Here is a 288358-nt window from a genome sequence, read left to right as displayed (position 1 = left end):
CACATACATTCACTGACCTTCAGATGACACGTTCAGAACAGATGGACAAAGATGTGAAGCAGTGTGTGTATTGACTGTTACATACAGCTATTATATACCTTTTTCTGTAGTTTTCTACAATCGTTCTGAAGAATGCAATGAATCAAAATTTTTATTAAAAAAATAAAATAAAATTTTGAAGATTTTCACCTGCGGCAAGCCTCTTGCATTTTAAAATATAAGACTATGAACACTTCCTTTAAAGGGGTATTCCGGCCAAATACATCTTATCCCCTATCCTTTGGATAGGGGATAAAATGTATTTGGCTGGAATACCCCTTTAAATACCCTGTAGGGTAGGAATGCACATTGCAGATAAGTTGAAGAATTTCTGGAGCACAAAATTTGCCAAATGCAGAAGTGGAGAGGGCTGGAAGGGGGAATATAAAAGAAGGTGTTTATATTGCCTTCTTCCAGCTGGATCTACTTCTGCCTTTAGCCCATTTTCTGCTACAGAAAATCTTCATTGCATCTACAACATGTGTTCCTACCCTAACAGGTATGTAAAGGGAACCTATCATCTAGAAATTGCATAGGCAACTGCTAATAGTGTTATACAGCTATGATGCCGAACAAAGCCCTGTACAACAGTCAAGAGGAGGCCGAGAGGTGTGTACAAGCGAGGAGGCGTGGTGCCAGGCTGTGGCACTTGAGCAGCTTGGCTCCGCCTCCTTGAAACTTGGCTAAGGACAAAGAAGATTTTATAAGTCTGGCAACCAGCGTCTGTTCCAGGAAAGGTACAATTTGCTTTTACACCCTAACATCTATCTTTAATATATAGCAGCAAATAGACGTGACAGATTTCCTTTAACAACTCATCTTCTTGACATGCAGGTAAACACTGACAGCGGCACTGATTGGCTTAAGCGGGCATTCCCTTGTGTCAAAATGGCCTAGGAGACAATGATAAGCAGGGACTGGGCCAGTTACAGCAGCACTGGGGGGTCCTGCAGGTGAGCCCTTGAAACATTTTTCTACCATCAGGCAACCTTTTCAATAGGGGGGACGGGGGGGACGGACATAATTGAGGAGAGGAGAAAGCAGGGACCATGCCCTTTTTTTAAAGCCTGGGTAACTCTGTGACTAGATTATAGCTCCTTTCTCACTTCTTAGACTAATCTACATAAGGAAAAAGAGGTCAAAGGCATGTGACAGCTAAGCTCCACCCTGGTTAGGAAGGTTTAAAAAAAATGGCAAGTGATGCATTGTGGGACAGAGCTCCAATTATTTTTACAGTTTTGAGGATGAATGATCATTCCTCTCTTATGGAGAGACATTACGTGATGGTTGACTGGTTACTCTTTGTGGCGTCTCCTATTCAGCTTTTCCATTTTTAATGCTCAGACAGTGGAGTGAAGATAAGGATTTCTGTCTGAAATAAGGGACCTGGGTAAAGACATTTCACGTCCTTTAAGATGCAAATGTAAATCCATACTGAAGTCATAGCGGTTAACAGAGTGCAGCTCCCCTGGAGACAATACAAAAAGCATGATGGGAAATGAATAAGGGAGCATGTGCTGCTTATAGAGCTGTCTTCGCCCTCCTCTATGGGGGTCCAGACCACAGTCTCAGCCAGGACACATGCCTGCAGCGCATCAACATCAGCCATCGAGGACAATCCTCCTAGGTAGCCTGAAAATGTCGCAGCCACTTTGGAGGTCACAAATTCCGATGCCGAAGTGCAGCTTCTATTTTGCGGTGTGTAATCCTTCAGAGGGAGCGATCTGCCCATAATTGGGTAATAATGACTGTAATAATGCATTAATTGTATCTGGTAAATGCTCTCAGATCAGAGGTTACGAGGAGGCGCACCAGTGAAAAGTCACTCTAATTAAAACCGTGCCGCAACTCTTCCACAATGATCCTGTTATGAGTTTTTAACAATCCTCTTCTCCGCAGATGAAGCGGCACAGCGCCCGGGGGCCCCGCGGCAACAATTAATTAACTGGTGGTCACTTGTTTTTTTTTTTTTTTTGCATTCTAAATTAAATTCCTGATTAAATGGAAAACCAGCTGCCACTTCGGCCATGTTTATTCACCTCGGTATTTTCCGAGCTGCTCATTTCCTATTCACAATGTCATTTGCATTTAAATTCATCTAGGTTTTTTTTTTTTTTTTTTTACGGACGGATTGTCCTGTAAAGTTTGAGTGAGACCTTGGTAAGAGGCGCTGCCCCCGTGGCTGCATCCCAGCTTATCGTTCTTCTAGCAGCATAAAATCACTGGATAAAACAGAGACGCCGTGAAATGAGATGCATGAATATTTAATCATGTGTCTGCCTTGGCTGGCAGCCCAGGGGTATTACCTGATATAATTGTACCAAACTCCTACGGGGAATTTCAATTTTGAAGTGTTGTAAACTGAGCACAAGAACAGAAAAATCAGACAAAAAACCCAACACCTATTTCCCATAGAGGCTTGATGCTTGGAAGAGACCGTAGCTGGTGGGAGATGGAGGAATTGTGTTAAACGCTGTGATAATACTAACACTGTAAACACACGGTCACTTCTGACATGATTTGTTTTTTACAATTAATAAGTGCCTCCTCTCGTGCCTCTGCACCTCTCCACCTGATCGGCTCCAGTCTCTCTCATTGCTTTAACCCCTTAAGGACTCAGTTTTTCAGTTTTTGCACTTTCGTTTTTTCCTCCTTACCTTTTAAAAATCATAACCCTTTCAATTTTCCACCTAAAAATCCATATTATGGCTTATTTTTTGCTTCGCCAATTCTATTTTGCAGTCACATTAGTCATTTTACCCAAAAATGCACGGCGAAACGGAAAAAAAATAATTGTGCGACAAAATCAAAGAAAAAACACAATTTTGTAAATTTTGGGGACTTCCGTTTCTACGCAGTGCATATTTCAGTAAAAGTTACACCTTATAATTATTCTGTAGGTCCATACGGTTAAAATGATACCCTACTTATATAGGTTTGATTTTGTCGCACTTCTGGAAAAAATCATAACTACATGCAGGAAAATTTATACGTTTAAAAATGTCATCTTCTGACCCCTATAACTTTTTTATTTTTCCACGTACAGGGCGGAATGAGGACTCATTTTTTGCGCCGTGATCTGAAGTTTTTATCGGTATGATTTTTGTTTTGATCGGACTTTTTGATCACTTTTTATTTATTTTTTAATGGTATAAAAAGTGACCAAAAATGCGCTTTTCTTGGCTTTGGAATTTTTATGCGCATACGCCATTGACCGTGTGGTTTAATTAATGATATATTTTTATAGTTCGGACATTTACGCACGCGGCGATACCACATATGTTTATTTTTATTTTTTTTTACACTGTTTTATTTTTTTTATGGGAAAAGGGGGGTGATTCAAACTTTTCTTAGGGAAGGGGTTAAATGACCTTTATTAACACTTTTTTTACTTTTTTTTTTTGAAGTGTTATAGGTCCCATAGGGACCTATAACACTGCACACACTGATCTTTTACACAGATCACAGGCGTGTATTAACACGCCTGTGATCAGTGTTATTGGCGCTTGACTGCTCCTGCCTGGATTTCAGGCACGGAGCAGTCATTCGCCGATCGGACACCGAGGAGGCAGGTAAGGGCCCTCCCGGTGTCCTGTAAGCTGTTCGGGACGCCGCGATTTCACCGCGGCGGTCCCGAACAGCCCGAATGAGCAGCCGGATCACTTTCAGTTTAGAAGCGGCGGTCAGCTTCTAAAGGGTTAATACCGCACATAGCCGTGATCGGCGATGTGTGGTATTAGCCGCGGGTCCCGGCCGTTGATGAGCGCCGGGACCGACGCGATATGATGCGGGATCGCGGCGCGATCCCGCTTCATATCGCGGGAGCCGGCGCAGGACGTAAATATACGTCCTGCGTCGTTAAGGGTTTAAAGAGTACTTGTCACCAAACTAAACTTTCAATATATTGTTCCTTATGTAATTATGAGACATTTTGCTATTTACTTGCTGTTAAAATTCTCAACCTTTATATGTTTTAATGTGATTGAAAAAAAAAAAAAAAAACGGCCACTAGGTGGCTCTGTTCTATTCCCAGCTGCAAGTCAAAGTTAGTTTGGTCTCTTCCCAGCCTGGCGGGAGACCAAATTCAGGTAGTGCGTGCAGGGCATGGCAAGGCACAGCTCGTGCAGGCTTCAATGATGTGGCGCCTGCTGGGGAACACCCACTTTCTCCTGCTGGGAGCTCACACAATGTGAGCAAGGGGAAAGGTATGATACAGAGATTTTTAAAGCTCAGAAACTATTTTTAAGGGAAGGAGGGGTCTTAGGAGTAGTTAGGGAACAAAATCTAGTTAGTTTAGAAAATATGGTGTGATGAAAGGTACTCTTTAACCCCTTAACAGCCCATTTTCACCTTAAAGACCAGAGCGTTTTTTGCACATCTGTCAACTGTCACTTTAAGCATTAATAACTCTGGGAGGCTTTTACTTATGAATTTGATTCCAAGATTGTTTTTTTGTGATATATTCTACTTTAACACTGTGGTAAATTTTCATTGATACTTGAAAATTTAGCATTTTTCTAACTTTGAAACTCTCAGCTTGTAAGGAAAATAGACATACCAAATAAATTATATATTGATTCACATATACAATATATCTATGTTATGTTTGCTTTATAAAGTTGACATGTTTTACTTTTGGAAGATATCAGAGGGCTTCAAAGTTCAGCAGCAATTTTCCAATTTTTCACAAAATTTTCAAAATCTGAATTTTTTAGAGACCAGTTCAGATTTGAAGTGGATTTGAAGGGCTTTCATATTAGAAATACCCCATAAATGACCCCATTGTAAAAACTGCACCCCCCAAAGTATTCAAAATGACATTCAGTAAGTGTGTTAACCCTTTAGGTGTTTCACAGGAATAGCAGCAAAATGAGAGGAGAAAATTCTAAATCTGCATTTTTTACACTCGCATGTTCTTGTAGACACAATTTTTGAATTTTTACAAGGGGTAAAAGGAGAGAAATCCCCCCCAAAATTTGTAAACCAATTTATCTCGGGTAAGGAAATACCTCATATGTGGATGTAAAGTGTTCGGCGGGCGCAGTAGAGGGCTCAGAAAGGAAGGAGCGACAATGGGATTTTGGAGAGTGAGTTTTTCTGAAATGGTTTTTGGGGGGCATGTCACATTTAGGAAGCCCCTATGATGCCAGAACAGCAAAAAAAAATAACCATGTGACATACTATTTTGAAAACTACACCCCTCAAGCACCCCTCAAGGTTTTTGACAATTTTTCGTTAAAGTTGGATGTGTAAATAATTTCTTTTTCACTAAAATGCTGGTTTCCCCCCAAATGTAACATTTTTACAAGGGGTAATAGGAGAAAATGCCCCCCAAAATGTGTAACCCCTCTTCTGAGTATGTAAATACCCCATGTGTGGACCACAAGTGAACTGCGGGCGCACTACAAAGCTCAGAAGAGAAGGAGTCACATTTGTCTTTTGGAAAGCAAATTTTGCTGAAAGGGTTTTTGGGGGGCCTGTTGCATTTAGGAAGCCCCTATGGTGCCAGAACTGCAAAAAAAAAAAACAACACATGGCATACTATTTTGGAAACTACACCCCTCAAGGAACGTAACAAGGGGTACAGTGAGCTTTAACACCCCAAAGGTGTTTGACGACTTTTCGTTAAAGTTGAATGTGTAAATTATTTTTTTTTTTCACTAAAATGCTGGATTTCCCCCAAATTTTACATTTTTACAAGGGGTAATAGGAGAAAATGCCTCCCAACATTTGTAATCCCATCTCTTCTGAGTATGGAAATACCCCATGTGGGGACATCAAATGTACTGCGGGCACACTACAATGCGCAGAAGAGAAAGAGCCACATCTGGCTTTTGGAAAGCAAATTTTGCTGAAATGGTTTTTGGGGGGCATGTCACATTTAGGAAGCCCCTATGGTGCCAGAACAGCGGAAAAAAATAAAATAAAAAACAACACATGGCATACTAATTTGGAAACTACACCCCTCAATGAACATAACAAGGGGTACAGTGAGCCTTAACACCTCACAGGTGTTTGACAACTTTTCGTTAAAGTCGGATGTGTAAATGCTAAAAAAAAAAATGTTACTAAAATGCAGTTTTCCCCCCCAAACTTACCATTTTTACAAGGGGTAATAGGATAAAATGACCGCCAAAATTTGTAACCCCATTTCTTCTGAGTAAGAACATACCTCATGTGTGGATGTAAAGTGCTCTGCGGGGAACTACAATGCTAAGAAGAGAAGGAGCAACATTGGGCCTTTGAAGAGAAAATTTGTCCGGAATTGAAGGCCACGTGTGTTTACAAAGCCCCCCTGGTGCCAGAACAATGGACCCCCCCACATGCGACCCCATTTTGGAAACTGAACCCCTCACAGTATTTAATAAGGGGTACAGTGAGTATTTACACCCCACTGGCGTTTGACAGATCTTTGGAACAGTGGGCTGTGCAAATGAATAATTACATTTTTCATTTTCACGGACCACTTCCAAAAATCTGTCAGACACCTGTGTGGCGTAAATGCTCACTGTACCTCTTATTACATTACATGAGGGGTGTAGTTTCAAAAATGGGATCACATGTGGGGGGGTCCATTGTTCTGGCACCAGGGGGGCTTTGTAAACACACGTGGCCTTCAATTCCGGACAAATTTTCTCTTCAAAAGCCCAATGTTGCTCCTTCTCTTCTGAGCATTGTAGTTCGCCCGCAGAGCACTTTACATCCACACATGGGGTATGTTCTTACTCAGAAGAAATGGGGTTACAATTTTTGGGGGGGCTTTTTTCCTATTTTCCCTTGTGAAAATGAAAATTTTAGGGTAACACAGCATTTTAGTGAAACTTTTTTTTCCATTTTCCCATACAAATTTAAAGAAAATTCGTCAAACACCTGTGGGATGTTGCACCACTGAGTCAGTCTGGGGAGTAGCGAGTCTTGGAATGTTTTGTAATATGCCATGCTAAGGCCATCCGGACCTGGGCTCTTGCCTAATGGCATCGACTTAACCACTGCGCTAAGCTCCTCTGTCGTGCAGGGGGCCAGATATATATATATATATATATTTATATATATATATATATATATATATATATATATATTAGGGATGTAAGAAAAAATCGATTCCCGCGATTATCGCGATTTTTCACTTGCCGATATTGAATCGATTCAAAATATTTTTTAATCGATTCTTTTAGTGATGTGGAATTTGTATCTCCTGATCCCCGGAACAGCATGTCCCGGGCATCAGGAGATACAAGTTCCACATTTTGCCAGCCGGATCTGATGCGGCGGCGGCGCTCTGGGTGTACGGAGCGGGCTCCGACTCGTGCCCGCTCCATACTCTGCGGCCCCCGGCTGATTTCAGTATCCGGGGGCCGCTGATGCATCACCGCCGCTAATATCCAGCATGCGGTGCTCTGCATTGTGTATGGAGTGGGCTCCCGACTCGTGCCCGCTCCATACTCTGCAGCCCCCGGCTGTTCTCAGTAGCCGGGGGCCACCGCTAATAGCCAGCATGCGGCAGCGATCGCCGCTGGCTATTAACCCTTTAGATCGCCGCTGTCAAAGCTGACAGCGGCGTCTAAAGGGACATGTGTATGCTCCCTGGTGGGCTAGATCGCCCCCCCCCCGCAGCGCGATCGCGGGCGGGCGATCCACTGTGGAGGTAGCCGGAGGGCTTACCTCTGCTTCCCTGCTCTCCGTGGCTCTGTCATTGATAGAGCCTGGCTGGACCAGGCTCTATCAATAGATCGCAGATAAATGAAGTTCATTAGAACTCTATTCATCTGTCTGAGGAATCTAATGATTCCTAAAAGACTAATAAAGTGTATAAAAAAAATAAAATAAAAATAAAGTTTTAATAAAAGTGTAAAAGACATATTTTTTTTTAGACAGAATCGGGATATATCGCGGTGTATCGTCACCTAGACGGTATCGCGATATATCGGGATATATCGAATCGCCACACTGGTATCGCGATTCGAATCGAATCGCCAAATTCTTGGCGATTCACACCCCTAATATATATATATATATATATATATATATATATATATATATATATATCTCATGGGTGTATGCATTATGTCATGGCTACATTGTTATCTGATTGGATACTACTAACCTTATATATATGGTGCTTCTCTGAAGTGTCAACGTGACTATTCCTCTGAAAAGTATATAGTGTGTCATTAAATACTTCTTAGCAAAGCAATTCTATCTATAGGATTCAGATAGCTCAACTTATATATTTAAAAGGGTACTCCGGTGAAAAACTTTTTTTTTTTAAATCAACTGGTGCCAGAAAGTTAAACAGATTTGTAAATGACTTCTATTAAAAAATCTTAATCCTTCCAGTACTTATTAGCTGCTGAATACTACAGAGGAAATTCTTTTCTTTTTGGAACACAGAGCTCTCTGCTGACATCATGACCACAGTGCTCTCTGCTGACATCTCTGTCCATTCTAGGAACTGTCCAGAGCAGCATATGTTTGCTATGGTGATTTTCTCCTGCTCTGGAAAGTTCTTAAAATGGACAGAGATGTCAGCAGAGAGCACTGTGCTCGTGATTCAGCAGAAAGCTCTGTGTTCCAAAAACAAAAGAATTTCTTCTGTAGTATTCAGCAGCTAATAAGTACTGGAAGGATTAAGATTTTTTTAACAGAAGTAATTTACAAATCTGTTTAACTTTCTGGCACCAGTTGATTTAAAAAATAAAAAGTTTTTTCACTTTAACTTGTTCCCAGGTCAGTTCAGCCATCTTGTTTCCTATACCCCTGCTTCACAGATTACAATGATATTGTAGAGTAAAAAATACCTCACCACATTTTACATTTCCCCCTGTTTTAAGCTGAAATACATGTTTCATACTCAAAATAAAGATTTTTCGAATATACAATCACCATATATAGTATTAATCACCAAATCCTTACTTTTACTCTTTTTCATAAATAAATTAGACAACCTTCAATAATATAGCATATATCATTACATAATTTATTTCTTCATAAGCATTAATGTTATTTTGTTCCAGGAATGTATCTAATCCTGTTTTAAAGCTGTTAATTGTTCCTGCTGTGACCAGTTCCTGAGGTAGACTCAGTGGCGTTGCTAGGGTTGGTGTCACCCGGTGCGGTAGAAAATGGTGTCACCCCCATACATTCCCCCCCCTTAGTAGGTTTTTAGCTTATTGTGACAGACACCACTGTTGTAGCGCATTGTGAGAAATTCCAGTATAATAATCAGATATACCAGCTGCCACAGAATGGGAAAGTGTTAAAGAAGTTTTCACCATTTAAATGTACAGCTCCCAGAATTACTTAAAGGGGTACTCCACTGGAAAACATTTACTTTTATATCAACTGGTGCCAGAAAGTTAAACAGATTTTTAAATTACTTCTATTTAAAATCTTAATCCTTACAGTACTTATATAAGCTGTTGTATTCTCCACAGGAAGTTGTGTAGTTCTTTCCAGTCTGTCCACAGTGCTTTGTCTGTCCATGTTAGGAACTGTCCAGAGCAGGATAGGTTTGCAATGGGGATTTGCTCCTACTATGGACAGTTCTTGACATGGACAGAGGTGTCAGCACAGAGCACTGTGGTCAGACAGAAAATAAATTAAAAAAGAAAAGAACTTCCTGTGAATCACTTATACAGCAGCTAATAAGTACTGGAAGGATTAAGATTTTTAAGTAGAAGTAATTTATAAATCTGTTTAACTTTGTAGCACCAGTTGATTAAAACATTTTTTTTTCCAGTAGAGTACCCCTTTATGCAGTGGTAAGGTTATGCTGGGAGTTGTAGTTTCACTCATCATAACTGTAGAACTGACAAGTGACTACAGCTCTGATAGGACATAGAGAGGAGAATGTACAATGATATCAGTGATTACAGGTGACGTCTTCTCTATAGTGAGGAGAATACACAATGATATCAGTGACTACAGGTGACGTCTTCTCTATAGTGAGGAGAATACACAATGATATCAGTGACTACAGGTGACGTCTTCTCTATAGTGAGGAGAATACACAATGATATCAGTGATTACAGGTGATGTCTTCTCTATAGTGAGGAGAATACACAATGACATCAGTGACTACAGGTGACGTCTTCTCTATAGTGAGGACTACACACAATGATATCAGCGACTACAGGTGACGTCTTCTCTATAGTGAGGAGAATACACAATGATATCAGTGACTACAGGTGACGTCTTCTCTATAGTGAGGAGAATACACAATGATATCAGCGACTACAGGTGACGTCTTCTCTATAGTCTTCCCTTATCTAATTCAGATGGTACATACCGCCTGGTCCAGCTAAAACTTCTCACTGCAGAATGTGACGCCCAGACATCTCCTCACTATGTCAGCGCATTCTCATCCTCTTTATGAAAACAATTATTATTATAAACCTGCCAGACACTGTATCCTCTAAATATAATACTACTATACACTATACTCTTTGATTATAAACCTTCCATACACCGTACCCACTGAATATAATACTACCACACACTGTACATTCTGAATATAATACCAACACATACTGTACACTCTGAATATAAATCTGCCACATACTGTACCCTCTGAATATACCGCCACACACTGTACCCTCTGAATATAAATCTGCCACATACTGTACCCTCTTAATATAAATCTGCCACATACTGTACCCTCTGAATATACCGCCACACATTGTGCCCTCTGAATATAAATCTGCCACATACTGTACCCTCTGAATATAAATCTGGTGGTGTTGCTAGTTGATGATGGGGGTGCTAGTACTGGGGAGGTGTTGCTGGAGGATGATGAGGGTGCAACTGGCCATCCCCCCTGGCAGTATCACCCCCATCGTCCATCGGCAGGATCATCCTCCTGGCAGGAGCACCCCCATCATCCACCATCAGGATCTGCTGATGGAGGTGCTGCTGCTGGGGGGGGGGGGGTTGCTGGTGGATGATGAGGGTGCTACTGCCGGGGGGGGGGGGGAGCATTAGGTAGGCAGCAGTTACCCCACTTAAGGTAGGTAGCAGTTCCCCCACATTAGGTAGGTAGCAGTTCTCCACATTAGGTAGGTAACAGTTCCCCGACATTAGGTAGGTAGCAGTTTCCCCACATTAGGTAGCCTAGATTGCCCACATTTGGTACCAGTTACCCCACATTAGGTAGTAATTTCCCCACATTAAGTAGCACAGATTCCGCACATTAGGTAGCACAAATTCCACACATTAGGTAGCACAGATTCCACACATTAGGTAGAAGTTTCCCCACATTAGGTAGCACAGAATCCCCACATTAGGTAGCAGTTTTCCCACATTATGTAGCAGCCTTCGCACATTAGGTAGCAATTTTCCAACATTAGGTAGCAGTTTCCCCACATTAGGTAGCATAGATTCCCCCCATTTGGTAGTAGTTTCCCCCCATTAGGCCGCAGGTTCCCTTGCATGTTCCCCACAATAGGTCAAAGTCTCCCCACATTAGATCGCTGGTGTTACGCCGAGCGCTCCGGGTCCCCGCTCCTCCCCGGAGCGCTCGCTACACTCTCCCCGCTGCAGCGCTCCGGTCAGATCCACTGACCCGGGGCGCTGCGATTCCGCTTCCAGCCGGGATGCGATTCGCGATGCGGGTAGCGCCCGCTCGCGATGCGCACCCCGGCTCCCGTACCTGACTCGCTCTCCCTCGGTCCTGTCCCGGCGCGCGCGGCCCCGCTCCCTAGGGCGCGCGCGCGCCGGGTCTTTGCGATTTAAAGGGCCACTGCGCCGCTGATTGGCGCAGTGATTCCAATTAGTGTCTTCACCTGTGCACTTCCCTATATCACCTCACTTCCCCTGCACTTCCTTGCCGGATCTTGTTGCCATTGTGCCAGTGAAAGCGTTTCCTTGTGTGTTCCTAGCCTGTGTTCCAGACCTCCTGCCGTTGCCCCTGACTACGATCCTTGCTGCCTGCCCCGACCTTCTGCTACGTCCGACCTTGCTTCTGTCTACTCCCTTGTACCGCGCCTATCTTCAGCAGCCTGAGAGGTGAGCCGTTGCTAGTGGATACGACCTGGTCACTACCGCCGCAGCAAGACCATCCCGCTTTGCGGCGGGCTCTGGTGAAAACCAGTAGTGACTTAGAACCGGTCCACTAGCACGGTCCACGCCAATCCCTCTCTGGCACAGAGGATCCACTACCTGCCAGCCGGCATCGTGACAGTAGATCCGGCCATGGATCCCGCTGAAGTTCCTCTGCCAGTTGTCGCTGACCTCACCACGGTGGTCGCCCAGCAGTCACAACAGATAGCGCAACAAGGCCAACAGCTGTCTCAACTGACCGTTATGCTACAGCAGTTACTACCACAGCTTCAGCAGTCATCTCCTCCGCCAGCTCCTGCACCTCCTCCGCAGCGAGTGGCCGCTCCTGGTCTACGCCTATCCTTGCCGGATAAATTTGATGGGGACTCTAAGTTTTGCCGTGGCTTTCTTTCCCAATGTTCCCTGCATCTGGAGATGATGTCGGACCTGTTTCCCACTGAAAGGTCTAAGGTGGCTTTCGTAGTCAGCCTTCTGTCTGGAAAAGCCCTGTCTTGGGCCACACCGCTCTGGGACCGCAATGACCCCGTCACTGCCTCCGTACACTCCTTCTTCTCGGAAATCCGAAGTGTCTTTGAGGAACCTGCCCGAGCCTCTTCTGCTGAGACTGCCCTGTTGAACCTGGTCCAGGGTAATTCTTCCGTTGGCGAGTATGCCGTACAATTCCGTACTCTTGCTTCAGAATTATCCTGGAACAATGAGGCCCTCTGCGCGACCTTTAAAAAAGGCCTATCCAGCAACATTAAAGATGTTCTGGCCGCACGAGAAATGCCTGCTAATCTTCATGAACTTATTCACCTAGCCACTCGCATTGACATGCGTTTTTCCGAAAGGCGTCAGGAGCTCCGCCAAGATATGGACTCTGTTCGCACGAGGCGTTTCTTCTCCTCGGCTCCTCTCTCCTCTGGTCCCCTGCAATCTGTTCCTGTGCCTCCCGCCGTGGAGGCTATGCAGGTCGACCGGTCTCGCCTGACACCTCAAGAGAGGACACGACGCCGCATGGAGAACCTCTGCCTGTACTGTGCTAGTACCGAACACTTCCTGAGGGATTGTCCTATCCGTCCTCCCCGCCTGGAAAGACGTACGCTGACTCCGCACAAAGGTGAGACAATCCTTGATGTCTACTCTGCTTCTCCACGTCTTACTGTGCCTGTGCGGATGTCTGCCTCTGCCTTCTCCTTCTCTACTGTGGCCTTCTTGGACTCTGGATCTGCAGGAAATTTTATTTTGGCCTCTCTCGTCAACAGGTTCAACATCCCAGTGACCAGTCTCGCCAGACCCCTTTACATCAATTGTGTAAACAATGAAAGATTGGACTGTACCATACGTTTCCGCACGGAGCCCCTTCTAATGAGCATCGGATCTCATCACGAGAGGATTGAACTTTTGGTCCTCCCCAATTGCACCTCGGAAATTCTCCTTGGACTTCCCTGGCTTCAACTTCATTCCCCAACCCTGGATTGGTCCACTGGGGAGATCAAGAGTTGGGGGCCCTCTTGTTCCAAGGACTGTCTAAAACCGGTTCCCAGTAACCCTTGCCGTGACTCTGTGGTTCCTCCAGTAACCGGTCTCCCTAAGGCCTATATGGACTTCGCGGATGTTTTCTGCAAAAAACAAGCGGAGACTCTACCTCCTCACAGGCCTTATGATTGTCCTATCGACCTCCTCCCGGGCACTACTCCACCCCGGGGCAGAATTTATCCTCTCTCTGCCCCAGAGACTCTTGCCATGTCTGAATACGTCCAGGAAAATTTAAAAAAGGGCTTTATCCGTAAATCCTCCTCTCTTGCCGGAGCCGGATTTTTCTTTGTGTCCAAAAAAGATGGCTCCCTACGTCCTTGCATTGACTACCGCGGTCTTAATAAAATCACGGTTAAGAACCGCTACCCCCTACCCCTCATCTCTGAACTCTTTGATCGCCTCCAAGGTGCCCACATCTTTACTAAATTGGACTTAAGAGGCGCCTATAACCTCATCCGCATCAGAGAGGGGGATGAGTGGAAAACAGCATTTAACACCAGAGATGGACACTTTGAGTATCTGGTCATGCCCTTTGGCCTGTGCAACGCCCCTGCTGTCTTCCAAGACTTTGTTAATGAAATTTTTCGTGATCTGTTATACTCCTGTGTTGTTGTATATCTGGATGATATCCTAATTTTTTCGGCCAATCTAGAAGAACACCGCCAGCATGTCCGTATGGTTCTTCAGAGACTTCGTGACAATCAACTCTATGCTAAAATTGAGAAATGTCTGTTTGAATGCCAATCTCTTCCTTTTCTAGGATATTTGGTCTCTGGCCAGGGACTACAAATGGATCCAGACAAACTCTCTGCCGTCTTAGATTGGCCACGCCCCTCCGGACTCCGTGCTATCCAACGCTTTTTGGGGTTCGCCAATTATTACAGGCAATTTATTCCACATTTTTCTACCCTTGTGGCTCCTATCGTGGCTTTAACCAAAAAAAATGCCGATCCCAAGTCCTGGCCTCCTCAAGCGGAAGACGCCTTTAAACGACTCAAGTCTGCCTTTTCTTCGGCTCCCGTGCTCTCCAGACCTGACCCTTCCAAACCCTTCCTACTGGAGGTTGATGCCTCCTCAGTGGGAGCTGGAGCTGTTCTTCTACAGAAAAATTCTTCCGGGCATGCCGTCACTTGTGGTTTTTTTTCTAGGACCTTCTCTCCGGCGGAGAGGAACTACTCCATCGGGGATCGAGAGCTTCTAGCCATTAAATTAGCACTTGAGGAATGGAGGCATCTGCTGGAGGGATCAAGATTTCCAGTTATTATTTACACCGACCACAAGAACCTCTCCTACCTCCAGTCTGCCCAACGGCTGAATCCTCGCCAGGCCCGGTGGTCTCTGTTCTTTGCCCGGTTTAATTTTGAGATTCACTTTCGTCCTGCCGATAAGAACATTAGGGCCGATGCTCTCTCTCGTTCCTCGAATGCCTCAGAAGTTGAACTCTCTCCGCAACACATCATTCCACCTGACTGCCTGATCTCCACTTCTCCTGCCTTCATCAGGCAAACTCCTCCAGGAAAGACCTTTGTTTCTCCACGCCAACGCCTCGGAATCCTCAAATGGGGTCACTCCTCCCATCTCGCAGGTCATGTGGGCATCAAGAAATCTCTGCAACTCATCTCCCGCTTCTATTGGTGGCCGACTCTGGAGACGGATGTTGTGGACTTTGTGCGAGCCTGCACTATCTGTGCCCGGGATAAGACTCCTCGCCAGAAGCCCGCTGGTTTTCTTCATCCCCTGCCTGTCCCCGAACAGCCTTGGTCTCTGATTGGTATGGATTTTATTACTGATTTACCCCCTTCCCGTGGCAACACTGTTATTTGGGTGGTCGTTGATCGATTCTCCAAAATGGCACATTTCATCCCTCTTCCTGGTCTTCCTTCAGCGCCTCAGTTGGCTAAACAATTTTTTGTACACATTTTTCGTCTTCACGGGTTGCCTACGCAGATCGTCTCGGATAGAGGTGTCCAATTCGTGTCTAAATTCTGGAGGGCTCTCTGTAAACAACTCAAGATTAAATTAAATTTTTCTTCTGCATATCATCCCCAGTCCAATGGACAAGTAGAAAGAATTAACCAGGTCTTGGGTGATTATTTGCGACATTTTGTTTCCTCCCGCCAGGATGACTGGGCAGATCTCCTTCCATGGGCCGAATTCTCGTATAACTTCAGAGTCTCTGAATCTTCCTCCAAATCCCCATTTTTCGTGGTGTACGGCCGTCACCCTCTTCCCCCCCTCCCTACCCCCTTGCCCTCTGGTCTACCCGCTGTGGATGAAATTTCTCGTGACCTTTCCATCATATGGAGAGAGACCCAAAATTCTCTCTTACAGGCTTCATCACGCATGAAGAAGTTCGCAGATAAGAAAAGAAGAGCTCCTCCCGTTTTTTCCCCTGGAGACAAGGTATGGCTCTCCGCTAAATATGTCCGCTTCCGTGTCCCTAGCTACAAGTTGGGACCACGCTATCTTGGTCCTTTCAAAGTTTTGTGTCAAATTAATCCTGTCTCTTACAAACTTCTTCTTCCTCCTTCTCTTCGTATCCCTAATGCCTTTCACGTCTCTCTTCTTAAACCACTCATCCTCAACCGTTTTTCTCCCAAATCTGTTCCTCCCACTCCTGTTTCCGGCTCCTCGGACATCTTCTCTGTCAAAGAGATCTTAGCCTCTAAAAAGGTCAGAGGGAAAACTTTTTTTTTAGTGGACTGGGAGGGTTGTGGCCCTGAAGAGAGATCCTGGGAACCTGAGGACAACATCCTAGACAAAAGTCTGCTCCTCAGGTTCTCAGGCTCTAAGAAGAGGGGGAGACCCAAGGGGGGGGGTACTGTTACGCCGAGCGCTCCGGGTCCCCGCTCCTCCCCGGAGCGCTCGCTACACTCTCCCCGCTGCAGCGCTCCGGTCAGATCCACTGACCCGGGGCGCTGCGATTCCGCTTCCAGCCGGGATGCGATTCGCGATGCGGGTAGCGCCCGCTCGCGATGCGCACCCCGGCTCCCGTACCTGACTCGCTCTCCCTCGGTCCTGTCCCGGCGCGCGCGGCCCCGCTCCCTAGGGCGCGCGCGCGCCGGGTCTTTGCGATTTAAAGGGCCACTGCGCCGCTGATTGGCGCAGTGATTCCAATTAGTGTCTTCACCTGTGCACTTCCCTATATCACCTCACTTCCCCTGCACTTCCTTGCCGGATCTTGTTGCCATTGTGCCAGTGAAAGCGTTTCCTTGTGTGTTCCTAGCCTGTGTTCCAGACCTCCTGCCGTTGCCCCTGACTACGATCCTTGCTGCCTGCCCCGACCTTCTGCTACGTCCGACCTTGCTTCTGTCTACTCCCTTGTACCGCGCCTATCTTCAGCAGCCTGAGAGGTGAGCCGTTGCTAGTGGATACGACCTGGTCACTACCGCCGCAGCAAGACCATCCCGCTTTGCGGCGGGCTCTGGTGAAAACCAGTAGTGACTTAGAACCGGTCCACTAGCACGGTCCACGCCAATCCCTCTCTGGCACAGAGGATCCACTACCTGCCAGCCGGCATCGTGACAGCTGGTTCAAACAAACCCCCCCTCCCCCCACACAAAAAAAAAAAACACACACACACACAACACAGAGACACACACACACAGATAGATAGAGAGAGAGACACACACACACACACACACAGTCAGAGAGACACACACTCACAGAGAGACACACACAGAGTCACACACACACAGTCACACAAAGACAGAGAGCCACACACAGACAGAGAGCCACACACAGAGATTGCGACAGACACACACAGTCACACACACAGAGAGACACACACTCACAGTCACACACAGTCACACACACACAGTCACACACAGACAGAGACACACAAACAGAGAGAGACAGACACTCACTCACCCATCCAGCAAGTGGGAGCCGCGGGGGGCTGTTAGTATGGAGACAGGCAGCGCAACTGAGGACCGGCGGCATACCTGGTGTCACCCCATCAGGATGGTGTCACCCGGTGCGGGCCGCACCCCGCGCACCCCGGTCGCAACGCCACTGGGTAGACTGTTACATAAGTTCACAGTTCTCATGGTAAAGAAGGCGTGTCGCCCCTTTAGACTAAACCTTTTCTTCTCCAGACGGAGGGAGTGCCCCCTTGTCCTTTGGGGGGGTTTAACCTGGAACAGTTTTTCTCCATATTTTTTGTATGGGCCATTAATATACTTATATACGTTTATCATAACCCCCTTTAAACGTCTCTTCTCAAGACTAAACAATTGTAATTGCCCCATATTAGTTTAGTCGCGCGTCTCTGCACCCTTTCCAACTCCGCAGTGTCCCTTTTATGGACTGGTGCCCAAAACTGAACAGCATATTCCAGGGGAGGCCGTACCAATGCTTTATAAAGGGGGAGTATTATGTCCCGGTCCCTCGAGTCCATGCCTCTTTTGATACATGACAATATCCTGCCGGCTTTGGAAGCAGCAGCCTGACATTGCATGCTATTCTGTAGTCTGTGATCTACAAGTACACCCAGATCCTTCTCTACCAGTGACTCTGCCAGTTTAATCCCCCCTAAGACATACAATGCATGCAAGTTATTAGTACCCAGATGCATAACTTTACATTTATCCACATTGAACCTCATTTGCCCTGGTATGACTACACTGATATAACAGTAATAATATTAAATTGTGATCACAACCCCGCCCCCGGTATGACATCACTGATATAATATAACTAAAGTGCTCTGTCTTTCAGGCAGCCTTAATCTGGCCCTGGGTGGGGTTGTGATCACAATTTAATATTATTTCTATTATATTATATCAGTGATGTCATACCAGGGGCGGGGCTGTGATCACAATTTAATATTATCTGTTATATTATATCAGTGATGTCATACCAGGGGCGGGGATGTGATCACAATTTAATATTATTTCTATTATATTATATCAGTGATGTCATACCAGGGGCGGGGATGTGATCACAATTTAATATTATTTCTATTATATTATATCAGTGATGTCATACCAGGGGCGGGGCTGTGATCACAATTTAATATTATTTCTATTATATTATATCAGTGATGTCATACCAGGGGCGGGGATGTGATCACTATTTAATATTATTACTGTTATATTATATCAGTGATGTCATACCGGGGGCGGGGTTGTGATCACAATTTAGTATTATTACTGTTATATTATTTCAGTGATGTCATACCGGGGGTGGGGTTGTGATCACAATTTAATATTATTACTCTTATATTATATCAGTGATGTCATTCCGGGGGCGGGGTTGTGATCACAATTTAATATCATTACTGTTATATCAGTGATGTCATACCGGGGGCGGGGATGTGATCACAATTTAATATTATTACTGTTATACTATATCAGTGATGTCATACCGGGGGCGGGGCTGTGATCACAATTTAATATTATTACTGTTATATCAGTGATGTCATACCGGGGGCGGGGCTGTGATCACAATTTAATATTATTACTGTTATATCAGTGATGTCATACCGGGGGCGGGGTTGTGATCACAATTTAATATTATTACTGTTATATCAGTGATGTCCTACTGGGGGCAGGGCTGTGCCAACCTCTCAGACATGACATAGGGGCTGGATGTTAGCAGTAAATGATGAATCACTGTACAGGGTGGGCCATTTATATGGATACACCTTAATAAAATGGGAATGGTTGGTGATATTAACTTCCTGTTTGTGGCACATTAGTATATGTGAGGGGGGAAACTTTTCAAGATGGGTGGTGACCATGGCGGCCATTTTGAAGTCGGCCATTTTGAATCCAACTTTTGTTTTTTCAATAGGAAGAGGGTCGTGTGACACTTCAACTTGTTGGGAATTTCACAAGAAAAACAATGATGTGCTTGGTTTTAATGTAACTTTATTCTTTCATGAGTTATTTACAAGTTTCTGACCACTTATAAAATGTGTTCAATGTGCTGCCCATTGTGTTGGATTGTCAATGCAACCCTCTTCTCTATATACTGCTATATACACCGCAGGAGAAATGCTAGCACAGGCTTCCAGTGTCCGCATACACTGCTATATACTACTATATACACCGCAGGAGAAATGCTAGCACAGGCTTCCAGTATCCGTATACACTGCTATATACTACTATATACACCGCAGGAGAAATGCTAGCACAGGCTTCCAGTATCCGTAGTTTCAGGTGCTGCACATCCCGTATCTTCACAGCATAGACAATTGCCTTCAGATGACCCCAAAGATAAAAGTCTAAGGGGGTCAGATCGGGAGACCTTGGGGGCCATTCAACTGGCCCACGACGACCAATCCACTTTCCAGGAAACTGTTCATCTAGGAATGCTCGGACCTGACACCCATAATGTGGTGGTCACCATCTTGCTGGAAAAACTCAGGGAACATGCCAGGTCTGAGTATTCCTAGATAAACAGTTTCCTGGAAAGTGGATTGGTCGTCGTGGGCCAGTTGAATGGCCCCCAAGGTCTCCGGATCTGACCCCTTTAGACTTTTATCTTTGGGGTCATCTGAAGGCAATTGTCTATGCTGTGAAGATACGAGATGTGCAGCACCTGAAACTACGGATACTGGAAGCCTGTGCTAGCATTTCTCCTGCTGTGTATATAGTAGTATATAGCAGTGTATACGGATACTGTAAGCCTGTGCTAGCATTTCTCCTGCGGTGTATATAGTAGTATATAGCAGTGTATACGGATACTGGAAGCCTGTGCTGGCATTTCTCCTGCAATGTATATAGTAGTATATAGCAGTGTATACGGATACTGGAAGCCTGTGCTAGCATTTCTCCTGCGGTGTATATAGTAGTATATAGCAGTGTATACGGATACTGGAAGCCTGTGCTAGCATTTCTCCTGCAGTGTATATAGTAGTATATAGCAGTGTATACGGATACTGGAAGCCTGTGCTAGCATTTCTCCTGCGGTGTATATAGTAGTATATAGCAGTGTATACGGATACTGGAAGCCTGTGCTAGCATTTCTCCTGCGGTGTATATAGTAGTATATAGCAGTGTATAAGGACACTGGAAGCCTGTGCTAGCATTTCTCCTGCGGTGTATATAGTAGTATATAGCAGTGTATACGGACACTGGAAGCCTGTGCTAGCATTTCTCCTGCAGTGTATATAGTAGTATATAGCAGTGTATACGGACACTGGAAGCCTGTGCTAGCATTTCTCATGCGGTGTATATAGTAGTATATAGCAGTGTATACGGACACTGGAAGCCTGTGCTAGCATTTCTCATGCGGTGTATATAGTAGTATATAGCAGTATATATGGATACTGGAAGCCTGTGCTAGCATTTCTCCTGCGGTGTATATAGTAGTATATAGCAGTGTATACGGATACTGGAAGCCTGTGCTAGCATTTCTCATGCGGTGTATATAGTAGTATATAGCAGTGTATACGGACACTGGAAGCCTGTGCTAGCATTTCTCATGCGGTGTATATAGTAGTATATAGCAGTATATATGGATACTGGAAGCCTGTGCTAGCATTTCTCCTGCGGTGTATATAGCAGTATATAGAGAAGAGGGCTGCATTGACAATCCAACACAATGGGCAGCACATTGAACACATTTTATAAGTGGTCAGAAACTTGTAAATAACTTATGAAAGAATAAAGTTACGTTAAAACCAAGCACATCATTGTTTTTCTTGTGAAATTCTCTGTCACATGACCCTCTTCCTATTGAAAAAACAAAAGTTGGATTCAAAATGGCCGACTTCAAAATGGCCTCCATGGTCACCACCCATCATGAAAAGTTTCCCCCCTCCCATATACTAATGTGCCACAAACAGGAGGTTAATATTCCCAACCATTCCCATTTTATTATGGTGTATCCATATAAATGGCCCACCCTGTAGTATAAGGTATGTGGAGTCACATCAGATCTCATTGAGTACGATCGGGTAGGTTATCATGTTGTGCCCTGTCAGCTCTTTATCAGTGGATATCGATATAAGAATCTTCATTACAGAGCCCGATGCAGAAAGATATTTTATTATAATAATATTTTATTCATAATGAATCCATTGGTTTAATAATATGCTGCAGCGTCTGGAAGATTCCTGCATTATCCCGATCCTCCCAGGGAGCGTAGAGCTGTCACGGCGTAGGATACATAAATATCTCTCATTCAGCTTTTCTCTATAATTATACACACAGCTGTCACTGTTTTTCCTTCAGCCTCTTAATGCGACGTACAGCGATCCGTCATCCCTGTCCCGCGCTGCCGTAGAATCTGTAACTTCCGTATAAGCAGGCGGTGACGTTCACAGCACATGCGGTCACCGGTATCGTAGATAGGTCACATGATGGTTAATGTTCTATGCCAGGGTGGGATTCAGATTTTTACACAACAGGTTTTCTATTGGCGTGATAGATGCCTGCGGTGTAGTGCGCCGTGGAAAACGATTTCTACAGCAATAATCAAATATACCAATTGCCAAGAAATAGTAAAGCACTACAGACGCTTTTACCATGTGAAATTACAGCTCCCTGTAAAGCAGTGGTAAGGGGATGCTGAGAGTTGTGGTTTCATCCATCATCACTGCAGAACTTACTCACTTAAAGGGGTACTCCGGTGGAAAACTTTTTTTTTTTTTTTTTTTTTTAAATCAACTGGTGCCAGAAAGTTAAAAACAGATTTGTAAATTACTTCTAGAAAAAAAATCTTAATCCTTCCAGTACTTATTAGCTGCTGAATACCAAAGAGGAAATTCTTTTCTTTTTGGAACACAGTGCTCTCTGCTGACATCACGAGCACAGTGCTCTCTGCTGACATCTCTGTCCATTTTAGGAACTGTCCAGAGCAGCATATGTTTTCTATGGGGATTTTCTCCTATTCTGGACAGTTCTTAAAATGGACAGAGGTGTCAGCAGAGAGCACTGTGTTCCAAAAAGATAATTTCCTCTGTAGTATTCAGCAGCTAATAAGTACTGGAAGGATTAAAAATTTTTAACAGAAGTAATTTACAAATCTGTTTTAACTTTCTGGCACCAGTTGATTAAAAAAAATAAAAAGTTAAAAAAAGTTTTCCACTGGAGTACCCCCCACTGATGGGGTACAGTCAGGAAAATGCACAGTGACTTACAGATAACCCCTTTAACCCCTTAAAGGGGTACTCCGCCCCTGGCATCTTATCCCCTATCCAAAGGATAGGGGATAAGATGTTAGATTGCCGCGGTGCCGCTGCTGGGGACCCCGGGGATCGCTGCTGCGGCACCCCGCCATCATTACTGCGCAGAGCGAGTTCGCTCTGTGCGTAATGACGGGCGATACAGGGACCGGAGCAGCGTGAAGTCATGGCTCCGCCCCTCATGACCTCATGGCCCATCCCCTTAATGCAAGTCTATGGCAGGGGGCGTGACGACCGCCGCGCCCCCTCTCATAGACTTGTATTGGCGGGGCGGGCCTTGACGTCACAAGGGGCGGAGCCGTGAAGTAACGATGCTCCGGCCCCTGTATTGCCCGTCATTACGTGCAGAGCGATCTCGCTCTGCACAGTAATGATAGCGGGGTGCTGCAGCAGCGATCCCCGAGGTCCCCAGCAGCGCGACCCCGACGATCTGACATCTTATCCCCTATCCTTTGGATAGGGGATAAGATGTCTAGGGGCGGAGTACCCCTTTAAGGACTTAGCCCTTTTTCACCTTAAGGACTCAGCCGTTTTTTGCAATTCTGACCACTGTCACATTAATAACTCTGGAATGCTTTTAGTTATCATTCTGATTCCGAGATTGTTTTTTCGTGACATATTCTACTTTAACCCCTTAAGGACCAAGGACGTACTGATACGTCCTTGGTCCTGCTCTCGTGATATAACGCAGGGTTACACGGAAACCCTGCATCATATCACGGCGGGCCCAGCCTCATAGTGAAGCCGGGACCCGCCGCTAATATCGTGCAGCACCGATCGCGGCGCCGCGCGCTATTAACCCTTTAGCCGCGTGCTCAGAACTGAGCCGTGCGGCTAAAACCGAAAGTGAAAGCTGCCGGTTAACTCAGTGGGCTGTTCGGGATAGCCGCGGCGAAATCGCAGCATCCCGAACAGCTTACAGGACAGCGGGAGGGCCCCTACCTGCCTCCTTGCTGTCCGATCGCCGAATGACTGCTCAGTGCCTGAGATCCAGGCATGAGCAGTCATGCGGCAGAATCGTCGATCACTGGTTTCCTATGAGAAACCAGTGATCAATGATGAAGATCAGTGTGTGCAGTGTTATAGGTCCCTCTGGGATAACAATGATCAGTGTGTGCAGTGTTATAGGTCCCTATGGGATAACAATGATCAGTGTGTGCAGTGTTATAGGTCCCTATGGGATAACAATGATCAGTGTGTGCAGTGTTATAGGTCCCTATGGGATAACAATGATCAGTGTGTGCAGTGTTATAGGTCCCTATGGGAGCTATAACACTGCAAAAAAAAAGTGAAAAAAAAGTGAATGAATATCATTCAACCCCTCCCCTATTAAAAGTTTGAAAAAAAAAAAACATAGTGTAAATAAAAATAAACATATATGGTATCACCGCGTGCGGAAATGTCCGAATTATAAAAATATATCATTAATTTAACCGCTCGGTCAATGGCGTGCGCGCAAAAAAATTCCAAAGTCAAAAATAGTGCATTTTTGGTCACTTTTTATATCATTTTAAAATGAATAAAAAGCGATCAATAAGTCCTATCAATGCAAAAATGGTACAGTTAAAAACTTCAGATCACGGCGCAAAAAATGAGCCCTCATACCGCCCCATACACGGAAAAATAAAAAAGTTATAGGGGTCAGAAGATGACAATTTAAACGTATTCATTTTCCTGCATGTAGGACAAAATCAAAATCAAACCTATATAAGTAGGAGATCATTTTAATCGTATGGACCTACAGAATAATGATAAGGTGTCATTTTTACCGAAAAATGTACTACGCAGAAACGGAAGCCCCCAAAAGTTACAAAACTGCATTTTTTTTTCAATTTTGTTGCACAATGATTTTTTTTTCCGTTTCACCGTAGATTTTTGGGCAAAATGACTGATGTCATTACAAAGTAGAATTGGTGGCGCAAAAAATAAGCCATCATATGGATTTTTAGGTGCAAAATTTAAAGAGTTATGATTTTTTAAAGGCAAGGAGCAAAAAACGAAAATGCAAAAACGGAAAAAAAACCGGTCCTTAAGGGGTTAACATAGTGGTAACATTTTATGTTAACTTGCATCCTTTTTTGGTGAAAAATCCCAAAATTTTATGAAAAAAATAAAAATTTAGCATTTTTCTAACTTTGAAGCTCTCTGCTTATAAGGAAAATGGATATTCAAAATATTTTTTTTTTGGATCACATATACAATATGTCTACTTTATGTTTGCATCATAAAATTTATGAGTTTTTACTTTTGGAAGATATCAGAGGGCTTCAAAGTTCAGCAGCAATTTTCCAATTTTCCACAAAATTTTCAAACTTGATATTTTTCAGGGACATGTTCAGTTTTTAAGCGGATTTGAAGGGTATTCATATTAGAAATACCCCATAAATGACCCCATTGTAAAAACTGCACCCCCCAAAGTATTCAAAATGACATTCAATAAGTGTATTAACCCGCATTTAGGAAGTCCCTTTGGTGCCAGGACAGCAAAAGAAAACCCACATGGCATTATATTTTGGAAACTAGACCCCTCGGGGAACGTAACAAGGGGTTAAGTGAACCTTAATACCCCACAGGTGTTTCACAACTTTTGCATATGTAAAAAAAATAAATAACTTTTTTTTACCTAAAATGCTTGTTTTCCCAAAAATTTTACATTTTTAAAAAGGGTAAAAGCAGAAAATACCCCCCAAAATTTGTAACACAATTTCTCCCGAGTACAGCGATACGACAGGGCTCCAAAGTGAGAGCGCCATGCGCATTTGAGGCCTAAATTAGGGATTGCATAGGGGTGGACATAGGGGTATTCTACGCCAGTGAATCCCAAACAGGGTGCCTCCAGCTGTTGTAAAACTCCCAGCATGCCTGAACAGTCAGTGGCTGTCTGGTAATACTGGGAGTAGTTGTTTTGCAACAGCTGGAGGCTCCGTTTTGGAAACAGTGGCATACCAGACGTTTTTCATTTTTATTGGGGAGGGGAGGGGGGCTGTGTAGGGGTATGTGTATATGTAGTGTTTTTTACTTTTTATTTTATTGTGTGTTAGTGTAGTTTAGTGTTTTTAGGGTACAGTCGCACGGGCGGGGGTTCACAGTAGTTTCTCGCTGGCAGTTTGAGCTGCGGCAGAAAATTTGCCGCAGCTCAAACTTGCAGCTGGATACTTACTGTAAACCTCCGCCCATGTTAGTGTACCCTGTATGTTCACATTGGGGAGGGGAGAACATCCAGCTGTTGCAAAACTACAACTCCCAGCATGCGCTGACAGACTGTACATGCTGAGAGTTTTAGTTTTGCAACAGCTGTAGGCACACTGGTTGTGTATCATTGAGTTTGTGACCTAACTCAGTGTTTCACAACCAGTGTGCCTCCAGCTGTTGCAAAACTACAACTCCCAGCATGTATGGTGCATGCTGGGAGTTGTAGTCTGCAACAGCTGGAGGCACACCGGTCGTGAAACACTGAGTTAGGTAAAAAAAAACTCTGAGTTTCACAACCAGTGTGCCTTCAACTGTTGCAAAACTACAACTATCAGCAGTCACCGACATGCTGGGAGTTGTAGTTATGCAACCGGCAGATGCACCAGCATGCACTTTAGCTGTTTGTGCAAGCTGGGAGTTGTACTTATACAACAGCTGAAGGTACACTTTTCCATAGAAAAAATGTGCCTCCAGCTGTTGCAAAACTATAAGTCCCAGCATGCCCTTAAGGGAATGCTGGGAGTTGTGGTGGTCTGCCTCCTGCTGTTGCATAACTACAGCTCCCAGCATGCCATTTTTGCATGCTGGGGGCTGTTGCTAAGCAACAGCAGGAGGCTGTCACTCATCTCCAACTGCTGATCCACGCCGCTTCAGGTCAGTCCCTCGCCGACGCCGCTCTTGGGGCCCCGATCCCAACATTGACGCCGGGGATCGGGTCCCCAGCTGCCGGGGTCCTCTTTCCGCCCCCGATCAAGTCCTCCGGAAGAGGGGCGGAGCAGGTTGCGGGAGTGACACATGCAGCAGGTGTCCTGATTGGTCGGCCGGTAAACCGGCCGACGAATCAGGGCGATCGTGAGGTGGCACCAGTGCCACCTCACCCCCGCAGGCTCTGGCTGTTCGGGGCCATCAGAGACGGCCCCGTACAGCCTGTAATTCCGGGTCACTGGAGACCCGATTGACCCGGAATCCTCCGCAGATCGCTGGGCTGAATTGTCCAGCAATCTGCGGCCATCGCCGACATGGGGGGTCATCATGACCCCCCTGGGCGATATGCCGCGATGCCTGCTGAACGATTTCAGCAGGCATGGGGCACCGGCTCCCCTCCAGCTAGCAGCGGGGGGCCGGGATTTGACAGGACGTACTCAAACGTCCTGAGTCCTTAAGGACTCGGAAAAGGGGCCGTTTGAGTACTTCCTGCGTCCTTAAGGGGTTAAAGGAAAACTGTCAGATATTTTCTCCCGCACTATCCACACTACTGGTGGATAGTGCAGGAGACGCTGATTAAAACGAGCCCTACCTTCCCCGGATCCGCCCGGCCGTTCGCCCGCAATTGTAGTTTCAATCTATGTGTATATCTTGCTGTAACTGGCACGGGCGGGGCTTCTGCAGCTTAACTGGCACTGACGTCAGCACCGCTTATAAATATTCAGCGAACTTTGCTCCGTGCTGGATGACTGGCAATGCGGGGCAGAGGTTTGTGACATCACAGCCACGCCCCCTCAATGCAAGTCTATGGAAGACTTCGCATTGAGGGGGTGTGGCTGTGACATCACAAGCCCCCAACACTACTGCAACCGACACTCTAAACAAAACGCCTGGTGCAGCAGGGAGATCGCGGGGTTCCCCATTGGTGGGACCCCCGCAATCAGACATCTTATCTCCTATCCTTTGGATAGAGGATAAGATGTTTAGGGGCAGAGTACAACTTTAATTCTTAGCAATCCACTTGGTCTATGCATGTTGTGAATTTACCCATCGACACACCAATCCTTGCAGAACACTTGAAGCCTACATGTTGGGTGTTCTCCTTATAAAGATTAGAAATCTTTTTTTTTCGTTTTTTTTAAAGGGGTTATCCAGGAAAATCGACTGGTTCCAGAAAGTTAAACAGATTTGTAAATTACTTCTATTAAAAAATCTTAATCCTTTCAGTACTTATGAGCTGCTGAAGTTGAGTTGTTCTTTTCTGTCTAAGTGCTCTCTGATGACACGTGTCTCGGGAACCGCTCTGTTTAGAAGCAAATCCCCATAGCAAACCTCTTCTAGTCTGTGCAGTTCCCAAGACAAGCAGAGATGTCGGCAGAGAGCACTGTTGCCAGACAGAAAACAACAACTCGACTTCAGCAGCTGATAATTATTGAAAGGATTAAGATTTTTTTTAATAGAAGTCATTTACAAATCTGTTTAACTTTCTGGAGCCAGTTGATATATAAAAAAAAGTACCCCTTTAAGATATATATATTGTAAGGAACCGTCCTCGGGGATTCACTCTGGGATCGTCCTGGACTACGCCACAGGATGCGTTTCTTCTCAATAAACCAGCAAACAAACGTTTATGATGCAAATCTGGCACCTTGCCAGTTTTATTAGACAGGTTGCAGGGAAAAAAAGAAACAAAAAGCAGGAGCAAACAAAATCCTAGACTGTCTGGTCACTGACTAAACAGATCAGCTTGTCCTGACTAATAACCGCTGAGCTTCCCTCTGCCGGTTAAACATATGTCCCCTGCAACCTTCTACTCACAATTCATGTCACTCTCTTTGAGCCACTCATAGCTCGGGCTGTGTACTCCTCAGCAGGCTCTGTCTCTCCCCTACAGCCCACTTGCTGTCTTCTAGGAAGAGCCCAGATTATTCTGTTTCTCTTGCTTTTAAGGACCCTTCCCCTTTCTGCTGCCTCCTTGATTAGTCCACAGGTAGAGATTTCTGCAGGATCAGTGTGGGAAATGCACCCTTTCCTTGCCACACTGTCACAAAATAAATATATATATATATATATATATATATATATATATATATATATATATATATATCATCAATACATGCATATCCTTTGTACTGCATATTCTTATTGGTGCTTTTTGTTAACAAAAAATCTTTGTATGTTGTAACTAGGGTAATCTCCTATATAAAGTTTTGGGCCAGGAACGCTGCTGGGAGCAGTCCGTGGTGGAGGGCGCATAAACCAATGCACTCCCTCTGCCATAGGTGGTCACCGCGAGCAGCTCTCCTCACAGTGGTATACGGCCTCCTCTCTGTAATAAACACACTCCACTTGTCTTGAATATGTGGAAACAAATGTAACCTTCTGCGGGTAGTTAATGAACCTTGTTAGGAGAATTACATATCGGAGCTGACAATGCTAATGAAGTGTTGTGTTGTATCCTTCTCAAGGAGAGGTGAAATTGGTCTTTGAGTCGGGATTCATTTGCATTTCATTCACAAATAGCTTGTATATTTAGTGCCTTTAATCCTATAAAGTAAGTAGCAGGGGGCACCAATAAAATGATTACTGAAGGGGGATGGGGGGGGGGGGGACTAAGCCTTAAAGGGGTACTCCAGGGAAAAACTATTATTATTATTATTATTTTTTTTTTTTAAATCAACTGCTGCCAGAAAGTTAAACGGATTTGTAAATTACTTCTATTAAAAAATCTTAACCCTTCCAGTACTTATCAGCTGCTGTATGCTCCACAGGAAATTCTTTTCTTTTTGAATATCTTTTCTATCTGACCACAGTGGAAAATGTGATCCACATTTCTTGAGATTACAGAAAAGAGGCCATACTCACTGGTTACTGGTACAAGGGTACCCACAATACTATATGGGGTGACAGGGCCGCTGTCAGGGGGGTACAACTCATGCTCGGGTAAGGGGCCCGGAGCTCCAGGGAGGCCCGGCTGGCCCCAGACTTTTTTGTGTGTGTGTCAGTGAGTGACTGTCTGTCACTCACTGGGGTCCCACCAACTGTCCCGGATTGAGCAGGACAGTCCCGTTTTCGGGGTCATGTCCCACTGTACCGGAACGGCCCCCTTCTGTCTGGCTTGTAAGCAGGCCCAGCGCACCATATAGACATATAAGGCAGCTGCCTACAGCACACCCTTCAGCAGCCACAGCTTTGTTTTTTTAGGAAGCCCTAAGACAACACTGGTTGGGCTGCATTCCTCTATCTAGTTACCTGCTGTCAGGAGTGCAGCGCTGTCATATAACCCCCTCCCTCCGCAGCCAAGATGCTAATGGTATAGGACCTGTGATGATGTGACCATCATGTGACCATCATGTTACTGTGCAGGATAGATGTAATAGTGGTTGAAGGACCTGTGTGATGCTGTGGAGGAGGTGGGGCTGAGCTGGAGTGGAGGTCACATGTCACCCCAGTAGTAAGTTAATAACAGGAGGAGGGGGTTTGTTACAGTGCGTCAACCCAGTAGTAAGGAGATTACATGAGGAGGAGGTTTGTTACAGTGTGTCATCCCAGTAGTAAGGAGATTACATGAGAAGGAGGTTTGTTACAGTGTGTCACCGCAGTAGTAAGGAGATTACATGAAGAGGCGGTTTGTTACAGTGTGTCATCCCAGTAGTAAGGTGATCACATGAGGAGGGGGTTTGTTACAGTGTGTCAACCCAGTAGTAAGGAGATTACATGAGGAGGAGGTTTGTTACAGTGTGATACCCCAGTAGTAAGGACATTACACGAGGAGGAGGTTTGTTACAGTGTGTCACCCTAGTAGTGAGGAGATTACATGAGGAGGAGGTTTGTTACAGTGTGTCACCCCAGTAGTAAAAAGATTACATGAGGAGGAGGTTTGTTACAGTGTGTCACCCCAGTAGTAAGGAGATTACATGAGGAGGAGGTTTGTTACAGTGTGTCACCCCAGTAGTAAGGAGATTACATAAGGAGGAGGTTTGTTACAGTGTGTCACCCCAGTAGTAAAAAGATTACATGAGGAGGAGTTTTGTTACAGTGTGTCACCCCAGTAGTAAGGAGATTACATGAGGGGGAGGTTTGTTACAGTGTGTCACCCCAGTAGTAAGGAGATTACATGAGGAGGGGGTTTGTTACAGTGTGTCAGCCCAGTAGTAAGGAGATTACATGACGAGGAGGTTTGTTACATTGTGTCACCCCAGTAGTAAGGAGATTAGGGGTGTGGCTTGCTTGTCCCTGTTTTCTCTCAGCAAAAGTTGGGAGGTATGCTGTAGCGCTGTAGCGGAGCAGAGAATAGTTGCCCTGCTGTTGCTGTGCCGGGCCTGCTACCGCTATGCTGGCTACAGAGGAGGAGAGCGGCGCCGGCGACGTGAATGGAAGAGGAGCTGGAGCCTGCCCTGAGGACTAGAGGGTACTGTAAAAAAAATGTATATATATAATATGACTTGGGGCCGAGGGCCCGGGGCAGAATTCTATTGCAGTGGCAGCTAGCTGTGACTACAAGTACATGGGGGGGGGTTGTCAACAATTAGCAGAAAGAGGCCTACAACTAACTATATAGGGGCAAGTTGTGCTCACATAGTTGTTGTAGGCCCTGTTTGCAAATAGTTCCCTCAGGCCTACAACAACTATAAGGGGGAAACTATTAACAAAGGGGCCCACACAAACTATATGGAGCCCGCCCATATAGTAAGTCGTCGGAGCTTGGCTATATTCATGGTCCCACAACAGCAGATATTGTGGGAGAGCACGGTCGGGGATGTTGGATTTCAGCCGCCCAATCCTTTTTTCCTTTTTTTCTCAAGAAGATAAGCCCCAACTAGAAGTCAAATATTCCCAGAGAAAAGATGAACAGGGCACTCACCACAGGCATAATCTTCAATCTTCTTTATTCAAAAATGAAGTAGAAAACGGCCCCAGTTGAAGCGCATAGCGTGAAACGACACAGTGGCCCCGACTTACATCCCCCATTTGTATGGTTCTCCCATATCCTGCACTGTATGCACTTTCTACTTCGTTTTTGAATAAAGATTGAAGACTAGACCTTTGGTGAGTGCCCTGTTCATCGTTTCTCTGGCAATATTTGTCATTTCGACAGTATTATACACAGTGGGCACCACCTGGCTAAGTCAGCTAATAGAGGGACAGATCACACGCAGGTGATTTCACAAAAGTAGCTGTGCCGAGTTACTCTTTTCTAGTTGCCACAACTAGAAGTGTTTAGCAGCATCTTTTCCTCTTTGCCCGTTCAGACCCATTGGTTGGGGAATAGATGCATCGGTGGGATGCTCCAAGGGCTGTCTGGGCATGTTTGGAGTTCAAATTCTGCCACAGCCGGAAAGCCACAGATTGGAAAACAGTTCTCTAGAGGGTTAGCATGTGCACCCTATATGAACTCACCTCTTCATCTTCTGACTTCTCTTCTCTTCATATAATCCGCGATTTACGATGCTTTCGTCCTGCTTATTTTTAATGGCTGTGGCTGTCCAGCTAAATATACAGGAGTTGTGTGCCTGCCAGCTACAAAGAACAAAAATATTGGCGAAATAATAGAGACAGCTATCAAATGGAGTTCTCTGAAATATTTTCTGACGCCCGGAGCATAGAGGGTTGTGGGGTAGGGCCCAATGTCCATTCTTCTGAAGCCATAAAGATAAGACAAACCTGTGAAATATACCCGGCCCACAAACATGCCAGCAAACACCGGAGAGCCCGATACGATCCCGGTGGGAGCCATAAAGCCGACAGGCTGCAGTTATAGTGCGGACAGTTGGTAAATCTGTCATTTGCCGCGTCCCGGGCACTGTGTCACTCACTGAGAGAGCGCGGTGCTTTATTGCGCTCGCTATTCTTGGATCACGCAAGAGGTTTATGCAAATGTGACATTCAGCTCCTGTACTTATTACAGCATTATTGTATCTCGGGCCTTTCTTATTTATTTATTTCCATGCGTCAGCTGGTTTCCCCGAGACAGAATCTGGTGATAAAATGTGTAAATGTGCCCCTCCGGCTCCTCAGACAAGAGATATGACATAACTCACGGCTAGGAAGACAGGATTATACGACATAAGTTACTAAGCAGAGAGCGGGGCTGGGAATGTTCCTATAGTGATCCGGTGACTATACATTTTACCCCGATAACAGCCGGCAATTCCCTTTCATTAACAGCAAAGCGCTCAGCAATATATCACACCCCCTCGGCTTCCCAGACTGTAATAAGAAAGCCGGAGCTGCCAAGTGTCGTATCCAATCTCCCGCTGGCTTTTTTTCCCTTGCCGTTTCCTCTGTTTTTGGATTCATGCATAAATCTCTATTGTAATCACCTCGCTGCTCATAAACGTGCAGGTTGTGCTCCCACCCTGTGTACATGGCTGCACGCCCTCCTCTTTGCTCCTGTGTTTCTGTTTTCCAGCTTCATGTGTTCATGTAAGTAGAACATTTTGGTTATGGTTATATATACAGTACAGACCAAAAGTTTGGTCACACCTTCTCATTCAGAGTTTTCTTTATTTTCATGACTATGAAAATTGTAGATTCACATTGAAGGCATCAAAACTATGAATTAACAGATGTGGAATTATAGACATAACAAAAAAGTGTGAAACAACTGAAAATAGGTCATATTCTAGGTTCTTCAAAGTAGCCATCTTTTGCTTTGATTACTGCTTTGCACACTCTTGGCATTCTCTTGTTGAGCTTCAAGAGGTAGTCACCTGAAATGGTTTACACTTCACAGGTGTGCTGGTGTGGAGGAGGAGGTGTGATGGTGTGGAGGAGGAGGTGTGCTGGTGTGGGGGAGGAGGTGTGATGGTGTGGAGGAGGAGGTGTGCTGGTGTGGGGGAGGAGGTGTGATGGTGTGGAGGAGGAGGTGTGCTGGTGTGGAGGAGGAGGAGGTGTGATGGTGTGGAGGAGGAGGAGGTGTGATGGTGTGGGGGGGGTGTGATGGTGTGGAGGAGGAGGTGTGCTGGTGTGGAAGAGGAGGTGTGATGGTGTAGGGGGGGCTTTGCTGGTGACACTGTTGGGGATTTATTCAAAATTGAAGGCATACTGACCCAGCATGGCTACCACAGCATCTTGCAGCGACTGCTATTCCATCCGGTTTGTGTTTAGTTGGACCATCATTTATTTTTCAGCAGGACAATGACCCCAAACACCTCCAGGCTGTGTAAGGGCTATTTGACCAAGAAGGAGAGTGATGGGGTGCTGCGCCAGATGACCTGGCCTCCACAGTCACCGGACCTGAACCCAATCCAGATGGTTTGGGGTGAGCTGGACCACAGAGTGAAGGCAAAAAGGGCCAACAAGTGCTAAGCATCTCTGGGAACTCCTTCAAGACTGTTGGAAGACCATTTCAGGTGACTACCTCTTGAAGCTCATTAAGAGAATGCCAAGAGTGTGCAAAGCAGTAATCAGAGCAAAAGGTGGCTAGAACCTAGAATATGACAGATTTTCATACTTTTTTGTTATGTATATAATTCCACATGTGTTAATTCATAGTTTTGATGCCTTCAGTGTAAATTTACAATTTTCATAGTCATGAAATAAATAAAACCCTGAATGAGAAGGTGGTCTGTACTGTATATATCACCATATATCCATATATCTTGTGATTAAATGGTACAGTAGTGTCCATACCTCCCAACTTTTGCGAGAGCAAAGAGGCACATGCCACACCCACTAACCACGCCCTCAGCCACACCCCTAGCCATGCCCTCATCACGCCCACACATGCAGAATGAGAATATCTCTTTAGCAGCAATAACATTGTCAGTCTGTCACCTAAGTTTAGAAGGATGTTCTATACAGGGAAAAGACTGACAACAACCACCATTATTACCACTACAGACCATATAAGAGATTACATACAGTTATATCAGGTGACAACAACCACCATCATTACACTACAGACCATATAAGTGATTACATAAAGTTATATCAGGAGACTGACAACAACCCCCATCATTACCACTACAGACCATATAAGAGATCACATACAGTTATACCAGATGACTGACAACAACCCCCATCATTACCACTACAGACCATATAAGAGATTACATACAGTTATATCAGGTGACAACAACCCCCATCATTATCACTACACACAATATAAGAGATTACATACAGTTATATCAGGTGACTGACAACAACCCCCATCATTACACTACAGACCATATAAGTGATTACATACAGTTATATCAGGAGACTGACAACAACCCCCATCATTACCACTACAGACCATATAAGAGATTACATACAGTTATATCAGGTGACAACAACCACCATCATTACACTACAGACCATATAAGAGATTACATACAGTTATATCAGGTGACTGACAACAACCCCCATCATTACCACTACAGACCATATAAGTGATTACATATAGTTATATCAGGTGACTGACAACAACCCCCATCATTATCACTACAGACCATATAAGTGATTACATACAGTTATATCAGGTGACAACAACCCCCATCATTACACTACAGACCATATAAGAGATTACATACAGTTATATCAGGAGACTGACAACAACCCCCATCATTACCACTACAGACCATATAAGAGATTACATACAGTTATATCAGGTGACAACAACCCCCATCATTATCACTACACACAATATAAGAGATTACATACAGTTATATCAGGTGACTGACAACAACCCCCATCATTACCACTACAGACCATATAAGAGATTACATACAGTTATATCCGGTGACTGACAACAACCCCCATCATTATCACTACAGACCATATAAGTGATTACATACAGTTATATCAGGTGACTGACAACAACCCCCATCATTACACTACAGACCATATAAGTGATTACATACAGTTATATCAGGAGACTGACAACAACCCCCATCATTACCACTACAGACCATATAAGTGATTACATACAGTTATATCAGGAGACTGACAACAACCCCCATCATTACCACTACAGACCATATAAGAGATTACATATAGTTATATCAGGTGACTGACAACAACCCTCATCATTACCACTACAGACCATATAAGAGATTACATACAGTTATATCAGGTGACTGACAACAACCCCCATCATTACACTACAGACCATATAAATGATTACATACAGTTATATCAAGTGACAGACAACAACCCCCATCATTACCACTACAGACCATATAAGTGATTACATACAGTTATATCAGGTGACAACAACCACCATCATTACACTACAGACCATATAAGTGATTACATACAGTTATATCAGGTGACTAACAACAACCCCCATCATTACCACTACAGACCATATAAGTGATTACATACAGTTATATCAGGTGACAACAACCACCATCATTACACTACAGACCATATAAGAGATTACATACAGTTATATCAGGAGACTGACAACAACCCCCATCATTACCACTACAGACCATATAAGAGATTACATACAGTTATATCAGGTGACAACAACCACCATCATTACACTACAGACCATATAAGAGATTACATACAGTTATATCAGGTGACTGACAACAACCCCCATCATTACCACTACAGACCATATAAGAGATTACATACAGTTATATCAGGTGACTGACAACAACCCCCATCATTATCACTACAGACCATATAAGTGATTACATACAGTTATATCAGGTGACTGACAACAACCCCCATCATTACACTACAGACCATATAAGAGATTACATACAGTTATATCAGGTGACTGACAACAACCACCATCATTACACTACAGACCATATAAGAGATTACATACAGTTATATCAGGAGACTGACAACAACCCCCATCATTACCACTACAGACCATATAAGAGATTACATACAGTTATATCAGGTGACAACAACCACCATCATTACACTACAGACCATATAAGAGATTACATACAGTTATATCAGGTGACTGACAACAACCCCCATCATTACCACTACAGACCATATAAGTGATTACATATAGTTATATCAGGTGACTGACAACAACCCCCATCATTATCACTACAGACCATATAAGTGATTACATACAGTTATATCAGGTGACAACAACCCCCATCATTACCACTACAGACCATATAAATGATTACATACAGTTATATCGGGTGACTAACAACAACCCCCATCATTACCACTACAGACCATATAAGTGATTACATACAGTTATATCGGGTGACTAACAGCAACCCCCATCATTACCATGACAGACCATATAGGAGATTATATACAGTTATATCAGATGACTGACAACAACCCCCATCATTACACTACAGACCATATAAGAGATTACATACAGTTAAATCAGGTGACTGACAACAACCCCCATCATTACCACTACAGACCATATAAGAGATTACATACAGTTACATCAGGTGACGTCGGTCACTTTCCTTCTTCTTCTCTATCCATCTCAGACCGTCATGATGATTTCTTCGGACTACGACTCATCTCTACAGAACCTGCTGGAAAAAAATAGTTTAGGCTCCGCACTTTTTCAAGACCTATAATGCCCCATTTTTTGTTCCACATAGTAAAGTGGGTAGATAAGTGGGTTGTGGAAGAGTCAGTAAGTCCCATCCAATAGGAAGTTAGGTCACTCCTGTAGGTAGACATGGTCCTTCAGGTAATTTCCCATATCACATAGGGGCCCTCAGTAGGTAGGGCCCAACCAGAGAGAGTTGCACCTGTAGGTAAAGCCCCCAGATAGCTGTCCCCTGTATGAAAACCCCCATATAAGCGATGAAGTTAATAGGTAGCCCCCCTATTAGTTTGGTAGTTGGTCACCATATTAGCTAGGCAGGAACGTAGTAGATAGTTCCCCATATTAGGTAGGCAGCAGAAGTCTCCCACATTAGTTAGGCAGCAGAAGTCCCCCACATTAGGTAGGTAGCAGATGTCCCCGATAGTGGGCAGCAGGTGTCCCCCACAATAGTTATGCAGCAGATGTCCCCCACATTAGCTTGGCAGCAGTTCCTGCACATTAGGTAGGCAGTAGTTCCCCTACATCAGGTAGGCAACAGTTCCCCCACATCAGGTAGGCAACAGTTTCCCCACATCAAATAGGCAGCAGTTCCCCCCACTGTTAGGTAGGCAGCAGTTCCCCCACATTAGGTACGCAACAGTTCCCCCACATTGGGTAGACATTGGGTAGACAGCAGTTTACAAACCCCCCTTCCCCTCCATTCCTGGGCATACTAACCTTCCTCTGCTCTTGCCCTCTTTCCCTGTCGACTTCCTCAGCAGGCTTCTTTTGACATCACTGATGACATCACTTGTGTGCCGGAGCGCCGAGGAAGGGTTCAGCCTCTTGTGACTTCTGTCTTACTGCAGCCACGGGCACAAGAGTGATTGACAAGGTAAAGAGCCAATGCTCTTCACCCTTACTTAGACCAAGAACAGCATAAACATGCCAATAGGCGCAAACTTAAAATATCATATATATCAATGCTCTTCACCCTGTCAAACTTCCCATGGAGCGCCACATTTAACTCATAAGAGGGATTTTTCAGATAAATGAGTGACATGTGGGGGCTGTTCCGGTACGGCGGGACATAACCCCAAAAGCGGGAATGTCCTTCCGGATCGTGTTCAGTTGGGAGGTATGGGTGTGTAACACTCACAAAGGTAGTGGATCCGCTGTACCTGTGTGGAAGATGATGTGGGCTGTACCAGGGAACGGAGTCTAAGGTGCCGCTGGTTTTCACCAGAGCCCGCCGCATAGCGTTATGGACTTGCTGCGGCAGGCGGCACCCAGGTCACTACCACTGGTACGACTCGTCCACACAGGCTGCTTAGATTAAACGTAGCACAGGAAGGATGAGGCTGGCGGCACAGATGCGTGGTCAGGAAACGTAACAGGAGGTCAACAGGCGGGCGGCACAGAAGCAAGGTAAGGTCATGAAGCGGAAGGTCAGAACACAGGCTGGGCTAAGCACAGTAACGCTTTCTCTTGGGCACAGGGCACACAAAGGTCCAACAAGAGGTAGAGAGAGGTGCACATACTTATAGAGAAGGGACAGGTGCAAACACTAATTAAGGGCGCAGTGGCCCTTTAAATCTTAAAGCTCCGGCGCGTGCGAGCCCTAGGAGGCGAGGACATGCACACTGGCAGTGTGAGAACACAGAGGAGACAGAAGAAGGAGGAGGTGAGTGAAGCCCGAGATCCGCATGTGGGCACGTCCCGTGATGTGAATCCCGGACCCTCGGAAGGAAGGAGGAGGAGAGCGCTCACGGCCAGAGTGAGTGGCCGGAGCGCTCACCGCAACAGGGTGTACTCTACTGGTATTGTACTATGTTGTTCTATAGTCATATACAACTGTGGCAGTATTCTTTAATCAGTGGCTCTCCAGGTATTGTAAAACCACAACTCCCATCATTCTCTGGTAACCTTTTTTCATTGAATATACATTCTATGTCAGTGTTTCCCAACCTATGGCTCTTCAGCTGTTGCAAAACTACCATTCTCAGCATGCCTTGACATTGTTTTGTCATAGAATGTACATTCTACAGTAGGGTTTCCCAACCTGTGGCCTATGGTGCAGCAGCTCACCAATGCATCCTATTCCCCAACCTGTGGCGTATGGTGCAGCAGCTCACCAATGCATCCTATTCCCCAACCTGTGGCCTATGGTGCAGCAGCTCACCAGTGCATCCTATTCCCCAACCTGTGGCCTATGGTGCAGCAGCTCACCAGTGCATCCTATTCCCCAACCTGTGGCCTATGGTGCAGCAGCTCACCAGTGCATCCTATTCCCCAACCTGTGGCCTATGGTGCAGCAGCTCACCAGTGCATCCTATTCCCCAACCTGTGGCCTATGGTGCAGCAGCTCACCAGTGCATCCTATTCCCCAACCTGTGGCCTATGGTGCAGCAGCTCACCAATGCATCCTATTCCCCAACCTGTGGCCTATGGTGCAGCAGCTCACCAGTGCATCCTATTCCCCAACCTGTGGCCTATGGTGCAGCAGCTCACCAGTGCATCCTATTCCCCAACCTGTGGCCTATGGTGCAGCAGCTCACCAGTGCATCCTATTTCACAACCTGTGGCCTTTGGTGCAGCAGCTCACCAGTGCATCCTATTCCCCATCCTGTGGCCTATGGTGCAGCAGCTCACCAATGCATCCTATTCCCCAACCTGTGGCCTATGGTGCAGCAGCTCACCAGTGCATCCTATTCCCCAACCTGTGGCCTATGGTGCAGCAGCTCACCAGTGCATCCTATTCCCCATCCTGTGGCCTATGGTGCAGCAGCTCACCAATGCATCCTATTCCCCATCCTGTGGCCTATGGTGCAGCAGCTCACCAGTGCATCCTATTCCCCATCCTGTGACCTATGGTGCAGCAGCTCACCAGTGCATCCTATTCCCCATCCTGTGACCTATGGGGCAGCAGCTCACCAATGCATCCTATTCCCCAACCTGTGGCCTATGGGGCAGCAGCTCACCAATACATCCTATTCCCCATCCTGTGGCCTATGGTGCAGCAGCTCACCAATGCATCCTATTCCCCAACCTGTGGCTCTATAGCTGCTGCAAAACTGCAACTTCCGGCATACTTTGTTGTATCCTACCAGGGAATCCTATTCTCCAAACTGTGGCTCTACAGCCGTTACAAAACTACACCTCCCATCATGCCATGACAGCTTCAGGGTGTCATGGCATGCTGGGAATTGTAGTTTTGCAACATTTGGAGAACCGCAGGTTGGGGAACAACTGCTGTCCTGTGATCCATAATGATTCTATTTGTCATTCATTTGGTTGTATTTGCCTGTGGCCATTCCGGCCTAGGGTGTTATGAGGCTATGGAGGTAAAGTGTCAGTCTGTTATCGGTCTTTGGTGTCCTATGTGGACAAGTCATCCAATACATGAAGTCTGCTAGAAAAGATTGCCTTCTCATTTGTAGGAACGGTTGGTTTCTCATAACCCGATAACCTTCAATAGTCGCCAATAAACTGCTGGAGGAAACAATCTGGGGAATCCTTATTCTCCTGATATGTCAGGTGTCTGCCCTGAAGCAAAGACTTATGTCATAATTTCATCCCATAATTAATTGAAAATGTCACAATGACTTGTAGCAGATTGTTTATTGCTTGATTTACTGATTCTTGTTGATTTACTGATTCTTGTTGATTTACTGATTCTTGTTGATTTACTGATTCTTGTTGATTTACTGATTCTAGTGTCTCCTAGTTCTTTAGGGCAGTTATTATGCAAATGTCTCAAATCTTATCCATTACTCTAGATCATTGGTCTCCAACCTGCGGACCTCCAGATGTTGCAAAACTACAACTCCCAGCATGCCCGGACAGCCAACGGCTGTCCGGGCATGCTGGGAGTTGTAGTTTTGCAACATCTGGAGGTCCGCAGGTTGGAGACCACTGCTCTAAATCATCTATTCTTGACTGCCAGCCCTGGATTGTTTGAATGGAGTTCCTATTATTAGCATCTCTTACAAAAAAAACAACCTTTTTTGTGCAGTTCTGTGTGGATTATATGTATGTTGTGTGTGGATTATATGTATGTTGTGTGTGGATTATATGTATGTTGTGTGTGGATTATATGTATGTTCTGTGTGGATTATATGTATGTTGTGTGTGGATTATATGTATGTTGTGTGTGGATTATGTGTATGTTCTGTGTGGATTATATGTATGTTGTGTGTGGATTATATGTATGTTCTGTGTGGATTATATGTATGTTGTGTGTGGATTATATGTATGTTGTGTGTGGATTATGTGTATGTTATGTGTGGATTAAATGTATGTTGTGTGTGGATTATATGTATGTTCTGTGTGGATTAAATGTATGTTGTGTGTAGATTATATGTATGTTCTGTGTGGATTATGTGTATGTTCTGTGTGGATTATATGTATGTTGTGTGTAGATTATATGTACTGTGTGGATTATATGTATGTTGTGTGTGGATTATATGTATGTTGTGTGTGGATTATATGTATGTTGTGTGTGGATTATATGTATGTTTTGTGTGTGGATTATGTGTAAATTCTGTGTGGATTATGTGTAAATTCTGTGTGGATTATATGTATGTTGTGTGTGGATTATATGTATGTTGTGTGTGGATTATATTTATGTTGTGTGTGGATTATATGTATGTTCTGTGTGGATTATATGTATGTTCTGTGTGGAGTATATGTATGTTCTGTGTGGATTATATGTATGTTGTGTGTGGATTATATGTATGTTTTGTGTGTGGATTATGTGTAAATTCTGTGTGGATTATATGTATGTTGTGTGTGGATTATATGTATGTTGTGTGTGGATTATATTTATGTTGTGTGTGGATTATATTTATGTTGTATGTGGATTATATGTATGTTCTGTGTGGATTATATGTATGTTCTGTGTGGAGTATATGTATGTTCTGTGTGGATTATACATATTCTCTTTAAATCTGTACCCTGAATTTATTGTATTTTTCTAGTCTGGCTTTGTTGTCAAAAGTTTCTAATAGGATTTTAGCAAAATAAGGGCCAGGGAAAGGAATCTCTCTTGTCACTGTCACCCACTGGAAAAGGGGGGGGGGGCGTGGAGCAATCCAAGTCAAACCGAGGCGGAATAATACACCTATGGTTATCAAACCTCTCTAAATACTTGCTCCTTATCAGTTAAATACTGTGGGGACAATCATTGACCATAATCCAGTTCAATTTAGCACTTACCGGCTCCAGAGATACATCTGCCTTCTTCCAAGAGGGTGCTATAGAAATTTTAGCTGCCAGGACCAGAAAAATAAGCTAATTTTTAGGTATGTTTTTACAGCTCGTAAATACAGTCAATTAATAAGGCATAAGTGGAGACATTATCACATTAACCTCAGTAAGAGAAAATAGGATCTCCAAAAACATGAACCTTAAAGGGGTACTCCAGCAAAAAACATCTTACCCCCCCCCCCACCGAGGACCCCCGCGATCTCCGGGCCTGCAGCGGTGCTGTCTGGAACATGGAAGCTTGGATCTTCTGCGTTGTGACGTCACACCATGCCCCCTCTATTCATGTCTATGAGACGGGGCATGAGGGCTAGTAGGAGGAAGTCACGCCTCCTCCCATTGACATGAATGGAAGGGGCGTGGTGTGACATCATGAACAGGGAAGATCCAAGCTTCCATGTTCCGGACGCCGCTCCGTGCACGATTGACCAGGGTGCCGCACCAGAGATGGGACCCCACGAGATGGGACCCCACGATCAGACATCTTATTACCTATGCCAGAATACCCCTTTAAGGCAGGTCCACCATATAATAAAAGGAAAATCTACTGCCCCATAATTGCGGAAGTATAATGGAGGTGTTGTGTCCCAGTGCAGAACATCTTTGTCTGTCAGGTGGATGTTACCTTATGTGTCCGCTTCTTGCCCACAGCTCCATGTTTATAATGTAGTATATTTTGTAACTTGTCTTTATTATATTTTTATTTATCTAATGTCATTACATTCTATTGTCATGTAAAGAGTTAATTTTATCTCAGTAGGTAGATGCATGGGAAATCACATGAGCAATGCAGCCAGTCAGTGCCTCCTGCCCTTCTCCACCCAGGTCTGTCCTGATACGGAGGAGTTTAGTCAGTGTAGAGCAGTGCCGAGTGAGTGGAGGTTGAGGCAAGACCTCTCCGGTGTTTCCTGTCCCTCACCATATGGGGACAGGATCAAGGAACCAGTTGCCAGAATTATTCCTGTTTCAGAGTGACTTCACTTTATACTAGGATCCCGCCAACAAGTTCATCAGTCCAGTCCAAGAGTAAGCTTTTGGGAAAACAGGAGAGTCTAACGGGCCCCATAGTAACCAAGGATAGAGGGTTAAAGATCCTCCAGCCACCCCTGTCCATTAAAGTCTATCCTGGCGGTAAGCATCCAATTTGGGTTCCATACTGTGAAGCAGCCCAAGGCAGTGATAGTCAGCTTACAAGGTCAAGTCAAGTATGTGCAAGTAAAGTATAGTCAAGTCAAGCTATTAAAGTTAGGTTTTGTCAAGACAAGTCTGTCCAAGTCAAGTCTATTTCAGTCTAAGTCACGTCACAGTCAGTTAAGACTTCAAGTTCAAGAAAGCCCTGTGGTTCCTTACTGCATCCTTCACTACAATTGCACATCTACTGAATTGAACTGTTTGTACTACCTCTAACCTTGTGGTTTCCCTAACCTTGCATTGGAGGTATTTGTTACCCAGCGTGTGGCACCGACAATCGTTTTACCTTGGAGTGTGGTGAGTTAACACTCCTGGTGTCACAAACATTCACCTCAGTCACATTACCCTACAGTCTATATACATGTAATTAGCCCGACACCACAGAGGACCATCTTTGTGATTTACCAAGGGACAAAATACTTAGGAAGAAACCCTTGTAATTAGCTTCCATTAATGCCATATGATAGGAACCATGACAGTACTTTCTGCCATGTTTTGACACCCTGTATAGAAAATGACTTGGAAACATCCACTTCCCGTTGCACCATATAAGAAAACTTACAGGAAGGACATGCTAAATTAAAATAGATAACAGAGAGGGTACGAAGACCCAATGGAGAGCCGAAATGAATAGCCTCAATGAACGTTTATACTGTAAACCTAAAAATATATTCATTTGGTCCCACAAAGCCAGAGTAGAAGAGAGGAGTAGGCATAAAATTGTTGGTCTCTTTTTCTGTGGAATCCAAGGCAAAGGGTCTAGACCAGTGGTTCTTAACCTGGGTTCGATCGAACCCCAGGGGTTCGGTGAGTCAGTCCCGGGGGTTCGGCGGGGAAGGTCACAACAGGACAGGCAAACCAAGCAATTGCTTGGGGCCCCGAGCAGAGCCGGTGTTTGCCTGTCCTGTAGTGACGGGGCAATTCCCCCATCACTATTCACTCCCTGCGGCCCTGCGTTAAGTTTCAAAATGCAGGGCCGCCGGGACATAGCGCATGCCAGGACATCGCTGACGTCCCGTGCGTGTGCCCATGGAAACGAAGGCGCCGAGGACCGGAGGATAGAGAAAGAGGAAGACGCGTGCTGGCCATCAGTGGTCTTCAACCTGTGGACCTCCAGCCATTGGCTGTCTGGGAATGCTGGGAGTTGTAGTTTTGCAACATCTGGAGGTCCGCAGGTTGAAGACCACTGGCCTACATAATGTGGGGGAACACTGCCTGCTTAATGTGGGGGAACACTGCCTGCTTAATGTGGGGGAACTCTGTCTGCCTAATGTGGGGGAACACTGCCTGCTTAATGTGGGGGAACTCTGTCTGCCTAATGTGGGGGAACACTGCCTGTCTAATGTGGGGGAACACTGCCTGTCTAATGTGGGGGAACACTGCCTGTCTAACTGCCATTGTTGCGAATATGGCATGAGAGTTTCACTTGCCAAGGTAAAGCCGCGCATTTCTGAACTGGTCTCTGAAAGACAACAGCAGAAGTCACACTGGTTTGCAGTAAATATTCATTATGTTTTTGTTTTTGTGTGAAAATCATGTTTTCATGGTTTTGTTCTTTGTTCTTTAATGGTTTTGTTCATTTTGTGCACCGATATATAAATATATACTTAAATATATACCTCCTATGTTTTGAATTTGAAAAAATCATATTTTATTTTTCCAATTAAGAGGGGTTCGGTGAATGCGCATATGAAACTGGTGGGGTTCAGGACCTCCAACAAGGTTAAGAACCACTGGTCTAGGGGCATAAAAGGACAAGCTGCCTGTTCTATAGCCAATCAATGAGGAGGGAAAGCTCTCCGATGCAAAGAAACCAAAGAAACCAACGAAGCCACCGGATAATCTTTAATTAATCTGCTGTTCACCTTACACTCTTGTCTGTGTCTGTACACATGTATTTTGTATAAGCATGGCTTATTAGTTTGGTATTGTCTGTCTTTTTTTCCAGTATTCTGTGTGTACTTGGTCGGTTTTAGCCTGTTCTGCTTGTATATGTTATGTAAACCTTAGTCTTGTCCTGGAACCAGTCCTGTGTCTTGGTTAGTGTTCACATCTGTTTCTGTGAATCCTTAATCTTTACTCGTGTTTAGATGTTTGTATTTTGTGTATTACTCCAAGGTTAGGTCCTGTCCCACTTAGTGTTTTGTGCCCCTAACTTGGAGTCTATTTGAATTTTGGATTTTGTGCCCCTCCATAATAGGAGTTTGGTTTTGTGCCCCTCCATAATAGGAGTTTGGTTTTGTGGTTATTCTGGTTTCTTTTATTGTTAGATCAGTTTCCGTAGCTACGCTTTGTCCCTAACATAGGAGTCAGTTTGTTTTTTGTATCTTTGTAAATTAGTGCTGTGTATCCTGATCTTTTTCCGTGTTCAGACCTGTGGGTCTGTGTGTTTTTGTATCTGTTTTTGTTTTCCAGTATTTGCATCCTTAATCTTTAATCAGTTTAACCTGTCCATCCCCAGCATTCCAGGTCTCTTCTCACCATTACATATTTTTAGTTATCCTGTCTTGTTCATATTATCATACTTACCGCTTGTCTTGCTTAGGTTCTTAGGCTGTTGCCTGTTCTCTATATACCTGTTGCCATGTTTCCCTGATATCTGTTTGTACTATTTTTCACTCCAGCCATTATTCTGTATTCAGGTTTAGTTAGAGTATGGACTTTTGCCCAGTTGTAGAGTCATTGTTGTAGGGTGGCTATGTAAGTATTCAGGAAAAAAGATTCAGGGTCAGCTTAGGGCTTACTCTTCCCTGCCTAACGTGATACTATATACATTCATGACAGTTAACAGATAAACCTGACACCACAGAAAAATCTTTTAGTTCCCAATAAACATTTGGCAGAGACATCGGTGGGGAAAACAGAAAAGTAAAGCATGCATAGCGCATTTATGTTAAACCCCATCCACATCAATTCTCTTAATGCTGTCACTCATCCTGATCAAGTGGGCCAATGGCTCAATAGCCAAATAAATTAAATCGGTGACAGGGGACCATGTCTGGTACCATGGGCAATAGTAAAAGGAGTATGTAGTGAAGTAAGAAAATTAGGACCAACCTCCATTCCCCCCTTCTCATCTAACTAGAATTAAAAATAAATAGTTCCAACTTAAAGAGTCAAATGCTTTATGAAGATCAAGCAAAAGACAAAGGCCAATCTTTGACCGAACAAGAGAAATAATTTTCATATTTAAATTGTAAGATTTCATGGTTACTTATCTTTTTCTTTGCATTCGTGTAGGTAGAAACGGCAGGGACAGCACCAAACGATCAAACTAGGGATCAAACTGTGTACCGTTCAGTGAAGCAAATGACAAAGCTGAGCAATCAAGTTGGAATCTGGCCGGGTGGTGGTGCTAGGCTAAACGGAAAGGATAGCTAGTAATATCATATGTGGGAAGATAAAAAAGCTAATTCGCACTCACCACCGGGTTCGGCAACTCGCGTTCCTATGTGGAAATGACCACTGGATCAGAGGAAGACATCACTTGTGTGCGCTCAGAGGCAATAACCGGCTATTTCGCGTACTTGCGCTTCATCCGACCTCATGAGGCCGGATGAAGCGCAAGTGCGCGAAATAGCCGGTTATTGCCTCTGAGCGCACACAAGTCATGTTTTCCTCTGATCCAGTGGTCATTTCCACATAGGAACGCGAGTTGCCGAACCCAGTGGCGAGTGCAGATTATCTTTTTTATCTTCCCACATATGTTATCTTTTTCTTTGAATATGTTGTAAAAACTGGACCTAAGGCCCATTTAGTCTCTTTAATATTCCTCATTCATAATGAAGAGTTAGATCGATCCTTCATCACTGAGTTTTCATGTAAATTCTTAATATATGTTGGAGAAGCTGTAAAACATTTTGAAGTGTAAAGCGCCCCACAGTATGGGTGTAGAGAATCACTGGATTGGAGCCACACCCCGCCGCAGGCCCAGTTGGCATCAGTTTGATGGAGCCTATAAATAGTGCTTGTAAATCGGTTTGCTGCTGTGAAAAGAAGCTGAAATATTTTGTAGAGTTTGTAAATTCAGCAGAGTTGGCTTCATCTGTGTGAACTATGTATAGCGTGACACCTAATCTATATTCCGAGTATTCATAGGGACAGGAAAACAATTACTGTCTGTGAGCTGAAGCCCACATGTGGTGTTTATCCGTACTGCATCCTGGAGTCCCCACTGTGCCGCCATGTATAGAGCCTGTTGTATCAAGCGATCGCTCTGACCCTCTGTTACCTGCTGACGGCGCTTTCTAAATAACCCTTTCCCCACCAGTACTTTGTATATCTTCAGAACAGAATCTTACTTTCTCCGAATGCATGTGAACAAACTAGTGGTAGAATGTCCTCTATACTGATCCTTCATGATGCTCTGGATGACTTGGATTGGGGGGCAAGGAAAAGGAAGTAGCTATTGGTTTCATTGCTCATATAGGGTGGACTAATCACTTGGGCACTGACCATGGGCATTTTGGGGTTGTGTGGGAAAACTGCAATAAAGCTGGAGAGTAACTTTTACCATTAAAATTCTCCTCTTGCCATCGGTCTCCGTTGGGCCTGGGTATACATTAGGCTGTGCTGGGGGTTCCTCTATAGTGATGTAATGATCTGCAGCATTATTGGATGCTGGGGTCATCAGCAAGTAAACAGCATCATAGAGGTCCAGTTTATATACAATCCCGTTAGGTGTTAGCAGCCCCGGGTGGAGACACTTCAGGGCTGTTAAGAACCTATAGCATATCCTGGTTATTATGAGTCACAAGAGCGTCGGACCCTGTTTGGGGGGTATTTTTTTTATTTACACTGTTCCATATAGGCACTGTAGCTTGGTATAGCTTTGCCAGAGCCAGAGGCATTTTGGCACCCCCTGGCAGTCAGCACCTGGGATTCATGCCCCAATTGCTCCCCCATATAACTACATTCCTACTTTTGATGAAACTGGCAACATTTCTTGGGGCTTTGGCTGGCACAGCGTGGGCACAGGCTATTTCTTATATTGACCCTGTGAAGAGACTAATGATAAGTCAGCTACAATGTGCGGTTCTGAATATGAAGGAGTGAAGGAGTTGTACCTATACGTTTACAAATCTTAACCTGACAGGCACAGAACTGTTGCCTTTGTTTTTCGGAGTCCATGCGTTGCAGTTTATTGCAGCTGCCTCATCCCTCAGAGTTGCCGTCATTCCCATTGAACCGCTATTCTCCTGCCTGTTGTTTCAGCTCAGTAAGCGGCTGCTCCTTTAAGTGATCAGTAGACGTCTGTACACACCACACAGGCTCGGCAGACAATGCAGCCGGTGAACTTGGACAAAGAATTGGTACGAGGAAATAATGAAGCCGTTCCAATGCCATGCTGCGAACAGCCCACATTGCTACATAAAAGAGGCTTGTTAGCACATTAAGGCTTCGTCTTAGCAGGGGGCATTCCCAAATTATGTGCGGGCAGACATGCACAACTACAATAAACCAGCAAACAGTGCGTGAAGACGAAATTGCTTCATTGATCTCCAGCAAAACGCAGAGTTTGTGCACTTGTCTCCGAATAATATAGACCCAGCATCAGCCGTCTGTCAGGATAGTGTGGGCAACTTCATAGGGATCGAGGTTAATGGCTACTGAAAGAAACAGCTGCCTGATACAACACATGTCTTTAACAGTTTCCTTTTTGCGCTGTCATGTTTGGCCTTTGCTCAGCCTCTACCTTTTGGGTGAAATGCTGATGCTATATGTTATATCACATGGGAATGTGTGGATCAGTATGGGAATGTGTGGATGCTATATGGGGGTTGAATGATGAAGGTTGTATTGGTGACTGGGGTTCTTCCACCAGATGGAGGCACAGAGCATTTAAAGGGGTATTCAGGGCAAAAACATTTTATCCCCTATCCAAAGGATAGAGGATAAGATGTCTGATCACGGGGGCCGCTGCTAACACCCCCTGCGACCTCCCTGTAGGACCCGCATTCTATGCGGGGACTGCTTCTCTAGTTTCGGAAACCTCCTGGTTTCCGGGACTGGGGACATGAAGTCACACTTGCCCCCTCTATTCATGTCTATGGGAGGGGGCATGACTGCCGTCACGCCCCCTCCCATAGACATGAATGGAGGGGGCGTGGCATGATGTCATGTCCCCAGTCCCGGAAACCTGGAGGTTTCCGAAACTGCAGATACAGCACCTGCATAGAATGCGGGTGCTACAGGGAGATCACGGGGGTCTCAGCAGTGGGCCCCCAGCGATCAGACATCTTAACCCCTATCCTTTGGATAGGAGATAAAATATTTTTGCCCATAATACCCCTTTAACAGCAGACTTTAATGGGGCTGGTACATGTTTCTAAATAAATCCAAATTCTGCATCTTTCTTTCCCTCTCTGCTTTCTCGTTTGGAGGTATTTTTGTGCGCTTAATGCACCTGTAGGTGTTTGTTTGCATTTTGTACAAACCTCCACTTTTTCTAATTGGTATTTTGAGCCTACATAGGGGAAGGGACTCTATAGGTTAATATGCTATAGGCTGTAAAGTTAGTGCAGTTCATCATATAGTGTCTGTACCTATGTTTCAAGGTTGTCTCACAATTGTTACGTGATATTTGGCCCAATGTTTATTTTTAACAGCATACAAAATGAGTGTTTTCTCAGGTTTTCCCAGGTTGCAGTGCAGCCCAAGACATTACATCACTAGTCAGGTGTTCAGAGGGAGCCTGTCTGTGCTTCAATGGGTAAAGCGACTGATGGGTGGGAGGGACATCATTGTACTTTTGCAACATTTGGAGGCACCCTGGCCAGAAAACACTGGAAAGGAAAGGATCACCGGTATGTTTCTGGGGGTGGGGTGGCTGATGTGTGGGAGGGAGAAAAATGTCCTCACAGTTACAAACAATGAATTATAGGATTTTGTAGTTTGAGGTAACAAACTGAAACAGGAAATAGCCATTTTACAAAAAGATAGCCTCAGTGTTATCCATGTAAGCCCTAAGACAAGCACAGATCCTTCCTAAGCATGTCCATTACTGTATGGCAGGTACGTTCTAAAATCACCTTATGGTGGAGAACCCCTTTAAGTCAGTGGGAAATAAACCCACAGCAGATCCACAGCATAGGTTAACATGCTGATTTTTTCAGCAGCATGTGGATGAGATTGTTTCCCCACTGTTTCTGTAGATGCTTAAAGGGGTACTCCGGTGAAAACCTTTTTTCTTTTAAATCAACTGGTGGCAGAAAGTTATACATATTTGTAAATTACTTCTATTAAAAAATCTTAATCCTTCCAGTACTTATTAGCTGCTGAATGCTACAGAGGAAATTCCTTTCTTTTTGGAACACTGATGACATCACGAGCACAGTGCTCTCTGCTGACATCTCTGTCCATTTTAGCAACCGTGCATAGCAGATGTATGCTAAGGGCAGCATGGTGGCTCAGTGGTTAGCACTGCTGCCTTGCAGTGCTGTTGACTTGGGTTCAAATCCCACTAAGGACAACAATAAATAAAGAGTTCTTATTATTATAATAACGTCAGCAGAGAGAACTGTGCTCGTGATGTCATCAGAGAGCATTCCAAGAAGAAAAGAATTTCCTCTGTAGTATTCAGCAGCTAATAAGTACAGGAAGGATTAAGATTTTTTTAATAGAAGTAATTTACAAATATGTTTAACTTTCTGCCACCAGTTGATTGAAAAGAAAAAATGTTTTCACCAGAGTACCCCCTTTAAGAATTTTACACAGAAATTCCATATGGACAATCTGCAGATTATTCGCCACGTGTAGCCACTATAAACAAATGTTGGGCTTGGCCCAGTGTCATCATAGAAAGAAAAAGACGATTGTGAAAAAAGGCTTTCCTGCTCTTTATATCCTCGGTGTCTGAGCCCAAAGACTCTGGATGAGGATGGTACATAAGCCTGTGATATCCATAGAGGGCTATATTGTCACTCAGTGCGACTATAAGACTATAATATAGAGAATATAAAGCTGTAATTTCGCTATAGGACTATAATATCACCATGGGACCATAAAATAAGTATATGACTATAATATACACCAGTGTATCTCCAGAGGACCATAATGTTACCTAAAGACTATAGTATTACGAGGAAACAGGTCTGATCATCATACGGCTGTGAAATCACTATAGGGCTATAACATGAGTAAATGACTGTAATATTGTGGAAGTATAACAAGTCTCCCCCCAGTTTATAGAATCTAAAGGCTAAGGCCTCATTTACAGCATGACAAAAAACACTGCGATTTTGCACAGATTCGGCAGATTGCAGTAATGTGTCTGAGGTCCCATAGTTGTTCGGGCTGCACAGAGGACCTGGACCAGCACAGTAAGACTTACACTATAGCCGCGAGGACCTTCCTGATGATGTCCTTACAGATACAGAGCATGAGGAGCCGGTAATACAGTGGTCCCTCAAGTTACAATATTAATTGGTTCCGGGACCACCATTGTATGTTGAAACCATTGTATGTTGAGACCAGAACTCTATGGAAACCTGGTAATTGGTTCTAAAGGCACCAAAATGTCATCCAAAAAATAGGAAAAAGTGAGGATTAAAGAAAAATAGGTAGATAACTAATATAGATAAAGCAAGAACGTATATATAAAAGTAATAAAGATCTGCTGGGAGCTGTAATCAATGTCTTTGTCAGTGTTTCCCAAGCAGGGAGCCTCCAGCTGTTGCAAAACTACAACTCCCAGCATGCCCGGACAGCCAAAGGCTGTCCGGGCATGCTGGGAGTTGTAGTTTTGCAACAGCTGGGGGCACCCTGCTTGGGAAACACTGGTCTATGTAGAGGACAGGAGCTTCTTTGGGGTCCTGTACAGTACGCAGTGTCCTAAAAAAGTAACAAGGAGCCGCCCTTACTTGGTGTCCAAAAGAGCAGCTAATCCTGGCCCAGGTAAAGAGTACAGAACATGTAATTCCTCCCTGTACTGTAGGGGGGCGCTATTAGACACCAGGCAGTGCATTAGCTTCAGTAGCACAGGAGTTTTACCAGTGAATGCCCATTCTGATTGGTCAGTTCATTGACATGTTTCACAGATCTGGACTGTCCATAGCATTGTATGTTGAGTCTGGTTTCAACTTACATTGGTCCAGAAAAGACCATTGTATGTAGAAACTATTGTATGTTGAGGCCATTGTGAGTTGAGGGATCACTGTAATGGAAAACATGGAGGGAGAGGGCTGTGAGGAAGGTGAGGCATGAGAAACTGTCTATGAGGGGTCATATGGAGCAGTGTATGTGAGACAAGGGGCCTTATGGAGGAATATACTTGAGTGATAGCTATAGGGAGCAGTATATGTGAGGGAGACAAGGGTTTTTGTGATTGGTTGGCGTCCCAGTGGTCAGACCTCCAACTGATCGGATACCTACGGTATTCCTGATCCCATGGGCAGGTGATTGTTTAAAGGGGCACACGGCCCCTAGACATATTATCCTCTATCCCCTTAGGGGGTAACATGTATAGGGGTGGAGTATCCCTTTAAGTCTTGGTATAACTTCTTTAATGTTGTGGTCTGGGACCTATAATTTTCTATTTTAAAACACAAAGAGAAAAAGAAACACAGCCGCACATCCACAATTTGTATTTTGATCTACATGCTTCTCAGCATTAATTCAAACACTAGCGGGTTGTTAGTATACATTTTGATCAAAAAGTACAAGCCCACTCGCCACGTCAAGGCCACCTATTTAAAGTGGGTCCCTAACGCAACATTGGCGTAGCGTCGGGCGGCGGCCACCACCACCGCAACACCATGCCCACAGGGGAAGCGACGCAGTGGCCAGGCAGCCCCACTGCTGCCTGACCAATCCCCACACCACCACACAGACAAAGCACCACAGTAACAATGACCGCCGCAGTGCAAGCACACCAATGTGAATACCTACCAAGTGCTCCCTGCCAGAGGGCTAGGAGAGTGCCAGAAGGAAACCCTTATGTAGTCTCCTGCATAACCAAGTAGATCAAAATACAAATGGTGGATGTGCGGTTGTGTTTCTCTATTTGTGTTGTACATTTGTAGGCTCTCCCTTCTTCCATGGCCAGCACTCCACTTCACCCATTCGGCCCAGGCATTTTTAATTAGCAGCAGACTGCATAAGGGTTTCCTCCAAACATTCTCCCAGCCCTCTGGCAGGGAGCACATGGTAGGTTTCACACTGGGGTGGTTCTCTGTGGCGGCCATTGTTTCTGTGGTGCTTTGTCTGAGGGGTGGTGCGGCCCAGAGCCAGGGGCTTGGTTGGGCAGTGGGGCTGCCTTGCTACTGGGTCATTCCCCCTGTGGGCATGGGGTCTTGGAGGCAGTGGTCACCACCCGGTGCTACGCCAGTATGCAGTTAGGGACCCACTTTGACTAGGTGGCCATGATGTGGCGAGTGCGCTTGTACTTTTTGATCAAAATGTATAATAACAACCTGTTAGTTTTTTTAATTATGCTGAGAAGCAAGTAGATCAAACTACAAATGGTGGATGCGCGGCTGTGTTTCTCTTTTTGTGTTGTATCTATCCTTTTCTAGTTACCCCCTGCTGTGATCTCTATCCCTGTACTCAGGCTCTATTGTATCCAGAGTATGGTATATGGAGATATAGGGCAGTGCTGTAAGTACAGTTTTGGTGCCAGATGGGGCATCAGCAGACACAATAATAGTAGAAAAGTGCACCAAATTCACACATTTAGTAATGAAAAATATACCTTTATTATTTGCAATTTTAAAATGACAACATTTAAAGAATCAGCAGCACTCAGAAGAAAAAAGAACACGTGAGACCATAGAAGTAATAAGCATATGGTACTAAATAGCCACCACACACCATATATATATATATATATATATATATATATATATATATATATATACCTATATGGAATTCTTTAAACCCAGTACACTAATGTAAACAAAAGGACATATACAGTAGTATGGCACTGAAATGTCAATTGCCTGGTGCCCAGAACAGTGATAGAGGGACAGTGGATGCAAACTATAGCAGAAATTACAAAGGAAAACTGTCCATACACCCAGCCACCTGACATAGTGCCATACTTACATGGCTCCCTGAGGAAGTGAGTGAGTGAAACGACGTAGGGGTTGGCTCCTAACTTCATGTAAGTATGGCACTATGTCAGGTGGCTGGATGTATGGACAGTTTTCCTTTCCTTAGATCCCATAAGAGGCAAAAAAATGCAGGTGGACAAGTGTGTTCTGCACCGTGACACCACAGCACCGTCCCAGTATGGGACAGCAACATGACTACAGGGCTTGTGAAAGATTAGCTCTGTAGAGCCAAGCAAATAGTGTAAAACAGCTGTCAAAGACAGTGACACAGAAATATTTTCAGCACAAAACAAAAATACAGCCTTCACACTCAGGAAACAAATAAAAAATAAATACCGTAATGCCTGTCAAAGCGCTAACTGTACATAAATGATCCCTGGGTATACAGGTGATTTCCTGCCAGTTACACGATTAAAGGAGAAATGCAGCACAAAACTTTTGACTTCCTCTGTGTCCGTGCTGCAAAAACTTAAAAAAATAACTTAAACTCACCTTCCTACGTTCCCTACATGGCCTAGGCTGAGCACACTGTCATGTAAGGAGCTCGGGCCCCGCCTTCTCCCTGCTGCCTGGGCTCCTTACATGACAGTGCTCTTAGCCCATCACCGGTCAAGGCGGGACATCGCTGCGGCTGGGGATACGCTGACTGCAGTGTGATGTTCCAAGCCTGAGAAGCAGGGAGCCGAGCAGCAGCGGAGGACCGACAAAACGGGTGCACGTAGGAAGGTGAGTTAAAGTTAGTTTTTTTTTGTTTTTGTAGCCTGGGCACAGAGAAAGTTAAAAGTTTTGCGCCGCATTTCTCCTTATAATCGTTGACCTCAAAACGTCACTATTGAAGTGTTCCACAATAAGCTAGCAGACCTCAGTCTTTCACTTTCCCAGCAGAGACCAAGTTTCCTCTCAACCTCAGAAGACTGACAACTGAGTTACACTTTATTGTAAGCCCAGTAACAAGCTGTCTTCATCACCTGTGCTGATCTGGTCCAAACAAAAAAAATCTAGACTGGCCATAAAGGGAATGGCAGGCCGCAGGCCCCATCACCAACCTGCCTTCATGCCCAAAAACAAACCTTACCAAAGGTTTTGAAGCTATGGTCTGTTAGGGATTTCAAAGTTATTCCTGGATTTCTCATATTTCACACATCTCTCACTGGATGAGATATCCGCCTCCTGAAACCTAATAAATACGAATAACAGGTACCTTGAAGAAATACGGCAATCTCCAGCCACATTTTCTGTAACTATGTGATATTGAACTATAGTACGATTATAAAGCCCCTGTAGTACCAACTGTAATATGACTATAAGACTATAAAGGGAACATAGGTAATATTAGGTTACAATTATCCTATAGTTATAGTATAGGACAGTAATATGACTACGGTGCCATAATAAACATTTTAAAGGGGTATTCCAGGAAAAATCTTTTTTTTTATATATCAACTGGTTCCAGAAAGTTAAACAGATTTGTAAATGACTTCTATTAAAAATCTTAATCCTTTCAGTACTTATGAGCTTCTGAAGTTAAGGTTGTTCTTTTCTGTCTAAGTGCTCTCTGATGACACGTGTCTTGGGAACCGCCCAGTTTAGAAGCAAATTCCTATAGCAAACCTCTTCTAAACTGGGCGGTTCCCGAGACACGTGTCATCAGAGATTACTTAGACAGAAAAGAACAACCTAAACTTCAGAAGCTCATAAGTACTGAAAGGATTACGATTTTTTTAATAGAAGTTATTTACAAATCTGTTTAACTTTCTGGAGCCAGTTGATAGATAGATATATATATATATATATATATATATATATATATATATATATATATATATATATTAATAAAAAAGTTTTTTCCTGGATAACCCCTTTAAGCTGGTTTGTCAGTCCAGAACTATGATAGCACTATATGCCTATACATTGAGGAGTAATCTCCTTGTCATTCTTCATTTTTTTCCCCGTGTTGATGGCACAGAGTAATTTCCTAATCAATCTGCATCGTCTGAGCACATACACAGAATAACTATCGCCTTAAATATCCACCACTTTGTTTAAATCCATTCAGCAATGCTGTGCAATGTTCCATGTATACAGTGATTTCTGCCACTTCTTGTAATATTGTCAAAATAAATCTCTGCGGCTAAAACAGCGTGAGACGGAGATGTGAATGATCGGGATGAAAACAGCACGCCTTATGCAGAATATTTAAAGACAATATGCTTCTCTTATTTTAGGATGCGCACATTGTGCACTCCTCCTGCTTCCCGGATGAGACCTCGTGCTGAGCCATTATATCTGACACTCGGCATCGCCGGCGTCAACATCTGGAGATAAGGTGAAGTTCTGAAAGGGTTTATGTAGTTCAGAAAAGGCCCAAATGGAGTACCGTATTTTTCGCTGTATAAGACGCACTTTTTCTTCCCCAAAACTGGGGGGGGAAAGTCGATGCGTCTTATATGGCAAATACACCCCTATCGCGGCGGTCCCTGCGGCCATCAACGGCCGGGATCCGCGGCTAATACAGGACATCACCGATCGCGGTGATGCCCTGTATTAACCCTTCAGACGCGGCAATCAAAGCTGACCGCCGCGTCTGAAGGGAAAGTGACACTAACCCGGCTGTTCAGTCGGGCTGTTCGGGACCGCCGCGATTTCACCGCGGCGGTCCCGAACAGCCCGACTGAATAGCTGGGTTAGTGCTTACAGGACACTGGGAGGGACCTTACCTGCCTCCTTGGTGTCTTCTCCATTCAGGGATCCCCTGTATGGCCGGCGCTCTCCTTCCTCGTCATCACGTCATCGCGTACGTGCGTCGGCGTGCGTAACAACGTGATGGGGGTGACGGAGAGCGAGGATACCCGGCCAGCAGCAGAGACGTTCTGGAGCAACGGGGACACAGCGACAACGATGGAGCGACATCCAGGGCAGCGGTGACGGGTGTCCCCGGGGTGTCCCTGACGTTCCGGCAAGGCCTCTGCTTCCCCGACATCCTCGCTCTCCGTCACTGCCATCATGTCGCTACGCACGCCGCTCCTATTGGATGATGGGACGGCGTGCGCAGCGACGTGACGATGATGGAGAGCGCCGACGATGCAGGGGATCCCGAAGAGGACGCGCCGGAGCCCCGAGGACAGGTAAGTGATCGTCAGCAGACCACACGGGGCACCGTAAACGGCTATACAGTGGCAGCTCAAGCAGTCTGCGCTGCCGGATAGCCGTTTATGCGATGGCCCCGACATACAAAAGCATTGTATGTTGATGCTGCCTTCAACATGCGATGGCCTCTGAGAGGCCATCGTATCTTGAAATGATCGTGTGTCGGGGCCATCATAGGACGGGGGGATCACTATATGTGTGTATATATATATATATATATATATATTATATTATATTATTATAATGTCTCCGCTGTCTCGTGGACACAGCTTCACATCAAGTTTATACCGAATCTCAAGGAAAGACACGCTGGTTGCTTAACTGATGTAATCTTTACTGAGATATAATGAAAGTGCGCGGTAAAACTGTAAAACAAACATATGAAAGACAAATATAAGCATGGCTATTCAAGTGCCTTACATTATGCATAGCTAATACATAGATAGTCTAACATGTGCTCACTTACTACACACTGAAAACACATTATCTATCTACAAATGCCGAGCATCTCTCTACACAAGGTAACTAGCAATTCCTTACTCACAGGCTTTGGTATTTATCAGATTTGCAGTCTGTATTAGCTTTAAGAAGTCCTGTGGATCTGGTCACTGTGGTAGCTGGAGCTGGAATGAATGAGACATGCCGGAGCTAGCCCTATGTTTTAGAGAGAAGGCCCGCCTCTAGGCTTCAAGAAAATGGAGGGTCTTAAAGGAACAGACCCTGCTGAGTGCCAAGCATGTAAAATACATTGCGAAGGCAGCACACTCCCCACCTGGCATACTTTTTGTTATGCCACTAACCCTTGGACAGGAGTAAAACTACTTCAGAAATTGGTCTTGCATACACTTTGGGAATGCCCTGTCTAACAATCCTAACTTCAACCTTTCTAACTCTAGCATCACTACTAGGATCAGTCCCCACAATGAGTCCAATAGGCCACTCGTTCCTGTGGGCCTGAGAGTCTTTCAGTAGGACAAAGTCTCCAACTTGTAAATTGGGCTTGTCATCTTGCCATTTCTTGCGTGGCTGGAGTGTCACCAGGTATTCCTGTCTCCATCTCTTCCAGAAAATGTCCGCAAGACTTTGAACTTGTTTCCATTGCTTGGTGTACAAGTCCTTGAGGGAATTGTGTTGAGAAATCTCTTCCTTTTTCAGAAGGCCTTGGATTTCTTCTTTAAAGACTTCCTGTTGGACGCATCTGATGATCATGACCTTGGCTTGTTCAAGGTGGCCGTTGCTACGCTGATCAGTATTGGTAGCTCTGCAGGAGGATCTGGCTAGACAGATAAGTTTTCCGATTGCACGGTTCAGCGACTTCCAGCTGGAAAACCTTTCAAATCTATGAGCGCCCAGACTGTCTCTTGTAACTATAGTCCTACAAACTGTCACTTGAGGTCTTACCTCTTTGTCTTGATCTGGTTCTATGAGCTCAAAGGTCTCTACCTGAGTAGTTTCTTTGGTTTCTGGTTTACGAAGAAAGGATGGACCTACAAACCAGTTAGTTTGCTTGAGCGCAGCGGCTGGCACTAGTCTCGTCCCATGATCAGCTGGGTTCTTGTCTGTGCTGATGTGATGCCACTGTTCTGGACTTGTAGACTTTCTGATACGTGTCACTCTGTTGGCCACGTATGTATAAAATCTTTTTGAAGCATTGTGAATATATCCTAACACAATCTTGCTGTCTGTATAAAAGTTCATTGCATGGATCTCGATGTCCAGTTCTGTTGTAATCATGTCTGCCATCTCTACAGCTAAGACAGCAGCACAAAGTTCTAGACGTGGGACAGTGTGAGCCGGTCTGGGAGCCAGCTTAGATTTTCCCATGAGGAACCCGACATGGCTTTGTCCCTCAGTGTCTATTACCCTAAGGTAGGCGACAGATGCGATAGCCATAGTGGAGGCGTCAGAGAATATGCATATTTCTCTTCTCTTTGTAGCAGACAAGGAAACAGATACGTATGGTCTAGGGATGTTGAGTTGTTCAAGCTCTAACAATGAGTCTTTCCACAACTTCCACTGCATTTCCTTCTCTTCAGGTAGAGGTATGTCCCAGTCACTTTGTTCTTGCTCAGTAGTGATCTGTCTCAAAAGAGCTTTGCCTTGCATGATGATGGGTGCTACGAACCCCAGGGGGTCGTAAAGACTGTTGACTGTAGATAGGACACCTCTTTTTGTGAATGGCTTCTCTTCTCTGGAGACCCTGAAGGTGAAACTGTCAGTCTTCAGGTCCCAACTAATCCCAAGACTTCTTTGCAAGGGTGGTGATTCTGTTCCTAGATCCAAGTCTTTGAGGTCTTTAGCACGGTCTTCCATTGGAAATGCTTCCATGACTCTGTTGCTGTTGGAAGCTACCTTGTTCAGTCTTATGTTGGATTCTGCCAACATTTCTCTTGTACTTTTCAGGACGTTGATAGCTTCTTCGTTGCTGGAGAAAGAAGCAAGTCCATCATCTACGTAGAAGTTCTTCATGACGAACTGTGTGGCTTCTTGACCATGTCTTTCACCTTGTTGTGCTGCTCGTCTCAGGTTGTAGATAGCTACAGCTGGAGAAGGGCTGTTTCCAAACACATGTACCTTCATCCTGTACTCTGTGATTTCTTTGTTAAAGTCATTGTCTGCATACCACAGGAACCTTAAGTAGTCTCTGTGATCTTCACGAACAAGGAAACAGTAGAACATCTGTTGTACGTCTGCTGTCACTGCTACGAGTTCTTTTCTGAACCTGATGAGTACTCCAAGGAGTGTATTGTTCAGGTCAGGTCCGCTGAGAAGGACATCATTTAGTGAGAGGCCTTTGTGCTTCGCACTAGAGTCAAATACTACCCGTATCTGGCCTGGTTTCTGAGGATGGTACACCCCAAATATTGGTAAGTACCAGTGTTCTTGGTTCTCTTGTAGTGGTGGTGCCTTTTCAGCTTGATCGTTATCAAAGATCTTCTGCATGAAGGCTTGGAAGTGTTTCTTCATATTTGGCTTTCTTTGTAGCATGTGCTGCAACGAGGAGAAGCGTTTCTCTGCTTGTACCTTGTTGTCAGGAAGGCGATGGCGTGGTGACCGGAAGGGTAGAGGGGCTACCCAGCTGCCTGATTTGTCTCTGAAGACTTCCCTGTCCATAATCTCAAGGAAGAGAGTATCTTCCACCGAGGGTGCTAGCTTGTCGTCATCTCGTGTTCTTTCAAACACCTTACAGCCCAGTTCATCTGTATCTCCAGTTGAGGCTAAGTCTTCCATGCACCTCTGGATACTCCGATGATGTGTTGGGTTAACAAGTCTCTCTTTAATGTGTAGACTGTTGGTACATGGGCAAAGACAAGATGTACGACCATTCTGTAACAGATGTGTTCTGTAGACATTTACCTTTTCTGGTTTGTGGAGTCCGTCTAGACATACTTCTCCAACGATGACCCATCCGAGATCAAGGCGTTGTGCAAATGGTGCATTGTGTGGCCCATTGTACTGTTCTCTGACTTTGTGCACTTTGAGGATATCTCTCCCAAGTAGAAGGATGATTGCAGCATCTGGATCTAGTGCTGGTATCTGGTCTGCTATTCGCACCAGATGGGGGTGATGACGAGCAACTTCAGGTGTGGGGATCTCTGACCTGTCGTCTGGTATCTCATCACATTCTATGAGGGTAGGAAGAGTCACCTTTGTCTTTCCATCTAATGACTCAATGATGTAGTTGCTTGCTCTTCTCCCTGTTGTCTCTACAACTCCAGAACAAGTCTTCAGGGTGTATGGAGTTGGACTTCCTTTGTCACCGAAGAGGTCAAAGAACTCTGTTTTTGCCAGAGATCTGTTACTCTGTTCATCCAAGACTGTGTACATCTTGATTGCTTTTTCTCTGAAGCCTGCAGGATACACCTTGACTAAGCATATCTTGGAACATGATCTGGGGCGGCCCTGCTCTGTACAGATCTCAGTACACTTTGAGGTTACTGCTGGCGTTGTACTCTCGCCTTGCTCCCCACCATGATCTTCTTGAGTTGCTGGAACTTCTTGTTTCCATGGTGGTGGTCCTGGGTGCAGTGCTGACAGGTGTTTGTCACTGTTGCACTCTGTGCATTTTATTGTTTTTGTACAGTCTTTTGCAAGATGCTGAATTGAAGAGCAACATCTGAAACAAATGTGATTGTCTTTAAGGTAAGCTTTGCGCTCTTCTAATGTCTTACTTCTGAAACTGCGACATTTTCTTAGTGGATGAGGCTTGTTGTGGATTAGACATATTTTGTCTGGCTCCTCAACTTTCTTACTTGTGTTGTCTTCCTGATTGACTGCAGACTCAGGCGAGACTTCTGTCTTCCGTACAGAAACTGTTGCTCTGCGTTCTTTGTAAGGCGTTGGAGGTTTTTGCTCTACCTTTGGGGAGCTTGCAGTTCTCTTGTTCAGGAAAGCAAAGCTTGGATCATTGCGTGTTTCAGCTTGGTCTACGATGAATTCAGCAAGGAAGGCAAATGATGGAAATGCGACTCGATGTTCTTTCTTGTATCTTGATGCTTGAGTGACCCACCTTTCCTGCAAGTTGAAAGGAAGTTTCTCGATTATGGGATCAACTCCACGTGCTGTATCTAAGTATGAGAGACCTGGCAGATATCCACTAGACTTAGCGGCTTCTATTTCTAAGAGTAGGTCCCCAAACCCTCTCAGCTTTTGATTGTCTTTGTTTGTCATTCTTGGATAGTTTTCTATCCTCTTCAGAAGAGCATCTTCAATCACTTCAGGTGACCCATAGCAGTGTTCTAGTCTCCTCCACACCATTGCAAGTCCTGCTGCTGCGTCATGAACATGTACTGATCTGATTCTTTGGGCTTGCTCAGTGGACTCTGGTCCTAGCCATTTGACAAGCAGATCAAGCTTTTCTCTGTCTGTCAGATCTAAGTCTTGGGTACCGCTTAGGAAAGATGACTTCCAGGCCCAGTAGTTTTCTGGACGGTCATCGAATTTCATGAGACCAGCGCTCACTATCTCACGGCGCATCAGGAATCTTGCTACCTCTGTAGCTCTTGCTGCATCTGGTGAATACTTCCTGGGTGTAAACTCAGGGTATGGCTGCGGCTGGTAAGGCTGATGAGGTACTTGACTAAGTCTGCTTTCTTCTCCTCTGTTGTAAGTCTTTCTGCTATAATCCAGACTTGTATTTGCTTGAGGAGGGAGTACATCAGCATCCGTTTGCACTCTTGTCAGGTTGGCAGATTGGTCTCTGAGGATGTGACCACTTGACTTCCTACCCTGAGGTTCTGATTCAGTCTTGCAGTGTTGCGTAGAATCAAAGTTGCTTATTGCTGGTGGAGTCAATGATGGCCTTGATGTGTCATTGAACTGCTGGTCAGTGTACATGGTTGCTTGTGACTGTATGTACTCACGGGTACGTTGGCTTGCGCTGAGGGGTGACATCTGGGTTTCTATGTCAGCGAACTGAGCTTCGGCAGCCCTTGTGAGAACTTCTGCCTCGGCTAAGGCTGAGGCAGCGTTTTTCTGCTGTTGCAGTAAGTGTAAAGATGCTTGCACTTCAGCTTTTCTTCTAAGTGCTTCAGCTTGTTCTTTCATCAATTCAGCTTTTCTTCTAAGTGCTTCAGATTCACTTTTTGCTTGTTCTTTCATCAATTCAGCTTCCTGCTTTGCATAGGACGCCATTGCACAAGCTGCCTCTGCTTTCGCTCTTGCCTTAGTTGCTATGGCGCTAGCGGATGACAGGCTGGTGGTGCTTGAGTGTCTAGAACTATGGCGTTTAAATCTTGATGCATCGGCGCTAACCGAAGTTAGATTTGTTTGACTGGACGCTCTAGACAATGTTGTGCACCTAGATCTACTTCTTGGCAAGGTGTCTTCCTCTTTATAGGAGCATTGAGGGTTAACTGTTAGAGTGCTGTTCTCTGGGTTCTGCATCTTGATTTAGCTGGCAGCGTAGATAATGATGATGACTGGACACAGCACAGCGGTGTTATAGCACGTGAGAGAATTAGTTTCACTTTCTAGTGCTTCGCGCCTTGACTCCGACACAGACTGCAGGGCACAGGATTTATGAGTCTTTTTTACTGCTGCGGACGATTCAAAGCTGATTAACTGCTTCTGATAACGTTTTAAAAGCCTTTTTACTATAATGTCTCCGCTGTCTCGTGGACACAGCTTCACATCAAGTTTATACCGAATCTCAAGGAAAGACACGCTGGTTGCTTAACTGATGTAATCTTTACTGAGATATAATGAAAGTGCGCGGTAAAACTGTAAAACAAACATATGAAAGACAAATATAAGCATGGCTATTCAAGTGCCTTACATTATGCATAGCTAATACATAGATAGTCTAACATGTTGTTACGCCGAGCGCTCCGGGTTCCCGCTCCTCCCCGGAGCGCTCGCTTCACCTCCTCCGCTGCAGCGCCCCGGTCACGTCCTCTGACCCGGGGCGCTGCGATCCTGCTGCTAGCCGGGATGCGATTCGCGATGCGGGTAGCGCCCGCTCGCGATGCGCACCCCGGCTCTCCTACCTGACTCGCTCCCCGTCTGTTCTGTCCCGGCGCGCGCGGCCCCGCTCCCTAGGGCGCGCGCGCGCCGGGTCTCTGCGATTTAAAGGGCCACTGCGCCGCTGATTGGCGCAGTGGTTCCAATTAGAGTTATCGCCTGTGCACTCCCTATATTACCTCACTTCCCTTGCACTCCCTTGCCGGATCTTGTTGCCTTAGTGCCAGTGAAAGCGTTCCTTGTGTGTCCCTTGCCAGTGTTTCCAGACCTTCTGCCGTTGCCCCTGACTACGATCCTTGCTGCCTGCCCCGACCTTCTGCTACGTCCGACCTTGCTTCTGCCTACTCCCTTGTACCGCGCCTATCTTCAGCAGCCAGAGAGGTGAGCCGTTGCTAGTGGATACGACCTGGTCACTACCGCCGCAGCAAGACCATCCCGCTTTGCGGCGGGCTCTGGTGAAAACCAGTAGTGGCTTAGAACCGGTCCACTAGCACGGTCCACGCCAATCCCTCTCTGGCACAGAGGGTCCACTACCTGCCAGCCGGCATCGTGACAGTAGATCCGGCCATGGATCCCGCTGAAGTTCCTCTGCCAGTTGTCGCTGACCTCACCACGGTGGTCGCCCAGCAGTCACAACAGATTGCGCAACAAGGCCAACAGCTGTCTCAACTGACCGTTATGCTACAACAGTTGCTACCACAGCTTCAGCAGTCATCTCCTCCGCCAGCTCCTGCACCTCCTCCGCAGCGAGTGGCCGCTCCTGGGATACGCTTATCCTTGCCGGATAAGTTTGATGGGGACTCTAAGTTTTGCCGTGGCTTCCTTTCCCAATGTTCCCTGCATCTGGAGATGATGTCGGACCTGTTTCCCACTGAAAGGTCTAAGGTGGCTTTCGTAGTCAGTCTTCTGTCCGGAAAAGCCCTGTCATGGGCCACACCGCTCTGGGACCGCAATGACCCCGTCACTGCCTCAGTACACTCCTTCTTCTCGGAAATCCGAAGTGTCTTTGAGGAACCTGCCCGAGCCTCTTCTGCTGAGACTGCCCTGTTGAACCTGGTCCAGGGTAATTCTTCCGTTGGCGAGTATGCCGTACAATTCCGTACACTTGCTTCAGAATTGTCCTGGAATAATGAGGCCCTCTGCGCGACCTTCAAAAAAGGCCTATCCAGCAACATTAAAGATGTTCTGGCCGCACGAGAAATTCCTGCTAATCTACATGAACTTATTCACCTAGCCACTCGCATTGACATGCGTTTTTCTGAAAGGCGTCAGGAACTCCGCCAAGATATGGACTCTGTTCGCACGAGGCGTTTCGTCTCCTCGGCTCCTCTCTCCTCTGGTCCCCTGCAATCTGTTCCTGTGCCTCCCGCCGTGGAGGCTATGCAGGTCGACCGGTCTCGCCTGACACCTCAAGAGAGGACACGACGCCGTATGGAGAACCTCTGCCTGTACTGTGCTAGTACCGAACACTTCCTGAGGGATTGTCCTATCCGTCCTCCCCGCCTGGAAAGACGTACGCTGACTCCGCACAAAGGTGAGACAGTCCTTGATGTCTACTCTGCTTCTCCACGTCTTACTGTGCCTGTGCGGATGTCTGCTTCTGCCTTCTCCTTCTCTACAGTGGCCTTCTTGGACTCTGGTTCTGCAGGAAATTTTATTTTGGCCTCTCTCGTCAACAGGTTCAACATCCCAGTGACCAGTCTCGCCAGACCCCTCTACATCAATTGTGTAAATAATGAAAGATTGGACTGTACCATACGTTTCCGCACGGAGCCCCTTCTTATGAGCATCGGATCTCATCATGAGAGGATTGAACTTTTGGTCCTCCCCAATTGCACCTCGGAGATTCTCCTTGGACTTCCCTGGCTTCAACTTCATTCCCCAACCCTGGATTGGTCCACTGGGGAGATCAAGAGTTGGGGGTCCTCTTGTTCCAAGAACTGTCTAAAACCGGTTCCCAGTAACCCTTGCCGTAACTCTGTGGTTCCTCCAGTAACCGGTCTCCCCAAGGCCTATATGGACTTCGCGGATGTTTTCTGCAAAAAACAAGCTGAGACTCTACCTCCTCACAGGCCTTATGATTGCCCTATCGACCTCCTCCCGGGTACTACTCCACCCCGGGGCAGAATTTATCCTCTCTCTGCCCCAGAGACTCTTGCCATGTCCGAATACGTCCAGGAGAATCTAAAAAGGGGCTTTATCCGTAAATCCTCCTCTCCTGCCGGAGCCGGATTTTTCTTTGTCTCCAAAAAAGATGGCTCCCTACGTCCTTGCATTGACTACCGCGGTCTTAATAAAATCACGGTTAAGAACCGCTACCCCTTACCCCTCATCTCTGAACTCTTTGATCGCCTCCAAGGTGCCCACATCTTCACTAAATTGGACTTAAGAGGCGCCTATAACCTCATCCGCATCAGAGAGGGGGACGAGTGGAAAACGGCATTTAACACCAGAGATGGACACTTTGAGTATCTGGTCATGCCCTTTGGACTGTGCAATGCCCCTGCCGTCTTCCAAGACTTTGTCAATGAAATTTTTCGTGATCTATCCATTATATGGAGAGAGACCCAAAATTCTCTCTTACAGGCTTCTTCACGCATGAAGAGGTTCGCGGATAAGAAAAGAAGAGCTCCCCCCGTTTTTTCCCCTGGAGACAAGGTATGGCTCTCCGCTAAATATGTCCGCTTCCGTGTCCCTAGCTACAAGTTGGGACCACGCTATCTTGGTCCTTTCAAAATTCTGTGTCAAATTAATCCTGTCTCTTATAAACTTCTTCTTCCTCCTTCTCTTCGTATCCCTAATGCCTTTCACGTCTCTCTTCTCAAACCACTCATCCTCAACCGTTTTTCTCCCAAATCTGTTCCTCCCACTCCTGTTTCCGGCTCCTCGGACGTCTTCTCGGTCAAGGAGATTTTGGCTGCCAAAAAGGTCAGAGGAAAAAATTTTTTTTTAGTAGACTGGGAGGGTTGTGGTCCTGAAGAGAGATCCTGGGAACCTGAGGACAACATCCTTGACAAAAGTCTGCTCCTCAGGTTCTCAGGCTCCAAGAAGAGGGGGAGACCCAAGGGGGGGGGTACTGTTACGCCGAGCGCTCCGGGTTCCCGCTCCTCCCCGGAGCGCTCGCTTCACCTCCTCCGCTGCAGCGCCCCGGTCACGTCCTCTGACCCGGGGCGCTGCGATCCTGCTGCTAGCCGGGATGCGATTCGCGATGCGGGTAGCGCCCGCTCGCGATGCGCACCCCGGCTCTCCTACCTGACTCGCTCCCCGTCTGTTCTGTCCCGGCGCGCGCGGCCCCGCTCCCTAGGGCGCGCGCGCGCCGGGTCTCTGCGATTTAAAGGGCCACTGCGCCGCTGATTGGCGCAGTGGTTCCAATTAGAGTTATCGCCTGTGCACTCCCTATATTACCTCACTTCCCTTGCACTCCCTTGCCGGATCTTGTTGCCTTAGTGCCAGTGAAAGCGTTCCTTGTGTGTCCCTTGCCAGTGTTTCCAGACCTTCTGCCGTTGCCCCTGACTACGATCCTTGCTGCCTGCCCCGACCTTCTGCTACGTCCGACCTTGCTTCTGCCTACTCCCTTGTACCGCGCCTATCTTCAGCAGCCAGAGAGGTGAGCCGTTGCTAGTGGATACGACCTGGTCACTACCGCCGCAGCAAGACCATCCCGCTTTGCGGCGGGCTCTGGTGAAAACCAGTAGTGGCTTAGAACCGGTCCACTAGCACGGTCCACGCCAATCCCTCTCTGGCACAGAGGGTCCACTACCTGCCAGCCGGCATCGTGACACATGTGCTCACTTACTACACACTGAAAACACATTATCTATCTACAAATGCCGAGCATCTCTCTACACAAGGTAACTAGCAATTCCTTACTCACAGGCTTTGGTATTTATCAGATTTGCAGTCTGTATTAGCTTTAAGAAGTCCTGTGGATCTGGTCACTGTGGTAGCTGGAGCTGGAATGAATGAGACATGCCGGAGCTAGCCCTATGTTTTAGAGAGAAGGCCCGCCTCTAGGCTTCAAGAAAATGGAGGGTCTTAAAGGAACAGACCCTGCTGAGTGCCAAGCATGTAAAATACATTGCGAAGGCAGCACAATTATATTATATAATATAATATAATATAATATATTATATTATAATATATTATATTATAATATATTATATTATAATATATTATATTATAATATATTATATTATAATATATTATATTATATATTATATTATAATATATTATATTATAATATATTATATATTATATATTATAATATATTATATATTATATTATATTATATATTATATTATATTATATATTATATTATATTATATATTATAATATATTATATTATATTATATATTATATTATATTATATATTATATTATATTATATATTATATATTATATTATAATATATTATAATATATTATATATTATAATATATTATATATTATAATATATTATATTATATTATATATTATATTATATTATATATTATATTATATTATATTATATATTATATTATATTATATATTATATTATATTATATTATATATTATATTATATTATAATATATTATATATTATATATTATATTATAATATATTATAATATATTATATATTATAATATATTATATATTATATTATATTATATATTATATTATATTATAATATATTATATATTATAATATATTATATATTATATTATATATTATATTATATTATATATTATATTATATTATATTATATTATATTTTTTTTTGGGTATGTGTATACAAAAAATGTTAATTTAGGAGCCACCCTTCCCCCTAATGCTATGTTGCTCCTTCCTGTCTCGCACCTCCCATCATGTTGAGAACCTGAACAAAGACTGAATAGCCCGCCAAGCATTTCAGGAAAGGACTGTACCTTATATGGTGTGCACATGGTATGTCAAGACTAAGAACATTCCCCTTATAAGTACAGAGGTTATATAACCAAGTGAACAGGCTAATAAAAGGCAGAAGCATTTGAAACCGACATGGCTCTGTTTGATTTACTTTGGTATACTTGGGTATATAAATTCTGTATACGGATTTGGCCGGGAGTAAGATAGTTACAAGGTAGCTGATAAAATCCATATCATCATACTGTTCGGCTCTGCAATAAGTCCTGGGGGTATCTGAGTACTGGGATCCACAGTTAGGACCTAGGAAAGGCAACTGCTCTAGGTGAAGCCCAGTTCTGCAACTAAGCAATAGAGCATTTTTAAAGCAAATAATAAAGCTTTGACGTCAATACACTATAACATTATTCAAAAAATTTAAAACATCTTATGCAGAATACTGCGAGTCACATCATACATAATGTGTCAATGCATATGTTCAGAAAACACAAATACACAAGGTGCTATTAATATAACAAGGACAAATATATCTTCATAAAAAATATAAATGATTAATGGCCCAGGTGTGATGAACATACAAAGAAACTTCATTAGAGTGATAGATATAGTCGGGACTATATGTCCCAGATGCCATTGTGTATGCCTTCAGCAAAGATCTCCATAGCGAGCTCAGTGTGTCACAACAATGCTACATGTCTGCTACACTATCTTTAAGAAAAAGCTTACTACAAAAATATGTGAAACATAAATAAAATAAAAATTAAATATGGTTCATGTGTTTTATGCAGTTTAGAAGTCTCCTTGGACATATATAACTGAACCCATGGAGAGGTTATCAAGAAACAGAAGAAGTAAATGAATAGTAAAAATTAAATAAAGAAACTTTTTAATATATCTTATTAAATAAACAATTCTCTTTATTCTCCTATCAGGCTTCCTCTATCCTCCTAAACTCATCGCTCACTCTGAAAAACTGCTACAAGTCTTCTGGGAGCTCACTGAGGAGATACAGTTACAGCTGCCCATAGAAGTCTAGGAAAAGGGGAGGGGAAGTAAGCTGCAGAGTGAGATTCACAAAGAAGGTACAGGATATACAGCTTTCGCTGCTCAATACTACTGTATAATGTCTTCCAGGCTGCTGTTGCTTCTGAAGGTGTGCAATAGACATATAGAGGAGCAGGATCCCCCTCTCTGTGTTTGTAGTGTACAGTGACGTAATGACATCTAGACATGTGCAATTAGTTTCATAAGAAATTAGTTTTTTCCCAATTGTTCGTATTTCGTACATTCGGATTGATCCGAACGTACGTAATATTTACATTTGACTGAATCCGAATTCGTAACAAAACAAATTAAACATGCCAACGAAATTGTGAGAAACAAATTATTTTATTTTTTTTTTTTTAAACAAAATTGTTTTTTTCGTTTTAGAGGCAGGGGACCATTATCGGGAGCAGGGGCATGGAAAAGAAAATAGTCGCGGAGATCGGAACATTGCGAAGACAGGTAAGATAATGTATAATTTTATGTGATTTATTAATATATAATGTAATGTTTAGAGATGAGCGAACTTACAGTAAATTCGATTCGTCACGAACTTCTCGGCTCAGCAGTTGATGACTTTTCCTGCATAAATTAGTTCAGCTTTCCGGTGCTCCGGTGGGCTGGAAAAGGTGGATACAGTCCAATGGAAAGAGTCTCCTAGGACTGTATCCACCTTTTCCAGCCCACGGGAGCACCTGAAAGCTGAACTAATTTATGCAGGAAAAGTCATCAACTGCTGAGCCGAGAAGTTTGTGACAAATCGAATTTACTGTAAGTTCGCTCATCTCTAGTAATGTTGAAAGAATGAATGAATGAATGCTGCATGAATGATGCGTTTGATCGATGTGTTTGATTGACAAGTGAATTATGTATAAGGTGTCATGTTGGTTATTGTTATATATATTTTTTATGTAGATATTTATAGTAAAATATGTGTTTTTATTATATACTTATTGTTAATTTATAAAATTTTTTGTAATGTGTATTTTCTTGAACATGTAAAAAAATGTTCTGTTTCCCAATGAACCAGGGTGCCTCCAGCTGTTGCAAAACTACAACTCCCAGCATGCCCGGACAGCCTTTGGCTGTCAGGGCATGCTGGGAGTTGTAGTTTTGCAACAGATGGATTCACCCTGGTTGGGAATCACTGGATTAGCGCAAGTGTAAAACACGTATCTTTCATATTTTACATGTACAAAAAAAACTACACATTATATAAAAATAAATGTATTAACAATAAGTATATATTAAAAACGCATATTTTACCATAAATATCTACATAAAAAATACAATAAAAATAGCCAACATGACACGTTATACATAAATCACTCGTCAATCAAACACATTATTCACATCAATCATTTATGCAGCATTTATTCATTCATTCAACATTACATTATGTATTAATAAATCACATAAAATTAAACATTATCTAACCTGTCTTCCAATGTTCTGATCTCTGCTGCTCCCTTCTTTTCCTGCACCCGCTACCGATACTGGTTCCCTGCTTCTAAATAAAAAAGAATATCGTTATCAAAAAAATAAAGTTTGTTTCCCACAATTCCCTACAGCATCTTTCTTTTTCGTGGTACCCACGGCAAAAGGGCAAAAAAAGAACAAAACAAAGTAACAAAGCGAAACTAAGTTAAATGGAAAATGTATATGATACTCCGAATACCGAATGTATCTGAAAAATCAGAGCAGAAATGAATACCGAACCGAAAAATTTACCCGAACGAAAAAAGATGGAGCCTGCAGTTAAACATGGTAAACAATGCCATATAGAAGATATACTGTCCAGAAATAGTGCTGCTTCTCATATAAACGCACATGGCAGCTTATCCTTAGAGGTTACCTGAAAGTGCAGGGACACTATGGGTACGTTTACTGAATTCCTCTGTGGATCTGCAAAATAGTCCCGAATCGGCACTTACCGTATTTTTCGCCCTATAGGACGCATCAGCGTATAAGACGCCCCCTATTTTTAGGTGTAAAATCTAGAAAATTAAAGATTTTGAACCCAATAGTGGTCTTCAACCTGCGGATCTCCATATGTTGCAAAACTACAACTCCCAGCATGCCCGGACAGCCGTTGGCTGTCCGGGCATGCTGGGAGTTGTAGTTTTGCAACATCTGGAAGTCCACAGATTGAAGACCACTGCATAGGAGGTAATATTCACGTGTCCCCGCCGCTCCGGACCCGTCACCGCTGCCCTGGATGTCGCTCCATCGCTGTCGCCGTGTCCCCGTCGCTCTGCTGCCGGCCTGCTGCTGAACATCTCTGCTGCCGGCCGGGTATCCTCGCTCTCCGTCGCTGTCATCACGCCGACGCACGTACGCGATGACGTGATGACAGAGGAAGGAGAGCGCCGGCCATACAGGGGATCCCTGAACGGAGAAGACACCGAGGAGACAGGTAAGGTCCCCCCCCCCCCCCCCCCCGGTGTCCTGTAAGCACTAACCCGGCTATTCAGTCGGGCTGTTCGGGACCGCCGCGGTGAAATCGCGGCGGTCCCGAACAGCCCGACTGAACAGCCGGGTTAGTGTCACTTTCCCTTCAGACACGGCGGTCAGCTTTGATCGCCGCGTCCGAAGGGTTAATACAGGGCATCACCACGATCGGTGATGTCCTGTATTAGCCGCGGGTCCCGGCTGTTGATGGCCACAGGGACCGCCGCGATAGGGGTGTTTTCGCCGAATAAGACGCACCGACTTTTTCCCCCCAGTTTTGGGGAAGAAAAAGTGCGTCTTATTCGGCGAAAAATACAGTATGTCTGTGGCAATTTGCTGCAGAATTATGCTCTGTCCCTTTGGCAAACAACATGACTAGGGGAGATTCTAGCTGCTTGGTCCTTGCTACCTTACCCACCAGACCCCTTCCCATTAATGACAGACACAATCATTTGGTGCAAAGGCCACAGCAGCCCAATTTTATTTAACAAAACAACTATAAGATTGTAACCATAAACTTTTGTATGAACATCATACATTAATATGAACAATCAAACTCCTTTCTGGAACAATAAAGTATTTATCGGGAGAAGAACCCAGAGGCACCGTCCACCTTTATTTTCCATACACCATCAATTATATAGGGCCTCCTGCTTTACTCCCAGCCGCACATCACCTAGACCAGGAGCACCATCTTCAGAGCCCTGCATTCCTCCCTAGGGCCCATGGCGGCAGAGACCTTACCATCGGGCCGTGTACCATCCACGACCCCACTTTTCCACTCCCAACTCCATCAAGTCCAGTGATGCCTCTAGATCCTTCTCCTGCCCCATCCCCCACTGCTGCAACAAAAATAAACAACAGGGCGGGTGGGCGGGAATCTTCTCCTTTTGCGCCGTCCCAACTGACTCCTCCTCTTCCTCCCTGTCCCTATATACCCACTCCTGCTCCTCCTACTTCCCCTTCCTCCTTTCTCTTCACCCCAAGCCTTAACCCACCATTAACCCCTTCCTACCTAGCCATTATGCCCCTGTCATGCGCTCCTCCGCTCCGATTTTCTCCCCTCCAGGGCTTCCTGGATTTTCCTGATTGACTCCGATGAAGTCCGTCAAACATGACCAAACTTTCACTGGAATCCAAATCCTTGTTGGAACTTCCATCGTGTGAACTAAGCAGTGCAAAACCCTACAAAATCAATTTGAAATCTGCACAGAATTTCACGAGAAAATTCCATGCAGGTTCTCCTTAGTGTATACTAAGCCAATTTTAGATACATTAACGCAAGGAAAAACCATATTGCACAGGCCGACATTCCTTTTAAATGTAAAAATTTTTTCCCAAGTCCATGGTCAGTATTCAAAGTCCCTGGAGTGAATGGTTCATCCATAAGTGACATCGAGGACAGATCCTTATCACCTTGGTGATATCCCTTTAAACCTCTGTTCTTTTGGCTGATAATACAGAGGATGTCTCCGGCCTCTGTGTATAGAGACTTTCCATTCAGGCAGGATTAGGACCTGCGCTTCAGAGTTATGGTCTAGTTATATGGATATAGTTATAGCTTGGATATCCCAGCCGGTGAATACAATTTTAGGAGCCTGTGGCTCTTTGGCGCATAGGTCAGCCACACACAATATGTTCTCTGGACAATGGGGGATATTTTCTCCTCTTCACATAAATAACATTTGTCTATTGCATCCATTGTCGGTGACTGATGGAGATGTCACACTCTGCATTATTGCCAAATAAAATATTCCCTCATGCAGAGAGGGGGAAGTTTATAAACTTCATGATTTATGTGTCTCTTTTTAAAGAGAAGTCCCTAAACTCTGAACAAGTGAGTTAAATCTATCTCTGAAATCCTCTTCTCCGGAGCTGCAAACCGTATTTATTTTAACATGAATTCAGATTATTCTCTGGCAGAAGGATCAGCTCTGCCTCTACCATGGCTGGAAACAACATTTAAAGTTTACTCTTTTGCCTCATGTTTGTCAGGGAGTTGGGCCCAAAACTTATCAGGCTTCCTTACAGGCATCAATAACTTATTAGAAAAAATTGTAGCATTCACGGCACTGGTTAAAACGTCCTTTATTGTAAATCCATATAAAATCCAAACAGGGACAAGGTGCACCAAACAACCAAAGTGAGGTCGAAAGCAAGACCTCCCCCTCCAGAAAAATCCAAACAGGGACAAGGTGCACCAAACAACCAAGCGAGGTCAAAAGCAAGACCTCCCCCTCCAGAAAAATCCAAACAGGGACAAGGTGCACCAAACAACCAAGTGAGGTCGAAAGCAAGACCTCCCCCTCCAGAAAAATCCAAACAGGGACAAGGTGCACCAAACAACCAAGCGAGGTCAAAAGCAAGACCTCCCCCTCCAGAAAAATCCAAACAGGGACAAGGTGCACCAAACAACCAAGCGAGGTCAAAAGCAAGACCTCCCCCTCCAGAAAAATCCAAATAGGGACAAGGTGCACCAAACAACCAAGCGAGGTCAAAAGCAAGACCTCCCCCTCCAGAGGAGGGGGAGGTCTTGCTTTCGACCTCGCTTGGTTGTTTGGTGCACCTTGTCCCTGTTTGGATTTTATATGGATTTACAATAAAGGACGTTTTAACCAGTGCCGTGGATTCTACAATTTTTTCTATTTTCAAGACACAGTGGAGCACGGAGGAGGTGAGCTCTACCCATTAAATTTTTTTGCTTATCAATAACATATTGACTGATATTGCTATAGCCTTCAAAAAAGTGAGTAAGTGAGTTAACAAAAAGTTTTGATTGTGACTGACAGGTTTCTTTATGTTTATGTGGTGAGGGTGTGATGAGGGCAGATGGTATTAACCCTTGTGCTCGTGACACCATGGCATGGTTTAACTCCAAAGGATAGGGGACAAGATATCTGATCGCAGGGGGCCCGCTGCGATCTCCCTGCAGCACCCGCATTCTATGCGGGGCTGCGTCTCTAGTTTCGGAAACCTCCGGGTTTCCGGTACTGGAGACGTGACGTAATGCCACGCCACCTCCATTAATGTCTATGGAAAGGGGCGTGATGGCCATCCCGCCCCCTCCCATAGATATGACGTCACGTCCCCAGTCCCGGAAACTTGGATGTTTCCGAAACTAGAGACGTAGCCCCGCAGAGAATGCTGGTGCTGCAGGGAGATTGCGTGGGGTCCCAGCAGCTGGCCCCCCGCGATCAGACATCTTATCTCCTATCCTTTGGATGTGGGATAAGATGTTTTTTCCAGGAATACCCCTTTAAGGGTTTTCATAATAATAAGGGCTCTTAAAAACGGAAGAACTTCATAGTGTGAACTAGGCCCAAAGAGGTGACCAGTGACTTCAGAGACTTTAGGGCTTGATCTTAACTGAATTGACTGGGACTGACTAGACAGACTTTACCCCATATGTACCAGGTTTTGACATTCACCTGTGGGGCAGTGGATTTGTGGATATGTGGCTGCGTGGTAGACTTTAGGCCTCCTCAGGACACTAGACACTCTCTCGGGACCTGACCTCACTGCACTCAGTAGAGAAGAGACTGAGCTAGCTCCACCAAGGGTTTATATGGGGGAGACTCTGGAGGGGTCCCATAGGTCACTCTGTAGGTCACATGGTCAACTGTACCTTCCCTGGTTACAATCACATGACAATAATACTTAAAGGCATAACACAATATATGTACATTACATTAGATAACATGGATGTTTGATAATAAACACTGAGTATAAGTACAGGGGGAGCCCAGGGGTCACGGAATGGAGTTTGCCTGACAGGGCAGTTAGGGTACAGGGGTGTAACTCCTGTACTGGGCAACCACATTTAGCATCCGCCTGAAAAGGACAAGTTGGAGGAGCATTGAGTGTAACAATATTTTTATTGTTTTTGAACATAAGAAAGTAACATACAACAGAATAAACAAAGCATGTCAGGTGTTATATAAAGATAAAAGTACAATTCTAGGTTCAGAGGTGCTTGAGAACCTATCCTGTTAGCTTCTGTCGACCATAAAGAATCAACAGAGTCTTCCCAGCAATGCTGATTGGTTGGCTGAGAGCAGCATATAGACAAGTCTCACTCAACATGCTCCTCCCAGTAGTCCTTTTCAGCTGGATGCCAGGCAAAGTATTCAGTAAAGTCTCACTGATAATATTGATGCAGCCATCATACAAGAGTAATGGTGTAATAGAGAGGTGCAGCTGTGCTTAGGGAGAAAATGGTGCGGAGGGTGGAAGAGTGTTTAAACTAGGGAGGGAAACTACACTGCTCAAAAAATAAAGGGAACACTTAAACAACACAATGTAACTCCAAGTCATCACACTTCTGTGAAATCACACTGTCCACTCAGGAAGCAACACTGATTGACAATACATTTCACATGCTGTTGTGCAAATGGAACAGACAACAGGTGGAAATTATAGGCAATTAGCAAGACACCTCCAATAAAGGAGTGGTTCTGCAGGTGGTGACCACAGACCACTTCTTAGTTCCTATGCTTCCTGGCTGATGTTTTGGTTACTTTTGAATGCTGGCGGGGCTTTCACTCTAGTGGTAGCATGAGACGGAGTCTACAACTCAAACAAGTGGCTCAGGTAGGGCAGCACATCAATGCGAGCTGGGAAAAGAAGGTTTGCTGTGTCTGTCAGCATAGTGTCCAGAGCATGGAGGCGCTACCAGGAGACGTGGAAGAGGCTGTATGAGGGCAACAACCTAGCAGCAGGACCACTACCTCTGCCTTTGTGCAAGAAGGAGCAGGAGGAGCACTGCCAGAGCCCTGCAAAATGGCCTTCAGCAGGCCACAAATGTGCATGTGTCCACTCAAACGGTCAGAAACAAACTTCATGAGGGTGGTATGAGGGCCCGACAGCCCAATACCATACAGGAAGTTTGGCATTTGCGAGAGAACACCAAGATTGGCAAATTCGGTAATGGTGTGGGGTGACATTTCTTTGGGGGGCCGCAGAGGTAGCCTGACTGCCGTTAGGTCCCGAGATGAGATCCTCAGACCCCTCGTGAGATGTGAGCTGAGATGCTGGTGCGCTTGGCCCTGGGTTCCTCCTAATGCAAGACAATGCTAGACCTCATGTGGCTGGAGGGTGTCAGCAGTTCCTGCAAGAGGATGGCATTGATGCTATGGACTGGCCTGCCCGTTCCCCAGACCTGAATCCGATTGAGCACATCGGGGACATCATGTCTCGCTCCATCCACCACAGACTGTCCAGGAGTTGGCAGATACTTTAGTCCAGGTCTGGGAGGACATTCCTCAGACCATCTGCGACCTCATCAGGAGCATGCCCAGGCATTGTAGGGAGGTCATTCGGGCACATGGAGGTCACACACTACTGAGCCTCATTGTGACTTGTTTTAAGGACATTACATCAAAGGTGGATCAGCCTGTAGTGTGGTTTTCCACTTTGATTTTGAGTGTGACTCCATATCCAGACCTCAATGCGTTGATAAATTTGATTTCCATTGATAATTTTAGAAAGGACAGGAGTGGACAGCATGGGAGCGGATGGACGGCATGGCAGGGGGAGTAAGGGAAGCAAGGAGGGGGTTAATGGTGAGACAAGGGGAGGTCAGTGAGAGGTGGAGGGGTCAGAGGAATGTGATGGGGCGGCCCAAGGAGGAGGTGTTATAAGGGGCAAGTGTGGCAGGAACAAGTCAGTCCGGAGCAGAGGAGAAGTTTGCCTGCCCGCCCTATGGTTTGGGGGTTTGTAATTGTCGCGGCGGCTGGAGAAGGAGGGGGAAGAGGAGGTATGGAAGGAGAAGGAGGCGTGGTGATGGTATTGTGTAGCTGGGGCGGTACCAAGCTGGGCTTGGAAAACCCCTGCGGGCATGGTCCCAAAGGGAGGAGAAGGTCTCTGAAGGTGGTGTCCTGGGGTTAAGTTTATGGACAACCCAGGGCAAAGTAGGAGATCAGAATGTCAAGTTGCCTCTAATTCCCCCTCCTTTTGGAATGAGATAAAATATGTTTTTGCACTAATTTTTGCACTGTTATTTATGATGATGGTTATTTTCAAGTAATGTTTGGTGTTATTTAATAAAATGGCCGCTGTGGCCTTTTTCCACCCAACAATAGAGTCTGTGTATTTTGTTACGGGAAGGTTGATGGTGGAAGGAAGCGGAGCTTTACGCTCCCCTAGTCATGTGAGATTTTGCCTTCAGCACATTCAACTATGTAAAAACGAAAGTATTTCATATGATTAGTTCATTCATTCAGATCTAGGATGTGTTATCTTAGTGTTACCTTTATTTTTTTGAGCAGTGTACAATATACAGGGGGAAGAAAGCGAATGTAGAAAGCTGAGGATAGATAATAAAACTGGGGGTGGAGTGGGGGGAGGGGTTTGGTCAGATGTAACTGATAAGAGAAAAGGAAATATGAATAAAAACATCATGTGTATGTACATTAATGCTAGAAGCCTCAAAAATAACGATAGAGAAACAGAAACACAACCACACATCCACCATTTGTATAATGATCTGATTGCTTCTCAGCATAATTTGAAAAACTAACAGATTGTTATTATACATTTTGATCAAAAAGTACAAGCCCACTTGCCACGTCAAGGCCACCTAGTCAGAGTGGGTCCCTTACCTAACACTAGTGCCGCGCCACTGCCTCCGCGACACAATGCCCACAGGGGGAGCGACCCAGTGGCAGACAGCCCCACTGCCCAACCAAGCCCCTGGTTCTGGACCACACCATCCCAAAAACAAAGCATCACAGAAACAATGGCCCCAATAGAGCAGCCTCAAAAATAAGATGGAGGAACTGGAACTATTAATATTGGAAGAAGACTATGATATATTGGGGATAAGTGAAACATGGCTGGATGCAAGCTAGTACTGGGCAGTTCATATACAGGGTTACAGTCTGTTAAGAAATTGATGCTGCAGATGCGATACTGACCGTCCCTAGAGTGTATCTCCTGCTGTACCTGTGTGTTCTGCTTTGTCTGCCCATAACAGCAATCCACCGCTATAAGCAGACACACAGGGATCTGTGAGTCGCATGCTTTTGCGCTCTGTACTCACATACAGTCTGTGAGTACATTGCGCGTATCTGCACGTAGCGGCGGATTGCTGCTACGAGCAGACAGAGCAGGACACACAGGCAAAGCAGGATGCACACTCTAGGGACGGTCAGTAGTGTATTTGATGCTGCAGATGCGCTACCTGTGACCCTACTTAAATAAGACGAGTAGATGGGGAAGCAAAGAAGGGAAAAATTATTATTATGGGGGACTTCAACTACCCTGATATAAACTGGGAAGGAAAAACACCTTTCTCAACTAGTGCAGGACCCAACAAGATGGAGGGCATTTTTGAACCTCATACTAACCAATAGGCCAGACATAGTATCCAAATTAGAGGTAGGGGGTCATCTTGGTAATAGTGACCACAACATAATAAGTATTTATGTATCCTAGGATTGGGCTACAAAAACATTAAACTTCAAGAAGGCCCATTTCCCACAACTAAGAGAGGACCTTTGTGACCTAGGTTAGAACTTTGTCCTCCGTAATAAAAGTACACAAGCTAATGGGAGCATCCTGAATAGATCTTGTGAACAGCATATAACCTATGGGAATAAACGTGTTAGAAATCGTCGAAAACTCTATGTGGTTAACTAAAATAGTTAGCGATGTGATAAATGATAAAAGGAAAGCATTTAGACTACTAAAACAAGATCGCAGTGGGGAAGCATTAAAAAATGATGAGGAGAAGAATACATTCTGGAAGAAACAAATAAAATTAGCAAAAATTGCAACAAAGACAACAATTCTCATAGAAAGTAGAAATAACCCAAAAATATTCTTCACCTGCATAAATGATAGGAAACTTAAAGGGGTATTCCAGGCAAAACCTTTTTTATATATCTATATATATATATATATATATATATATATATATATATATATATCAACTGGCTCCGGAAAGTTAAACAGATTTGTAAATTACTTTTATTAAAAAATCTTAATCCTTCCAATAGTTATTAGCTTCTGAAGTTTTCTGTCTAACTGCTCAAAGATGATGTCACGTCCCGGGAGCTGTGCATGATGGGAGAATATCCCCATAGGAACTACACAGCTCCTGGGACGTGAGTCATCAGAGAGCAGTTAGACAGAAAACAACAACTCAACTTCAGAAGCTAATAACTATTGGAAGGATTAAGATTTTTTAATAGAAGTAATTTACAAATCTGTTTAACTTTCCAGAGCCAGTTGATATATAAAATAAAGTTTTGGCCTGGAATACCCCTTTAAAACTGAAAATGTTGGTTCTCTAAGAAGTAATCTGGGTGTAATGGTAGAGATGAGAAAAAGGCCAATTCACCAAATGCTTTCCACTCTACTGTATTTACACAGGAAAATCACATAACATGAAAAGTGATAATGTAAATTCTCTGTCTATTCCTAGGCCTCTTACAATGACAAAGGAGCATCCTCTAGGTCTACATCACAGACATGGATTCTTTACTGTAAGAGTATAGCGAAAATAGAAAAATGGAACAAATGGGGCGCTATCTAAGTGCCGTTACTGAGTTCTACCAGTAAAATAGGATATACAGTTGCAAGGTGAGATCAACACACTCACCTTTTTATGTTGCGCTTCAGGCACAACACTGATAATCACATTGAAGAGTGTGCCATACACTCATGAAGCTCCCCGTGGCCGCCGTGCATCAGTCCCGATCATCTGCAATGTCGGTCAGGTCAGTAGTTAAGCTGGTGCTGGAAGAGGGCTACAAGGTATCCGTTCCGGCAAAAAAAAGGATGCTAGACTGGTCACCTGGTAGAAGGAATCTTTGTGTCCCAATCATGGGATGCTGGAGTAAAGATTCGGAAGATGTGTGTAGTAAACGTTTCCCTTGTTTATTGGATAAAGAGTGACAACGCATTTCGGGAGGTGTCCCTCGCTTCGTCAGGTCATGATAACAAACATAAAAACCATTACTTTTATACATGTACAAGTTTACAAAAGAGCGGGAGAAAAAAAAGTGCGGAAGTAAAAACGCCCTTTACTGTAAGAGCAATGAGACTATGGAACTTTATGCCACATGATGTTGTGATATCTGACTCAATAAACAAGTTCAGGGTGGGCCTGGATGTTTTTCCAGAAAAATATAATATTACAGGTTATGGCTAATATGTAGGGATTTATCTGATGCCATATAGGAGTTGGGAAGGAATTTTTTCTCTGTTATGGGGCAATTGGCATCAGCCTCATGGGGGTGCCTTCCTTTGGATCAAAACAGTAGGGTTTTTCGGTTTAACTTGATAGCCTTATAAACTATATAACTATGTAACTAAGCAGTGTTTTTCACTGACTGACACCCAACTTTGTTATAGCTCAGAATCCTGTCAGGTGTCAGACTCTTGGAACAGGTAATCCCATCGGGTCCTGTTGATTCTAAATAAAAAAAATGTACATTGCCAGATACTGAAAGCACATCCATTGTGTATTCATCAGATGCATGCAGTGCACCTTGTATAGGATTTACACATATACATATTTATGTATCTCATAGGCTTTAAAGCTGTGGATGTAAAACAAACTTAAAAAGCCGATGCCTGCATTTTTTGTCCCATTATAACTCCATTCACTTGTCACTTTCTGGAATCTAAGGCTTCCTTCAAAGAGTGGAGTATGTGTTCCCTCAGTTGGCCTCTTGTGAGTAGAAGTTTATTAATTTAATATCTCCAGTGTTGGCTTAAGAAATGAAAGATGGATGACAATGTGGTCGCCATTACACAAAATCTTATAACATGCAAGTCAGTAGCCACAGATGATATTGATATACAATGTTTATACAGCAAAGATTCACTTTGTAACTACATCCCATCACTTATTGTCAGGGACCGACTGGGGACAGGGAGAGTGAGCCCTAAACTGACCCTAAAAGCGCTCTCCCTGCCTACTTGCCCATCCTGAACTAAAGTGCAGGGGCCTAATAAAAACACATACTAATAAATAGTCAGTCACAAGCCAGAAACATAACAGGAACATAGAACTCTATAACAAATTAAGTTCAGAGGACACAGATCAGAGAGTTAGTACAGAGGACACTATATCAGCGGACATGGACAGAGGACACTATAGATCAATGGACATGAACAGAGGACTCAGTGAACAGAGGACTTTATAGATCCATGGTCATGAACAGAGGACACTATAGATCAGTAGTCATGTAAAGAACTCCAGAGATCCGAATAAAGAACTAATAAACATATAGAGTTCAAAAAGCCAGACAGGGAAAAAGATGAGTCTAAAAAGACTCCAGGAACAAACAGGAATAAGCATATAGAACACTGTTCACACTGAACACAAGACAGGATAAATCACAATCCCTCAGAACACCTCCAGTAGACAAGGATGTCCCAATGGAGCAGAAACAGGGATGCCTAGTTACAACGGATACAACAGGATATAAATATAGAACACTGTTCACACTTAACAAGACAGAAATCGCAATCCCTCAGGAAACCTCAGGTAGACAGGATTGTGCCCATGGAGCAGAAACAGGGATACCAGATAGGACACTGTTCACACTGGACACACAAACTGGAAACTCCACTCCACTATAAGAGTAGCCAATAATAATAAATCCAAATAGACTACTAGCAGCACATTCCACAGTGTGGTCAGAAGCTGATCCAGTAGGAAAACAGAAATATAAAACACAGAACTTAGCAAACACAGTGTGAACAGACACATAGAAGAAAAGATATACAAATCCTAAAACCGACTAAACAAACACAGCTTAAAATCGCTAAGAGCATGCCACCTAACATGGCTAGAACCAGAAAATACACAGTGCATGCTAAAACAGAGATAGTAGATTAAAAGCTCAAATAAGTCTCCATTAGCAGCATGGCAGTAGCAAGATGTAATGAAGTCCAAATGAAGTCAGGATGAAATGAAGACAATCACCAGCCCAGAGGCAATGTTGGGCTGACTTTAAATAGACACACCCTAAAGGCTGTAGGCTAACAGAGGCAGAGGCTGAAAAAGCCAGAGACAGTAACTATTCCCCCCTGACCAGGAAACATAAAACTGTTCACACACAGCAAATCCAATAGCTGTGTGAGAACACAGACCAGGACAGACATGACCCTTATCCTGTACTAATCCTTAGTTATTCTCCAGAGATACAGTCAAACTTTTTCTCTTTGTTATTAGAAATCACCATCGAGCTTGTGAAATACTGTAATATATAGGTGGGCAGTTAGTTCGTCCAACATCAGAGGAATATACATCAACACCTTATATAAAGATGATACTAGACTCGCAGAGAAAGCTCTGTACAGACTCTTAACAAACAGGAAGTGCTGGGACAGGAAATTTCAACCCTGGAGGTGTAAGGTCTAGAATCAGGCTATAACTCAGGATCAGTACAGGATAAGTAATGTAATGTACACAGTGGACCCCACCAGCAGAATATTGAGTACAGCTTTGAAGTATAATACAGGAAATAACTCAGGATCAGTACAGGATAAGTAATGTAATGTATATACACAGTGACCCCACCAGCATAATAGGGAGTGCAGCTCTGGAGTATTATACAGGATATAACTCAGGATCAATACAGGATAAGTAATGTAATGAATGCACACAGTGACCCCACCAGCAGAATAGTGAGTGCAGCTCTGGAGTAAAATACAGGATGTAACTCTGGATCAATACAGGATAAGTAATGTAATGAATGCAAACAGTGACCCCACCAGCAGAATAGTGAGTGCAGCTCTGGAGTATAATACAGGATATAACTCAGGATCAGTACAGGATAAGTAATGTACACAGTGACCCCACCAGCAGAATAGGGAATACAGCTCTGGAGTATAATACAGGATATAACTCAGGATCAGTACAGGATAAGTAATGTAATTAATGTACACAGTGACTCCACCAGCAGAAAAGTGAGTACAGCTCTGCAGTATAATACAGGATATAAATCAGGATCAGTAAAGGATCAGTAATGTATGTACACAGTTACTCCACCAGCAAAATAGTGAGTGCAGCTTTGGAATATAAATAGGATGTAACTCAGCATCAGTACAGTATAAATGATGTAGGTGCACAGTGACTCCACCAGCAGAAAAGTGAGTGCAGCTCTGGAATATAACGGTACTCATACCATGTTTGCTTTGGATTTGAAGCTGCAGATTTGATGCCGTGTAAATCTGTTCAACGAATCGAGTGAACACAGCACCAAATCCGCAGAAAACATGGTAGGTGTGAATGTAACCTAATAAAGAAAATGATTCAGGATCAGAACAAGTACGGTATTTATGCCATAGCTGCTGGTTATAGAGATGCATTTATTCTGTTGCATTAACCTCATTATATTCACATATTCTCGTCTTCTCGGCGGCGGTGACTGACACAATATGGCTGTGCCTTTGATGATCGCATCGGATTCGGTTGCCGTTTAATGTACATGTTTCCTTCTGAAAAAAACTGAACATTGTGGATTTAGGGAAACATGAAACTTTTCTTTCCAAACTGGTTGTCAGCAGATTTCTTTAGTTGCTCTTGTCCCCTGCATTAGAGACCACTCAGCTCCGGGAGTCATATCGTCTGATAGATCCAGAGTGCAGCGCAGTGTTTTTTGGGATGAAATTAGTTTGTTCCAGAAGCAGCTGTTTCTGCAGGTCTGCTCATCACCATGTAGCGTTCCGCCCGCTCTTCGCTTTGCTTTCATGTCAGCCAGGCGATTCGCCTAAAAATCGGAGACAAATTGCAACAGAACCGTCAATAAGAGCTGCATTAATCTCTTTGGGAAGAGACAGCTCCTCGTCTCTGCGTGTTTTTTAAACTCCATCAAAGACATGTTTTAGGTTTCAAAATAGGTTCCACTCATTCGATAATGAGGAATCTTCCCCGGCAGAGACGCTTTCTTGAGAATGGCTCATTCTTTCAAGGAGAGTTTCATATTTACACTTAAAAGCAATACTGTAACCTCAAGGAGTGGAGAAAAAACTATGGCAAGAACAAAGACGTCCCTATTTGAATAGAAAGAGTGTTGTGAGAAATCATATTTCCTTCAGCGATATCATTATCTGCTAAAATAGGTCCTAGCTTTTAACCCATTGGAGAAAGGATCTACATCGCACATTATACAGTGGAGGCCTAGTACATGTCCCCGCTAATCAGAATGGGAGACTTTTATACAGGGGTTAAACTTCCACCCATGACAAACTTACAATACTCATTACTGCAGGTCTAGTTCTTGAACCATTGAGAGCAAGAATGTCCTGACAAGGGATGAGCGAATCGAATCTGACGAATCCGAATTCGTAACGAATTTCAGGAAAAATCTGATTCTTAACTAATGCGAATATTGCTGTGATTATATTGCGCAAATCACTTCATTAAACTCCATTTAGTGCGATCCAGGCTCCAGTGGCCAGGTCTAAAATGGCGGATCCACATGTGAGGATATGGGGCAAGGAATTCTGGGAAGGAGGGAACAAGGGAAGGCGGGATGACCCTGAATCACATGCAGCATGCAGCCTATGAGCAGCCAGTCACCCCTGTGATGTCACACTAATAATTGGCAGCCATCTAGTGGCCAGTCACATCAGCATTCTATTACAGAGAGAGAGGGACAGACAGCAGTGTGTGTGTTGCACAGAAAAGCATTTTTACAACAGCGATTCACCTCCCAGTCACATCAGCGTTTTATTGTAGAGAGAGAGGCACAGAGAACAGTGTGTTGCACAGGAAAGCTTTTTTACAGCAGCAATTCACCTCAAGCCAAAATCCAGCCTAGAAGCACTGATAGGGAAAGGAGTGAGATTTAGAGAGAGAGTGCAATTTTGGGTGTAGTACACAGCGACTGTGTGCTGCAGCACTGATGTGTACAGCAACTGAAAAGCCAATAGTAGCCAGACCGTTAGGGTGAGCAGAGCACTAAAAGCATATTGTCCTCTATTAAGTGTAACCTGTGTGTACATATAAGTGGTGTACCATTTTGTTCCTGTTAAAGTCTTAAGGGCCTAGATACTGTATAAGGCCATCAAAAGTATACACCTTCTGGTGTTGTAGACAAATAACTGTTTTAAGCGTACTGGAGCGCATTGTCCTCCCCTCATAAGTGCATACCACATACATACATCTAAGTGGTGTACCATTTTCTTCCTGCTAAAGTCTTAAGGGCCTAGATACTGTGAAAGGCCAGCCAAAAGTACACACTTGCTGGTGTTGAAGACAAATACTTTTTTTAAATTTTTATCAAATATCTTTTTATTAATTTTACAACGTCACAACACTACAACATAGCAAGAGAAATCTTCTCAGGTTGGCATAAGTAGGATTTGTGTAGACATATATCTGTAGTCTTTTAGGGCTTCAAAGAAACCAAGCGTTTTTACATGTGTTATCTAAACTGAAAAACATTTAACAGTTATACTTAGTAATCAAAAAGAAAAGGTAGGGAGGGGAAGGGGTGGTGCAGGGAGGGAGGGCATTGGGAAGTGTCGAGTTTGGAAGGATTGATATGGGTAAGCTTCGGAGTGGCTGCTGCATGTATAGACGGTCATAGTACACTATGCTGGAGTAGAAAGATGACAAATTCACCAGAGGTGGTGTACTACCAGTAAGGAAATGAGCTACACTACTTCAGATGACTCATTTTGAACTTTGGATAGGATGGTGTTCTGCCCAAGGTCCGGGGACATAGGGCCGGCTTTGCAATGATCTGTCCTGCAGTGCTGCTGTCAATCTCTGTTCATAACTCCCTGTCCCTACAGTAACTGGAGACCAACCATGGTTGCCAGATTTTAACAAACTTATCGTATGTGCGGAGCATTCTATGGTGCATCCCCTCAAATCGACAGATCTGGTGAACTTTAGTGAGCCACTCTTCTATGGAAGGTGGGTCGGTTTGAAGCCAGTGGATAGGAATGATGGATTTAGCAGCCATTAACAAATGTGTGAGAAGCAAAGATTTCCCCACTGAGTAGCCAAGGTAGTGTAGGCCCAGTAACGCAGCAGCTGGGGAAATCGTTGACAAATACTTTTTTAAGTGTACTGGAGTGCATTGTCCTCCCCTCATAAGTGCATACCACATACATACATCTAAGTGGTGTACCATGTACCATTTTGTTCCTGTTAAAGTCTTAAGGCCCTAGATACTGTGAAAGGCCAGCAAAAAGTAGACACCTGCTGGTGTTGTAGACAAATACTGTTTTAAGTGTACTGGTGTGCACTGGCGTGGGAGGTGGTGTTGCAAGCGTTCAGGCTCCTGAAGCAGACACTGTTGAGGAACCTGAGGAGGACATCAGTCCGATGATGATGAAGCCAATCGCACTTGGGAGACGGATGCAGAAGGGGCTACATCATCATCAGGAGAAGAGGGCTGCAGGTTGCCAGTGAGGCAGCAGCTGAGCCAGTAAGGTGGTAGCATGGTTGGCAGTCAGCATGGTGGCAGAAGTGGAAAGTCTGGAGCCAAATGTGCCCGGAGTAGACCACCTGCTTCGTGGCAGCCTACCTTCCCAGGAGGTAGTGGAACATGGGTTCTTGGAGTCGACGGCAATAGCAGTCAGTGTGGACTGTTGGTGGTTAAATCAGCAACTCTGTGGTGAGGCAGTTTTTCATCAAGCATCCAGAGGATGTTAACCTGGCCACATGCAAGATGTGTCGGTAGAAGGTGAAGCGTGGCCAGGGTCCCAATGTTGGCACCATGGCCCTGCGTCAACATATGCAGCGTCACCATAAAGCAGCCTGGAAAAAACGTGGCTCCGATGTGGTGGTCCAGCCTGCTGCATCACCCAGTGACACGCCGCTCCCTGTTTCAGCCAGCCAAGGCTCCACCCCCTCAGCCGAAGGGAGCTGTGTGTCATACCCATCTTCTGTCGCTCCAGATGCTCCTGCTCCTCCTACTTCGAGTCAGTCATTCCAACAGCAATCGATCGGTGAAGCCATGTCCAAGAGACAACAGTATGTGCCCACTCATCCAACAGCACAGAAGCTGAATGTGCTCCTGTCCAAGTTGCTGGTGCGGCAGTCCCTCCCTTTTCAAGTGGTGGAATCTGCACCTTTCAGAGAACTGATGGCTCGTGCCGAGCTGAGGTGGAGAGTCCACAATTTTGTGGAACAGAAGGTGGGCCAGTCCTTGAGCCTGTCGGTGTGTACCAAAGTGCACGGCAGCGCTGACGTGTGGAGCTGTAACTACGGTCAGGGACAATACATGTCCTTTATGGCCCACTGGACGAATGTGGTTCCTGCACAGCCACAACAGCAACTTGTACAGGTCACGCCGCTTCCGCCTCCACGCTCTCAGGCCGTTGGTCCTTTGACAGTGTGTAACTCCGCCTCCTCTGTCTCCACTGGACAGACAAGTCTCAGTGCCCCTCCAGCATACCATGTGTGCAGGACACGGTGGTGTCACATGGTTTTACTTGGTGAACGGAGTCTGACTGAGGAGAAACTGCGAAAAGTCATTCATCAAGAAATCGAGTCATGGCTTACTCCACGAAAACTGGACATCGGAACCATGGTGACCGACAACGGGAAGAACATCTTGTCTGCGCTGCGACAAGGAAGCCTGAGACATGCGCCCTGCATTGCACATGTGTTCACTCTGGTTGTCAAGCGATTCCTGAAGAGTTCCCCCTATCTGCAAGACATCCTAACAATGGGAAGGAAACTTTGCATGCATATCAGCCACTCTTACACAGCAAAGCACACCCTCCTTGAGCTGCAGTGTCAGAATGGAAACCCCCAATATACTCTCATTGGAATTCCACCCTCCATATATTGGACCAACTATACGAACAGAGAAAAGCCCTCATCAATTTCTTGATAATCCAAGCGGATAGGGGGACACCCCTGTGTAACTTCAATGTCAACCAGTGGCAGCTCATACGTGACACCTGCAGTTTGCTCTTTGAGGAAGCCACTTTATTAGTCAGTCACCAGGATTACAGGACGAACAACATCATTCCACTGCTTAATTTACTACAACACTGGTTGGAAACTATCGCTGATCAGGGCGCTGGAGACATGGTGCCTACATCTCAAGGCCACATGAGCCCTGTGGGGCTGAACTAGAGGAGGAGGGGGAGGGGCACAGTGGTGCACAGTTTAGGTTTTGCGAGATGGGCAGTTTTTCTAGTCATCTGACAGGAGAGGAGGAGCAGGAGCAGCTAGAAGAGCTAGAGGGTTACGAGGAAAGCGAAACACAGGGCCCAGACACACCGTGGCAGAATGCAGTGGAGATGGAGGCAGGGAGTCCCTCCAAGTCACTTGCACAAATGGCACGATGCATACTCACTTGCTTGCATAGTGACCGCCGAATTGTCACCGTTCAGCAGCAGGATGACTTCTGGCACTCCACCTTATTGGACCCTCACTACCAGCACAAAATGAGGGCCTTTTTTACACCCACTGAGAGGGAGGACAACCTGACCTACTACAGAGACATCCTACGTAGTCAGTTGGCCGATGCCTATCTACGCCATCGTCTATCCTTTCACAGGTCTGACTCGGAGGGCCCCCTGCGCTCACGTTCCACTGCCATGGCTGCTGGGGAGCGGTGGGGTTGGGTTGGCAGGAGCAGTACCAGCTCCACCAGCAGCAGCCTGAGTCTACAGTCGCTGATGAGTAGCTTTCTTCACCCGCAGAGTGAGGCAACTCAACAGCAGCAGGTAGACATTGAGCAGGATCTGAACCAGCAGGTTGTGGCATACCGTGACATGACCATGCCAACACACCTTGAAGACCTGCTGGACTTCTGGGCAGCCAAACTTGATTTTTGGCCGCAACTAGCAGAGTTTGCCCGGAAAAAGCTGTCCTGTCAGACCAGTAGTGTGCCATCAGAGTGGGTGTTTAGTGCGGCGGGGGCCATAGTAACCCCATGGAGAACTCATCTGTCCACAAAAAATGTGGACAGTCTGACCTTTGTGAAGATGAATCAGGCATGGATCAGCCAGGATTTCCACCCACCAATGCCTGATGCATCAGAGTAGATTGATCATGGTGCCACACCAACACTTCCCAAATATGGATAGTGCAAAACATATTTAAGGTGCTGCTCCCCAGTTACAGACATTCCTCCACATCAGACCACATGTAAGTTTTGAGGATATGTATTAGCTAAAACTTAAATTTTCTTAGGATAAAATGTATGTACCCACAATTTTTTTTTTTTTATAAAACAAAAGGCAAGATGTGCAAAAAATACCATGTGCCTCCTACACCACCAAGTATTGATGTGATGCAAAGAAGGGAACAATGTATGGTCCATTGTAACCGGTGGGGGTAAAAATTTCCCCTGTAAGGCCCTACTCTCTCATTATTAATTCCCTTCTTGGCAAGTGTTCCTTGCCCTAAAAAGGGCAGCCCCACACAAAAACCTCTCCCTATTTCCACCTACAAACACTGCCATTTCACAGGGTTTTTAGGTGGAAATAGGGAGAGTTTCCTGTGTGGGGCCGCCCTTTTTAGTGCGAATAGCACTTGCCAAGAAGGGAAATAATAGGGCAAGAGTAGATCCTTACACGGGACTTTTTTACCCCACCTACTACTATGGACAAAACATTGTTCCTTCCACCTTTTCGAGGAAAGTGTTACTTGTCTTAAAAAGGGCGGCCCCACACAGGAACCTCTCCCTATTTCCACCTAAAAACCCTGGGAAATGCCAGTGTTTGCAGGTGGAAATAGGGAGAGGTTCCTTTGTGGGGCTGCCCTTTTTTAGGGCGAGTAACACTTGCCAAGAATGGAATTAATAATGCAAGTGTAGGGCCTTACAGGGGAAGTTTTTATCCCCACCGGTTACAATGAATACGTTGTTCCCTTCCACCTTTTAGAGGTCTTTGCATCACATCAATACTTGGTGGTGTAGGTGGCACATGGTGTTTTTTGCACGCCTTTCCTTTTGTTTGATTTCAAAAATATTTTAGGTACATATATTTTATCCTAAGAATAATATTGAAAGTTAAGTTTTACGTAATGCATATCCTCAATACTTACTTGTGCACACTTACACTTTTACAAAAGAGACCGTTTTCTTCTGCCTACCTGCCTCAGCTACTATTTTGATCCTGCCACCCGCCTGATGCCCCACATCTGATGCCAAGTTCTCCTTTTTCACCCACTTCCGTCACCGGGCACTGGTATTGCCACCCACCGCCCCACTATATAACCTGGTCACTTTCAGGACTCCTGATGCTGCTGATGCCACCTCCAGACTGTCTCAAACTGCCACCATATGTTCTTCTCATGCTGATGTCCGTCCAGGCTATCTCATTCTGCAACTAAATGGTCTCCTCATGCTTCCGCCACCTCCAGGCTGTGTCATTCAGTCACTATATGGTCTCCTCATGCTGCCGCCAACTCCAGGCTGTGTTACTGTACTGCCATGTTGTCTCCTCGTGCTGCTGGCACATTAAATAAAACTTTTTAGGTTCATCTATTTGAAATCTTCAATTTAAATGTTAAAAAATATCTTTAATCTATTCACTTGTGAGGCCCTATCGTCAGGCTGTTGCCACATTCAGGCTGGGTCATTCCGCCACTATATGATCTCATGCTACCGCCACCTCCACACTGTGTCATTCAGGCACTATATGGTCTCCTCATGCTGCCGCCAACTCCAGGCTGTGTCATTCAGCCACTATATGGTCTGCTCTTGTTGCCACCAACTCCAGGCTGTGTCATTCAAGCACTATATGGTCTCCTCATGCTGCCGCAACCTCGCAACCTCTATGCTGTGTCATTCAGCCACTATATGGTCTCCTCATGCTGCCGCCACCTCCACGCTGTGTCATTCAGGCACTATATGGTCTCGTCATGCTTCCACCAACTCCAGGCTGTGTTATTCAGCCACCATATGGTCTCCTCATGCTCTCGCCAACTACAGGCTTTCATTCAGCCACTGTATGGTCTATTCATGCTTCCGCCACCTCAGGGCTGTGTCACTGTACCGACATGTGGTCTCCTCATGCTGCTGGCACATTAAATCAAACTTTTTAGGTTCATCGATTTAAAATCTTCCATTTAAATGTTAAAATATATCTTTAATCTTTTCAATTGTGAGGCCCTATGGTCTCGTCAGGCTGCCGCCACCTCCACACTGTGTCATTCAGCCACTATATGGTCTGCTCTTGCTGCTGCCAACTCCAGGCTGTGTCATTCAGGCACTATATGGTCTCCTTATGCTGCCGCCAACTCCAGGCTGTGTCATTCAGCCACTATATGGTCTCGTCATGCTGCCGCCACCTCCATGCTGTGTCATTCAGTCACTATTTGGTCTCCTCATACTGATGCCACCTCCAGGCTCTGTCATTGTGCCGCTCTGCGACATTGATTCTAATAGCAACGCCTCTAATCGGCATGTCATACTGAATAACAGTATTATTTCACTAACCCAGGACACACCCTATGCGTGTTACAGCAAGGTAAAAGTGTTCTACACCCCTATTGAGGCTTTCTGTAAGCCAGAGATTGCCGTTTTTAATACAGATTTGCCGCAAATAAATTTGTATCAAACCGAATTTTGGGAAAAATTCGGCGAATTGGCCGAACCAAATTTTTTAAAATTCGCTCATCTCTCATCACTTGAACATGCTTGAGAAAGACGATGTGAGATCGTTGTTTTGTTGTGCTGAGGATGGAATAAACTTCACTTGAATTTGCCAGAATTTTGTGTGCTGTGATCTTTCCTTTGGATATGGAAGCGTTGGATCTCTGACCAGGGTTCAGATGATGGCGAACACCAACTGATTGGCCTTTTGTGGACTTGGATGTGCTGCTTTTTTCTATTATATATATATATATATATATATATATATGTATATATATATATATATATATATATATATATATATATGGATGTGGAATTCCTATCGCCCGACGCCCGGGACTAGCAGTTTTGGGCGCCGGGCAGGTGAATTTGTCCGGCCCTTAGCCCAGCTTCGGGCAAGCAGGGCCGGACCTGACAAGTGCGGTGGCGATCTGCAGTCTGTATGGAGCGGGCTGCCGACTCCTGCCCGCTCCATACTCTGCCGCCTCCGACAATAAAAAACTGTATCCTCTGAAGCAGGGCAGGGGAGATGAGAAGCTGTGTATTTGTCTTCTCTCTCTCCTGCTCTGAAGACGTGTGGGGGGGGGGGGGGGGGATGAGGGGGCGCTGGCTTCTTGCTCCCCTTGCAGACCTGCGTCCTCTGCCTTCACTCCCCCCAGCTGTAGCTTCGGAGAGCTGAGGGGAGGAGGCGCGTCTGCACGGGGAGATGCATGTGGTGCTCTGCAGTATGTATGGAGCGGGTTCGGGATTCCTGCCCGCTCCATACTCTGCAGCCCCCGGCTGTTCTCAGTAGCCGGGGGCCGCCGCTAATAGCCAGCATGCGGCGATCGCTGCGGCTGGCTATTAACCCTTTAGATCGCCGCTGTCAAAGCTGACAGCGGCGTCTAAAGGGACATGTGAATGCTCCCTGGTGGGCTAGTGGGGTGGTTCGCCCCCCCGCAGCGTGATCGCAGGGGGGCGATCCACTATAGAGGTAGCCGGATGACTTACCTCTGCTTCCTCCTGTCCCGGCTCTGTCATTGATAGAGCCTGGCTGGACCAGGCTCTATCAATGGATCACAGAGCACACAGATTAATAGAGTTCAATAGAATCTATTCATCTGTCTGAGGAATCGAATGATTCCTCATAAGTCTAATAAAGTGTAAAAAAAAATAAAAAAGTTTTAATAAAAGTTTGAAAGACACATTAACCTATTGGTCTTCAAACTGTGCCCCTCCAGATGTTACAAAACTACAATTCCCAGCATGCCAGGACAGCCGTTGGCTGTCCGGGCATGCTGGGAGTTGTAGTTTTGCAACATCTGGAGGGCCACAGTTTGAAGACCGCTGCATTAACCTCTTCCATGTTAAAAGTTCAAATCACCCCCTTTTCCTATATAAAAACATGCAAACATAATAAAAATAAACATATTTGGTATTGCTTCGTGCGTAATTGTACAACCTATTAAAATATAACATTATGTATCCCGTACGGTAAATGTAAAAAAATACCAAACCACAGATTTGCAATTTTTATAATATCCCATAAAAAAAAAGTTAAAAAGCGATTAAAAAGTCAGATCAATGCCAAAATGGTACCGATACAAAAAAACAGATTATGGCTCAAAAAATGAGCCCTCATACAGCCTGGTATGCGGAAAAAAAATAAAGCTACAGGGGTTAAAAAATGGCAATTAAAAAAATTAGAAAACGTTCAGAATTAGTAAAACATGACGTAAACGATACAAATCTGGTATCGCTGTAATCAGGCGCCTAAAGTATAAAACTAACATGTTACCTCAACCACAAGGTAAATGGCGCAGAAAAGAAAAACACCAAATCTGCAAAATTATCTTTTACTATTTCAATTTCACTTCCCCAAATATATATATATTTTTTGGTTCAGAGAATGTTATTGAAAAATTAAAAGGTATCATTATAGTAGGTAGTTATGGCTATTATAGGGCGAGGAGGAAAAAATTAGTGCGTAAAAGCGAAAATTGGCCGGGACAAGTGGATCGTCATGAGGGACAAGTAGACTTTGCTCCATTTTAGTCCCGTGGACAAGTAGGTTTTTATAAAATTTCCACACCCCTGATATATATATATATATATATATATATATATATATATATACACACACACATATATATATATATATATATATACCAAAACAAATAAGCTCAGAAATTAAAGGGGTACTCCAGTGGTACATTTTTTTTGACTATATGGCATCTTCTTTGTAAGTTTAGTATTTTTGCAATATACATGTGTTATATGTTTTGGCAGCATGTGTGTGTTTTTCGTACTTGTTTGTTGGGCAGGAAGTTCTGTAGTTCAGAGGGTTTTCTTTTACTGTTGTCCACAGTTCTGAGTCTGTTGTGGACAAGATGTCACAGGTTTTTTTTTTTCTCTGTCTGCATGAGAAAAATAAGCCACGCCCCCTCATCTCATCCAGCTGAGTACACAGCTCCTCCCCTCCCCTCCCCCTGCTCTGTATTCTAAGGACATAGATCTGCACAGGAGAAGGAACATAGAGAAGATAAGTGTTATCTGAAGGGGAGGATGAGAAGGTGCACGGGCTGGGGATGTATGGACTGCAGGGGAATAAATCTCAGACTGGAAATGATCTCTATATGTGAAGGGGGAGGGGGGACTCCTGAATGACACATGCTGGGAGTTGTAGTCCCTGTTGTGTGTGTGTGTGTGTGTGTGTATGCTAGTGTTTACAAACCAGTGTGCCTCCAGCTGTTGCAAAACTGCAACTCCCAGCATGCCCTGACAGACTTTGGGCATGCTGGGAGTTGTAGATTTGCAACAGCTGAAGGCACGCTGGTTGGGAAACACTGTTCTAGCCTATTCAGCATACACATCATGTTACACCAGTGATTCCCAACCAGTGTGCCTCCAGCTGTTGCAAAACTACAACTCCTATCATGTCCAAAGGCTGTCAGGGCATGCTGGGAGTTGTATTTTTGCAACACCTGGAGGCACCCTGGTTGGGAAACACTGGTGTATGCCCTACAGAGGTGTGGTGAACTACAACCCCCAGGAGACTACAGAGGCAGCATGCTGGTGTTATACTGAAGACTCCTGAATGACACATGCTAGGAGTTGTAGTCTCTTTTGTGTGTGTATGCCAGTGTATCCCAACCAGGGCTGATTATATTAGTGTGCTGTGTATAAGGGGGCTGACCCGGGAAAATAGTTGGGTGGGTAAAGGGCGGAACAAACAAACAAAAAAAAAAGGAGCCGCCCCAAACCAGCAAGGCATGTGTCATGCTGGGATTTGTAGTTTTCAGTACAACAAGAAACAGGAAATAGAAGCAAAGATAGGAAAACAAAGTGGGGGATAAAAAGACAACAAAGAACGGAAATAGAGTCGTCTAAACAACAAGAATAGAAATGAAACAAAACAAATAGGGTAAGTCAAAAACGGAAAAACACGTTGACCACCGGAGTACCCCTTTAAGTGATATGTAATAATGTGAAATGACACAGGGAAAAAGTATTGAACACACTTACTGATATTTATGCATGCCACTAGTTTCTCCATTCAGGGGGCATCTTGAAACTGTTATTACCAACAATGACTTTTGTACAAAGTATTAAAGGGGTTATCCAGGAAAAAACTTTTTTTTATATATCAACTGGCTCCAGAAAGTTAAACAGATTTGTAAATTATTTCTATTAAAAAATCTTAATCCTTTCAGTACTTATGAGCTTCTGAAGTTAAGGTTGTTCTTTTCTGTCTAAGTAATCTCTGATGACACGTGTCTCGGGAAACGCCCAGTTTAGAAGCAAATTCCCATAGCAAACCTCTTCTAAACTGGGCGGTTCCCGAGACACGTGCCATCAGAGAGCACTTAGACAGAAAAGAACAACCTAAACTATATATATATATATATATATATATATATATATATATAAAAGTTTTTTCCTGGATAACCCCTTTAATACTTTGTACAAAAGTCATTGTTGGTAATAACAGCTTCAAGATGCCCCCTGAATGGAGAAACTAGTGGCATGCATTGCTCTTGTGGGATTATGGCCCATTCTTCCACATCCACACAAACAGTCTTCAAATCTTGAAGGTGCTGTGGGCCTCCTCTATGTGTTTGGGATCATTGTCTTGACGAAATGTCCGCCATCTTTTCATCTTCATCATCCTGGTAAATGGCAGCAATTTTTGTCAAGAATGTCTCGGTATATTTGCCCATACATCCTTCCTTCAGTTATGTGAAGTTTGTCAGTACCATTTGCTGAAAAGCCGCCTCACACCATGTTATTCCCACCGCCAGACTACACTGTTGGTCTGGTGTTGATAGGGTGATGCGTGGTGTCATTTCTCCTCCAATTTTGGTGTGTATCATGGCACCAAACAGTTCAATTGCTCTCATCTGACCGCACTAGATTCTTCCAGTATTTCTCTGGCTTTTCCAAATGTTGTGCAGCAAATAATGTTTAGCATGCTTTTTATTCAGCAATGGAGTCTTGTGTGGTCAGTGTGCATACAGGCCATGGCGGCGGAGTGAATTACTTACTGTTTTCTTACAGTGCCTACTTATACCAGGTCTTTTTTTTTTTTTCCAGAAGCTTAGAAATGCCTTTGCAACCAACACCATTGTGAACGTTTTGCAACAATCAGGTAGTGAAGATCTTGAGACAGCTCTCTGCTTTTACCCATGTGAGATGTCTCATGACATATGTCTTGTGGACACCTTGGCAATGAGACCTTTTTGTAGCCATCAGTTGGGACTGAACCATCTGATATTCATTTGCGCTGAAAAGGGTCTGGATTACTTTATAAATTACTGACAGATTTTTGCTGTTGTCTTGGCTTTCCATGCCTTTTTGCACCTCCCTTTCATCATGTGTTCAATACTTATTTCCTGTGTCAAGTCACATTACACACAACTTAATTTATGAGCCTATTTGTTTTTCGCTTCTTTGTATGTCTGAATTACTTGAGTGGTTACTAACATCTGGTAAAAATAAGGATGTCAATAGCATACAGTGGTCCCTCAACATACGATGGTAATCCGTTCCAAATGGACCATCGTTTGTTGAAACCATCGTATGTTGAGGGATCCGTGCAGTGTAAAGTATAGGACAGTGGTCTACAACCTGCGGACCTCCAGATGTTGCAAAACTACAACACCCAGCATGCCCGGACAGCCAACGGCTGTCCGGGCATGCTGGGTGTTGTAGTTTTGCAACATCTGGAGGTCCGCAGGTTGTAGACCACTGTTAGAGGAAGTTGTACTCACGTGTCCCCGCCGCTACGGACCGTCACCGCTCGTCACCGCTGCCCGGAATGTCGCCGTCCAATGTTGTCGCCGCTTCCCCGAGGTGTCCCCGACATCTGCGCTCTCCGTCGCCGCCATCACGTCGATCTGCACGCTGCTCCTATTGGATGACGGGACGGCGTGTGCAGCAACGTGATGACGATGCAGGGGATCCCGAAGAGGACGCGCCGGAGCCCCGAGGACAGGTAAGTGGTCGTCAGCGGACCACACGGGGCACCGTAAACACCTATCCAGTGGCAGCTGAAGCAGTCTGCGCTGCCGGATAGCCGTTTATGCGATGGCCCCGACATACAAAAGCATCGTATGTTGATGCTGCCTCTGAGAGGCCATCACATGTTGAAATGATCGTATGTCGGGGCCATCGTAGGTCGAGGGGGTCACTGTATTTGTAAATGTAAATATAAAAGTGACTTTCTCATAACAGTGGACACCTTACAAAGAGCTTATTCTTTTTTCTTTTTCTATTATGTCTTATGTGTAAGAATAGGATCTGGCCAGCAGTAGCTTTATTATCCTGTATTTTTATTGTTCTAGGTCTTTATTGCACAGGCCCGTTGCCATTTATATAGTAGATTGCCATATATAAGCATATTGTTTTCTCCCAGTTGGAGATGATGTTATTACAAGGATCCGCTATAAGGCAGATACAATACAGCAAAAGCGAAATGAAGCAATAGACTCCAGCTACTCTGCCTTCTATAAACGCAGACAAGAGCGGACGTGGGCTAATCAGATGCAGTATACATGACATAATGAGGATTGTAGTGATGCGGGGTCTACGGGGACAGCATTGCACTTGATCTGCTCTGGTTCAGCAGCACAACAGCTAAGAGTCCCTGGAAACGGCTTTAAATTGTCGGCAGCCATTATAATGTGAGTGTTTACACTTGCGGTTGCTCAGGGGTCATATCTCCGCATTTCTTTACAAAATGATATGCATGCAGCAAAGAGGACATGAGCCTGCGGGGGTCTAATCCTCTGCAGGTTCCCGCAGATCACTGTACAGAGCTTTTCAGGTTATATTTATATTTATTTCCTGGTAAATACCTGATGAATGCGCCTTTGAGTCCTCTGCGTTCTGCTACCATCTCAGCAGTGATTTATCATACACAGTGATGCAGACCCTCAGCCACTTTCTTTATACTGTATACATGGCTAGTGCTCAGGATGGGGTTAAAGGTTCCATTTCCTGATATTTTTGTAGATGTGTCTTGACCACGTGAGATGATGAGCGTTATGTTAAGTAGGCAAGCTGGGTGTAGTAGCCCTCCAACTGTTATGCCACGTGGCCGGGTGGTGTAGCCAACCTGATGTTTTCCAGAGATCTCTACTGACCTTTTGTACATTGAGTTGTTCTTGTAGAGCAAAGTACAGGAATGAGACCTCTGGACACCAGAATTTCGTGAAAAAACAAAACTTTTTCTACAAATCCAATACAATACAGTCTCTTTATCACAACTTAAGATTTTAGCCAGATGAATGGATACTTGGTCACTGTCCCTTTAAAGGTTAGTTCCGCAGCAGATATACTGAATTGGAAAGCTCCCTTAGGTGCTTGTAGTATTTGTAAATGAAAGGGGTACTCCGGCCCCAAGACACCTTATCCCCTATCAAAAGGATAGGGGATAAGATGTCTGATCGCTGGGGACCCCCGCAATCTAGCATGCAGCACCCACCTGTAAGCACTGCAGGAAGCCACGGGGACAGAGTATCGTGACGTCACAACCCCGCCCCCGTGTGACATCACGCACCACCCCCTAAATGCAAATCTATGGGTGGGGGCGTGACATCTGCACAGAGACACACAGGCCATAACTGTAGGGACAAGGCAGGATTTTTTCACCCAAAAACATACAAATTTTTTGCAAAATTTACATATAATGGTATTATCTACATACTGTATATAAAATATATATAAAATGTTTTTGCAAATGACAGGTACACTTTAATGGGCCGACAGGGAGTACACTGCGGTAAACATTGCCATACCTGACATACAGTATACCAGAGACGTTTTCTGAAAACACAATATGAATGGGGTCTGACTGTAACTTTCATCTTCTCAAAATGGGTCAAGTAGGGTACACTAGACAAAACAATCAAACCAAAAAAAAGAATCTCTGTAGAATTTGGAAATGTTATGTTTTTTTAGTCCAGTCCCACAAAATATAAAGAAAGGATTCTAGAGCAAAGAGGACATCAATGGGATTTCATTTTCCATTTTTGTGTTAGAAAACATCTCATTGCAGACACTAATTTATTTTTGGGGTCTATGAAATAATGCAACTTTAATTTTTTTCTTTTACAAAGTATATGCCTATTTTGTAACTGGAAAATGTTTTATTCACTTGCATAGGTGTGCGTACGGGGTGTGCCGAGTGTGCCTGGGCACTCCCTAATCGCCCCCGTCACATTCGGTGTCACGATTCGGCTGGCAGGAGGTGGATCCTCTGTGCCAGAGAGGGATTGGCGTGGACCGTGCTAGTGGACCGGTTCTAAGCTGCTACTGGTTTTCACCAGAGCCCGCCGCAAAGCGGGATGGTCTTGCAGCGGCGGTAGCAACCAGGTCGTATCCACTAGCAACGGCTCAACCTCTCTGACTGCTGAAGATAGGCGCGGTACAAGGGAGTAGACAAGAGCAAGGTCGGACGTAGCAGAAGGTCGGGGCAGGCAGCAAGGATCGTAGTCAGGGGCAACGGCAGGAGGTCTGGAACACAGGCTAGGAACACACTGGGAAACGCTTTCACTGGCACGATGGCAACAAGATCCGGCAAGGAAGGGAAGGGGAAGTGAGGTTAAATAGGGAAGTGCACAGGTGAATGAACTAATTAAGCCAACTGCGCCAATCAGCGGCGCAGTGGCCCTTTAAATCGTAGAGACCCGGCGCGCGCGCGCCCTAAGGAGCGGGGCCGCGCGCGCCGGGACAGGACCGACGGAGAGCGAGTCAGGTACGGGAGCCGGGGTGCGCATCGCGAGCGGGCGCCACCCGCATCGCGAATCGCATCCCGGCTGGGAGAGGTATCGCAGCGCACCCGGTCAGCAGGTCTGACCGGGGCGCTGCGATTGCGAGGATGTTGCGAGCGCTCCGGGGAGGAGCAGGGACCCGGAGCGCTCGGCGTAACAGTACCCCCCCCCCCCTTGGGTCTCCCCCTCTTCTTGGAGCCTGAGAACCTGAGGACCAGACTTTTGTCTAGGATTTTGTCCTCAGGTTCCCAGGATCTCTCTTCAGGACCACAGCCCTCCCAATCTACCAAAAAAAATCTTTTTCCTCTGACCGTCTTGGAGGCCAGTATCTCCTTTACGGAGAAGATGTCAGAAGAACCGGAAACAGGAGTGGGAGAAACAAGTTTGGGAGAGAAACGGTTGATGATGAGTGGTTTAAGGAGAGAGACATGGAAGGCATTGGGAATACGAAGAGAAGGAGGAAGAAGGAGTTTGTAAGAGACAGGATTAATCTGGCACAAGACTTTGAAAGGACCAAGATAGCGTGGTCCCAGTTTGTAACTGGGGACACGAAAGCGGACATATTTAGCGGAGAGCCATACCTTGTCTCCGGGAGCAAAGATGGGGGGAGCTCTTCTTTTCTTATCGGCAAACTTTTTCATGCGAGATGAAGCCTGTAAAAGAGAATTTTGGGTCTCTTTCCATATGGTGGAAAGATCACGAGTCACTTCATCTACAGCGGGCAAACCAGAGGACAAGGGAATAGGGAGGGGGGGAAGAGGGTGACGGCCGTACACCACGAAAAATGGGGATTTAGCAGAAGATTCAGAGACTCTAAAGTTGTACGAGAATTCGGCCCAAGGTAGAAGATCTGCCCAGTCATCCTGGCGGGAGGAAACAAAATGCCGTAAATAGTCACCCAGGACCTGGTTAATTCTTTCTACTTGCCCATTGGATTGAGGATGATAAGCAGAAGAGAAGTTTAATTTAATCTTGAGTTGTTTACAGAGAGCCCTCCAGAATTTTGACACGAATTGGACACCTCTATCCGAGACAATCTGCGTGGGCAAACCGTGAAGACGAAAAATGTGTACAAAAAATTGTTTTGCCAACTGAGGCGCTGAAGGAAGACCAGGAAGAGGAATAAAATGTGCCATCTTGGAAAATCGATCAACGACCACCCAAACAACAGTGTTGCCACGGGATGGGGGTAGGTCTGTAATAAAGTCCATACCAATCAGAGACCAAGGCTGTTCGGGAACAGGCAGAGGGTGAAGGAGACCAGCAGGCTTCTGGCGAGGAGTCTTATCCCGGGCACAGACAGTACAGGCCCGCACAAAAATAAACAACATCTGTTTCCAGAGTTGGCCACCAATAGAAACGAGAGATGAGTTGCAAGGACTTTTTAATGCCCGCATGGCCTGCGAGGTGGGAGGAGTGACCCCATTTGAGAATCCCGAGACGCTGGCGTGGAGAAACGAAGGTCTTCCCTGGAGGAGTTTGCCTGATGGAGGCTGGAGAAGAGGAGATCAGACAGTCAGGAGGAATGATGTGTTGCGGAGAGAGCTCTACTTCCGAGGCATCCGAGGAACGAGAGAGAGCATCGGCCCTAATGTTCTTGTCGGCAGGGCGAAAATGAATTTCAAAGTTAAAACGGGCAAAGAACAACGACCACCTGGCCTGGCGAGGATTCAGCCGTTGGCAGACTGGAGATAGGAGAGATTCTTGTGATCGGTGAAAATGATAACTGGAAATTTTGATCCCTCCAGCAGATGCCTCCATTCCTCAAGTGCCAATTTAATGGCCAGTAGTTCTCGATCCCCGATAGAGTAGTTCCTCTCCGCCGGAGAGAAGGCCCTAGAAAAAAAACCACAAGTAACAGCATGCCCGGAAGAATTTTTTTGTAGAAGGACCGCTCCAGCTCCCACTGAGGAGGCATCAACCTCCAATAGGAAGGGTTTAGATGGGTCAGGTCTGGAGAGCACGGGAGCAGAAGAAAAGGCAGACTTGAGCCGTTTAAATGCGTCTTCCGCTTGGGGAGACCAGGACTTAGGATTGGCATTCTTCTTGGTTAAAGCCACGATAGGAGCCACAATAGTGGAAAAATGTGGAATGAATTGTCTGTAATAATTGGCGAACCCCAAAAAACGTTGGATAGCACGGAGTCCGGAGGGGCGTGGCCAATCTAAGACGGCAGAGAGTTTATCTGGGTCCATTTGTAGTCCCTGGCCAGAGACCAAGTATCCTAGGAAAGGAAGAGATTGACATTCAAACAGACATTTCTCCATTTTGGCATAAAGTTGATTGTCTCGAAGTCTCTGAAGAACCATGCGGACATGCTGGCGATGTTCTTCTAAGTTGGCAGAAAAAATCAGAATATCGTCCAGATACACAACAACACAGGAATATAAGAGATCACGAAAAATTTCATTAACAAAGTCTTGGAAGACGGCAGGGGCGTTGCACAGGCCAAAGGGCATGACCAGATACTCAAAGTGTCCATCTCTGGTGTTAAATGCAGTTTTCCATTCGTCCCCCTCCCTGATGCGGATGAGATTATATGCACCTCTTAAGTCCAGTTTGGTAAAGATGTGGGCACCTTGAAGGCGATCAAAGAGTTCAGAGATAAGAGGTAGGGGGTAGCGGTTCTTTACCGTGATTTTATTAAGTCCGCGGTAATCAATGCAAGGACGTAGGGAGCCATCTTTTTTGGACACAAAGAAAAATCCAGCTCCGGCAGGAGAGGAGGATTTGCGGATAAACCCCTTTTTTAAATTTTCCTGGATGTATTCAGACATAGCAAGAGTCTCTGGGGCGGACAGAGGATAAATTCTGCCCCGGGGTGGAGTAGTGCCCGGGAGGAGGTCAATAGGACAGTCAAAAGGCCTGTGAGGGGGTAAAGTCTCAGCTTGCTTTTTGCAAAATACGTCAGCATAGTCCATATAAGCCTTAGGGAGACCGGTTACAGGGGGAACCACAGGGTCACGGCAGGGAGTACTGGGAACCGGTTTAAGACAGTCCTTGAAACAAGAAGTACCCCAGCTCTTGATCTCTCCTGTGGACCAATCAAGGGTTGGGGAATGGCGTTGAAGCCACGGTAGTCCAAGGAGAATTTCGGAAGTGCAATTGGAGAGGACCAAAAACTAAATTTTTTCGTGATGAGGTCCGATGCACATTAGGAGGGGTTCCGTGCGGTAACGCACGGCACAGTCCAATCTTTCATTGTTAACGCAATTGATGTAGAGGGGTCTGGCGAGACTGGTCACTGGGATGTTGAACCTGTTGATGAGAGAGGCAAAAATAAAATTTCCTGCAGATCCGGAATCCAAGAAGGCCTTAGTAGAGAAGGAGAAGGTAGAGGCAGATATCCGCACAGGCACAGTAAGGCGTGGAGAAGCAGAGTTGACATCAAGAACTGTCTCACCTTTGTGCGGAGTCAGCGTACGTCTTTCCAGGCGGGGAGGACGGATAGGACAATCCTTCAGGAAGTGTTCGGTACCGGCACAGTACAGGCAAAGATTCTCCATGCGGCGTCGTGTCCTCTCTTGAGGTGTCAAGCGAGACCGGTCAACTTGCATAGCCTCCACGGCGGGAGGCACAGGAACGGATTGCAGAGGACCAGAGGAGAGAGGAGCCGGGGAGAAAAAACGCCTCGTGCGAACAAAGTCCATATCCTGGCGGAGCTCCTGACGCCTTTCGGAAAAACGCATGTCAATGCGAGTGGCAAGATGAATGAGTTCATGCAGGTTAGCAGGAATTTCTCGTGCGGCCAGAACATCTTTAATGTTGCTGGATAGGCCTTTTTTAAAGGTCGCGCAGAGGGCCTCATTATTCCAGGATAATTCGGAAGCAAGAGTACGGAATTGGATGGCGTACTCGCCAACGGAAGAATTACCCTGGACCAGGTTCAGCAGGGCAGTCTCAGCAAAAGAGGCTCGGGCAGGTTCCTCAAAGACACTTCGAATTTCCGAGAAGAAGGAGTGTACAGAGGCAGTGACGGGGTCATTGCGGTCCCAGAGCGGTGTGGCCCATGACAGAGCTTTCCCAGACAGAAGGCTGACTACGAAAGCCACCTTAGACCTTTCAGTAGGAAACTGGTCCGACATCATCTCCAAGTGCAGGGAACATTGTGAAAGAAAGCCACGGCAAAACTTAGAGTCCCCATCAAATTTATCCGGCAAGGAAAGTCGTAGGCCGGAAGCGGCCACTCGCTGCGGAGGAGGTGCAGGAGCTGGCGGAGGAGATGATTGCTGAAGCTGTGGTAGTAGCTGCTGTAGCATCACGGTCAGTTGAGACAGCTGGTGGCCTTGTTGCGCTATCTGTTGCGACTGCTGGGCGACCACCGTGGTGAGGTCGGCGACAACTGGCAGTGGAACTTCAGCGGGATCCATGGCCGGATCTACTGTCACGATTCGGCTGGCAGGAGGTGGATCCTCTGTGCCAGAGAGGGATTGGCGTGGACCGTGCTAGTGGACCGGTTCTAAGCTGCTACTGGTTTTCACCAGAGCCCGCCGCAAAGCGGGATGGTCTTGCAGCGGCGGTAGCAACCAGGTCGTATCCACTAGCAACGGCTCAACCTCTCTGACTGCTGAAGATAGGCGCGGTACAAGGGAGTAGACAAGAGCAAGGTCGGACGTAGCAGAAGGTCGGGGCAGGCAGCAAGGATCGTAGTCAGGGGCAACGGCAGGAGGTCTGGAACACAGGCTAGGAACACACTGGGAAACGCTTTCACTGGCACGATGGCAACAAGATCCGGCAAGGAAGGGAAGGGGAAGTGAGGTTAAATAGGGAAGTGCACAGGTGAATGAACTAATTAAGCCAACTGCGCCAATCAGCGGCGCAGTGGCCCTTTAAATCGTAGAGACCCGGCGCGCGCGCGCCCTAAGGAGCGGGGCCGCGCGCGCCGAGACAGGACCGACGGAGAGCGAGTCAGGTACGGGAGCCGGGGTGCGCATCGCGAGCGGGCGCCACCCGCATCGCGAATCGCATCCCGGCTGGGAGAGGTATCGCAGCGCACCCGGTCAGCAGGTCTGACCGGGGCGCTGCGATTGCGAGGATGTTGCGAGCGCTCCGGGGAGGAGCGGGGACCCGGAGCGCTCGGCGTAACATTCGGGACATCACTGTGTCCCGAAAGATCTTTTCAGGACACAAGGATGTCCCTGTTACATTTCTGCGGCGGCCCCAACGTTAACTTTAAAAACGCAGGGGCTGCCGGTAGGTAGTGCACGCAGGGACGTCACTGACCCGTGCATGCACCCTTACGAACAGAGGAGCGGTGCATCAAGGAGGAGGATGACGCGCGCATGGTAAGTTGAACGTCAACTTCGGTGTTCCAACCACCACTACTCCAGTCCCAGGACCTACTGCTATGGCCTTTAGGCCATAGCAATAGATAGTGACCCCGGTCCCGACACCCCTGAAGTGGGGCAGTACACAGACATACAGCCTCCAGCCATACACTGTACATGGCTGAAGGCTGTATGTCTGTGGAGGAACTATACTGCACCTAATGTGGGGGAACTGTACTGCACACCTAATGTGGGGGAACTATACTGCACCTAACGTGGGGGAACTGTACTGCACACCTAATGTGGGGGAACTGTACTGCACACCTAATGTGGGGGAACTGTACTGCACCTAATGTGGGGGAACTGTACTGCACACCTTATGTGGGGAAACTGTACTGCACACCTAATGTGGGGGAACTGTACTGCACACCTAATTTGGGGGAACTATACTAACTATGTGTGTATATATATATATATATATATATATATATATATATATATATATATATATATATATACCATATTTAATCGGCGTATAACACGCACTTTTTAGGCTAAAATTTTTAGCCTAAAGTCTATGTGCGTGTTATACGCCGATACCGCCCCAGGAAAGGCAGAGGGAGAGAGGCCGTCGCTGCCCGCTTCTCTCCCCCTGCCTTCCCTGGGGTCTAAAGCGCTGCTGCCAGCCCTTCTCACCCCCTGGCTATCGGCGCCGCTGCCCGTTCTGTCCCCCTGACTATCGGTACCGGCGCCGATAGCCAGGGGGAGAGAAGGGGCAGCGGCACCCATTGCCGGCGCCGCTGCCCCGTTGCCTCCCCCCATCCCCGGTGGCATAATTACCTGGGTCGGGTCCGCGCTGCTGCAGGCCTCCGGCGTGCGTCCCCTTCGTCGTTGCTATGCGCTGCACGGCGCGGCGCATGACGTCAGTGCGCCACGCCGTGCATAGCAATGACGAAGGGGACGCACGCCAGAGGCCTGCAGCAGCGCGGACCCGACCCAGGTAATTATGCCACCGGGGATGGGGGGAGGCAATGGGTGCCTCTCCCCCTGGCTGTCGGTGCCGCTTCTCTCCCCCTGGCTATCGGCGCCGGCACCGATAGTCAGGGGGACAGAACGGGCAGGCAGCACGGCTCTAGACCCCAGGAAAGGCATAGGGAGAGAAGCGGGCAGCGACGGCCTCTCTCCCCCTGCCTTTCCTGGGGGTGTATCGGGGTATACACGCGCACACACGCACCCTCATTTTACCATGGATATTTGGGTAAAAAACTTTTTTTTATCCAAATATCCTTGGTAAAATGAGGGTGCGTGTTATAGGCCGGTGTGTGGTATACCCCGATAAATACGGTATACACACACGCATGCGCGTGGCGTGAGTTTGTGCTTTAGGGTGCACACCCTAATGCAATAGGCTGCGCACACCTATGTCCACTTGTTTCATCTATCGACCAAGGGCAGAAGTGAAGGTAGACTAAAACTTATTGATACAATTTTCCACTGTTGTTTTCCATCAGGTCTGATGTCTTCATAGCAGTAGAGTGGTCAGAGCCAGTCCTGGTTGTCACTTATTTGCCCCCTATCCTCTTCTTTATAGGTGAGTGTGTGAACATGTACATGGTTACCCCCATTATACTCCTGCAGCCTTCACACTGTTATTACCTGCTCTGGTGCTTTGTGCTCTTTGTGGCTATATGTAGTAAGTCGTGTTTTATGATAATTTGTATCTGCACAGTCTCCTGAGGTGCGTGTGTGGGTGTCGGTGAACGCTTGAAGGATTACGGTTTTTTTATAACAAATCCTTATGTCCCTCCGTGACCACATGAAACGCGGCGTGCTGTGTACAGAGCAAGCAGGGTCTGTGGTTAACTTATAAAGCAAATAAATTTGCTTGGAGTCTAGATTCTGCATCAGCAGCTCCTGCTATAGAAATGTATCTGGTTCCATTGAGAAGCCATTCAGTCACTGAGGCTCAAGAACCAAAAATGTGCTGATCTGAAGGCCTATCTCTATAGACAGAAAGGTCAGTCTTCAATACAATATTGAGGTTTAAAGGGGTACTCCACTGGCCAGCATTTGGAAGTAAATGTTCCGAACTCTGTTTTCACACTGCGGGGGTTGGTCACGATCCTCGTGACATCATGGCCACACACCCTCAATGCAAGTCAATGGGAGGGGGCGTGACGGCCGTCACGCCCCCTCCCATAGACTTGCATTGAGGGTGTGTGGCCATGATGTCACGAGGGACGTGGCCAACCCCTGCAGCGCGAAAACAGCATACAGAACATTTACTTCAGAATGCTGGCCAGTGGAGTACCCCTTTAATAAAATCGGTCCAGAACCTACCCTACCCAACTTCCCCTTCACCTCTTTAATCCTCTCCTACCAGCTCCACTATTGTACAATAGTGCAGAAGAAAACTTTATGAAGTTTCTAGTCTTTTAATCACAGTGATCTTAGTTTTTTCTACTGCATGGTGTGTTTTGTTCTCCTGACTGTTTGCCAGTCTTTTCCCTGTGCATGTAACAAGGCTGGCTGGTCACAAGTCAGGAGAGCTCTATGTCACCTATAGCAGTCACCTTTTCTGGGTCCTATCAATGGCTCCAGGTACTAAGATACCCCCAGGACTTACTGCAGAGTGGAATTGTATGACAAGCAGGCAGTTATAAGAAAAACATACAAAGCATGCATCAATACTGGATGGGTATCAGGAATAAGAGAATTAACTCCCCAATAGATGATAGAATGGGTAATGGAACAAGCAAATGAAAAGAGAATTTGTTGGCTCTAGATCATGCACACAGCTCAAGTGTCAAAGTGGCTGAGATGAGCTCCAGCATGCGTGCTTCCTCCCTCCCTGCATTGACTGATTGAAGTTCATGATTCATTGCTGGAAGATAAGCCCTGTACTTGAGTCAATCAATCCAATGGGAGTTGTTGAGGAAAGAGGTGTTTATCCTGCAGCTCAGCACAGCCTCTTAGACTCTTGAGCTATGAGCATGATCCAGAGCTGACAGATACCCTTAAATCTTTCCCTAGATCTATCTGTGGTATCCCGGTACAGGACCTTGTCCTGTCCCTTGTGTTCAGTCCCCTCAGCTAGAGTCCCTCCATCTCCACAGGGCTCTGCCGCAGGGCTTGCCCTTTGGTCGCCTCATATAATTGTATTTACATGTCTATTATTTCATGTATAGGTATAAGAAATGTATAGGACCTTCCCAGGTCATGTGATCTACCGTTGTGAATGTACGGAGGTTTAAGGACCTTCCTGGATCATGTGATGTACCCAGAGTTCACTGGGTTCAGGACCTACAGGTTTGCTGGCCAAGGAGCTTAGTCCAGCCCCCTTATCATATAAAGTGATGTAGTCTGTAAATTCGCTCTCTTGGTTCCTGCTCTTATTTCCGGACTATCAAGCAAGAACAATCAGCATATCTTCAATCTCATCTCAACTAGGCCAAAGCCTAAAGAACCAGCAGCCACTAAAATCATCAGTTATAAATCCCAACCTACAAATCCTGTGTGACTACTATCCTACTCAAATCTTATAATTAGTAGCACAGTGGCCTGCTTAAAGCTCATTACTATCAGTCCCAGCAAAGCCTGCGAGGAACCTGCATCCCGGTTGCCTCAGGAGAAACTGTTTAATTGTAAAGACTGTTGCATAAAAGTTCAAGTAAAAGTTTCCAGTTATCTCATAAATCTGCTGTGGACATTCCGTTTATAATCCCTGCCATTTGTGGGCAGGTTGGCGCCAGGATCTTCAATACTAAGCAAACATCACCCTGGCGTCACGACAAGTAAGGGTTAATACCCCCAGAACCTTCATTCACCATTGCAACACCACATATCCCTGAACCCAAACCTAATACCAGACACCACTAAACTTTCAGTTTGCCTTCACTAACCCTAGCAGAGCAACAAGTAGACACAAGGAGCCAGAAACAAAAACAAGTCTGTGCCGTACTAAACAAAGGAGCTAAGACAATATACAAGCTGACAGCAAAATAAAAAATAAATACATAAAAAAGTACTACTCCAGGATGAACCAAGAAGCAGCTGTACTGACCAGAAACAAAACTTGTATTAGAGAAATATGTGGAATACTGGGTATAAACAAACAGAGAATAAACTATAATCCCCACCATACTGTGAAAGTCAGGGGTCTTTAAAGAGAAGCCTTAGGGTGAGCTGCAATATCAAGTCATCCAGAACAGCTGTGAGACATGTACATAGCAACCGCCCCAAACAACATAAACAGAAAGAATTAAAAAATAAGAATAAATCAACAATAGACATAATAGGATGATTATTCCTGCTGTGAATAACAATGTAAACTGTGTCAGTCTTTCTCTGCAGACGCCTCGTCTGACTTGTCCTGATGTTTCCTAATGAGAAAAGTGACTGAAAAAGCTTGGAAACTCGCACAAAGCAGAAAATGTGTTGACTGTAGTGTTAAGCCCAAGCCCATATTTTTCAGTGTATTTGTATGTATTCTAAAGTGGCTTTTGTGTTATCCAAAGACTGACCCTAAATTTTCTTTATAATATATTCAAAGAAGCTCCCCAGTCATATTTCAGGGCTCCTAAAGGAGTCAAGCATTTCCTTGCAGAAAAGCTACTACCAACTGGTAGCACCAGAGTGCAAATTGTTTTCCTTTTGGAGGAGAGCTACTTTGCATATTTTTTTTTTCGAGTGAGTATTGCATGGCCTTGTAGGAATCCCCACTCCAACTTGACAGTCTCCTTAAAGGAGAATTGTACTGAAAATGTTTCCATTTCCTCTGTGTCTGGGCTGCAAAAACTAAAAATACTAACTCACCTTCCGACGTTCCCCCATTCCGCAGATATCAGTGTCCCGGTCCTCCGGTGCTGGTCTTCTTTCTGCTTCCTGGGGATGGTGAGTCCTACTGCGCTCAGCATATCGGTGATAGCCTGAGCACACTGTCATGTAACGAGCCTGGACAGCAGGGAAAAGGCGGGGCCCAGGCTACATGACAGTGCGCTCAACCTATCACTGTCCTAGGCGGGACATCGCTGCAGCCGGCGATATGCTGAGAGTAGTATCACTCACCATCCCCAGGAAGCAGGAAGAAGACCAGCACCAGAGGACCGTGAAACTGATATCGATGCAACAGGGAAACGTCGGAAGGTGAGTTAAAGCTTTTTTTTTTTTTCGTTTTTGCAACCCGGGCACATAGGTAATGGAAAAATTTTCAGTATAGTTCTTCTTTAAGGTGCCACATTACCCTCTTAGTTTCTTTAAAGGAGTAGTCCGGTGTGCACTTTTTTCATTGCAAACACCTCAATTTTCTCCCCCCTAAAACATAACTTTTAATGGTATATATCTAAAAAGTAACAATTCCAGAAAGTGATGATTAAAAATACAATGTCACATGGGAAAATAATAGTTATTGGGGCAACATGGCTCCAGTGTACAGGGCTCTGCAGAAGCCCAAACTTCCCAATTGTGACACTAATTAAAACACAAAATTGCCGCCTCTACATGTTTCGCCGTCACACGGCGTTCTCAAGAGGCAGTATGTGGCAACATCACTCTAAAATGGCGGCAGGGGGTATTTATAGACCATTCCCCCATCATCATCAGTCGGCGACATCTCTATCTAGCCTATCACAAATGTTCTAATATTGCTCCAATCATGATCCAATACATATGATTCACTTCCCAAATACTCCCATTTGGGAACCAATGGGAAAGCCTAGAGAGCTCCTTACCTCATCTTCCCTCATCGTTCCGGTATGTCATGTGATGGAACTACGTCAGCGGACTCTTCCGCATCATAACAGTGCGCCGCGCACGCGCAATCTGTTTTTCAATATTACCTTGTCCTCTGTCGGCCGCGGATGAGTCGGCGCATGCGCCCGCACTCAGACACTATCTCGCTTACAGGGGGCCTAGTGCGCATGCTCCTGCACTTAGATTTTAGTCTACTATCTATAGTGCAACTGCGCTTATGTGGAGAGGGGGAGCGAGGTAGAAAAACCTCTCATAGGAGTATGTATAAGAATAATACCTTAATGATAATATTCAATTATATTATAATGACCATGGTACCCAACAGCCATAATGGATCATATCTTGCAGAATATAAAAGATACAGCACTTATATATTAAATTCCACAGTAGGTTGGGAATATGTAAATAAATAAAATCATAATACCCAAGGTGCAAAAGTAAATTAAAAAATAAATAATAATAATACAACAATAATTTATAAATATAAAGTGAATAAACAATCCAACTGTGTGAAGGTGGGTATAGTAGAGTGATAAAAATATATATATATAATAAGTGGTGATGAAGTTAATAAGTACATAAATAAATGAATGTGAGAACATAGGTGTAGGATGAGTGTAACCTCAATTTCACACCAATTTTTTAAAGTGCAATAAGTGCTTTATTTGTGTCTGGCCACATATCAACAAATCCCAATCCCAACACACTTTCTCTTATCTGCCAACGAGCCCCCGGAGCTCCGGTACAGGTGTTCAGTCCCCGGGCTGTTATTCTTCTTACTTCCTGTTAGCCCGGAACATCACACAGAGCTTCAGCCTATCACCAGCCGGGGCGGGACATCGCTGCGGCCGGTGATAGGCTGAAGCTCCGTGTGACGTGCCGGGCTAACAGGAAGTAAGAAGAATACAGCCCGGGGACCAAACACCAGTACCGGAGATCCGGGGGCTCGTTGGCAGATAAGAGAAAGTGTGTTTTCTTTTATTTTGCAGCCCGGACGGGATAAAATGAAAAAAGTGCGCGCCGGACTACTCCTTTAATATGATTAGCTTTTTTCTTGGGTCACAAGCTTTATTGATCATTCAGTCGTCATTAGAAGTCATACAATAAATTACAATCATTCAAAGCATGACAGTAAAATATACAGCAGAGGTTCCTTAAGCTATACACTATACCACATGGGCAAAAGACTATCACTGATGGAGATATTTTAAGGATACAACCAGGACAACATCATCGGGTTATTATTTGCCACGATAAACAGTGGCTAAGTGTCCCATTTAGTGTAGGGATACGTTGCGATTCTAACCACCTTTTTGTATCCTTATATTAATACTTCCATTGGGCCCACTGAATAACTTTTTCCTCTTTGCTACCTTATTACTATTATTAATATCTTTTCCAACTTGTATAAATCATCATATATACAATTTATCTAACACCCTATCCACTTACCACTATGGTTGTGACTGTGGGTTCGGTGTTTTGATACAATTAGATATGCTATGGGTGTTTTCTAGTGACGGGACTCTATGTACTGAGTGCCAGAAATCACTGTTTTACTTTGTATCTTCTTTTGCTGGACCGAGTGCGGCTCGGAGCACAGGGCCACGCCCCTCCTTACTGACGTCAGGCGGGGGTGTGACCGCTCTGACGCGGCACAGCAATGGAAGTGGATATTACGTCAGACGCCGCTGACACGAGTTGACAGCGCTCTGAAGCCGAACAGTCCGGCTCCCTGCTAATGCATATGTGCCGAAAAATAGAGACCGTGAGTACCCCGCTGAGCGGTTTTCACCCCTATCCCTAGCCTTGCCTCCCCTATAGTAGGATCAATTGGCTGAATGGGATCTTTTTTGCATTTTTTTTCCTTTTAGGTAATCTGACATGCCCATGGAAGGCTGTGAGTAAATGCATAAAATATGGGGAGGATTTTCTTTTGCAGGAACGAGTACTATGAAGTATGTATACAATATGTGTATCTTTCTTCTTCTCCTTTATAGGTTCCTGTGGTCTCGCGGCTGAAACATATATCCATTTGGCTGGGTTTTTTCATTAAGAATTAAAAAGGCATGCCTGATATCATGGGCTGCCATCCCCCTTGGATATACTATGATTGAGTAGTAATTTTCACATGTAACACCAAGTTCTTGGACTGAACATAAGTGTGTGGCTTTTTTGCATTATAGCACCACACTAGTTCGGCCACTACATAAGCTTTACCCCTGATGACGTCACTATATTGTGACAGAAACGCGTTGGGCATCCTTATGTTGAGGTGTATAATTCTTGATACTATTCTTTAGAGTTATCCATGGTGAGGCTGGATTTATAGCTCCCGGATAACCATTGTTCACTAATTATATCCATGGAAGGACTGTTATAGCCTTCTTTTGAATATATTCGGCCATTTTAGACTTTGGTCTACACACTTGGTTACACTTGGTTTTGTTATTTGATTTTTTATCTATAATCAGTAAAAGCTAAGTTTTAGTTTCTCCCCTTTCTTGCCTTATTACTAGTGCAAGATCTGTCTTTTTACCACATGCTACACTAACATTCCATTTCATCACTTGTTATAAAAGAAACAATATCGAACAACAATACACTACAGTCTGTGTGGGATGTGGGATCTATGGGGGTAGGGAGGGGTGGATCACAGGGCCAAGCTACTCAGCAAACATATGGGGAGGTAAGGGAAGTACAGGGGATTTGGTCCTCTCCTTCATCAACGTCTGGACTGTCCAAAATGCAATAGTCTTTAAGCAGGCTATGGATCAGCCTGCGGCAGTCCTGGACAGACATGTCCTCCCTGTTGTAGATAATGTGATTCCCGCCAGCCATATAGCGTCCTTAAAACAGTTCATAAGGCGCCAGGCTTCCTGGATGGCTTCCACATTGTGAACCCCAGGAAATAGTCCATAAAGCACTGAATGGTACCATAGGTTGTTCCTGGGTACTGAGTCTCTAAGTTCAAGTTCCAGGACATTCAATATACAGATTGCATACAGAGCATAGATTTACAGGGCATTATTTCTGTGGTGGCCCAGTACAGTTGCACTCCTGTACCCTTGCTGTTCTGTATGGCGAACTCTATCTCATTGTCCCCTGAGTCACCCCTATAGCTCAAATGGTTAATTATACCCTATGTTATTGATTGCATTTTCTTATAATGCTATATGCCTTTAAATGTTGTTACCAAGTCTTGTAACCAAGGATGGTGTCAGTGAACAGATGACTTGTGGGTGACCAATAGGACCCCTCCAAAAGTCCTCCTATATAAACCCAGGGAGGAGAAAGCTAGTGAGTTCTATGCATGCTGAGGTACAGTCAAGACCTAATAGTGTTTGGTGTCCTGAGGAGACCCAAGGCCTAGTAACGCAGCCACACTTCCAACATAAAGTGCCCCACAGGTGAACGTCAAAGCCTGGTAAGCTACACAATGGGTGAAATCTAGTCAGTCCTAGTCAAGTCAGTCAAGTCTGTCTAAATTCAAGTGGGTCTGCAGCATTCTATCCAAGTCTACTACAAGTCCCAGAGAGCCAACAAGTCTCTAAAGTCACTGGTCACCTCCTTGGGCCTAACTGAGCTGTAAAGACTATTCCATATGTCTGCCTCAGTAAAACTTGGTGTCTGAGTCATTAATTGCCCCGTGCCTAGCCCAGGATCCAGCGGCCTTACCTCAGGTGGTGCAGAGGTTAACCACACCCTGGCGTCATGAACATAAGAGGTTAATGCCATCTGCCTTTCATCACACCCTCACCCCATTTCCTTACCTCTGAGTTCTAAAACGTTCTTCTAGAAAGGAGTGCCCTCTAAGGGACGTTGCTGTAGAACTTGAGGCAAATCTTCATAGACACAAAGTGACCTGATAAATAAATGGGGCAATATGTTTATTAGTAGGAGCGTTACAGACAAAGAAACTATCTTCCAAGTTACCCGCTCAGGTGTCCATTTATCGTGCGGTTCTGCTGCCTCTGAGACTGAGTGGGCCACACATCCCACCCCTCTGTCACCAGTGTTTACTCTCATTTATATGAATTACTAATGCGACTTGACACAATAAGGCCGCAACCGTGAGAAGCAGAAGTCACTGTTCAAATATTAATGGGATAAAAGTACCACAGGCCGTAACCTTCTCCTTTTATGTTATTAAGCATGAATAATGGGCGTCAGTGCCATACAAGTGCCGCGGCTCGTAGATGGCGAGGATGCTCACTTGTGAGATAGTGATTTGCTAATGGAAATTGATTGTGAAATATATTCATATTTAACGGCCTTTAATTAACTTTTCTTGTATGTTAAATTCACAAAGTTCATTATGCCATTAAAAACTATTACAGGATGGAGCGCGGTGCCAGATGGGGGCTCCCCGGTGACCACGACCGGCTGTCATGGTCACCGGTCACCGGGGGGGGGGCCCAAAGCCGAGTACAAACCTTAACCCAGTGGTCTCAAACTGTGGCCCTCCAGATGTTACAAAACTTCAACTCCCAGCATGTCTGGACAGCCGTTGTTCAGAGATTCTTAAAGGGGTACTCCACTGGAAAACATTTTTTTTTAATAAACTGGTGCCAGAGAGTTAAGCAGGTTTGTAAATTACTTCTATTTAAAAATCTTAATCCTTTCAGTACACATTAGCTGCTGTATGCTCCACAGGAATTTCCTTTCTGTCTGACCACAGTGCTCTCTGCAGACACCTCTGTCCATTTTAGGAACTGTCCAGAGTAGGCGCAAATCCCCATAGAAAACCTATCCTGCTCTGGACAGTTCCTGACTAGTGTTGAGTGGCATGGGCCATATTCGAATTCGCGAATATTCGCGAATATATGAACGAATATTCGTCATATATTCGCAGATATTCGCATATTAGTAATACTCTCGTTTTATTTTCGCATACACGAAAATTCACGTATGCGAAAATCAGCATATGCAAAATTAGCATATGCAAAATTAGCATAAGCAAAAATTTGCATATGCGAACATTTGCATACGCAAAATTTCGTATATGCGAAAAATTCGCACGCCTGTCTCACACAGTAGTATTAGAGCCTTTACACCACACAAGCTGGAAGCAGAGAGGGATGATCACTGTGATGTGTACTAGTGCTGCTCACGAATATTCGCAAAGCGAATTTTATTCGCGAATATCGCATATTCGTGAATATTTGCGAATATTCGCGAATATAGCACCATATATTCGTAATTACGAATATTCGTTTTTTTTTTGTTTTTTTTTCACAGTACACATCACAGTGATCATCCCTCTCTGCTTCCAGCTTGTGTGGTGTAAAGAAGGTTCTAATACTACTGTGTGAGACTGGTGTGCGAATTTTCGCATAGGCAAAAATTAACATATGCTAATTTTCGCATATGCGAATTTGTGTTTATTCTAATTTTCGCCTACGTGAATTTTCGCCTATGCGAAAATAAAACGAGGGGATTACGAATATGCGAATATATGACGAATATTCGTCCATATATTCCCGAATATTCGCGAATTCGAATATGGCCTATGCTGCTCAACACTAATGTGTACTGTGAAAAAAACAAAAAAAAAAAAGAATATTAGTAATTACGAATATATAGCGCTATCCCTGACTAGTGTTGCTCGCGAATATTCGCAATGCGAATTTTTTTGCGAATATCGCATATTCGTGAATATTCGCGAATATAGCGCTATATATTCGTAATTACTAATATTCGTTTTTTTTTTTTTTTTTTTCACAGTACACATCACAGTGATCATCCCTCTCTGCTTCCAGCTTGTGTGGTGTAAGAAGGCTCTAATACTACTGTGTGAGACTGGCGTGCGAATTTTACCATATGCGAATGTTTGCTTGCGCAGGTTTTCGTATATGCAAATTTTCGCATATGTTAATTTTCGCATATGCGAATATTTGCATGTGCGAAAATATGCCGCGAATATTCGCGAATGTATGACGAATATATTCGTGAATATTCGCGAATTCGAATATGGCGAATGCCGCTCAACACTATTCCTGACATGGACAGAGGTGTCAGCAGAGAGCACTGTGGTCTGACAGAAAGGAAATTCAAAAAAAGAAGTACTTCTTGTGGATCATTCAGCAGCTGATAAGTACTGGAAGGATTAAGATTTTTTAATAGAAGTAATTTACAAATCTGTTTAACTTTCTGTTAACAGTTGATTTAGAAAATATGTTTTTCAGTGGCGTACCCCTTTAATGCCTTTATAGCTGCAAGACTGGAAGTAATAAGCTTGCCGCCAATTTGCTGATTATCTGAAAATCCAGCAAATGACATTTGAATCATCATTTGAACCATTAGATAGTTTTTAAGCTCAGGAAAACACACAAGTCACTTGGTGCATCCATATCTCTAAGGCTGCTTAGTGTGATGCCTGGAGATATGAGTGGATTGTGGTAGCCTGGGGGATGTAGGGTATGGGGAATGTAGCTGTGCGGGTATTAAAGGGTGCTTGTTAACCCTTGCTATTCGTGACGCCAGGGTGAGGGCTCCTCAATAAAACTTTTCGTACCGCCACCCTTCCCAGGAACGATAGGGAGGTAGATGATAATAGGTTTGAGGTAGTGAGTGATAATTGATTGTCCACAACCGGAAAGCTTCTGTAAACAGCGTTAACTTTACTGAAGATTTTCTGTACACTTCAACAACATAACAGTCTCTTATCAATACAACAGCTTCCTTTTGGAGATTGACAATGGTTGGGACTTTAGCTTTAAGAGTCTTTAGTCTAGTGCGCTGTTCCCCTGAATTTAGGGGAATTAGTTGCGGTCCAGTAGTCAGGCTAGCATTAGCAGGAATTAGGGTAAAACTCACGATTTTTGGTTCTGCTGAGGCCGTAGGTTTTGAGGCCTAGCGTGTCTTTGAAAGTTGCGTAGCACCGCCCTGTTAATCCGGCATCCACGAGAGCAGCAACCCAAGAGAGCGATAATTGGACGCAGCTCCCTTATATGGCCAGGGGCTGGACTAACGCTAATTGGTCCAAACTGATGTCAATCACCTTTACAGAGATTTGTGGGTAACACGTGACCCAAGGACCTCCTAAGGTCCTGCAACATACCATAGAGGTTACTAGCATTGTCACATGACCGAAGGTCCTGCGACGCTGAACAAGGTAAGTACTATACATTCCTATATAATATAGATAGAATTATTAATATATACATTTATGAACATTAAAGTTAGACTTAAGGAGAGGCGACTATGGGCTGTCCCCCCTGAGGAACCCTACCTGAACGTAGTTACTCTGACTTTGGGGACCTCTACACTAGGTACTGGATGCAATACGGTACCGGGACACCGCAGGATAAAATAGGAATGCAGCTACTGTTCAATGTTCATTGTATATAACGCACCTTTCAGATCTTGCAGAGGCCTTAAAGGAAAACTGTCACCCTGATCACCCACACTAAACCCGATACACTGGGTGCCGTAGTTCTCGGGATATTGGCTGGTGATGTTCCCCTTCTGAATTCAGGTAATTGCGCGCAGGAGGTGGGGTCACGCAAGCTGGGCACCCCTGCTTTATTCCATCTCCTTAATCAGCCGTTCCCTTAATTAGCATATTTATATTCCATGACTCTATGTCCTAGTGTCGTGAGTTGCATCATGCCAGACGCATGTCATGCGCCGGCAGTTTACATACTGCTTTCAGCAGTCAGCACTATGACATCATTAGGACATGAGAGCTGTATATAATCTGTCGGCACATGCACTCTACGGACAGAGTGCAGTGCTCACATGACATGCGACTCACATCACTAGGACATGGGGTTGCAGAATATAATTATGCTAATTAAGGGGATGGCTGATTAAGGTGACGGAAAGAAGCAGGGGCGGCCAGCCGCCAGGGCCTGGCCTCCTGCGCGCAATTACCTGAATTCAGAAGGGTAAATTTACCAGCCAATATCTCAGGAACCACAACGCCGATTATAGTAATTGACCCCTCTTGGACTCCGGGTCACCCACACTATAACCCAGTGTATTGGGTTTAGTGTGGGTGATCAGGGTGACAGTTTTCCTTTACTGTAACAATGAAGACAAGCCTACAACCAAATACAGAAATGACCCATCATGTAGCGCCTATAGGTGTCCTGTACAAGGTCACTGCTCTGTGCTCCTTCTATACACTGTTAGGCTATGTTCACACGGCAATGTCTGCACGGAAAATCTCAGTGCAGAAATTGCCCCTGAATGCAGCGCTGCGACATAAGATGCTGGCACTAGGATCGCTCAGGAATGCACCGTCACTTAGATGGAAATGCATTTGTGGTGCCTTGGGGGGTGTATGGAAGTTGGGGTGTTGCTGTGAGGTATATCACGGTTATAATTAACTCTTGTCAGTCGTGACGCCAGGGTGAGGGTTAATACTGTGATGCTTGGCCTATCGCCACCCTTCCCAGAAGTGATAGGGAGATGTAGAATAAATGCAATGTCCACAACCAGAGCTTTGCTGAAAACTTTCGGAAACTTTACTTAAGATTTTCTGTAACATGGGATAACAGGAACAGTCTTGATAACAAAGTCTATGTACAGCGCAGGGGCGGATCCAGAGACTAGTCTTGGGAGGGGCACTATTAGAGAATTTCTTTTTGGTGGACAGAAAATAAGGTGTTGCTTAAAGAACTTACAATATTATTAAATGTATCCAGTATAATAATCAAATACACCAATTGCCACAGAATGGGAAAGCGCTAAATAAGTTTTTACCATTTTAAAACTACAGCTCCCAGTATGACCTTAGTGGTGAAGAGATGCTGGGAATTGTTGTTTCACCCATCATTACTGCAAAACTTACAAGTGACTCCAGCTCTGATGGGACAGTCAGGACAATACAGAATGATATCAGTGACTACAGGTGACGTCTTCTCTATAGTCTTTCCTTATCTAATTCAGATGGTACATACCGCCAGGTCCAGCTAATTGTTCTCGCTGAAGAACTTGACGCCCAGACGGCTCCTCACTGTGTCAGCGGATTCTGATCCTCTATATGAAAAAAGTATTATTATAATACTGCTAAACACCATATCCCTTGAATATAATTCTGACACACTGTACCCTCCGAATATACTACAACTCACTTTACCCTTTGAATACAATACTGCCACACACTGTACCCCTGAATATAATACTGCCACACACTGTACCCCTGAATATAATACTGCCACACACTGTACCCTCTGAATATAATACTGCCACACACTGTACCCACTGAATATAATACTGCCACACACTGTACCCCCTGAATATAATACTGCCCACACACTGTACCCTCTGAATATAATACTGCCACACATTGTACCCACTGAATATAATACTGCCACACACTGTACCATCTGAATATAATACTGCCACACTGTACCCACTGAATATAATACTGCCACACACTGTACCAACTGAATATAATACTGCCACACACTGTACCAACTGAATATAATACTGCCACACACTGTACCCACTGAATATAATACTGCTACAAACTGTACCAACTGAATATAATAGTGCCACACACTGTACCTACTGAATATAATACTGCCACACACTGTACCAACTGAATATAATACTGCCACACATTGTACCCACTGAATATAATACTGCCCACACACTGTACCCAATGAATATAATACTGCCACACACTGTACCCACTGAATAATACTGCCACACACTGTACCCAATGAATATAATACTGCCACACACTGTAACCTCAGAATATAATACTAATTCAGATGGTACATACCGCCAGGTCCAGCTAAATGTTCTCGCTGAAGAACTTGATGCCCAGACGGCTCCTCACTGTGTCAGCGGATTCTGATCCTCTATATGAAAAAAGTATTATTATAATACTGCCAAACACCATATCCTTTGAATACAATACTGCCACACACTGTACCCCTGAATATAATACTGCCACACACTGTACCAACTGAATATAATACTGCCACACACTGTACCCTCTGAATATAATACTGCCACACACTGTACCAACTGAATATAATACTGCCACACATTGTACCCATTGAATATAATACTGCCACACACTGTACCCTCTGAATATAATACTGCCACACACTGTACCAACTAAATATAATACTGCCACACATTGTACCCACTGAATATAATACTGCCACACACTGTACCCTCTGAATATAATACTGCCACACACTGTACCCCCTGAATATAATACTGCCCACACACTGTACCCTCTGAATATAATACTGCCACACATTGTACCCACTGAATATAATACTGCCACACACTGTACCCTCTGAATATAATACTGCCACACACTGTACCCACTGAATACTGCCACACACTGTACCAACTGAATATAATACTGCCACACACTGTACCCACTGAATATAATACTGCTACACACTGTACCAACTGAATATAATGGTGCCACACACTGTACCAACTGAATATAATACTGCCACACATTGTACCCACTGAATATAATACTGCCCACACACTGTACCCAATGAATATAATACTGCCACACACTGTACCCAATGAATAAAATACTGCCACACACTGTAACCTCAGAATATAATACTACCACACACTGCACCCTCAGAATATAATAATGCCCCACACTGTACCCTCAGAATATAATACTGCCACACACTGTACCCCAGAATATAATACTGCCCATACACTGTACCCTCAGAATATAATACTGCCACACACTGTACCCTCTGAATATAATACTACCACACACTGTACCCCCTGAATATAATACTACCACACACTGTACGCTCTAAATCTCCCTCTGAATACAATACCGTGATGTATTGTGGCTAATGAAAACCGTCCTACCCCAGAAATTCCTTATACTCTGTGCCCCTCATATATAGTAGTAATGCCCCATCCTGTGCCCCCACATATAACTATGACCTGTCCTGTTCCCCCTCATAATAATAATGCCCTCTGTCCTGTGCCCCTACCATATAATGCCCCCTGTGCTGTATCCCTCACATATAATGCCCCTGCAATGTTCCCCTCACATATAATGCCCCCCAATCCTGCTCCCTCAGGGGGCATTATAAGTGAGGGGAACATAACAGGGGGGCATTATAAGACAGGGCACATTATATGTTAGGGGCACATGACAGGGGGGCATTATATGTGAGGGGCACATGACAGGGGGTTCCTCACTTATAATGCCCCCCTATCATGTGCCTGTAATGTTCCCCTCACATATAATGCCCCCTGTCCTGCCCCTTCAGGGTGCATTATAAGTACGGGGCACATAACAGAGGGCATTATAAGTTGAAGTACATTATATGTTAGCGGCCCAAGACAGGGGGGGCATTATAAGTGAGGGCCTGTTATGTGCCCCTCACTTATAATGCCCCCCTGTCATGTGCCCCTCACATTTAATGACCCCTGTCATGTGCCCCTCACATTTAATGCCCCCTGTTATGTGCCCCTAACTTATAATGCCCCCTTCATGTGCCCCTCACATTTAATGCCCCCTGTCATGTGCCCCTCACATTTAATGCTCCCTGTCATGTGCCCCTCATGTGCAATGCCCCCTGGTATGTGCCCCCAACTTAAAATGCCCCCTTCATGTGCCCCTCACATTTAATGCCCCGTTATGTTCCCCTCACATATAATGCCCCGTGTCCTGCACCCTCAGGGGGCATTTTAAGTAAGGGGCACATGACAGGGGGCATTAAATGTGAGGGGCACATGACAGGGGGGCATTATACGTGAGGAGCCCCCCTGTCATGTGCCCCTCACTTATAATGCCCCCTGTCATGTGCCCCTCACTTATAATGCCCCCCTGTCTTGGGCCGCTAATATATAATGTGCTTCGACTTATAATGCCCCGTTATGTTCCCCTCACATATAATGCCCCCTGTCCTGCACCCTCAGGGGGCATTTTAAGTAAGGGGCACATAAAAGGAGGGCATTATAAATCAGAGCACATTATTTGTTAGCGGCACATGGCAGGGGGGCATTATAAGTGAGGGGCACATTATAAGTGAGGGGCACATGACAGGGGGCATTATAAGTGAGGGGCACATGACAGGGGGCATTATAAGTGAGGGGCACATGACAGGGGGCATTATAAGTGAGGGGCACATGACAGGGGGGGCAATATAAGTGAGGGGCACATGACAGGGGGCATTATAAGTGAGGGGCACATGACAGGGGGGGCAATATAAGTGAGGGGCACATGACAGGGGGCATTATAAGTGAGGGGCACATAACGGGGCCTTGTCAGTCTGCTGGAAGTGGCCATTCCAATGTCCCCCGCAGGAAGCTCCATGCAGGGTTCAGCACCCCCTTCCCGCACACTGCAGGGGCCCTGTTCGGGAGATTGTAGGGGGTCCTAGCGCTCAGATCCCCCACAATCTATAACTTATCCCCTGTCTCGGCATCTAAATAGGCTTTAAGTAAAGGAAAAATAGATGCTGGCAGCAGTGGGATAGATATGATATAGATATATAGATAGATATGAGATAGATTGATGAGATAGATAGATATGATATAGATATATAGATAGATATGAGATAGATAGATAGGAGATAGATAGATAGGAGATAGATAGATAGATAGGAGATAGATAGATAGGAGATAGATAGATAGGAGATAGATAGATAGATATGATATAGATATATAGATAGATATGAGATAGATAGGAGATAGATAGGAGATAGATAGATAGGAGATAGATAGATAGGAGATAGATAGATAGATAGATATGAGATAGATTGATATGAGATGGATAGATAGATACATAGATATGAGAGATAGATAGGAGATAGAAAGACAGATCAGTGTTCCCCAACCAGGGTGCCTCCAGCTGTTGTAAAACTACAACTCCCAGTATGCCCACAAAGCCAAATACATGCTGGGAGTTGTAGTTTTACTATAGTTAGAGGCCTCTGCTGGGAAACACTGATAAGAGTTCCCCTTTACCTGTCTCCCGAGCCTGACCCCCCCCCCCCCCCCCCAAAGTTACTTACCATGAAGGGCAGCATCAGGGTGGGCAGGGGGTCTGGAGGCATTGGGTGGGTGTCCAGGCCTGTGGTGGAGGGCAGTAAGCTGAGCCCGGCCTACTGGAAATACAGAGGGGTGAGAGGGGGAGGAGCTTATCTCTTCCCAGCCCCTGCACAGTGTAATGGCTGCAGACTGAATGATGCTGAGACCGGAGCATCCTCAGCACTGACAGGCAGCCCACGCGGCCTGCAGAGAATGGTGTCCTGCAGAGAATGGTGTCCTGCAGAGAATGGTGTCCTGCAGAGAATGGTGTCCTGCAGAGAATGGTGTCCTGCAGAGAATGGTGTCCTGCAGAGAATGGTGTCCTGCAGAGAATGGTGTCCTGCAGAGGATGGTGTCCAGCAGAGAATGGTGTCCTGCAGAGAATGGTGTCCTGCAGAGGATGGTGTCCTGCAGAGGATGGTGTCCAGCAGAGAATGGTGTCCTGCAGAGAATGGTGTCCAGCAGAGAATGGTGTCCTGCAGAGGATGGTGTCCTGCAGAGGATGGTGTCCAGCAGAGAATGGTGTCCTGCAGAGAATGGTGTCCTGCAGAGAATGGTGTCCTGCAGAGGATGGTGTCCAGCAGAGAATGGTGTCCAGCAGAGGATGGTGTCCTGCAGAGGATGGTGTCCTGCAGAGAATGGTGTCCTGCAGAGAATGGTGTCCTGCAGAGGATGGTGTCCTGCAGAGGATGGTGTCCTGCAGAGGATGGTGTCCTGCAGAGAATGGTGTCCTGCAGAGGATGGTGTCCAGCAGAGAATGGTGTCCTGCAGAGAATGGTGTCCTGCAGAGAATGGTGTCCTGCAGAGGATGGTGTCCTGCAGAGGATGGTGTCCTGCAGAGGATGGTGTCCGGCAGAGAATGGTGTCCTGCAGAGAATGGTGTCCAGCAGAGAAAGGTGTCCTGCAGAGAATGGTGTCCTGCAGAGGATGGTGTCCAGCAGAGGATGGTGTCCTGCAGAGGATGGTGTCCTGCAGAGGATGGTGTCCTGCAGAGAATGGTGTCCAGCAGAGGATGGTGTCCTGCAGAGGATGGTGTCCTGCAGAGGATGGTGTCCTGCAGAGGATGGTGTCCTGCAGAGGATGGTGTCCTGCAGAGAATGGTGTCCTGCTGAGAATGGTGTCCTGCTGAGAATGGTGTCGTGCAGAGAATGGTGTCGTGCAGAGGATGGTGTTCTGCAGAGAATGGTGTCCTGCAGAGGATCGTGTCCTGCAGAGAATGGTGTCCAGCAGAGAATGGCAGAGAATGGTGTCGTGCAGAGAATGGTGTCCTGCAGAGGATGGTGTCCTGCAGAGAATGGTGTCCAGCAGAGAATGGCAGAGAATGGTGTCCCGCTCATCACTAATATAGTATCGGGAGGGGCAGCAATCTCGGCGGGGGGGGGGGCAATTGCCCGTTGACCCCCCCCCCCCCCCCCCCCGCCTGGATCCGCCACTGGTACAGCGCAGCTGAGATTGACGTATGGTTGGGACTTTTTGTGAGTTCTTTATATTAGTAGGGTTTTATAAGCATAGATCCGCTGGATTTAGGGTTATGTTTAGGTCCCGAGGTCTCGCTAGCATAAGCGGGGAAGTTGTAAGAACTCACTGTTTCGTTTCAGGCCGAGGCCGGCAGGCTGTGGCCCAGTAGCCGTTGTTGTAAGTTGCGGAGGTCTGTCCTCATGAAGTGTCAGCAACCCAAGAGCATCTATTGGCTGCAGCTCCCTTATATGGGCAGGGGCTGGCCGTTTTAGGATTGGTCCACACCATCTGTCAATCAGCTTTACAAAGGATTATGGGTGATCATCTGACCCATGAACCTCCAAAGGTCCTTTTACCTACCATAGAGTACTAACCCGAATCACATGACCTAAGGTCCAGCGACGCTATGAAGGTAAGCATACATATTATATACAGCATTTACATATTATTTACTAGAATATTAACTATTTGAGGAGTGAATAGGGGATGACTAAAGAAGTGGAACCCCACAGTTACTAGGAACTCTGACTTTTGGGGACCCCTAACCAAGGTACGGTATGCAATATGGTACCGGGACACCACACATTCCATCCAGAGTCTGCAAAAAAAAAAAAAAAAGTAGATATGTCTATTCTTTCCGCGGATAACAGAATTTGAATTTCCACGCCAGATATTTTAACTGGAAGAGGCCACTCGCTCCTTACTGAGATAGTTGGGGTCTCGTTCTGGAGATCGTGGGGGGTCTTAGCTGTTGGGACCTGGGTAATTAGTCATTGGGCCTAGTCCCAGTGACTGTTCCCGGCCCTGCAAGTACTGTTCATGTATCGGAAAAGACACCTCATTTAACCCTTGCAGGGTGGTGAACAGGACAGCCCCTCACGACTTCTTATCCAGGTACCAGTGGCTTTGAATCTCCTGAGCGATTCCGAGTAAATTATAGTATGTTGGGATTATACCTGTGGTTTGGGCAGCATAAGTCTGGTAACTGATGCTTTGTATTGTATTTGTGAAAGCTTTCTGGGATCAGTAGTTCCGCAGTGAGTGCTTCTATGCACTGCTCACTTGTCAGCTTTCTCTCCAAGATGGCAGCCGCAAAGCAGTGCATAGGAATTTATCAGTCTCTTAAAGGGGTACTCCGGCGCTTAGACATCTTATCCCCTATCCAAAGGATAGGGGACAAGATGCCTGATCGCGGGGGTCCCGCCGCTGGGGACCCCCGTGATCTTGCACGCTGCACCCCGTTTAACCCCTTAACGATGCAGGACGTATATTTACGTCCTGCGCCAGCTCCCGCGATCGCGGCGATGTGCGGTATTAACCCTTTAGAAGCGGCGGTCAAAGCTGACCGCCGCTTCTAAAGTGAAAGTGAAAGTGACCCGGCTGCTCAGTCGTTTCATCGCGGCGTCCCGAACAGCTGACCGGACACCGGGAGGGCCCTTACCTTCCTCCTCGGTGTCCGAACGGCGAATGACTGCTCCGTGCCTGAGATCCAGGCAGGAGCAGTCAAGCGCCGATAACACTGATCACAGGCGTGTTAATACACGCCTGTGATCTGTGTAAAAGATCAGTGTGTGCAGTGTTATAGGTCCCTATGGGACCTATAACACTGCAAAAAAAAAAGTAAAAAAAAAGTGTTAATAAAGGTCATTTAACCCCTTCCCTAATAAAAGTTTGAATCACCCCCCTTTTCCCATAAAAAAATAAAACAGTGTAAAAAAAAATAAAAATAAACATATGTGGTATCGCCGCGTGCGTAAATGTCCGAACTATAAAAATATATCATTAATTAAACCACACAGTCAATGGCGTACACGCAAAAAAATTCCAAAGTAAAAAAAGCGCATTTTTGGTCACTTTTTATACCATTAAAAAATGAATAAAAAGTGATCAAAAAGTCCGATCAAAACAAAAATCATACCGATAAAAGCTTCAGATCACGGCGCAAAAAATGAGTCCTCATACCGCCCCGTACGTGGAAAAATAAAAAAGTTATAGGGGTCAGAATATGACATTTTTAAACATATACATTTTCCTGCATGTAGTTATGATTTTTTCCAGAAGTGCGACAAAATCAAACCTATATAAGTAGGGGATCATTTTAACCGTATGGACCTAAAGAATAATGATAAGGTGTAATTTTTACCGAAATATGCACTGCGTAGAAACGGAAGCCCCCAAAAGTTACAAAATGGCGTTTTTTCTTCGATTTTGTCGCACAATGCTTTCTTTTTCCGTTTCTCCGTGCATTTTTGGGTAAAATGACTAATGTCACTGCAAAGTAGAATTGGCGACGCAAAAAATAAGCCAACATATGGATTTTTAGGTGGAAAATTGAAAGGGTTATGATTTTTAAAAGGTAAGGAGGAAAAAATGAAAGTGCAAAAACTGAAAAACCCTGAGTCCTTAAGGGGTTAAAATCAGTCCCCGGAGCGTGTAGGGGATAAGATGTCTAAGCGCGGAGTACCCCTTTAAATCTATCCCTATGCTGTCTCCTGACCGGCCTGGGAGCTGTATGCAAGCAAGGATTGCCAAGCCTGGCAAAGTTCTAATGTTTGGCAAACCTTATTTTACCTAAAGTTCTAAGCAAGACTGCGTTTGCCAGACCCAGCTCTCTCATCTCTAATATATTGTGATTGCCCCCACGCCTTACTTTTGTCCATGCCCCCCCCCCCCCCAAAAAAAATAAATAAATAAATAAATTAAGGATAGCTATACCACCCTGCCATGTGCCATCATCACATCTAGTCCCAAGAGGCTACTACTCCCAGCTAGCCTACACCACAACACCTATCATCCCCATGGAATTGACATACTGATTTTTGCAAAAAAAAAAATATAATGCCGGATATGCTTTATCTTTATTTTCTGATTTTGCGCTATTTCATAGAACAATCTAATCTTCATTCCTGACGAATGTCCTATCTGACATTTTACACTGGACATTGTCCGATCACCCAGTGATTATCGGATTGACGTGTGGTGACTGTCAGGGATGACTCCTTCTCTTGCGGTAATGGCCACGGCTCCCTCTTGCTCACATTTAGCATGCACAGTCTGTGACGTCTGTCTCGTAACGCTGGAGAGCTGCTAACTATGTGACAACCGCAACAATTAAACATTTGTTTGTTTTCTCTCATCAGATACTTTTCAAAACACAAAACAAACAGTGATGTGTGCGGCGCCTCGGCGTTATAGGGAGCGGTGCGAGCGCTGGATTGTCATTCATGAAGAAGACAAGTCTACAGGCTGCATAATTACTACACCTGCTCATTTATCATCCCCGCGTTTCGCTGTCCTGAATACATGATTTTCCTAAGTTGAGCAACTCTTCAATGTCAACAGCAAAAATATCAAAAATCCGAAAAAGTCGGAGTCAATAGTTTCTAAAACTTAAACTGCAACACCAGGTCAGCAACTCGGATATATAACTAGAATCTGTACAGTGATCCTTCAACTTACAATGGCCTCAACATACAATAGTTTCAACATACAATGGTCTTTTCTGGACCATTGTAACTTGAAACCAGACTCAACATACAATGCTATGGAATCTGCGAAACGTGTCAATGACTGGAAGAACTGACCAATTAGAATGGATATTTCACTGGTAAAACCGGTATATTCCTAAAGGGCATGCACTGACTGGTGTCTGGTAGCGCCCCCTACAGTACAGGGAGGTATTACATGTTCTGTACTCTTTACCTGTGCCAGGGTTAGCTGCTCCTTTGGACACCAGGTGAGGGCGGCTCCATTTTCCTTTTTTTAGGACACTACGTGTTCTGTACAGGACCCTGAAGAAGCTCCTGTCCTCTAAATAGACCAGTGTTTCCCAAAGAGGGTGCCTCCAGCTGTTGCAAAACTACAACTCCCAGCATGCCCAGACAGCCTTCGGCTGTCCGGGCATGCTGGGAGTTGTAGTTTTGCAACATCTGGAGGCACTCTGGTTGGGAAACACTGACATAGACAGTGATTTACAGCTCCCAGCAGATCTTTCTTACTCTTATATGTAAGGATTTGCTTTATCTATATTAGTTATCTACTTATTTTTCTTTAATCCTCACTTTTTCCTATTTTTAGATGACATTTTGGTGGCTTCAGAACCAATTACCAGGTTTCCATAGAGTTCTGGTCTCAACATACGATGGTTTCAACATACAATGGTCTTCCTGGAACCAATTAGTATTGTAACTTGAGGGACTACTGTAATACCATGTGACCTCGAAAAATGGCCACCTACCTGTACACTCAACTATTTACATATTAGGGGGTGTAAATTGCTAAGGAAAATGGTCACTGGCCGTGTAATACATGTCTGTGCTAAGATCACCCGACACCTTTAAAGGGGTACTCCCGTGGAAAAAAAAATTTTACATCACCTGGTGCCAGAAAGTTAAACAGATTTGTAAATGGCATCTATAAAAAAATAATCTTAATCCTTCCAGTACTTATTAGCTGCTGAATACTAGAGAGGAAAGTCTTTTCTTTTTGGAGCACAGAGCTCTCTGCTGACATCACGAGCACAGTGCTCTCTGCTGACACCTCTGTCCATTTTAAGAACTGTCCAGAGAAGGAGAAAATCCCCATAGCAAACATATGCTGCTCTGGACAGTTCCTGAAATGGACAGAGATGTCAGCAGAGAGCACTGTGGTCATGATGTCAGCAGAGAGCTCTTTGTTCCAAAAAGAAAAATATTTCCTCTGTAGTATTCAGCATCTAATCAGTACTGGAAAGATTAAGATTTTTTAATAGAAGTCATTTACAAATCAGTTTAACTTTCTGGCACCAGTTGATTAAAAAAAAAAAAAGTTTGCCACCGGAGTGGAGTACCCCTTTAATCACACATGTGCACACCTCCCTATATAAAGTCTAGTATGTCACTCTGAGCACTGAATTATGCTGATGGAATAAATTATGATGGAAACTGTGCTACTGCTTGTGTGAACTGTGTCATGAAACATCTTCAGGATCTACTACCAAGTCTTCCTGATGTCCCATTTGTAGACATGGAATGTCACCATCACAGAGAAAAATGTACAGTCTTACTACGGGTATGTTCACACTGATTAATATTTGCGCGGAATTCTCGCTGAAAAAAATCAGCTCAAAAAGGACTGTTTTTTCCCGCACAGAATTCCGCACAGAAATCAGTGCGGAATTCAGCGCGGCATAGGAGACATTATTAAAAAAAAAAAAAATTGCTGCCGAAATCCACGCAATTTCCGTGCGAATTCCGTGCGAAAGTGTGGCAATGTTTTACATTGAGTTCTATGGGGTTAGAACGTGAATTCTGCATGAAGAAAGAACATGTTCATTCTTCATGCGGAGCGGAATTCAGTGACAGAATTCCGCTAGCGGAAATTCCTCAGTGTGAACTGAGGAGCAGAAATGTCATTACATACTATGGGGTTTTTCACTGCTGAATGAATTGGAAAGAAATAAGAGGGCAGAATTACTCGCGGAAATTCCTCTCCAAACCTTCAGTGTGAACATACCCTACTAGTGTTACTGTCATGGAGTAAACATGTGTAGACATGGCGTTACCATTATGGAGTAAACCTGGGTAGACATGGCGTTACCATTATGGAGTAAATGTGGGTAGACATGGCGTTACCATTATGGAGTAAACATGGGTTGACATGGCGTTACCATTATGGAGTAAACATGTGTAGACATTAGTGTTGAGCGGCATAGGCCATATTCGAATTCGCGAATATTCGCGAATATGTGGACGAATATTCGTCATATTCGCGAATATTCGCACATTCGTAATATTCTCGTTTTATTTTCGCATTTGCGCATATTCATACATGCGAAAATTAGCACATGCGAAAATTTACATATATAAAAATTTATCAAAGCAAAAATGCGCATATGCGAAAATTAGCATACACTAAATATTCGCATATGCGAAAATTCACAGACCGGTCTCACACAGTAGTATTAGAGCCTTCTTTACACCACACAAGCTGGAAGCAGAGAGGGATGATCACTGTGATGTGTACTGTGAAAGAAAAAACAAAAAAACGAATATTCGTAATTACGAATATATAGCGCTATATTCGCGAATGTTCGCGAATTCGCGAATATGCGATATTCGCGAATAAAATTTGAATTGTGAATATTCGCGAGCAACACTAGTAGACATGGCGTTACCATTATGGAGTAAACGTGGGTAGACATGGCGTTACCATTATGGTGTAAACCTGGGTAGACATGGCATTACCATTATGGAGTAAACGTGGGTAGACATGACGTTACCATTATGGAGTAAACGTGGGTAGACATGGCGTTACCATTATGGAGTAAACATGTGTAAACATGGCGTTACCATTATGGAGTAAACATGTGTAGACATGGCGTTACCATTATGGAGTAAACGTGGGTAGAAATGGTGTTACCATTATGGAGTAAACGTGGGTAGACATGGCGTTACCATTATGGAGTAAACGTGGGTTGACATGGCGTTACCATTATGGAGTAAACATGTGTAGACATGGCGTTACCATTATGGAGTAAACGTGGGTAGACATGGCGTTACCATTATGGAGTAGACGTGGGTAGACACGGCGTTACCATTATGGAGTAAACGTGGGTAGACATAGTGGGGGGAGATTTATCAAAACCAGTGTAGGGGAAAAGCTGTGAGTTGCCCATAGCAACCAATCAGATCGCTTCTTTCAGTTTTCCGAGACCTATTCAAAAATGAAAGAAGCGATCTGATTGGTTGCTACGGACAACTCAGCAACTTTTCCTCTGGACAGGTTTTGATAAATCTCCCCCATGGTGTTCCCATAATTGAGTGAACATTACTAGACATGGCATGTTACCATCATGCAGTAAACTTGTGTAGGCATTAAGGGGAAGATTTGTCAAAGCCTCTGCAGAGGAAACGTTCCCAGTTGCCCATAGCAACCAATCAGATTGCTTCTTTCATTTTGCAGAGGCCTTGTTAAAAATGAAAGAAGCGATCTGATTGGTTTCTATGGACAACTGAGCAACTTTTCCTCTGCACAGGTTTTGATAAATCTCCCCCAAAGTGTCTCATCTCTGCTTTTAGGAAATATTTCCCTTTGGTGCTTTCTGCCACTTGTACTTGAATATGTCTAATGCAGATGTAGACAGATGTAGGTGACTCTGATGCATTAGCTTGGTGTCCACTGAACAAGGATTCTCATGGCGGGGTAATCGTGGCAAGTAAAACTGTAAAACTTTACTCCACTTACTTTTATAACGTATTCCAGGTGAAGTTCCCTCATTCATTAAGTGAGGCACTGGTCTAACCTGACGTAAAACAAGATCTAGTGGAAATAAATACAAGGCTCTTGTGCATTTTATAATTTTGTAGTCCCCCTGGAACAAATACTTAAGAGATTACCATATTAATCCTTGTAGCGGGACTTTCACTGAAGACAGGACTAGTTAAATATGTGGCCTAATCGTTGAAGGTATTCCAGACTTTAGCTATACCTGGGATCAAAGATTTCAGTCTCCTCAGGAATGTGTGTTGTGAAAGGAGCTCAGAAGCTAACATATTCTCCTGGCTAAAGAGAAATAAATTCCACCCCTAATCACAGGCTAGGGTGTGGAGTTCGGATAACTGTATCTATCCGTTAGGAGCTTCTCTGTGACTAGATTCTGACTCCACTGTACGGAGAGATATGCACTTTTGCAAATGCAATTTGAGACATGTTTCACAAAATAACCCCTTTGCACGCTAGAGAATTGATAGGAAATAGGACATGAGAATTCATATAAAATGTAGAAACCACAGTGACGTAGGCCTTCAGCACCTGAAACACAAACCTTATAGTCACTGCAGCCACCCAACTAAGTTCTTCGCAGCAACTGGTACAGCTCGCACTGGGCCACCACATATACAGTATATCGCCAATTCCCCTTATATGATCACAGTGCTCTCTACTGACACCTCTGTCCATGTCACAAACTGTTTAGAGCAGGGAAGGTTTGCTATGGGGATTTGCTTCTGATTTGGACAGTTCCTGTCATGGGCAGAGGTGTCAGCAGAGAGCACTGTGGTCAGACAGAAAACTACACAACGTCCTCTGGAGTATACAGAAGTAGATATAGTAAAAATTGTTTACCACCGGAGTACCCCTTTAATGATATCATTTATTACAGGAGTATGTAGTTGTGGTGGCCCAGTACTGGAGTTGTTACCCCGTACCCTTGTTGCCCTGTCAGGCAGCCTCCCTGCAGTGTCCCCTAGGCCCCCCCTGCATCTGTTCTACTGTAATTGTATATTATCCCCTATGTTATGTATATTAGAATGTTGAATCTTTAAGAAAGGTTAACATGTGATCATCAGTTGTCATGTGAGTTGTCATGTGATTGTTACCCAGGAGGTATCAGTGACCAGGTGACTTAAAGGTGACCAATGGGACCCCACCAGAGTCTCCCCCCATAAAAGCCCTGGGAGGAGTCTCTTCTCTCCTTAGTTCCTGAGTCTTTGCTGAGGTTCAGTCGAGCCTAAGAGTCTGGAGTCATAGGAGCCTCAAGTCAAGTCTGCAGCCACAAGTCTACAAGTAAGATAATGTCACAGCTTAGATCGTCTCCAGTCAAGTCAAGTCAGTCACTGTCATCTATTGTCAAGTCAACGTGGCCTGCACTAAATTGTCCAAAACCACTGCAAGTCCCAGCAAACCCTTAGGGCTCTGAAGTCACTGGTCCCCTCCGTTGGCCTGGCTACACTGTATAGACTGTATCATCTGTCACTCAGTAAAGCTACGGTTGTCCGTAACTTGGCGTCTGAGTCATTATTGCCCCCGTGCCTAGCCCAGGATCCAGCGGTATACCTTCGGGTGGTATTGAGGATAAACCACACCCTGGAGTCACAAATACAAGGGGTTAAGGCCATCTGCCCCTAGGGTAATTCCATCTGCCCTGCATCACACCCCATACCACATAGTGTGTTAGTAATATAGGGTGGTCAGAGGAAAAGGAATAGAGGAACTGGTGAAGTGAACTCTTCAAGATCAAACCACAGCTTGTTGGGATCTGACTATTTTACCACCATGGTGAATAGTGTTGCTCGCGAATATTCGCAATGCGAATTTTATTCGCGAATATCGCATATTCGCGAATTTGCGAATATTCGCGAATATAGCACTATATATTCGTAATTACGAATATTCTTTTTTATTTTTTTTTATTTTATTTTATTTTTTTTCACAGTACACATCACAGTGATCATCCCTTTCTGCTTCCAGCTTGTGTGGTGTAAAGAAGGCTCTAATACTACTGTTTGAGACCGGTGTGCGAATTTTCGCATATGCGGAAATTTGCATATGCTAATATTCGCATATGCGAATTTACGCTTATTTTAATTTCTGTATATGCAAATTTTCGCATATAAGAATTTTCGCATACACGGATTTTCGCATATGCGAAAATAAATCGTGAATATTACGAATATGCGAATATTCGCGAATATATGACGAATATTCATCCATATATTCGCGAATATTCGCGAATACGAATATGGCCTATGCCGCTCAACACTAATGGTGAAACGAGATGCTACTTCCATGACATTGATTCTGTCTAAGTGTTTTAAAATAAAGACATTTTTTGTGTTGCCTCAATAATCCATGTCACATGTAACACATGTAAATGTCACATTTTCAGCAAGAAAATATCCACAACAAACTGTATCTCCTCCCTTTTGTTTCATCATTTGCAGCTTCACACATAAAATCTCTTGTGTCCTACTACAACCCTCCAGACAAAGGGATTAGAGATGAAACTACATGAGAAAACTGGATTACATGTATAACATCCACAAACCATTTGTTATTCCGGGTCTATGGATATCGTCAAATATTAAAGGAGGGAATAATAAGGGAAAAAAACAGTTCAGCGAGGCACTGCTCAGTATTCGGTCAGAATAGAAGAACTTGAGTAGCACAGGACAATAAAAACTTTATAGGTGTAGCAGGGACAACGCGTTTCGGCATCCACTGATGCCTTCCTTAGGTCCACTTACAGTTCTAAAAGAATAGATACATATAAACAAATATAGAAGGTATGCTTCTTCTGGAAGGATAGAGAGGGAGTAATTCAATATATATATAAAATAGGTATGAAATAAAAGTCACCACTGGGTACGTTTTAAAAGGGAAAGGATCCGTTGTTAAAGTCGCAGGGCGCTGGGTAGGTGGTAGTGCGTCCGTGTCACTTTTAAGCAGAAGATGATTACTTTAAAAGATACGTGGTGGCGCCGGAATAAATACAGTGACCCCCCGACTTATGATGGCCCCGAAATATGATCATTTCAACATATGATGGCCTCTCAGAGCCCATCGTATGTTGAAGGCAGCATCGACATATGATGCTGCTGTGTGTCGGGTCCATCGTACAAACAGCTATCTGAGAGCGCTGACAACTTCAGCAACTGACAGATAGTTGTTTAATGTGCCCCGTGTGCCCCGTTCTGCCTCCTGTTACTCACATGCTGTCCTGCTAACTCATACAGGCTTCCACTGTGAGCTCCATGTAAGCCCCGCCCCCCCAGTGCAGCCATAACCAATAGCCTGCAGCATCTTGCTGCAGGCATCCAATGAGCTGCTCCCCTTCCTTTCCTATAGAGCTGTAGTCGGCAGGATCGTAATGGAGGACATTCTGTCCCCCTGAAGGTATTTAAAGAACTGTACAGTACTGTATGCAATGTCACACATCACATACAATACATATACACACTATACACCCCATTCATCAATGTTTCCCTATCAGTGTGCCTCCAGCTGTTGCAAAACTATAACTCCCAGCATGCCCAGACAGTCAATGGCTGTACATGCATGCTGGGAGTTGTAGTTGTGCAACAGCTGGAGGCACCCTGGTTTGTTAAACACTCCCCATACACTCCACATACAATGGTCATCCCAGAACCAATTAGCAGTTTCCCATAGAGATATGTATTCAACATACAATGGTTCCGAGGCCCCAGAACCAATTACCATTTTTACATAGACATATGTACTCGACATATGATGGTTTCAACATATGATGGTTCTCCTGGAACCAATTAATATCATATGTTGAGGGACCACTGTAGTGTGCTATGATGTTATGAGCAGGATGCTGGAAACTAGTATATATACATGCGTATAATGGGTGGTATGCCCAAGTAAATTGTAGTAGTAAATGCAGTTTTGTGCGCAGGAGGATAAGAATAGCATGCATGAAATGAGGCAACAGTGCTCTCTGCTGACATCTCTGCTTGTCTCGGGAACTGCACAGAGCAGAAGAAGGTTTGCTATGGGGATTTGCTTCTACTCTGCGCGGTTCCCGAGACACTTGTCATCAGAGAGCACTTAGACAGAAAAGAACAACTCAACTTCAGCAGCTCATAAGTACTGAAAGGATTAAGATTTTTTTAATAGAAGTAATTTACAGTTATCGATACTTAAAGACACATATGATTAGATCCAATGATGTAGTCTATACAAAAAAATTCCCAACAATAATCCTGTGTGCCAGTAATTAAACTAAGTAGAGCAGCGATGTGAGCGCTGGATGATGCAAAAGTTCTAGTATAATTGCACACGGTCCAGTTAACGGGACGTGGCCTTTAACGGAGGGTATGCAATACAGATTGGCACGGGTTGCGCCCGGCCTGTATGTGCAGAATACCTTTTTCCAGATGCAGATCGTCGCTAGAGATGTCCTTACAGTGCGCTGGCTCCACAAACTGAAGGGGGATGCCGACTTCTCCTGCTGCCAGGTGGAACGGCACTGCGTCCGGCTTGCTGTAAATGAATCCTGGCAGGCAGGAGTGGTGAGTGCCGACCTTGTCAGCGGCGTCCTTGTGTGGCAGTTGGAGGCGTGTAGTAAACCTTGCAGTGGTCTCCAGATGCGGGGACTCCAGAGCTTGCAAGGGATTAGAGTGCAAATGTGCAATAGCTACCGTATTTTTCGTCCTATAGGACACACCGGCGTATAAGACGCACCCAATTTATAGGTGCAAAATCTAGAAAAAATAAAGATTTTGATCCCAATGTTGCAAAACTACAACTTCCAGCATGCCCGGACAGCCGTTGGCTGTCCGGGCATGCTGGGAGTTGTAATTTTGCAACATCTGGAGGTCCGCAGATTGAAGACCACTGCATAGGAGGTAATACTCACGTGTCCCCGCCGCTCTGGACCCGTCACCGCTGCCCTGGATGTTGCTCCATCGCTGTCGCCGTGTCCCCGTCGCTCCGGAACGTCTCTGCTGCCGGCCGGGTATCCTCGCTCTCCGTGGCCGCCATCACGTCATTACGCATGCCGACGCACGTACGTGATGACGTGATGACGAGGAAGGAGAGCGCCGGCCATACAGGGGATCCCTGAACGGAGAAGACACCGAGGAGGCAGGTAAGGTCCCTCCCGGTGTCCTGTAAGCACTAACCCGGCTATTCAGTCGGGCTGTTCGGGACCGCCGCGGTAAAATCGCGGCGGTCCCGAACAGCCCGACTGAACAGCCGGGTTAGTGTCACTTTCGCTTCAGACGCGGCGGTCAGCTTTGATCGCCGCGTCTGAAGGGTTAATACAGGGCATCACTGCGATCGGTGATGTCCTGTATTAGCCGCGGGTCCCGGCCGTTGATGGCCGCAGGGACCGCCACGATAGGGGTGTATTCGCCGTATAAGACGCACCGACTTTTCCCCCCCAGTTTTGGGGAAGAAAAAGTGCGTCTTATACGGCGAAAAAGCATCACTTTTGTCCAGCGCCACGCACAGACCGGTGTTCCTCTTTGAAGCTATCCACTCGATCTCCAGGATTCTGTTAGAGCAAGCCGGACGCAGTGCCGTGCCACCTAGCAGCAGGAGAAGTCGGCATCCCCCTGCAGTTCGTGGAGCCAGCGCACTGTAAGGACATCTCTAGCGACGATCTGTATCGCATACCCTCCGCTAAAGGCCACGTCCCGATAACTGGACAGTGTGCAATTATACTAGAACTTTTGCCTCATCCAGCGCTCACATCACTACTCTGCTCAGTTTTATTAGGCTAGGTTCAGACTAAGGAATCTCCAGGCAGAAAATTTCCGCCTGGAGAATCAGTCAGCGCTAGGACCGCGGGGACACTGCAGTCTCCAATAGACTGCAATGTGTTCTGCGCGGATTTCCGCCTGAAGGAAGAGCACCGCCTTTCTTCAGGCGGAAATTTCCAAGCGGATTGTCCGTTCACAAATTCCGCATCACAAATTCCGAAGTGTGAATTTGTGAACGGAAAATCATTCACTACGCTATACATTTTAGAAAGCGGAATTTCTGCCTGCAATTTCAAAGCAAAAATTGCAGGCGGAAATTCCGTAGTCTGAACCTAGCCTTACTGGCACACAGAATTATTGTTGGGAATTTTTTGCATAGACTACATCATTGGATCTAATAATGTGTGTCTTTAAAGGGGTAGTCCAGTGGTGAAAAACGTATCCCCTATCCTAAGCATAGGGGATAAGTTTGAGATCGCGGGGGTCCGACCGCTGGGGCCCCCTGTGATCTCTCTGTACGGGGGCCAGGCTCTCCGGCCAGATAGAGGGTGTCGACCTCCGCACGAAGCGGCGGCCGACACGCCCCCTCAATACATCTCTATGGCAGAGCTGGAGATTGCCGAAGGCAGCGCTTCGGCTCTGCCATAGAGTTGTATTGAGGGGGCGTGTCGGCCGCCGCTTCGTGCGGAGGTCGACACGCCCCCTTCCCGCGGGCTGTCGGGGCTCTGTACAGGAGATCGCGGGGGGCCCCAGCGGTCGGACCCCCCGCGATCTGCAACTTATCCCCTATCCTTAGGATAGGGGATAAATTGTTCACCACTGGGTCACCACTGGACTACTCCTTTAAGTATCGATAACTGAGACACAATGCAAAGGGGGCGTCCTGTGAAAATGTAATTGATGTAATGATTATTACAAATACTGGCATTGATACCATGTTTTAATGTTATTTTAAAGGGGTACTCCCGTGGAAAACTTTTTTTTAAAATCAACTGGTGCCAGAAAGTTAAACAGATTTGTAAATTACTTCTATTAGTCTTAATCCTTCCAGTACTTATTAGCTGCTGAATACTACAGAAGAAATGGTTTTCTTTTTGGAACACAGAGCTCTCTGCTGACATCACGAGCACAGTGCTCTCTGCTGACACCTCTGTCCATTTTAAGAACTGTCCAGAGTAGGAGAAAATCCCCATAGCAAACATATGCTGCTCTGGACAGTTCCTAAAATGGACAGAGATGTCAGCAGAGAGCACTGTGGTCATGATGTCAGCAGAGAGCACTGTGTTCAAAAAAGAAAACCATTTCCTCTGTAGTATTCAGCAGCTAATAAGTGCTGGAAGGATTAAGATTTTTTAATAGAATTAATTTACAAATCTGTTTAACTTTCTGGCACCAGTTGATTAAAAAAAAAAAAAAGTTTCCACGGGAGTACCCCTTTTAACCAATTTTACTGGATGTGTAGCAAGGGCCCTTCACAGATATCAGACTAAGTGTATATTATTGATATTTATTTATTTCACATATTTTTTTTTTTTAAACCAGCTACATCTTATTTCTCTGCATTTCCATAACTGGAAGGTTACATTTTAATAAGTAATACGTTTACACCTTGAGGTATGAATTCCCTCTGTTTTGGTTATTATCTTTCTATTACTATAGCTGACATTTCAAATAGTCCTGACTTCCCAGGTATGGTAAACCACCATGTCTACACATATTCACTCTGGGGGAGATTTATCAAAACCTGTGCAGAGGAAGAGAGGTGCAGTTGCCCATAGCAACCAATCAGATCGCTTCTTTCATTTTTAAATAGGCCTGTAAAAAATGAAAGAAGCGATCTGATTGGTTGCTATGGGCAACTGCACCACTCTTCCACTACACAGGTTTTGATAAATCTCCCACTCTGTGATGGTAATACTCTATGCCTACACGTTACCATTACATAGTAAAAATATTTTTTAATGAAGTTACAGTGATGTTATTAGTAATATGATTTCAACCACATATGTGTTTAGTCACTCCCCCTTTTGCACGCATTTCAGTACTGGTGATGTCATCACACTGTTAGAGACCAGAGGAAGACCGAGCGCTAGCGGTGTGAAACGGTCGTTGTCTCCTGAACACCCCCGCAAATAGCACTCCCCTGCCTTGGTTATACCCGCAAAGCAAGATATACTATACTAATAAAGAAGATATTACCACAACCTGATGGTGAGTAGTGTTGCTCGCGAATATTCGCAACTCGAATTTTATTCGCGAATATAGCATATTCGCGAATTCACGAATATTCGCGAATATAGCGCTATATATTCGTAATTACGAATATTCGTTTTTTTTTTTTTACAGTACACATCACAGTGATCATCCCTCTCTGCTTCCAGCTTATGTGGTGTAAGAAGGCTCTAATACTACTGTGTGAGAGTGGTGTGCGAATTTTCGCATATACGAAAATTAACATATGTTAATTTTTCGCATATGCGAATTTCCGCATATGTCAATTTTTGTATATACAAATTTTCGTATATATGTTAATTTTCGCGTGCACTAATATTCGCATATGCGAAAATAAAACAAGACTAATACGAATATGACGAATATTCGTCCATATATTCGCGAATATTCGCGAATTCGAATATGGCCTATGCCGCTCAACACTAATGGTGAGTGCCATGATCATTTTTTTCTATCAGTATCGCTTGCTGTGTGAATAATCTTTTCTGTTTTTGAAGAGCATCATCCAACCTAGCGGCTAGTGGGAGTCCCAGCTGCAATTTATCAGTGTCCATAGTCCAATGCTGTTGTATATTAAAGGCAGTGAAAAATAACTTATCCCTTATCCAAAGGATAGGGGATAAGTTATGGGTCATGGGGGATCTGACCGCTGGGACCCCCACGATCTCCTGAACGGGGCCCCGGCAGTCTCCCGGAAGCGCCCGTTCCGACCCCTGCAGGAAGCAGCGACACGCTCCCTCCATATATCTCTATGGGATACATGGATGGGGTTTGTCGGCTGCCGCTCCGTTCGGGGGTTAGCACGACCCCTTCCAGCACGCTGCTGTTTCCTCGTTCAGGTGATTTATAACTTATGCCCGATCCTTTGGATAGGGGATAAGTTATCTTTCACTGCACTACTCCTTTAACTAATGCAGTGCCAGGGACACATCCCACTCTAGACTGTGTAAAAATATACAGTGATCCCTCAACTTACAATGGCCTCAACATACAATAGTTTCAACATACAATGGTCTTTTTTGGACCATCATAACTTGAAACCAGACTCGACATACAATGTACAGACAGTCAGGATCTGTGAAACGTGTCACAACTGGAGGAACCAATCAGAATGGGCATTCACTGGTAAATCACCTGTATTACTGAAGTGCATGCACCGACTGGCGGTCTGGTAGCGCCCCCCGCAGTACAGGGAGGAACTTCAAGTTCTGTACTACTCCTTACCTGTGCCAGGGTTAGTTGCTCCTTTTGGACACCAAGTAAGGGCGGCTCCATTTGGGACACTGTGTGTTCTGTACAGGACCCTGAAGAAGCTCCTGTCCTCTACATAGACCAGTATTTCCCAACCAGGGTGCCTCCGGTTGTTGCAAAACTACAACTCCCAGCATGCCCGGACAGCCAACGGCTGTCCGGGCATGCTGGGAGTTGTAGTTTTGCAACAGATGGAGGCACCCTGGTTGGGAAACACTGACACAGACATTGATTACAGCTCCCAGCAGATCTTTCTTACTTTTATATGTAAGGATTTGCTTTATCTATATTAGTTATCTACTTATTTTTCTTTAATCCTCACTTTTTTTTCCCTATTTTTGGATGACATTTTGGGGCTTCAGAACCAATTACCAGGTTTCCATAGAGTTCTGGTCTCAACATACAATGGTTTCAACATACAATGGTCGTCCTGGAACCAATTAATATTGTAACCTGAGGGATCACTTTATAGGTTTATGGTTTTACCATTACAAACTGTATATTCCTACAAGAAATACGGTAGACTTAAATATAGTGCAATTGACAAAGTCTTTATTGAACCTACATGTGAAGACATAAAATATCATAGAAAATCCACAGATACAGACAACTAAAAATCCAGCAGGGCAATAAGGGAGTGGACAGTAAACAATGTTCGTAATTTATAATTCAAGTATATAAGACATAAGGTGCTGATACAATAGTCCAGTATATTACAATATACGGGGAATAAAGTGCTGATGTAATCAGTCCCGTGACCAAGCGAACTTGAAACGCGCGTCAGGAGGTGACCGGTATCAGCCGCAAGGTAGTATGGGGAGTGGGGTTGGGTGCTGAGGGGAAGCGCTTTCGTTATAGGATACTATATCTATCTGGCTTCATGCACGGTGGGCCAGTGTGAATTTGGTACTTGCGTTTCAGTGTTTACAATTCTCCGGGCTATTGCGCAATAATGGGGTATGAAATGTATATATTGTAAGCCGTTGGGCGTGTGTGCAATATATATCTAGTCATTAAGCTTTTGTATGGGGGACAATCTGCTCCTTATATATAATATTGAGGTACTGTGATCTATACAGTATATAGTAGTGTGACCCATCGTAGCCAATTGGTGCTTTTTTGGCATATTGCACATATTGCTATAATATAACATCAGCACTTTATTCCCCGTATATTATAATATACTGGACTATTGTATCAGCACCTTATGTCTTATATACCGTATTTTTCGCCGTATAAGACGCACTTTTTCTTCCCCAAAACTGGGGGGGGGGAAAGTCGGTGCGTCTTATACGGCGAATACACCCCTATCGCGGCGGTCCCTGCGGCCATCAACGGCCGGGACCCGCGGCTAATACAGGACATCACCGATCGCGGTGATGCCCTGTATTAACCCTTCAGACGTGACGATCAAAAGGGAAAGTGACACTAACCCGGCTGTTCAGTCGGGCTGCTCGGGACCGGGGGTTAGTGCTTACAGGACACCGGGGGGGACCTTACCTGCCTCCTCGGTGTCTTCTCTGTTCAGGGATCCCCTGTATGGCCGGCGCTCTCCTTCCTTGTCATCACGTCGTCGTGTACGTGCGTCGGCGTGCGTAACGACGTGATGGTGGCGACGGAGAGCGAGGATATCCGGCCAGCAGCAGAGACGTTCCGGAGCGACGGGGACACGGCGACAGCAATGGAGCGACATCCAGGGCAGCGGTGACGGGTCCGGAGCAGCGGGGACACATGAGTATTACCTCCTCCTGCAGTGGTCTTCAATCTGCGGACCTCCAGATGGTGCAAAACTACTACTCCCAGCATGCCCGGACAGCCAACGGCTGTCCGGGTATGCTGGGAGTTGTAGTTTTGCAACATCTGGAGGTCCGCAGGTTGAAGACCACTATTGGGTTCAAAATCTTTATTTTTTTAGATTTTGCCCCTAAAAATGGGGTGCGTCTTATACGCCGGAGCGTCCTATAGGACGAAAAATACGGTACTTGAATTATAAATTACGAACATTGTTTACTGTCCACTCCCTTATTGCCCTGCTGGATTTTTAGTTGTCTGTATCTGTGCATTTTTATGATATTTTATGTCTTCACATGTAGGTTCAATAAAGACTTTGTCAATTGCACTATATTTAAGTCTACCGTATTTCTTGTAGGATAGTGTTGAGCGGCATAGGCCATATTCGAATTCGCGAATATTCGCGAATATATGGACGAATATTCGTCATATATTCGCGGATATTCGCATATTCGTTATATTCTCGTTTTATTTTCGCATATGCGTAAATTCGCGTATGCGAAAATTAACATAAGTGAATATTGGCATACACAAAATTAACACACGCGAAAATTCGCATATGCGGATTTTCGCATGCCAGTCTCACACAGTAGTATTACAGCCTTCTTTACACCACACAAGCTGGAAGCAGAGAGGGGTGATCACTGTGATGTGTACTGTGAAGGAAAAAAAAAAAAAAAAAAACGAATATTCGTAATTACGAATATATAGCGCTATATTCGCGAAATTCGCAAATTCGAATATTCGCGAGCAACACTATTGTAGGATTATATATGTAATTTATGCGGGTAGCATAATAAAAAGGTGATAGTGAATTATAGGATTTACATTACAAACTGTAGCAGAAAACAAAACACACACCATGCTAAAGTGCAAAATTTTAATCATTTTATCGGATTAAAATGCACCAAAAAAATTGAAATTTAAAATCACATAAAATGACCAAGTTAAAGGGGTTATCCAGGAAAAAAACACTTTTTTTTATATATATATCAACTGGCTCCAGAAAGTTAAACAGATTTGTAAATTACTTCTATTAAAAAATCTTAATCCTTTCAGTACTTATGAGCTTCTGAAGTTTAGGTTGTTCTTTTCTGTCTAAGTGCTCTCTGATGACACCTGTCTCGGGAACCGCCCAGTTTAGAAGAGGTTTGCTATGGGGATTTGCTTCTAAACTGGGTGTTTCCCAAGACACGTGTCATCAGAGATTACAGAAAAGAACAACCTTAACTTCAGAAGCTCATAAGTACTGAAAGGATTAAGTTTTTTTTTATAGAAGTAATTTACAAATCTGTTTAACTTTCTGGAACCAGTTGAGATATATATATATATATATATATATATATATATATATATATATATATAAAGTTTTTTCCTGGAATACCCCTTTAAGGCACAGAATATAAGCGTACTACACCATCCCTCTGGTAGAATACATGAATCTAAACCTAACTACTGAATGATAAATAATAGGCAAGACCTCTCTGACACCCACTAATATAGAAAATATTCAATTGCATAACAATATAGTAAGCCATACTGTATTTCATGTCTTTATCACTCCTGAGGAAGCCGTATGTTTTAAACGGTGAAACACGTCGGGGAAGGTCCCTTCTGGTCTCTTGGGCATCCTATATGCATATTTTATCATACTTTGTATTGTTTCTCCATCAGGTCCTTCTCATTATATTTTGTTGTTATTTTTTCCAGCTCTTCTTCCCCTAGCACTTAGACCACTTCCTTGTAATATTTTTTTATTTATGGTCACACTTGCACTTTATGTTTATACACTCATGTTTATGGATATATGAGAGCATAGGTATCCTGCATTTTATATTTATTTATTTATGAGAGTATAGCTCACTATATTGTCATCGTATTTAGGTGCAATTTAATCTTTAGCGTATATTGTGGGTGTGGGAGAGGCATATTATTTATCATTTCAGTAATGAGAATGTCAGATTAGGATTCTTGTATTCTAACAGAGGGGGTAGTAGGCTTATAGTCTGTGCCTCTAATTGGTCATCATGTTTTTTAAGAGATTTTAAGAGGTTTTAATGCCTTTGTGTATTTAATCATTCAATTTTGCACTTTAGCACAGTGTATGTTGTTTTTTTTTTGACAATCTGTTCTCTTTTGTGCATGTACCGTATTTTTCGTCCTATAGGACGCACCGGCGTATAAGACGCACCCAATTTTTAGGGGCAAAATCTAAAAAAATAAAGATTTTGAACCCAATAGTGGTCTTCAACCTGCAGACCTCCAGATGTTGCAAAACTACAACTCCCAGCATGCCCGGACAGCCGTTGGCTGTCCGGGCATGCTGGGAGTTGTAGTTTTGCAACATCTGGAGGTCCGCAGATTGAAGACCACTGCATAGGAGGTAATACTCATGTGTCCCCGCCGTTCCGGACCCGTCACCGCTGCCCTGGATGTCGCTCCATCGCTGTCGCCGCGTCCCCGTCGCTCCGGAACGTCTCTGCTGCCGGCCGGGTATCCTCGCTCTCCGTCGCCGCCATCACGTCGTTATGCACGCCGACGCACGTACGCGACGACGTGATGACGAGGAAGGAGAGCGCCGGCATACAGGGGATCCCTGAACGGAGAAGACACTGAGGAGGAAGGTAAGGTCCCCCCCGGTGTCCTGTAAGCACTAACCCGGCTATTCAGTCGGGCTGTTCGGGACCGCCGCGGTGAGATCGCGGCGGTCCCGAACAGCCCGACTGAACAGCCGGGTTAGTGTCACTTTCCCTTCAGATGCGGCGGCCAGCTTTGATCGCCGCGTCTGAAGGGTTAATACAGGGCATCACCGCGATCGGTGATGTCCTGTATTAGCCGCGGGTCCCGGCCGTTGATGACCGCATGGACCGCCGCGGTAGGGGGTGTATTCGCCGTATAAGACGCACCGACTTTTTCCCCCCAGTTTTGGGGAAGAAAAAGTGCGTCTTATGCGGCGAAAAATACGGTACGTGTAATTATTCACTTTCTGCATTTATGTCTTTTTTCACACCCTGCATTTATTAAAGGGGTACTCCGCCCCCAGACATCTTATCCCCTATCCAAAGGATAGGGGATAAGATGTCAGATCGCCGCGGTCCCGCTTCTGAGGACCCCCGTGATCGCCGCTGCGGCACCGCGCTCTCATTACAGCACAGAGCGAGTTCGCTCTGCACGTAATGACGCGCAGTACAGGGGCCGGAGCATCGTTACGTCACGGCTCCGCCCCTCGTGACGTCACGGCCCGCCCCTTTCAATACAAGTCTATGGGAGGGGGCGTGGCGGTCGTCACGCCCCCTCCCATAGACTTGCATTAAGGGGACGGGACTTGATGTCACGAGGGGCGGGGCCATGACGTCACGCTGCTCCGTCCCCCGTATCGCCCGTCATTACGCACTGAGCGAACTCGCTCTGTGCTGTAACGATAGCGGGGTGCCGCAGCGGGGATCCCGGGCATCCCCAGCAGCGGGACCGCGGCGATCTGACATCTTATCCCCTATCCTTTGGATAGGGGATAAGATCTCTAGGGGCGGAGTACCCCTTTAAAGTGGTGCCCATCCTCTCTGGTTATTTACCATCACATATTGATCATGAGTAGACGTAGCGTTTTACCATCATGGAGTAAACATGGAGAGTTGTGGCATACACCGCCATGCAGTAAATATATAAAGACCCAGTGTAACTATCATGAGGGAAATCTATTTATGCACTTTTATATTGATGGTACTAGTGGATATCCACCTTTTGGTGGTAGCTTGTATTGTCCGACAAGACCAGCAGTGCTGGCGCTTTATCTATATGGTTTTTACTGGTGTTATGGTTCACAACGAGTTTGGTGAGCTTTTAAAAAGATCTGATAAAAGTAATGCATTATTGCACTTCCCCTCTTTTTTCTACTGGTATTTTATCGATGGGATAATATTGGTCACCTACATGACTGTTTGAGTACTTTGCAGTTTCATTCTATAACTATCATGTACTGTCAGTAAACGTGTACACAAGGCATGTTACTATCATGTAGTAAATAGTGATGAGCGGCAGGGGCCATATTCGAATTTCACGGATATATGGATGAATATTCGTCCTATGTTCGCGAAATTCTCATGTTCGCTATGTTCGTTCTCTTTTTTTTTCATGCAAAATTGCGCATGCGCATGCGCAATTATATCTCGCCCAAAAGAAGGGAGGGATCAGTGTCCAGTATGGAAGTGCCCATATTCACATAAATATTCGCATAACTTGGCATAAAAAAAATGTATATTCGTCATTATGAATATATATAACTATATTCTAAATATTCACGAAATCACGAAGTGCTGATATTTGCGGTAAAAATTAGCATTTTTAATATTGGCGCTCAACACTAGTAGTAAACAGGTGTACATATACCGTATTTTTCGTCCTATAGGCTGCACCGGCGTATAAGACGCACCCAATTTTTAGGGGCAAAATCTAAAAAAATAAAGATTTTGAACCCAATAGTGGTCTTCAACCTGCGGACCTCCAGATGTTGCAAAACTACAACTCCCAGCATGCCCGGACAGCCGTTGGCTGTCCGGGCATGCTGGGAGTTGTAGTTTTGCAACATCTGGAGGTCCGCAGATTGAAGACCACTGCAGGAGATGGTAATACTCACGTGTCCCCGCCGCTCCGGACCCGTCACCGCTGCCCTGGATGTTGCTCCATCGCTGTCGCCGTGTCCCCGTCGCTCTGGAACGTCTCTGCTGTAGTGTTGCTCGCGAATATTCACAATTCGAATATTATTCACGAATATCGCATATTCGCGAATTCGCGAATTTCGCGAATATAGCGCTATGTATTCGTAATTACGAATATTCGTTTTTTTTTTGTTTGTTTTTTTTTCTTCACAGTACACATCACAGTGATCATCCCTCTCTGCTTCCAGCTTATGTGGTGTAAAGAAGGCTGTAATACTACTGTGTGAGACAGGCGTGCAAATATTCGCATATGCGAAGATTAGCATATGCTAATCTTCGCATATACGAATTTTCGCATATGTTAATTTTGTATATGCTAATTTTCACATACGCTAATTTTCGCATCGAATATGCGAATATTCGCGAATATATGACGAATATTCGTCCATATATTCGCGAATATTCGCGAATTCGAATATGGCCTATGCCGCTCAACACTACTCTGCTGCCGGCTGGGTATCCTCGCTCTCCGTCGCCGCCATCACGTCGTTACGCACGCCGATGCACGTACGCGACGACGTGATGACGAGGAAGGAGAGCGCCGGCCATACAGCGGATCCCTGAACGGAGAAGACACCGAGGAGGCAGGTAAGGTCCCTCCCGGTGTCCTGTAAGCACTAACCCGGCTATTCAGTCGGGCTGTTCGGGACCGCCGCGGTGAAATCACGGCGGTCCCGAACAGCCCGACTGAACAGCTGGGTTAGTGTCACTTTCCCTTCAGACGCGGCGGTCAGCTTTGATCACCGCGTCTGAAGGGTTAATACAGAGCATCACCGCGATCAGTGATGTCCTGTATAGTGTTGCTCGCGAATATTCGCAATTCGAATATTATTCGCGAATATCGCATATTCGCGAATTTCGCAAATATAGTGCTATATATTCGTAATTACGAATATTCGTTTTTTTTTTTTTTTTCTTCACAGTACACATCACAGTGATCACCCCTCTCTGCTTCCAGCTTGTGTGGTGTAAAGAAGGCTGTAATACTACTGTGTGAGACTGGCGCACGAGAATTCGCATATGCGAAAATTAGCATATGCTAATTTTCGCATATGCGAATTTGCGCGTGTGCTAATTTTGTATTTGCTAATATTCACACATGCTAATTTTCGCATATGTGAATATTCGCATATGCGAAAATAAAACGATAATATAACGAATATGCGAATATTCGCGAATATATGACGAATATTCGTCCATATATTCGCGAATATTCGCGAATTCGAATATGGCCTATGCCGCTCAACACTAGTCCTGTATTAGCCGCGGGTCCCGGCTGTTGATGGCCGCAGGGACCACCGCGATAGGGGTGTATTCGCCGTATAATATCTTATACGGCGAAAAATACGGTAATAGATTAGTATGGGAAGGCTCACCACCAAGGTGCTAAAATAATACCAAGCAAACCAACACTGATACCTATACCCAACAGTGTCAGAGAAAAGTATACAGAACAAGAAAGTTAGTTGGCAAGTATACAGATAAAGTGTACCACCACATAGTAGAGGTAGAGGGTAGAGGTGGTATATTACCATCAAGAGGCGGACAAGTGTGTAGGCATGGCATATTACCATTGTGGCCGGGTTATTTCCTCTTCCTCATCATCCTCTCCGCTGCTGCTGACTTTGCTCTCGCTTTGTAACATTCTATTCTAACATTCTAAATTTCAGAAATTATTTACCCACAGTTTCCCGTACAGTAGAGATCCTTACTCCACATTAATTTGCTGTTTCCTCATCTTTCATTGAGGGATCAAAGATGTGGCCTCATTCTCTAGGTCTTTCTCCTTTTTTCCAGGGTCACATCTGGCATCTCCGGCCTTTTCTTCCTTTTGCAGACCTGGCAGAATTCTTCTATAAATGCTACAATCTCCATCACTGCCGCTCACAGCTTTATATCCCCTTAAGGATACCTTACCTTTTAAAAATCATAACCCTTTCAATTTTCCACCTAAAAATCCATATTATGGCTTATTTTTTGCGTCGCCAATTCTACTTTGCAGTGACATTAGTCATTTTACCCAAAAATGCACGGCGAAACGGAAAAAAAAATCATTGTGCGACAAAATCGAAGAAAAAACGCCATTTTGTAACTTTTGGGAGCTTCCGTTTCTACGCAGTGCATATTTCGGTAAAAATTTCACTTTATCATTATTCTGTAGGTCCATACGGTTAAAATGATCCCCTACTTATATAGGTTTGATTTTGTCTGGAAAAAATCATAACTACATGCAGGAAAATTTATACGTTTAAAAATGTCATCTTCTGACCCCTATAACTTTTTTATTTTTCCACGTACTGGGCGGTATGAGGGCTAATTTGCACCGTGATCTGAAGTTTTTATCGGTATGCTTTTTGTTTTGATCTGACTTTTTGATCACTTTTTATTCATTTTTTAATGGTATAAAAAGTGACCAAAATACGCTTTTTTGGACTTTGGATTTTTTTTGCGCATACGCCATTGACCGTGCGGTTTAATTAATGATATATTTTTATAGTTCGGACATTTACGCACGCGGCGATACCACATATGTTTATTTTTATTTTTTTTTACACTGTTTAATTTTTTTTATGGGAAAAGGGGGGTGATTCAAACTTTTATTAGGGAAGGGGTTAAATGACCTTTATTAACACTTTTTTTAAACATTTTTTTTTTGCAGTGTTAAAGGTCCCATAGGGACCTATAACGCTGCACACACTGATCTTTTACACAGATCACAGGCGTGTATTAACACGCCTGTGATCAGTGTTATCGGCGCTTGACTGCTCTTGCCTGGATCTCAGGCACGGAGCAGTCATTCGCCGATCGGACACCGAGGAGGCAGGTAAGGGCCCTCCCGGTGTCCGGTCAGCTGTTCGGGACGTCGTGATTTCACCGCAGCGGTCCCGAACAGCCCGACTGAGCAGCCGGGTCACTTTCACTTTAGAAGCGGCGGTCAGCTTTGACCGCCGCTTCTAAAGGGTTAATACCGCACATCGCCGCGATCTGCGATGTGTGGTATTAGCCGCGGGTCCCGGCCGTTGACGAGCGCCGGGACCGACGCGATATGATGCGGGATCGCGGCGCGATCCCGCTTCATATCGCAGGAGCCGGCGCAGGACGTAAATATACGTCCTGCGTCGTTAAGGGGATAATGATCCCAGACACTAAGCAGATCTGTTATTAAGAAACCTCCTGAGCTCCAGACAAGGAAGGGTTAATTAGGTGTAAATGCTAATAATAAACTGATATCAGGGTGTTATAGTAGATGGAGAATAATGGAACTCGAGAAGTTGTAGCCCTTTCGCTGAAAATTTCATCTTTAAACGTTTTACTTGGTCCAGTTGTCCCAAGAAGGACTTCCCTGATGTCACAGCCTCTGCTAGACCCCAAGTACCTTCAGGTTAAAGGGGTACTCCGGAGGAAAACTATTTTTTTCAAAGTCAACTGGTTCCAAAATGCTAAACAGATTTGTATCTTCTAGTTAACAATCTTAATCAATCCAGTACTTATCAGCTGTCGTACACTACAGAGGAAGTTCTTTTATTTTTGAATTTCCTTTGTGTCTGACCACAGTGCTCTCTGCTGACACTCTTTTATTATAAAATAAAAAAACAAAACACAAAAAGCAAGTCCAATTGACTGTAACAAAAATTTGCAAAACTGAACATAAATACAGACTTTCTGTCTCAAAATAACAACAGAAATTTTTCTAACAGGCCAGCCCAGGTAATCTAACAAAATTACCTACCTATATCGTCCAAAACCACACACACACATTCCTTATAAAACATAAATAAAGCTTTCCTCACCATAAAAATAAATAAATAAATAAAATAAATAACTAAAAATTACCCAATTTTGGGGGGAAAAAAAGCACACACACACACACACACACATGTATATATATACACACACATACACATATACATATATATATATACACACACATGCACCTACATACACATATATACATTACTGTCCATCTCCCCTTTTTTTCCTTCCCCTTTTTATAAATAACAAAAGAAAAATATGGCGAACTGTCATAACTAAAAATGATCCAACTTGGGGAGAAAAAAATAAAAATTAAAAAATAAAATTAAAAAAATTGCCAACTGCTTTAACTAAAAATTATCAAACTTGGCAAAAAAACACACAAGGAACATTTTTTTTTATAAATAAATAAAACATGTATAACAACCTATATAACAATATACCATGTATCAACAATAACATACCGTATTTATCGGCGTATAACACGCACTTTTTAGGCTAAAATTTTTAGCCTAAAGTCTGTGTGCGTGTTATACGCCGATACCGCCCCAGGAAAGGCAGGGGGAGAGAGGCCGTCGCTGCCCGCTTCTCTCCCCCTGCCTTTCCTGGGGTCTAGAGCGCTGCTGTCGGCCCTTTTCACCCCCTGGTTATCGGAGCCGCTGCCCGTTCTGTCCCCCTGACTATCGGTGCCGGCGCCGATAGCCAGGGGGAGAGAAGCGGCGCCGACAGCCAGGGGGAGAGAAGGGGCAGCGGCACCCATTGCCGGCGCCGCTGCCCCGTTGCCTCCCCCCATCCCCGGTGGCATAATTACCTGAGTCCGGTCCGCGCTGCTCCAGGCCTCCGTCGTGCGTCCCCGGCGTCATTGCTATGCGCTGAACGGCGCGGCGCATGACGTCAGAGCGCCGCGCCGTGCATAGCAACGACGCTGGGGACGCACGACGGAGGCCTGGAGCAGCGCGGACCGGACTCAGGTAATTATGCCACCGGGGATGGGGGGAGGCAACGGGGCAGTGGCGCCGGCAATGGGTGCCGCTGCCCCTTCTCTCCCCCTGGCTGTCGGTGCCGCTTCTCTCCCCCTGGCTATCGGCGCCGGCACCGATAGTCACAGGGACAGAACGGGCAGCGGCGCCGATAACCAGGGGGTGAAAAGGGCCGACAGCAGCGCTCTAGACCCCAGGAAAGGCAGGGGGAGAGAAGCGGGCAGCGACGGCCTCTCTCCCCCTGCCTTTCCTGGGGGTATATCGGGGTATACACGCACACACACGCACCCTCATTTTTTCATGGACATTTGGGTAAAAAACTTTTTTTACCCAAATATCCTTGGTAAAATGAGGGTGCGTGTTATAGGCCGGTGCATGGTATACCCCGATAAATACGGTATATAACAAAATAACACAAATGACAGCCTACACTAAACTATCCCATCACCCACCATACCCTCTGGACATGGGTCAAAGTCCATAGAACACAGTTTGTCCACATTTTGTCCATAACTGACCCATTCCAGACCACCACCACCCCCCAAAACCCCCACCCAACCTAAAATACACCCCTACCACCTAATTATAAACAGAATAATATACACAGAACAATATACGCAACAAAACTATATAATATCAACAATACAATACACCAAAACGCCCACAAGGCCCAAGTTTGGTTGCCTGCAAGCCCTTTACAGTCTATCCACAGAAAACAAAACAAAAGGCTAAGGTGACATGCATAGCCCCTCACCAGGAAGAAGGATGGCAATCCTGATAAAATGAAATTTAAATACCTTTCCCTATCAACTTCTAACCCTATCGCTATCCCTTCATGAAACTGACCCTAAACTCACCCTAACATACATACACTATCCCTGGCCAAAATTAAGGTACCTTACCTTAAGGGCCTAGTACCTAGGGCACATCAAAAGAAAAACCTCTCCACAGGAGAGAAGCCCTACTGGTACCAAGACTGCCATACTCCAAAGACCTGATCTTCCCAAGGTCACCGGTGACGTTCCTACAGACCTCCACCTCGGAGAGGACTTTCTGTTGAGTCGATACTAAACACCGTGCATTCCAGGTGTAGTACCTAACCACTAAGCTAACTAAGAATAAAGTGCCCCGATCTCGGCCATCCAGGGTCCTGAATGCCCCATAAGCCCACTCCGGATAGGTAAGGGCGGCAAGTTGACTCCACTCATGGAAGCACCCACCCGGTTGTAGACCCCTATATTAAAGGGACAATGAAGCAGGAAATGGTCCATGCTTTCCAGCGTGTCCCCACACTCTTCTCGGGGACATACCTGGTCATCAGAGTTCCTGCACTTCAGGTTGTCCCTTACATATAGCTTCCCCTGAAAGCAGCACCAGGCCAAGTCCCAAAACTTCTGGGGATCCTTTTTATGTTTAAAAGGTACAACCCCACCCTCAGATCCCAACCAGGGCAGTCCCTGAGCGCCAGAGGCTTCTGGAAGTGCCTCGTTTGTCAAGGAACTGCCTCGACTGGATCCTGATCTCCCACACTCCCAGACCCCACCGACGTATCGCCTTCAGAGTCGGGGAAGCGTAAGCCGGAAGATATCCATGGGGTGTACGGAGGTCCTTCACTTGCCCTCCTCTCTCCCATTCCTGGAAGAAAGGCCGAAACCATTCCCTGCAGGAGATTACCCACGGAGGAGCCCTCTCTTTCCAGAGGTTTGCGACGTTAGCTTTCAAGAAGGTATTTGTAAAGAACACCACAGGGTTTACCATAGATAAACCCCCTAGTCTCCTCGTGCGGTACCTAACCTCCCTCTTGACTAGGTTCATCCTGTTCCCCCATAACATCTGGAAAAACAGGCTGTAGATCCTAGTGTAGTAAGCCTCTGGCAAGATACATACACTGCACAGATAGATAAACAAGGGGAGCAGGTACGATTTGATCAGGTGTTCCCTTTCCCAGAGGGTCATAAACCAACCCTTCCACTGGTTCACCTTCTGAGTGGCATCCTGGAGCTTACCATCCCAGTTTTTGGTGGGATAATCATCCTGGCCGAATGTGATGCCTAAGACTTTTGCTGATTCTTGGGGCCCTGGAAGGGTGTCCGGGAGATCAAAAGTGGGATCTCCCCCTCCCAGCCAGAGACTTTCACACTTATCCCGGTTGATCTTAGACCCGGATGCCTCCGAGTAGCGGTCCACCTCCGACATCACCACATCGACCTCCTCTCTCGAGGAGATGAAAATAGTGAAATCATCAGCGTACGCTACCACTCATCCCGACTCCGGCCAATGGTCCGCAACTCACCCTCCTAAGGAAGGAATCAATCGCAAACACATATAAGAGCGGGCTCAAAGGACAACCCTGACGGACTCCGGACCCCACCTCAAAAGAGCGGCCAGACCAACCGTTCACCAGCGGGAAACTCTCTGCCCCTGCATGCAAGATCTTAAGCCAATTAACAAAAGTACACGGTAAGCCATATCTCAGGAGGACGGACCAGAGGTACTCGTGGTTCACCCGATCAGATGGCGGAGTTGCAGCAATCCACGTGTGCTGAGAGTCCCAAGATGGAACCGGAGGATCGGTTGATTGCCGCGGCAAAGGTGTTCCAGGAGTTATCAGATCGCCTGTACAAGCTCTCCAAAGGAGCCGAAGATGCCCACCTGAAGGTGCCTGTCACGGTTTGCACTCTGGCCGTGAGCGCATTTCCCTGCTCTCCCCTGATTTGGGAGATTTGGGACCACAGTGACCCGGTATCTTCCAACTTGATGGTTTTTCTGGCAGAATTCTGCAGTGTCTTTGAGGAACCCGCAGGTGCCTCTTCAGCTGAGACGGCTTTGGTGAACCTCTGTCAAGGAGGTGACTACGCGGTTCAATTCCGCACAATAGCCTCAGAACTAGCATGGAATGATGAGGCCTTGTGTGCCACATTCAAAAAAGGACTGTCAAGCAGGAGTAAAAATTCCCTCACTGCACGTGATCCTCCATCTTCTTTGACTGAACTTATCCACTTGTCCACACATATTGATGTGCGTTTTGATGAGAGGCAGGAAGAACTGCACTTAGAGAGGGAACCTGCCTGAACACGGAGATGTCCTTGTCTGGCACCCGTGTTGCAGCGTCCACCTCTACAGTTTCCTGTGCCTCTTGCCGAAGAGCCTATGCAAGTAGATCGCTCTCATTCTCGGCTCTACTCCCAAGATACACAAGATGATACGCAACAGGAGAGGTCACAATGATGCAGTGAGATTGAGTTCCATGTGCTTCCTTATTGTACTTCTGAGCTTCTTCTTGGTCTACCTTGGCTTCGACGTCATTCTCCGCAACTTGATTGGAGAACTGGAGAAATTATTCGGTGTGGACAGCAATGTCAAATCAATCTTTGTCTCACGCCAGTCCAGCCTAAAGTTGTTGCTCGTCCTCTTCCTTTAGCTGGTCTACCTCACAAAGATTTTTCGGACATATCCTGCATGAAGCAGGCCGTGTCTCTACCTCCACATCGTCCTTACTATTGCCCCATTGATTTGCTGCCGGGTGTCATACTTCCTTGTGGAAGAATTTACCTCCAAAAGGGTTTTATCCATAATACCTCTTCTCCTGCTGTAGCAGGATTCTTTTTTGTGTGGAAGAAGGATAGTTCTCTCCGACCTTGTATTGACTACAGGGGACTTAACAAGATTACGGTCAAAAATCGTTATCCACTGCCTCTTATCTCCAAACTTTCTGACCATCTCCGAGGAGCCAAGGTCTTCTCCAAGGTGGACCTGCAAGTTGGGTGCATATAGCCTTATTCGTATCCGCAATTGAGACGAATGGAAAACGGCCTTCAATACTCTTGATATACATTTTGAGTATCTCGTGATGCCTTTTGGTCTCTGCAACGCTCCTGCCGTTTTCCAAGAATTTGTCAATGATATCTTCCGGTACCTTCTCTACACCTGTGTGGTCGTGTACCTAGATGACATCTTGATTTTCTCTACCAACTTAGAGGAGCATCGAACTCATGTTCGTCAGGTTCTTCGGAAGAATCATCTCTATGCCAAACTGGAGAAATGCCTATTCGAGAAGTCCAGTCTCCTGCTTCTCGGCTACATTGTTTCTCATCAAGGCCTGCAGATGGATCCAGATAAACTGTCCATGGTATTGGATTGGCCTCGTCCTTCTGGCCTACGGGCTATTCAACACTTTCTGGAATTCACAAACTATTATCGTCAATTTATCTCACATTTCTCTCCCTTGGTTCCTCCGATTGTCGCTCTCACCAAAAAGGGCTCTAATCCCAAGACATGGCCTCATGAGGCCGAACAGGCCTTCTCCTGTTTAAAGTCTGCATTTTCCCTCTGCTCCCTTGCTTTCAAGACCTGATTCGAAGAAACCCTTCGTTTTGGAGTTTGATGCCTCTTCTGTTTGTGCTGGTGCCGTTCTTACCCAGAGAAATGCCAGTGGTAAGACTGTAACTTGTGGTTTCTTTTCCAAGACTTTCTCACCTGCTGAAAGGAACTACTCCATTGGAGACCTAGAACTCCTCGCTATTAAACTTGCCTTGAAGGAATGGCGACATTTATTGGAAGGGTCTTCTCATCCGGTCAGCATCTACACAGATCAAAAGAATCTTCTGTACCTTCAGTCTGCTCAGCGATAAGAACATCAGAGCTGATGCTGTTTCAAGGTCCTCTGACGTCATAGGTTTGGACTCCACGCCAAGGCATATTATTCCTCCTGATCGCTTAATTTCTGTTGCTCCTGCCAATATTCAGCAAGTTCCTCCTGGAAAATCCTTTGTGCCCGCCAGATTGAGACGCAAGGTACTGAAGTGGGGTCATTTTTCTCTGTTGGCAGGTCATCCTGGTGTATGCAAGACTTTACTCCCAATTTCTCTGCACTACTGGTGGCCGCATCTAGAACGTGACGTTTCTGATTTTGTCTGTTCCTGTGATACTTGTGCCTGTGAAAAAACTCCTCGGCAGAAACCAGCTGGACTCTTGCTGCCTTTGCCCATTCCGGGGACTCCCTGGTTCCACATCGCTATGGATTTTATCACCGATCTGCCTCCTTCCTGTAATAACATGGTCATTTGGGTTGTGGTCGATCGGTTTTCCAAAATGGCACATTTCATCCCTCTTCCTGGTCTCCCATCTGCTCCACAGCTGGAAAAGTATTTCTTGCTTCATATCTTTCGTCTGCATGGTCTTCCACAGCATATCGTTTCGGATCGCGGAGTTCAGTTTGTTTCCAAATTCTGCTGAGCTCTTTGTACCCGTCCTGATATCAATCTGGACTTTTCCTCTGCCTACCAACCTCAGTCCAACGGTCAGGTGGAGAAGGTTAATTAAATTCTGGAGACTTGCCTTCGTCATTTTGTTTCAGCTCGTCAGGACGATTGGGTTGACCTTCTCCCTTGGGCAGAATTCTCATATAATCATAAGGATTAGGGTCTTCTCCCTTTTTTGTTGTTTATGGTCTTCATCTCCGTTCTCCTCTTCCAGTTTCTTCCGGTGTGCCAGCTGTTGATGAGCTTGTCCGGGACTTCACTTTCATTTGGCAACAAACACGTCAGTCTTTGTCTCATGCTTCCTCACGCATGAAAGCACAAGCTGTTAGGAGTAGAAGATCTCCTCCGTCCTTCTCTCCTGGTGACAAGGTTTGGCTTTCCTCCAAATATATTCAGTTCAAGAAACCCTGCTACAAGCTTGGTCCTCACTATCTTGGTCCCTTCCAAGTCTTGCAAAAAATTAATCCTGTCTCTTACAAACTCCGTTTGCCTACTACTTTACGTATTCCTAATTAATTTCATGTTTTTCTCCTCAAGCCCCTTGTCATAAACCGGTTTTCAGAAAAGAATCTTGTCCCCACGCCAGTTGCCGGCTCTTCTGATGTCTTTAAGTTCAAAGAGGTTCTTGCCACCAAGACTGTGAGAGGTAAACAGTTCTTCTTGGTTGACTGGGAGGGTTATGGTCCTGAGGAAAGATCTTGGGAGCCGGAGGAGAATATCCTGGACCGTGACCTTCTCAGGAAATTTCTGAACCGCAAAAGGAGGGGGAGACCAAAGGGGAGGGGGGTTACTGTTACAGTTTGCGCTCAGGCCGCCAGTGGTGGCCATGAGCACAATTTCCTGCTCTCCCCTGCTGCCGGCGGGGCTGGGGTTCGCACCACGGGACACGCCTGCATACGAATCCCAGCCCATCACTCACCTCGGTCCCCTGCTGCTTCCTCTTCTGCCTCTTAGCTCCGGCGCGTGTGTCCCCATCTCCTAGGGCGTGCGCACGCTGAAGCTTTAACATTTAAAGGTCCAGTAAGCCCATAATTATGTGCAACACCTGTGTCTCCTCTATAAGTTCCTGCTCCTTCTCCAAATCCCTGCCGGATCTTTGTTGCCTTGTGCCTTGAAAAAGCGTTACTGTGTTTTGCCTTGCCTTGTTACCGACCTCCTGCTACGTTCTTGAGCTTGCTCCTGTGCCGCCTGCCTACTGACCTCCTGCTTCGTTCCTGACTAGGCCCCTGTGCTGCCAGCTCTGACCTTCTGCTATCCAGACAACGAGTTGCTGTTTCCCATCTGCACCTCGAATCTCCTCAGTTGCCTGTGTGGTCGAGTCGTGCCAGGGACTGCGACCTGGGTGCTGCCTGCCGCAGCAAGTTAATTCCACCTTGCAGCGTGCTCTGGTGAAAACCAGCAGCACCTTAGAATCCTCTCCCTGGTACGGCCCACGTCATCTGCCACAAAGGTCCAATTGATCTCCTACCACTAGTGTTCCTGTCTACTGAACCGTGAGTGTTACAGTGCCCTTGCCGGAGGACGATGGAGACTGAGCCACAACCCCGGCTGAAGGTACGCTGGAGTCATCACGAGAGCTGTCGCCATTTAGGTTGTCACCCCATCACCGGAGCTGGGGATCCTAGGCCGAGATGCAGTCGGAGGAGTCGGAAGTGAGTACTCTTGCTGAGGCCGCGTTCTCTACCCCTCCATCTACCCCTAGTCCAGAGCCTGAGCCCCAGACCCAGCAGCCACCAGCATGTCCTCTGTCGCCACCATTACCCAGATGGCTGTTTGGCGATGAGCCCGCATTGATCCAGTACATGCAGGAGCATCTCCTTCGCTTGCCAGGGAAGCCCCTATGGCCCTGAGATTAGAAAGATACGGACTTAAGCGCTGCTGTTCGAGATATGCCAGAAACATCAGCAGGACACCAAAGAGCTGGAGGCCCTCTACATACAAAAGTTAGAGCACTCCCGAGAGGGTGAACCACCCCTGGAGCGCCGTCACGCCACTGTATTCAAGTTCAATAAAGTGAGGGGGTTTGGCACCCTTATGGACTGTCACCACGGGGGCATCCTCCTAGTGAACAGGAGGGCAGTGCAAAGGGACTATCTCCCCCCAGAAATAAATTTTCTCAAGAGCAGGGAGATTGTGGAAAATACCCCTGTGCAAAGCCTGCGAATCGAATGGGCAGCCGCTATCACCAGGCCTAAGAACCCTACACAGATTCCTTTTGCCTATTTCCCCTCTGAAGATTTGGACGCAGATCGCTTTGGTCTTCAACCTCCAAGTGTCAAGGGAGCAGATGTCCAAGAGGAGTATCCAGATCCACCTGCGATGGATCCCAAGTATCTACGTCAAAGCTCCTTTACAGATGTGCCCAGGCCTACTCCTAGGAGCGAGGAGGTTTAGCCTGATCATTGGGCACCATGTACCCAGGCCTGCGTTTGCCATTGATGAGGTGTGGCCTAACCAGCGGGTACATACAAAAGTGCCTCGGCCTACTCCAGCAGTTGCGGAGGTTTGGCCGGATCAGCAGGCACCAACCAAGTCATCCCCCAGTGGCGCAAGCTTCTGCGTTGCAAGTGGTAGTCACAGTCAGTCCAACTATGTATCATGGAACACTCTGGTGTCACCACAGTGAGTGTTGACATCGGCCATGTGATTTCCTTTCCCTTTCCGACTGTGCGCTCCTTCACTCAGGATGCCTCCTTTCTTCTCCCTAGACAGCAGCAGTTCAGGTAGTGACTCACTGCACAGAGAACAGAGGACCATGGCCCTGGAAGTGGCAGGACCTGAACTACGGCCCGATCTTACTGCCTGTGTCGTACACATGCTCTGGCGGCGTGCACCCCTGGCGGGAGCCAGTTTCCCCAAAGCGTAGTATGCCACTGCCCACAGTCAAGCATGTTGTTGGGATTGTTATGGTCTGGGGCTAAAGGTAATGCTGGAAAATAATGGTGACCACACAAAATACTGACACTTTGGGCCAAATTTGGACATTTCCACTTAAGATGTACTCACTTTTGTTGCCAAGGATAAGATGGCCTATAACATGGACCTGCAGCACAGAATGGAGTTTAGTCCTAGCAGAGTTGAGTTCAGCAGCAGTACAGCTTGCACCTGAAGTTGCAGGATGGGGAGAGCCAAACCTGTTCAGGCTCTACAGAAGAGAGGACAAAACTGCTTTATAGAGTGATCAGCAAGTAGGCCAAGTGGATGCTGTTTTCTGTGAGGATGCTGGGAAGTGGTCTGCCATGTAAATGGGGCTGCTGTAAACTAGAAAGATGGATTCCAATCTAAAGAGAAGGAGACAACATGCTGAGGATGACCAAAAACTGTCTCATATCTGCTGCCTACAGCATTTGTACCGATGCAGGACTTGTTACGACTTCCCAGCGATGCCACCATAATTATCCTGGCCTTGTAGTGATCATGGGCGAGATTTATCAATGTTGGTGGGAGGTAGAAATCATTTAAACCATGTCAGTTCTACAGTGGGGATCAAAAGTTTGGGCACCCCAGGTAAAAAATGTTATTAATGTGCATAAAGAAGCCAAGGAAAGTTGAAAAAATCTCCAAAAGGCATCAAATTACAGATTAGATATTATTATAATATGTCAACAAAAGTTAGATTTTATTTCCATCATTTACACTTTCAAAATAACAGAAAACAAAAAAAAATGGTGTCTGCAAAAGTTTGGGCACCCTGCAGAGTTAATATATTGTACTGCCCCCTTTGGCAAGTATCCCAGCTTGTAAATGCTTTTTGTAGCCAGCCAAGAGTCTTTCAATTCTTGTTTGAGGTATCTTTTCCCATTCTTCCTTATAAAAGTCTTCCAGTTCTTTGAGATTTCTGGGCTGTCTGTCATGCACTGCTCATTTAAGGTCTATCCATAGATTTTCAATTATGTTGAGGTCAGGAGATTGTGAAGGCCATGGCAAAACCTTCAGTTTACGCCTCTTGATGTAATCCCCCATGGATTTCGAGGTGTGTTTAGGATCCTTATGCATTTGCAGAAGCCATCCTCTCTTTAACTTCAGCTTTTTCATAGATGGCATCAAGTTAGCATCCAAAATTTGCTGAGATTTTATTGAATCCTTTTTTCCTTCTACTCGTGAGATGTTCCCTGTGCCACTGGTTGCAATACAACCCCAAATCATGATTGATCCACCCCCATGCTTAACAGTTGGACAGAGGTTATTTTCATTAAAGGGGTACTCCGCTTTCACGCCCCCTCCCATAGACTTGCATTGAGGGGGCGGGGTGTGACGTCACACGGGGGCGGAGTCGTGACATCACGATCTTCAGCCCCCGTGGTCAGGATGGAACTAGCCTGAGGGTCTCCAGGGCTTCCGGAAGCCGTTACAGGTGGGTGCGGCATGGTAGATTGCGGGGATCCCAAGCGGCGGGACCCCCGGGATAAGATGTCTAGGGGCAGAGTACCCCTTTAAATTCTGTTCCCCTTCTCCAAACTTACCTTTGCTTATTCCGGACAAAAAGTTCAATTTTAACCTCATCGGTCCACAAAACATGTTTCCAAAATGCATCAGGCTTGTCTATATGTTCATTTGCAAAGTTCAAACGCTGATTTTTGTGGTGAGGACGTAGAAGAGGTTTTCTTCTGATGACTCTTCCATGAAGACCATATTTGTACAAGTATCTCTTTATAGTGGAATAGTGTACCACAACTCCAGTGTCTACCAGATCTTTCTGGAGGGATTGTGCAGTCAACGTGGGTTTTGAATTGTTTTTCTCACAATCCTGCGAGCTGTTCTGTCTGCTGATGGTCTTCCATATCTTGCTTTAACTTCCACTGTTCCTGATGACTGCCATTTCTTAATTACATTCCGAACAGAGGATATTGACATCTGAAAACGTTTTGCTATCTTCTTATAGCCTTCTCCAGCTTTGTGAGCGTCAACTATTTTCAGTTTCAGATTTCTAGACAACTGCTTAGAAGAACCCATGGTGCTGATTGTTGGGGCAAGGTCAGATGAGTCTGGGCATTTAAAACCTTTGAGATTGACATCACCTCGTCTTCCCAGATGATGATTGAGAACAATCCATGACACTGGCAGGTCTCAGCTTTGCAAAGGGGGCAGTGCATGCTATAAATTCTGCAGGGTGCCCAAACTTTTGCAGACGCCATTTTTTTTGTTTTCTGTTTTTTGAAAGTGTAAATTATGGAAATAAAATCTAACTTTTGTTGACATATTATAAGAATGTCTACTCTGTAATTTGATGCCTTTTGGAGATTTTTCCATCTTTCCTTGCTTCTTTATGTACATTAATACACATTTTTACCTGGGGTGCCCAAACTTTTGATCCCCACTGTATCTATGTTTTGCATGTCTGTGCAAAATGTATCAATTGTGCACAAGCTTGTTGATAAATTTTGCTCAAATTTAGACATTACTTCATGTTTCTACCGTCTGACACATTAGTATCTGCACTCCTCGGTGTTCTATATTTGCACAAAATCTGTTGCCTTTTAAAAAATGTGCAACAGTAAATTAGTGTGTGAAGCATTTTTCTTTCTACGGTACACGAGCATGTAGAGAACATTGGAAAATATTCTATCAAATAACACGCACAAAAAAGATGCAAAGTGTGCATGTCCTGGCTGTGTAGTGATTGTGCATGTCCCTGCCATGAAGTAATCGTGCATGCACAGATCTGTAGGCATTGTGTGCGTGTCCTGTCCATCTAATGATCAGTACATCAACCAGTGATCAACCCAGTGCAGAAAGACTTGGACACCCCTGCATCGATCTGTGGCTAAAACCCACCTCCCATCTTAGTGGCCCTAACCTAATTTCTTGTTTTGCCCTTATGCTTGTACACAGCAACCAATCTAAACAAGCAGAGCTGCAGTGTAAAGCAGGAACTCAGCATGAAGAACTGATTTCCATTACAGCAAAAGCAGAACCCATAATCTACAAGCAGCTAAAACCTTGGTGAGAAAAGATTAATGGGTAAACGCTGCATTTAGATTGAAGGGAATGTGCCTTAATAATGGGGAGCCTGCAGTGTGGTTCCGGTATATACGTTCCTGTATATCAGCAATATACTAATATCCTATATTCTTCAATGGAACCCTACTATCATTCCTCCAGTACTATAATTGGATTCACTTGTCCTTTGTATTTTTAACCCCTAGGGTGCCAGAAGAAGACGTTTGTTCTCTTACTGTGCAGGGAATTTCCTTCCAATCTGTGAGCCAAGATCCAGAGAGGATTATTGTTATTTGTCTCCGGCTCAGTCGTCCTCATTTCATAGGAGATGATATAAGCGCAGTCCTCAGCACCATCTACATATGATGACTGTGTATTTCCCGCCTTACAAGGTGATTTACAGAAGGTTTTAGCAGATAAGAATATGAGACAATTATCGGAGAGGACGACAATGTAGCGTTGTTACCCGGCGCCCCAGAAAGTCATTCATTTCTTCTCCACGGGTGACACATTGTTCCCCCATTTCTTCTGTGGGGGTTTTTCTATGTAATTACCTTTTCTTCATTGTTTGTCTAGTAAATCTAGTAAACCTTCTGGGGTCATTTATCAGAATCATCCACCTGCAAATATTCTAACAAAAAACCAAAGAAAACCACAGCCATCCCCCTCGTGGTCCGGAGAAGGCTTTTCTCTAGCAAATGCAATATTTTGCATGCTTTTCCCCATGTTCCAGGCTGGAAGACTTTGATAAATTGATTCCTATGGTTCTCGTAATGTATAAATGTGACATTGTCTCCGATGCTAGAAGAAGCTTCCGGAGAGGTGATGGATACAATGATGTGCGAGATTTTAACTCCGGTCTCCAGCACAATTCTTTTAATCCATGAAAGGCTTTTGCAAGTAAAAGAATGCGGCTGTGTCTGGCGCTGGGATCCGGCTGTGGAGCCTTCCTCTGATGGAGCTGGCACAGATCGGTATACGTTGCTTTCCAGCCTTTTTGGCCACGCTGTGTCTGTAAAAAGCTGCTTCTCTTGGCACACAGAAGGCCTCTGCCAGCCTGCCAGAAAATCCACTGAGCCCATCTGCTTAAAGTTCCCTTTTTAATTCTATCTCCAGGATGCAGGCAGGAGGATTTCAGGCCCCGAGAGGAACAGGAGGACAAGAGGAAAGGCAGTCGCTGCAGACTTTATAACCTATTTGTTCCTCTGTACTAGTTTTCTTCATTCTGACGAAAAAAAAACTTTCAACAGGACTTGTTTCTTGCGAAGGAGTTCCTCTTCCTGACAGGCCGCAGAGAGCTGGATGTTCTCTGGGCTGGACTGGAAGACTCTGTGGCGGATTCTCATGGCATGGAGCATGTGCAGGCTCAGATCCAGTTGGAAGATCCATGTAGAACACGGCAGGGAAAAATGTCCGCTTATCACCCGATGCTTCAGATTTCCGGTCTTTAAATGATCCCATTAACATTCAGTTTGACTTGCTTGAAAAATGCAGGGTTATCCCTATGGAGAAGACTGACAGATGCCTTGGGGTTAATTTATCTCTACAGGAAACCACAGGATGAGATTATCAGGATAAGATGCGGTGGATCTAAGTGTCCCCAGAAGCATGAAACCCGCCTGCCCACAAGTTGGATTATTTCTCTAACTAAACTCTTTTTCTGCTCCTTTTACTTTGTTGTTTCCATTTGTTACATGGGTTAAGATCTTGTGTTGTAGTTGTACTTGATTCAATCACAGAATTATAATGGATAAGATCCACCTACAATTGTTTAGACCAACCATAGCAGCCATGATGTCCCAATAACAGATAGTGCCACCAATACCAGCCAGAGTTGACAAAAAAATGTTGTTCCCCCAATAACAGCCACAATACCACTATGAAAGCCATTCCTCCCTCAATAATAGACACCATACCTCATAACTGCTACAGCCTCTCAATAATAGCCACAATTTCCTGCTTACCAGCCATGTAACAGCCATAGCCCCCTAAATAACAGTCATATACTGTCAAACCCCCATAACAACCATGGTCACCTCAGAAGCCTCAATAGTAGCTGAGGTCCCCTCAAGAACCGTGACAATGCCCTGTTCACAGCCACAGCCCCCCTAAATAAGAGCCATCATTTCCCATTTAACAGCCATTGCTCCTTCAATACTAGTCAAAATATCCCCCTAAAAGCCAGTCTCATTAACAGGCTTAATAACCCTATAATACCAGCCACAATACCACCCTAACAGGCATGATTTCCCCCATAATAGCCAAAATACCCCTATAACAGCCATGTCCCTGCAAAAACATCAACAATGCTCCCATTAACAGTCACTACCCCCTCTAAAATGCAATAATGGTCAAGGCAGTTACAGACAAAACCCCCTCCCCCATAATAGCCGCAGTTCCTTTATTAGCAGTGAATGTTCCTTAAAGCACTAATAATACTGCCATCATGTGCCAACCTGCTGATAACATGTCACACGCTCATATCATGGTTGTTCTTTTCTTTTGGGAAGACTATAAGCTATGTGGGAGATTTCCATGTTTGTTGGGAGTTCTCCACTAACTGGGAAAATTCCATAGGATAGGCAACTATAACTTCCAGAAATCTGAGTGACAAATCCACCATACTGCTATAACTAATAAACAGCTAAATAGATCTTTTTCTTCTTGGCAGAAGATGGCGGCCTGAGCAGCGTCTCCTCCCCTGCAGCGCACTGGGGGAATGTATTGTTATCAGCCATGTCTAATTATTTCAGATCCACATGTGGGACCTTGCCGATTATCTCATCTACAGAATTGTGTATTTCTAAGAATCCTTTCATATATATTAGAGCAGAACAGGCTCTTCATGTGGATTCTGTAGGGGATAAAATTTGGATTCCAATCTGGAAAAACCAGACGCCTTCCTCCAGTTGTAATAAACTTCTTGACACATAATAAACAATAATTACAGTAATAGACGTAGTTTACATGGAGCAGATGAGCAATTACTGACAACCACATGGGGTAATTAGTAACGCCGCTATATTGTGATAATTCACAGCCTTTCCCATATGTAACAACCCCTGGAATCTTATATTGTGCTGGAAAAGAATAACTGTTGTAATATCATCAGAAAATGTAAATATCTGCCGTGACATCTAAAGTGTGGCTCATATTTAATATCGACAGTAACACGTAAGTCACAGCTCATAGCCAACATCTGCAGCAACATGTATCTTATCTTGCTTTTGTACTCCACAGCTGGGCTCATCCGACTTGCAACATGCAGGGTGGGTTGCTCCTAGCAACAATTTTACTGCAACTCGACCGTTGGTTGCCTTTAGCAACATGATGCCCGCATCCTTCACCAAATGTAAGGATTCCTCCCTGGGGATAGCTCTGGGATCGTCCTTGACACCGCAAAGGGACACGTTTCTTCTCAATAAACTGGAAAACAACAGTTCTTTATGCAGGTCTGGCACCTCGCCAGCTTTATTAGACAGGTTGCAGGATAAATAAACATAAAACAGGAACAAACAAAACCCTAGACCGTCTAGTCACTAACTAAACAAATCAGCATGCCCTGACTAACAATTGGTGAGCTTCTCTCGGCCAGTTAAACTTATACCTCCTGCAACCTTCTACTCACTGTTCACACACAGCGTTTGCAATCTCCTGCTGTGTGTCTCATCCACACCACACTTTGGGGCCACTCACAGCTCGGGCTGTGTGTTCCTCAGCAGGACCCCTGCCTCTCCCCTACAGCCAGCTTGCTATCTCCTAGGGAGAGCCACAACTATTGTGTCTGTGTTCTTTTTAAAGACACTTCCCCTTTCTGCTTCCTCATTAATTGGGCTATAGGTGGAGGTTTCTCCAGGGTGAGCTAGTGAAATACACCCCTTCCTTGCCACAGTGTCACAGAAGCCTATTGATGGTTACAGGAAGCGACTGATTTCAGTTATCTTTTCCAAAGGGTGTGCAACCAAATATTAAGTTAAGGGTACCAATAATTTTGTTCAGCCCATTTTTGGAGTTTGGTGTGACATTATGTCCAATTTGCTCTTTTTCTCCCTTTTCTGGTTTAGTTCCAATACACACAAAGGGAATAAACCTGTGTATAGCAAAAAATGTGTTACTGCAATCCTTTTCTGTGAGAAATACTTCATTTTCTTGAAAAATTTCAGGGGTGCCAACATTTACCGCCATGACTGTACATGTTCCAGTTTCGATTTTATTGCAATATATTTTGGCTCTTAAGACCTAGAACCTTCCTGAGTAGTTGATATCTACGCAGTGATATATCAGTGCAGTTCTTGGCCATCCTGCCCTGTGTCGTATTAGTTGTTGGTGAATAGACATTTGTGTTCCAATTAATATCAGCCACTGGGTGTGATCTGGATGATGGGACTGTCGCACCTCCAGGCTGATAACTGCGTGATGGTGACACCCATGGGGGGTCTGCGCTCCATATGGAAAACACAAAATGCTGCTGCAGCTATTTATTTCATCCTAAACTATTTTTGCTTCATAGGAACTGTTAATAAAGCAAACCAAGCAGAAGGTTGGAGTGTAAATTGATTTATTCTGAGCCCAGTGTGTGCACCAGAAATATCACACGATGCAAAAACACTGGGATTAGTGACGCTTGGAAGGAGACGGCGACTTCATCTGGCATTTATAAAGGGGAGACATCGGGGCTGTTCTAAATGCGCGGGAAGAAAAGAAGGGAGTTGCAGCTTTGCAACGGTTCACAAATTGGGGAATACTGATCTGAGCTTGTCTATATTCTATACTGGAGTTTGAGGTAATTTATACTCAATTCCTTTCTTCCGGCTGTGGCGCATCCAGAAGCAGACTGACCAGGCGGCATAGCCTGGTAAAGGGCCCATTGCCGCTACTGATACTGAGGATCCAGGACACTTCCCTAGATCCCCCACACTCACACTGCTTTCAGCTGTATGTGGGCCTCACCACCTGGCACACATACCTTGGCTGCCTAACCACCTGGCCCACATACCTTGGCGGCCTAACTACCTGACTCACATACCTGGCTGCCTAACCACCTGACCCACATACCTGGCTGCTTAACCACCTGGCCCACAAACATGGTTGCCTAACTAACTACCTAGCTACCTACCTACATACCCCTCATGTTTTCTATCCCCCTCTTTTTTTGTTGTTTTTACTTTGTCTGCACTCTGCCTCTCCCCCTCAGCCCAAACATATATAAATTAGCAGAAAGCTGCACAGGACCCCTTCCTTTCTGGCAGCCTCACTGGGAGCACATAGTAAATGAGTAAGTGAGAGAAGACTGAGCACTTCATTATGTTGCCCCCCCCCCCCCCCCCCCCCCGACAGTTCCCCCACACAAGGTGCAGTATAGTTTCCCCACATTAGATGCAGTATAGTTCCTCCACATTAGGTGCCGTACAGTTCCCCCACATTAGGTGCCGTACAGTTCTCCCACATTAGGTGCAGTACAGTTCCCCCACATTAGGTGCAGTACAGTTCCCTCACATTAGGTGCAGTACAGTTCCCCCACATTAGGTGCAGTACAGTTCCCCCACATTAGGTTGGAAGTATAGTTCCCCCACATTAGGTGCAGTACAGTTCCCCCACATTAGGTTGGAAGTATAGTTCCCCACATTAGGTGCAGTACAGTTCCTCCACATTAGGTGCAGTACAGTTCCCCCACATTAGGTGCAGTATAGTTCCCCCCACATTAGGTGCAGTACAGTTACCCCACATTAGGTGCAGTACAGTTCCCCCACATTAGGTTGGCAGTATAGTTCCCCCACATTAGGTGCAGTACAGTTCCCCCACATTAGGTGCAGTATAGTTCCCTCACATTAGGTGCAATATAGTTCCCCCACATTAGGTTGGCAGTATAGTTCCCCCCACATTAGGTGCAGTATTGTTCCACCCACATTAGGTGCAGTATAGTTCCCCACATTAGGTGCAGTATAGTTCCCCCACATTAGGTGCAGTATAGTTCCCCCCACATTAGGTGCAGTACAGTTCCCCCACAGTAGACTGTCAGTATAGCTCCCCCACATTAGGTGCAGTATAGATCCCCACATTAGGTGCAGTATAATTTCCCACATTAGGTGCAGTATAGTTCCCCCACATAAGTTGCAGTATAGTTCCCCCACAATAGGTGCAGTACAGTTCCCCCACAGACATACAGCCTTCAGCCATATACAGTGTATGGCTGGAGGCTGTATGCCTGTTTACTGCCCCACTTCAGGGTTCCAACCACCGCTTCTCAGGTCCGGGGACCCTGGGGTCATGATCTACTGCTATGGCCTATGGGCCATAGCAGTAGGTCCCGGGATCGGGGAGGTTGGAACACTGAAGATGATGTGCCACTGGTAACTTACGAGTCCATCTCCTCGCTGCTCCGCTCTGCATTTCTTTTATGGGCGCACGCATGGGACGTCAGTGACGTCCCTGCTTGCGCAAACTCCCAGCAGCCCCTGCGTTTTTAAAGTTAACGCAGGGGCCGCCGCAGAGAGGTAACCGTCGGGACATCCATGTGTCCTGAAAAGATTTTTCGGGACACAGGGATGTCCCGAGTGTGACGGGGGCCCCATGCGGGCACGGGGCCCAGAGCAGGCACTCCATGAGCGCCAATGATGATCCGGCCCTGCATGTAGTGGATGTGCAAACATGTCTGTTTTGTCTATTTTAATTTACCTACCTACATATCTGGCTACCTAATTACATAGTAAGCTACCGTCATGGCGGTCTAAGACAGACAGAGAAGAAAAGGAAAGAGGACAGCTCTGATCAGAAAAGACGTGTGTGAGTTCGCTAGATGTAACTGTAATCACTTATATGGTATATATATATATATATATATATATATATATATATATCCTGTGTACAGAAGGTATTTAACTCTACATAGTCCTGTATTTAATCACTTATATGGTATACAGATCCTGTGTATAGCTGGTATCTACCACCATATGGGAACTGTATGGGGGAATACTGGTCTTTGTATAGTTGTTTTATTCAGTACAGAATGAAGGTATTATCCAGTTATTGTATAGTGGTGTACATATACATATATGATTTTATTCTATATTGTGTGTGGGGTAGGGTATGAGGAGGGATTTGGGTCGAAAAAGGGAGTGGCAAAGGTGTGGCTAGGGGCGGAGTCTCACAAGGGGCCCTTGCTTTATTTGGTCCAGGGGCCCTGGGCCCATCCCTCCCACACTAAAACTCTGCTTTATAAGGACACTGCAATGTGTTGTCACTGGGCTTAGGCAAGCTGAAATTCCCCTCCTGCATCATCATAGGCTCGTCTCTTTACCATGCTTTACACTGCTGCTCTGCTTCTTATGGACACTGTTATGTGGTGGCCCAGTACAGGAGTTGCACCCCTGTACCTTTTCTGCCCTGTCCGGCAGACTCCATTCCGTGGCCCCTGGGCCCCATTTGCCCTCATCACACCCTCACCACAGCTACAAACAGTGATTCCATGTTATTTGGTAGAGGGTGTGATGCAGGGCAGATGGAATTACCTTAGGGGTAGATGGCATTAACCCCTTGTATTCGTCACGCCAGGGCATGGTTTATCCTGAATACCATCCGAAGGTATACCGCTGGATCCTGGGCTAGGCATGGGGGCAATAATGACTCTGACGCCAAGTTACAGACAATGGCAGCTTTACTGAGTGACAGATGGTACAGTCTATACATTTCAGCCAGGCCCACGGAGGTGACCATTGACTTCAGAGACCTTAAGGGCTTGCTGGGACTTGCAGTAGATTTGGACAAGATGAGCCGGCCGGAGTGAAACGTTCGGTCCGGTCGGCTCAGTTTTGCGCCGTATGCGCTTTTACAACCGGACCTAAAACTGTGGTCAACCACGGTTTTAGGTCCGGTTGTAAAAGCGCATACGGCGCAAAAATGAGCCGACCGGACCGAACGTTTCACTCCGGCCGGCTCATTGAAATGAATGACATACGGGAGCGCATACGGTGACATACGGGAGCGCGAGGTTTTAGCTCCCCCCTGCCGTATGCGCTCCCGTATGGGAGAAAACGTAGTGTGAGCCCAGCCTAAGCTGTGACTGTAGCTTACTTGTAGACTTGAAGGCTTGTGGCTGCAGGACTGACATGAGGCCTCCTCTGGACTCCAGACACACTCTAGGACTTGATTGAACTGGACCTCAGCAAAGACTTAACTGGAAATCAAGAGCATAAGAGAGAGAGAAGCTCCTCCCAGGGCTTATATGGGGGAGACTAGGAGGGGTCCCATAGGTCACCCTTAGGTCACATGGTCACTGATACCTCACAGGGTTACACTCACATGACAACTGGTGATCACATGTTAACAATTCTTAAAGCAATAACACTCATATACATTTTATGGTGTAAAATGTTGTAGTATTGCAACAGCAGGACGCTCGCAGGTGGGGGAACGATTTCGGGCCCAATGCTCTACCTCTTCACCATGCTTTACATCGCAGCTCTGCTTGTTCCGATTGGTTTCTGTGTATAAGCACAAAACAGAATAGGAATAGGCTAAAAATAGCTGAAGAGAAACAAATGTTCCTCCATAGAGAAAATAAAATAAAATAAGCAGCGTGCACAGAAAGTGTTAAACCAGCATGGAAAGTCTTTAAAGGGGCGATCAATATATACCCCACTCCAGGGGCAGCTTTCATGGCCGCTATTACAGGAGGGATGGCCATTGAGTATTCCATCTTGAAGAGCAGCCTGACCTTACAGCAGCATTGTTAAGATTATTGCAGAGTGTAAACCGCACGCTCTTCGCCTCTTCCTTCCTATGGCGGTGTGGCACTCTGCCGGGAATGTTCGCGGAGATAAAACGGCAGTAAATCTGCGAAATGCTCGGCTGGTCTGCAGTTATTGCTCCAAAACAAAAATTAATCATACCGGCCTATTTCTGCGATGCCGGGAGCAGCGGCGGTGCCAGAGTTCAACCAAACTATTTCTGCTTATTAAATATGTACTGAGGCGACAAGAGCTTATAGATATCAAATCAGGCGTCTACTGAAGAACATGGCAGCCGTAAAGATGCTCTTATCATGGCAGCTGAGGAGCGTGAGAGGATTGTGAAGACCTGCAGGTCACAGACTGGAACAGGCAGACGTAGGGACTGGGGCCGGCCCGCAGAACTGAGAAGACCAAGCATATACTGCGGAAGGTAGGATTACTGTATATGCACAGGACTTTTGGCCCATTTTGCTACTATCACAAACTTGAATTCAAATGGGTACTTCCATGGAAAACTTTTTTTTTTTTTTTTAAATCAACTGGTGCCAGAAAATTAAACAGATTTGTAAATGACTTCTATTAAAAAATCTTAATCCTTCCAGTACTTTATAGGGGCTGTATACTACAGAGGAAATGCTTTACTTTTTAGATTTCTCTGATATCATGACCACAGTGCTCTCTGCTGACCTCTGCTGTCCATTTTTGGAAGTGTCCAGAGCAGCATATGCTTGCTATGGGGATTTTCTCCTGCTCTGGACAGTTCCTAAAATGGACAGCAGAGGTCAGCAGAGAGCAATGTGGTCGTGACAGAAGAGAAATCTAAAAAGTAAAGCATTTCCTCTGTAGTATACAGCCCCTAAAAAGTATTGGAAGGATAAAGATTTTTTTAATAGTAATTTACAAATCTGTTTAACTTTCTGCCACCAGTTGATTGGGTCGTCCTGAGACGGCAAGCGGTGTATGACGCGGGCTCCTGACTCGAGCCCGCGTCATACCGGCCGGCCCACAGCTGATTCCTGTAGCTGGGGCCCACCATTAATAGCCGACATGCGGCGATCGCCACCATTTATTAACCATTTAGATCACCGCAGTCAAAGTTGACAGCGGCATCTAAAGGGACATTTAAACCATCCCTGGTGGTCCAGTAGGGTGGATCGCCACCCCCCCCCCCCCCCCCCCCCGTGGAGGTATCTGGAGGACTTACCTCTCCTGATGGGGGGTCCACTGTGGAGGTAGCCGGAGGGCTTACCTCTCCTGATGCGGCTGTCCCGACTCTGTGATGGATAGAGCCTGGCTGAACCAGGCTTTATCAATCAAGCACAGAGCACACAGATCAATGTGGTTCTATGGAATCACATTGATCTGTATGAGGAATCTACTGATTCCTCCTAAAGGTCCCCTAAAATAAAAAAAAATAAAAAAAAAAAAAGGTCAATAAAAAGTTAAAAAAACACCCATTAACCCCTTCCATATTAAAAGTTTGAATCACTCCCCTTTCCCAAAATTCCATGTAAAAAATATCTACAGATAATAAAAATAAACATATGTGGTATCGCCGCGTGCGTAAATGTCCGAACTATAAAAATATGTTAATTAAACCGCACGGTCAATGGCGTACACGTAAAAAAAAAATACAAAGTCCAAAATTACGCATTTTTGGTCACTTTGTATACCCAAAAAAAAGGTATAAAAAGCTATCAAAAAGTCCCATCAAAACACAAATGATACCGATAAAAACTTCAGATCATGGCGCCAAAAATGAGCCCTCGTTATAAGGGATAGAAAATGGCAATTATACGCATACTAATTTTGATGCATGCAGTTATAATTTTTTTTAAGTAGTAAAATAAAATAACATTTTTGTAATCGTATGGGCCTACAGAATAAAGATATGGGGGGAGATTTATGAAAACCTGTCCAGAGGAAAAGTTGCCCAGTTGCCCATAGCAACCAATCAGATTGCTTCTTTCATTTTGCAGAGGCCTTGTTAAAAACGAAAGAAGCGATCTGATTGGTTGCTATGGGGAACTGCACAACTTTTCCTCTGGACAGGTTTTCATAAATATCCCACATGGTGTCATTTTCACCGAAAAGTGTCAGGCCCCCTCCCATAGACTTGCATTGAGGGATTCCAGAGGTTTGCTATGGAGATTTGCTCCTGCTCTCGACAGTTCCTGACATGGACAGAGGTGTCAGCAGAGAGCACTGTGGTCAGACAGAAAGTAAATTCAAAAAGAAAAAAACTTCCTGTGGATCATACAGCTGCCGATAAGTGCTGGAAGGATTAAGATATCTAAATAGAAGTGATTTGCAAATCTGTTTAACTTTCTGGCACCAGCTGATTTAAAAAAAAAGTTTTCCACTGGAGTACCCCTTTAAGTTGCAGACAGATGAATCCTATTTACTAATTATTTAAATTACAAATGTGACTTGTAAACAGGGAGGACATTCTGCACATTTAAACAATCTGGCGTGCGCTAGGACCGTTCGAGAATGTGCCATCTCATGCATTTCTGAGCGAAATCCGCAGAAAGAATAGAAATATCTATTTTTTCTGCAGACACCGGAATTTAGATTTTCCACCGTATGTACAGTGCCGCAGAATCCCATTGAAATCAATGGGACTCCGCTGCAGCAAAATGTCCGTGTGGAATATACAGGCGGAGTTCCGCACGGACATTCCACCATGTGAACATATGCTTAAAGGGGTACTCCGCTCCTAGACATCTTATCCCCTATCAAAAGGATAGGGGATAAGATGTCTGATCGCAGGGGTCCTGCTGTCACGCCCCCTCCCATAGACTTGCATTGAGGGGGTGGGGCGTGATGTCACGAGGGGGCAGAGCTGTGACATCACAATAATCCATTCCCTGTCACGGAGCTATCCTGGCTCAGTGCAGCTGAGGAAGGGGGGTGCTGCAGGAGAGATTGCGGGGGTCCCCAGCAGTGGTACCCCCACAATCAGACATTTATTCCCTATCCTTTGCATAGAGGATAAGATGTCTGGGGCAGAGTACCCCTTTAAGGTGCTGCTTTGGCTAACTGTCAATTTATGATGTTGGTGGAGAGAAGAATCGGGCTGTTGGAATTTCCCCTCCCGACCCTATTGTTCTGGTAGGAATAGGACAGCGCCAGAGCTATCTGGCTGCAGTATACGCTTAGACAACACATGAACGTTTTGCCGTCCCGTGTGTATTTAGAGGTTGGCCACAGTCCTTTAGGTGGAGGACCCACGTAACAGCTTTCTGGCCAGGGCCCAGGACCTATAAGGCATACAGGGACTGGTAATATTTAACTCAGGAAGGAATTTTTTCCCCTTGATATGGGGCAATTGACATCAGCTTCAGACTAGGTTTCCACACAGATTTTTTTCTGGCATTTTTTGGAAAATTGCCACTGCAGCTTTTGAGCCAAAGCCAGAAGTGTATTCAAAAGGAATGGGAAATATAAAGGAAGTGTGGTGGCCCAGTATGGGAGGTGTTACCCCGTGCTCCTGCTGTCCTGTCAGGCAGCCTTCTCCAGTGTCCCCAAGGCCCCTGCACTTGTTTCCCCATTGTAAATATGTTTTACCATGTAAAGTTTTATAAAATGTAATGTTATACCATGTGATATGTCATGTGATTGTTACCCAGGAGGTACCAGTGACCAGCTGATCCCAAGAGTGACCTATGGGCTCCCTGCTAGTCCCCCCCCCCATATAAGCCCTGGGTGGATCTTCTCTCTCTTTGAGCTCTGCTCTTCTGCTGAGGTCCAGTGCAGTCGCCTAGTGTGTGTGTCCAGAGTGTTGGAGACCTCAAAGTCCAGTCCTGCAGCCGCCATCAAGTCAAGTAAGATAAAGTCACAGCTTTATGAGTCAAGTCAAGTCAGTCCCTGTCATCAGCGTGGTCTGCATTCAATTGTCCAATCCTACTACAAGTCCCAGCAAGCCCTTAAGATCTCTGTGTCACTGGTCACCTTCTTGGGCCCTGGCTGAACTGTATAGACTTTACCATCTGTCTACCCTCAGCAAAGCTACTGTTGTCCGTAACTTGGCGTCAGAGTCTTTATTGCCCCCGTGCCTAGCCCAGGATCCAGCGGTATACCTTCTGATGGTTATAGGCTAAACCACGCCCTGGCATCATGAATACAAGGGTTAATGCCATCTGCCCCTAGGGTAACAACATCTACCCATGATAACATACTTTTCTATTACTGTTGCGCTTAAAAAAAATCGCAAACTTTTTAACCAATTTAGTACGTTTAAAATCCCCCTATTTTGAAGACATATAACTTTTTCATTTTTCCGTAGAAGCGGCGGTATGAGGGCTCATTTTTTGTGCCTTCGTCTGTACTTTTTATTGATACCATGTTTGCTTATATAAAACTTTTAATCCATTTTTTATAAATTTTTTGGGGAATAAAATGTTATAGAAAAGCAGCTATTTTGGACCTTTTTTTTTACGCACGCGGCGATACCAAATATGTATATAAAATATCTTTTTAACACTTTTTGGGGGTGAAATAGGGAAAATGGGACAATTTACGTTTTTATTGGGGGAGGGGGTTTTTCACATTTTTTTAACTTAATTTTTGTAAACTTTTTTTACACTTACACTTTAATAGTCCCCATAGGGTTGCTAATGCTGTTCAGTGCTATGTATAGGACATAGCACTGATCAGCTTTATCGGTCATCTTCTGCTCTGGTCTGCGGGAAGGCAGATCAGAGCAGAAGACGCTGGGAAGGCAGCGAAGGCAGGTGAGGGGACCTCCCTCTACCATGCTGGATGATCAGATCGCTGCGGCAGTGTTGCGGGCGATCCGATCATCCATTTTCGTGACCGCGATGCTGCAGATGCCGTGATTTGTATTGATCACGGCATCTGAGGGGTTAACCCCTTAACGACGCAGGACGTATATTTACGTCCTGCGCCGGCTCCCGCGATATGAAGCGGGATCGCGCCGCGTTCCCGCATCATATCGCGTCGGTCCCGGCGCTCATCAACGGCCGGGACCCGCGGCTAATACCACACATCGCCGATCGCGGCAATGTGCGGTATTAACCCTTTAGAAGCGGCGGTCAAAGCTGACCGCCACTTCTAAAGTGAAAGTGACCCGGCTCAGTCGGGCTGTTCGGGACCGCCGCGGTGAAATCGCGGCGTCCCGAACAGCTTGCAGGACACCGGGAGGGCTCTTACCTGCCTCCTCGGTGTCCGATCGGCGAATGACTGCTCCGTGCCTGAGATCCAGGCAGGAGCAGTCAAGCGCCGATAACACTGATCACAGGCGTGTTAATACACGTCTGTGATCAGGATGAGAGATCAGTGTGTGCAGTGTTATAGGTCCCTATGGGACCTATAACACTGCAAAAAAAAAGTAAAAAAAAAGTGTTAATAAAGATCATTTAACCCCTTCCCTAATAAAAGTTTGAATCACCCCCCTTTTCCCATAAAAAAAAATAAAACAGTGTAAAAAATAAAAATAAACATATGTGGTATCAATGCGTGCGTAAATGTCCGAACTTTAAAAATATATCATTAATTAAACCGCACGATCAATGGCGTACGCGCAAAAAAATTCCAAAGTCTAAAAAAGCGCATTTTTGGTCACTTTTTATACCATTAAAAAATGAATAAAAAGTGATCAAAAAGTTGGATCAAAACCAAAATCATACCGATAAAAACTTCAGATCACGGCGCAAAAAAATGAGTCCTCATACCGCCCTGTAAGTGGAAAAATAAAAAAGTTATAGGGGTCAGAAGATGACATTTTAAACGTATAAATTTTCCTGCATGTAGTTATGATTTTTTCCAGAAGTGCGACAAAATCAAACCTATATAAGTAGGGTATCATTTTAACCGTATGGACCTACAGAATAATGATAAGGTGTAATTTTTACCGAAATATGCACTGCGTAGAAACGGAAGCCCCCAAAACCTACAAAATGGCGTTTTTTCTTAGATTTTGTCGCACAATGATTTTTTTTCCCGTTTCGCCGTGCATTTTTGGATAAAATGACTGATGTCACTGCAAAGTAGAATTGGTGATGCAAAAAATAAGCCATAATATGGATTTTTAGGTGGAAAATTGAAAGGGTTATGATTTTTAAAAGGTAAGGAGGAAAAAACGAAAGTGCAAAAACTGAAAAACCCTGAGTCCTTAAGGGGTTAATGGCGGACATCCGCGGGATCACGGAAGTCCGCCATTATGCGCAGGTCCCTGGCCGAGCATGATCCGGGCATCGCTCCGATGCTCGCGGTTATGCTTAGGACGTAAATGTATGTCCTGGTGCGTTAAGTACTAGCTCACCAGGACGTACAATTACGTCCTGCGTCCTTAAGGGGTTAAACCATATATGGGTTAAAATTTGTGCACACGTCTTGATACAGTTTAGTCACGTTTTGAGGAATCCGTTTTTCATCACAAACCTCATACGGGAACTGTATTGCAAACATGTTGTGTTCATGCACCCTTACACTTTCCTTGCAAGTTCTTACCGTTCAGGCAGCGGTTCTCCATAGGACCCTCTGAGTGACAGCTATTGATGGGAAATGATGGCATCCTACCTCCCCGTCATTGCCCCCCTCTCATTGTATTTTTATTTGGCTGCTTTTGCTTCTCTGAGGGATCCCCCCAGCGCCATCAGCTATTGCTATTATTATTATTTAATTTTTTCAAGAAGAGATGAGCGGTAAATAAAACTGTCAGGCCCTGTCTCCAGCTCGCCGAGAGAAAAATACATTTCTGAAGACACGTTGGCATAATTGTGCAAGGGGCAAGATTAATATTTCATTCAGCTGTCTATCCGCGGCTCTTTTTGATGTCTGCAGTCAGGCAGGTCGCCATTCTCACCTGATGCCTGAAATCAGGACGTTCATTAGATCTTGTCTGATATCTTGTGTACTAATGTCATCAGCAATCACACAGCGTAAGTGGATGCAATGAAGGTCGGGGCTCGGCAACTCTTGCAGTGTAACAGCTAAATTACACCTTTCGTGCCTGTTACTGAGGTCAGGGCACACCCCCTTCCATCGCTAGAGATTCTTTGATGGTTTTTCCAGGTTGTTTTGCTGTCAAGTCTCTCATCGGTATAATGTGCATAAGGCTGCAAGACTAGTAAAGCTCAGTTGGTCGCAACTGGAAGAAAAAAAAGTGCAGGAACTCACCCAAGATTTCTACTCAAGATCTGGTCTTGCAGAACTCCTACAAATGGGATTGGTGTTCCTGCTGTGAAAAAAGTGCAGGAACTCAGTTCCCCTGAGCCCTGCACAGATGTCACCGTTTGGTTGAGCTCCCTGTAGATGACTAGATGTTGAACCATCGAGCCGGGTAAGTGCCACCACTGGTGACCAACGTTGCAGCTGGGAACAGGGACTAGTCCTAACCTGCTTTTAAAGGGCTACTCCAGCACTTAGACATCTTATCCCCTATCCATTGGATAGGGGATAAGATGCCTGATCACGGGGGTCCCGCCACGGCGGGACCCCCGCCATCAGGCATCTTATCCCATATCCAAAAGATAGGGGATAAGATGTCTAAGCGCTGGAGTACCCCTTTAAATACTGGTGGACATCCCAGAATATGGACCTATCCAGGGGTCAAATTTGGGGAAAAAGGTGTGGGTACTCACCCAAGATTTCCAATTAAGGGCTAGTCCTGCTGGGCTCCTGCTATAGGGAACAGTATTCCTGCTGTGGAAAAAGTGCAAGAACTCCGTTCCCATGCCTTCCTGCAGGACTTTAGCCCTGGTCCTCTCATATCATACTATTATCAACTACCTAACTGGAAACATAGCAGGGGACCCAAAAGGCCAGGACTATTTTACGACAGCCATGAAGCAACAGGTTGGCATTCTCCACCCATCTCTGCCTGTTTGTAAGAAAATCATTAACATAGGTGACTGCACAAGGAACGGGGATACCGTTAGGCTGCAGAGATCCCACACCACTATATGTTAGAGCTAAAGCCATAGCTATGTGTTCCTTTAACTGGGGCAAAGAATCGGTTTGCCACCTTAACCCTGTGCAAATCGGCTTGTTTGCAATACTTTCCCTGCAAGAATACAAAATGAGAAATCAAGGTTTATATTATGACAAGATCAGTTTATTCAGGTGACAAGACCACATCAAGTTGAGAAGACCAGGTCTATGAGATAACAAGGTCAGATCTATGAGAGAAAAAACCTAGTTTACAAGTTAAATGGGTATTCCAGGAAAAAACGTTATTTTTTTTTATATCAACTGGCTCTATAAAGTTAAACAGATTTGTAAATTACTTCTATTAAAAAAATCTTAATCCTTTCAATAATTATCAGCTGCTGAAGTTGAGTTGTTGTTTTTTTGTCTGGCAACAGTACTCTCTGCTGACATCTCTGTTTGTCTCGGGAACTGCACAGGGTAAAAGAGGTGAAGACACGTGTCATCAGAGAGGACTTAGACAGAAAAGAACAACTCGACTTCAGAAGCTCATAAGTACTGAAAGGATGAAGATTTTTTGATAGAAGTAATTTACAAATCTGTTTAACTTTCCGGAGCCAGTTGATATATATATATAAAAAAAAAAAAAAAAAAAAGTTTTTTTTCCTGGATAACCCCTTTAAAAAGTACCTATCACGAACTCATCTTTCCCTAATTGCCCCCCCCCCATCTGTCCCTGACTCTTCCTGACTCTAATCCTACCTTTTTTTCTGTCAAAAACCCATTTTGTTACGTTTATTAGTGGCTTCCCATTTGCTCACTTCCCTGCCATCTGTGAGAAGAGGAAGGGGGAGTGGCCCGGCAGGCGTGATGTCAGCTGCTTGCTGGCTGAGGTAGCGCTGCGGGCAGATGTCACTGGCGGCTCTCCGCTCAGATCTCCACCAGGCTCCCCGGGATGAGAGCCGGGTCGGGCACTGCGGCAATGTCAGACGCTGCGGCCACATTGTTAGCACGGGGGGAGGGGATGAAGAGGTTTGGGATGGATGGGGTTGCGCTGCGGCGGGCTTACAATCACTGGCGGTGCTGGTGGTGGGGTTTTTGTAGCGCTGCGTCTGGCAGGGGGTGGAGATGCAGAGCAGCGCTGCACTGACAGTTGGCCATGTGCGCCCTGCTGTGGTATGAGCACAGTGCTCGCTCCCGCCTGTCTGATTGACAGGCAGGGAGCTGCGCTGAGTTCGTACATGTCCTGGCTGCAGTGTGAGCTCAGACTCATGCCTTGAGTCCGAAATCAATAGAAAGGTTTGCGGCCAGGACTGCTAGGGAGACCCCTAGTGGTGACTTTTTAAAAGTGAAAATACACATTAAATAAAGCAAAATGTTTTATTACAACCTAGGCTGGGGTCTAATGATGAGAAGGCTAGGGTCTAATGATGAGAAGGCTGGGTCTAAAGATGAGAAGACTGGGTCTAATGATGAGAAGGCTAGGTATAATGATGAGAATGTTGGGGTCTAATGATGAGAAGGCTGGGTTTAATGATGAGAAGGCTGGGGTCTAATGATGAGAAGGCTGGATCTAATGATGAGAAGGCAGGGTCTAATGATGAGAAGGCTTGGGTCTAATGATGACAAGGCTGGGTCTAATGATGAGAAGGCTGGGTCTAATGATGAGAAGACAGGGTCTAATGATAAGAAGACTGAGTCTAATGATGAGAAGGCTGGATCTAATGATGAGAATGCTGGGGTCTAATGATGAGAAGGCTGGGGTCTAATGATGAGAAGGCTGGGGTCTAATGATGAGAAGGCTGGGGTCTAATGATGAGAAGGCTGGGGTCTAATGATGAGAAGGCTGGGTCTAACGATGAGAAGGCTGGGTATAATGATGAGAAGGCTGGGGTCTAATGACGAGAAGGCTGGGTCTAATGATGAGAATACTGAGTCTAATGATGAGACGGCTGGGTCTAATGATGAGAAGGCTGGGTCTAAGGATGAGAAGGCTGTGAATAATGATGAGAAGGCTGGGTCTAATGATGAGAAGGCTGGGTCTAATGATAAGAAGACTGGGTCTAATGATGAGAAGGCTGGGTCTAATGATGAGAAGGCTTGGGTCTAATGATGAGAAGACTGGGGTGCAATGATGAGAAGGCTGGGTCTAATGATGAGAAGGCTGGGTCTAATGATGAGAATGCTGGGGTCTAATGATGAGAAGGCTGGGGTCTAATGATGAGAAGGCTGGGGTCTAATGATGAGAAGGCTGGGACTAATGATGAGAAGGCTGGGTCTAATGATGAGGAGGCTGGGGTCTATTGATGAGAAGGCTGGGGTCTAATGATGAGAAGGTGGGTCTAATGATGAGAAGGCTGGGTCTAATGATGAGAAGGCTGGGTCAAATGATGAGAAGGCTGGGTCTAATGATGAGAAGGCTGCGGTCTAATGATGAGAAGGCTGGGTCTAATGATGAGAAGGCTGGGTCTAATGATGAGAAGGCTGGGTCTAATGATGAGAAGGCTGGGTCTAATGATGAGAAGGCTGGGTCTAATGATGAGAAGGCTGGGTATAATGATGAGAAGGCTGGGTATAATGATGAGAAGGCTGGGTATAATGATGAGAAGGCTGGGTATAATGATGAGAAGGCTGGGCATAATGATGAGAAGGCTGGGTATAATGATGAGAAGGCTGGGTATAATGATGAGAAGGCTGGGTATAATGATGAGAAGGCTGGGTATAATGATGAGAAGGCTGGGTATAATGATGAGAAGGTTGCGTATAATGATGAGAAGGTTGCGTATAATGATGAGAAGGCTGGGTATAATGATGAGAAGGCTGGGTATAATGATGAGAAGGCTGGGTATAATGATGAGAAGGCTGCGTATAATGATGAGAAGGCTGGGTATAATGATGAGAAGGCTGGGTCTAATGATGAGAAGGTTGCGTATAATGATGAGAAGGTTGCGTATAATGATGAGAAGGCTGGGTATAATGATGAGAAGGCTGGGTATAATGATGAGAAGGCTGGGTATAATGATGAGAAGGCTGCGTATAATGATGAGAAGGCTGGGTATAATGATGAGAAGGCTGGGTCTAATGATGAGAAGGCTGGGTATAATGATGAGAAGGCTGCGTATATTGATGAGAAGGCTGGGTATATTGATGAGAAGGCTTGGTATAATGATGAGAAGGCTGGGTATAATGAGGAGAAGGCTGGGGTCTAATGATTCTCTGCAAAGAGAATCCAGTTAAACTCTGTGACTGACTTAAGTGCCACAGCTCTGTGTCTTCATGTGTTACTGTCTATTCAATAGGACTCTTTTTCTTCTATCTTTCCAGCTAGCGAAGCCAGTTTATTATTATTTTTTTATCCAATGTGCATTTCAATATAGTCTAGTAAATGACAGTAATTTCTGCTGAAGAAGTTGTCATTGCTGGGGGGGGGGGGGGGGGGGGGGGGCAGGTACCTGATGCAATTTTATCTGCCAGTGATTCGATTCTATAAATTGCAGCAAGCTATTCTGAGAGCCTCAATCTTCCATCCTGCAGCCATCCAGTGTCAGTGCTGCCAGCATTGTGAGAATTGAGATGATGGAATCCCGCATGGCACCTCTGAGCAGGTTAAGAGCTTCTACGTTACACATTTGCACGTTACCAGCTCTCTGCATTTAACCACTTCTATAGCTACATATGAAAATGCCCCACATGGCAGATGATCACATTTTCTGGTAACCCTCCTGTTAAACATCTCTATGCATCAGGCATATCAATCACTATATATATATATATATATATAACAGCTGGGGGGAGTTTATTACTGTAATGTACAACTATCTTATGTAAATGCTTAAAATAAAGGCATTTGTTCTGAGCACCATGTTTATGAAGCACCGTTTTACAAATAGAAGTGACATTTGTGTATTCCCATTTTTACTATGGCTGAACACTCAGTATTAGGCTAGACGTACAATATCCAATTAGGAGCAGTGAATACACACAGAATGACTTCCTAGTCCCAATAAAAAGTCCATAATAAGCAAGCCCCACCCCCTGGACTCCTTTCTAAGGTGTCTTAGCTGGAGGAAGTGTGTCCCTTCTAACTTCTTCACACTTCGGTGCCAGGCAGGCTGACTTGTAACCAGCCTATAGATTCTGCCACCATCTACCCATGTCCCACATGTGATGGGCCTTATATCTGACAGGGTGTTCTATGAGTATTCTGATTTAATAAATAGGGTCTGATTTTATTGAAGGCAGTAAAGGCTGTGGAGTAATTAAAACACAACGTGATAATGTGATGTTTGATTTTTTTTTTTTTCAATATTTGCATCATAGTGGAAAAATGTTTTTAAGCAATTTGCTAATGTATTTATCAAGGTAATCCAAATGGGCATCCACAAATAAAAGCTATAGTCTCTGTCTCCATGTATCATCTCTGGTATTCCACAAAAAAAAAAAAAAAAACTAGGGTCTTGAACCAGGACCTTAAAAAAAGTGGTTGGGCTTCATGAGCTTGGCACCCACCCTGAGGTTGAAGCACTACCCCTTCCACCAATGTTCCAGGCTGTAGGCTGCACAGGTCAGATTAAGCCCTTGCCAATCCTCTGCCATGCATGTATTTCCCATGTTTATTAGCCCCACAGCCCCACACCGCTATGTTTTAAAGTGATAGTTTGTGGTCCCTGTTGGGCGCACTCCTACCCTGCCACCCCGTGCCGTCTCCAGCACGGACGGCACTGCTGTTACCATGTCAGGCTTTGCCCGCAGTCTCCCGGCCGGCAGACACTCACCCCTCTACGTTCCTGGCTCCACCTCTCTCACTGCTGGCACGTGCTTATACGCTTCCTAGGGTGCACGCGCCGGTTCTCTGAGATTTAAAGGGCTAGCACACCAATAATTAGTGTCTCTTGGGTGCTGACCCAATAAGTATTTCTCACTTCCCTTTGACCTCTGCTGGATCTTTGTGCCTCCAAGCCTTAGAGAAACCGTTCCAAGTTGTGTCTGTCTTACTACATTTCCTGAACTCTGTATCTTGCTGCCTGCCCTACCTGCCAGTCCCCAACTCTGAGTTGCCTTACGAATCTGTACCTTGCCTTATCTCGGCCGCCACTGTGAGCAAGTCTCGCCAGGGGTAGCGACCTGGGAGTTCATCTGCCGCAGCAAGTCCATCCTTCTTTGCGGTGGGCTCTGGTGAAAACCAGCGGCTCCTTAGACTCCGCTCCCTGGTGTGGCTTTCACATCGTCCACAGTGGTACAGCGGATCCACTACTCCAGCCGTTACAGTCTACTCCAGCCGTTACAGTAAGATCTGGCCATGGATCCCGCCGAGGTGCCATTTCCAAGTGTAGCTGATCTCACCACCATCGTGGCCCAACAATCCCGGCAGATAGCTCAACAGGCGCAACAATTGAACCAGCTATCCGCCATGATGCAGCAGCTGTAACGTGCCAATGTGCCACCACCGGTGCCTGCAGCTTCTGTGGCATCCATTGGTCCCAAGCTTCATTTGTCCCTGCCAACGAAGTATGAAGGGTACCCAAAATTGTGCAGGGGGTTCATGACCCAGTGCTCCATGTATGTGGAACTTATGGCCGACCAGTTCTCCACTGAGCGTGCCAAGGTGGCTTTCGTGCTTAGTCTCCTCTCCGGCAAGGCCCTGGCTTGGGCAACACCTCTTTGGGATAGAAGTGATCCTGTGACTACCAAATTGAAAGCCTTCCTCTCGGAGTTCCGCAGCATCTTTAAAGAGCCAGCACGGGCCTCCTTGGCCGATACCGCACTTCTGAACTTTCGCCATGGGAATTCTATATTTAGTGGCTAAAGTGCGGAATTGAACTGCGTAATCACCAAGTTGGACTGGAATGACTCAGCCCTGTGTGCCACTTTTAAAAAAGGCCTTTCCAGCAGAGTGAAGAGTGCACTGGCCGCACAAGATCCTCCGTCCTCCCTGAGCGAGCTTATTCTGTTGGCCACACGCATTGATGTGCGTTTTACCGAGAGGCAAGAAGAACTTCGCCAAGAACATGAACCTTCCTGGACGTGCCGTCTTTCCCGACTGGCTCCGATGTTCCATCAGCCGCTTCATCCTCCTTTGTTGCCAGTGGCTGAGGAACCTATGCAGGTGGATCAAGCACATTTGACCCAACAGGAGAGGTCTCGCCGCCGTGAAGAAAATTTATGTCTCTATTGTGCCAGTCCGGAGCATTTCCTCAATAATTGTCCTCTTCGTGGGAGAGGTGTCTCTAGGTGTGAACACTTCCCCCCTCGGTTGACCATGCCGTTTCAACTTTCCTCCTCTACCGGAGTCCCCTTCCATGCTTCTGCCTTTGTAGACTCCGGTTCTGCTGGAAACTTTATTAATGCCTCTCTGATCCGTAAGTACCATCACATTGTCACGCGATTCGCCAAGCCTTTAAACATCTCTTCTGTCAATGGGGAATTCCTGAGCCATGTGGTGCAATTTCTCACTGAACCACTAATGTTGCAAGTGGGAGTTTTACACTAGGAAATGATCCAGTTCTATGTGCTTCCCCACTGTACTTCTTTGCTTTTTCTTGGTCTACCTTGGCTACAACTTCATGCTCCGGTACTGGACTGACAAACCGGCAAAGTTTCGCTGGGGACATGACTGCCTGAATCACTGTCTGGTGACACCAAAACTGAAGTGTCCCATACCTTCTTCTTCCTTGATGGGCCTGCTCCTCCTTACCACGACTTGGCAGACGTGTTCTGTGAGAAACAAGCTGAGAGCCTTCCTCCGCATCGGCCCTATGACTGCCCGATCGACCTTCAACCTGGAACTACACCTCCTCGAGGAAGAATGTATCACTTGTCAGCTCCAGAAATGCAAGCCATGGCCCTATATGTCAAGGAGAATCTCCAGAAAGGATTCATCCGAAAGTCCTCCTCTCCTGCCGGTGTTGGTTTCTTCTTTGTGGAGAAGAAGGATTGGGTCTTTCTGCCCATGTATTGATTTATCGGGGGCCCTATAAAATCACCATCAAGAACTGATACTCCCTACCGCTGATTTAGGAACTTTTTGATTGCCTGCGGAATGTCAAAGTCTTCTCCAAGTTTGATCTGTGAGGAGCATACAATCTAATTAGAATACAGGAAGGAGACGAATGGAAGACGGCCTTCAATACTCGTGATGGACATTTCGAGTACTTGGTGATGCCTTTAGGTCTTTGTAACGCCCCAGCCATCTTCCAGGAATTCGTCAATGATATCTTTCGGGACCTCCTCAATACTTGTGTCGTGGTGTATTTGGACAACATCCTGATCTTTTCGCCTAACTTGGAAGTCCATCGCACTCATGTGCTCCAGGTCCTGCGACGCCTTCGGAGCAGCCGACTCTATGTTAAACTCGAGAAATGCCTCTTCGAGAAGATGACTCTGCCATTCCTTGGTTATATTGTCTCCAACCAAGGCCTCCAGATGGACCCAGATAAGCTGTCTTCTGTTTTAAACTGGCAACGACCTACTGGCCTGCGGGCTATACAATGTTTTCTTGGATTCGCTAATTATTATCAGCAGTTCATACCGTACTTTTCCATGTTGGTTGCACCGATTGTGGCGCTAACCAAGAAGAACGGAAACCCCAAATTCTGGCCTTCTAAGGCTGAAGAAGCCTTCTCCCGATTGAAATCAGCCTTAGCTTCCGCACCAGTTTTGACAAGACCCGACCCTGGAAAACCGTTCTTCCTCGAGGTGGACAACTCATCTGTAGGGGCTGGTGCGGTCCTTCTCCAATAGACCCCCAGGGGCTAAACGGTGACTTGTGGGTTCTTCTCCAAAACGTTTTCACCAGCCGAGATGAACTATTCCATTGGAGACCGGGAACTCTTGGCCATTAAGCTCGCCCTGGAGGAATAGTGTCACCTACAGGAAGGGTCTCTTCATCCTGTCAATATTTACATGGACTATAAAAATCTCTTGTATTTACAGTCCGCACAGCGATTGAATCCCCGGCAAACCAGATTGTCTCCTTTCTTTTCCAGATTTAATTTCCTTATCCATTTTCGGCCAGCGGACAAGAAGATCAAAGCTGATGCTCTCTCTAGGGCCTCCGATGTCGTGCGTCTGGGCTCCTCCCCTCGGCATATAGTACCTTCTGAGCATTTGATTTCAGTCGCGCCAGTCGACCGTCAGCAAGTTCCCCCAGGGAAGTCTTTTGTGCCTACATGCCTTAGAGTTAATGTCTTGAACTGGGGACATTCTTCATTACTGGTCAGGCATCCTGGAGTACATAAGTCCATTCTGCTCATCTCCCGACATTACTGGTGGCCGAACCTGGAGCGAGGTGTTTCTGATTTTGTCCGTTCCTGCGCAACTTGTGCCCGTAACAAGACTCCACGTCTTAAGCCTGCAGGCCTTTTACAACCTTTGCCCATCCCGGAGTGTCCCTGGACACACATTACCATGGACTTCATCACAGATCTACCTCCCTCCACTAACAACACTGTCATTTGGGTGGTCGTGGAGCAATTCTCCAAAATGGCCCATTTTGTATCACTGTCCGGACTTCCTTCTGCTCAACAGCTGGCGGACCAATTCTTCTGGCATATTTTTCGCCTCGTTCCCGGCTCCACCTCTCTCTCTCACTGCCGGCACATGCGTACCAGCTTTCTAGGGTGCCATGCGCGGACTCTCTTTGATAGATTTAAAGGGCCAGCGTACCAATAATTTGTTTCTATTGGGCGCTGACCCCATAAGTATTTCTCACTTCCCTTTGACCCCTGCTGAATCTTTGTGCCTCCAAGCCTTAGAGAAAGCGTTTCAAGTTGTGTCTGTCTTACCGTGTACAGTACCTTTCGCTACATTTCCTGACCTCTGTGCCTTGCTGCCTGCCCAGACCTACCTGCTAGTCCCTGACTCGGAGTTTCCTTACGAATCTGTACCTCCCCTCATCTCGGCTGCCACTGTGTGAAAGTCGCGGATGCCGCTTCATATGGATTGCATTTGTGAAGTGGTGGCTTGGAGGAGCTAGGGCTCTGTGCGCACTGCATTTAGGTGCTACATTAAAGTGGTACTCTGCTGCTAGACATCTTATCCCCTATTTAAAGGATAGGGGATAAGATGTCTGATAGCAGGGGTCCCACTGCTGGGGCCCCCGCGATCTCCCGCAGTTCTAAACAAACGCCGGGTTCCTGCGGCAGTTGTCGTGACGTCATGGCCACACCCCTTGTGATGTCACGCCACACCCCCTCCATTCATGTCTATGGGAGGGGCGTGGCATCTGACATGCCCCCTCCCATAAATGTGAATGGAGGGGGCGTGGTGTGAAATCACAAGGGGGCGTGACTGTGAAGTCACGATGATGGCCTCCAGCTCCGAGCGTTCTGAACAAAATGTTCAGAAAGCTGGAGCACCGGAGTACCCCTTTAAACATATACACCTAAAGAGGTTCCCGTTGTATCCATAGGGCTCGATTTTTCAAAAGAACAGTGTACCAGAAGTTACCACTAGGGGGACTTTCTCATCTTCATTCATTATTGGGAGGCTTGTATCTAGTTTTGACTGGACTTTTCCTTTGAGGTAGATGATTAGTAATGGTCATAAGTAGTTCTATAAATGTTTCCAGGCCGCCATGTTTCCTGAGTGATGGTGGAATTACAGCCCCGCACACACAGTACGTGCAATCAGTGCTATTCACCAGGTATTGTGACAGATCCGTTACACAAGCAAATTGCCTCTTCTTGCTGCATCATTCTGTAATTTTTCATTACCGTCAATGTGAATACAATTCATCAGCCTTCAAGATGGAGTTTAATGAATGTATTTATTTCATGGGGAATGTGAATGCTACATATCACAGAGGTAGATTGGGATCCATTCAGCCTGCAATGTGCGGGTGCTATGTCAGTGACCATCACTCCCCAGTCAGTATCTTATGGGTTTATTGGTATAATGTAAACTGATTTGTGTATTTTTTAAATTTGTACTGATCTAAGTAATATTCTGTATTATACTCCAGAGCTGTACTCTCTATTCTGCTGGTGAGGTCACTGTGTACATACATTACATTACTTATCCTGTACTGATCCTGAGTTATTTCCTGCACTAGCTGAGTACCTGGTGCTGCCCGGTTTTTCCTACCTTATCCTTGTGGGGGAGAAAAAGCAACAAAGGAGGACGCTTTTGTCCTCATATCCTGTCCCTAAATCCTGACCCTATATCCCCTCCTCATATGTCTGACCCCTACCGCGCATCTATATATACAGGTGCCGGCTCGCCACTATGAATGACAAGTAAAGCAGTGCAGTGAGCGGAGGATCGCGCTGCTGCTGCCAATAGCTTACTTGTCATTCATAGCGGTGAGTCGGCATTTGTATATGTATGATGTGAGGGTCAGATATACATCCATATGTCTGACCCCCACAGCATGATATGCAGCTGATGCCTGCTATGAATGACAAACTCTTAGCAGCGAGAGCGGGCAGCAGCCCTCCGCTCCCCCGCTAATAGAGTTTTCATTCATTGGCAGCCAGTGGAAGGAGAAGATGAAGATTAATATGTGCAGCTTGGGGGAGGCAGTATATATATAAATATGCGCAGCGGGGTCAGTATAGATATATAATAGCGCTGGGGGGGCAGTACATTTATTCAAGCGCAGCGGCCACTAAGTTTGATATAGCGCAGCAGGGGGAAGTATATATAGAAACGCTGAAAGGGCCAGATATATACCCCCCAGCGATTCTATAAATCTTTGCCCACCACAGCGCTTCTATATTAAAACCCTGCCAGGAGCCCTGATTGGCTCCTCGGCCCTGGCCATTCAGGGCATCTGGTGGGGAATTTAAAAATGAAAGTTTACAGTACATTGCAGGGGATCGGAACATGCCGCCCGCTCCCTTGCTTAATAACTTTTGATCTGATCGCGTCTCAGAAGTGAGACCCGGTGCGATCAATCCCTCAGCCCCTGTACTACTACCTCCAACATGGAACAGACCCTGTTCCATGCTGGGGGTAGCAGGATTCGCACCGTTTTAAGGAATTTACCGACAGCTCTGAGCTGTCGGTTTTCTGTGAAGCAAAACTCACAGTTTTCTTCACACTCGGAGGGTTTTTATCTATTTTTGTTGGGAACACGCCCCTTTTGTCCTGAAAAACGCCCCCTTTGTAGTTTTTTTTTTTTTTTCACTCTGAGTGGTTTTGATTTTGTCGGGTTGTGTGCCAGATTCTGGCACAAATTCTGGCGCAGACAGAATGAAGGCCACTGTGTACATACATTATATTACTTAACCTGTACTTATCCTGAGTTATATCCTATAATTCTTTTATTAAAATGTTAAACATAACAATAAATAATAATTACAGAAATAAACATACTATATCTGACCAGAACATAACAATATACAGTCATTGCCGTAAATGTTGACAACCCTGAATTTTTTCTAGAAAATGAAGTATTTCTCACAGAAAAGGATTGCAGTAACACATGTTTTGCTATACACATGTTTATTCCCTTTGTGTGTATTGGGACTAAACCAAAAAAGGGAGGAAAAAAGCAAATTGGACATAATGTCACCAAACTCCAAAAATGGGCTAGACAAAATTATTGGCACCCTTTCAAAATTGTGGAAAAATAAGATTGTTTCAAGCATGTGATACTCCTTTAAACTCACCTGGGGCAAGTAACAGGTATGGGCAATGTTCTGCAGGTGGTGACCACAGGCCACTTCTCGGTTCCTATGCTTCCTGGCTGATGTTTTGGTCACTTTTGAATGCTGGCGGTGCTTTCCCTCTAGTGGTAGCATGAGACGAAGTCTACAACCCACACAAGTGGCTCAGGTAGTGCAGCTCATCCAGGATAGCACATAAATGCGAGCTGTGGCAAGAAGGTTTGCTGTGTCTGTCAGCATAGTGTCCAGAGCATGGAGGACCTACCAGGAGACAGGCCAGTACATCAGGAGACGTGGAGGAGGCGGTAGGAGGGCAACAACCCAGCAGCAGGACAGTTACCTCCACCTTTGTGCAAGGAGGAGCAGGAGGAGCACTGCCAGAGCCCTGCATTCGCCACTGTTGCCCTGTGCTCTTCACAGATGAAAGCAGGTTCACACTGAGCACATGTGACAGACGTGACAGAGTCTGTAGATGCAGTGGAGAACGTTCTGCTACCTGCAACATTCTCCAGCATGACTGATGTGGGTCAGTAATGGTGTGGGGTGGCATTTCTTTGGGGGTCCAGTCAACTTTGATAGCCGCATCTGAAGGGTTAATACCGGGCATCACTGCGATCAGTAATGTCCGGTATTAACTGCTGGTCCCAGCCATTGATGGCCGCCGGGACTGACTCAATATGATGCGTGGTCACCGCGAGAGCCCAGGTTATATCGCGGTAGCTGGCCCAGGACGTAAATATACGCCCTGCGTTGTTAAGGAGATAATTGACTTGACTTGACTGAAGATAGGGACAGCAGATATAGATGACTTTACTTACTGTCTTGTGGCTGTAATTTAGGCTTGAGGCCTCCAGATGTGCTGGACACCGGCTCTGAGACGTCTGGACTGGACTTGACCTCAGGATCGAAGAGCAATGAATGATCAAAAAGAGAGATTGCAGTACCTCCCCCTCTTATAAAGGGGAGCTGAGTAAGGATCCACATGTGAGGACGTGGGGCAAGGAATCCTGGGAAGGCAGGAACAAGGGTAGGTGGGATGACCCTGAATCACATGCAGGATGCAGCCTATCAGCAGCCAGTCACCCGTGATGTCACAGCCCTATATAATCAGCAGCCATATTCCGGATAGTCACTTCATCCTTTCACTGCAGAGAGAAAGGACGGACAGCCTGTGTGTGTGTTACACAGAAAAGCTTTTTCCAGCAGCGTTTCACCTCCTAGTCACATCAGCGTTCTGGTGGACAGAGAGCAGAAAATAATTTTTACTGCAGCCATTAACCTCCCAGTCACTTTCTACAGCATTGTATTACAGAGAGGGGCAGAGAGCTTGTTGTTTGAACAAGCTGGCTTAGCTGGAGAAAAGTTAGGAGAGGAGGGAGGAATACGTTTTTAGCGCAACTCTGTATCTTTGTTCCACAACAAATGGTCGGCTGGTTATACTAGTCTGTAGATGGTATAATACCTACCCATTAGTCCATTCCTAATTGTTTTTGAGGGAGCAATCTTGGGTTTAGTACACAGTGACTGTGTTCTGCAGCACTGTTCTGCACTGCTGGTGTTGTGCACAAATACTTATTTAAGTGTACTGTAGCGCATTTTTCTGCCCTCATAAGTGCATACCACATACCTACATCTAACGTCATCGCCATTGTCTATCCTCTCGCAGGTCTGGCTCGGCGGGCCCTCTGCGCTCACCTTCCACTGCCATGGTTGCTGAGGAGGGGTGGGGTGGCAGGAGCAGTACCAGCTCAATCAGTAGCAGCCTGAGTCTACAGTCGCTGATGAGTAGCTTTCTTCACCCACATAGTGAAGCAACTCATCAGCAGCAGGTAGACCTGGAGCAGGACCTGAACCAGCAGGTGGTGGCATACCTTAACATGGCCATGCCAACACACTTTGAAGATCTGCTGGACTTCTGGGCAGCCAAACTTGATTTGTGGCCGCAACTAGCAGAGTTTGTCCTGGAAAAGCTGTCCTGCCCAGCCAGTAGTGTGCCATCAGAGAGGGTGTTTAGTGCGGCTGGGGCCATACTGACCCCAAGGAGAACTCGGCTGTCCACAAAAAATGTGGAGAGACTGACCTTTTGGAAGATGAATCAGGCATGGATCAGCCAGGATTTCCACCCGCCAATGCCTGATGCATCAGAGTAGATTGACCATGGTGCCACACCAACACATCACAAATATGTATAGTGGCAAATAGATTTAAGGTGCTGCTTCCCAGTTACAAACATTCCTCCGCATCAGACCTTTTTTCACCCACTTTCATCACCGGGTACTGGTATTGCCACCCACCGCACCACTCTGTCACCAGGTCACTTTCAGGACTCCTGATACTGCTGCTGCCACTTCCAGGCTGTCTCATTCTGCCACCATATGGTCTCCTCATGCTTCCGCCACCTCTAGGCTGTGTCATTCAGCCACTATATGGTCTCCTCATGCTTCCGCCCCCTCCAACTGACCTTTGTGAAGATGAATCAGGCATGGATCAGCCAGGATTTCCAACCACCAATTCCTGAGGCATCAGAGTATATTGACCATGGTGCCACACCAACACATCACAAATATGTATAGTGCCATCAGGCTGTGTCATTCTGCCAGATTATGGTCTCCTCATGCTGCTGCCACCTCTAGGCTCTGTCATTGTGCCGCTATGTGACGCCTTGTTAGATTGGGTTTTGTGGTTATACAGTAAAAATTCAATGTAAACACCGGTAGATTAAACATGGGAATCTAATATAAATCTTAAATTTAAATTGAAAAAAATCTAAGTAATCTTTTCAAGACTGAGGCCCTATGGTCGTTGACGTCATATATTACCTGTGGAATTATCAGAAGAATCCAATGAAACAGCTTGGAGCGATAACAATGAACCCTAACTGATTAAATGAAAGATTCGCACTTTCACAGTCAGGGGGCGCTGAGAGGCAGGGGCTTGAACAGGTGGTATCTCACCTGGCAGAGGACCCCCAGCTCGATGCTCACCAGAATGTGTAATCAAAAAATTTAAATAAATTCAAATTAAATAAAATAAAAATTACATAAAACATCTGCCACATGCAGATTCTCTGTGGCAGTGATTCTAATAGCGATGCCTGTAATCTGCATGTCATACTGAATAACAGTATTATTTCACTAACACCTATGCGTGTTAGGACAAGGCAAACGTTTTTATTAGCGATTCACCGCAAATAAATTCGTTCTGAACCAAAAGATTTTCGGAAAATTTGGCGAATCGGACAAATTAAATTTTTCGAAAATTCGCTCATCTCTAGCCACAGCCATCAACCAGTCAACTCATACCCCAGTACTGGCAAGTCTGAAGATCTCCCCATACTGTAAAAACCTTTATCCCCTTAAGGACCCAGACAATTTTCAGTGTAGGACCCGGCCATTTTTTGCACATCTGACCACTGTCACTTTAAGCATTAATAACTCTGGGATGCTTTTACCCTTCATTCTGATTCCGAGATTGCTTTTTCGTGACATATTCTACTTTATGTTAGTGGTAAAGTAGAATATGTTAGTTAGTTTTGCAGTCAGAAAATTTAGCTTGAAGAAGTTACGGTGATATGTACCAGCTGAATTAGATAGGAAAAGACAACAGAGAAAATGTCAAGAACTGTGAGTCACTTATATCATTGTCCCCTATGTCCCATCAGAGCTGTAGTCATTTGTAAGTTGTGCGCTGTTGTTGGGTGAAACAACAACTCCCAGCATCCTCTTACCACTGCTTGGGTCATACTGGCGGAAGACAGCGGAGGACCGGAGAAGACCAGGAGAGCCAGGAGAGGCCCGGAGAAGACCAGGAGAGCCCAGCAGAGGCCCGGGGTCACCATCGGGAGCGGTGGGGACACCATCGGGAGCGGCGGGACGCGGTCCAGAGCGGCGGGGACAGGTGAGTACAGCTTCCTATACTTTACATTGCACGAATCCCTCAACATACGATGGATTCGACAAACGATGGCTCGTTTGGAACGAATTACCATCGTATGTTGAGGGACCACTGTATTGAGGCACAGACACAAGAGGATGGATGTCGGGAGACGGCAGGGGTGACACCATTTTCTACCGCACCGGGTGACACCAACCCTAGCAACAGTTCCTAACATGGGCAGAGGTGTCAGCAGAGAGCACTGCGGACAGACAGAAAAGAAATTCAAAAAGAAAAGAACTTCCTCTGTATTATACAGCAGCTGATAAGTACTGAAAGGATTAAGATTTTTTAATAGAAGTCTGGGGCATGTCGGCATGGAGATTTTCTGTATGGACATTCCGGACGTGTGAACATAGCCTTAGTGTTTCCCAAGCAGGGTGCCTCCAGCTGTTGCAAAACTACAGCTTCCAGAAAAGGCTGTCCCGGCATTCTGGGAGTTGTAGTTTTGCAACAGCTGGAGGCACCCTGGTTGAGAAACACTGGATTGATTGGTTATATAATTTTCAGATGTGCCATTCAGGTGTCTGGGAAAGCTGGGTGGGAATTATATTTTCTTCAAATTATCGATAAAGGCTTGACAGATGACGCTGTGTTAGAGATAGAAGATTCTTGTGATTTTTGGGTGATTTTTCTTGGAAGCAGCCGACAGCTGAGCAGTATGGAGACAATCCCTGGTTATGACACTGGCGCACACTGGCGTGTCTCTTCCTCTAATGAGCATCTCTCATTCCTTCCACACTGCGCTCTGTGTGAGCCTTGCTCTTCATGCCTTATACTGAGGAGGAATTTTTTCGGAGAGGAGCTCGATCGTGGCTCTCGCCTGGGAGGAATTGCACTCAACGCAAGAAATTATTTCACTGAAATGACTTGGGTTAATGGTTTAGCTTCTCAGTCAAGCAAGATAAAAAAAAACTGCAAATGAATTCAGAAGTCACGAGACAGCTCACATGGAGCATAAAGAGCTCTTAGAGGTAATAAAAATTGCTGCTACTTGACTGTGCTAAAGGGCATATAACAGGGCCTCATTACCTGTAGATCTGGACCACCCAGTGCTATATGCTAATCACCCTCTTAAAGGTGAACTTGCACAATTGGTGGCTGACTAAATACTTTTTTGCCCCACTGCATATGTGAGCACTCCTCCCTTCCTGTGGTGCCTGAGCAATATTATGTTTCTTTACAGCAAAGGTGCCTGACTGGTGTACTGTGATCCTGGTCCCGGACCATGCCTATTACCTAACTTTGCCTTTAGCCTTATTCCTCTGAACCTGTCTGCTTCTACAGTGTATGACCTGACTGTTGACCACACCTCTATTTGCTGATTACGCCTGCTCCTCCTGGCTGCACCTAAGCTCCTCAGCTATGCTGTTCTGAAAAAAAAATTGACATGAGTGCTAAGACCCTGGCTGTCACTTAAATCTGGCTCATTTACATAGGTACCAATACATCATTGGTAGCATTTTTTTGTGGTAAATTGTTGAAAATTTTAACGCAATAGATGAATTGTGCAAAAAATGTACAACTTCAATGCATACATTCAAAAAACACTGTGGTTGAAGTAAAATGAGCTCTTACTTTGAAGTGGTACCTGATTTATCAAATGAGACAATTTAAAATTGTCGCACATTTTTGTGCCATCTCACTCCAGCCCAGGCCACACTAATATTGCTTAGATCTAAACCATGCATCTTTTTGATAAATTTGACATACGCCTAGGAAAACGTCAGGAAAAATTATTGACCATGTATTATATTACACATACCTTAAAGGGGTATTCCAGGAAAAAACTTTTATATATATATATATATATATATATATATATATATCAATTGGCTCCAGAAAGTTAAACAGATTTGTAAATTACTTCTATTAAAAAATCTTAATCCTTTCAGTACTTATGAGCTTCTGAAGTTAAGGTTGTTCTTTTCTATCTAAATCCTCTCTGATGACACCTGTCTCGGGAAACGCCCAGTTTAGAAGAGGTTTGCTATGGGGATTTGCATCTAAACTGGGCGTTTCCCAAGACAGGTGTCATCAGAGTGGATTTAGACAGAAAATTACAACCTTAACTTCAGAAACTCATAAGTACTGAAAGGATTAAGATTTTTTAATAGAAGTAATTTACAAATCTGTTTAACTTTCTGGAGCCAGTTGATATATATATATATATATATATAAAAAAAGTTTTTTCCTGGAATACCCCTTTAACCCCTTAAGGATTCAGGGTTTTTCCGTTTTTGCACTTTCGTTTTTTCCTCCTTACCTTTTGAAAATCATAACCCTTTCAATTTTCCACCTAAAAATCCATATTATGGCTTATTTTTTGCGTCACCAATTCTACTTTGCAGTGACATCAGTCATTTTACCCAAAAATTCACGACGAAACGGAAAAAAAAAATCATTGTGCGACAAAATTGAAGAAAAAACGCCATTTTGTAATTTTGGGGGCTTCCGTTTCTACACAGTGCATATTTTGGTAAAATTTACACCTTATCATTATTCTGTAGGTCCATACGGTTAAAATGATACCCTACTTATATAGGTTTGATTTTGTCGTACTTCTGGAAAAAATCATAACTACATGCAGGAAAATGTATACGTTTAAAAATGTCCTCTTCTGACCCCTATAACTTTTTTATTTTTCCACGTACGGGGCGGTATGAGGGCTCATTTTTTGCGCCGTGATCTGAAGTTTTTATCAGTACGATTTTTGTTTTGATCGGACTTTTTGATCACTTTTTATTCATTTTTTAATGGTATAAAAAGTGACCAAAATACGCTTTTTTGGACTTTGGAATTTTTTTGCGCGTACGCCATTGACTGTGCGGTTTACTTAACAATATATTTTTATAGTTCAGACATTTACGCACGCGGCGATACCACATATGTTTATTTTTATTTACACAGTTTTATTTTTTTATGGGAAAAGGGGGGTGATTCAAACTTTTATTAGGGAAGGGGTTAAATGACCTTTATTAACACTTTTTTTTTACTTTTTTTTTTGCAGTGTTATAGGTCCCATAGGGACCTATAACACTGCACACACTGATCTCCTATGCTGATCACTGGCGTGTATTAACACGCCTGTGATCAGCATTATCGGCGCTTGACTGCTCCTGCCTGGATCTCAGGCACAAAGCAGTCATTCGTCGATCGGACACCGAGGAGGCAGGTAAGGGCCCTCCCGGTGTCCTGTAAGCTGTCCGGGACGCCGCGGCGGTCCCGAACAGCCCGACTGACTAGCGGGATACTTTCACTTTCGCTTTAGAAGCGGCGGTCAGCTTTGACCGCCGCTTCTAAAGGGTTAATACCGCACATCGCCGCGATCGGCGATGTGTGGTATTAGCCGCGGGTCCCGGCCATTGATGAGCGCCGGGACCGACGCGATGTGATGCGGGGTCGCAGCGCGACCCCGCTTCATATCGCGTGAGCCGGCGCAGGATGTAAATATACGTCCTGCGTCGTTAAAGGGGTACTTTACTTAAAGTTAAACAGATTTGTAAATTACTTCTATTAAAAAATCCTAATCCTTCCAGTACTTCTTAGAGGCAGCATACTACAGAGGAAATTCGTTTCTTTTGGATTTTCTTTTCTGTCAGGACCACAGTGCTCTCTGCTGACACCTCTGTCCATTTTAGGAACTGTCCGGTGCAGGAACAATTCTCGATAGCAAACCTATCCTGCTCTGGACAGTTCTGAACATGGACAGAGGTCTCAGCAGAGAGCACTGTGGTTATATATCCAATTAGAAAATAATTCCTCTGTAGCATACAGCTGCTATTAAGTACTGGAAGGATTAAGATTTTTTAATAGACTTGATTTACAAATCTGTTTAACTTTCTGGCATCAGTTGATTTAAAAAAAAAAAAAAAGTTTTCCACTGGAGTACTCCTTTAAACAATTCCCCTCATAGACTCTAATAGACTGAGTCGGATGGAGCAGCCAGGCAGTGAAGCATGCTTCCATTCACTTCACTGGGTTATAACTCAGGGTTATAATCAGGACTGAGACCCAGTGCAATCTAATCTTTTGCCTTGTCTGGATACATGTCAATAGGTTTTCCAAATAACAGTCTGGGTTCACACGATAGAATTTTCTTACTGAATGCCCAATACTTCTGCATGCAAAAATCATGGCGCACAAGTAATTTGTGGACTAAATACTCCATTGATGTCAATGATAGTGTTGCTCGCGAATATTCGCAATTCGAATATTATTCGCGAATATCACATATTCGCGAATTCGCGAATTTCGCGAATATAGCGCTATATATTCGTAATTACGAATTTTCATTTTTTTTTTTTTTTTTTCTTCACAGTACACATCACAGTGATCACCCCTCTCTGCTTCCAGCTTGTGTGGTGTAAAGAAGGCTCTAATACTACTGTGTGAGACTGGCGTGCGAAAATTCGCATATGCGAAAATTAATGTATGCTAATTTTCACATATGCGAATTTTCGAGTATGCGAATTTCCTATATGCTAATTTTCACATATGATAATTTTCGCACACGCGAAATTTCGCATATGCGAAAATAAAACGCGAATATTAGCGAATATATGACGAATATTCGTCCATATATTCGCGAATATTCGCGAATTCGAATATGGCCTATGCCGCTCAACACTAGTCAATGAAAGGTTCTCATGAGGATTTTTTTTGTGAGGAAATTCTGTAGTGTGAACCCAGCTTTACATTTTAACCAATAATCATCCCTGGGTCAACTTCATCCATGGTTTGTGCAGGTCTGTGCTAATTATAGTTTGTGTAAGCTCTGTGAGGCTCTACCAAAAATGTCTTTCTATCTACTTCTTTGGCTCATGTCCTTGTTTCTAGATCCTTACAAATTTCCTCTTTGGGTAAGTTTCCTCTTTGGGTAATCCTGATATTTGGAAGGTGCAGTTTTGTACAGTTTATTTTGTTGTGCATTCCCATTTTTTACTCAGACTTGTTGTTTTGTATATTAGAGCCTTCCTGTTGTTTCTCCGAGGGAGAGAAAGTTCAGGGATTTAATAGAAACATTGCAGGGGCAGTGATACAGTGACCCCCCCGACCTACGATGGCCCCAACATACGATCATTTCAACATACGATGACCTCTCAGAGGCAGCATCAACATATGGGGGGAGATTTATCAAAACCTGTCCAGAGGAATAGTTGCCCATAGCAACCAATAAGATTGGTTCTTTCATTTTTCAGAGGCCTTTTCAGAAATGAAAGAAGCGATCTGATTGGTTGCTATGGGCAACTGGGCAACTATTCCTCTGGACAGGTTTTGATAAATCTCCTGTACGATGCTTTTGTATGTCGGGGCATCGCATAAGCGGCTATCCGGCAGCGCAGACTGTTTCAGCTACTACCGGATAGCCGTTTACGGTGCCCCGTGTGGTCCGCTGACGATCACTTACCTGTCCTCGGGGCTCCGGCGCGTCCTCTTCGGGATCCCCTGCATCGTCGGCGCTCTCCATCGTCGTCATCACGTCACTGCGCACGCCGTCCCGTCATCCAACAGAGAGCGAGGATGCCGGGGAAGCAGAGGCCTTGCCGGAGCGTTGGGGACACCCCGGGGACGCGGCGACAGCGATGGAAGGCGACATCCAGGGCAGCGGTGACGAGCGGTGACGGTCCGGAGCGGCGGGGACACGTGAGTATAACCGCCAATACCAGTGGTCTTCAACCTGCGGACCTCCAGATGTTGCAAAACTACAACTCCCAGCATGCCCAGACAGCCGTTGGCTGTCTGGGCATGCTGGGTGTTGTAGTTTTGCAACATCTGGAGGTCCGCAGGTTGTAGACCACTGTCCTATACTTTACATTGCACGGATCCCTCAACATACGATGGTTTCAACAAACGATGGTCCATTTGGAACGGATTACCATCGTATGTTGAGAGACCACTGTATAGTGTTGCTCACGAATATTTGCAATTCAAATATTCGTCGCGAATATCGCCTATTCGCGAATATTAGGAATTTCGCGATTAAAATTCGCTATTGCGAATATTCGTCTTTTTTTCAAACTGTTTTAAAAACTGAGCACATTGTAGGGATCTCCTTCGACTGATAAATGCAATGCTTGTATCATTTCATTAAAGACCCAGGGATGAGACTGTGAGGCGAAAGGTTTATGCTTGCGAATATTTGCATTGCGAATATTCGCAATACGAATATTCGCAATGCGAACATTCGTGAAAATTCCGCCCTACTTATGCCTGTGAGCCAATGAGAGTTCTGGAAGCCCAGTTGTCAGAGCTTAGCAACGTCCCTAGCAATGTCCCTCGCATGATGTTATAGCGCGCATGCGCAGACGAGCGAAATTTCGCTATTAATTTCGCATTCGAAATAGCGAAATTTTGCAATTCAAAAAAACGGCACAAATGTAATGAATATTCGAATTTCACAAATATGGGACGAATATCCGTCCTCATATTCGCGAAATATTGCTAGTTTAGAGCTTAGGGAAGAGTTAGTAAATTCTATTCGTCACGAACTTCTCGGCTCGGCGGTTGCTGACTTTTCCTGCAGAAATTAGTTCAGCTTTCCGGTTCTCCGATGGGCTGGAAAAGGTGGATACAGTCCTAGGAAAGAGTCTCCTAGGACTGTATCCACCTTTTCCAGCCCACGGCAGCACCTGAAGGCTAAACTAATTTATGCAGGATAAGCCATCAACTGCCGGGGCGGGAAGTTCGTGACGAATCGAATTTACTGTAAGTTCGCTCATCTCTAGTTAGGACCCATGAAAGGCCACTTCTATAGGCGAAGCCCAATTTCGACATCTAGTGAGTGACCAGACAGCATGGTTACAGTTCCTACATAGGAGGACATCAGTCCCATAAATTTTCATGTAAAGATTGCGGTTCCTTTATTAAGATTTTTTATGGGGCCCAAGAGCTTTATGTACACTTCTAAGGGGTAAGCCCAGGCAAGCCTCATCCCAATTTTCCTGTGGGTGGTGGGAGTCTGCACAGGGTTTCACTTCTCCCCTACAAAAGTCGTTCCTGACCAAGAATGGGAGAAAACGGGAACAGAGATGCCGTCAGGAAAGTTGCACAATCACTTATTTCTCTTGTTATTAAAGTTACATAAAGTTATCCTGTCTGCACTTTCCAGGATCCTTACTTAATAAAGTGCACATATTGGGCAAGAATATGAAACGATTCATAATGAAATGCACAATAACAAAACAAATTATAAATCCCAGGAACTCCTGCAAATCAACACGCTGAGATGCATATAAATATGGAGATTGTGACTTATTACGTGTGAATCCAGGCACTCGGCTGCATTACTTACAAAAACAAATTGCATGTTTAGGTTCCAGCTCCCTGGGGCAAATTCATTAGGATCGTACAAATGAATCTGTACACAGAAGCGGGTAACGCGTCAGTGACGACAGCCGCTGCCACCGTGGGGTCTTCACTTCTGCCTCTCTGGGGAAGAATGAAAGGGGGGAAAAAAAGTTTTTTTTAGGTTGTTAAAATTAAGTGTTAACTGAGCTACTATAAATAGGTCCTCCTCCTCCCCTACAGTTCTGCTTCTCTCCTATGAAAAGTGAATGATTCCTTGCAGTTTTAGGAGAGAAGATTCCCAAATGACAGAACAAGAGGATGAATCCAACTTAACAAACAGATTATTTTTTTTTTTATTGCGCCAAAGTATTTAAAATGAAAAATTGGTAAAGTTTCTTATCATTTTATGTCTTCAGCTTCTATGAAGAACTATGTGTGTCCATGGTTACAGATTGCAAACAAATTGTCTCTTCTATTCTATCTTCCATCTGACCACTCTTCTTGCTGACCTATCTAACATATCAACAAACCAGCAAAGAAACAAACAGTAATCCGAACTCAACGTTAAACTCCAGGCTTCCAGTTCCTACATGGAATTGTGGTGGACCACCGGTGTAGCGGTGTAGGTGGTGGGGCCAGATGGTATTAACCCCTAGTGTTCGTGACTAGTGTTGAGCGGCATAGGCATAATTCGAATTTGCGATATTTCGCAAATATATGGACAAATATATAGTCGCTATATTCGTAATATTCGCGTTTTATTTTCGCATATCCGAAAATTCGCGTATTCGAAAATGAGCATATATAAAAATTAGCATAAGCGAAAATTCGCATATGCAAAAATTAGCATATGCTAATGTTCGCATATGCAAAAATTTGCACGCCAGTCTCACACAGTAGTATTAGAGCCTTCTTTACACCACACAAGCTGGAAGCAGAGAGGGATGATCACTGTGATGTGTACTGTGAAAAAAAACAAACAAACAAAAAAAAAAAAAACGAATATTCGTATTTACGAATATATAGTGCTATATTTGCGAATTCGCGAATATGCGATATTCGCAAATAAAATTTGCATTGCGAATATTCACGAGCAACACTATTCGTGACGCCAGAGTGGTTTTCGGTACCAGAACCACACAAACGGTATCTCCACTATTCCAATGGCTAGTTAAGGAAAGGAGAGTCCACAACCAGTTATAGTTTAACGGAGGCTTTACTGAGTTAAGACAGATGGTATTATCTTCACAGCTAGGCCAGATTCCCAGAGAGGTGACCAGGAACTCAGAAGGACCTTGCAGCTTGCTGGGACCAATTATACTTGTAATAGACTTGAGACAATTATCTTGAGGCTTGACTATATGCAGGACTTGACTACTTGTAGTGACAGCAGACATAGAATTTTGACTTACTGGAATGACTGTAGCTTTGTGAACTTCCAGGTAGCTGATCACTAGCACTGAGATCTCTTGTGTTTGCTGTGCTCAGTAGCAGATGGAATCTGAGAGGATTTGTAATGGCCGCCCCTTTATGGCCCCCTCCCTTCTCTGGGAGAACATGTGACAATAAATCATGTGACTGCATAACATGTGACAGACTTACAGGTCCTTGAGACAGCCTCTCACAGGTCCTCTGCTCTATCTATACATTAAGACCTGTCTATACATTAAAGCAGTATACACAACATTCTGAAAATAAAAGGGGGAGACCCTGCAGGGGAGCCCCCAGGTCACTGATGGTCTCAACCTGTCAGGGCCTAAGGGTAGTACAGGACCATGTCCTGTACTGGGACATTACAAACCCCCCCTACTTAACATAAGTCATCCTCCACGAAGTGGCCGTGGGGCCAGATGCAGTTTGGAATAACAAATTTTGGAATAAAAAATTTGGCCATTTTTAAATAAGAAACGCCCGTTTCAGGCTGATGAAATAATGGATAACATTAGAGTCTTTGTATGAATTGTCCATACATGCTCTGACTTGTGGTTGAACAGGATTAGTGATGACATATAACTTATTTTTTCTTTCTTTTTTTTGACTATTTGACAACTGGATTATGCATTTTACAGTTAAATGGCCACTATCACCAAAACAATATTTTTAAAAACAATAGAGCCATAGAAAATAAGTATATCTCCAATACTATTTCATAATTTTTTTCCACAGTTTCCCTTAGAAAACTGCTCCTATAAAAGTGGCCACAAGAGGTCCTCATAAAATGTCCCCCACCTTTTACTATGGTCTTTCTGACGTTAGCGACATCAGCTAATCAGTCGGAATACAGGAAGTGAGGGGGGGGGGGGCTGTGTGTGCTCCCTATGTGAAGATCTCCGAACATGCAGAGGAGAGCAGGCAGTGTGTGATTGGCTGAGAGGAGGCCACACCCCCTCACACCTCCCCAGCTCTCAGCAGCATCGAGTGAGAGAAGGAGAATGATTCAGTGCACAGCTCCGTCCATAGCATAGAGGAGAAGGAGCAAGCGTGACAGCATGACCTACCTCATACAGCAACATGTACTCCAGTAGTAAGGAGATGGGGAGGGGGTTTGTTACAGTGTGCCATCCCAGTATTAAGGAGATTACATGAGGAGGACAGCTGACAGCTCAGTGACACACAGTGAGGGAGGAAGTTTAGTCATGTTCAGTGAGGGCAAGAGAAGGACACGCCCCCTGCCTGAGAGAAGATGAAAATTCAATGTAATCTGACATAAGCTGATTGTAAAAGAAATACAGAAGCTAGACACATAAAAGTTTCTTGTACGTCATCAGGATGAGGTACTGAGTAACATATAACTTTTTTTTTTCTGTGATATGATAGGTACTCTTTAACTATACACAACATGACATTTTGACTATGTACCGTATTTATCGGGGTATACCACGCACCGGCCTATAACACGCACCCTCATTTTACCAAGGATATTTGGGTAAAAAAAAGTTTTTTACCCAAATATCCATGGTAAAATGAGGGTGCGTGTGTGTGCGTGTATACCCCGATACACCCCCAGGAAAGGCAGGGGGAGAGAGGCTATCCCTGCCCGCTTCTCTCCCCCTGCCTTTCCTGGGGTCTAGAGCCCTGCTGCCGGCTCTTCTCTCCCCCTGGCTATCGGCGCCGCTGCCCGTTCTGTCCCCCTGACTATTGGTGCCGGCGCCGACAGCCAGGGGGAGAGAAAGGGCAGCAGCACCCATTGCCGCTGCCCCGTTGCCTCCCCCCATCCCCGGTGGCATAATTACCTGGGTCGGGTCCACGCTGCTGCAGGCCTCCGGCGCGCGTCCCCTGCGTCTTTGCTATGCACGGCGCGGCGCACTGACGTCATGCGCCGCGCCATGCAGCGCATAGCAACGACGCCGGGGACGCACGCCGGAGGCCTGCAGCAGCGCGGACCCGACCCAGGTAATTATGCCACCGGGGATGGGGGGAGGCAAAGGGGCAGTGGCGCCGGCAATGGGTGCCGCTGCCCCTTCTCTCCCCCTGGCTGTCGGCGCTGCTTCTCTCCCCCTGGCTATCGGCGCCGGCAATGGGGCGCCGGCACCGATAGACAGGGGGACAGCATGGGCAGCGGCGCCGATAGCCAGGGGGAGAGAAGGGCCGGCAGCAGCGCTCTAGACCCCAGGAAAGGCAGGGGGAGAGAAGCGGGCAGCGACGGCCTCTCTCCCCCTGCCTTTCCTGGGGGTGTATCGGCGTATAACACGCACATAGACTTTAGGCTAAAAATTTTTGCCTAAAAAGTGCGTGTTATACGCCGATAAATACGGTATATAACATACCATATACTAGACAATGTATACATGACTAGACTTAGAACTTTAATCTTAGACATTTTCGGATTGGGTTGCCTGAGGCTCTCTGCCCAATGCCTTGGCTACTGGGGTCCCTTGGCATTTAAAACACATCTCCCTAGAACACTATTTTAGTTTATTCTAGACATATTTATGCTAGACAACTGTTATAGATAACATTATGACATTACTGTTACTTTGTATTGACTACGTGCATTATTTTAGTCTCAGGAGTACTTTCTGGCCTGGAAAATATCCTGCGCACAAACATAATGATATATGACATTAGATACATTTGACATACAACAACAAGTAGACTGTGAAATGTTCATAGTTACAGTACTACTGTATATGACTGAGGTATATACTACTTATGTGTACATTATGTGTACTGAATATGTACAAGATGCTGGTGAAGGGGTGACATGTGCTTCTCCCAACTGTATCAGGACAAACTCCTGTAAAGAGACAACCAGACATCAGAAATGACTGTACACAATGACTTTTGGTGTACAATATCTTATATACATTTTTTCTGACATTGATAACACAATATAGGACCATAACATTTCAGTGTACCTCCGTGACCAATTTTTTTGAACCAAAATATATTACTCTGAGTATTTACACAAGAGTTCATTTACTACTCAGTAGTCCATGCACAAAAGGAGTTCATGGTTCAGTCAACTCAGGGTCCCCGTCCTGAGAAGACTGGTATGCAGATTAATAGGATCTCCTACCTCAAGGAGTCTCTCGGCCGGAGCCGGGCACATTACTTACTAAGGTTGGTTGCAAACAAAAGAGCTTTTTTTGACAAAGTCTTGTCAGGCACAATTCTTGATCTGTTGCAGGATCGGAAACAACAAAGATGTGCTACTGCACAACAGTCAGTCTTGAGACCAAGTCTGGTTATTTTCTACTGTACACAAAGTTACTATACAGCTTTCTTTCTTTCCCAGTCTCGCCTACCAGGTGGGGTTCTAGGCTGTGAGATAAACCTAGGGTTGCGAGACTGGGCCCCTTGTATGGGGTCAACATGGGTGTCCCAGGATACATGGGACAATCTGGAATGGGTGATGGTGGGGCTGACAGTAACCACCACCTGCACTGCAGCGGCTATTGCCACAGAGGGATTACTAGTTGGTGTCTGCTCTTCAGGCCAAACCTCTGCCACTGCAGGAGTAGGCCGAGGCACTTGAGTTGGTACCCGCGGGTTAGGCCAAACCTCCTAGACAGCTGGAGTAGGCCTGGGTACTTGTGTTGGTGCCCGATGATCAGGCCAAATCTCTGGGGCAATCAGAGTAGGCCTAGGCACTTCTGTAGACAACCCTGGACTCAGGTGATTTGGGTGCGCTGGCCCTTTAAGATGACTTGAGTGAGCTGGCCCTTTAAGATGCTTAGAGGGTTGCTGCAACGGCTTGGTCACGGCTGGCTTGGACCCCCCCCCCCCCCCATGTGGTGTGTCTCCACTATGCTGCAGTGGCCTAGTCTGACTAGCCTAGATACCCAGGATGCCGCTACACAACATGATGACAAGTACCCAGGAACACTATTGGGCACTAAGGGGTTAATGCGACTCACCACCGGTACTGGGGACTAGCTTGTGAGCGTTGGCATCGGCAGCTGACTTGTGCTCGTTGGTGTCTTCAGAGCCTGCGCTGCAGCGGGTGCTTGACTGGGACCTCCGGAGCCAGGCGCAGCCACCAGGATTTGTTGTACGGCTGCGCCCAGGGAACTTCCTGCTTTTGTTCCCTCGGTGACGGGCTCCGCACCCCTTACTTCACTGGTCTTCACCAAAATGGCCATCTGCCGGAAGGACATGGCCTGGGACTGGAAGTGACTGAGCGGTGCATCCTCCTCGTCCGCCCCCCGGCAACAAGGGGCAGACCTTTCAAGTTCCACCTCGGACTTGTTACAGCAACATGATCTCCACGCCCGGTGGCGGGATGCTGGCTCTGGCGGGAACCTTTGGTGTGCTTCTTGATCATCAAGTTAACCCTTGCAGGTACAGCAGACATTTTGGCCCGCAACATGGCCTCCGGACTGACTTTGCACATAGTTGTATTAACTCTTGCAGACTTCTTTACAACAGACTGTACAGTATTCTTCACCTCCCCCTCTATTTTTTCAGCGCCACGGTAAAGACACATTTTAGTAACACAGTCCTGTACACTTTTGTGGCGCACACTTTTATACAACTGCATGCGGTTATTCACTTGGACACAGTAAAGACTGGGGGGGAAGGACTTGCGGCACTTTGCCTATGGCACACACCCGTATCTTGTAAATGGGTGGCCTGATAGTGTACTAGACTATGTCATTCCACAGATCAGGATCCTTAAAATAAAGTATCCATTAAATGGATAGCCTATGGGTGATGGATGCCAAAGCAGAGCATGCATTATAGGCTACTGTGTATGGATATCCCAGGAGGCTCCAGTGATATTCCTATCCAATTATGGGAATTCCCATGTCCGCCTCCTTAACTCCCTCTAGAGCGGTGGTACTGCTGACACTCACACAACACATTACCCCACTCTGAATAGAGCTCAGAAAGAGGATATAAAGACTGAATGGCTTCCCCGGGGACTTTCTTATGATGTAACTGTCCATATATAAAGTTATATCCTGGGGGCAAGTTCTGAGAAAAAAATGCCCACCCAAAACTTCCACTCACGTGCTGGTCTTGTAGGACACCTGCTAATGGGTGTTCCTGCTGCTGAAAAAGTGCAGGAACTCAGATCCCATGCGTTCATGCACGACTTGCACCCTGGTTATACCATCAAAGCTTCCTGCAGTTTTCCCTCTATTGGCAAGCAGAGTTATATGCCTTTACAATGAGATATATTGCAGCCTTCCATCTGAGGTATATCTAGAGAGTCCTCCAGATGTATATCTCCAAAAGCCAAAACGTGATTAGAACAGAACCAAGAACTTGGGGACAGAAGGAAGCGAGAATGACTAGAGGATCTCACCATTATATTGTTTGTAGTTTGTAACCATGGAGACACATAGATCTGTACACTTGCTGTACACCCAAAACGCTCAAAGATTTTATTTTAATAATTATTTGCAAAGTTTCTTTAATTTTCATTCTAGGTTGCATTGGAGCAATAAAAAGATGATCTGACGGCCTTAATACTTTTATAATTTCCTTTGGGGATAAAGGTGACAAGTGACCTTGTAACATGAAGGGTGGATGTGCCTAGGTGCGGAGTGATACACCCCCCACACGAGCCATTAGTTATACTGAGCCGAGGTAATGGAGCGAGCTTTGATTACTTTGGGCAGAATTAGCTCTAATTTAATTGGATAAGATGTAATTGTTCAGGATTCACCCAACCAGGACACAAGATGTATGGAAGGGAGAGCAAGAAGTGTCTACCGCTTACTAATGTTGAGAGTAAAGGCGATAGTAAATCCTGCGGGGTATGAAGTTTTATAGAACTTTACCCATAAAATTGAGAAATTTCTGAGAAATAGAGGGAGAGTTGCCATGTTGTTTTACGTTATCTCTGCTTTATGGAAACCTGAGTAACACATATATCCACCATTTAAAGGGGTACTCTGGTAGAAAACTTTTTTTTTTAGGTCTTTTTATGTCAACTGGCTCCAGAAAGTTAAACAGATTTGTAAATTACTTCTATTAAAAATTGTTAATCCTTTCAGTACTTATGAGCAGCTGTATACTACAGAGGAAATTCTTTTCTTTTTGAATTTCTTTTCTGTCCGTCCACGGTGCTCTCTGCTGACACGTCTGTCCATGTCAGGAACTGTCCAAATTCCCATAGCAAACCTATGCTGCTCTGGACCGTTCCTGACATGGACAGAGGTGTCAGCAGAGAGCACTGTGGTCAGACAGAAAAGAAATTCAAAAAGAAAATAACTTCCTCTGTAGTAAACAGCTGCTAATAAGTACTGGAAGGAATAAGATTTTTTTTAATAGAAGTAATTTACAAATCTGTTTAACTTTCTGGCACCAGTTCATTTAAAAAAAAAAAATATTCTCCACCGGAGTACCCCTTGACACGCTGTGTCATTCAGCCACTATGTGTCTCCTCCAGAAATAGCCGTTTTTAATATAGATTCGCTGTGAATAAATTCGGATCGAACCAAATTTTTTCGAAACATTTGGCGAATCGGCCAAATCCAATTTTTCAAAAGTTTACTGATCTCTAGGTCACATAAGCCGTCACCCAGTGCTCACAGATTCCAGTGACAGATCTTCTCAGTTATGAAGCCATACATCTTCAGCACCTATACTGTAGTATGCATGATATAGGGGTCTAGATTACTACTCCTAGGAGAGCTGTAATGGCAGATATATCAGTTGTCACTCAGCTTTAGAGGGTACATATTATAGCTCAATGTTGTACAAATCACTACAGTAGTACAATATAGGGATATGTCAGCACTTCCGTGGAATCTGTGGTGGTGCAAGAGGTAGGGTAAAGCCAAAGGTAGAAGAAAGATGATACCAAGCACTCACCAGTAAGGCACAGTGAAGATTTATTGTGCCATAGTGTAGTACAAGTCCTCAGATTGCCTAGGCAGACAGCTGAGGACTTGTACTACACTATGGCATAATAAATCTTCACTGTGCATCACTGGTAAGTGCTGAGTATCATCTTTCTTCCACTACAGTAGTACAGACAGGATGTAACTATAAGGGCCCATGCACACTATGGAATTTCCACCCCAAAAAATTCCATGCAGAGATTCTGGTGCAGAAGCTCCCATTTTCTTCAATGGGATTCTGCTGCACTGTACCCACTGCAGAATTTTCACCTCGCAAATTCCAGTGCCAGACCCTGCCAGGAATTCCACCTGGAACTGCATTGCACTCTATAGGCTCAGCACATGTACACGGGGTAATAGCGAATGTACACAAGGTTATGCTGCACATGTGTAATGTCCCAGTACAGAACATAGTTCTGTACTACACTTACGCCCTGTCAGGTTGAGTCACTCAGTGTCCTGGGGGCTCTCCTGCAGTGCCTCCCCCATAATGAAGTTAGTGTTACTATGTCTAGCCAGTACAAGGTTATATATTATATGTATATAAAGTATAAAGGACCTTTGAAGGACCAATGTAAATGTCTAAACGACCTTTGGAGTTATCCCATGTTAGTAACATACATAGTTCATAAGGTTGAAAAAAAAAACAGAGTCCATTTAGTTCAACCTAAGTTTATCTAGTTCAACCTGTTATGTTATCACATGTTACCCAGAGAGCACCAGTAAAACACATGACCTGCAGCTTGACCTATGGGCTTCTGGCTCAGCCCCCTTTTATAAGAGGGGCGGCCATTACAATCTCTCTCTTACACCAGATCTTTGCTGAGGCAAAGCCAAGCAAAGACCTCAGATCCAGCATCCAGTACACCTGGAGGCCACATGCCTGCATATGTCAGTAAGTCCAGCCATCTATGTTTACTGTCTCTACCTACAACCAAGTCAAGTTACCAGTCAAGTCAAGTATAGTCAGAATGGCTGCATGAAAGTCTGATCCAAAAGTATAGCAACCCCAAGCAAGCTGCAGGGCCCTTTCCGTATTACTGGCTGACTCTCTGGGATTCTGGCCTAGCTGTAAAGACTATAACAACTGTCTGACCTCAGTAAAGCCTCCATTAAACCATAACCTGGTCTTGGACTAACCTTAGGATAGTGGAGATATCGTTTGGGTGGTTACCGATCCCAAAAAAACACTCTGGCATCACGAACATTAGGGCTTAATAACATCTTGCCCCTGGGATTAATACCATCTGCCCCATCCACCAACACCCTTCACGCCCCATGGTCACCCCACAACTCAGGGTCACCACACATGGAATCTCCACCCTAAAATTTCTCCGGGTAGAAATTCTGTAGTGTACATGGGCCCTAAGGGGAAATAAAGTTGTAGTTGTCGCTCCAGTACATGAGAGGACATGAGTGTTATAAATAGCATGTCACGGTTTTGGCAGGCCCTTGATACAGATTTTGCACTGGGGCCCCATCTCTGCAGTGTTCGCCTTGTTAGCCCAGCAATATTCTGATTGGTTTTCGATCAGCTGTGTGGCTGTTTTCCAGCCTCTACAGGCTGTTGTCTACAGGCTATTTGCTTCTATATTAACACCTTTCATATTGTAATTTCCAAATTTGCCTGCATTAATGTCATCACCTCCAACCCTTCCCACAATCCCCCAGTAAATGTGCCATCACCAAACAATCTGCTTGGCACAGGAGCGCTCAGTACCGCGGCTCTCTGTGAAACATGACACAAACATATGTCAGAAAATGTTCATTTTGGAGTTTGCTCTGCCGAGCCTCCAAGCCAAAAAGCACAGCCCCATCCCCGGAACAGATGGGGAGACACAGAACATCATCCAGCCCAGTAATATTTCATGGATTGGCGAGAGCTCCTCATCTCTTCTCTTCTTTCTGAGCTCCACACTACTAGAAATAGAAAAATAAATAGATCTGTTACCAACAAATACTGAACACAAAAATGGTTTAGGCTGAAACAATGAAGAGACTTCACCGGACAGTAATGCTTTTTATGACAGGTGTCAATGGTGTGAGTAGTATTAGTGTCACTGTACCATACAGGTTACATATAGAATGCGTCTCCAAAAACAGCTTACAACTCTATCATCTGTGATCACCATATCAGGGGCGGACATATCGCCTGTGCAGCGTGTGAGGGGGCCCACCGCCCTTTCATACTAGCCAAGGCGTAGGTACGGGCGCTCGCTCCACTAATGGGGATCCAGAACATTTGCCCTGGATCCCCAGGCAAGCAAGCGCCGCTTTCAGCTGTATGCGTACAGGCACTGGGAGGAGACTTGACCTCCACCCCCACACAGGCGTGGCGCCGATTATGTCATTCATCGGCACCACGCCTGCACCATGGAAGGAGAGGAACGCAGCACTGGAGACCTGCCAGGTAAGCATAGTTTTTGTTATTTTTTTTTCAATCATGCCAGGGGAGGGGGGGGGTCGGCAAAGGGGTGATGTGACAAATGGGAGGGGGGATACAAATGGGGAGATGTGACAAAGGGGGAGATGTAACAAACTGGGGGGGGGAAGGGTGATGTGGCAAAGGGGGAGATTTGACAAAGGGGGGAGATGTGGCAAAGGGGGGGAGATGGGACAAGGGGGGGATGTGACATGGGGGGAGAATGTGACAAGGGGAGGGGGAAATGTGACAGGGGTCAGGGGAGAATGTGACCGGGGGGGATAAAAATTAAATGAGGGAAATTTGAAACGGGGGGGAATGTTAAATGGGCGTGAAATGGGAGGGGTTCACCATTTGTTTATTATATCGCAATCAAAATATTTACCTCCGCACATGCACATTTCCCCCAAATCTAACAGCCCTTCTGGTTACCTAACTAATCACATACCTGGCTACTTGGCTACCTACCTACCTGGCTACTAGCTTTTGGCTCCGCCCCCCCTTTATAAGGGGGCGACCATTACAATTCTCTTTCTACTGGTGTACAGTCAAGACCAGATGTCTCAGTGCTAGTGTCCAGCTACTTGGAAAGCCTCAAATCTACTGTTACTTCCAGTAAGTCAAGTCTATGTCTGCTGTTTCTACCTACAGCCCAGTCAAGCCTAAAGTCAATGATCTAAAGTCTATTACAAGTATAATTGGTCCCAGCAAGCTGTAAGGTCCTTCTGTGTTCCTGGCCACCTCTCTAGGATTCTGGCCGAGCTGTAGAGACTATAACAACTGCCTGACCTCAGTAAAGCCTCCGTTAAACCATAAACTGGTTGTGGACTCTCATTTCCCTTCCTAGCTTTTGGGATAGCGGAGATACCATTTGGAAAAAAAACTCTCTGGTGTCACGAACATTAGGGGTTAATAACACCTTGTCCCTGGGGTTAATACCATCTGCCCCATCCACCTACACCGCTACACCCCGTGGTCCCGCCATTCACCGTGGCTCACCACATTTATCTCTGCAGTAATAAGTTGGACTCAATAATTTGTGGAACAAGATCATCGATGTAGTTGTATGGCAGGTGCATGTTCTATTATGTATCTTTATTACTGTGGATTTCAAGAGCCCATTTAGAGTATATGAAAGGTAATGGGGTGAGTGCCCGGCTTAGTGATGCATTTATTATGAGCTGCATAGAGTGAGGGAACAAGTGACTACAAGCAGCGGGGCTATTGGCCTATTTGCTGCATAAGGATAAAGTAAAATGGCTCCATCATTTCAATACTAAGCTAGGAAAATGCATTCATGGAGCAACTATGAAAAGTATGGAGCACCGAGGTACACTATGAGTTAAATCTATTGATAGAAACGCGTTTCATTTGGTTTTTACCATTCCTTTTTTTTTTTTGACATTATTGCTTTTCACTTTTTATATGGATCAATACAGTAATTTGATGTATTTTTTTGCATTTTTTCACTGTGGCCTGGAAGTTGGATACCCTCCATCTATACTGGTGGTGACTGTATGACATGTACACATGATACGCCTGGGTTCACACTGCAGATCATAGTCTTTTGTGTCTATCATACAGCACAGTTTAGCTAAGACTAAATTCCATATGCACAAGTATATTGTAAGGTGAATGGAGGAGACAGTAATGGGTCAGCATGAAAAATGGAAACAGATTAAAAACTTTATTGGGGACACTTGGAGGTGGAAATTAAACAAGAGACTGTGTAGCGCTGATAAGAGCTGATTACCCATCCTATATAGGTTTTGTATGGTTTATGAGCTCTAATAAGGCTGTAAACTGGCTCTGTCCCTGCAGTGCCCCCTGCTGCCTCATCTGGAGATATCAGGCTATCGGTGTGGAGGTAAAAAGAGTCAGCGGCTGGTAATAGGTCATCACATTCCATCCACACCACGAAAAATCAAACCTTTCAAAGTATCCCTCATGAGAGCGCTGCTGTGCATTACTTAATACAGCTCTTTCCCTGTTCCCTGCCACTCATATCAGTGTGGTGGCCGAGTAAGGGAAGTGTCAGGGGCGTACCTAGAGCATTTGGCACCCGGGGCGGACCCTTTGTTTGGCATTCCCCCCCCCCCCACACACACACACACATGCACCCCCCTTAATTACACCCCCTCTCTCCCCTCCCCCCAGGGGCGGACTGACAACACTCGGGGCCCCCGGACCAAAAAAAAGGCAAGGGCCCCTGCTAGGCTCTGCAGCTCTTCAATCTTCTGCCACGCTCCTATTCCACCCAAATCTCACACACAATAAATTAAAATTTATATATGTAAGAAACACTTTAACGTAGGTAAATTCCCATGACCAATAATACTGGTATACAAGGAGTAAGTATATACCACCACACAATAACTGGATAATACCGCCATACTGTACTGAATAAAACCACTATATACAGACCAGTATACTATAAAGAATCTGTATAAGTGATTATATACAGGAACATATGGCGGTAGATATCAGCTGTACACAGGACCTGTATACCATATAAGTGATTACAGTTACATTTTGGGACTCACAATTACGTCTTTTCTGATCAGCGGCATCCTCTTTCCTTTTTTCTCTGTCCAGGTAAAAAACTGGCATGTGGATCTCTTAACATCTGCAGGAAAAACATGTCAGACTCTGCATTTTTTCAGTGCCCTCCCCTCCTCTACAATCTTTCCATCTATAGGCCCACAAACTGTAATAATGCCCTCCTTGGTGTCCTGCACAGTAAAAGGGCAGGTAGGTAGGTAGCCAGGTAACCCCCTCTTTCCCATAGGTATATGCAGAGCTACCCCCCCCCTTTCCCATAGGTATATGCAGAGTTACACTCCCCCCCCTCTTTCCCTTAGGTATATGCAGAGCTACAACCCCCTCCTCTTTCCCATAGGTATATGCAGAGCTACCCCCCTCTTTCCCATAGATATATGCAGAGTTACACCCCCCTCTTTCCCATAGGTATATGCAGACCTACAACCCCCATCTTTCCCATAGGTATATGCAGGGTTACCCCCCCCCCTCTCTTTCCCATAGGTATATGCAGAGCTACCCCCCCCCTCTTTCCCATAAGTATATGCAGAGCTACACCCCCCCTCTTTCCCATATGTATATGCGGAGCTACACCCCCCCTTCCCCATAGGTCATATACCTATGGGGAAGGGGGGGGTGTAGCTCTGCATATACATATGGGAAAGAGGGGGGGTGTAGCTCTGTATATACTTATGGGAAAGAGGGGGGTAGCTCTCCATATACCTATGGGGAAGAGGGGGGTGGTGTTTGCAGGCGGATACAGAGCGCGGCAAAGTGTAAAAAAAGAAAAAACTTTAATTTTGCGGCGGCGGGTCAGTCCATCCCTGGCACCCCCCTTGAGAGTGGCACCCGGGGCGGGCCGCCCCCCACGCCCCCCCCCCCCCCCTTGGTACGCCACTGGGAGGTGTTATCCCGTACCCTTACTGCCCTGTCCGGCAGCCTCCATTCAGTGTTCCCTGGAATCCCTTGTACTTGTTTCCACCCTGGGAAGTCAAGTCAGTCCCTGTCATCTGTCAAGTCAGCGTGGCCTGCATTACAAGTCCCAGAAAGCCCTTAAGATCTTTGCATCACTGGTCACCTCCTTGGGCCCTGGCTGAACTGTATAGACTTTACCATCTGTCTACCCTCAGTAAAGCTACCGTTATCCATAACCTGGCGAGTCATTATTGCCCCCGTGCCTAGCCCAGGATAAACCACGCCCTGGCGTCACGAATACAAGAGGTTAATGCCATCTTCCCCTAGGGTAACAACATCTGCCCTCATCACACCCCGTTACCACATCACTGTAATTGGCTGCTGTGTACTTTGCAGCATAAAATCTCTCTCCTCTCTGCAGGCTTCTGACCACAGTAGGCATTATGATGAAGAGAGCTGCTGGAGATCTTGCCCAGCAGCATCTTCCTTCAGTATTGATACAGCTGTTCTCACATAGGTAACCAGCTACCGTATATATATATATATATATATATATATATATATATATATGGTAGCCCTTGGGGGGTATAGTGCAGTTGGGGTGTTGCTTCAGTATATGAGGGGTTAATTTAACCCCTCTCACTCATGACGCCAGGGTGAGGGTTAATACGCTGAGGTAACTCTTCGGCCTATCGCCACCCTTCCCAGAAATGATAGGTGCGTGCTTAAAAGAATGAAGGTCCACAATAGAGATGAAGATGAACTTGAACTTGCATAAACTTTACTGAAGTACTTGCGGTACATCCAATTAACAGCAACAGTCTCAGTAATACAGTCTCTATACAGCACGGCAGTGATTGACAGATGCTGAGGACCATTGACTTATCCAAAGGATTATTAGAATTAGGATTTGTGCAGAGATCCGTCCGGATTTAGGGGTCTATTTAGGTCCGGTGATCTTGCGAAGTTAACAGGGATTGAGATAACTCACAGTTTTGTAAAGATGGCCATTGCCGCAAGGCTTGGGCCTAGTCACTGCGGAAGATAGCTGCGCCGATCCATCCTCATCAGCAGCCCACCTCTACATAGGTAACATATAAAATACGGTACCGGGACACCATATATATATATATATATATATATATTGCGACCGGTGAATGTTGTATGATTGCTGCTTCCAGGGAGCAAATTAATTGCACTTGGTTGGTGCAGCAACGTAGTGCAACCAGTCTAGATCTGATTTTCTGATGAGCTCTCTGAGTGTGCAGGGGTAAAGCAAAACTCCAGCCAAAATGAAAGGGGTACTCGGGTGGAAAAATTTTTTTTTTAAATCAAAAACAGACTTATGTAAATTATTTCTATTTAAAAATATTAATTCTTCCAGTCCTTATCAGCTGCTGTATGCTCCAGAGGAAGTAGCAAGTTCCTTTCTTTTTTAATTACTTTCCTGTCTGACCAAAATGCTCTCTGCTGACACCTCTGTCCATTTTCGGAACTGTCCAGAGCAGGATAGGTTTGCTGTGGAGATTTGCTCCTACTCTGGATAGGGGATAAGTAGCTGATCACAGGGGGTCCAACCAATGGGACCCCCCGCAATCTCTGGAATGGGACCTCGACTCTCTCAGTGAAGAGCACGTGTCTTCTACCGGTAAACGGCACACGCTCCATTCATTTCTATGGGAGCGCCGATGATGCCCAAGTGCTGTACTTACTCCGGTCTCTTCACCGCTCCCAAAAAACATGAATGAAGTGTGTGCCGTCTAGCACATGTACTCCTTACTAAGAGCCGGGTCCCATTCCCAGCAGTCGGACCGACAACAATTAGTTACTTATCTATCTGTGGATAGGGGGACAAGTTAATTTTGGCTGGAGTTCTCCTTTAAAGCAAGAGCGCAAAATTGGTTCATAATGAAGTTCAAAACTAGAGATGAGCAAACTTACAGTAAATTCGATTCATCACGAACTTCTCGGCTGGGCAGTTGATGACTTATCCTGCATAAATGAGTTCAGCTTTCCGGTGATCCGGTGGGCTGGAAAAGGTGGATACAGTCCTAGGAAAGGGTCTCCTAGGACTGTATCCACCTTTTCCAGCCCACCGGAGCACCTGAAAGATGAACTCATTTATGCAGGATAAGTCATCAACTGCCGAGCCGAGAAGTTCGTGACGAATCAAATTTACTGTAAGTTCGCTCATCTCTATTCAAAACATATATATTACAGACTTAGAGCCTATTTGAAAAATATAATATTACAAATTATGGATACTAGATTTATGTGGACAGAACATTGGTTCAATTATCCTGGTTTGCCATATTGGAGTTGGGAAGGAATCCCCCCCCCCCTCCCCCCTCATAGGCCATGTTCATACAATGGAATTTCCAAACAGAATCCGGCAGGAAAATTCCAGTCGGAAATTCCGTTGCAGCAGAGTCCAATAGTTTTCAATGGGATTCTGCTGCACTGTACACATGGCGGAATGTTTCCACAACGGAAATTCTGATTCCGGAAATGAACATCTTAATTATTTTACCAGAACCCAACCTGAAATGCGTTGCTTTCTATGGAGACCGCGCATTTCTGAAGGGTTTCTAGCAAATTGCTGTTTTTCCGGCGGACATTACACAAATTTTTCACAACGTGAACATGGCCTTAGGGGGCAATTGGCATTAGCCACAGAAGTTTTTTTTTGTGCCTTTTTCTGGATCAACACAATAGGGACACAGTAGGAACATAGGTTGATGATGGACTCTGGTCATTTTTTCAACCTTATGAATCTTTAGTTATAGAAAATGCGTTGATGCTTTGCATTAAAGGGGTTATCCAGGAAAAAACTTTTTTTTTTAATATATCAACTGTCTCCAGAAAGTTAAACAGATTTGTAAATTTCGTCTAATAAAAAATCTTAATCCTTCCAGTACTTATGAGCTTCTGATGTTAGGGTTGTTCTTTTCTGTCTAAGTGCTCTCTGATGACAAGTGTCATGGGAAACGCCCAGTTTAAAAGAAGTTTGCTATTTGCTTCTAAACTGGGCGGTTCCCGAGACACGTGTCATCAGTGAGCACTTAGACAGAAAAGAACAACCTTAACTTCAGAAGCTCATAAGTACTGAAAGGATTAAGATTTTTTAATAGAAGTAATTTACAAATCTGTTTAACTTTCTGGAGCCAGTTGATATATAAAAAAAAGTTTTTTCCTGGATAACCCCTTTAACATCCACACATATTCACATTTTGCTACAGTTTAAATCAATCAGGATGTAGATCAATTGTCTTCAAACAGTGTGTCTCCAGCTGTTGCAAAACTACAACTCCCAGCATGCCCGGACAGCCAGAGGCTGTCCGGGCATGCTGGGAGTTGTAGTTTTGCTTAGTGTTGAGCTGCATAGGCCATATTCGAATTCGCGAGTATCCGCGAATACATGGACGAATATTCGCCATATATTCACGAATATTCGCATATTCGTAATATTCTCGTTTTATTTTCGCGTATGCGCACATTTGCATACCGGAAATTCGCATATACGAAAATCAGTATGTGCTAATCTTCGCATATGCGAACATTCGCACGCCAGTCTCACACAGTAGTATTACAGTCTTCTTTACACCACACAAGCTGGAAGCAGAGAGGGATGATCACTGTGATGTGTACTGTGAAAAAAAAAAAAATATTCGTAATTACGAATATTTAGAGCTATATTCGCGAATATTCGCGAATATTCGCGAATTCGCGAATATGCGATATTCGCGAATATTTTTTTTCACAGTACACATCACAGTGATCATCCCTCTCTGCTTCCAGCTTGTGTGGTGTAAAGAAGGCTCTAATACTACAAGAAGGCTCTAATACTACTGTGTGAGGCTGGTGTGCGAATATTCGCATATGCGAAAATGTACATACACTAATTTACGCATATGCGAATATTTCCCTTATGTTAATTTACGTGTATGGTAATTTTCTTATATGCGAAAATAAAACGAGAATATTACGAATATGCGAATATATGACGAATATTCGTCCATATATTCGCGAATATTCGCGAATTCGAATATGGCCTATGCCGCTCAACACTAGTATTAGAGCCTTTTTTACACCACACAAGCTGGAAGCAGAGAGGGATGATCACTGTGATGTGAACTGTGAAAAAAAAAAATAAATAAATAAAAAAAAAATACGAATATTCGTAATTACGAATATATAGCGCTATATTCGCAAATATGCGATATTCGCGAATAAAATTCGAATTGCGAATATTCGCGAGCAACACTACCTACACCTAACAGAAATCAGATGCTGACATGTTGTCATCAGATTGTCTCGGTAGTGCAGCCTCTGGCTTTGGGCCTGTGATCATACAATAGGTCAGTATTGAAGGTAGAGATGCTAGGCTACACTATCATCCCCATATGCAAAATTCACTAAAAGGAGCTCTTTAAACATTTTGGATTTTTTTATTTTATAGCCCCCCGAAAAGTAAAAAAAAAGAATTCCTGGGTGCATTAGAATTCATGGTCACTCTGCATTGTAATTTCCTCTTATAGGGGGGGGGAGATTTATCAAAACCTGTGCAGAGGAAAAGATGACCAGTTGCCCATAGCAACCAATCAGATCGCTTCTTTTATTTTTGATAAGGCTTCTGAAAAAGATGAAAGTAGCCACCTGATTGGTTGCTTTGAGCAACTGGTCAACTTTTCCTCTGCACAGGGAGGTTTTCATAAATCTCCCCTATTATAACACAGTTTTGAAAATATTGTACTCTGGGGTGTCCTTTGCAGGCTTGTAGACATCCTGTCACGTGATCACTCTTAGACTGTTTAGAGGTCACATGACAGGATGTACAAAAATAACTCGATTAACAATGCTGTGGTAGCGGGGTGTGATGAGGGCAGATGGTATTAACCCAGGGGCAGATGGCAATAACCCCTTTTATTCACCCCTATAACTTTTTTTATTTTTCCGCATACGGGGCCGTGATCTGAAGTTTTTAGCTGAACCATTTTTGTATTGATTAGACTTTTTGATCACTTTTTATTCATTTTTTCTTGATATAAAAAGTGACCAAAAATACACTATTTTGGACTTTGGAATTTTTTACGCGTACGCCATTGACCGTGCGGTTTAATTAACAATATATTTGTATAATTTCCGTACATTTCCGCACGCAACGATACCACATATGTTTATTTTTATTTACACAGTTTTTTTTTTTAAATGGGAAAAGGGGGGTGATTCTTTTATTAGGGAAGGGGTTAAATGATCTATATTGACTTTTTTTTTTTTTTCACTTTTTCTTTTTTGCAATGTTATAGCCCCCCATATGGGGCTATAACACTGCTCAAACTGATCTTTTACATTGATCTTTGTCCCATAGGATAACATAGATCAATGATTCTGCTGCTAGACTGCTCATGCATGGATCTCCGGCACTGAGCAGTCATTTGACCATCGGACAGCGAGGAGGCAGGTAGGGGGACCCTACTTGTGCCTACAGCTGTTCGGGATGCCGTGATTTCACCACGGCAGTCCCGAACAGCCCACTGAGCTTGCCGGGGGTAGTATAGTTTCACTTTAGACACAGTGATCAACTATGAACGCCGCGTCTAAAGGGTTAATAACGTGCGGCACCGCTATTTGCCACGGGTCCCGCCCGTTGTTAAAGGCTGGGCCCGACCCGCTATGAGGCCCGCCGTGGCCCCGAGTTATAGAAAGGGAGCGGACTCCGGCCGTACAGGTACGCCCTTGGTCCTTAACAGGTTAAGGGCTTGCTGGGACTTGTAGTAGGACAGGACAATTGGATGCAGCCCACGCTGGCTTGACAGATGACAGGGACTGACTTGACTTGACTCAAAGCTGTGACTATATCTTACTTGACTTGATGGTGGCCGCAGGACTGGACTTTGAGGTCTCCAACACTCTGGACACACACACTAGACAAGACTGCACTGGACCTCAGCAGAAGAGAGAGAAGCTCCACCCAGGGCTTATATGGGGGAGACTAGCAGGGAGCCCATAGGTCACTCCTGGGATCACCTGGTCACTGGTACCTCCAGTTTCCCATAGCAACCAATCAGATTTAATTATTATTTTTTAAACAATCACATGACATTACTCTTAAAGATACAACACATTTTATAATACAATACACTGCAGAACATATGTACAGGGGGGAACAGGTGCAAGGGGCCCTGGAGACACTGAAGGAGGCTGCCTGACAGGGCAGTAAGGGTATGGGGTAACATCTCCCGTACTAGGCCACCACAATGCCATGGTAATTCTAGAAGAAGCACAATGGGGGAGATTTATCAAAACCTGTGCAGAGGAAAAGTTGACCACTTGTCCATAGCAACCAATCAGATCGCTTGTTTCATTTTTGATAAGGCCTCTGAAAAATGAAAGAAGCGATCTAATTGGTTGCTATGGACAAATGGTCAATTTCTTCTCTGCACAAGGAGCTTTTTCTTACTGTCTCTGGGGTTGTCTTTGCAGACTTGTAGACATCCTTTCACGTGTTCCCTCTTAGACTGTTTTGAGGTCACATGACAGCAAGTCCTTGCCTAAAAGAATTACTCGATTGATAGTGCCATGACAACCCCAAAGGGAGCACAATGGGGAAGATTTATCAAAATTTGTGCAGAGGAAAAGTTGATCAGTTTCCCATAGCAACCAATCAGATTTTTTTTTTTTTTTCAGAGGCCTTTAAAAAAAAAACAAAAAAAAAATAAAGAAACATCTTGGTTGTTATGGGCAACAGGTCAACTTTTCCTCTGCACAGGTTTTGATATATCACCCCCCCCTACTGTGCCTTCTCTGGGGTCGCCATTGTACAATCAATCGAGTAACTCCTGTCCTGTGACCTCTAAAGAGTATAACCGCAAAAGGGAGATAATGAGATGAGGAGAGAAAAACAAAACAAGTTGGAAATGGGAATGTTATTATTGGAAATAATAGATTTTATTTGGAGTGCAGATTTTCAGCTCTTTACTTGGACTTTGCACTCGTTTTGGTACATCTGCCCCTGTCATTTGGCCGGGCTTTGTCTGCACTGTATTTGGGGAATCGCCAATATAGCGGTTTCCCTATGTCTAGTCGTGATTTATGGAGCCTTGAATCCACAATGTGTTCATTACAAAGTTTCCTACAACTTCCTCTTCCTCCTATGGACCAGAACGGTGTTGGGAATAATGATGAAACGCTACATGAAGGTATTTCCAAGTATCCGTCACAGTCAGAGGATCTGGTGCATGCAATTATCCACTATTCATTAGCCCGGTGGATGACGCGCCATTGTGCATTCAGATAATGGCTTCTTTGCCGAAATTTAAAAAACCATTAGGCTGATATTAAATTATGAAGCAGTCATTAAGAATGGCACAAGAAGGGTATTACATGGCCCAGTGCTCCCAGTTTATTGCAAGACTCCTTCCTAAGTAGCGCTGCTATCACTCTAAAATAATAAAGGATTATATTTAAGTACATACAACATTTAGCGGTGTAGTGCGGCTGAAAATGAAGCCACAGCTCTGGGGAAGGAAAAGCGCGCTTTAGGCTGTTTTGTATTTTTGGATTAGCATCAGACACAGGACAGCATTTCCCAGCAGTCCAAAGTTATGAAGGACACTGGACTGTAACAAATATGAGAGTCTTAAAGGGAATCTGTCAGCTGCAATTCATGTTCCAAACTGCTGACACTGTTAGGATAAGGAGACACATGGTAACATTTTCATATATCTGCCATTGCTTTCATAGGAAAATGCCTTTATTGTCTGGTGCAAAGAGTTCACAAGCTTCTCATCCTCCCCTCATCCCTATCCCTGCTTGATTGACACTCAGAAGCCAAGCTCTGTTTCCAACTTGGACACATATAGCTTAGCACTGGAAGCTAAGTCCTAAGGCTAGGTTTCCACTTGGTTTTTTTTCTGGCAGTTTTTGGATATCTGCCACTGCAGTTTTTGAGCCAAAGTCAGAAGTGGATCCATAAGGGAGTAGACGTATAAGCCCTTTCTTTATATGTCCTATTCCTTTTGAATACACTTCTGGCTTTGGCTCAAAAACTGCAGTGGCAGATATCCAAAAACTGCCAGAAAAAAACCCAAGTGGAAACCTAGCCTAACAGTTGATAAAGCAGTGACAGGGATGGTAAGGGGAGTAAAGAGGCCTTCCAGCCCTCAACATTTCAGGGGCTTGGGGACACCTCCTTGACTCTTTGCACCACAGAATAAAAACATTTTTCTCTGATAAGAGAAAAAAATAGTTTCAGCAATTTAGAATGTGAATTGCAGCTTACAGACTTCCTTCAAAGGGGTTATCCAAGATTCCAGAAACAGTGCCCCACCTGTCCATGGGTTGTGTGTGGTATTGTTACTGTGGACCGGTGTAGTGCTGTTTAAGTTAGAATGAAGCCATGTTTTCTCATCCAAGGTCAGAGAAGAAAGGACCAGCTTACCCTTATACTACATTCTCCCACTGAACATGGAGCAAGTCCAGGGCGGCAGGTCATGTAGCATCAAAAAAAGCTAAATTAAATCCAGCTTTGCAAAGATAAATTTTGGGGTCTTTTTTATTGTTGCATAAAATCACCAGCATCATAAAATCATACAGGCATAAATGTAAGTCAGCTTCCTGTAACCAGACATTAAGAGGTTACGTACCAACCATTCTCTGTGATTTTTTTTAACGAAAGAAGCAAGCTGATTGGTTGTGTGGGTAACTTTTCCTCTAGACAGGTTTTGATAAATCCCCCCCCCCCCCCCCCCCCCCCCATTCATTTAGCAGGGTTTTCACTTTGGACATCCCACATTGCTTTAGATAGATCTTCATTTCGGATAGCCCTATTCCTTTAGGCAGGTCTTCAACTGAAAACCCCATTTCTGCTAGACAGATCTTCTCATTTGACAGGCCATTTCTTTAGGCAGATCTTCACTTTCAAGAGGCCTTTTCCATTAGATAGGTCTTCCCTTTTGACTTTGCTTTCAAGAGTCCAATTACCTTAGGTAGGTCGTAAGTTTGGACATCCCACATTGCCTTAGGTAGGTCTTCACTTTGGACATCTCACATTGCTTTAGATTGGACTTCATTTTGGACAGCCATATTCCTTTAGGCAGTTCTTCACTTTTGATGGCGCCATTTTTTTAAGAAGGTCTTCAATCGAATTCCCCATTTCTGTTAACTAGGTCTTTTCTTTTGACAGCCACATTCCTTGGGGATCTTCGATTTCAAAACCCTATTCCATCAGATATGTGTTCACTTTTGACTTAACTTTCAAGAGTTCAGTTACCTTAGGTAGTTCTTGATTGTGGACAGCCTCATTCCTTTAGGTAGGTCTTCGCTTTTATTGTCCCCATTTCCTTAGGCAGGTTTTTACTTTGTACAGCCCTATTCCTTAAGAAAGATCTTCACTTTTGATGGCCTAATTCCCTCAGGTAGTTCTTTCGTTTGAAGCTCCATTTCTGTTAGACAGGTGTTTACTTTTGACAGCCCTGCTTCTTTAGACAGATCTTCACTTTCAAAAGCCCTATTACATTAGATAGGTCTTCAATTTTGACTTCATTTTCAACAGTTCAGTTACCTTAGTTAGGTCTTGAGTTTGGACAACCCTGGTCCTATAGGTAGGTCTTCACTTTTTAATGACCCCATTACCTTTGGCAGATCTTTACTTTTGATGTCCCTGTTCTTTTTTGACATCCCGATTCTTTTTCATTTCTAGGTGTTGGTGTTCACTTTTGATGGCCCAAGTTCTTTACTTAGATCTTCCCTTTCCTACAGCCCAGTGACCTTAGGTAGAGCTTGAGTTTAGACGATCACATTCCTGTAGGTAAATATTCACTTTCTATGGCCCCCTTCCTATAGGTATGTGATCACTTTCTACAGACCCATTCCTCTAGGTCTTCATTTTTGACATTCGATTTTTTAGGTAGGTCTTAAGTTTGGACAGCTCTATTCTTTAAAGTCTGTTTGATGGTGAATAGCTGGTTTTAAAGGGGTTTTCCCACAAACTGAAAATATGACCAGAAATGGAGATGGTTATGTGGTAGCCCTTGGGGGGTGTATGGTAGGGATGGTATGGTGTTGGTATATGAAGGGTTAATATTAACCCTGTCACTCGTGACGCCAGGGTGTGGGCTGGTATGCTGAATCTATGTTCCGGCCTATCGCCGCCCTTCCCAGAAGCGATAGGTGCAATGAAATGACTGAAGGTCCACAAGCAGATTTAACTTGAACTTGAATAACTTTACTGCAGTGCTTGCAATATCCAATGCGTAGTAACAGTCTCCTATAACAGTTCTTAGGTTGCTTAGCGACTGGCAGAAGTTGCGGATCTTGCATTAGACTTGTAGTCTCTGTATTTAGGGAGTGATGTGCAAATCCATCTGGATTTAGGGGAAATATTGGGTCCGGTGATACTGCAGAGTGCTTAGGGGATGATACACTCTATAATTTAGATAATTCAGCCGTTGCCGCAAGGCTCAGGCCTAACTCACTGCGATTACTGCGATATAGGTCTTCTCTCATCAAGAGCCAGGAGAAAGAGAGCGATAAGATGGCCGCCGCTCCCTTATATGGGCAGGGGGCGTGGTGATTTTGATTGGTCCGAACGTCTGCCATTCACTTTACATGGCATCATGAAATTGCTGACATCACAGGATCTATATACATTGCAAAACCCAAAATGAGGCTAGAGATACCAAAGTGAGGCCTGGAACGCATCCAGAATGAGGCTTGGAACACATCACATGACCCGAAGGCCCTGCGACACCATGGAAACAAGTAATTAACCATTTATATAAAGAAATAATACTATATACATTATTCTATGGATAAATTAGAAATCTATACACTATAATAATGGCGACTAGACAGAGATTACTAAGTCCTAGGGACTCTGGCTACGGGGACCCATAAATAAATAAGTACCGTATGAAATGTGGTACTGGGATACCACAGTTAGGTGCCAAACACAGCCAATATTATTAATTTGTGGGCTATGTAACTCCCATTGACATTAATACAAGGAGTTCAAATTCTCAATGTGAGCTTCCATCTACTGGTGTTCCATTGATCCCCCACCCCCACTGCTCTCAAAGGCTATAATAGTGCAGAGCAAGACAGCAATGGAGGCTGGAATACAGATTCATCCTCTTCCGCGATTAAACCCCCTTTTGTTTTGAATTTAATGATAACTGGCGGTTCGTCTGGAGACCATGGGCGCAACGCCATAAGGAGGACATCACACCAGTGCTTCCACAGGATTGTGGTGTGGGGTAGCATAATGTATGGTAGCCAGACCCCTCTAGTCTTTATTCCAGGTACACTAACAGCTTATTATTATGTTGATTTGGTTGTAACAATCAATAGTAGGCCTATTTCTCTGAAGTGTCCCAGGAGTTGATTTTCAACACAACAACTCCAGGCCACATGTTGCTCATGTTTCTGCAAGCAGCGTGCAACGTTCTGCAACGTGCTACCATGGCCTGCAGCATCTCCGGACATGCCTCCCTTTGAGCACATCTGGAATACCATTGGTACACAATTGACGATTTGCATGCCCATGTGAATTCAGTGTGACAGAACTTATTTAGACAACCATTAATAACCTCATTAATAGTATGCCAAGGTGCGTAAGTGTGTGTATTTCTGTATATGGCTCCCAAATGTCATAATAAATAGATATCAATATTTTGTTTTTATTCTTATATGATTTGCATATTATCAACCTGTCTATCGATTAGGGCTGGGCGGTATACCGGTTCATACTGAATACCGAAATTTTTGGGCTGCACGATATGAATTTTTCCCATACCGCAATACCGGTTTGGCCCCTCCCCCTTGGGAATGAATTATCAGCCTAGCGCAGCGCTGTCCCCACATCGGGGAACTAATCATATGTGACCCGCCAGCGCTGTTCTGCTCCCCCCCCCCCCCACTAAATCATGTGACCCACCAGCGCTGTTCTGCTCCCCCCCCCCCCACTAAATCATGTGACCCGCCAGCGCTGTTCTGCTCCCCCCCCACTAAATCTTGTGACCCGCCAGCGCTGTTCTGCTCCCCCCCCCAATTAATTATCAGCCCAGCGGGGTACTACTCACATATGTCACCCGCAAGCACTGCCCTCCTTCTCTTTGTTGGGGGCCGCCGTCAGTGGAACTCTATACTGTACGCCAGTGGTCTCCAAACTGCGGACCTCCAGGTGTTGCAAAACTACAACTCCCAGCATGCCCGGACAGCCATCGGCTGTTTTGCAACAGCTGGAGGTCCACAGGTTTGAGACCACTGGCGTACAGTATAGAGTTCCAGCGCCGGCGGCCCCCAACAAAGAGAAGGAGGGCAGTGCTTGCGGGTGACATATGTGAGTAGCACCCCGCTGGGCTGATAATTAATTGGGGGGGAGCAGAACAGCGCTGCCTATGCCCGGGCTGCAAAAGATAAAGAAAATAAACTTACCTACCTTACCTACGTCGGCCTTACGTTGGGGCGGCAGCCCTATGTGTACAGTGAGTTTTGGAGGCGGAGCCGCGCGTCGCAGACACGCCGGCACACGGCCCCGCCTCCAAAACTCACTACACACATAGGGCTGCCGCCGGAAAGCCCTGTGTGTATAGTGAGCAAGAAATACGCAGCGTATTTCCCGCTGCTGCCATACATTTTGCGCAGCGTCAAATACGCTGCCTATACGCCCTGTGGGAACGCACCCTAAAAGCAGAATTATCAGATCTTCCAGAAAAAGTACATACACCCCGATCTATGTACCTCACATAGACTTGACTCTCCAGTTTTTTCGGGGACCCTCTTCCAACAATCTTTTATTCCTCAGATTCTGATCAGCATTAGATTGTGTATGTGGATGATTGTTTTGTTCCTTGTCGCTTACATTCTGTTTTGAAGCTCGTCCTTGGTTACTTTGCTGCGAGACTCTCATTGTTATTTGCCTTATTTCCCAGCAGCTGTGTCAAGAGTCGAAAGAAAACACAAGTATAAAGAGCGAGTAAGACACAAGGATAAGCTATAGACACCGCATGCTATAAAAGAGTCTGCAACTCAAAACAAACAAGGAAAAACACGACCTCAGCTTCTGCCATTAGATAAATGCAGCCGTCATTTTTTGAAAACACCTCAGTTAACCCCCATAAGGCTTTGCTTCTAGAACAAATCTAGTAAAGTCTAGGAGTTAAAGGGGTCATCCACCATAAGGTGACTGTAGTCTATACCTGCCAGACAGTAGTGGACCTGTTTAGGAAGGATCTGTGCTTGTCTTGGGGGCTAAATGGCTGTTTTGTGAGTCCACCATAACTCTGCTGCTTTCATTTTGTGAAATTTCTATTTCCTGTTGGAGTTCCTTCCCTCCAACTACAAATCACAGGATCCCTTGTTTTTAAGTGTAAGCTCAAGCGGGATTTCAGAAGTGTGAATGGGAGTGCCGAATCCCATAGAAGTCTATGGGCTTTAATTTGAGGCGGAATTCCTCAAGCGGAAATTCCGCTGTGTGAATAGACCCCTTTAGCTTCTCCAGCTATGAGGTGATATAAATGAAATTTTGAGAAATTTCTCAATTTGAAAAATTCCCACAGTAATAAATTCCAATTCTGGACTGCCGAAAGAATGAACATGCATTGCCGTCAATGGAGTCAGACCATGACTGCGCGGTTTTAGCGCTAATTGATTTCAACGGTGCTTGATGCACACGGAAATTTTTTATGTACAAGGGGCCTAAAGGAGTTGTTCTGGATTAGGATAAAATGGTCAGCATTGTTTTTTCTAGAAACAGTCCAGCTCTTGTCCATAGTCTGTGTCTTGTATTACAGTACTTATACATTCCCTTGCAATGGGATGGGATGCAATACCAGACGTGGCCAATAGTAACATTGTGTTTGGTAAAAGTGCTTCTCAACTTGGCTGTTTAATGCATGAGCAAATCTGATCGTTACTTCAACAATACATTCTGCCCACCCCCCATTAGGAACCATAGTTCCAAATCGTAAGGACAGGGACTATTAAGTCCAGGCTAGGCCCAGAGGTCATGTTCCATAAAGGCGTACTCTCAATCCTCCGCATTTGCTCTGCACTGTATGGATTTGATAATATCTGTGATTTAAGTGCTGCAGATATTAATTGTGTTGCGTCTCCCCGCAGGAAGCAGTCGCCGCCGCGGTCTGGACACGGTCACATCATAGCGCACAGTTGTGATAAAAGACCTTTCTAGCTCATCCTTGTTTATAGAGCGCACAAAGTAATTATAAGACCTCTTCAGCAGGGAAGAAGGAGACAGATTTAAGATCTCGCTTATAAGAAGCCTTCAAAAGTGTCATGATGAGTTTGAGGCGGTAATTCTTGAAAACTACCCCAGGAGCCCTGATAATGTACCAGGCATAATTAACCCCTGTGTGATTGATTTACAATGGAAAAGTGATGGTCACACATGTGTGTACATCCATGTAAACCTGACCTTTCCATATCTAGAATGGTCCCGCTGACTGTATGTTAAAGGACAAGCCCCTTATATGGCTGGAAGCAATGTCAACTTAAAGGGGTATTCTGGCTTTATACATCTTATCCCCTATCCAAAGGATAGGGGATAAGATGTATGATTGCAGGGTTCCCGCCGCTGGGGACCCCCACCATCTCGGTGCAGCCCCCGGCATTCTGTGCTGGACTCTGCCTCGGAGATGGGGACGTGACGTGACATCACGGCCATGTCCCTACTGTCGTCATGCTCCTCCATTCATGTCTATGAGAGGGGGCACCACACCCTGACATCACGTCCCCCATCTCGGAGGCAGCGCCCAGCACAGAATGCAAGGGGCTGCACCGAGATCACGGGGGTCCCCAGCGGCGGGATCCTTGCGATCATACATCTTATCCCCTATCCATTGGATAGGAGATAAAATGCATAAAGCTGGAATACCCCTTTAAGGGCCTAATATAAAAGCTATCGTGGGCAAAGCGGGCTTATATTGCCCCTTTAAACAGGCCCAGCCATCAAATGAGCAAATTAGTGTTCTCTAGACTAATCTCCGGTTATCATTGTTCATTGGCTGTTAACAGTGGATATGCGGCTGACAGTGATGTAAGTTAAAGGGGTACTCCGGCCCCAGACATCTTATCCCCTATCCAAAGGAAAGCGGATAAGATGTCATATCGAAAGGGATCCCGCTGCTGGGGACCCCTGCGATCTCTCCTGCAGCACCCCTTGTCATCAGCCTCACAGAGCGAAGATGACTCTGATGACTCACGATACAGGGGCCGGAGTATTGTGACATCATGGCTCCGCCCCCTCATGACGTCACACCCCGCCAAATGGAGGGGGCGTGACGGCCGCCCTGCCCCCTCACATAGACTTGCATTGGGGGGGCAGGGCGTGACGTCATGAGGGGGTGGAGCCGTGAAGTCACAATACTCCGGCCCCTGTATTGTGAGTCTCAGAGACGGAGCGATCTTTGCTCCATGAGGCTGATGACAGGGGGTGCTGCAGGAGAGATCATGGGGGTCCCCAGTGGCGGGACCCCCGTGATCAGACATCTTATCCCCTATCCTTTGGATAGGGGATAAGATGTCTAGGGCCGGAATACCCCTTTAAGGCCCACACAAACAATCCAACGATCATTTGTGCAGCCCTCCCCATACAAAGTATGAGCAGTGTAAAAGTAAGCACCTTAACAAGACTTAAAGGAGAACTCCAGAATATAAAAATTGTCCCCCATACTGCCGGCAGTAAAAAAATAAAGATGTACATACCTTCCTTTGCTCCCCCAGGCAGTGTGTCGTTTTCGGCCCGGCAGCAGGTGCCGGTGTAGTAAAGAATTTTGTGTCTTGAAGCGTTCTAACACTGCCGCTCAGCCTATCGCTGGCCGAGTCGGGACTTCACTGCGGCTGGTGATTGGCTGAGCGCAGTATGACTCGCCGACCACCGGCAACCAGGAAGAGGATCGTGGTGGAGACCGGAGATGGTTACCGTAGGCCCTGGGGGAGCGAAGGAAGGTATGTACATCTTTATTTTTTTACTGCCGGCAGTATGGGGGACAATGTTTACATTCTGGAGTTCTCCTTTAAACAAGCACTAACACTTTTACTAGGCATGGATATGTGGGTCTGCCCATCGACAAGGACACATAGCTGTCTCTGTTAACATGCCTGTCATATATGTCAATATGATGTTCATGTTTTTGGTATGTTTTATACTTGTGACATCGTGTTGTATCTATGGTTTTTGTTCCTAGACTTCTAGCCTTGGTATTCATTGGTGTCTCCTTTCGTCATCATAGTAACTGACAGCAAGAATGATTCATTTGTCAGCTGATAGAAAGAGGATTATTCCAGGGCTCAGGAAGAGGCTAATGGGGATGTGAGTTTTGTGGTTCTGGAGCAGATAAAAGGTATGTCTTGGTGCCAGGTGTGGATGGTCTGTGTGAAGTCAGGTTGACCCGCAACTTGTCGATGAGTTTGAGTAGGTCTGCGGCCTGTCCACTGGAGTAGTGTCAGTGAACTGGAGGGTAGTGTGGGCATGTTCTCTGAGGGAGAGTGGAAACAGAGTGCGTGATGTGGGGCCTGTGGTCTAAGATAGCCATGGATAGAGCTGTCACCTTGACCTTGCTGAGCAAAGCCATGAGAGTCACATGCAAATGGGGAGCTCTCCAGGGAATTTTTGTTGTCTTAGGCCCCCTTTACATGGGCCAATTATTGGCCAAATAAGCATTTGTAGGAACGGCTGTTTCCAATAACTGGCCCACATAGATGAATGAGCATTTTGATGTTTGTCGGCTGACTGAATCTTTAGCGCAGGCCTAAAAAATCATTACCCTATGTAAATAGGAGATGTGCTCCTGACAATGATGAAATTAAAGGGCCACACAAACAATCCAGCAATTCTTCAAGCGGCCCTGCATGCACACTCATCAACCCATGTAAAGGCTCTTTAAGCAAACGTCAATCAACAAGACTGGCGTTTGGTATTGTGCAGCTGTCGGTCTTTCTGGAAGGGTCCTTAGTGTAGTTGTCTAGAATAGTTTAGAGACAACTAGATTACTGAACAGAACTCACTGAGGTGATGTAGCCATATTCACTTGTCATCCCAGGGACTGGTCAATCCTGGAAAGCCTGCAGGGATCTATGGGAGATGCAAGTGGAATTGAGTGGTGCTAGACTTAATGTGTACCTGTCGTTTCAAATACTTTTTACATGGTTTTGATATATTAACCCTTCAGAGTGGTGACTTAGTACTCTAACTGCTGTAATTGAGGTCCTGAGAGTTCCCTTCATGGTGCACAGCTATTTCTCTTTCTTTCCATTTCAGGGGATGGGAGCAGAGCTTTACAGTTTACAAGCGGTACATGAACAGTTACTTCCTCCCTTACCTCTCTGGCCAATCACTGGATGGCAAAGCACAGCACTTTCTCCTCTCTGATATGCCATAACATAGTGCTGGACTGTACATGGTGGCACTGTACTGGAGGTGATTTAAAGAGCATTACTATAGATGGCATGTGGTGGGAGAAGAGGTTATTTATGTACTGGGTTTCCAGGGTGCAGTGTGAGTATAAAGGAAAGAAACAGCTAAGCTATGGTTTACCTTTCAGGAACACTGCGAATCCTCTAGTGGATGAGAAACTCTTCACTTGCATGCACACAGCCTAGGCTTTCTCTAAAGTGCATAGCACTAGCTAATCCTCACCCCCACATCCTTAGTTCTATCTCGCTGTCTTTATACTAGAGATGTATTTCCTCTAACAACGGGCAGGAAACTGCATTAAGAAAAGAAGGGAGACACCTAGTGGTGAAGACTTTAGAGCAGTTTTTTGGGGTCATTTTTGGTAAATTAAAGGGGTACTCCGGTGGAAAACTTTTTTTTTTTTTTTTTTTTTTTTTTTAAATCAACTGGTGCCAGAAAGTTAAACAGATTTGTAAATTACTTCAATAAAAAATCTTAATCCTTCCAGTACTTATTAGCTGCAGCAGAGGAACTTCTTTTCTTTTTGGAACACAGTGCTCTCTGCTGAATCATGAGCACAGTGCTCTCTGCTGACATCTCTGTCCATTTTATGAACTGTCCAGAGCAGCATGTGTTTGCTATGGGGATTTTCTCCTACTCTGGACAGTTCTTAAAATGGACAGAGATGTCAGCAGAGAGCTCTGTGTTCCAAAAAGAAAAGAATTTCTTTTGTAGTATTTAGCAGCTAATAAGTACTGGAAGGATTAAGATTTTTTAATAGAAGTAATTTACAAATCTGTTTAACTTTCTGGCACCAGTTGATTTAAAAAAAAAGTTTTCCACAGGAGTACCCCTTTAAGGGATTTACATTCTACTAAGCTCATTCAACAGAGCATGAGGATATCCTGTGGCATCCTCAATAACCACTGTGCTCAGCCAACCCGCAGGCTCCATTCCCTCTAGCCTGTTTACCACCACATAAGGATAATTGGCTTCTTTCTTAGGAGTTTGTTTTGGATGCACACTTCATGGCAACAGGTAGCACTGGACAGACTTGTGTCTTTTATGCATACTGACCCTCATTTCCTTAGAAAATCGGGTTGTAAGTCTATGTTGCTTTCTTACCCGACTGCTTTTTTCCCCTGGTATTTATTATTATGTCGCATCCTGTTTGTCTCACGTGAGTTTTGTTGGTTTTGGTTTCCAACTCCTCTGAGCTGTCGGGAAAAAATCCACAACAATACAACAAATTCGGGTTGGAAACCTTTATAAATACGTGGGAAAGCTCAGAAATGTCGGGTTACGCCCCTTTTTCGGGTTTGGGAGAATCCACATCGGGTCCGTCGGGAAAAAATGTTGCATCGTGTCGCAGACTGGCGCATGATGTCTGCGACATGTCGCAGACAAAGATGCGCCAAAAAAAAACGACAAAACAAGTCGGGTTTAGAATAGTAAATGAGGGCCACTATCTTTTGAAAACCCTTGATATTGGAAAGTATGAGTAGGTCACGGGCCAGGTTTTGTCAGTAAACCTCATGCACAGGTCTTTGTATTTTTGTGTTACCTGTTGCTTTTCCCATCAGGCTTGAAGCTCTAAAAGGAATAAGAAGGAAAGTTTGTAATTACATTGATGTCAGTCGGATGTCTGCAAGGTGCTGTCGTCTAGTATTGTAACCACCTAGAAAGCTGTTGAATTAGATTTTAGTCACTATTATGCACAGAATACAAATGTTCTAAAGAGCCGCAGACAGTCTAGAAAGTGTGGGGAGAAGAAGGGCGGGTACAGGCAGGGGGATGGGTAAGGAAGGGCAGAGGGACAGGTAAGAGCAAGGGGCAGGTACAGACAGAGGCACAGTAAGTGCACAGGAATAGGTAAGAACAGGAGACGTTGCAGGCAGAGGGAGAGATAAGAGCATTGTAATGGGCTCTAGCAAATGGTTGGATACTAGCAGAGGAAGGGATACGATGAATGGATACAGCGAAAGGGGTAGAGGTAGACAGAGGGGCAGGCAATAGCAAATGTTCAGATACAGGCCAAGAAATTGGTACCAGCAAATGGGTGGGTACAGGCAGGGGGTTGGGTACACAATTTATTGCGGTGACCTCGTCTTTTATGTGGGTCTATGGTTCTGTTCACATCTTGTATGCATCAAATGTATAACCCAGATGTACAGCATACAGCCATATACAGTAGTTGCATATGTTGCCCAAAGCCCATAGAGATGTGAACAAGCATCAGGAGCCGTTAAACAGCCCATCACCATGGAGCACTCCTTGGAGCTACAATTTTAACGTTCCTGCGAATGGATCATAAATATAGTTAGATGAAGTTTTTAACCTTCCACTGTTTTTCAATGGACAACATATCTGTTCAAGCCAGTTAAAAACTGTATGATAAACTATAGTCCCCAAACATAAGCCAAAAGGACATTCTTATGTCTTTCCTAGTATACCCTGTAAATACACTCGATGTATACTGGGGGATCACAAACACCAAATGCCATATGAACATAACCTCGTTCCTGACACAAGCAACGGAGCTGGACAGCCTGTTTCACAATGGACACCAGTGGGTCCCGATAGGTCCCATTGTTTTTGAATGGGGTGAATCTGGTTTCCGTTGTTTTGCAGAAGTTAAGAAAAAAAACTGATCTGCAGTCTCTTTTTCTTTGCTTATGCCCCCTGATCATAGCCCCGCTGCAGATGTGAACCCAGCCTTACACCTAAACTCTAATAAACCAAGTAACCCATTGTAGCTCTCTTTCTCTCAGCACATTTAATCTTAGGAGAAGGTTGGAAGTTCCCAGGTTCTGGCAATGTGCCCCAACTCTCCCAGTCTCTAGGAGATATGACTGTTTGTTCTAAATTCACGACTGAGGGGAGTTTGCCACGTTTTACTTCTTTTGTTTCTTGTCCTTGGAGCTGAGAAGTTTTTGTTTTGTTTGCAGATCATAATGTAATTATGAAGGATCATTAGTCAAACAAATAAACTAGTAGCGGATGTGCCGGGGATCCCGCAAAATCGAGTGAAGATATATTCATTTATTACTTATTGGATGGAACTGAGGAGGGGGCTGTGGCAGCGCTTTCTGATTTTATTCCTGAACCGTAATGCAGGATCCTCCACTTCTCTATAATTAGCCCTTTAAGGACCATGCCCATTTTGACCTTAAAAGAGCACTGTCAGGTACAAAAAAATTTGATTTGTTGTAAAGCACGCAAAACAAATAGGTTTTGCAATTGCTTTCATTAGAAAATGTTCAGTATTTCATACTGAAAAAGCCAAACAACTGCCCCCTGCCTGCTTGGACACATACTAGTCCTGCTGTGTCCATGCATCATCACCTATGTCATGGACACATTTCCTTGATTGACAGCTGTGAGCGCAGGAAAAATCCTCCCACTGTCAGCTTGTGTCCCGCTACTGTCAGTGAGGACATGTTGGGAGTTGTAGTTTTGCTACTGCTAGGGGAGATGTGAGCAGACAGCATACTGAGGGAGGGGCGGAGACCTGCACAGTGAGGCCACGCCCCCTCCCTTTGAGAGGAATTCAGACTATTGAGCTAAATTAAAAGTGTAATAAAAATAAATAAAGGTGCTAGACACATAATAATTAGATGTACATGGTCAGGATTAGGTGCTGAGTGATATATAAAAAAAAAATTTTCTTGGATCTGACGGGTACGCTTTAAGGACCAGAGCATTTTTTGCATCTGACCACTGTCACCTTAAGCATTAATGACTCTGGAATGCTTTTACTTATGAATTTGATTCTGAGATTGTTTTTTCGTAACATATTCCACTTTATCATAGTGGTAAATTTTTGTCGATACTTGCATCATTTCTTGGTGAAAAATTCAAAAAATGTTTGAAGATTTTGCATTTTTCTAATGTTGAAGCTGTCTGCTTGTGAGGACTTCAAAGTGAGGGCTTCAAAGTTCAACAGCAATTTTCCAATTTTTCTCAAAATTTTCAAAATCCGAATTTTTCAGGGACCAGTTTAGTTCTGAAGTGGATTTGAGGGATCTTCATATTAGAAATACCCCATAAATGACCCCATTATAAAAACTGCACCCCTTAAAGTATATTAATGATATTAAGGGTGCGTTCCCACCTGGCGCATCACAGTCACGCCAGCACTGGGCTCCGCCTCCAAAACTCACTACACGCAAAGGGCTGCCACCGGAAAGCCCTGTGTGTATAGTGACGAAGGATTATGCAGCGTATTTCCCGCTGTTGCCACAAATTTAGCGAAGCGTGAAATATGCTGCGTATATGCCAGGTGGGAACGCACCCTCAGAATGTTTATTAACCCTTTAGGTGTTTCACAGGAATAGCAGCAAAGTGAAGGAGAAAATTCTAAATCTCAATTTTTTACACTAACATGTTCTTGAATTTTTACAAGGAGTAAAAGGAGAAAATGCCCCCAAAATGTGTAACCCAATTTCTCTCAAATAAGGAAATACCTCATATGTGGATGTAAAGTGCTCTGTGTGCACAATAGAGGGCTCAGAAGCAAAGGAGCGACAATGGGATTTTGGAAAGTGAATTTTGCTGAAATGGTTTTGGGGGGGCATGTTGCATTTAGGAAGCCCCTATGGTGCCAGAACAGCAAAAAAAACAAAAAAAAAACAGATGGCATACTATTTTGGAAACTACACCCCTCAAGGCACGTAACAAGGGGTACAGTGAGCCTTAACACGTCACAGGTGCTTGATGACTTTTCGTTAAATTCGGATTTGTAAATGAGAAAAAAAAAATTTCACTAAAAGAGTATGGAAATACCCCATATATGGATGTCAAGTGCTCTGCTGGCGAACTGCAATGCTCAGAAGAGAAGGAGCCGCATTTGGCTTTTTGAAAGCAAATTTTGCTGATATGGTTTTTGGGGGGGCATGTCACATTTATGGTGCCAGAACAGCAAAAAAAAAACAAAAAAACACATGGCATACTATTTTGGAAACTACACCCCTCAAGGCACGTAACAAGGGGTACAGTGAGCCTTAACACCCCACAGGTGTTTGACGACTTTTTGTTAAAGTCGGATGTGTAAATTAAAAAAGAAAAAAATGCTCTAAAATGCATTTTTTTTCCCCAAATTTACAATTTTTACAAGAGGTTATAGGAGAAATTGTCCCCCCCCAAATTTGTAACCCCATTTCTTCTGAATATGGAAATACCCCATGTGTGGATGTAAAGTGCTTTGCGGGCAAACTACAATGCTCAGAAAAGAAGGAGCGCCATTGGGCTTTTGGAGAGAGAATTTGTTTGGAATGGAAGTCGGGGCCCATGTGCGTTTACAAAGCCCCCATGCTACCAGAACAGTGGACTTTTGGAACAGCAGGCTGTGCAAATTAAAAAATTAATTTTACATTTTCACGGACCACTGTTCCAAAAATCTGTCAGACACCTGTGGGACGTAAATGCTCACTCCCCCCTTATTACATTCTGTGAGGGGTGCTGTTTCAAAAATGGGGTCACATGTTGGGAAGGTTCCACCATTCTGGCACCATGGGGGCTTTGTAAATGCACATGGCCTTCACTTTACATCCACATATGGGGTATTTCCTTACTCAGAAGAAATGGTGTTACAAATTTTGGGAGGCTTTTTTCCTATAACCCCTTGTGTAAATAAAAAATTTGGGATAACACCAGCATTTTAGTGAAAAAATGCAAATTTTTCATTTTCACATCCAACTTTAACGAAAATTCTTCAAACACCTGTGGGTAGTTAAGGCTCACTGTACCCCTTGTTACGTTCCTTAAGGGGTGTAGTTTCCAAAATGGGTTCACATGTGGGTGTTTGTCAAATGTAATGATCAGCCACCCCTGTTCAAATCACCTCAAATGTACATGGCGCTCTCACTCCTGAGCCTTGTTGTGTGCACGCAGAGTAAAGTTGGAGCCGACCCCAACTTTACCTTTTCATAAGGGGTAAAAGGAGAAAAATCCCTTCAAAATTTGTTAGCCATTTTCTCCCGAGTACGGAAATACTTCATATGTGGCCCTAAACTGTTGCCTTGAAATACGACAGGGCTCCAAAGTGAGAGTGCCATGTGCATTTGAGGCCTAAATTAGGGATTTGCATAGGGGTGGATATAGGGGTATTCTACGCCAGTGATTCCCAAATAGGGTGCCTCCAGCTGTGGCAAAACTCCTAGCATGCCTGGACAGTCAGTGGCTGTCCGGCAATACTGGGATTTGTTGTTTTGCAACAGCTGGAGGCTCCGTTTTGGAAACAGCGCCGTACCAGATGTTTTTCATTTTTATTGGGGAGGGGGGTGGAGGTAACTGTGTAGGGATGTGTGTATATGTAGTGTTTTTTACTTTTTATTTTGTGTAGGTGTAGCGTAGTATTTTTAGTTTTATTATCGTGTTTCCCGCTGGGAGTTTTAGCTGCAGCGGAAAATTTGCTGCATTTCAAGCTTGCAGTGAGAAACTCGCTGTAAACCCCCGCCCGTGTGACTGTACCCTGTACATTCACATGCCCTTCGGCTGTCCTCAGGGGGGGTCAAACTTCCAGCTGTTGAAAAACTACAACTCTCAGCATGCAGTAACAGCAGAAGGACATGCTGGGACTTGTAGTTATGCAACAGCTGTAGGCATACTACTACAACTTCCAGCATGATGTTTGGCTGTCCGTGCATGCTGGGGGTTGTAGTTATGCAACAGCTGGAGGCACACTGGTTGCAAAACACTGAGAGTTTGTTACTTAACTCAGTGTTTCCCAAACTGTGTGCCTCCAGCTGTTGCAAAACTACAACTCCCAGGATGCATGGTCTGTCAGTGCCTCCTCCACTTGTCTGCCGCCGGTCCCCAGTCCCTGCTGCCTGCGCCGATCCTCAGGTATGTGCTTCCAGTCCCCCCGCCACATTGGCCCCAGGGTCATCTTCTCCCGCTGTACCCAGACTTCTAGGGGCGGGCAGAGTGGGGGATCTGAACTTTCACCCCCCCCCCCCCCCAAGTCAGCTGAGATACTGTGATTGGTCCACAGGGTCCAATCACAGTGATCGCTGACCAGCACCATTTACAGAAGATCCTGGGGTGGCTTGCAGAAGTTGTCTCCCGCCAGTAACAGCAGGACTTCTGCCTGTTAACCAGTGCAATTCCGAGCATCGCCGGATTAACTTAATGACTTATATAAAAGGCGGGATGCGCGAACTAGATGCATAACTCGCCATTTATATAAGTCATTCTGCGGGAAGGGGTTAAAGCCTGGATTATTATCACTCCCCATTAATTCTTAACTTCAGTATATATCATAGCTAACACGTAAGTTTGTGGATAGACGGGTTATTCTGTACAACTAGGTGTAAATCAATGAGTAGGAATTAGGTATCGGGATAGACTGACCCTTATCCCTAATATTAAAAGATTCCTTACCAACAGTGATTGTTTTTAAGGGCTGGCGCTTAGCAAATGTGGTGCCAATATTCAAAACAGGGTCAAAAATTGATCACGGAAACTGCAGGCCTGTGAGTTTAATATCTATTGTGAGTAAAATATTTGATGATTTTCTAAGAGATGTTATTTTGGAATATCTTAATGATAATAACCTTCTAACACACTGTCAACATAGGTTTATGAGCGATCGGTCCTGTCAGACTAATCTGATCAGCTTTTATGGGAAGGATAGTTCTCTACTGAACCTGGGTGAAGCTGTGGATGTTGTGTATCTGCACTTTCCAAGACATTTGATACTGTGCCACACCAAAGATTAGTACATAAAATGAGGATGCTGGGACAAGGGGAGGATACCGTATACACTCGAGTATAAGCTGAGTTTTTCAGCACGATTTTTCGTGCTGAAAACGCCCCCCTCGGCTTATACTCGAGTGAACTCTCCGCCTGTCAATCCCTTCATCACTGGTCTTCAACCTGCGGACCTCCAGATGTTGCAAAACTACAACTCCCAGCCATCGGCTGTCCGGGCATGCTGGGTGTTGTAGTTTTGAAACCTCTGGAGGTTCGCAGGTTGAAGACCACTGCGGTCTTCATCATCATCCAGCCCCCCTCCCTTTTGTTTTGTACTCACCGCCCCTAATTTTACCCCAAAAACCCAGGAAAAGTTATTGACTCGACTATAAGCCTAGGGTGGGAAATACATCATCCCCCCCATGTAATCATCCAGACCCCCGTCATCATCCAGACCCCCGTCATCATCCCCCCCTTCATCATCACCCCCTGTCAATCCCTTCATCAGTGGTCTTCAACCTGCGCTCCTCCAGATGTTGCAAAACTACAACTCCCAGCATGCCCGGACAGCCATCGGCTGTCCAGGCATGCTGGGAGTTGTAGTTTTGAAACCTCTGGAGGTCTGCAGGTCGAAGACCACTGCGGCCTTCGTCATCATATCCCCCCCCCCCTTCATCATCAACGCCTGTCAATCCCCTCATCAGTGGTCTTCAACCTGCAGACCTCCAGATGTTGCAAAACTACAACTCCCAGCATGCCCATCCGGCCCCCCCCCCCCCCCCCTTTGTTTTGTACTCACCTCCCCTCGGCGGGAAGTTAGGGTGAGCTGGTCCGGGCCATCTATGCTGTAGGTACCGTCCGGTGGGGATGGTTAGTCGTTGCGGGCTGTCCATTTTCACCAGGGGGGGCCTCTTCTCCGCGCTTCGGGCCCGGCCACGTCGTCAAGGCAACGTCACTAGTCCGGGCCGAAGCGCGGAGAAGAGGCCCCCAGGTGAAAATGAACAGCCCGCAACGACTAACCATCCCCACCGGACGGTACCTGCAGCATAGATGGCCCGGACCAGCTCACCCTAACTTCCCGCCGAGGGGAGGTGAGTACAAAACAAAGGGGGGGGGGGGGGCGGGCATGCTGGGAGTTGTAGTTTTGCAACATCTGGAGGTCTGCAGGTTGAAGACCACTGATGAGGGGATTGACAGGCGTTGATGATGAAGGGGGGGGGATATGATGACGAAGGCCGCAGTGGTCTTCGACCTGCAGACCTCCAGAGGTTTCAAAACTACAACTCCCAGCATGCCTGGACAGCCGATGGCTGTCCGGGCATGCTGGGAGTTGTAGTTTTGCAACATCTGGAGGAGCGCAGGTTGAAGACCACTGATGAAGGGATTGACAGGGGGTGATGATGAAGGGGGGGATGATGACGGGGGTCTGGATGATGACGGGGGTCTGGATGATTACATGGGGGGGATGATGTATTTCCCACCCTAGGCTTATAGTCGAGTCAATAACTTTTCCTGGGTTTTTGGGGTAAAATTAGGGGCCTCGGCTTATATTCGGGTCGGCTTATACTTGAGTATATACTGTATATGTAAATAGAAAGTTATCAAGCTTGGGGTTATTTTAAGAGGACTTAGGGGCGATTTGATCACAAAGTATGAATGGACAATATAGAGATCTTTCTAGTGATCTTTTTTTTATTTTATTATGATTGCTTCAGGTACCCGTGCTCGGCCCTGCTGCTCAGGTGATGCTGTTAAATTAATTGTAGTCTTTGCCTGTTAATTTATATTGTTTTGCCTTTACCTTTCAGAAATGTACAGGATATTTGTTATGAGGCATGATACAGAGTATGTGATTATGGGAGGCCACACTAGCTAGGCCATATGTAGTGTTGTGGTGACTGGGTGAGGCAATGGTGTGACAGGGTCTGGTGGTATTAACCCTTGATTTATCGTGACGCCAGGGTGAGGTTGTTTTCTGAATGAGGCCCGGCCCAAAAACGGCAGGAAATAAATGGAATGTCCACAGCAGGATTTATGAGATAACTGGAACTTTTACTTAAACTTCTTGTGCAACAGTCTTTACAGTTAAACAGTTTCTCTTGAGGTAATCGGGATGCAGGATGCCTCACAGGCTTTGCTGGGACTAGTAGTCTTGAGATTTAAGCAGGCCCCTGTGCTACTAATTATATGCTCTGAGTTGAAAAGTAGTCACTAGGAATTGGTAGATAGAACTTGGTAACTCACGGTTTTAGTGGCTGCTGGTTCCTTAGGCTTTGGCCTAGGTGAGATGAATTGCTATATGCTGATTGTGCTTGGCAGAAATCCACGAGATAAGAGAGTGCAGGAACAAGAGAGTGAATTTAGAGACTACAGCCCCTCATATACTAAGAAGGCTGGACTTCAGCCCATTGGTGGAAAAGCCTGTAGGTCCTGAACCCAGAGAACTCTGGGTACATCACATGACAATATCACATGACCCCGGAAGGTCCTATATATTTGCACAACTTTATACATAATTAACAATATACTCCATACACTTACAATGCCTTATACGAGGTGAGCAAGGGGTAAGGTCTGCAGGAGAGCCCTGTGGAGTGGAGGAACTCTAACTGAGGGGACTTAGGACAGGACAAGGTCCTGTACCGGGAAACTGCAGTGTAGGGGAGGAGTTATTCAGTTTAGGAGTTTGGAGTCTGTGTGCAGAGCTCAGTGTGAGCTGCAGTGTGGAGGAGAGACAGCAGGAGTGTGAGGTGATTCAAGGGAAGCCTAAAGAAAATCTTCAAGCAAGCGACCATGCCATTCTGCAAGTGTTTCCCGCCCAAGAGAAGCTGTCATATCCTCGGGCTGTGTAGGTTAACGGTGCCCTGGCATCACAAAGTGATACATCTCATCACCCCGAGTCACGTACCATACCACAGACTGTCTAATCATTTTTTGCATGCACAAACACGATTCAGGTGTGTGCCATACTCATAGTGAAACCTCCAAGAGCTGTGTCTATACTGCGAAGAGCGCACGAGTGTGCAACAATTTATGCACCATTTCTGCTGTACGGTACTTTGTCTTTGAAAGTGTTTATTTCAAGAGGTGCTATGGAAAAAGAGGGGGATAAGAAATGTGTACTGTCGGCCATATTGTCTGCGAAAGCCGTGACCATAGACTCTGTTATCAGTTGCTATCAGCATGTGTAAGCAGCGAGGAGCAGGGGTTAACAGAGACCACACAAAGAGTGCAAAGAAAGCCTGCGAGACAAAAAGCCCTGCCCCCAGGCGTGGAACCAACATGCTGTGCCAAGTCCAAAGTGGAACCAAAAGGACCGCTCCCCCAATGCACAGGGGACACTTGAATAGGCTGCAAAGATGCAGTACTGTCGGTGGCCATTTTCTTGGAGCCCACTAAAAGACTGAAGAACTTTGCCTCCTGAGTACACTTGGTAATATGCAGAGAGAGAGAGAGTCCTAAGATGGCGGCGAACACTCAACAAGTTGCAGCGGCGGACGCAGAAGTGTTCACGGCTCTGTCCGTAAATCTCATCCCAGTGAAGAGACGTGTCCGCTCGCTGCACAAGTGAAAGATGACTTTGGCTGGCCATCCACTTCGATTGCGTGGTTCTTGGGCAGAAATGCGGATGACTCAAGTGTGAGTACTCAACCCTGTCCTCTTACTACAGCCCTGAAAGGGTGTCTACATGTCCGAAGCCAAAGCCCCAGCCCAGACCAAAATCGCCCCCACTGCCACAGTGGGTGTTTGGTGACGAGCCAGAACTGCTGTGGTACATGGAGGAAAACCTAATGCCGCTGCTCGGGAAGGCGCCACTCTCTGTCCCAACTACCGAGTCACTGGAGTTGGTCATGGCTGCTCCTGTATATGTTGCACCGTGAGAAGTTGCAGCTAACCACCACTGTGCCACAGTCCCCTGTTGGCCAGGTTTGGCCGGATGAGCAGGCACCAACATCCTTCGCAGCCCCAGTGGTGAGTGCTGCTTCAGTCCAAGTGGTTGTGACAGTCAGTCCCCAGATATCTGGGTCACACCTGTCCAGAGTGTCCTGGGTCCATACTATCAATGCACCGGCGGGTGCATAAGCAAGGGCACCACTACACCTCTCCCAACCAAGAAGGAGTGGCGACTGCCGCCAATGGCATTGCAAGTACCCTACAAACTAAAAGAAAAAAAGCTGACCATAGCTCTGTTGTTAAAACTTTACTGTTTAGGCATCTGAGCCTGTTGCTTCAGTTCCAGTTTGAAAGTTTATAAGTTCTGCAACATTCAAGAGATTTGCCTGGCATCTTGCCATGAAGAACCCACAATGCTTTTTGTATCCAGTTTAATACCGTGAACTTCTTATGTCTTTATATACCTTCCTTGTGTTATGCCTAACCACTTTAGTACCTTAAAATTGTGCCAAAAAATTTCTAATCAGGATTGTCTAGTGATGAGAGAAATGTAACCTAGATAGTATTGTTATTACGTCAATAATGTAACAATATTTTCAGTTGTGTATTTTAACCAGTATTGCCTAGTGATAAGAAAAATGTGTAACCTAGTCAGTCTGGTACAGTAGTCAGAAATGTATAACGTCTAGTGCATTATGTGTATGGTGTCTATATTATAAAATTGTCTCAGGTTAGGATTGTTGTTTGCTAATTGGTAAGTCTGTATGAGTGCCCCAGTCCATGCATGAAGATATATATGTATATATATATATATATATATATATATATATATATATATATATGCTGTTTATCTTAGGGGTGTGGTAGCGTGCCCGCATCTATAATGTCTTAGTCAGGATGTATTATTTTCTCTCTATTTGTTCTATGTTGTCCTTGTTAATTGTCTTCTGGATTGCATGAGGTGCCTTGGCTGAAATTTTGTGCAACAGAAGGTGTCTGTTTGTTTCTTGTTGTGTCCCTTCGGTGTGGCCCTGAGGTGTTCAACATTCTTCAGTCGTGGGGAGAAGATGCTATAAGCCAATGGGCCCCCCGTGGCTCAGGACCAATAGTCATGGAAAGTAGAAAGTCACCTTGTTTGTGAAAATGCGCACAACCCAAGGAAGATCTTAAAGAATTGTTACATGTGTGTTTGTCATGTCATGTTGGTATGTCTTAAGTGTTGTGCATGGTTCCACATTGAACAGTTTTCTAGCTCTGGGGTACTTTTAAGATCACAATAGATTGCAGTGTGATATTGAGCATTATGGATTTAGTGGGTAGTAATGAGCGGCCGGGGCCATATTCGAATTTGTGATATTTTGCAAAAATATGGAAGAATATTCGTCCTATGTTCGCAAAATTTGCATATTCGCTATGTTTGTTCTCTTTTTTCAATGTGAAAGATATAATGCGCATGTGCGATTATATCTTTCCACTAAAAGAAGGGAGGGATCAGTGTCCTCTGACTGGGAGTGCCAATATTCACGAATATTTGCATATTTGTAAAAAATAAAAAACAAATATTCGTCATTAGGAATATATATTACTATATTCTAACTATTCGCGAAATCGCGAAGTGCCGATCGATATTTGTGGTAAAAATATGCGTTTTCAATATTCGCGCTCAATTGTTTAATTTTTTTGTAACCATAATTCATGGTTGGATAAAAAGTAAATGTTCCAACTGTAACACATCATGGTTACAATATCACTATTATTCTCTGTGTAGTTCCAGCCTTGTTAGTAGAGTTTGTGACGATATATACGACTGACAATCCATAACATGGCCACTGTCCCCCCACACCACACCTACTAGCTGCAACAAGCCAACAGCAAGCTGGAGCCGTCCATGAAAAGCGGCTTCTCACTTGTCCAACACCTGCAAGACGTGACAGAGCTCTGACTGATGGATTCTCCAAGCAGTTTGTCAGATGAGATTGGAATTCACAGCTTCTCATTCCCATCATGTCAGCCTAGTATATTCCTTTCAGCAGCGGCCACCGCAGCTCCCAGGAGGCCCCCACCAGGCCAGGTGTTCAGGATGCCCCATATTCTGCCCTGACTGCTCATCAGTTATTTCTACCAGCTCCTGCAAACCTTCTCTCCCCATTGTGTGCAGCGTCACAGCCTTGTATTACATCCTCAGCACTATCACGTGTCCTGTATAGAAGTGCATTCTCTGCAGATATACAGTAGGAGGTCACTGTAACTGCTAGAATTGTGTAGCTAGGAAGCATCTCAGTTACTATAAATGACCCCCAGATTGTTCTCAATACCAGGGCAATCCCTCATGATAACAAAACATCCTTTGCTTTTCTTCTCTCTAGATGTAGAGTATCAGCTCCACCATGTGGTGTTCTGCCGGCAGGGCCTGTCAGCTGCTGTAAAGCCCCTGATAATTCTGAGCAGAGGTGTAGCTACAATAGATTCAGTCCTCCACCCTATATACGGATGCCTATACCAAGGCAGAGTGGCTTCTTGGCACCCCCTGAACCACCTAGCACCCAGGGCTTATGCCCCACCTATCCCCTCCTAGCCACGGCCCTTTTTGAGGATTATTTTTAATATCACCTATACATATTTTTAATTTCAATGTCTTCGCCATCCAACATATGTATTAAAATGTTTTGTGATGTGTGCCGGTTGATGACGTGCAGCAGATTTCCTATTACATTGTAAACTTGTTTTTATTGTACACACAGGACAGATCATCAGGAAGATCTAATAGGTTATTCCTGAATCATCATCCCATAAGGAATACACCCCAGGGTGCTAGTGGTTGGCTCCAAAGTCACCTTGAGGTAGGTCTTTCCTTTACTGGCCCCTTATGGCCCGTTATTCAGTGATGCATTGCAGTGATACAGGGCGGTTCAGTTAGTATTGTTGTCTCGTAGGGTAAGTTTTAGGTTCACACTTAGAGATTCTGAGTGTGACCTGAATCAGTCAGTTCTAGGACCATGTTGACATTGGCGTCCCCATAGGCGGCACTGTCTGCGGAGCGGATTCCGCCTAAAGAACGGACAAGACCATTCTTTTGGCGGCTGAATTTCTGAGGGGATTATCTGCCGCTAAAATTCAAGAGGAAGCCCAGAGGAAGCCCATTGCTGACTCTGTTGCACCGGAATTTCTGAGTGGAATTTCAAAACAGAATTCTGCTTGGAAATTGTATAGTGTGAACCGAGCCTAACAACATGTTTATTTTGTGTTCTTTAGATTCCTCCCAAACTCCAAAAAACATCCTCGTAACACAATCTGAAATTTAAATCGTGAGCCCTATTAATGTGTGTGATGACAATCTCTCTAAGAATATGTTGGTGTTATATGTAAGTCCCAACAAGCACGCCAAGGCAACGACATACAAACCATACAGAAAGACCACGGGGGGAGATTTATCAAAACCTGTCCAGAGGAAAAGTTGCCCAGTTGCCCATAGCAACCCATCAGCTTACCGTTTTCATTTTTGAAAAGGCCTCTGAAAGATGAAAGATGCAATCTGATTGGTTGCTATGGGCAACCAGTCAACTTTTCCTCTACACAGGTTTTGATAAACCTCCCCCTATGTGCCTATCGGGCTAGTATCACCCCTCTCTGTGAGTTATCTGTAAGTATATCACTGTATATGTATATATTGTGTATACTGCATAATAAAGTTGTCAAGTTTTTGATGTCCACAGGGGCTGTAGACGCACTGCGGCCTTTTCAATGTTTACCAGTGATCGTCTTTACAATGCCATTCTATTAGTAGGGATGGTGCAAGGAACTGCAGTGTTGCCCCATTCTAGTGAGCAAGGCAATGCTGCTGCGGTGGTCAACTCTTCCAACTGCTGAGAGTCAGACCCCCTCCATTCAAAAAAACAAACTGATAGGTGAATTTAGATTGCGAGCCCCAATGGGGACAGGGAACCAATTTGATTGTACAGCCCTGTGGAATCTGTGTGCTATATAAAATAAAGATATGAATTGTTAATAAAAATAATATGTAACATTGATAGCTTATCTGGAGAATAGGATATCAATCTGTAGCGGCTTCATACCCCTTAAACCTAGTATAGGGACCGCAGGACTGTGGATAGGAGTATATAGATGTCTGGAGCTCATGATAAGGGCCTAATTTTTATCTTATCTTAGGCATCTGGTGACCCCACACGCTCTGTGTACACCACTACACCAAGTTAATAGCTACACTGATCATTGTATTCCAAACAGTGCGCCTCCAGCTGTTGCAAAACTGCAACTCCCAGCATGCCCGGACAGCCAAAGGCTGTCCGGGCATGCTGGGAGTTATAGTTTTACAACTGCTGGAGGCACACTGTGTTGGAAAACACTGGTGTAGATAGCATGTGTATGTTTCCATGTGTGTTATCTGTATCTATATACATATATATATGTGTATACTGTGTATGTATGTATATACCGTATATACTCGAGTATAAGCCGACCCGAGTATAAGCCGAGACCCCTAATTTCAACCCAAAATCCCAGGAAAAGTTATTGACTCGAGTATAAGCCTAGGGTGGGAAATACCTCATCCCCCCCTGTCATCATCCAGACCCGTCATTAACATCCTCATCATCCCCTTGTCATCATCCCACACATCCCCCCTTCATCATCCCCTTGTCATCATCCCACACATCCCCTTATCATCCCACACATCCCCCCTTCATCATCCCCTTGTCATCATCCCACACATCCCCTTATCATCCCACACATCCCCCCTTCATCATCCCCTTGTCATCATCCCACACATCCCCCCTTCATCATCCCCTTGTCATCATCCCACACATCCCCTTATCCCACACATCCCCCCTTCATCATCCCCTTGTCATCATCCCACACATCCCCTTATCCCACACATCCCCCCTTCATCATCCCCTTGTCATCATCCCACACATCCCCCCTTCATCATCCCCTTGTCATCATCCCACACATCCCCTTATCATCCCACACATCCCCCCTTCATCATCCCCTTGTAATCATCCCACACACCCCCCCCCTTCATCATCCCCACCCCCCTTCATCATCCCCACACCCCCCCCCCCCTTCATCATCCTCTTCTCATCATTCGCCCTCAGTGGTCTTCAACCTGCGGACCTCCAGAGGTTTCAAAACTACAACTCCCAGCAAGCCCGGGCAGCCATCGGCTGTCCGGGCTTGCTGGGAGTTGTAGTTTTGAAACCTCCGGAGGTCCGCAGGTTGAAGACCACTGCGGCCTTCAACATGCGGACCTCCAGAGGTTTCAAAACTACAACTCCCAGCAAGCCCGGGCAGCCATCGGCTGTCCGGGCTTGCTGGGAGTTGTAGTTTTGAAACCTCCGGAGGTCCGCAGGTTGAAGACCACTGCGGCCTTCAACATGCGGACCTCCAGAGGTTTCAAAACTACAACTCCCAGCAAGCCCGGGCAGCCATCGGCTGTCCGGGCTTGCTGGGAGTTGTAGTTTTGAAACCTCCGGAGGTCCGCAGGTTGAAGACCACTGCGGCCTTCAACATCATCCAGCCCCCTCTCACCCCCTTTAGTTCTGAGTACTCACCTCCGCTCGGCGCTGGTCCGGTCCTGCAGGGCTGTCCGGTAAGGAGGTGGTCCGGTGAGGAGGTGGTCCGGGCTGCTATCTTCACCGGGGGCGCCTCTTCTCCGCGCTTCCGGCCCGGAATAGAGCCGTTGCCTAGACAACGACGTATCTGCGTCGTTGTCAAGGCAACGTGACTATTCTGAGGCCGGGCCCGAAGCGCTTAGAAGAGGCCTCCCCGGTGAAGAGAGCAGCCCGGACCACCTCCTCACCGGACCACCTCCTTACCGGACAGCCCTGCAGGACCGGACCAGCGCCGAGCGGAGGTGAGTACTCAGAACTAAAGGGGGTGAGAGGGGGCTGGATGATGTTGAAGGCCGCAGTGGTCTTCAACCTGCGGACCTCCGGAGGTTTCAAAACTACAACTCCCAGCAAGCCCGGACAGCCGATGGCTGCCCGGGCTTGCTGGGAGTTGTAGTTTTGAAACCTCTGGAAGTCCGCAGGTTGAAGACCACTGCGGGTGGGGGAGTTCACTCGAGTATAAGCCGAGGGGGGTGTTTTCAGCACGAAAAATCGTGCTGAAAAACTCGGCTTATACTCGAGTATATACGGTATATATTTGTATACTGCATAATAAATGTGGACGTGCATTGATGCCATGTCCAGTTGCATTGTAATGCTTAGAACCTGTCCCTGTAGTTTAATACTCTAGTGTGGTGAGGGTGTGATGAGGGCAGATGGAATTACCCTAGGGGCAGATGGCATTAACCCCTTGTGTTTGTGATGCCAGGGCGTGGTTTAACTTCTTCACCACCCGAAGGTATACCGCAGGATCCTGGGCTAGATACGGGGCAAATAATGACTCCGATGCCAAGTTATGGGACAACGGCAGCTTTAGGCTAAGTTTCCACTAGTTTTTTTTTTCTGGCAGTTTTTGGAATACAGCCGTTGCAGTTTTTGAGCCAAAGCCAGAAGTGTATTCAAAAGGAATAGGACATATAAAGGAAGGACTTATACTTCTCCTCCCTTTTGGATCCACTTCAGATTTTGGCTCAAAAACCGCAGTGACTGTATTCCAAAAACTGCCAGAAAAAATACCAAGTGGAGACTTAGCCTTACTGAGGTAGACAGGTGTAACAATTTAGCTAGGCCCACAGAGGTGACCAGTGACTTCAGAGACCTTAGGGCTCGCTGGGACTTGTAGTGGACTTGGACAATTTGATGCAGGACCACGTTGACTTGACACAGTTTAATCTTGACTGACTTGACTGGGACTGACTAGACAGACTTCACCCCGTTTTGTAGCTGACCAGGTTTTGACGTTCAGCTGTGGAGTAGTGGATGCGTGGCTGTGTGGTAGACTTTAGGCCTCCTCAAGACACCAGACACTCTCTCGGGACTTGTCCTCACTGTTCCTCAGCATGCTTTAAAACTGAAACTAACTAGCTCCTCCCAGGGGTTTATATGGGGGAGACTCTGGAGGGGTCCCATAGGTCACTCTATAGGTAACATTGTCACTGGTACCTTCCTTGGTTACAAAACTTAGCAACATTACTTAAAGGTATATGAGAAGTTATGTACATTACAATAGATAACACAGGTGGTAGTTATCTACTTAGGGAACACAGACAAAAGGGGGCCCAGGAGTCACTGAATGGAGTTCACCTGACAGGGCAGCAATGGTACAGGGGTGCAACTCCTGTACTGGGCCACCACACTAGCAACATCCCTGCTTTTTGCTGTTTCCTAACAGGGGGCGCTGTCCTTCGCTTCATATATATATATATATATATATATATATATATATATATATATATATAAAGATGAATATAGGCAGCACACCAGGGTTAGTGCACAATTAAAGTGCTTTTATTCCAAGGAATATTTATATATCTGTGGTGTCCTGATACCGGATTGCATCCGTTACCTTGTGGTGAGGTCCCCAAAGACAGAGTCCCTAGGTACCGGTGGGGTCCTCATCAATAGTTAGCCCCTTGTCACCCCTTTAATAGTTAAAATTATTCAAATTCAATGTGTAAATATGTAAATAAAGTGTACTTACCTTGTTGTGGTGTCGCAGGACCTGCGGGTCACGTGATGCGTTCCAAAACTCTATGGTTTTCTGGTTCAAGGACCTTTGGAGGAAGTCAGTTGATCCCCCACCATGCATTGTAACGGTGAGTGACAGCTGACACGGACCAATCCAAAACGGCCCTGCCCATATAAGGGAGCAGCGGCCATTACTCATGCTCTTTCCTTGTGGGCTACTGATGGAGGAGGATCTGCGCAGCTGTCATCAGCAGTGACTAGGCCCAAGCCTTGCGGCAACGGCCATCTTTACAAAACTGTGAGTTATCTCAATCCCTGTTAACTCTGCAAGATCACCGGACCTAAATAGACCCCTAAATCCGGACGGATCTCTGCACCAATCCTAATTCTAATAATCCTTTGGATAAGTCAATGGTCCTCAGCATCTGTCAATCACTGCCGTGCTGTATAGAGACTGCATTGCTAAGACTGTTGCTGTCAATTGGATGTACCGCAAGTACCTCAGTAAAGTTTATGCAAGTTCAAGTTCATCTCTATTGTAAACCTCCATTCATTTAAGCACGCACCTATCGTTTCTGGGAAGGGTGGCGATAGGCCAAAGATTTACCTCAGCGTATTAACCCTCACCCTGGCGTCACGAGTGACAAGGGTTAAATTAACCCCTCATATACCGAAGCAACACCCCAACTACACTACACCCCAGGAGATTCGTAAGTTTTGTGCCCGGCTGATTGTGGTAAAGCCGTGTTTCCCATAGACTCCTAGTGTAGGGGGACTGCAGATCCTTACACGTCCATTTTATGTATATAACCTTATATTTATAGGACTCTCTGCTAAATGTTGCACTTATCAGGTGTATGCGCCTGAACCTTGTTGGAGTGTTAATAAATGTATCATAAAGATGTATATGGTTCTTGTACACAAGAAAAATAGCTTCATGTCTGTGTACATAAAAAGTAAGTAAAGGTTGTACACAGAAAATAGCCCGCTATATGCACGTGTACACCAAACACAAAAATGTAAATAATACTTGTACACATGTACATGCAAAGGTATAAGCATGCTAAAAGGTGTTTTAGTAGTTGCTCAATGGGTGACTTTCTTGGCTTCTCCGAGAGTGACATTGTTTCTAGTCACCAATTGCTAGCACCTGTCTCAACAAAAATAACAGGGTAACTCACCCTTAAGATAGTACTTGCACACATAGTACTCTAGACTACTCACTTAAATGTACTACTTCAGTCTACTTCAGTACATACACAAAAACAAAATGTATCTCACATTCAAGAAACACTTAGGAATTGTAGCCTATTGATTCCCAATTCCTGCCACTGTTAGGTACACTCATTTTTCTCTTTTCTGTATTACGTGTGTGAGATGCTCTACCTGGACAGTAGGTGCTCTTGCGAGTATAGAATTAAACACGTAGTTCTAAAGGTAACCTAGGTAGGTTATTTTGAAGTGATCTAGGGGTAAGTAGAGTGTAGCCGATAGACCCTAGCAGCCAAACTTACTGTGACCTATTTTCCGGCTAGCCAGTATACCTTTCGTGTACTAACAGGTAACTCATTGTTGGCAAAAAGAAAAAGGTGAGAGATTCCAAAATGTTTAGTCAGCTTGAAGCTAGATGTATAGAGAGCTGTACTAATGTCTAGTTAGCCTCATAAAATGTGTAAGAGAGCTAAAACAAAATGTTTTAGGAGCTAGCAACTAAATATCAGATAGCTGCCTAATTGTCTATTAAGCTTTAAAATGTATAGTAAGCTTAATTAAAATGTCTATGAAGCTAGAAACTAAAGGTCCAGATAGCTTCATAATTGTCCAGATAGCTTCATAATTGTATTGGAAGCCTTTATAAATGTCTAGTAGGATTACTAGTCTAAAAATGTTTAAAATGCTGAGAAAAATATCTAGTAGGTTTAAAAGTACCTAATGTGTATAAAAGTTTTGTCAGGATATAGATTCTGTCTAGTTAACAATCCTGTTCTACATGCCCTAGTCCCTCTGCCTTAGGGCACAGGCGTCGGGGTTGACTTGTTGGACAGGCATCCGTTACCTTGTGGTGAGGTCCCAAAAGACAGAGTCCCTAGTTACCAGTGGGGTCCTCATCAATAGTTAGCCCCTTGTCACCCCTTAAAATTATTCAAATTCAACGTGTAAATATGTAAATAAAGTGTACTTACCTTGTTGTGGTGTCGCAGGACCTGCGGGTCACGTGATGCGCTCCAAAACTCTATGGTTTTCTGGTTCAAGGACCTTTGGAGGAAGTCAGGTGATCGCCCACCATGCATTGTAACGGTGAGTGAAAGCTGACACGGACCAATCCAAAATGGCCCTGCCTCTGCCCATATAAGGGAGCGGCGGCCATTACTCGTGCTCTTTCCTAGTGGGCTGCTGATGGAGGAGGATCTGCGCAGCTGTCATCAGCAGTGACTAGGCCCAAGCCTTGCGGCAACGGCCATCTTTACAAAACTGTGAGTTATCTCAATCCCTGTTAACTCTGCAAGATCACTGGACCTAAATAGACCCCTAAATCTGGACGGATCTCTGCACCAATCCTAATTCTAATAATCCTTTGGATAAGATAAGTCAATGGTCCTCAGCATCTGTCAATCACTGCCGTGCTGTATAGAGACTGCATTGCTAAGACTGTTGCTGATAATTGGATGTACCGCAAGTACCTCAGTAAAGTTTATGCAAGTTCAAGTTCATCCCTATTGTGGACCTCCATTCATTTAAGCACGCACCTATCGTTTCTGGGAAGGTGGCGATAGGCCAAAGATTTACCTCAGCATATTAACCCTCACCCTGGCGTCACGAGTGACAAGGGTTAAATTAACCCCTCATATACCGAAGCAACACCCCAACTACACTACACCCCAGGAGATTCGTAAGTTTTGTGCCCGGCTGATTGTGGTAAAGCCGTGTTTCCCATAGACTCCTAGTGTAGGGGGACTGCAGATCCTTACACGTCCATTTTATGCCACATATACATTTTATGCCACATATACCGAAGCAACACCCCAACTACACTACATCCCAAGGCAGTTATCACATATATATATAAAATAAAAAATAATTATTGTGTTTACATTTTTCTGTGTCTTCCGCCTAGTTTTTGAGGTATCAGGCACCTCATGTTCCAGGCACTGAACAGTTTTGCAGAAGAATATTGATATAATATCCCTGGCAGTGAAGCAGTTAATAAGACTTGGACTTATTCATTTGCGAGGTCTCTGCCAAAATCCATTTTATAACCCCTGAAATGTAGTCACTTAGCGGTGGTTCACTGTTCTTAATGGAATACGGGTCATTCATAAGAGAAGCGATCTTGCGCTTGTTCACAGAATAATCAGCTGTACGATTTTATGACTAACAAGTGGCATCTTCCATTGTGGTAGTAAAATACGTGTAATGAGTGCGTGAGTGCAGAGGGTGACGCCAGCGCTGGCATTGCTGCAGCTCTGCGCCCGTACCTCATAGGGCTTCAGGTGGAAACAATAACCAGGATCTGCCAATTATTACAGAACCGCTTCAGACAGTTATGATGATAAGCAGCACAGCAGTCGTGTTATTCTGAATGGTTATGTTACCAATTTTAAGCTGTTAAACTACTATATTTCCTTCTATATACAGCACTATAACTACTATAATACTGCCTCCTTTGTACAATAATAAAACTACTATAATACTGCCTCCCATTTTAAAGAATGTAACTCTATAATTCTGCTCCCAATGTACAAAAATGTAACTAGTATCGGAACGTCGCTGCTCTATGTTACACTTTTTTTGATGGAATAAACTCACTAATTTTTTCACTATATGAAGTGCTGCACTACTTTTTACTTTTATGGAATTGGAGGGACCCATGGACTGATCCTTTTTTAGTTACCTGCACCCTGCTATTTATCCATTTTTACATTGAGAGTGCTGATGTGCCTTTATTTTTATATGTTTATATGTATATATATATATATATATATATATATTCAGGGGTCAAGTCCTGGGAAAAAAAAGTATGGGAACTCTTCCACTCAAGGGCTGGTCCTCCAGGACTCCTACTAATGGGAACGGTGTTCCTGTTGTGAAAAAAGTGCAAGCACTCACTTCCCACGCATTCCTGCAGGACTTGAGCCCTGTATATACTATAATACTGTAATACTGCCCGCTATGTACGAAAAAAGCCACAAAAATATTGCCCCCTATATATTATACTATAACTACTATAATGCTGCCTCCCCATGTACAAGAATATAACTGCTATAATACTGCTCCTATATACAAGAATATAACTACTATAATACTGCTCCTATACACAAGAATATAACTACTGTAATACTGCTCCTATGTATAAGAATATAACTACTATAATACTGTCTCCTATGTATAAGAATATAACTACTATAATACTGTCCCCTTTTTACAGGAATATAACAACTATAATATTGCCCCCTATGTACAAGAATATAACTACTATAATACTGCCTCCTATAAACAAGAATATAACTACTATAATACTGCTCCTATATACAAGAATATATCTACTATAATACTGCTCCTATATACAAGAATATAACTATTATAATACTGCTCCTATGTACAAGAATATAACTATTATAATACTGCTCCTATACACAAGAATATAACTACTATAATACTGCTCCTATGTACAAGAATATAACTACTATAATACTGCTCCTATATACAAGAATATAACTACTATAATACTGCTCCTATGTACAAGAATATAACTACTATAATACTGCTCCTATACACAAGAATATAACTACTATAATACTGCTCCTATGTACAAGAATATAACTACTATAATACTACTCCTATATACAAGACTATAACTACTATAATACTGCTCCTATATACAAGAATATAACTACTATAATACTGCCTCCTATCTACAAGAATATAACTACTATAATACTGCCTCCTATATACAAGAATATAACTACTATAATACTGCTCCTATATACAAGAATATAACTACTATAATACTGTCCCCTATATACAGGAATATAACAACTATAATATTCCCCCCTATGTACAATAATATAACTACTATAATACTGCCTTTGCCCCCGCCCCCTCAATGCAAGTCGTGACCTCACGACTCCGCCCCTGTGTGACATCCGGCCCCGCCCCATCAATGCAAGTCTATGGGAGGGGGCGTGACAGCCGCCACGCCCCCTCCCATAGACTTGCATTGAGGGGCGGGGCCTGATGTCACACAGGGGCGGAGTCGTGATGTCACGATCTTCCGTCCCCGTGGTCGGGAGCCAGAACCTCCAGAACTTCCGGAAGTGGATACAGTGGGTGCTGCATGCTATATTGCGGAGGTCCCCAGCGGCGGGACCCCCCGGGATCAGACATCTCATCACACCCTCACACCCTCAGTCACACCCATAACCACACCCTCAGCCACATCCCTAACCATGCCCATACCTGTCCAGGCATGCTGGGAGTTGTAGTTTTGCAACAGCTTGAGGCAGCCTGTGTAGGAAACAATCTCTATTAATTGTTGGCATCAATACATAGTTCAGACAATTCCTGCAGGTATATCATGATCTATACATCGTATACCCCCACAAGAGATAAGTGGTTTTCAATATTTTCAGGACAGTACATTATTTTCTACACAACAGCAATTGGGTCTCATTACTTTGTGACTTTTCCACAGGACATCCGTGATTTATATCTCCCAGCAGGACATTGAAGGTGCACAGCACCAACCTTGTTTACAAACAATCCAACTGAATACTCTGTTTGTATCCATTACCGGCAACTTTTGTTTTCAACTCAGGACTAGTGTTGCTCGCGAATATTCGCAATTCAAATATTATTCGCGAATATCGCATATTCGCGAATTCGCGAATTTCGCGAATATAGCACTATATATTCGCAATTACGAATATTCGTATTATAATTTTTTTTTTTTCACAGTACACATCACAGTGATCACCCCTCTCTGCTTCCAGCTTGTGTGGTGTAAAGAAGGCTGTAATACTACTGTGTGAGACTGGTGTGCGAATTTTCGCATATGTTAATTTTTGTATATGCTAATTTTCGTATATGTTAATTTTCGCATACGTGCATTTTTCGCATTTGCGAAAATAAAACGAGAATATTACGAATATGCGAATATTCACGAATATATGACGAATATTCGTCCATATATTCGCGAATATTCGCGAATTCGAATATGGCCTATGCCGCTCAACACTACTCAGGACACTCACCATCAACTCACTTTCAACTCACCATCTTTTAGTAGTTAAGTCCAGGGCTCAAGTCCTGCAGGAACACGTGGGAACTGAGTTCCTGTACTTTTTCAACAGCAGGAACACAGTTCCCATTAACAGGACCAGCCCTTGAGTGGAAATCTTTGGTGAGTTCCCACCCTTTTTTTTTCCAGGACATTTTTCCCTCTGTTGTTGCCCTGATCAGACCATCCACTGCCCCCAGCTCAGCTGAGTTGCAGTTTTGGCAACCATATACGGCTTCCTTATATCTACGCAATATGGTTACTGGCCAACCAGTGTGACGTGTCCCACTCAGACTCCTGGATTTCTGACAGTGTCCTCTAGGCATTGTAGGCTCTCTGTCTTGCCGCTCACCCAGTTGGTGGGGTGATGATGTAGTGCCAGACGTGCCAGCACATCCTGCCATGCTACCTCCCAGCAGAAACTACTCTCTTGAAGTCACAATGGCCGCCGGCCCCAGAAGACTTCATGGCTCAGAAAACAAAGTGTGCAGAGCAGGGAAGTTTATATCAGTATCGGGACATGAGGGGGCAATTCCGGGAGGGCATGACGTGACCCCACAAACGGGAATGTCACGCTGGGTCAGGGGCAGTTGGAAGGTATAGTCACAGTGCTCAGTGAGGTATCATATATAATGTCAGTACATAGTACATTACCAGCACTGTCAGATCTCCCCTCATCAGCATGTCCCATATGCACAGAAGCAGAGGCTGTAAATATAATCATCACTGCTTATCTTACATGCGCTGTCCGGAATCCCCAGCACTCCACACCCCCTCTGGCACTTCAGTTCTCCCAGTTAATCCTTTTAGGCTCTCCACTGGGTCTGTGTCACCCAATCATGCAACTACAGGCACCCACAGCAAGCAGGCAGCATTTAGTATAGTGACCCTGTGGGCCTCCTAGCTTAGGGGTCCGCTTACAACTGTGACTGCTGTGACCTTTATTGCTATGTCACTGCTACCGTCCACATGATTTAAAACACGATCCATCGAAGCATGCTCCGGTCCGTATACTCACATATCCATTTTAGGCACTTTTGCATGGGCCCTATGCAAGCTGTGAGGCTATGTGTGATCTGACACCATTCTATCCTAGCCAGAACTTTTTTTTTTAGCAATTTGCTCAATAGAAGCTCTTCTGTGGGATCAGACTGGACAAGCTAGCCTATACCTTTCCCTTCCACTCCCACACACCAATGAGCCTTGGGTGCCCATAACCCCATTTTTTTCTGGTTTCAACCTCAACTTCAAGAACTGTCTGGTCACGTTCTCCTAAAATATTCCCACCAACAGGAGCCACTGTCACCAGATAGCCATGTTGTTCCCTTTAATGGTGGATGGTTGTATAGACAATATATATATGACAATACCTTGCCAGCTCTCAACTCTCCCCCACGTTCACATATTGACGGCACCTTCATAGTTTCCAGACTTATAGTAACTTCTAGTTTTCAGACCAGGGTGTAATCTTGCCGGATGGTTGCTGAGTGAAGGTCATTTTTCTAGCTCAGGTTTTCTCATCTTACAGAGATCTCATTTGTCATGTTATAAACTCTTTGGCGCCTTCTGCGACCCTGAGAAATGTTGCCGCACCACAGACATATTTTACTAATGGAAGAAAAATCCGGAACTGATGGGGGTCAGCCAGCTAAATATAGATGTCCCTTTTCTGTAGGGTTGGTAACAGGCATAGCACCCCACGCTCCTGGAGACGGGAATACACTGTATTTAGGTGGCAGAAGTGATGTACGCTCTTGAGTCTCCAGACTGATGCCAATCCCGGCTGCTTTTTATATCTCAGAGCTGTGTAGCAATTTGTCGATCTCAGGGTGACAACACTTTGTTCGGTCATTGTCGGCATATATCCAGTGTCCTCCATGAGCACCGCTCATGCTCCATTATGTGGTTTCAGCTATGATTGGTCCCCGGGGGACGGCTAGGCTTGAGGGGGAAGCATCTGTATACAAGGAGCAGAGTAAATATTGATCCTCGCTCCAAGCAGCTTATCAAATTGTGGAAAGCTGCTCTACAGCAGGAGAAATAACACCAGGATATAAAAGTTTAAGAGCGGCCTTGTGTCCTCGGCTATACACCTCGGTTCCTGTCTCCATGTATTTAGGAGGCGCTAGTTTAGGTGACAGATGACCACACTAGTGATGTTAAGTCATAGAATGGCGCCAGTGGCTGAACCCATGAATCCTTGAAACAGCTGCGCCATTTATTGTAAGCTGCCAATATTGATACTAGGTGTCATTTTCACAATATACGGGTAACTTGCCCATAATCCAGCAACCCCTAGGAAACCAGAACCTCACAAAAACAGCTGAATATGGAGGTATGACCCTGGAGACTGGATGTGGTAAATTAGTTTTGAAAGGGGGAATCTTTGGTGACTATTCCAAAACTTTTACATCAGGATGAGTATAAAATCAGAACCCCCCAACTAGAGAACTTCAATTGGATTGGGATCCCACAGGACCCAATATAAGACTTGTGGATGCGGACGGTGTTTAGACCTAAAGGGGTACTCTGCTGGAAAATATATATTTTTTTTTTAATTAACTGGTGCCAGAAGGTTAAATAGATTTGCAAATTACTTCTATTTAGAAATCTTAATCCTTCCAGTACTTATCAGCTGCTGTATACTACAGAGGAAGTTATTTTCTTTTTTAATTTCCTTTCTGTCTGACCACAGTGCTCTCTGCTGACACCTCTGTCCATGTCAGGAACTGTCCAAAGCAGGATAGGTTTGCCATGGGGATTTGCTTCTACTCTGGATTGTTCCTAACATGGCACTGTGGTCTGACAGAAAGGAAATTCAAAAAGAATAGAACTTCCTCTGTAGTATACAGCAGCTGATAAGTACTGGAAGGAGTAAGATTTTTAAATAGAAGTAATTTACAATTCTGTTGATTAAAAAAAAAAAAATGTTTTCCAGCGGAGTACCCCTTTAAGCGGTCAGAGAGGGCAGTCACAGAATATACAATGGATCCCGCAAAATTCTGCACAGTTCTGCAAACCTCTGAAATGCCACAGGAGGCTGATGAAATGGAACAAGGGGGTGACGAAATGGCACAGGTGGTAGTAAAATTGCCCAGGAGAGGTTATCTCTAGAAGCTGTGACAAAATGTTTGTGGGAGAAGGTGAGATTTAACACACACCTTGCAGGACCGGGCAGTAATGGTCAGAAGAAATCCAGCGGGAGCGTCCGGTCAGGGGATTAAGAAAACAGTACTGCACAGTACTGCACACCCATTCACATTTTGTTCTATAATGTGATGCTTTCATAGGGGTAAAATAGTGAACCGATGGGATTTATTTAGACTGAATAAAATAGTTGTGCTTGAAAGTGTGATCAGTCTGATTATGATATCATTACTGAAAGAAATTGTATTATAATGTACAATAGTACACAATGCTACAAAGCACCACAGAGCCCACACATAAGATAAGTAAAAAATTGAAAAATAAGTAAAAAATTGTAAAAAAAAATATTGGTACTGCCCATCTAAAATTTAAAAAATCTAATTAAAAAAGAATAATAAAATATAATAAATCGTCCATATAGTTAGTATTTGCAATAAATGCTGTGAATTCTGTTAATATCATATCCGCTAAGAAAAGATGTAAGTCCATGTCTTGCAGAGCACTGAAGGCTTGTAACAATGGGAACACTTCCCTTGTAAGTAAGATATAACTCCAGTGAAGAAAAATAATGGTGTATGTTGCTAGATAGTAGTTATAGTCTCTTATGCTGTCAATATATGAGGAGCTGTGCATCACTTTTAAAATGGATATAAATGTCCTGCTGAAAAGAAGTAAAAATTGCTGTGCACTGATCCTATATTGTGGATGAACATCCTTCTGCTGATAGGATGAGATCACAGACCTGCAGTTTGCAGGAGAATGTTGAGTGCCGCTCACTCATCCTCAGCATGCATTCCTGACTAGTGATGAGCGGCATAGGCCATATTCGAATTCGGGATATTTCGTGAATATATGGATGAATATTCGTCATATATTCGCGAAATTCGCATATTTGTTAAATTCGCTTTTTTATGTAAAAATGTATGCGCATATGCGAAAATCGGCATATTCTCAATATTGAGCTATCCTGTCTTTATAGGGAACTACTAGGCTAGTGCATTAAATCTGTGATTTTTTTGCCCTTTGAAACCAATAGGTCCAATGTGGTCTATGGGGGTCTCACGGTATGTAAAACTGTAAGATAAGCAGGAGGGTCTTGGCAGTACAGTGGATGGGAGACCGTGCAGTGGCTTGAGTCCTGGGGTGGGATGGAGTGTTACAGTGTGGTGGTTAAACTTTACTTTCCTGGAAAAGCTGCTGAGTGTCCCTTAGCAACCAATCAGATCGCTTCTTTCATTTTTCACACGGCCTCTGCTAAATGAAAGAAGCGATCTTATTGGTTGCTATGGGCAACTCAGAAACTTTTCCTCTGGACAGGTTTTGATGAATCTCCCTCATGGGGGAGATTCATCAAAACCAGTGTAGAGGAAGAGTGGTGTTGTTGTCCATAGCAATCAATCAGATTTCTTCTTTCATTTTTAACAAGGCCTTTGAAAAATGAAAGAAGCAATCTGATTGGTTGCTATGAACTGGGCAAGCTTTACTCTGCACAGGTAAAAATATCCCATTATGTTCCTTAACCTCCCATTCATTCATTCATTCATTCATACCCAGCCTTACACATTACATCCAGTTTCAATAAACCCCAATACCCATATTTGGTACCCCCCATTAACCTAGTTCCCACGGTTCAAAGGCTTTCTTAATTACCAATTGACCTACATTTGTCAATCACGAGTAAAAGTGTCCCACCCCAGGACTCGAATCCCTGAACGGTCTCCCATCCACTGTACTGCCGAGACCCTTCTTATCTTACAGAGATCCCCATAGACCACAAGTCCATGCACTAGTGTAGTGGTCTCCAACCTGCGGACCTCCAGATGTTGCAAAACTACAACTCCCAGCATGCACGGACATGCAACGGCTGTCCGGGCATGATGGGAGTTGTAGTTTTGCAAAATCTGGAGGTCCACAGGTTGGAGACGACTGCACTAGCCTATTAGTTCCCTATACCATTAAAGAAGGGAGGGCTCAATATTCACGAATATGCGCATATGCGAAAAGCAGAGAGGGATGATCAGTGATCACTGTGATGTGTACTGTGAACAAAAAAAATAAATAAATAAAAAGTGAATATTCGTAATTGCGAATATATAGTGCTATATTCGCAATATTCGCGAATTTGCGAATATGCGATAAAAATTTGAATTGCGAATATTTGCGAGCAACACTATTCCTGACTTCTCTGCTTGAGCAGCCTGTGTGGCCACTGCCACATGGTGTAAACCCAGCCTAAGACTCTTTTACAGTGAATGTCACCCATTTAAGGTAACTTCATAAGTTAGACCCGAGAGAGGGTCAGACCCCCGGCTCCTACCGTTCTATTACACCTCCCCCAGCCATGTCCAATGATCGCAGTTACAGATCAGCTAGTATTCCCGCTTCGTCCTAATGACAGTATGAGAATTACAATATCCGTAAACGTTCAGTAAACCTGGTAATGAGCAGCTGATAATGAGAATAAATATTTAGATTAGAAGCAAAAACGGCCGCAGGATATTACATAAATATTATTGTGTATATTCACATGTGGTGCCGCTTGGTGGTATCCATGGCTGCTTGTCACAAGAAGTATAATACATAATAAGGCTGCTGCGCCCTGAGCCTATAATATGTTATCAAAGACAATAACTTCCTGCTGTATGTGAAGTATACACACTTATCCTCCTCTCCCTTAAATGGGCAGTGTCATTAAAACAGATTTTTACTATTGCACTCCTTATGGTAAATAAAAAAAATCTTTCTAATGTACTTTGTTTAAAAAAATAAAGTTTTCTATGTTTGTGTATTTATTTGTGTTTAAATAGGCTGCCACTAGGTGTCTCCATACTTGTCCAGAGCACATTTCCCTCCATCTCTTGCACAGACTTTGGACTCCTGCTGGATTGGCAGAAGTCCCAAATCAGGAAATGCAGTCTGGAGTGCTGAGGGGTGTGGGTGCAGCCTTAGCCAGTCATAGCTCATCTCACACTGAACTGCTCTGGGCTGTGTGTAACAGAGTGAGGGAGGAAGTTCTCCCCTGTATGGCTTCAGATGATGTCACGCCTGCTGGGTAACGCCCCTTCCCAGTCTGTGAATCTGACTGAGACTAAGCAGAAAATACAGAGCAATGTCAAGGTAGAGAACTAACAAATAATAAAAAATAAAGGCGGGGGGGGGGGGTTATCATGATGGGGGCAGTGAACTGGGAGGATTATAAAATTTAATAAGATCATGACAGGTACTCTTTAAATCACACTTTGGTGCTCAATCACATTGGTATACAACTGGTAGCAATGCCCACGTGACCATGCAGTATCCCAGTACAGATCCTACTTCCAAAAAGTGTTGGTTATCATATGGCTGCAGTGCTGTAACTGTGTGTCCTTACAGTTATATTGCCATATGTGAACACTGTAAGCCTTCTTTGTTGACATCTAGGACCCCGTGTACTATCATTCTCCCTTTTATTTCCCTTTTCATAAATATTTTTTTTTCACTTTTCCATCATATGTATGAATGGGGTTCTACATATCTTTAATACTTTGGTACATTGGAAATGCGCCAAAGTGTGTCAAAATGCGCCAGTGTTTTTAACTTTTCTAATTAAAGAATTTTAAAAAAATTAGATGCAAAAAATTGTGATTTTTTTTTTTTTTTTTTTTTTTTTTTTTTTTTTTAGAAAATAAGCAGATTGTGGGGGGAAAAAAGCCAAACATAGGCACATGTTTGGCACATTCCATTAAAAACTAGAATGAAGTGCATTTGCTTTTACTTTTTTTTAACCAAGGTAAACACAATAGTACATGAGATCCCTAGTGTCAGAAAATCTATCCACTCAAAAGTTATACCAACCAAAAATTGCACTCAGAAAATATAATAGGCATATTTAAAGGGGTATTCCAGGCAAAAACTTTTTTTATATATATATATCAACTGGCTCCGGAAAGTTAAACAGATTTGTAAATTACTTCTATTAAAAAATCTTAATCCTTCCAATAGTTATTAGCTTCTGAAGTTGAGTTGCTGTTTTCTGTCTAACTGCTTTCTGGTGACTCACGTCCCGGGAGCTGTGCAGCTCCTATGGGGATATTTTCCCATCATGCAAGGGATATTCTCCCATCATGCACAGCTCCCGGGACATGACATCATCATTGAGCAGTTAGACAGAAAACTTCAGAAGCTAATAACTATTGGAAGGATTGAGATTTTTTAATAGAAGTAATTTACAAATCTGTTTAACTTTCCGGAGCCAGTTGATATATAAAAAAAAAAACGTTTTTGCCTGGAATACCCCTTTAAGTACTAGACAAAAGTAGTATAAAAAAATAATTGGGTATAATAAAGAATTTACCCAAGAAAAAAGGAAAAATACAACAGAATATGTATATATAACTCTGCACAAGTAAATGTATATTCCACATAGAAAAAATGGGAAACAAAGAAACCCTGCACATAAAATAAGTAATAAGTAGTAGAGACAAGTAACAGCTATGAGTAGAAGTGTAATCAGCATAAAAATTGGCACAACATAGAATACACTATACAAGGGGGAGGTTGCTGGGGAGTGTGTATGAGGCAGAGAGACACAGAAAAGCTGCTAAAAGCTCTAGTAAGTGCTGGATTCAGAACAAACACTGCTGAGTACTGTCTATAATGTCCTCCATGCTGCTGCTTCTGAGGGTGTGCTCCATAGATATAAGGGAGCAGGATACCCTCCTCTGTGTGTGCAGCATGCTTTAAACAAAAATATGATCTTTTAGTATTGCTGAGATCTGAACTGAGAAAAAAATTTTCAAGAAAAGAAAATGTTCATGTTTATATTTAAAGCATTATTGTCATTTGGATTAACTTCTGACATACAGCAAGGACATGTCAACAGTTAAAGGGGTATTCCAGGAAAAAAACTATATATATATATATATATATATATATATATATATATATATATATATATATCAACTGGCTCCAGAAAGTTAAACAGATTTGTAAATTACTATTAAAAAAAATCTTAATCCTTTCAATACTTATGAGCTTCTGAAGTTAAGGTTGTTCTTTTCTGCCTAAGTCCTCTCTGATGACACCTGTCTCGGGAAACGCCCAGTTTAGAAGCAAATCCCCATAGCAAACCTCTTCTAAACTGGGCGGTTCCCGAGACAGGTGTCATCAGAGAGCACTTAGACAGAAAAGAACAACCTTAACTTCAGAAGCTCATAAGTACTGAAAGGATTAAGATTTTTTAATAGAAGTAATTTACAAATCTGTTTAACTTTCTGGAGCCAGTTGATATATATAAAAAAGTTTTTTCCTGGAATACCCCTTTAAGATCATTCGGCATCTCAGTGCCGACTTTTGAGTACCGAGCCAGGGGCGCACTTCACCCGACTATACCTCACATGATCGTAGAGGATCTCAGAGACCCAGACCAATCTTAAAGGGGTACTCCGGGGGGAAACTTTTTTTTTTTAATGAACTGGTGCCAGAAAGTTAAAAAGATTTGTAAATTACTTCTATTAAAAAATCTTTATCCTTCCAGTACTTATTAGCAGCTTTATGCTACAGAGGAAATACTTTGCTTTTTGAATTTCTTTTTTGTCTTGTCCACAGTGTTCTCTGCTGATACCTCTGTCCGTGTCAGGAACTGTCCAGAGCAGCATAGGTTTGCTAATGAGGATTTTCTCCTGCTCTGGACAGTTCCTGATACGGGCATCAGGTGTCAGCAGAGAGCACTGTGGACAAGACAAAAAAGAAATTAAAAAAGAAAATAATTTCCTCTGTAGTATACAGCTGCTAAAAAGTACTGGAAGGATAAAGATTTTTTTTTTTATAGAAATAATTTATCTGTTTAACTTTCTGGCACTAGATGATTTAAAAAAAAAAATTCCACTGGAATACCCCTTTAACTTTTCACATGTCTGCGCTTCCCACAACAACTTAAACTTGTCCTTAGTCTTGCCCACATGGGCTGTGGGTTTGTAACAGTGTGCAAGTGTAGGTATCAGCCATCAGCCTTGAATTCAGGACTAGAGATGTCTGCTGCTTTGCACAACTCTTAAAAGATTGTCTACACCAGTGTTTCCCAACCAGTGTGCCTCCAGCTGTTTCAAAACTACAACTCCCAGCATGCCCGGACAGCCTTTGGCTGTCCGGGCATTCTGGGAGTTGTAGTTTTGAAACAGCTGGAGGCACACTGGTTGGGAAATACTGGTCTACACTGATGCATTCTACCAAACTACCAACTGTGGTAGCAGGATAGGATTTGGGGTCTGAATATAAATAAAAATATTTACATTCACTGACAGCCAGCATATGTATGTAAATATTGTGCAATGATTTTACTATGTATTTTATATATATAATTATACTGCCCTCTATAGATCTATGATGTGTGGTATTTAAGATATAACAGTACATGTCCTAAAAATGTCCTATCATGACTACATTTTATAATAATACATTTCTGTGTACATTTGTATAGTTATAATAGGAATAAATGACATCATGTTTAGGAATCAACTGAATAAAAACGCAAGGTAAAAACCAGCACCAACAAAATCAATGTATACTGTTAAAGGGGTACTCCGGTGAAAAACATTTTTTTTTTTTTAATCAACTGCTGCCAGAAAGTTAAACAGATTTGTAAATTACTTCTATTAAAAAAATCTTAATCCTTCCTGTACTTATTAGCTGCTGAATTCTACAACGGAAATTCTTTTCTTTTTGAAACACAGAACTGTCTGCTGACCTCATGAGCACAGTGCTCTCTGCTGACATCTCTGTCCATTTTATGAACTGTCCAGAACAGCATATGTTTGCTATGGGGATTTCCTTTTACCCTGGACAGTTCCTAAAATGGACAGAGGTGTCAGCAGAGAGCACTGTGCTCGTGATGTCAGCAGACAGCTTTGTGTTTCAAACGGAAAATAATTTCCTCTGTGGTATTCAGCAGCTAATAAGTACAGGAAGGATTAAGATTTTTTTTAATAGAAGTAATTTACAAATCTGTTTAACTTTTTTGGCACCAGTTGATTAAAAAAAAAAAAAAAAAAAAAAAAAAAAAGTTTTTCACCGGAGTACCACTTTAACTGGAGCAGAGGACCCCATTTACTTCTATAGCCGAATTAATCGCCCCTAGTGATTCATTTCCAGACGTATATGCTATTTCAAATGCTATTTCAACTGGTGCCAGAAAGTTAAACAGATTTGTAAATTACTTTTATTTAAAAATCTAAATCCTTCCAGGATTTATCAGCTGCTGTATGCTCCACAGGAAGTTATCTTCTATCTGACCACAGTGCTCTCTGCTGACACCTCTGTCCATTTTAGGAATTGTCTAGAGCAGGAGCAAGTCCCCATAGCAAACCTATCCTGCCCTAGACAGTTCCTGACATGGACCGAGGTGTCAGCAGAGAGCACTGTGGTCACACAGAAAAGAAATTCAAAAAGAAAAGAACTTCCTGTGGAGCATACAGCAGCTGATAAGTACTGAAAGGATTAAGATTTTAAATAGAAGTAATTTACAAATCTGTTTAACTTTTTGGAGCCAGATGAAATGAAAAATTCTTTAAGGTCCATCAATAACTCTTCCTACAGTGTTTATTTGTAGGGAAACTTAAACTCCCAGCATATCCTGAGGGCTGGAGACCTTTAGTAAAAGCCTAGAGTTAGAATGTCCAAATCCACAACTCCCAGTATGCACTGAAGGTCTATCAGGATATGCTAGGAGTTGTAGTTAAAAGGCCATAGGTGCATTAGGTGCATTATATACTGGGTGCTTTGTGGAAGTCTGACATACCTAGCTTGTATACACTCACTGGGGGAGATTTATCAAAACCTGTGCAGAGGAAGAGTGGTGCAGTTGCCCATAGCAACCAATCAGATTGCTGCTTTCATTTTCCACAGGCCTCTTTAGAGGCCTGTGGAAAATGAAAGCAGCAATCTGATTGGTTGCTATGGGCAACTGCACCACTCTTCCTCTGCACAGGTTTTGATAAATCTCCCCCACTGTATATATATATATATATATATATATATATATATATATATATTTTTTTTTTATTTTTATTTTTTTTAACATAGGTAAGACCATTTTCTATTCATAATACTTTATACCCCTAAACAATAGTCATACAGGTACCAAATAATACTACTGTGGTACCGGAGTGTGATGAGGGAAGATGTTTACCCCAGGGGCAGATGGCATTAACTAGTGTTGGGCGCGAATATTCGCATTTCAAATAGTATTTGCGAGTATTGCGAATATATTCGCTATATTTTCAAAATTGTGAATATTCGCTTTTTTTGCGCATATGTGAATATTTGCATATTCCTTCTTTTCACTAGTAGCCAATTAGAATAATGCAAATACACTTGTCAGAGGTTATCAACAACATCCCTAGCAACCAATAGTAAAGTTGCCCACCCCCTCACTGTTTTCTTCCGCGAATACGCGAATATGCAAATATAGGATGAATATTTGTCTATATATTCGTGAAATATCGCAAATTCGAATATGGGCAATGCCGCTCATCACTAGCATTAACCCCTTGTGACGCCAGGGTGTGGTTTAGCCTAAAACCACACAAAGGTATACCGCTGGATCCTGGGCTAGGCACGGGGGAAATAAAGACTCCAACGCCAAGTTACGGACAATGGTCGCTTTACTGAGGGTAGACAGATGGTAAAGTCTATACAGTTCAGCCAGGGCCCAAGGAGGTGACCAGTGACGCAGACACCTTAACTGCTGGGACTTGTAGTAGGACTGGACAATTGGATGCAGCCCACGCTGACTTGACATATGACAGGGACTGACTTGACTCATAAAGCTGTGACTTTATCTTACTTGACTTGATGGCGGCTGCAGGACTGGACTTTGAGGTCTCCAACACTCTGGACACACACACTAGACGACTGCACTGGACCTCAGCCGAAGAGAGAGAGAAGCTCCACCCAGGGCTTATATGGGGGAGACTAGCAGGGAGCCCATAGGTCACTCCTGGGATCACCTGGTCACTGTTACCTCCTGGGTAACAATCACATGACATATCACATGACATAACTCTTAAAGATACAACACATTTTATAACACAATACACTGCAGAACATATGTACAGGGGGGGAAACAGGTAGAGGGGCCCTGGGGACACCGAAAGAGGCTGCCTGACAGGACAGCAAGGGTACGAGGTAACATCTCCCGTACTGGGCCACCACACTACTATACAAGGAACAAATATTATCACATGTATATTTCGTTATACTGAATACCCCAGTATTCCCTATTTATAGTGCAGGAAGATGCCTCCGCATTCTGCACAGTGGTATTTGGAGCGGTGGGGTTTACAGGTATTGGGCGGTGGCTGAGGGACCTGTAACTAATCTTTTGGGTTATGGGGTGCACCCTAGAGAGACATTTACCTGAGGGAGGGATCACAACCATCTGATGTCAGACAGTGCGGGCGATCTGATCCGCAGTCATATGTAGCAGAGCTGATAAGAGATGATGATGCGTCCTGCATTTCCCTGGAGTCGTCTCCTGTCACGTTGATATGAATTCCCTTCAGCTGCTTCTTAGTTATATCTGTCCCCGGGGAGGCTGGGGGGAAATCAATAGTGTTGAGCGGCATAGGCCATATTCGAATTCGCGAATATTCGCGAATATATGAGCGAATATTCGTCATATATTCGCGAATATTCGCATATTCGTTATATTCTCCTTGTATTTTCGCATATGCGAAAATTCGTATATACGAAAATTCGTATATGTTAATTTTCGCATATGCGAAAAATTAGCATATGCGAAAATTAGCATATGCGAATTTTCGCACGCCAGTCTCACACAGTAGTATTAGAGCCTTCTTTACACCACACAAGCTGGAAGCAGAGAGGGGTGATCACTGTGATGTGTACTGTGAAAAAAAAAAAAACGAATATTCGTAATTACGAATATATAGCGCTATATTCGCGAAATTCGCGAATTCGCGAATATGCGATATTCGCGAATAATATTCGAATTGCGAATATTCGTGAGCAACACTAGAAATCAATATGTCAACCAGTCTCTTACAGTACTAAATATCAGCCTACCTAGAGATGTTATACAGGGGTATAGTGCAGTATAAGGCTGTGTTCACATGCTCAGGTTTTTAATTGCAGTTTTTGATTATAAAACCAGAAATTGATTTGAAAGCAGGAGAAATCTCAGTCCTACCTGTATATGTGTCCTTAAAGGGGTATTCCGGCTTTATACATGTTATCCCCTATCCACGCCACGCCCCCTAGTGAGGTCATGCCCCCTCCCATAGACATGAATGGAGGGGGCGTGGCATGACATCAGTAGGGGGCGTGGTCGTGAGGTCACGTCACTGTCTCGGAGGTAGTGCCGAGGGCTGCACCGAGATCGCGGGACCCCTGTGATCATATATCTTATCCCCTATCCTTTGGAGTCTTAATACCCTTTAATTTATGTTTCCTTCCTTTTTTTAACCATTGCAGTTAAAGGGGTATTCCAGGAAAAAACTTTTTTTTATATATCAACTGGCTCCAGAAAGTTAAACAGATTTGTAAATGACTTCTATTAAAAAATCATAATCCTTTCAGTACTTATGAGCTTCTGAAGTTAAGGTTGTTCTTTTCTGTCTAAATCCTCTCTGATGACACCTGTCTTGGGAAACGTCCAGTTTAGAAGCAAATCCCCATAGCAAACCTCTTCTAAACTGGGCGGTTCCCGAGACACGTGTCATCAGAGAGCACTTAGACAGAAAAGAACAACTCAACTTCAGAAGCTCATAAGTACTGAAAGGATTAAGATTTTTTTTATAGAAGTAATTTACAAATCTGTTTAACTTTCTGGAGCCAGTTGATATATATAAAAAAGTTTTTTCCTGGAATACCCCTTTAAAATCCTAAATGTCTGAACACAGCCTAAAGCTTTAGCATTGTAGAATGGACAGTTCTGCGACTTCCTAATGGTCTCTGCTTTCTGTCAATGTAAAGATTCCCTTTCTTATCCTGTCCCGATACTGTGGTACTGGCACAAATAATAGGTTTTATCAAATAAAGGGCTCCAGGGTAGTATCCACACAATGCAGTCACATTTCCATTTGTTATAATGATTCTGATAAATTGCAGCTAAATGGTGCAGCTTTCAAAACAATACTTGGCTCCATTCACTCCAATGGAACTAAGCTGCAATGCCAGACACAAACTGAGGACAAGAGTGGCGCTGTTTCTGGAAAAAAGGTAAGTTTTTTCTAATCCTGGATAACCATTTTTAAGGGGTATTCCAGGTTTAGAAAAACACAGCGGATTCCTTAAAAAAAAAAAAAAAAAAACGCACCACCCCTGTCCTCAGGTTGCGTGTGGTATTGCAGTTCAGTTTCATTGAAGTGAATGGAATCAAGTTGTAATGCCACACATGACCCAAGGGCAGGGGTGGTGCTGTTTTTGGAAAAAAAAATTGCTCTGTTTATGCATTCCTGAATAGACTATGAAATCTTTGGCGCCTCCGTAGCTGTCCATGCGCCACAATCTGAAATTCATGCCAGCTTTGGGGTGATGTAGATTTCAGCTAGAATTTACACCATAGTAAATCTGTCAAACTGGATGAGGCACCACCCCCTTCTGCTAAGCCTCATCAGCCATTGGCTGTCCGGGCATGCTGGGAGTTGTAGTTTTGCTAAATCATGGGCAGTAGAGCAGTAGTCTCCAAACTGTGGGCCTCCAGATGTTGTAAAACTTCAACTCCCCCCGTGCCCAGACAGTCAATGGTTGTCCGGACATGATAAAAGTTGCACTTTTGCAACATCTGAACAGTTTGAAGACTACTGCTCTCTTGCCCATAATTTAGCGAAACTACAACTCCCAGCATGCCTGGACAGCCGTTGGCGTTTTGCAACACCTAAGAGATCACAGTTTGGATATGCATCGATTTTGTTTTCTTAATAAAAGACTGGTAAACCCTGTAGGGAGGAATTTAGGAGACGTGGAGATCCCAAATCTCTCAGCACCAGAGGGGTCTCTCCTTTTGTATTGTCACTAAGGGGGGGGGGGGGGGGGGGTCATTGGTACGGGCTGTAGCTCATTTTGTTTCTTAACCCGTAGCTCTCCCTCTGTCATGGATTCTACCTCACCCTTTGACTCCCTAATGCTGGGGGGTATAGTTTTCTACCATCTTAAGGGGGAACTCTGGTGGAAAACATTTTTTTTAAATCAACTGGTGCCAGAAAGTTAAACAGATTTGTAAATTACTTCTATTTAAAAATCTTAATCCTTCTAGAACTTATCAGCTGCTGTATGCACCACAGTTTTATAGTTCTCTCCAGTCTGACCACAGTGCTCTCTGCTGACACCTCTGTCCATGTCAGGAACTGTCCAGAGCAGGAGAGGTTTGCTATGGGGATTTGCCCCTGCTCTGCACTGTAGTCAGACTGGAAAGAAATTAAAAAATAAAAGAACTATCTTTGTAGTATACAGCAGCTGATAAGTACTGGGAGGATTAAGAGTTTTAAAGGGAAGTGATTTACAAATCTGTATAACTTTCTGGCACCAGTTGATTTAAAAAAAAAAAATTTCCGCCAGAGTACCCCTTTAAGCTATAGATTGCAGACGTCTGATGTTACATCTTCTATTAGTGACAGCCCAGTGTGTGGGTTCAGTGCTGGGACTTTTGGTTACACTTCTCTTTCCCCCCATTTTGCAGCAGAAAGCAGATCAGGAGCCTTCTTGATAATACTTCATCTTGCAAGGATCCCGCAGTCCAAGAAAAACACGACTGAAGCTAAGAAAACTGGAGGAACAAGCATTGTGTGAGCTGGTAACATTGTTAAATAGGATCGATGACCAGAGGCATCTAATAACCACTAGGTGTCGCCATAGCTCTGCAACTGTTTAGCACTTTTTATGGTCTTGCTCTGTTATAGACTATCTGGAAATGCAATAGGAAGAATTAAATATTTCTTTTTTTCTTTCTTCTGGTCTGTGTTACATGTTTTTATTTTTTAGCGTGATGCTTTTTTCGCATATGTTTTTTTGCGTTAGTTTTTTTTTTACTAGTTAAGTGTTTTTTTCGAAATGGTTTTAGTAGATTTTTTTGGATACAGTGGTCACTAATTTATCTTTTCCGGATAATAAAAAAAATATGCTATTTTATAGCACAAAGCTTAAAAATATACCCCCCCCCCCTTAGTGGTGCTCTAGAAACCTGCTTAGTTATTTTTTTCAGTTCCATTTGCTGCAACACAGCTGCTATGTGTGAATACGCCCAATACCCCAGAGCTGCACTCACTGGAGCAAATTTATTAAAGGGGTATTCCGGGCTTAACTAACTTTGAACTATCCTGCCCATTATGAAGAGTTATGCTAGTTCTACATTTACTTGCTTTACCGCTCTGCCGTGGATAGTCTACTTTTTCTTCTTTATATGGTCCCCCAGGTCTAGGTATCGATGACATTCGTCTTACAAACCTTTGCGGCTCGAGGCGGCAGCTGGTATACGGGGGCTTGGCTATTTCTTGTATTTCCTCACAAGCCAGCCCCCTGATGACGTTTGCGGTCCATCTGTACATCCTGATGTGCCGGCGTCCCGTGATCTCGGCAATCTGTAGAATGCAGGAACAGAGGGAACGTCGGCACGTCAGGATGTACAGATGGACCACAAATGTCATCAAGGGGCTGGCTTGTGAGGAAATACAAGAAATAGCCAAGCCCCCGTATACCAGCTGCCGCCTCAAGCCGCAAAGGATTGTGAGACAAACGTCATCAGGACCTGAACTGAAACGCTAGACTTGGGGGGACCGTATAAAGAAGAAAAAGTAGTCAATCCACGGCAGAGCGGTATAGCAAGTAAATGTAGAACTAGCATAATTCTTCATAATGGGCAGGATAGTTAAAAGGGTTTAAAGGGGTACTCCACTGCCCTGTGTTGGAAGCTCCGCTCGCAGCGTCCGGAACTTTATTGTTCCAAACGCTGTGTGCGGGCTTCCGTGTTCAGGGCCGCCCCTCGTGACATCTTCCCATCGCGCCCCCTTCCCATAGACTTTCGCTGAGGAGGCGGGTGTGACGTCACGAGGGGCGGCCCTGAACACGGAAGCCCGCACACACCATTCGGAAACAATAAACTTCCGGACGCTGCGAGCGGAGCTTCTGACACAGGGCAGTGGAGTACCCCTTTAAGACTGTCTTATGTTGAGCACTGATTGGTTGCTATAAATATATATTTTTTTTCTTTTTGTCTCACAATTTTGATAAACCTGCCCCACTGTTCTCTTGGTTGTGAATGCAAACAGCTAACACAGATAAACTAAGCCCCCACAGTGCAAGGGGGCAGTCAGGGTTGACTGTACTGTGTCTATGACACTTCCTAGAATCTCTGTGCAGACACTGAACAAGCAGGAAGAGATAGTTCAGGTCTGAAACTGTGTATTTGTGTCTGCAGCCATGGAGTGTGGTATGGGCCAATGGTTTCCAAACTGCTGTTGCAAAACTACAGCTCCCAGCATGCCTTTTGCTGTCCAGAGGGCCATTGAAGAGCCACTGGTTGTAGACCACTGCTATAGGCTGTATCACATAGCATTCTTATGTATATGTTTTGCACTGTCTATCACTCTTGTGATAGCCTGGGGGATGTAGGGTATGGGGAGTGTAGCGGTGCGGTAATTAAAGGGTGCTTGTTAACCCTTGCTATTCGTGATGCCAGGGTGAGGGCTCCTCAGTAATGCTTGTCCTACCGCCACCCTTCCCAAGAGCAATAGGGAGGCAGATAATAGTAGAATGTCCACAACCGGAGAGTTTTCTGAAACAGGTATAACTTTTACTGAAGATTTTCTGCAAGCTTCAATAACGGAACAGTCTCTATGCATACAACTGCTTTCTTTGGAGATTGACAAAGGTTGGGACTTTAGCAAGTTAGAGTCTTTAAGTATTATGCGCTGTTCCACTGGATTTAGGGGAATTAGTTGCCGGTCCAGTAGTCACGCTAGCTTTAGCGGGGTAGTTTAGAACTCACTGTTTTAGTTCTGCTGAGGTTGGTAGGTTTTGAGGCCTAGCGTGTCTTTGAAAGTTGTGCAGATCCGTCCTGCTAGTCTGGCATCCACGAGAGCAGCAACCCAAGAGAGCAATAATTGGCTACAGTTCCCTGGACTAGTGCTAATTGGTCCATACTTGTGTCAATCACCATTACAAAGATTTGTGGGTAACACGTGACCCAAGGACCTCCTAAGGTCCTCCAACATATCATAGAGGATATTAACATGGTTACATGACCGAAGGTCCTGCGACACTGAACAAGGTAAGTACTATACATTATCCTAGATATATACTATTATTAAATATATACATATATTAACAATAGATAATTAGACTTGAGAAGAGGCGACTAGGGGTTGTCCCACCTGAGGGACCCTACCTGAACGTAGTTACTCTGACTTTGATGACCTCTACACTAGGTACGGTATGTAATACGGTACTGGGACACCACACTTTCATTAACTATGTAAGCATGTATTCATAATTATAATGTATCTAAATGCAGCTGCTGGTCTCCTGTAGTGCTCAGTGTGTACACTAGATGGCAGCATTGTTCCAGCCATAGTGAACGCGTCCCTGCCCTCCGTAGCATTATAAACTGAATGTTTCACCTACACAATGGGTGGGATTTATCATTGTCTGTGTAAAGCAAGTTATTTTTTAATCCCTTTTTGATTGGGTGTACCTCATCTGAACAAATATATGAAAAAAGGTATATGTTCTTCATAAAAGGTGTACGTTCTTCATAAATGGCCTATCCCCTCACATATGAGCTGCTGTCCCCTTCACCTACTGTTTTTCCACCCCACCCCTTGTAGATTGTAAGCCCTTAGAGGTAGGGCCCTCTATGTCAGTCTGTCATTTAGTCTGTATGACATTCATTGTTATTTATTGTAGCTCCTAGCATATGTACAGCGCCCTGGAACCAAGAGCACTATAAAGTACCCCCCCCCCCCCCCTCGGGCGCCCGGCAAGTAGTCCCCTGGGCGGGGGCTTCTACTTACCAATGGCTTGAATGGCGGCTTGCGTCATCGCTCTGCTCCCTAAGCAGACAGAGCTGAGCGGTGACGCGAGCCGTCATTCAACCCCTCGGGGCGGGTCACGGCTGGAGCAATGCGGAGCAATGGATGCTGGTAAGTGTAAGTCCCCACCCAGGGGACTACTTGCCGGGCGGTCGGGGGGACTTTCTAACTTAATATCTTCACCATCCCTGGGGGCACAAACGTCCCCCGGGGATGGTGAGCATAATGATTTTAGCATATATAACGCGTTGTCAAACGTTATAAATGCTAAAATTTGCTGATTGGTTCTGTGGTGGCCTAGTACGGGAGATGTTACCCCATACCCTTTCTGTCCTGTCAGGCAGCCTCCTTCAGTGTCCCCAGGGCCCCTCTACCTGTTCCCCCCTGTACATATGTTCTGCAGTGTATTGTATTATAAAATGTGCTGTATCTTTAAGAGTTATGTCATGTTATGTGTCATGTGATTGTTACCCAGGAGGTACCAGTGACCAGGTGATCCCAAGAGTGACCTATGGACTCCCTGCTAGTCTCCCCATATAAGCCCTGGGTGGAGCTTCTCTCTCTCCTTTCAAGTCCCTGCTGAGGTCCAGTGCAGTCGCCTCATGTGTGTTTGAAGCCTCAAAGTCCAGTCCTGCAGCCACCATCAAGTCATATAAGATAAAGTCACAGCTTTAGGAGTCAAGTCTAAAGCATTTGATACTGTCCCTCACAGACGTCTGACAGGTAAGTTAAGATCTTTGGGCTTGGAAACTTTAGTTTGTAACTGGATTGCACACTGGCTCATGGATCGTACCCAGAGAGTGGTGGTCAATGATTCGTACTCTGATTGGTCCCCGGTTATTAGTGGTGTACCCCAAGGTTCAGTACTGGGCCTGCTGTTGTTTAATTTATTTATCAATGATATAGAGGATGGTATTAACAGCTCTGTTTCTATCTTTGCAGATGACACCAAGCTTTGTAGCACAGTACAGTCTATAGAGGATGTGCATAAGTTACAAGATGACTTGGATAGACTAAGTGTCAGGGCATCCACTTGGCAAATGAGGTTCAATGTGGATAAATGTAAAGTTATGCATCTGGGTACTAATAACCTGCATGCGTCGTATGTGTTAGGGGGGATTAAACTGTCAGAGTCACTGGTAGAGAAGGATCTGGGTGTACTTGTAGATCACAGACTACAGAATAGCACAATGTCAGGCTGCTGCTTCCAAAGCCGGCAGGATATTGTCATGTATAAAAAGAGGCATGGACTCAAGGGACAGGGACATAATACTCCCCCTTTATAAAGCATTGGTACGGCCTCACCTGGAATATGCTGTTCAGTTTTGGGCACCTGTCCATAAAAGGGACACTGCGGAGTTGGAAAGGGTGCAGAGACGCGCGACTAAACTAATATGGGGCATGGAACATCTTAGCTATGAGGAGCGATTAAAGGAGTTACAATTGTTTAGTCTTGAGAAGAGACGTTCAAGGGGGAATATGATAAATGTATATAAGTATATTAATGGCCCATACAAAAAATATGGAGAAAAACTGTTCCAGGTCAAACCCCCCCAAAGGACGAGGGGGCACTCCCTCCGTCTGTAGAAGAAAAAGTTTAGTCTCAAGGGGCGACACGCCTTCTTTACCGTGAGGACTGTGAATTTATGGAACGGTCTACCTCAGGAACTGGTCACAGCAGGAACAATTAACAGCTTTAAAACAGGATTAGATACATTCATGGAACAAAATAACATTAATGCTTATGAAGAAATATAAAATCCCATCCCTTCCCCAATATTGCGCCACACCCCTACCCCTTAATTCCCTGGTTGAACTTGATGGACGTATGACTTTTTTCAACCGTACTAACTATGTAACTATGTAAGTCAAGTCAGTTCCTGTCATCTGTCAAATCAGCGTGGTCTGCATTCAATTGTCCAGTCCTACTACAAGTCCCAGCAAGCCCTTAAGGTCTCTGTGTCACTGGTCACCCCCTCGGGCCCTGACTGAACTGTATAGACTTTACCAACCGTCTACCCTCAGTAAAGCTACCGTTGTCCGTAACTTGGCGTTAGAGTCTTTATTGCCCCCTCGCGTAGGCTTGCATTGAGGGGCGGAGCGTGACATCACACGTGGGCGTGACGTCACACGCCGCCTGCCCTGTAGTCGCCGGTAATCAGTCCTGGAGTGAACGCGCTCTGGGGACTGATTACAAACGGGGTGCCGCGTGCATGATCCCGGGGGTCCCCAGCGGCGGGACTCCCGCGATCAGGCATCTTATCCCCTATCCTTTGGATAGGGGATAAGATGTCTAAGCACCGGAGTACCCCTTTAATGACATCTGCCCCTAGGGCAGTGTTTCTCAATTCCAGTCCTCAGGGCCCCCTAACAGGTCATGTTTTCAGGATTTCCTAAGTCTTTCACAGGTGACATAATTATGGTCAGTGAATCCGGCATCACCACAATTATATCACCTGTGAAAGACTAAGGAAATCCTGAAAACATGACCTGTTAGGGGGCCCTGAGGACTGGAATTGAGAAACACTGCCCTTGGGTAACAACATCTGCCCTCATCACACCGCGCTACCACAGTTCCCTTTAACCTTTCCTGGTAAGTTTTATCCTGCAGACTATATCAGGCATTTAAGGTGGAAGCACTGCAGGACCTCCAGACCTGTGGACCCTCTCTGTGAGACCTGGTTACGTGACTGGGTTCCTGGGTGCAGACAGTAGGACATTGCTCCCTGGAGATGGTTTAGCAGATGCCCAGACACTGGGTCTGTCTAATGTCAGAGTCTTCACTCCTGTCAAAATTTCAGATCTGATGTAGCAATGTGGAGAATCTCACTGAGAGTAGCTCTGAGTCTACTGGTCATTCACCAAAATCCTGTAATGTGGCGTCAGCTCTGGAATCCTAACACAATACTTTCCAGTCTAGGCAATAAACTACTGATACATTTTATCTGCACAATGCACTGACACATTGTAGCAAACTAGCAGGACAGAGATTTGTGATACCTGGGTTGAAGCTCCTGCGTCCCCAATGTAACATCCACCCCCACCTGTAATGTGCCCTTTATACTAAAATATTCTTATTTGGCACAGGGGCCTTTGGGCCATCACAGTCACCAGAGCCCAGGTGTAACTGCTACCTCTGAACCCCTATACTGAGGTGCATAGAAACAATTGTCTAGATGAAACAGTAACAAACCTTCAGCAGTGAGTGCAACCTGGTGAAGGATGGCATTTCAGTTTTTTCCATTTACTGGCAGCAAGCAGAGTTAGAATTGTATAAGCTGCTGTTCTTCCACTCCTCATGGTATTGTTTAAAAGAGTCTCCTGTAAGCAGCCAACTAGGTGACAAGGTGCGGAGATCCTACTGCGGCCATCCCTGTTCGCCCAGACCTGACGTCATCGAAGTCTTGACATTCTGAGATATACAGTACAGACCAAAAGTTTGGTCACCTTCTCATTAGTGTTGAGCGGCATAGGCCATATTCGAATTCGCGAATATTCGCGAATATATGGACGAATATTCGTCATATATTCGCGAATATTCGCATATTCGTTATACCCTCGTTTTATTTTCGCATATGCGAATATTCGCGTATGCGAAAATTAACATATGTGAAAAGTTGCATATACAAAATTGACGCATGCGAAAATTCGCATATGCGAAAATTAGCATATGCGAAAATTAGCATGTGCGAAAATTAGCATGTGCGAAAATTAGCATGTGCTAATTTTCGCATATGCGAATTTCCGCACGTCAGTCTTACACAGTAGTATTACAGCCTTCTTTACACCACATAAGCTGGAAGCAGAGAGGGATGATCACTGTGATGTGTACTGTGAAGAAAAAAAAAATAAAAAAAAAAAAAAAAAGAATATTCGTAATTACGAATATATAGCGCTATATTCGCGAAATTCGCGAATTCGCGAATATGCGATATTCGCGAATAATATTCGAATTGCGAATATTCGCGAGCAACACTACTTCTCATTCAGAGTTTTCTTTATTTTCATGACTATGAAAATTGTGGATTCACACTGAAGGCATCAAAACTATGAATTAACACATGTGGAATTATAGACATAACAAAAAGTGTGAAACAACTGAAAATCTGTCATATTCTAGGTTCTAGCCACCTTTTGCTTTGATTACTGCTTTGCACATTCTTGGCATTCTCTTGATGAGCTTCAAGAGGTAGTCACCTGAAATGGTCTTCCAACAGTCTTGAAGGAGTTCCCAGAGATGCTTAGCACTTGTTGGCCCTTTTTGCCTTCACTCTGCGGTCCAGCTTCCCCCAAACCATCTCGATTGGGTTCAGGTCCGGTGACTGTGGAGGTCGGGTCATCTGGTGCAGCACCCATCACTCTCCTTCTTGGTCAAATAGCCCTTACACAGCCTGGAGGTGTTTGGGGTCATTGTCCTGTTGAAAAATAAATGATGGTCCAACTAAACGCAAACCGGATGGAATAGCAGCCGCTGCAAGATGCTGTGGTAGCCATGCTGGGTCAGTATGCCTTCAATTATGAATAAATCCCCAACAGTGTCACCAGCAAAGCACCCCCCCCCCCCCACCACCACCAGCACACCTCCTCCTCCACACCATCACATCTCCTCCTCCACACCATCACACCTCCTCCTCCACACCATCACACCTCCTCCTCCACACCAGCACACCTGTGAAGTGAAAACCATTTCAGGTGACTACCCCTTGAATCTCAACAAGAGAATGCCAAGAGTGTGCAAAGCAGTAATCAGAGCAAAAGGTGGCTACTTTGAAGAACCTAGAATATGACAGATTTTCAGTTGTTTCACACTTTTTTGTTATGGATATAATTCCACATGTGTTAATTCATAGTTTTCAGTGTGAATCTACAATTTTCATAGTCATGAAAATAAAGAAAACTCTGAATGAGAAGGTGTGTCCAAACTTTTGGTCTGTACTGTACTCAGTGTTCCCCAATCTGTGGCTCTTTAACTGCTTTAAAACTACAACTCCCATCATGATGCTTTAAAACTACAATTCCCATTGTGATTTGACAGCCATGCATCTCAACAATGCATCCTACTGCCCAACCTTTCACACAACAACTCCCATCATGCTCTGACGGCCTTTTTCTGCATTACATTATTGCAACCTATTCCCCAACCGGTTTCTCTACAGCTGTCGCAAAACTACAACACCCATCATGTCCTGACAGTCTTCAGTTGTAGTTTTGAAAAGCTTTGAAGGCTTTAAAATAAGAAAGCAACCAGCAGCGGTTTGTTCTAAAAATTCACGTTTGGTGTATACAGCTCCTACGCAGAGCTATGCGTATGTGGTTCCAGACAACTACAGTGTTTCCCAACCAGGGTACCTCCAGCTGTTGCAAAACTACAACTACCAGCATGCCCGGACAGCCGAAGGAGTTGTAGTTTTGCAACAGCTGGAGGCACCCTGGTTGGGAAACAGTGGACTACAACAACCCCTGTAGAGTCTGATCCTGAAGAAATGTCCTTTGTCTTTCCGCCTCTATTTTGTCTTTATCCTCTGGGCTTCCAGGCAGTGTTACAAGGGTGGAGGCTGAGTGACCGGAGTGGACAGGCCTCCATCGTATCCATCTGACCGACCCCCAAATCTGTCGTCTCTCTTTCCCACACTCAGTGTGTACTCTGGGCTGACCACCCTTCTGTGCCCTGTTTTTCTTGGCCTCCGCTGGCTGCAGTAGCACAGTTTGGGGTGACACGGCCTTGTTACATGTTATTTAGATGTCGCTGACCACCCACAGCTGGGATCAGGAGCAGAGGTGTCCAGCTGCACTCCGAGCGCTAGTTCACATGGACCCTGTTATTTCTGTATTAAACTTTCTAAATTTAGAGCTCGGAAAGGTCAATAGTATAAATTTATATAAAGCCACAAAGACAAAGTCATCATGTCTGCAGGGTTACGTTGGCAAGTGATGACCTAGCTCTGTGCAGGGGGTATGATACAGTACAGCATGCCACCTATATAATGGGCACATTGTATATAGTGTAAAATATGAAGACCTGGTGCCAGCTACATGACAGGAGCATTGTATGTAATGTAGGGTATGTTGGCTTGGTGCCCCAGGGCGTACTAGAAAAAAAATCAGTAATGGCAGCCACAGCCACTGGTTACTGGTCTGGACCACTATGAAAGAAATGGTAGGCTGACGTCACTGCACCGAGGAGCAGGAGGATAGCAAAGTGGAAGCGCGGGCACTGGGCAGCTGTGGGCAGTAACTACCATCAGCTTTGTTGCTCCACTGCCCCTGCAGACCGGGGACCTACTGCTATGAGCCGTAACAATAGGTCCCCAGACCAGAGGAGCAGTGGAGAACCAAAGTGGGACAGTATGGCGGCCTACAACTTGTAACGTACTGGCAGGACTGGTAGTGGATCCTCTGGACCAGAGAGGCGATGATGCGGGTTGTACTAGAGGACCGGTTCTAAGTGGTTACTGGTTTTCACCAGAGCCCACCGCAAAGCAGGATGGACTTGCTGCGGCGGTAACCACCAGGTCGTATCCTCCAGTAGCAACTCGACCTCACTGGTAGCTGATATGGCGTGGTACACAGGGAGCAGGCAGGGGCATAGTCGGACGTAGCAGAGGTCAGGGCAGGCGGCTAGGGTTCAAAGGCGAGTAGACGGTAGCAAGGGTACGGCAACAGGCAGGGCAGAATACACAGTATGGAACGCTTTCTCAAAGGCCCTAGGGCACAAAGATCCGGCAAGGGCAGGAAGGGGCAGGAGACTTTTATTAGGGAAGGAGGCAGGGATAATTAGCCAGCACACCAATCAATGGTGCGCTGGCCCTTTAAATTTACACAAGGTGGCGCGCGCGCCCTAGAGAGCGGGGTCGCGCACGCCGGAAGGCAGGGCCAGTCTGCGCCGGGAACGAGGAGCCAGGTAAGTCAGACAGGGACACGGCGCGTGAG

General features: G+C 44.9%; 1 protein-coding gene and 3 long non-coding RNA genes across 5 annotated transcripts; 1 reads left to right on the top strand and 3 right to left on the bottom strand.

The window, feature by feature from the left end:
- Positions 1–56833: 56833 nt before the first annotated feature.
- On the top strand, positions 56834–278311 carry LOC130294494 (uncharacterized). Its single transcript, XR_008848517.1, has 5 exons — positions 56834–56939; positions 70033–70182; positions 108160–108239; positions 251132–251230; positions 278083–278311. It is a non-coding gene; the product is annotated as an uncharacterized LOC130294494 (long non-coding RNA).
- Positions 58001–63968, bottom strand: LOC130294492 (uncharacterized). Its single transcript, XM_056544376.1, has 2 exons — positions 58305–63968; positions 58001–58125 (listed from the first exon to the last, which is right to left on the bottom strand). The coding sequence occupies exon 1, from the start codon at positions 63644–63646 to the stop codon at positions 58556–58558; it is 5091 nt and encodes a 1696-aa protein (XP_056400351.1). The 5' UTR covers positions 63647–63968; the 3' UTR covers positions 58001–58125; positions 58305–58555.
- LOC130294496 (uncharacterized) lies at positions 84442–125467 on the bottom strand. Its single transcript, XR_008848521.1, has 5 exons — positions 125377–125467; positions 122139–122217; positions 121309–121387; positions 116173–116264; positions 84442–85323 (listed from the first exon to the last, which is right to left on the bottom strand). It is a non-coding gene; the product is annotated as an uncharacterized LOC130294496 (long non-coding RNA).
- Positions 204788–232538, bottom strand: LOC130294495 (uncharacterized). 2 transcript variants are annotated; one of them, XR_008848518.1, is made up of 3 exons: positions 232130–232538; positions 205221–205357; positions 204788–204925 (listed from the first exon to the last, which is right to left on the bottom strand). It is a non-coding gene; the product is annotated as an uncharacterized LOC130294495 (long non-coding RNA). The 2 variants fall into 2 exon arrangements; XR_008848520.1 differs by lacking the exon at positions 232130–232538 and adding an exon at positions 206629–206704.
- Positions 278312–288358: the final 10047 nt, after the last annotated feature.

This window comes from Hyla sarda, chromosome 10 (assembly GCF_029499605.1).
Source record: "Hyla sarda isolate aHylSar1 chromosome 10, aHylSar1.hap1, whole genome shotgun sequence".
NCBI classification, from domain to species: domain Eukaryota; kingdom Metazoa; phylum Chordata; class Amphibia; order Anura; family Hylidae; genus Hyla; species Hyla sarda.
Note: the sequence above shows the minus strand (reverse complement) of the source record. Positions and strands in the feature narration are given on the sequence as shown.

Bases quoted from the DNA above. Each gene is read 5' to 3' on its own strand.
- LOC130294492 (XM_056544376.1), bottom strand. From the start codon at position 63,646: ATGCAGAACCCAGAGAACAGCACTCTAACAGTTAACCCTCAATGCTCC.